Source organism: Globicephala melas, chromosome 10, assembly GCF_963455315.2.
Source record: "Globicephala melas chromosome 10, mGloMel1.2, whole genome shotgun sequence".
Taxonomy (NCBI): Eukaryota; Metazoa; Chordata; class Mammalia; order Artiodactyla; family Delphinidae; genus Globicephala; species Globicephala melas.
Genome location: NC_083323.1, coordinates 31,565,511 through 31,853,868, shown reverse-complemented (window position 1 = coordinate 31,853,868; position 288,358 = coordinate 31,565,511). Strand labels below are relative to the sequence as shown.

The 288,358-nt window shown below is 36.0% G+C and overlaps 4 protein-coding genes and 1 non-coding gene across 16 annotated transcripts; 3 read left to right on the top strand and 2 right to left on the bottom strand.

Annotated features, from left to right (window-relative positions):
• Positions 1 to 69,529: 69,529 nt before the first annotated feature.
• Positions 69,530 to 103,018, bottom strand: C10H12orf50 (chromosome 10 C12orf50 homolog). The gene is made up of 15 exons (XM_060306520.1): positions 102,997 to 103,018; positions 102,465 to 102,586; positions 100,128 to 100,265; positions 97,148 to 97,267; positions 96,677 to 96,797; positions 87,844 to 88,002; positions 86,553 to 86,630; positions 86,358 to 86,471; positions 79,276 to 79,386; positions 77,754 to 77,861; positions 76,286 to 76,402; positions 74,743 to 74,847; positions 74,288 to 74,491; positions 72,809 to 72,901; positions 69,530 to 69,583 (listed from the first exon to the last, which is right to left on the bottom strand). Exons 4-15 carry the CDS (start codon positions 97,157 to 97,159, stop codon positions 69,558 to 69,560), a joined length of 1,248 nt encoding a protein of 415 aa, XP_060162503.1. The 5' UTR covers positions 97,160 to 97,267; positions 100,128 to 100,265; positions 102,465 to 102,586; positions 102,997 to 103,018; the 3' UTR covers positions 69,530 to 69,557.
• Positions 103,019 to 103,137: 119 nt separating this feature from the next.
• RLIG1 (RNA 5'-phosphate and 3'-OH ligase 1) lies at positions 103,138 to 121,783 on the top strand. 2 transcript variants are annotated; one of them, XM_030856441.2, is made up of 7 exons: positions 103,138 to 103,389; positions 106,431 to 106,548; positions 109,159 to 109,254; positions 110,031 to 110,147; positions 111,747 to 111,944; positions 113,089 to 113,258; positions 114,553 to 121,783. In XM_030856441.2, the coding sequence occupies exons 1-7, from the start codon at positions 103,300 to 103,302 to the stop codon at positions 114,739 to 114,741; spliced, it is 978 nt and encodes a 325-aa protein (XP_030712301.1). In that variant the 5' UTR covers positions 103,138 to 103,299; the 3' UTR covers positions 114,742 to 121,783. The 2 variants fall into 2 exon arrangements, with proteins under 2 accessions (XP_030712301.1, XP_030712304.1); XM_030856444.2 differs by lacking the exon at positions 110,031 to 110,147.
• On the bottom strand, positions 115,166 to 212,359 carry CEP290 (centrosomal protein 290). 8 transcript variants are annotated; one of them, XM_060307089.2, is made up of 55 exons: positions 212,330 to 212,359; positions 211,895 to 211,953; positions 211,494 to 211,623; positions 211,265 to 211,342; positions 210,213 to 210,282; positions 209,801 to 209,847; positions 207,970 to 208,113; positions 203,752 to 203,805; positions 203,136 to 203,156; positions 202,859 to 203,008; positions 202,282 to 202,464; positions 201,555 to 201,644; positions 198,114 to 198,236; positions 197,044 to 197,167; positions 192,772 to 192,944; positions 191,880 to 192,042; positions 190,277 to 190,377; positions 190,117 to 190,204; positions 188,276 to 188,400; positions 186,649 to 186,733; positions 185,959 to 186,101; positions 173,276 to 173,440; positions 172,731 to 172,880; positions 171,020 to 171,135; positions 169,442 to 169,544; positions 169,121 to 169,351; positions 165,297 to 165,470; positions 161,057 to 161,168; positions 157,153 to 157,358; positions 156,065 to 156,216; positions 154,360 to 154,471; positions 153,292 to 153,747; positions 152,325 to 152,489; positions 151,253 to 151,360; positions 150,900 to 151,034; positions 149,420 to 149,686; positions 148,694 to 148,801; positions 147,839 to 148,038; positions 145,260 to 145,473; positions 144,172 to 144,309; positions 142,027 to 142,248; positions 141,559 to 141,681; positions 137,471 to 137,616; positions 136,983 to 137,138; positions 134,290 to 134,413; positions 129,992 to 130,126; positions 128,546 to 128,632; positions 127,695 to 127,859; positions 127,059 to 127,181; positions 124,874 to 125,046; positions 121,535 to 121,676; positions 120,319 to 120,392; positions 119,653 to 119,747; positions 116,695 to 116,774; positions 115,166 to 115,731 (listed from the first exon to the last, which is right to left on the bottom strand). In XM_060307089.2, exons 3-55 carry the CDS (start codon positions 211,593 to 211,595, stop codon positions 115,486 to 115,488), a joined length of 7,467 nt encoding a protein of 2,488 aa, XP_060163072.1. In that variant the 5' UTR covers positions 211,596 to 211,623; positions 211,895 to 211,953; positions 212,330 to 212,359; the 3' UTR covers positions 115,166 to 115,485. The 8 variants fall into 8 exon arrangements, 7 of the variants coding, with proteins under 7 accessions (XP_060163072.1, XP_060163071.1, XP_060163074.1 ...); XM_060307088.2 differs by lacking the exon at positions 212,330 to 212,359 and adding an exon at positions 212,158 to 212,313; XM_060307091.2 differs by lacking the exons at positions 203,136 to 203,156; positions 212,330 to 212,359 and adding an exon at positions 212,158 to 212,313.
• On the top strand, positions 198,647 to 198,770 carry LOC115853123 (U6atac minor spliceosomal RNA). The gene has a single exon (XR_004039435.1). It is a non-coding gene; the product is annotated as a U6atac minor spliceosomal RNA (small nuclear RNA).
• A 215-nt stretch (positions 212,360 to 212,574) lies between the features above and the next one.
• On the top strand, positions 212,575 to 277,426 carry TMTC3 (transmembrane O-mannosyltransferase targeting cadherins 3). Of its 4 annotated transcripts, XM_060306368.1 has the most exons (15): positions 212,575 to 212,744; positions 224,878 to 224,951; positions 226,410 to 226,626; positions 229,267 to 229,485; positions 230,874 to 230,973; positions 235,949 to 236,064; positions 236,516 to 236,688; positions 242,762 to 243,014; positions 248,123 to 248,271; positions 257,043 to 257,163; positions 258,625 to 258,736; positions 266,322 to 266,425; positions 267,699 to 267,868; positions 269,796 to 270,022; positions 273,187 to 277,426. In XM_060306368.1, exons 3-15 carry the CDS (start codon positions 226,438 to 226,440, stop codon positions 273,999 to 274,001), a joined length of 2,748 nt encoding a protein of 915 aa, XP_060162351.1. In that variant the 5' UTR covers positions 212,575 to 212,744; positions 224,878 to 224,951; positions 226,410 to 226,437; the 3' UTR covers positions 274,002 to 277,426. The 4 variants fall into 4 exon arrangements, with proteins under 4 accessions (XP_060162351.1, XP_030712300.1, XP_060162353.1 ...); XM_030856440.2 differs by lacking the exon at positions 224,878 to 224,951; XM_060306370.1 differs by lacking the exons at positions 212,575 to 212,744; positions 224,878 to 224,951 and having other exon boundaries at positions 226,574 to 226,626; positions 229,463 to 229,485.
• Positions 277,427 to 288,358: the final 10,932 nt, after the last annotated feature.

Genomic DNA, 288,358 nt, shown 5'->3' with positions numbered 1-288,358 from the left:
CCAGACCTGCACCAGTGGGACGGAGCTGTAAAGGAGGAAAGGTTTCCACACACTAGGAAGTCCCTTCACTGGCAGAGACGGGGGGTCGTGGGGTGAGGGGGAAGCTTCAGAGCCACAAAGGAGAACGCAGCAACAGGGGTGAAGAAAGCAAAGCGGAGAGATTCCCACATAGAGGATCACTGCAGACCAACACTCAGCAGCCTGAGAGGCTTGTCTGCTCACCCGCCAGGGCGGGTGGGGGCTGGGAGCTGAGGTTCTGGCTTCGGAGGTCAGATCCCAGAGAGAGGACTGGGGTTGGCTGCGTAAACACAGCCTGAAGGGGGCTAGTGCACCACGGCTAGAAGGGAGGAAGTCTGGGAAAATGTCTGGAACTGCCCAAAAGGCAAGAGACCATGGTTTTGGGGTGCGCAAGGAGACGGGATTCAGAGCAAACCTAAACGAGCTCCATAGATGGGTGCGAGCTGCGGCTATCAGCGCAGACACCAGAGAGAGGCAAGAGACCCTAAGGCTGCCACTGCAGCCACCAAGAAGCCTGTGTGCTAGCACAGGTCACCACCCACACCTCCCCTCCCACAGGCCTGTGCAGCCTGCCACTGCCAGGGTCCCTTGATACAGGGACAAGTTCCCCAAGAGATCTCATGGTGCGCCTCACGCTGTTGCACCTCTGCCACCAAAGGCTTGCCCCGCGTTCCATACCCCTCCCTCCGCCCAGCCTGAGTGAGCCAGAGTACCCTCATCAGCTGCTCCTTTAACCTCATCCAATCTGGGAGGGAACAGATGCCCTCATGCGATCTACATGCAGAGGCAGGGCCAAATCCAAAGCTGAACTTCAGGAGCTGTGCAGACAAAGAAGAGAAAGGGAAATTTCTCCCAGCAGCCTCAGAAGCAGAGGATTAAATCTCCACAAACAACTTGATGTACGCTGCATCTGTGGAACACCTGAATAGACAACAAATCATCCCAAAATTGAGGCGGTTGACTTTGGGAGCAACTGTAGACTTGGGGTTTGCTTTCTGCATCTAACTTGTTTCTGGTTTCATGTTTATCTTAGTTTAGTACTTAGAGTTTATTATCACTGGTAGATTTGCTTACTGATTTGGCTGCTCTCTTTTTTTTATATATATACAGAAAATATATCTTTTTCCTTTTTCTCCTTTTGTGCATGTATATGTGTATGCGTCTTTGTGTGATTTTGTCTGTATAGATTTACTTTTACCATTTGTCCTTGGGTTCTGTCTGTCCGGTTTTTTTTTCTTTTTTTTAGTATAGTTTTCTCGAAGAAAAGATCTATAAAACAAAAAGCTGGATCTTTGAGAAGATAAACAAAATTGATAAACCATTGGCCAGACTCATCAAGAAAAACAGAGGGAAGACTCAAATCAATAGAATTAGAAATGAAAAGGGAGAAGTAACAACTGACACTGCAGAAATATAAAGGATCATGAGAGATTATGACAAGCAACTCTATGCCAATAAAATGGACAACCTGGAAGAAATGGACAAATTCTTAGAAAAGCACAACCTTCTGAGATGGAACCAGGAAGAAACAGAAAATATAACTAGACCAATCACAAGCACTGAAATGGAAACTGTGATTAAATATCTTCCAACAAACAAAAGCCCAGGACCAGATGCCTTCACAGGCGAATTCTATTAAACACTTAGAGAATAGCTAACATCTATCCTTCTCAAACTCTTCCAAAATGTAGCAGAGGGAGGAACACCCCCAAACTCATTCTATGAGGCCATCATCCCCCCTACCAAAACCAGACAAAGATGTCACAAAGAAACAAAACTGCAGGCCAATATCACTGATGAACATAGATGCAAAAATCCTCAACAAAATACTAGCAAACAGAATCCAACAGCACATTAAAAGGATCATACACCATGATCAAGTGGGGTTTATCCCAGGAATGGAAGGATTCTTCAATATATGCAAATCAATCAATGTGATGAACCATATTAACAAACTGAAGGAGAAAAAACAGATGACAATCTCAATAGGTGCAGAAAAAGCTTTCGACAAAATTGAACACCCATTTATGATAAAAATCCTCCAGAAAGTAGGCATAGAGGGAGCTTATGTCAACATAATAAAGGCCATATGTGACAAACCCACAGCCAACATCGTTTTCAATGGTGAAAAACTGAAACCATTTCCTCTAAGATCAGGAGCAAGACAAGGTAGTCCATGTTCACGACTATTATTCAACACAGCGTTGGAAATTTTAGCAACAGCAATTAGAGAAGAAAAAGAAATAAAAGGAATCCAAATCATTAAAGAAGTAAAGCTGTCACTGTTTGCAGTTTACATGATACTATACATAGAGAATCCTAAAGATGCTACCAGAAAACTACTAGAGCTAAGCAATGAATTTGGTAAAGTAACAGGATACAAAATAATGCACAGAAATCTCTTGTATTCCTATACACTAATGATGAAAAATCTGAAACAGAAATTAAGGAAACACTCCCATTTATCACTGCAACAAAAAGAATAAAATACCTAGTAATAAACCTACCTAAGGAGACAAAAGACCTGTATGCAGAAAACTATAAAACACTGATGAAAGAAATTAAAGATGCTACAAACAGATGGAGAGATATACCATGTTTTGGATTAGAAGAATCAACACTGTTGAAAATGACTATACTACCCAAAGTAATCTACAGATTCAATACAATCCCTATCAAACTACCAATGGCATTTTTCACAGAACTAGAGCAAAAAATTTCACAATTTGTATGGAAACACAAAAGACCCCAAATAGCCAAAGCAAGCCTGAGAAAGAAAAATGGAGATGGAGGAATCAGGCTCCCAGACTACAGACTATACTACAAAGCTACAGTAATCAAGACAGTATGGTACAGGTACAATAACAGAAATATAGATCAATGAACAGGATAGAAAGCCCAGAGATAAACCCACACACATATGGTCACCTAATGTTTGATAAAGGAGACAAGAATATACAGTGGAGAAAAGACAGCATCTTCAATAAGTGGTGCTGGGAAAACTGGACAGCTACATGGAAAAGATGAAATTATAACATTCCCTAACACCGTACACACAAAAATACTCAAAATGGATTACAGACCTAAATGTAAGACTGGACACTATAAAATTCTTTGAGGAAAACATAGGCAGAACACTCTATCACATACATCACAGCCAGATCCTTTTTGACCCACCTCCTAGAGTAATGGAAATAAAAACAAAAATAAACAAATGGTACCTAATGAAACTTAAAAGCGTTTGCACAGCAAAGGAAACCATAAACGACAACGAAAAGACAACCCTCAGAATGGGAGAAAATATTTGCAAATGAAGCAACTGACAAAGGTTTAATCTCCAAAATTTACAAGCAGTTCATACAGCTCAATATCACAAAAACAAACAACCCAAACCAAAGATGGGCAGAAGACCTAAACAGACGTTTCTCCAAAGAAGACATACAAATTGCCAACAAACACATGAAAGGATGCTCAACATCACTAACCATTAGAGAAATGCAAATCAAAACCACAGTGAGGTTTCACCTCATACCAGTTAGAATGACCATCATCAAAAAATCTACAAACAATAAATGCTGGAGAGAGTGTGGAGAAAAGGGAACTCTCTTGCACTGTTGGTGGGAATGTAAACTGATACAGCCACTATGGAGAACAGTATGGAGGTTCCTTAAAAAACTAAAAATAGAACTACCATAGGACCCAGCAATCCCACTACTGGGCATATACCCTGAGAAAACCATAATTCAAATAGAGACATATACCACAATGTTCATTGCAGCTCTATTTACAATAGCCAGGACATGGAAACAACCTAGGTGTCCATCGACAGATGAATGGATAAGGAAGATGTGGCACATATATACAATTGAGTATTACTCTGCCACAAAAAGAAACGAAATGGAGTTATTTGTAGTGAGGTGATGGACCTAGAGACTGTCATACAGAGTGAAGTAAGTCAGAAAGAGAAAAACAAATACCGTATGCTAACACATATATATGGAATCTAAAAAAGAAATAAAGAAAAAGGTTCTGAAGAACCTAGGGGCAGGACAGGAATAAAGACGCAGACGTAGAGAATGGGCTTGAGGACACAGGGAGGGGGAACGGTAAGATGGGACGAAGTGAGAGAGTGGCATGGACATATATACACTACCAAATGTAAAATAGATAGCTAGTGGGAAGCAGCCGCATAGCAAAGGGAGATCAGCTCAGTGCTTTGTGACCACCTAGAGGGGTGTGACAGGGAGGGTGGGAGGGAGATGCAGGAGGGAGGAGATATGGGGTTATATGTATATGTATATATAGCTGATTCACTTTGTTATAAAGCAGAAAGTAACACACCATTTTAAAGCAATTATACTCCAATAAATATGTTTAAAAAAAGAGTGAATCAGTAGACATTACAAAATCAAACTATAAAAGCAATAGCTTTTCAGTATATAAACCAAAGTGAGTTAGAACAGTTAAAGTTCAATCGACCTTTTTTTCTATAGGAATAACAAAAGAAGTTAAAACATTTAGGAAGAAATTTAACAAGAATTGTGTAGGGCTTACACAAAGAAAACCTTAAAACCCTAGTGAGGCAGGTTAAAAAGCCTTGAATAAATGGAAACACATAACTTGCTTGTGGAAATCAAAATGTCACACTGTAAAGATGTTAATTCTCTCTAAATTAATCTACTGAATCAATATAACCTGAAATGAAATAATCTGAAAATAAAACTTTAACTTTGATCTGTTAAAATATACATGCAGAACTAGCCAAGAAAAATAAGAAGACTGAGGGCGAAGCCCTACAGAATACTAAAATATAATAGAGTGACATAAATTAGGGTAGCTTGATAAGTGAAGTTATGTACCCATGGCTCTCAAATAATGCAGAAGAATTACCTAGGATGCATGTTAACTCTGAAATTTCCCTGTGGGTCAAACATTAAAAATTCTGACTTTCTATGTCAGGGCTAGAGTGTGAAAATATGCATTTCTTAAAATGAGATTCCCAGATGATAATAACACAAGTGAAGTATAACTATCCTTCCCTTAACTAATCTACCAATTTAACTAATGAACTCTATTTTCACTATGAAACATATCATCTGATGCTCTCTGCATACTGAAAACCCAGCCAGTGGACCACACTGTTGCATTCACACTCTGTTCCCACAGGTGAGTCCATTGTTTTCTTTCTTAGAAGCAAAATAAAAACTCAGAACTGTTTATGCCTATTTACACCAAATAATTACCTAATTTAATTAAATACTGTGGAGCCCTACATCAAGGGCACAGGACAAAACTTCCGGAATTAACCAAGCCCCCATAGCAACTGTTGCCATGGGCTCTCCTAATCTAAACCGGACAGCCCCCCACCCCTGGACTCCATATTAGGCAAAATAATCACCATGTAGTAACCTTGTAGCATCCTGACCAGTCACCTAATGCCATCCTGCCAGCAGGAATTTTCTTTGTCTTGAGGCTGTAAAAGTTGGCTAGTAGCCCACAAAGGGGGTTGGCTCTCCCTGGTCTGTCAGGAAGTAGGCCCGCTGTATTGGCAGCGCCCCTCACTAACTCTGCTCTGCTCTTTGCTCTCAATAAATTCACTCTTTTCTAAAATACTTCGTGTCTGGAAACTCTTCTTCCAACCCGCACTCGGAGCACGACATTTTGGTGGCCTGTACGGGGACATCTCTTGGAGGGATCTCCTCCCCGGCCTCCTCTCATTTCTTGGGACCCTCTGTGAACAGGCAAGCTGCCATGGAAGCAACAGAGGAACTATGGCCAGGGCCACACCCTGGTGTGTTCCAAAGGCTGCATGGCTCACTTCGCCCCTGTAACTGCCACCCAGAACGGGTGAGGGTCCCTCTGTCTTCCTTCTGACTGAGGACTAGGCCAACTGATATTGTGCGGGCACGGGTCAGGCATTTAAAAGCCATTAGGGCGCCTGGCGCTTGAAGCTCCCGTCAAAGTATAAGGGGGTCACAGAACAGACCAGGATGTTAGAGCATCTGCCCTCAGCAAGACAATTTCCATGCACCGTGAGGCACATATTGGTTCAAGCAAAACACTGAGCCCTCTCCCCTTGGCCGCCACCTTCCCAGCAGGACTGTGAGGGTGATTCCTCAGCCCGTCTTCTCTGTTACTTTCACCTTTTTCTCAGTTGGTACTGACTTACAGGAGCCTAGGGTTGCCTCTGAGCCATCCCAGTAGTGCTTTTTCACGTTTCAGGGAATCGCCAAACGGTGAGTCACCCGGGGGGTCCCAGGAATCTCTCTCTCTTTTCTTTCATTCCCTTCCCGAGTCTTATGGTGCTTAGTTGCACAGTTTGTGCCTCAGTCGCATGCTCAGGGATCACTTCTCACAGTCGGACATGACTGTTGGGACGGTTGGCCCATTTTGTGCCTTTGTCTCATGGAGAGATCACTGGGACAAAGGGGACACCTTTCTGTCAGCCGGTGACTCTCAGGACCCCCATTTTATGGCACACAGGCTAAGAATGGGTTCTGGAACGTCTCGGGAGCCTCCCTCAGACTCACCCCTTGGCTGTATCCTCAGGAACTGGAAAAATTTGACCCTGAAAATCTCAAAAAGAAGAGGCTCATTTTCTTTTGTAACACGGCTTGGCCGCAGTATAAACTGGGGAACCAAGAACAATGGCCTCTTAATGGCACACTAAATTATAACACGATCCTCCAACTTGATCTCTTTTGCCGGAAACAAGGAAATGATTCAGAGGTTCCTTAGGTCCAGACCTTCATGGCCCTTAGTCAGAATCCAGATCTGAGGGACTCATGTTACATGCGTCTTTCTGTTGCCGCCTTATCCCCCAGTCCCCCTCTGTCTCCCTCTCCGTCAGATCTCCTAGATGACCCTCTACTCGACCTTTCCTGTCCCCCACCTCATCAACCCCCTTCACTTCAGCCCCCGCCCCCTCCTCAATCCACCGGTCCCCAACAGCCAACCCCTTATCAGGGCGAAAGCCCTCTCTCTCCTCCCCACACAAGATCGAGGACTGCCCAACGCCAGGAAACAGATTCTAACATGCTTCCCTTAAGAGAAGTAGCTAATGGAGACATGGGCACTATTAGAGTTCATTATCCCTTTCCCATGTCTGACATTTCCCAAATTCAAAAGTTAGGTTCCTTCAGTCAGGATGCCCACAATATTCTTTAGACTCTGGAGAAAACTGGTTAAAATAAAACTTTTTTTGAAATTGCAAAAGGGGTTCTTTTTGCATGTGCAATTAGAAGAGCTAGCCTGTTGAAATATTTTTTTCAGAATCCTGACCCAGAGAGAACAAAAAGATGCCTAGAAAAAACTTTGAAGTTTATTCTTATCCTGTCTTTGAGCTACAAACACAGTCCACTTTGCCTGAGACTTCAGCCTTGGGTTAATTAGTAGAACTTCAAGCCAAGAAAAAAAAAAAAGAGGCAAAGAGACATTTTAAATCTCAAGTGGAAACTATGAGATCTCTGACTGTCTGGATATACGTGTATGTCTCAGTATGTGTCTTTGTCTTTGGATAATATTGCTGAGATTAATTTGTAAATGAGCTCTATTTAATTGGCTTAAAAGAAAAGAAAGTGATCACAAATCAAACAATTCTAAATACAAGAAAAAATAAGCTAAATAAATTTCAGATTCATGTAAACTGAGAAATATTAAATTAATACCTGGTGTTAATGGTTACATTTGTTGATCTAATTAATATAGACATGTCTTTTGAGCCATCAACATTAAGTATAATACTTTTATTGTGCCTGGATATAATATAAACTAAATATGCTCTTATTATATCTGTTGCAAATTTGTCAGCAATGAAAATAACTCAATGTGAAGAAACTTTTAAGAAAAGAAAATACAAATGAGATAAGAGCTTTGGGTGAACTTTTTAGGAATAATTATGTTTTAGGAATGTCTACTTAAGAATAATCTCTCCAGATATTCAACAACTTAAAACATTTAGAGTTATGCTAAATTAAGTTAAAGGATGGAAGCTTATTAAATAACTAGTCCATTTCCAAATAAAATAAGATACTGAAACATTAATTACTGAACACTGGCTTCCTTTTAGATAGAAACAAAAGGTTTGGAATTATTTTAAAAATGTGTTTGGTGCCACACTGAGATATTTTCTATAAGAAAGCACATTCTTCAAAAATTATTATTTGGATGTATGTTTACTAATCTACAGAGAGCTGATATAAAGGACAGTTCATGGTTGCTTAAGGAAAGTAGGATGTATGTTTTCAGTAAAAAAGGTATGAGGAATGGAATTACATTTTATTAAGGAAAAAGGAAGTAGGACTGACTTACAGGTGACTGTTTCTGAATGGGAAAATAAAGTGATGGATACAGAAAGTGATAAAAAATGTTTGTGGAAAATGGACCCTGAGAAAAGAGTTTTATACATGGTACAAGTTTTCTTAAGATGTTGAACTGCCTTTGCAAAAATACTACCTCTTCAAGATTTATAGAAAGGACTTTCTAAGATTGAATTAAAATTAATTAGGTAAATAAATTTTGTGATTAACATAAGCTGGTACCAGACTGGAATTTGGTTCTCTCCCTCTGTTAAGAGAACAAAGTTTTCTTGGAATGCTGCTTTTGGTAACAGACTGTGTGAATTACCTTGCATTTAAGTGATTTACATTTGCTTTTAAAATCCTTTTGTTACTCTGCTTGAGTAAATAAGTAGTATTTCACAATGATCTATGAAGATTATGTCGCATGTAAAGTTCATTCTGCTTCTACAAAAATTAACCCCTCATTGCCAGACTTTTGCCATCCTGATATCCTTAAAATATGGCAGCAGTCTACTCCTAAATCAGGGAATTTAAGATGGGTAAACAATAGCTGTCAATCAAACAGTCAGGGCTATGGGAAATCCAAGACGGCCGCCTGGCTTTTTCTGCCTCCCTGACAATCCTCATTTTTTTATTTGACGGGATAAGTCTTCCCTGGCTGCAGGGTTAATGCCCTCACAATGGAAAAAAAAAAAAAAAATTACGTTTCACTGAATATTAAATTCTAGTTTTTTTCATTAAGGTCTGTGTTACCAAGACTCACTTCCCAGACAGTACCTTGCTGTTATATTATATTGCTAAAAAGTTTAACTGAATTATTAAAGGACACTCTAAGTTTGTTTCTGAAGCTTATCTCAGTAATCTATTTTTGGATGAAAATCAGATGCCCCATGACCCACAATCAGGGGATTATACACACTGGAAAAGACATAATTTAAAGGACTATTTCCAACCTGGATGGATGGGGACCCATTTGGAGCTGGCTAAATGACTCTCTTTGTAACTACACCCTCAATTTTAATCAGACAAGCCTGGAGTGGGATCTCTGGTCAGAGGAGGATGAATATGATGTACATGAACATAATTTCACTTTGTGTTGGGGAAATTCAAGGAAAAATGCAACTAAGAAATATACTAATGAAGACCATAATCCCCCAAAAAAGTTCGGCCCTGGGAACTAAATATGTAGGGATTGGTGTGACCACCAGACACTTACTTAGTTAAACCTCCCGACAAGACTCTCGTCCAAAATATAACATAATTCAGCTAATATTCAGAAATTTGTTTGCCAATCTCCCCGTCACACTCATAATCAGTCAGAGCCCGGATTCTCTCCTTTATGTGTAGATGATTATTTCCTTGGAGTTTGGCCTTCCCAATATAAGCCTAGGCCATGGGACCTCAGGCTATTTCCAGAGGAAAACTCCCAAAAGGTCAGGGCCTGGCTCTGGGGACCCACAACGGGGGAATCCTTGAGGGACACCAGATTTTCATTTCTATCCGGTAATGGGGTCTATCTGGATCTTCCCACACTTTGGAGGGGCTTCTGTACTATTACTGCTGCAGTCCCAGAGGTGACCGTTATGACTATAAAGGATTTAGCTTCCTCAGGAGGCATTCCCAACCTTGGGTCCTTCCTCGAGGAGGCCTTAAGACCTGTCCGGGAGAGACAAAAATGAACCACTGATTGGCGGGGACATGCTTATGATAACCCAATTCTTGATCCGCCCGAAATAATACACAGTGTCTTTAGAGGGCTCTCTTGGTTTGCAGGCATACCCCTCTTAGAGAGGAGCGTCCTCAATCTCACCATCATAATCCAGGAATCTTGGAAGGCTACGGTAGCAGCCACTGAGGAACAGCAGTCAGCCCTAGGCTCTCTGACCAAGGTAGTTTTGCAAAATAGGAGGGCCCTTAATGTTATAACAGATGAGGCAGGGGGTGTCTGTGCCCTACTATGCAGCTTCTATACTAATACCTCTGGCCAGGTTGAAGAAGACCTTCAGATTCTAAAGAAAAACATCAAATTAATAGAATATTTAAAAGAGAGAACAGGACAGGGCCCCAGCTTGCTTTCCAACCTCCTCTCCTCTATGGGGATCTGGTTATGGACATGGCTATTGCCCCTGCTGGGACCATTAATCTTGATAGCCTTTGTTTTGTTGTTTAGTCCCTACATTATTAACACATTATCTAAGTTCATCTCCCGACAGGTTCAAAAGATTCAATTCCAGATGGTGCTACAACAAGGATACCAGCCAGTTGGCACACGGACTACATCGGAACAAGCCACCTTATCATTCCACAGGTTCTTATCTCCCTCTGTAAATACACCCTGAGAGAGAGCAGGCATTGGGACTCAGGGCCCCGCAACGCCCCTGTCCAGCAGGAAGAAGCTAGGAATGGTCATCACCCCTTTCACCAGTAACCTGGGTTCCTATGGCCTGAGACGGGGATAGGCAGATAGTTAGTCATGAGTGGTGTGTTAAGGGGCCAAAGATTTGGCCCATAAATAAAAAGAGGGGGAAACATGGAGCCCTACATCAAGGACACTCTGCATCAAGGACACAGGACAAAACTTCCGAAATTAACCAAGCCCCCATAGCAACTGTTGCCATGGGTCTCCTAATCTAAATCGGATAGCCCCCCAACTCCATATTAGGCAAAATAATCACCATGTAGTAACCTTGTAGCATCCTGACCAGTCACCTAATGCCATCCTGCCAGCAGAAATTTTCTTTGTCTTGAGGCTATAAAAGTTGACTACTAGGGGCTTCCCTGGTCGCGCAGTGGTTGAGAGTCCGCCTGCCGATGCAGGGGACACGGGTTCGTGCCCCGGTCCAGGAGGATCCCACGTGCCGCGGAGCGGCTGGGCCCGTGGGCCATGGCCGCTGAGCCTGTGCGTCGGGAGCCTGTGCTCCACAACGGGAGAGGCCACAGCAGTGAGAGGCCCGCGTACCGCAAAAAAAAAAAAAAAGTTGACTACTAGCCCACAAAGGGGGTCAGCTCTCCCTGGTCTATCAGGAGGTCGGCCCAGTGTATTTGCAGAGCCCCTCACTAACTCTGCTCTTTGTTCTCAATAAACTCACTCTTTTCTAAAATACTTAGTGTCTGGAAATTCTTCTTCCATCCCGCGCTTGGACCATGACAAATATTATGTAAACCCATAAAATGTAAGTTCCAAAAGAAGACTGTTTCTATGAAATCTAAGTTAAATGTTTTAGAAAAATACAATAAAAGTAAATTGCCGAAAAAATATTTTGAACTAGTGTGGATGAGAAAACTCCAACAGATTAGAATAAAATCATAAAAAGCTAGAAGGATTCTCACTTGGATTACTCCTAAAGGTCTTCCTCTAAGACTTGTCCACTTTAAAGAAAGGTATAAGAGCATCATTAACGCAAAATTGATGACACAAAAATTAACAGTAGAACCACAGTCAAAGAAAATGCCTAAGATCTAATTCAACAGACTGGCAAATGTGCATTCATATGTTTTAAATTAAAATATTTAGGGTGTTATGTATTTTTTAATGATTTTCTGCTTTAACCAGTTTTTTTAATTATTAAATGAGGAAATAGTAATTCCAATCATATTGGCTAAGGGGACATCTTCTCTAATGAAAAAATACACAATTTGAGAAACACTATAATAGACAAATAGATCACTGAAATAGTCTTCAGAGAGGGATTAAACAGGAAATTTGGAAAATATATATTCCAAATAGAAGATAGATAAATCAACTAACGATGCTGAGAATATCAACTAGTCATTTGGAAAAAAATACTATACAGCTGGATCTTTTTTGTATTCTTACCAAAAAAATTAGAAAAGAAAAATATATGATACATTAAGGTCAAAATATTCAAGAAAGCAGTAATTATTTAATTAAGTTACAATTATGAGGAAGACCTTTTAAGCATAACATTACATATAAGCCATAAAGTATTAAAAACAAGACAACCAGCCCAAAATGGAGTTGTTTATTTTAAGTCCCACATCACCAAACTGAGACAATCACAGTTTCGGCTCTCCTAGAAGGAAAACTAAACTAATCAATCAGAAACCACCTGATCAGCACTAGTGGGGTCACCTGCCTGACAGACCCCTGCTATCCCCTGAAGGAAGGTAACTATGCATTAACCCACCGCTTCTCTCCCTACTTTATTTTTCCTCGTTCCTGCTCCCTTCTGCCTACGAAAGTCTTTCATTTTGAACAACTGCCCGAAGCTCCTTTCTATCTGCTAGACGAGATGCTGCCCGATTCAAATTGATTTTTGCTCAAACTCTTAAAATGTTTTCTAGGGGGCTTCCCTGGTGGCGCAGTGGTTGAGAGTCCGCCTGCCGATGCAGGGGACACGGGTTCGTGACCCGGTCTGGGAAGATCCCACATGCCGCGGAGCGGCTGTGCCCGTGAGCCATGGCCGCTGAGCCTGCGCGTCCGGCGCCTGTTGCTCCGCAACGGGAGAGGCCACAACAGTGAGAGGCCCGCGTACCGCAAAAAAAAAATGTTTTCTAGGGCTTCCCTGGTGGCGCAGTGGTTGAGAATCCGCCTGCCCGTGCGGGGGACGCGGATTCGTGCCTCGGTCCGGGAGGATCCCACGTGCAGTGGAGCGGCTGGGCCCGTGAGCCATGGCCGCTGGGCCTGCGCGTCCGGAGCCTGTGCTCCGCAACGGGAGAGGCCACAACAGTGAGAGGCCCGCGTACCGCAAAAAAAAAAAATGTTTTCTAGGGCTTCCCTGGTGGCGCGGTGGTTGAGAGTCCGCCTGCCGGTGCGGGGGACGCGAGTTCGTGCCACGGTCCGGGAGGATCCCACGTGCAGTGGAGCGGGTGGGCCCGTGGCCCATGGCCGCTGGGCCTGCGCGTTCGGAGCCTGTGCTCCGCAGAGGGAGAGGCCACAGCGGTGAGAAGCCCGCGTACCGCAAAAAAAAAAAAAAAAAAAAAAAGTTTTCTATGCCTCAGTTTATCTTTTAACAGTTCTGTTAGTAACAGTAAGAAGCGGGAGCGAAGGAGACCCCCGACGGCCCCAGGAGCAACGAGCAACCAGACGTGGTACCTGCTGAGCCCTGAGCTCGCTGCCTCTTCCGCCGCAGGAGGTGCTGGGTCCGCCCCTCTTGGAGTCTCGAAGTCTTTTGTCTCAGAAGCTTTTAGACTTCATTTAAACATTTCTTTCTCTAGACTCGGTCTGGAAGCCAGTCGGAGGCGAACTGGGTCCGACTTAGAAACGCGACCGGGTAGGGAGGTGGGACCACGGAACTAGTTCCGGGTCAGACTTGGTCTGACTTAAGCAGGATTGGGCCCAGCGAGAGGAGTGACGTGAATAAAATTATAAGTCCAAACAAGCAGGTTATCCTTACCCAGGGTAATCTTGCATTATAGTGGCCACAGCTGAGGATAATCTTGCACTATAGTGGCCACAGCTGAGAACTTTTAACCTGATAAGCTTATCCATTTACAAGTTGCCTTAGAGAAAAAGGGATCTCAGGCTAGCACTCACTATAAGGCGTAGAGGGAAAACTATTCTTCCTCCTCTTCAGTTTTTCGTGACCAGGATGAGGCTTGCTGGGACACCCCACTTCCTCCAGAGCCTACAGAATCCTGGGGAAACTGGCAGAAGCAAAAAAAGGGTAAGAATTCTTAACAAAGTCAGCTCTCCTAGATCTCTATCTGTGGTGCCTCGTCGAGAGAGAAAGGGAAAACCTCTCGTTGTTCCTTTCTTTTCAGATTCAGATTGGCAGGCAAAAACATTTGTAAGATTTATTCTGAATCGAATCGTGACTTGTGAATTTGCTTTCGGGCACCCACTGGTTGTCGACATATTCCTAGGGCCAGCTATCGCCTTCTTGTTTGTCTCGTTTTGTGTCCTGAGAACTTAACTTGGCTTTCTGCCTGACTGGGGCATGTGGGTTCTTGTGTGTGCAGGAAGCTCCACTGTTAGTTTGGGGGCCCCAAAATATGGCTGGACATAAATGTGGATTGCAGTCCATTGGCGGCCACAGTCATACTGTTGCCATCTCAAAGATCCCAGCATGATGCATACAAGTAGACAGTTCTCTAGTGCCAATTCATGGGCCCAGAATCAAAGCAAAACCACGTCTTTCTTTTTTTGATCTCCCTGTATCCAGTTGTCTTTTGGAATTAAGGGTTCCTGATTGATGTTCTATCCATTAATCTTAGACAACAATATGGGTTCATATATCTATTAATGTTTACAAAACAACATCACCACGGACACGACTGACCTAAAAGCCTGAGTTTCAGAGTCACCTATAGATAAATTAAGGATTATAACAAGCAGCAAAAATCAGTTGCCTTTTGGAAAAGATGACTTGATGAGAAGTCAGAAGGATATCTAATGATTCTGGGGTGGCCACTGCATAATTGAACAGCTTAAGTGAATATTGTGCATCCTTATTAAGTATGAACTCAATAACCAAGACTTTATTGATTAAAAATTATTCTCAAGTGTTTTGAAAAAGTATTATTACATTTTCATTTTTATTTTATATTTTCTACTTTAATTTTTGCAGTAACATGAGAAAATTGAAACATTTTTTAGTGATATTTAACTCATAAATATTAATATTTAACAACTTAGAAGCAATTTAACAGGTTAATAATGAAAAACTATATATTATAAACATGAATTATATCTTTTACTTAATATTATCATGGCTAACAGTAAAATCTGCATCTATGCTTACATAGTGGCTTTTAGGAAATTTCAAAATATGGTAGATAATAAGTTGACCAGTGTCTGCTATTTAAAGAAAATTGCTTGCGTTTTCTAAAAATGATCGGCAGCTGAGTTTGGCACATTGGAAATCCCTGGTTGGTGAGGCTCTGGGGATGAAGACAGGCATATTTCATTTGTACACCCAAAAAGGATGGTAGTTCTAGAACTTTGCAACACATTGGGCAGGGACTAGAAACAGTTACTTGGTGGAAGTTGACAGGACTATTTAATGACTTGGGCCCCAGGGGTATATCCCAAAACCATGGAAAGAATTTCCAAGATCACTGTGAAATATGATTTACTGGACAGAAAATGGTGAAAGTCAACTGAAGAGAATCAGAAGTTTCCGTGAGAACTGGGAGTTTTCCTAAGAGTTGTTTTTCTATCTTCCATGAAATTAGCCATTTTCTATGTTTTCAACAGATTTTTTTCCTTTCCTAAAGTCTCGAAAAGAGGATGAATGGGGCAACATCACTGAAAGCCTCTTTGGGGATTTTTCTAATGATAATTCACTCTGAGAAGGAGCTCTGCATTCCTTTTATGTAAAATTTCCTATGACATAGCTTTGCACCTGAACTGTAGTATAGTTTTATGCTTTCAGAAAACCAGTGGGAAACTGGTTTCTCCTGTGATATGAGGGCTTCAGTGTCTTAATATATATGAGAAATACCTGGGGTAAAATTTAGTGCTATATTTAGCAAAAATGAATGCTTCTTCATACTAAAACAAAAGGTATACTTCTTTCTGCATTTTTTTGCAAATATAATCACCATTTATTCAGGAAACAATGGCTACATCTCATCACATACATATACATAAATGCTACACCTACCCTACACACACACACACACACACACACACACACACACACACACACACACACACACACACACACACACACACATACATTTTCAGGGCTTATCCTATGACAAACATGATATTCTGTACCTGAAGGCACAGAACGGACAAGGGGTAATATACTACTGCACCAGAGAGTCATAAGTGTGGCCAAATCATGAAGTTTTAGTGGTGTGAGAGGAGAGGACTTTCTCAATACACAGTGACAGTTGTCACTTAGATGCGTCTCCAGCCCTACCCCCTCATTTCATGGAGGGATGAAGTTGCAAACATAAGTAAACAATAAAAAGAAAGAAAACCTTTTTACAAAAAAAAAAAAAAATCTGCAATATATTGGAGCCCAAACCTCACAGCTTTAATATACTGAGGGAAACATAGTTTTCAGGGCTTATGGAAAGGCCTTCTCTTCCCTCCTGCCCAGAGAATAGAAGGATGTTCATGCTTTAGGAGTTCCACAGAAAACAGCTCTGCTGGGGCCCCATGGAGGAGGGCGGAGGGTTTGTTGTAGGCTTGCAGTGCAGTATGCAATAACGATATCTAGGAGAAGTGACAACATGAAAAGACTGCTAGAGCTCAGAAAAGGAAGCAAGCTGTGTATACCATGTGGTACACTACAGGACTTATGTCTGAGTAGGCAAGAGAATCTGGCTAGAGTGCAGCTGCGGAGAAAAAACAACATATGCCTTGGAATATATACAATGTGTGATGCTGTGTTGAAAGTAAACAGTGTGTGTCTATAACATAAATAGAGAAGTGCAGATAGAATCCATGTGTAGACAAATACAGTAAGTGGGTTTTTTTTTAATAAATGTGAACACTTATTTTTTTTAATGAATTTATTTATTTTTGGCTGTGTTGGGTCTTCATTGCTGCGAGCAGGCTTTCTCTAGTTGTGGTGAGCAGGGCCTACTCTTCGTTGCGGCAGCTTTTCTTGTTACGGAGCACAGGCTCTAGGAGCACGGGCTTCAGTAGTTGTGGCATGCAGGCCCAGTAGTTGTGGCTTGCAGGCTCTAGAGCGCAGGCTCAGTAGTTGTGGCGCATGGGCTTAGTTGCTCCACAGCATGTGGGATCTTCCCAGACCAGGGCTCGAACCCATGTCCCCTGCATTAGCAGGTGGATTCTTAACCACCGCGCCACCAGGGAAGTCCTCAGTGTTAAGAGTGGTTAAAAATGGGTGGTTGGATATCTGCAACTTTAACATTCTTTATATAATTTTCTATTTTTCCAGTTTTCCTGTGATTAAGTATGCTTTATAATATACAGTGCTTTATAATAAGAAAAGTTAACAATGTTAAGATGATTTTCATCTTTACTCTTATTTGGTCGACAAAAATCCTGAAAAGCAATTGGTACATTATCAAAATCCTCTGGATAGACATCCAGGAACAACAGCTTTAGAAATTCCAAAACTACTGAATTTTTCTATTTGAATTAGCACTTTAATGTATAAGGTTCATTGTATGTCCAGCATTATCTCAAAGTTATAGAATAACAGTCCATAAAATCTTTTATTACTTTTGTTTCAGCACATATCTACCTACCAAATGAGCTTATTATTTTTTAAAAAGAAACAGCTGCTTATTCTTTCAAGAATGAAATTGTAAAAGTTTGCTTTTAAATCATATTATTGTATAAAATTATATAAATAACTACTTCTCTAGTTGAATTTTATCTTTTATTTACCACCCAGATGCAATGGAGAAAAAAATTAAAAAATAAAATTCTAGGCTATATAAAAATATTGCTAACATAACATTTATTCTCCATTTAAACAGCAATGCAGGCACACTGCAGAGGAAATATTTCCATATGGCATGCATAAACACCCTGGTTAGTGATCCCTTAAGAGTTTCTGTGCTGTAATATGTTTGAAGACTGGGGGAATATTTCTATAGCATTTTCCACATTTTTGCATTTTTTCTTATTATAATTTTTTCATATTTACTTTAAATCATATGCCTCTATTACTACTTTTTTGTGTATAGACTACTCTTAACTACTATCAAAATTGTTGAATATCTTTGGTTAGTGTGTACTATTTACCTTTGAAGCTAGAAAACTGATTTCTAAGGAGAACCAAAGGTATATAAATATAATGTATGCATGTATACCTATGTATATAGGTGTGTATATACATACGTACATATATGCATATGTATACACACAGATATACATACATACAGGACATCATGGGATTTTTGCTTGAAAAATAAATTATGGCAGACCAAACACTGGTAGGAAGAGATGTGACTGAGACAGGAAGAGGTTTGCCCAAGGAGAATTGATATTATAATTCAGGAAAAACAAGTAAGGTTGCTTTATTCCCCATCTCCCTTCCATTTTTTAAATATATCTCTGTTCATATATTTCCCATGGTGTTTCTCAGAAGCTTAATCTCTGGAAATAGTACTAGTAGAAAAAAAAAATCATGGTCAAGAAATATGGGGAAAAGCTACACAGTAATATTGCTTTCTGTAAGAACTTTAGAATATTAAAGGCTCTGAGAAGTTCTGTAATAATAAATCTGTCCAATTTTTCCCGAACCTCTTAACTGCAATGAAGATATTTTTTAAATAATATTAAATAGCACTCATACAACACATTATCCAATCCTTGTCTGTCATTATCACACTTACCTTTTAGACATTAAATTCATAAATGTTCTAATTTTTAATATTTTTCTGAGTTTTCTTCCTATTCTTTTTTTATTCTCTGTATCTTTCCCCCATTTCTTATTCCTCCACTTGCTCACACACCTTTAACTGTTTCATTTGTTTACTTAGTCATTAATGTTTATTTAAAACACCTGCACTGTTTGTTACATTCCGTTCATTTAACGTTTTTCTCATTCCCCTTCATTCCTCTCTTTGTTACTAACTACCTTTTTCAAAACCGAAGCATTTGCATGGACCCTTCCTTCTGTTTCAACTATTTTCCCCCAACTTCACTTCCCAAATTCCTATTTATCCCCTTCCACCACACATACACACATATGCACCGGGTTAGGTATATTCACTATGTGCTACCTTAGTTCTGGGTGTTTTCATTATCACAGCACATTTACGGTAATTGGCCTTGTATTTATCTCTCACACTATGCACTCTGAGAGGTAGAAACCATGTCTGTCCTTTCCATTGTTAAATCCTCAGAATCTACCATGATGTACAGAGTATATACACATGTTTAATTGTTAAATTAATGAATGGATAATACTGCTAACACAGCTGTATTCTTCAAAGACTCCTGAATATGTTTACACAAAGAGTATATTATTATAAGTATTTCATTGTTTGAGTGCAGTTGCTGATGCAAAAGCTTATGTTGTTGAGTAGGTTGGTATTTTTCATGATTGAATAGCAATTTGTTTATGGACCATTGATTCCATGGAGACAGGTAACAGCACTTTGTCTTTTGAGCTTAACAATTCTTTACAAATACTAATCTGAACCAATCAATTTTTGAAAAGTGACTTTGTATTGATAGACATACCTAGTCAGAACAGTGAAAACATCCAAAGCTGTTTCGTGAAAAATATATATTTTTTGCTTGTTAATAAAGAATGTCAGACCCGCAAAAATCCCAAACAAAGATACATTTAAAGTCATCTACATTTGAATGAAAAATGTATGGTTATTAACTATATTATATGCTTGGTTTATTTAAAATAACATTAACATGTTGTAAGGACCAAAAAATTCTATTTACTAAAAGTGGGTTATAGCTCATTGCAATACAGCACACTAGAAATTTAAACACGGAAGAATAATATAATGAAAAAGACTTCATGAAATGCATCACTAAATATTTATTATGGCCTGATAGGTTGAATCATTTAGATTATCAATAATTAATCACTGAAAACTTCAGATACTTTATAAATATCAAAGACTTAATAATTACTTTACAAATCCTAAGTAGCATAAAATCTACAGACTTCATATATCAATGGAAATGAATACAAGTTAAAAAGATGGGTGCTTTAAAATGAATAAACTAAATCTAAAATATTCATATTTTGAAATGTTTGCTCTTATAAAGAAATGAGTGTGATGACAGGAAGATAAAAATAATACCATCTCTAGACATAAATAGAGCATATGTGTGAGCAAAAATGCCAGCAGAGCAAACTTGCTGCCAGTTCCTCTTCTGGAAATATTAAATATGCATCCAACTCACAATTAGTCTGGATAGAGGAGGAAGAAATAATTTACACGAATGAAATTCACAGATTATCACTTCAGCCATTTGTATTAACGCTCTTCTCCAAATATATAAGAAATGTTAGAATTAACCATGTTGAATTTCAACTCCTTTATGTGTTTCCCTTTCAATTGTAATAACCATAATTTTGAGGATTATAATAATAATGATTGATATTGGTTTCACACTTATTGGGTAGACAATGCCCCATACCAAGAACTTTACATATATAATCTCATTTAATTCTCTTAATAATTTATTGGTAGATTTTATTATAGAAAAACCCCACCATAATGTAATAGGTGAAGTATAAAACTTTCAACTGCATAATATAAACTAATGTTATTGCAAGTGTAATTAAATGACTAGGTTGAGACTGAACAAGATTTTTTTGCTGGGGGGAAGGGGTGAGATGCAGAATGCAGCCATCCTGGTCCCAGCTGTAGCTTGGTATCACATTATAACAGTTGTCAACTCTGGCTTACATATCTCTGTGTGTCTGACAATGATGGTTTGGACTCCTAGGTCATAGACAGCAGTTCCAGGAATCTTTCAATGCCCATTTGGTCAAATAGATATGAGGCGATTGGGCTGAGAAAATGCTAGGGACTTGGGGACTCACTCTCCTTCTTCCTCTCACAAAAATAGGCTAGCCTGTCATTCATTCACCTGTCCTTTTGCTCCCATTCGAATCCCATCATGGCTACTCTCCACATGTAGTATGATTAATAGAAGCTAGACAGAGAATAACTCAATGCTAATTGCATTATCTGAATTTGTATTATCCTCAAGTATTACAATTTTGTCAAACGTGTTTTAAGGAAATAGGAAACTAAAACTTAAAGAAGTTACATATCTTGCCTAAAATCATTCAGTAAGTAAATAAAAATTGAGAATTAATCCTAGGACTCTTTTCTTTGAAAGTAACAGAGGTCAATGCCAGTTAACGAAACACAAAAAGACGAAAACTAGTTTATAATAAGGATTGGGGTATTGTCTCTTGACCCTGTAATTCAGAATACAAACAGGAAGAAACTGGAACTAGCTGAGCTGTACCACAGGTGACAAAGAAACGTCTCGATCTTTGCTTCTCTCTACATGTCTGCTTCATTCTACTGTTGTTACAAACCAGCTTTCTTTGCTTCTATTCTTTGTGGCAGAAATAGACATCATCAGCTTCCAAATATTATTTCTTCCCTTTAAGGGATCAGACAGAATAAAGTTAAAATCTTAAGAGAGACCCTTGGACAAAAACAGAGACTCATGTATTGAATAAGAAAGAATTTATTGAGTATCTCTTGGGTTTCAGATATTTTTCTAGGTGCTGGACATTCAAAAATAGACAAGATATGATTCTTGTTCTTGAGGAAGCTATAGTTTAGAGGAAAATGAATTTATATAAGCAAATAAGGTCTACATAATATGGAAAATGCTAAAACTGAAGTGCTTTAAGTGTTTCCTTTCTTCCATACTTCCCCCTACAATCAATATACCTCACAGAGCCTCATAGTTTACAAATCTGACCATGGAATTTCCCACTTTAAACCTCCCATAAACTTCTCATGCACTTTGAATAAAATTCAAACTCATTATCACAGTCTAAACTTTCTACAAGAAATAGCCCTGTTTATCTTTCCAATTTCATCTCCTCCCATTCTATCCCTTGCTCCTTCCACAAGCCAAGCTCATTCCTACAACAGAAGACCTTTGCCCTTACTAATCCCTCTGCAAGGAAAATGCCAATCCTAGATCTGGGCTGATATCTTCCTGTAATTCATTTCATGTCAAATGTCATCTCCTCAGAGAGGTCTTCTATAACCAAGATATAAAAAAGTACCCCCTCTTTAGTTACTCTTTATTGTCATGCCCTGTTTTACGTTCTCACAACACTTATCACTAATGTGTGCACTTGTTTAATGTCTGTGACGCCCACAGAGTCAATTCTATGAGCAGGAATCTTGTCTGTTTTCTTCACTACTATGTGCCCCACAGTGTAGAACATCTCCTGGCACATAGCAGGCATCCCACACAATTCTTAGTGGAAAGAGGTAAGGAATGTATAGTATGTGGGACAGGCAAAGAAGAGGGGCCTTTGGACAAACACAGAGATTCATGTAAGACTTCCTAGAAGAGCAATTGCCTTCAGTCTTTCATTCTTTATACTCAAAATTTCAGATACTTCTAATACTTCTTCCAATAATATGGTTTCTAGACCTCACCAGTTTCACAATCCAAATGGCTGTCTCTTTGACAAATCCCAGTTTTAAGTCTCTTAAAATATGATTCAAAACCGGATACGGTAATGCCAAAAGAGTCTGTCTAGCACAGAGAATAGTCGGGTATGTACTTTGTATGATTTATTCCTTGCATTTCTATTAGTCCAAACTAAGAACGGGCTAAGTTTTAAATAGCATAAACCAACAAAATATCATTAGCTCAAATTCAGGTTATAGTGAATTAAAACTTGCAGTTATCCGGGCTTCCCTGGTGGCGCAGTGGTTGAGAGTCCGCCTGCCAATGCAGGGGACACGGGTTCGTGTCCCAGTCCGGGATGATCCCACATGCCGCGGAGCGGCTAGGCCTGTGAGCCATGGCTACTGAGCCTGTGCATCCGGAGCCTGTGCTCCGCAACAGGAGAAGCCACAACAGTGAGAGGCCCTCATACCGCAAAAAAAAAAAAAAAAAAACTTGCAGTTATCCTGTCACTAGTGGAACAGCAATTCCCTTGGCTCTTGCTCTCTCAAGGGAGAGAACTCAGTCAAGAGGCATAGAGCAGTTTTAAGTAGCAAGAGTTTTATTAAGCAAAGCAAAATTATGCTCCCAAGAAAGGATGAGAGTGAGCTCTCCAGAAACCAGAAGCAACCCCGCAATGGGGCAGGGTTGTAGTTTTTGTTTTTTGTTTTACAATTACAATTACAATTAAGGAATGCTTAAAGAAACAACTTTAAGAACCCACTAAGAAATTAGAAACAACTCTAGGTATTTCAAGCATAAAGGGAATTAATACAGAAAAAAAAGGAAGTTTACAAAATAATTGGAAGGGCTCAAAGAAAAAAAATCAGGAATAAACAGCTACTAGTTCTTTAGATCACAAAGCAGCAAACTGTAATCAAGAGGTCAGGAAACCACCATACAAGTTCAAAAAGCCACAGTTGCTCTCAACCCCCAACCCAATGACTGGCAGTGGAACATGGAGTCCAGCTGGATGCTGCAGAAGCACACATCTGCTCAAGCTTTATGCAACTGCCAGAGGAAGAATGGTTTCTGCTTCTCTTTTTCTTTCCAAGTCTCCATGAGTGCATCTTATTAGAACATAAATTGCATCAAAACTGTTGAACCAACGTATTCTAGAAATGTAGTTCCCATACTTTCAGCCCCTTGAGAAAGAGTAGAAAGCATAGAAAAAGAGTGGAAATGAATAACACAACTAACAAAGAGATTGAGAGAGTGTTCAACATCAAGAAATTGCAACATATTTATAGAAGACGTAAATCAGATGGAAGGGTTCTGATAAAGAAACAAAGTGGAAACTACTGAAGCCCACCCACCTAGAGCCCATGCTCCACAAGAGAAGCAACTGCAGTGAGAAGCCCGTGCACCACAGCCAAGAGTAGCCCCCGCTTGCTACAACTAGAGAAAGCCTGTGTGCAGCAACGAAGACCCAATGCAGCCAAAAGTAAATAAAATAAATTTATATTAGAAAAAAAAGAAAGTGGAAAAGGCAACAGTCTAGAATATGCAAATAATTGGGCTGCAGTGAATGAGGCAGCCTATTCTTGCAGTGTAATTATGACCAGGCATAGCCTCAGGGTGTACAGGTATAGAAGATAAAGAAAAGGTAAAGGTACAGAAAGAGATTAACTGAAGATCTTTTTATTAACCACTATGCCAGTTGCTCCCATCTCTACACTCTCATGCATAGAATCAATAAAAAGCAGTTTAAATTGCCCAAAAATTAATTTGTTTTCTCTTAATACTTGTGTGAAAGTAAAGTAGGGGAACTCGCATGAGAGTTAATACCCAGCGCATATCCCTCATCATATTATTTGTGAGGCAACTGACCTTTAGTACCTCGAAAGCAACATAGCTGTAATATTTTGCAGCTCCTCCTATTGAGAAGTAGAATCTCTTTTCCCATCCCTGGACTGCTCCTTGTGACTTATTTTGACCAACAGAATGTCACAAAAGTGACCCTGTGCAAGCTCTTGAAGCTCCTGTCTTCATCCACTTGGAATCCTCCTACTTCTGTCATCGTGAGAAGAAGCCCAGCATGGAAGACCACATGAAGAAGACTGCCCAGGCTTCCTGACTGTCCAGCCCTGACTTCTGAGCCTCAGAACTTGAGATCATCAATCCCAGCTGAACTTCCAACCTAATGAACCCACATGAGTGAGCCCAGGTGAGACGAGCAGAAGAGAATGAGAAGTACTTTATGGCCATGGAATTTAGGGGTGTTTTGTCTATAACAAAGGCTAAATTTAACATTACTCAGACAATCCTCCACTCCCTGCACACTCAATACAATTAAAGTTTATCCTATCCACAAACTCACTACTCCTTCCCTCACCTCCTTTATAACTTGTTCAAATACCTGATACTCAAGGAGGTCTTTTCTAACTACCTTATTTTAAATTATAACCACCCTCTTATACTCCATCTCTACTTCTAGGAGACAGGTTTCTACTTGTGTCACTCCCTACTGTTTACTCACTGCCTGCCTTGTACCTGCCACATAGTGGGCACTCAGTAAATATGTGTTAAGCAAATTAATGAATGAATTGATAGGGTATGAGTAGTAAAATATCAATTCTAGGAACACTCTCTTTTGAGTGAAAGAAGGATCATTACTTTGGCCCTCTAAAGATGAAAATGCAAATCTAGCATACCCTAAGGGAACAACAGGGAATAAGCTTTGCTTTATGACCATAATGTGAATGCTATTTACTGGTTTTCATATTTTAAAATTAATCTATAGATAAGTTATACAAGACAATTATAAAATAAAATGTAAGTGTTATTAACCTCAACAACAAAACAATAAAAGCCTCCATAATAGTTATTAGAAAAAGAAGTGGGGAAGGAATAAGGTTATAATAACCCTGTTGTGTATAATGGGAAAAGAAAAATAAAAGCATTGTCTAAAGCCAGTGGAACAAGAGTTGGGTGCTTAATCTAGTATTAAATTGCAAAGGTGACTTGTGGGAAAAGTGAAAATAATGACTATCAAAACATGGGAGGATAGCAAAGGCTAGGTTGGAATAGAAGAGGCAAATGCCTGAGTACAGATTAAGTTTCCTTATTTTCCCGAGAGAAGTTAAGTTGCTAGTAAGATAGTGTAAACATATTGTTTAGATTCTCAAATGTAGCCGCCAGAAGAACCAAAACAGGGACAGTTAAAAGAATTTACCTCTGGGGTATGGGCCTGGAATAGGGGAGGGTACCTGTTGTTTGTCTTATAAGCTCGATGGTAAAATTTAATTTTTCACCATATTCACAATTTTTCTATTTTTAGAAACAGTAATGATAAAATGAATGAATAAAAGTTACTTAAGTATAAAACAAAAATGAAATGTTCATCTTGAGGAAAGTGAAAATCATTGAACTTCTCTAGACATTCTTTATAGACCATAAATAAATCTCCATAGTTTAAAATAAAAGAGAACTCATCTATGAGATACTAAAATTATTTAACATACAGGGGAGTTTGGAAAAATAAGAGTGACAGTGTCACTCATCGTCTTGTTCATCTTTATGGTGCTCACAGATGTCAGAAGAGTAAAGCAGTGCAAGGAATCCTGTATAAGTTTCCAGTGTTCTTGCTGACCTGTTTTACCAAGACCTCTCTGTAACTTTGATCTTATAACTCTTTAAGTTATTTCAGTTTGATTTTCTACAAACAGGAATTCAATCTCTGTGAACACAATGAATTTGTAGGTCAGGCAGCAATCAGATCAATTTTTACTTCTAACTTAGAAGTACAAAATGTTTTTTCTGGAATTGTAGGGGAAAAGTAAATGTTTCTACTGGGTCTTATGATATTCAAATTGTCTTACGAACTTTAGAAGAGTTCATCATATTCTCCCCTCCTAAAGTTTTCTTTCTGACTTTGCATTTAAAACTACATCCTGAAACTTGGCAGAGCTGTAAATTTATTGAGTGGTTCCATAGACATAAAGAATCTTTTTAAAATCACAGTAATTTTTGAAGTAAATCAGAAGAGATAAAAGCAGCAAAATTGTATACTCTCTAGTCAAAACATGATTTAAAATTAAGAAAAATCACAAAATTGATGCACCACTAAATGCAATGTAGTATCCTGAATTGAATTATAGAACAGGGAAAGAACGTGAGTGGAAGAACTTGTGAAATTCTAATAAAGTCAGAAGTTTAGTTAGTAGTAAGGTACCAGCGTCAACCTCTTAGTTTTGACTAATGAACCATATTTATATGAAATGTTAACATCAGGAGAAACCGGGTAAAGCAGAAACTGTCTACTATCATTGTCAGTACCTGGGATGGGGAGAGTGAGGCAGGAACTAAGTATTAGTGTGACTTTGTAAAGAAAATATTTGACACAAGAGCAAAATGATTAACCTGTTCCATCCAATAGAAGCAAGGAACAAAGAATGTATTGACTTAGCTAGACATTTACACCTGCCCCACTTAGTGTCCATTCAGGTTGCTATAACAGATACATACCATAGACTGGGTAGATTATAAAAAACATAAACTTATTTTTCATAGCTCTGGAGGCTGGGAAGTCCAACATCAAGACCCCTTTAGATTCAGTGTCTGGTGAGAAGCCACCTCCTGGTTCACAGATGGCTGTCTTCTTACTGTGTCCTCACATGGTAAAAGGGATGAGGGAGCTCTCTAGGGTTTCTTTTTCAAGGCCACTAATCCCACTCATGAGGGCTCCATCTTCATGTCCTAATCACCAAGTAAATGCACTACTTCCAAATACTATTACATTGGGAATTAAGTTTCAACACATGAATTTGACAGGTACACAAACATTCAATCTATAGCACCCATTTATTATATACAGTAAAAACTTGAGAAAACAGAAGCTCTTATGTAGAAACATTCATTATTTTTCCATACATGATAAGCTTCATAAAGCTCTAGGTCATTGGGAACATAGTAGGAGTTCAGTTAAATTTTGATAAATAAAGGATAAATAATTTCTCATTAAATATTGCCTTTTGTGTTCATGGCATTTTAAAGTTCTAACATATCACAGAGTGAATTGACTAAATGGAATTAGACTGGTTCTGATTCATACAGTCATACTGTGGAGACTGACTTGTTATGCATTATAATTATCAGTAAATTCATATCTAGGTAGGGTGGTATTATTAGGGTTGTTAATGATAACAATGACTATATGCAGAAAAATATTTTGCTATAGTTGTGCAGTTGCTGCTTCCAACATAGAAAGTCAGTAGCAAAAAGAGTCCAGGTAGCTTAAAAACAAACTCTCCCTATGATAATAAAGAAATATTAATAGTTTTTAAATATAAAAGGATTTAGCTTTGTACCATACCAATAATTCATTACTTGTGACTGAATATTAACACATCTCTGAAAAGTAACTGTACATGTTATTACCAAAGATAATATATCTATGATTTGATAACTTGTTAAGAAAGCTGATTCTGGATTCTGGGAAAGTTATTTCCCTGTTCGAGTTAGACATTCATACACCTAAAGCTACCACATTTAATTTATTATATCTACTTAGACAAATAACAAAATATCTAACTTTGTAATCATTAGAACAGTTTAATTATTCATAAGATTTTTAACAGTGGAATTTACTTCAATGAGATGGAGATTATGAAATGTTTTAATGGGGTCATTCATTTGAAAGAAAGACTTTCATCTTACAATTAATTTTCTGGTTACCAAAATGTTAAATTAATAAAATGTTCATATTTTTTTCATGTAATTACAATGTAACTTTCACAAAGCTCAATGCCTAACGCATTTTCTTTTGCATGGCTTATTTTCTGATTGGACCAAAAATATACAGTTACATAAGAGAAATTCAAGAAATACATTGCTCTCCAGAGAGTGAGGATCATTCTATGGTTCTTATTTTCTTGACTTAGAGCAAGTCATCTGTCACAATATTTCTATTCACTCTTTATCTTATTGCTGTCTTTACATGTGATACTACAATCTAGTTTAAAGTGTTGCTACTACCTGGTATTTCCAAAGTTTGGAAACAAAATTTAATTAACACATAAAGGTTTTGATAAACATTTTAAAATATCTCTTTTCATTTGTTTCTTCTAAGTAGAACAGTATCCTTTTTCTAATATAAATTCTACATTTGGTAAATTACCCCTAGACAACACTACAATTGTTGATTTTTATGAAATAACTCATTTTGTTGGTCTACATCTTCATCCACTAAAAATAACACTTAAATAAGGTTCTTCCTAGTTTTTTCTAAATGTACTAACAGAATGAAGCTCTACTTTAATCACTGGATGGCATAATCGTCATTATACACTTAATGGTCCAAAAGTTAAAGAACACATCAGAGTAACTCATTTATTTAGGAATCTATAAATATCAATATATTATATAGATCCTAAAGACATGTATAGACTTTATTGGAGAAAATTGAGTATAGATTGCCTAGGGAGTTTAAATTACTTCAGCATTGATAAAAGGCAATAAGAATAATTCAAATGCAGGATCCTTATTTAATCCTGAAAATCAAAACTCTTTCAAATAAGAAGATAAAGGTAAAGTATGAATATGAATGTCAAGAGTTTTCAAAGGTTCTTAGGGAAAAAATAATGAAGAAAATTTTAGAAGTATGGGCCCTGTATTAGTTTCCTAGGGCTGTTGTAACAAATTACTGAAAATTGGGTAGCTTAAAAAACAGAAATTTATTTTCTCACAGTTCTGGAGAATAGAAGTCCAAAAGCAATGTGTCATTAGGCCATCCTCCCTCCTAAGGCTATAGAAAGAGTCCTTCCTCAGCTCTTCCTACTTTCTGGTGATTGCCATCAATCCTTGGCTGCATCTCTCTAATCTCTGCCTCAGACATGGTCTTCTTCTCCTTGAGTGTATTTGTGCCTGTTTCTCTGTGTCTCTGTCTCTTCTTATAAAAACATCAATGATTGGATTGAGATCCCCCCCACCCCGATCCAGTATGATTTTATCTTGATTTGTATGGTAATTATGTCTGCAAAGACCCTGTTTGCAAATGAGATCACATTCACAGGTACTGACAATTAGGACTTGAATATACCTTTTTGGATGATAGGATTGAACCCCTGAAGGAAGGAATGTACAGGCCCTGAAGGAAAATTACATTGAAGAGCTTTTTCTTAAGAAAAATGTGGCATAACAAATAGAATAAATTTAGGTATGAGAACCAGTCTGTTAGGAGTGTTCTTCAGTTGTTTACCTCAATGTGGACATCAAGAAAGGAAGTGCAAATATTTGTCAGGCCAAGGATTTCCAATGGACACAACTCCAGGGGTGCCATTCACAGAAGCTACAATGGTGCTTCCAGGAGTTGCACAGTGCAAAGCCTGTGTCTCAGTTTCAAATCCGTTACAGGAGCAAACTATTGGAATAAATCAAGCCAATTGTAAGATAATAATGGGGAGTGTTAGGGACTAGAGAACACTGGAGTGCCCTGTCCAAAGGCTCAGTGTTACTCAACTCCATCCTACTCTTGCCATGCACGAATGCAGGCCCAGTGCAACTAGGAAATCCATTTTTCTAAGGAGAGATATGAAATTTGGTTTAAATATAAAATCCCCTCATATTTAAATAATGAAAACTAAGTTTTAAAATGTTGTGACTGTGTAAAGGCTTAAAAAAAAAAATCCATCTACAGGACTACTCCAGGTGGTGAGTCACCAATTTGCAATTTCTCTGATTTGGGCCCACCTGATTCAAGTGCATCTCCCTCACATACATGGTTCTTATGTTAAGAATTCTGACCTTGAAAGGAAAAAATTGTGAAGACTTTAACCCAAATGATCTCATAAACTATACACCTTCAACCTAAGCATAAGTATACTCTAGTGACTTGCTTTTCATTTCCCTGCAAAAATGGAAACAATCAGTAGAGAATTCTCCTAGTGTTACCAAAAAAACTGCCAACATCTGTCCCTATTTCCCTATTTCCTCTGCCTTCCCTCCTGTTACAATGGATAAATGATTCATGCTCCTCTCTAAGGCCAACACATACATTCACTTGTGTCATCACTCTTTTCAATCACATTAGTTTTTAACTACTCAAAGCATTGCCTTTGCAATGCAATGATGTTTCTGTCTCTTTTTCTCTCTCTCCTGTGATTCTCACACAGCACAGTTCCTTAGTATTGTTCACATTCAACAGTCTCCACTTCCACTCCTCATGTTCTCACTTGGACACACTCCATGATGATTTTTTCCCCCAAATTCACTGAAAATATCAAAATCCAAGGTCAGCAATGACCTCTACTTTCCCAAGCTTTATCAATTCTCAGGCCTCATTTTACTCAGTCTATCAATACATATAACATAGCTCACATTCCCTTTTTAAACACATTTTCACTTGACTTCTGAAATAAATGTTCAGCCACATCCTTGACTTGCCTGGGGCCCAGGAGTCCTATGGGTAAGAAATTTGAACACAGCCCATAAATGAGGTATAGGTAGGCAAACAACTATCTAATGGACTGGGGGCCCCAATGGAAGCTGATTTGGAAAGAGATTAAAAAGGGGGGAGCTTCAAAAAGATAAAAAGTACCTGAGTGAAGAAGTCTGGCAAAATGGGTGAGACTGGGCAACAAGGATTGGAATGCAGAGGGAAGAGTGATTCCAGGTCCACTATGAGGTGCTACTTAGCTGGCCTGACCCCGCCCCTCCTGAAACACTCTCTCCACCCTGCAACCTCAAGAAGGAAGAAGAGAGAGCTCACATGTAAGGGGGGATTAAGGTGTACCTAGAGGCTCAACAGTTCTCCCACAGGGAAACCCTCTAAGTAAACTGAGCAGGTCTCAAGAAGCTGAAGGAGCTTTATTGTCAAAAGGTCATGGAAGTCAGGGGTTTAGAGGAGGTTGGCAACACAAGGGTACCAATACAGGCAGCCACCATAGGAGAGAAGGCAGCAGCTGTCATGGAGTAGAAGAAGAGTAGAGCAATAGACACTAGAGAGGAATGACAGCAAAAAGGACCAGCTGTGACTCTCATGCACAACTTTTCCAAGGACTCTCAGAGGGAAGAATTGGGGAGAACAATGTTAGTCAGCCTTTCTGTAAGTCTCAAATTATGTCAAAATATTTTTTAAAATTCAAAGATCCCCATAATGCACCTGGTTTTTAACCTCATAAATGTTTTTGATTCCTTTTAAAATTTTTTATAAAAAATAGACTTTCATTTAGAGCGATCGTAATAAAGAGCCTCCCTCCATTTTGGATGTTTGAACACAAAGCTTTCCGGCCTCACCCCTGCCCCTTCCCTCTTGCCCTCATCTGAGAAAGTCAATAAAAAGGCCCAGGTGCTCCTTCTCTTGATGTCAGTGGGAAAGTTCAAAGCTCACAAGCTTGGAGCCCTTCCAGGAACACTCACTGTGACCCTACCCCCTAACCCAAGCCATCATCCATCCCTTTGCTCAGGCCATCCCAGACTTGCTTGGGTGCCTGCCCTGTTCTCCCCACAAAGTCTCATTATATGAGTAATAAACCTTTCCATACTGTCTTTGTGCATGCATGGTGTCCTCAGTCTCCATATCAAAACCAGTTTTGGTTTTGCAGGGATTGATAGCATGCCCTCCACAGGCTACAACAAAATAGCAGTATTATGATACAGGATAATAAAAAGTCCTGTAAGACATAATATCTAGAAAGAACAGGGAAAATACAAAAAAAAAAAGTTGAAAGAAAATTTTTAAATGAATGGCAGAAAGTGAAATATGAGGGTTAATTTCATCACTTCTCAAGGATAACTTTTTAAGTTGTACCTCATTTATTAGTATTAGTTATAAATAAACCCTTAGAAGTGTTTCCGGGGAGCCATTACAAAGGCAGAAGTCACCCCTCAGAATTCACAGAATATTTTTCAGTCAGATGCCATCAAAGTTCATGATATACATATTTTAAAATATGTAATGAAATGAACACTTTGCAAAGATGTTTTGTTGCCTTAAGAAGCATTTCCGGGCTTTCCTGGTGGCGCAGTTGTTGAGAGTCCGCCTGCCGATGCAGGGGACACGGGTTCGTGCGCCGGTCCGGGAGGATCCCGCATGCCACGGAGCGGCTGGGCCCGTGAGCCATGGCCGTTGAGCCTGCGCGTCCGGAGCCTGTGCTCCGCAACGGGAGAGGCCACATCAGTGAGAGGCCCGCGTACCACAGAAAAAAAAAAAAAAAAGAAGCATTTCCCTCTCATCTCCAGCATCTAATTATGTTTAAGGTGCTGTTAAACACAAAACACTCCAATTTCTGCAAGTGTTCACAGGCTTTTTGTAGATGATCACAATCTATTCATACCAGCTGACAATTGTTGCAAAAATCTTGCTATCCCTCTGAAGGGTAGAGTAAGCCTGAAAAAACAGCAAGTCTGATTAAAGGCTCCTTGCCTAAGGAAAAAAAAAATTCATTGACAAATCCTTAGGGATCATTGATTTTTAGGTGAAAAACAAAAAAAGAAGAAAGAAAATAAGAAGGCAAAAGAAAATTAAAGCCTGTAAACAGATGTTGGACATTGTTTGCAAGTAGAAAATACTTGTTCCTATTCAGAAAATCAACCTCATGGGGCTAAAATGTCACTGGTTTTGGATGAATTCTTAGACCAAAAATCCAGCATTCTGCTTGCCATGAGCTACTTTCTGAATTTTATTGACTATTTTAAAATTCTGACATGGTTTTCAACTTTAATTATTTAAATGTTAAAATAGATGTCTGAATAAATAGGATAAAATTCACTTTTTAACCTTTGCAACTGAGTTCAGATTTGGTAAAATATCAATTCTAGGGCAAACCAGTTTTAAAAGTCCTTTAACAATAGTCCATTAGTTAAAAGCATCTTTAAGGCTGTGGCAAGATATTACACTGTCTTGCAGACAGAAAGTAAGAGACATAATTCACCTTCCACAGAATTTTCATTTTGCACAACTGGAGAATTCTAAGAACTAGTGGGCTTGTATAAGGTGACATTTCACTAATACTAAAGCACTAAAAGTATTTATGCTACCTTACTTTGGTCATGACTTGGGCACTTAAGTACCTTATATTTAATTAGGGTAATTTATACTAATATTGTATCCCTCTCACACACGATGCCTTTATTGATAAGAAATCTCTCTACTTCCCAGAAGTTCTCAGAGAATAGCAATGAGCAGATGCTTTACCCATGATGGGCAAGTGCCTAGTTTAGTGTTTTGAATGCAAACAGTAATAACACATAATAGATAATAGATAAGATGCTAACAAGTGAAAAATAAGACGATGAATTGGTTAAAGGCTGCACTCCATTAATACCCTTGAATAACCAGTTCACTTTATGGTATTTTGATAAATGCAGCTGTTGGAACATCCTCTATAAAGCTTCCCTCTGGATTTTTTCTCACTTGAAGAGGAATACATAAAGGCTTCTGGGGATTAGGCAAAAAGCTATTTCAGCTCTCTCTTTTCCCTGCCTCAGTAAATCACTCTCCGTAATTGTGTTGGCAAGACAAAATTGTAGTTGTGGGAATTAAGAAAAGGGAGTATAGGGATTTACAAAGGACTAAGACTAAGACTTTTCTGTCTCTGAACAACCTTTGATAGAAGCAGAAGTTTGCTTGCCATCTCCATCAGACAGACACGGCAAAGAAGAAAGGATTAAAGAGAAAATCGGGAAGCTACTACAGAAAAGATCTGTTGTTTCAGAGTTTAATTCTTCTTGACCACACAGAAGCATTTCTGGGTTTTTTTGTTTGTTTGTTTTTCACTTCAACCACAGAAGCAAGATTAATACGCTTTTCTAGGATTCTGAAAGAGAATAGCAGACTAAAGAGAATGATAGTACTATCTATGGGATGGGGTCATACCCAAAAGAGGTCAGGGTGTGGTCGTTACTGGCTATAAAGCTTGACTGGTGATATGGACATTTGTTGGTAGTCTTACCAGAAATCTTTCCTTCCTGCCACTTCCCAAATTATTAAAAGAAGTGAAGGAAACCCAGGAAAAGGGACTCCAAACCTAGTACCAGGTTGAAAAAGAAGCTCATTTCCTCCTATTAGGCAAAGGATTTAGTCCAGGGGTAAGCATATGACCAAACCAGTGTATCAAGGAGTTATTCTCTTCAACTCTGATCCAGGAATTCTGGATCCAAATCTGTCTCTTGTCTGATGGACATTAAAAAAAAAAAAGACATTTGTAGCTCTGGTAGCTGTTGGCAACCATTTCAAGATGGTGAGGGAACAATTACTGAGGAAATGTTGACCATGCCCAGGGCTAGGCTGAGAGAAAGAAATTGGTTTTTCGTGATACCCAAAACCTACTCTAACTCTGATCTTTTCACTTATATGACTCAATAAATTTGCATTATTGGTTAAGTATATTTGAGGTAGGTTTTCTGCTGTTGCCACAGAAGTATAGTGAGACTTGCAACACAACAACTTTAGTCAAATTTGTTAAAAATATTTTTTAATTTATTCAGCATTTATTTAAAATACATACCAAACCCTGTGTTAAGTCCAGAAGGTACATGCTGTGGTAAACAAGACAAGCATGGTCTTCGCCCTCCCAGAATTTAGAACCCAGTGAGGTATTTAGAGAATAGGCAAGATAACATGGTAAGTGTCATGAGGAGGGAAGCATAGAGTACTGTGGGAATGATCATAAGCCACAACATAGTGGACATTTGTATTTTTGAGGACCCTTGCTTTATTCTCCCTTCCTAGAGCTCCTGGATTTCCTTTTGGAGAATTACCTTTCCATTGAGTATTGATAGAATCGTAAATTCATATGCCTGACATCATACAGAAATGAAAATGTTCAAGTTCTTTTTTTTCACAGCCCAGTTAATTCAGGGCACAGGTATATTAGCTTAACTCAGTAATCGGTTGCTTTTTTCCAGAGCACACACCTTGAGTGAGTATTACAAATATAGAAGAAACTATTGGAATTCATTATTCATCCCCACTGAAGCAGCCAAAGCAAATGGTTGCTGTTATAAGATAGTTGCTGAGCTTCCTGCTTCTATATCCAGCACTTTCCCCCTAATTATCAGTTCTGAGAGCCTTCATCGTCATCCTATAAATTCTGTTTTGCTTCTATTAGCTGAAAGTTGTTGTTGCTTGTGATTGAGCAACCCTAACCTGTACTTTACGTGTCAAGGAAGACTCCTGGTGGAAGTGACAACTAGGTTGATATCTTTTTCTTGTATGTCCATAAATGCAGTTTATTAAAGGAGGGGTTGGCCCAAGATTAGTTTCAGAGGAAGATAGGTAGCAAAATGTGAAACTGTAACTTTGAGAACTTAAGGAAAAAGAAAGAAGCAAAGAGAAACAAGGCTATGCACAGAGCAAAGTAGTACAATATATACAGAAAGCAGAGACAACAGGAATAGTAAAATTTTTATGGCATGGTCTTGAGATAATAAACTGTGAGAAAATGCAAAGGAATGTAGAGAGCTCCTGAGTTCAACCAAGGGGAAACAGCATATTCCATAAGTAAGAGGCAGAGCAAATGGTGCAGAATAAAAGGGAAGTGTAAACTGTGTCATTGGCTATAGCCATCCATGGTAAGAAGAGTTTTCTAATCCATTTGTAAAGGATTCATGATTAATTAAGAGCACTCTTGTTAGTCAACTGGCACAAGTAGTATATGTACATGGGGATATCTTACCTATGGTTAATTTGTAATAAATGGATATTGATGAATATTTAAATAAATCTGCAAATAGCTAACCCATAGTTCCTTTGGCAATCTTCTCAAGAAGTGTATTCTCTTATGTTTCAGAAATAACACTGTGGTATTGGGGCTGAATATATCTGAAATTTGGATCCAAATGACCAGCTGGTTATGATTTAGTGCCAGTGTTAAAATAATTATGTTTTATTGATTTCTCCAGGTCACCTGTCACGGTTGACATGCAACTGGCATACGTAACCTAACAGTAGCTCCACCTCTTGTCTCTCACCACCTCCAGTAAATTCTATACAATGAAGTCAAAGCTACCTGACTTTTATACTATAATAAATAGAATCATAACTGTTCATCTAAGGAACTGAAATTTCCCTGGCACTGAATTGTAGGAGCAATTTGTATTAAGAACTCTTATGTAAGAGCCATGGACTATGTCCTCAAATAAAATTTTGTTATTAAAAAACCTTAGGAAAGGAACCTTTTTCTTTTTTTTTTTTAAACATCTTTATTGGAGTATAATTGCTTTACAATGGTGTGTTAGCTTCTGCATTATAACAAAGTGAATCAGTTATACATATACGTATGTCCCCATATCTCTTCCCTCTTGCGTCTCCCTCCCTCCCACCCTCCATATCCCACCCCTCTAGGTGGTCACAAAGCACCGAGCTGATCTCCCTGTGCTGTGTGGCTGCTTCCCACTAGCTATCTATTTTACGTTTGGTAGTGTATATATGTCCATGCCACTCTCTCCCTTTGAACCAGCTTACCCTTCCCCCTTCCCGTATCCTCAAGTCCATTCTCTACTAGGTCTGTGTCACTGTTCCCACCTTGCGCCTAGGTTCTTCATGACCTTTTTTTTTTTTTTAGATTCCATATATATGTGTTAGCATACGGTATTTGTTTTTCTCTTTCTGACTTACTTCACTCTGTATGACAGACTCTAGGTCCATCCACCTCACTACAAATAACTCCATTTCGTTTCTTTTTATGGCTGAGTAATATTCCATTGTATATATGTGCCACATCTTCTTTATCCATTCACCTGTTGTGGGACACTTAGGTTGCTTCCATGTCGTGGCTATTGTAAATAGAGCTGCAATGAACATTATGGTACATGACTCTTTTTGAATTATGTTTTTCTCAGGGTATATGCCCAGTAGTGGGATTGCTGGGTCGTATGGTAGTTCTATTTTTAGTTTTTTAAGGAACCTCCATACTGTTCTCCATAGTGGCTGTATCAATTTACATTCCCACCAACAGTGCAAGAGGGTTCCCTTTTCTCCACACCCTCTCCAGCAATTATTGTTTGTACGTTTTTTGATGATGGCCATTCTGACCAGTGTGAGATGATATCTCATTGTAGTTTTGATTTGCATTTCTCTAATGATTAATGATGTTGAGCATTCTTTCATGTGTTTGTTGGCAATCTGTATATCTTCTTTGGAGAAATGTCTGTTTAGGTCTTCTGCCCATTTTTTGATTGGGTTTTTGTTTATCTGATATTGAGCTGCATGAGCTGCTTATAATTTTGGAGATTAATCCTTTGTCAGTTGCTTCCTTTGCAAATATTTTCTCCCATTCTGAGGTTTGTCTTCTCGTCTTGTTTATGGTTTCCTTTGCTGTGCAAAAGCTTTGAAGTTTCATTAGGTCCCATTTGCTTATTTTTGTTTTTATTTCCATTTCTCTAGGAGTTGGGTCAAAAAGGATCTGGCTATGATTTATGTCATAGAGTGTTCTGCCTATGTTTTCCTCTAAGAGTTTGTTAGTGTCTGGCCTTACATTTAGGTCTGTAATCCATTTTGAGCTTATTTTTGTGTATGGTGTTAGGGAGTGTTCTAATTTCATTCTTTTACATGTAGCTGTCCAGTTTTCCCAGCACCACTTATTGAAGACGCTGTCTTTTCTCCACTGTATATTCTTGTCTCCTTTATCAAAGATTAGGTGACCATATGTGCGTGGGTTTATCTCTGGGCTTTCTAGCCTATTCCATTTATCAATATTTCTGTTTTTGTGCCAGTACCATACTGTCTTGATTACAGTCGCTTGGTAGTATAGTGTGAAGTCAGGGAGCCTGATTCCTCCAGCTTCGTTTTTCTTTCTCAAGATTGCTTTGGCTATTCGGGGTCTTTTGTGTTTGCATACAAATTGTGAAATTTTTTGTTCTAGTTCTGTGAAAAATTCCATGGGTAGTTTGATAAGGATTGCATTGAATCTGTAGATTGCTTTGGGTAGTAGAGTCATTTTCACAATGTTGATTCTTCCAATCCAATAATATGGTATATCTCTCCGTCTATTTGTATCATCATTAATTTCTTTCATCAGTGTCTTATAATTTTCTTCATACAGGCCTTTTGTCTCCTTAGGTAGGTTTATTCTTAGATATTTTATTCTTTTTGTTGCCGTGGTAAATTGGAGTGTTTTCTTAATTTCTGTTTCAGATTTTTCATCATTAGTGTACAGGAATGCCAGAGATTTCTATACATTAATTTTGTATCCTGCTACTTTACCAAATTAATTGATTAGCTCTAATAGTTTTCTGGTAGCATCTTTAGGATTCTCTATGTATAGCATCATGTCATCTGCAAACAGTGACAGTTTTACTTCTTCTTTTCCACATTGATTCCTTTTATCTTTTTCTTCTCTGATTGCTGTGGCTAAAACTTCCAAAACTATGTTGAATAAGAGTGGTGAGAGTGGGCAACCTTGTCTTGTTCCTGATCTTACTTGAAATGGTTTCAGTTTTTCACCATTGAGGACGATGTTGGCTGTGGGTTTGTCATATATGGCCTTTATTATATTGAGGAAAGTTCCCTCTATGCCTACTTTCTGGAGAATTTTTATCATAAATGGGTGTTGAATTTTGTTGAAAGCTTTCTCTGCATCTATTGAGATGATCATATGGTTTTTCTCCTTCAATTTCTTAATATGGTGTATCACATTGATTGACTTGTGTATATTGAAAAATCCTTCCATTCCTGGGATAAACCCCACTTGATCATGGTGTATGATCCTTTTAATGTGCTGTTGGATTCTGTTTGCTAGTATTTTGTTGAGGATTTTTGCGTCTATATTCATCAGTGATATTGGCCTGTAGTTTTCTTTCTTTGTGACATCTTTGTCTGGTTTTGGTATAAGGGTGATGGTGGCCTCAAGAATGAGTTTGGGAGTATTCCTCCCTCTGCTATATTTTGGAAGAGTTTGAGAAGGATAGGTGTTAGCTCTTCTCTAAATGTTTGATAGAATTCACCTGTGAAGCCATCTGGTCCTGGGCTTTTGTTCCTTGGAAGATATTTAATCACAGTTTCAATTTCAGTGCTTGTGATTGGTCTGTTCATATTTTCTATTTCTTCCTGGTTCAGTCTCGGAAGGTTGTGCATTTTTAAGAATTTGTCCATTTCTTCCAGGTTGTCCGTTTGATTGGCATAGAGTTGCTTGTAGTAACCTCTCATGATCCTTTGTATTTCTGCTGTGTCAGTTGTTACTTCTCCTTTTTCATTTCAATCAATTCTATTGATTTGAGTCTTCTCCCTTTTTCTCTTGATGAGTCTATCAATTTTGTTTATCTTCTCAAAGAACCAGCTTTTTGTTTTATTGATCTTTGCTATTGTTTCCTTCCTTTCTTTTTCATTTATTTCTGATCTGATCTTTATGATTTCTTTCCTTCTGCTAACTATGGGGTTTTTTTGTTCTTTCTCTAATTGCTTTAGATGTAAGTTTAGAGTGTTTATTTGAGATGTTTCTTGTTTCTTAAGGTAGGATTGTATTGCTCTAAACTTCACTCTTAGAACTGCTTTTGCTGCATCCCATTGGTTTTGGGTCGTCGTGTTTTCATTGTCATTTGTGTCTAGGTATTTTTTGATTTCCTCTTTGATTTCTTCAGTGATCTCTTGGTTATTAAGTAGTGTATTGTTTAGCCTCCATGTGTTTGTATTTTTTACAGATTTTTTTCTGTAATGGATATCTAGTCTCATAGTTTTGTGGTCATAAAAGATACTTGATATGATTTCAATTTTCTTAAATTTATAAAGGCTTGATTTGTGACCCAAGATATGATATATCCTGGAGAATGTTCCATGATCACTTGAGAAGGATGTGTATTCTGTTGTTTTTAGATGGAATGTCCTATAAATATCAATTAAGTCCATCTTGTTTAATGTATCTTTTAAACCTTGTGTTTCTTTATTTATTTTCATTTTGGATGATGTGTCCACTGGTGAAAGTGGGGTGTCAAAGTCCCCTACTATGATTGTGTTGTCGATTTCCCCTTTTATGGCTGTTAGTATTTGCCTTAGGTATTGAGGTGCTCCTATGTTGGGTGCATAAATATTTACAATTGTTATATCTTCTTCTTGGATTGATCCCTTGATCATTATGTGGTATTATTCTTTGTCTCTTGTAATAGTCTTTGTTTTAAAGTCTGTTTTGTCTGATATGAGAATTGCTACTCTAGCTTTCTTTTGATTTCCATTTGCATGGAATATCTTTTTCCATCCTCTTACTTTCAGTCTGTATGTGTCCCTAGGTCTGAAGTGGGTCTCTTGTAGACAACATGTATACGGGTCTTGTTTTTGTATCCATTCAGCCAGTCTATGTCTTTTGGTTGGAGCATTTAATCCATTTACATTTAAGGTAATTATTGATATGTATGTTCCTATTACCACTTTCCTTTGTTATTGTAGGTTTTTTCCTTCTCTTGTGTTTCCTACCTAGAGAAGTTCCTTTAGCATTTGTTGTAAAGCTGGTTTGGTGGTGCTGAATTCTCTTAACTTTTGCTTGTCTGTATAAGTTTTAATTTCTCTGTCAAAACTGAATGAGATCCTTGCTGGATAGAATAATCTTGGTTGTAGGTTTTTCCTTTTCATTGCTTTATTTATGTCCTGCCACTCTCTTCTGGCTTGCAGAGTTTATGCTCAAAGATCAGCTGTTAACCTTATGAAGATTCCCTTGTGTGTTATTTGTTGTTTTTCCCTTGCTGCTTTTAATATTTGTTCTTTGAATTTAATTTTTGATAGTTTGATCAATATGTGTCTTGGCGTGTTTCTCCTTGAATTTATCCTGTATGGGGCTCTCTGTGCTTCCTGGACTTGATTAACTATTTCCTTTCCCATATTAGGGAAGTTTTCAACTATAATCTCTTCAAATATTTTCTCAGTCCCTTTCTTTTTCTCTTCTTCTTCTGGGATCCCTATAGTTCCAGTGTTGGTACATTTAATGTTGTCCCAGAGGTCTCTGAGACCGTCCTCAATTCTTTTCATTCTTTTTTCTTTATTCTGTGCTGCAGTAGTTATTTCCACTATTTTATCTTCCAGGTCTTCCATTCTTCTACCTCAGTTATTCTGCTATTGGTCTCTTCTAGAGAATTTTTAATTTCATTTATTGTGTTGTTCATCACAGTTTGTTTGCTCTTTAGTTCTTCTAGGTGCTTGTTAAACGTTTCTTGTATTTTCTCCATTCTATTTCCAAGATTTTGGATCATCTTTAGTATCATTCTGAATTCTTTTTCAGGTAGACTGCCTATTTCCTCTTCATTTGTTAGGTCTGGTGGGTTTTTACCTTGCTCCTTCATCTGCTGTGTGTTTTTCTGTCTTCTCATTTTGCTTAACTTACTGTGTTTGGGGTCTCCTTTTCACAGGCTGCATGTTCATAGTTCACATTGTTTTTGGTGTCTGCCCCCAGTGGCTAAGGTTGGTTCAGTGGGTTGTGTAGGCTTCCTGGTTGAGGGGACTAGTGCCTGTGTTCTTGTGGATGAGGCTGGATCTTGTCTTTCTGGTGGGCAGGTCCACGTCTGGTGGTGTGTTTTGGGGTGTCTGTGGCCTCATTATGATTTTAGGCAGCCTCTATACTAATGGATGGGATTGTGTTCCTGTCTTGCTAGTTGTTTGGCATAGGGTGTCCAGCACTGTAGCTTGCTGGTCGTTGAGTGGAGCTGGGTCTTGGAGATCTCTGAGAGGTTTTTGCCATTTGATATTACGTGGAGCTGGGAGGTCTCTTGTGGACCAGTGTCCTGAACTTTTCTCTCCCACCTCAGTGGCGCAGCCCTGATACCTGGCTGGGTCACAAAGAGCCTGTCCTCCACACGGCTCAGAATAAAAGGGAGAAAAAAAAGAAAGAAAGGAAGAAGAAGATATAATAAAATAAAATAAAATACAATAAAGTTATTAAAATAAAAAATAATTATTAAAAAATGTTTTTAAGTAATAAAAAAATAGGAAGAAAGAAGAGAGCAACCAAACCAAAAAATAAGTCCACCAATGATAACAAGTGTTAAAAACTATAGTTTAAAAAAATACAAAAAAAAAAAGGGACAGACAGAACCCTAGGACAAATGGTAAAAGCAAAGCTATACAGATAAAATCACACACAGAAGCATACACATACACACTCACAAAAAGAGAAAAAGGGAAGAAAATATACATATCATTGCTCCCAAAGTCCACCTCCTCAATTTGGGATGATTCGTTGTCTATTCAGGTATTCTACAGACGCAGGGTACAAGTTGATTGTGGAGATTTAATCCGCTGTTCCTGAGGCTGCTGAGAGAGATTTACCTTTCTCTTCTTTGTCGCACAGCTCCTTGGGTTCAGCTTTGGATTTGGACCCGCCTCTGCGTGTAGGTCTCCTGGGGGCGTCTGTTCTTCGCTCAGAGAGGACGGGGTTAAAGGAGCAGCTGATTTGGGGGCTCTGGCTCACTCAGGCCTGGGGTAGGGAGGGTACGGATGCAGGGTGAGCCTACGGCAGCAGAGGCCAGTATGACGTTGCACCAGCCTGAGGCACACGTGTGTTCTCCCGGGGAAGTTGTCCCTGGATCCCGGGACCCTGTCAGTGGCGGGCTGCACAGGCTCCTGGGAGGGGAGGTGTGGATAGTGACCTGTCCTCGCACACAGGCTTCTCGGTGGTGGCAGCAGCAGCCTTAGCGTCTCATGCCCGTCTCTGGGGTCCGTGCTGATAGCCGCGGCTCGCGCCAGTCTCTGGAGCTCCTTTAAGCGGTGCTTTTAATCCCCTCTCCTCACGCACCAGGAAACAACGAGGCAAGAAAAAGTCTCTTGCCTCTTCAGCAGCTCCAGACTTTTTCCCGGCCTCCCTCCCGGCTAGCCATGGCGCACTAGCCTGCTTCAGGCTGTGTTCACGCAGCCAACCCCAGTCCCCTCCCTGGGATCTAAACTCCGAAGCCTGAGCCTCAGCTCCCAGGCCCCGCCCGCCCCAGCGGGGGAGCAGACAAACCTCTCGGGTTGGTGAGTGCCGGTCGGCACCAATCCTCTGTGCGGGAATCTCTCCGCTTTGCCCTCCGCACCCCTGTTGCTGCGCTCTCCTCCGTGGCTCCCAGGCTTTCCCCCTCCACCACCCGCAGTCTCTGCCCGCGAAGGGGCTTCTAGTGTGTGGAAACCTTTCCTCCTTCACAGCTCCTTCCCACTGGTGCAGGTCCCGTCCCTATTCTTTTGTCTCTGTTTATTCTTTTTTCTTTTGCCCTACCCAGGTACTTGGGGAGTTTCTTGCCTTTTGGGAGGTCTGAGGTCTTCTGCCAGCGTTCAGTAGTTGTTCTGTAGGAGTTGTTCTGCATGTAGATGTATTTCTGATGTATTTGTGGGGAGGAAGGTGATCTCCACGTCTTGCTCTTCCACCATCCTGAAGCCCCCCTGAACCTTTTTCTTGTGGACATTTATATGTCATTTTTGAGTGAGAGGGGTTTTTTGGTGATGTTTTGTAATGTAAACTCCTTTTATATGTTCTAGTTTCTCTCATTCAAATCCCTAATCATTTACTGAGGATGTAATTTGTGCAAAGGCATTATGCCAGGTGTTAAATCACAGTAGTTCTCTTATGTCAATCATCAACATGGTGAAAGCTAACTTTTTTTCCAAAGTAATCTTGGAAGGCTTTAGAAATGCAGATTCCCAGGTTCCTTGAAGACATTGTGATTCAGAGGGTCTACTGTAGGTGGGGAGCATCTGTAGTTTTTTTAAATCTCCCAAAGTGATTTTACTGAAGACTCAGTTTTAAGAATAGTGCTATAAGTAAATCAAAGATATAGATGATATAGCTCTTACCTTTAAGTAGCTCACAATATAGTTATGAAAATATACCACATACTCTCATAATCAGATTATGGGGAAATTGTGGTAAATGCTATAACAGAATTACAACTGAACCCCCAAGCTTGTGATCCTTCATATTATGGATTTTTATTGACTTCCTGAAACAGTGTTCTATGACAGGGGTTCTTGATCTGGGGTCCATTAAATTCAGAGGTCCATGGATAGAAGGAACTTGGTAGACTAAGGTGGGAAAAATAATTATATCTTTGTTTTCATTAACTTCTAACTGAATTTTGTAATTTTCTGCATTTATTAATGTATTAATAAATCCACAGTAGTATTAGCAGTGTCTGAAATCATGAGAGATCTTAAAATATTGTTTTATCACTACTTCAAAGTTACAGTAATTATTATTATATAATGTGCTACTAAAAAACAAAAATATTATACATAATAGTTTTGTGTTTTACTAACTATATGCCAATATAGACTTTTTATTTTGCAATTATTCTGAGGTGTCAAAAAATGGTCGAGGGCTTCCCTGGTGGCGCAGTGGTTGAGAGTCCGCCTGCCGATGCAGGGGACACGGGTTCGTGACCCGGTCCGGGAAGATCCCACATGACGCAGAGCCGCTAGGCCCGTGAGCCATGGCCGCTGAGCCTGAGCGTCCGGAGCCTGTGCTCCACAATGGGAGAGGCCACAACAGTGAGAGGCCCGCGTACCGCAAAAAAAAAAAAAAAAAAAAGGTTGAGAACCTCTAACCTCTGCTCTCTGACGGAAAGCTACAGAGATAAAAAGGATGTTACTAATCATTTAACCCATCTTCTTAATTTTATAATTGAAAAATAAAATGTAGTGAATACCGTAGTTGACTCACTAATATTCTCCTCCCAATAAGAAGTAAAAGTGCAGTTTTTACAATTGACCTTAAATCAAGGGTAAAGTCTGATTACTTAAAGGAAGACTATCCCTCCTATAAGTGATTCCTCTGTAATGGGCTAGTATCCACTTCAGTGGAGAGGAATGCTAGAGTTTTCTGGGAAAATTCTACTTTATTCCTTAAATAAGAAAGCTGGGATTCTATTCTCTCTCTTTTACTTAAGTGAGTGTGGAGAAAAGTCACCTTGTTTTGGCTGGCAACTGTCTTTCAGTTAAGATAGGAGCCATCCTTAAGACAAACATACATACAAAAAGGGGTAGAACCAATAGAAAAGAGAAAAAAGGAATCTGATCCCGGAACAAACTGAGACTGGTGCTGACCCTACTCCACTTTATAATTCCCAGCTATGAGTGAACAGATTCTATATTGTTTTTAATCTAGTATGAGCTGGTTTTAAATTTATGACAAAATTGATTTAGCATTTTTCCACCTGCATTTTTAAATTCAGTATTAGCGTAGCACTTACTGTATGCCAGATACTTCCCTAAGCAACTTACTTATACTGAATTCTATCTTCTTCACAAAAACCCTATTAATAGCCCCATTTCTACAGATGAAGAAATCAAGGTAGAGAGCAATCAAGTCACTTGCCCAAAGTGGTCCAGTCAGTAGGGAATGGAATTCATCTCTGAAACTTCCAAAGACTTGGTATTCCCAATGGATATGGCAGCTCCCTGCTGCCCATCCAAGACAACCCTATAGCTGGAATAAGACAGTATTATAGTATGTATGAAATAAGAATAATAAGATTAATATGAATTTTCTCTCAAGGACCTTATTATTATGTTCTATAGAACCATGGGGGATATTTAGTTATATCTGTTTTACTTATGCATTTAAATCCCCTGAGAGGAGATGTAATTCAAAGTAACAAAAAAAATTCAAAAACTTAAAACTACACTAACTTAAAATGTGATAAATGGTTTTACATAGTTACAACATCAACATTCCTACAGGAATTGCTATTTTGTGACTCAGGAACACATGGGTATGAAGTAAACTAGGAAACTCCATTTTGGGAAGTGAGGGGCTTCACTGAATTAGGTTTAATTTTGGTGTAAATTAGTAGCAAAGGAGAAAGAATGAGTCAACACCAAGCAGTGGCCACCTCCAAAATAATAACGTGGTGGGCCCCAGAGGTTGTCAGCACAGGCGAATGCATGAAACGATTCTGAGAAGTGAGCTGTGGGAAAACAGAAAATCAACTGCTGAGCCAGGGACAAGCCAGCAGAGCTCAGTTCTGCATAAATTCTAGCAACAGAAAGTAATTAATGAAGCCGGTAGGTACATATATACAATGGAATATTACTCAGCCATAAGAAGGAACAAAATTGGGTCATTTGTAGAGACATGGATGGACCGAGAGTCTGAGTGAAGTAAGTCAGAAAGAGAAAAACCGATATCGTGTATTAACGCATTATGTGAAATCTAGAAAAATGGTACAGATGAACCTATTTGCAGGGCAAGAATAGAGATTCAGACATAGAGAATGGAGGTGTGGACACAGGGGAGTAAAGGGGAGGGTGGGATGAATTGGGAGATTGGGATTGACATATATACACTACCATATGTAAAATAGCTGGCTAGTGGGAACCTGCTATCTAGTGCAGGAAGCTCAGCTCAGTGCTCTGTGGGGACCTAGATGGGTGGGATGGGGTGGGGGGTGGGAGGGAGGTCCAATAGGGAGGGGATATAGGCACACATATAGCTGATTCACTTCGTTGTATGGCAGAAACTAACACAACATTTTAAAGCAACTGTACCCCAATTAAAAAAAAAAAGCCAGTAGGTGTGCAATAGTGATTAGTATGTAACCATTTTAAGCCAGTGTTTCCAAACGTGTTAAATCACAAGCGTTCCAAACAGTATTGGTTAAAGTAATAGATTCATGGATCTTCCTCTGTAGAGGTTCACAGTGGGTATCAGATAGAAACAAATATTTGCATTTTAAACAAATATCCATAATCATGAGTTTTGAAATCTGGAAGATTTAGGAACCACTGACTTTATACTAATTAAACCAAAGTTTATGGTCATAACTATAAAACAGGGATGCAATACAAGTCAGTTTAGTAGAGATTTGTGCACATTCTTTTTAGTTTAGAAATGTGTACTGTGTACATTCATGAGCTATTTGTTGACTATGTACTACATGCTAGCCATGGTGCTGTAAGTGGAAATTTGTGATGAACAAGTTGCGGTGGCTTTTGTTGACTAAGCACTTCCAGAAGAAGAGATACACAGTCAGTAGGCAATTATAATACACTTTGATAAATTCAATGTTAGAGTTAAGTATACAGTTTTACAGTAGCAAATAGAAGCTTGTGACCTAAATTTAGGAAGCCATACCTAAATTGAAAGTTGAAAGGCAAATGGAGAATAAATGGAACATGTGCAAAGACTGAAGGTCTTCCATGGCTGACATGAGGTGGAGGCAAAGTACTCAGAAGTAGGCAGGAGAGGTACATAGGAAATAGATAATGAAGGGTCTTCAGAAGATATGTAGAGTCACTGGAGAGATTTAAGCAAGGCAGTGACATAATCAGATTTGTGTCTTGGAACAGTGACTGCAGAGTAAACAATGAATTAGAATAGGACCAACCTCACAGAGGTTAATTAGGAAGCTGGGGCACTAATTCAGCCTTTGATGATAGTCACCTATTGTATTAATTTTCTTTTGCTACATAATAACATCACAAACTTTGTGGCTTAAAATAATACGTGTCTGTTTCTGTGGATTAGGAGTTCCATGGCTTCCCTGGCTCAAGGTTTTATAGGTTTATGAAGTGTCAGTCAGGGCTGTGTTCTCATTTGGAGACTAGGGAAGGATCTGCTTCCCGACTTTCATGGTTTTTGGCAATCTTAAGTTCCTTGTGGTTGTAGAACTAAGATCTTCAGTTTTTACTGACTCTTGCCAGGGGCCATCCTCATTCTCAGAAGCTACCAGCAGTTCTTTGCCATGTGGAGTTCCCCAACATGGTTTGGGTGGTAGAGGCATCTTAAGATCTGTCCACCACATTTGAATTTTTTAAAAGTCATTAGGATTGGAAAGAAGTAGATAAATTTGAGCTATGTTAGATTATTTTAAATAAGAGATTACATTGTTTACATCAATTACAATTGAGCCACTTATGAACCTGTATTACATTCATTAAATGTAAAAACAAAAATATCTGAAACTTCTCTTTTGGAGGGATAATTTACTCTATTAGATGCAAGGTCTGGGTTTATAGAATAATTGTTTTCACTACCATGCAATGATTATAAATTGTTTGCTCTAAGTAGAGAAATAGACTGGGGAGGAAAATTCTCCCCTAAGGACAGTGAGTTTGAAGACATTCTTTAATAACCAAGAAAAGGTGCCCAAGAATGACGTGCTTTTCCAGCAACACTAACAGCAGGCATTAGTCATAGTCTTGGCACACGAGCAGATGCTAGAGTCCTGGAACTTCACTTGCAAGTAGTTAAAACCAAGCACATCATTTCGACATGTCACAGTTATTTGACATTTCAGGAAAGAGATTACCAATTAGTTTAAGTAATCTAGCCAAAACCTTAGGAAATTTTTCCAAATTATTTCCACCTTGTAGCCTTGCCATATGTGTGTCTAAATTCTACTTCTCCTATATATGTCCCAGGTGTGTTATTATTCAGAGAGATAGAAACCTGTTCAAATCATTCACAGAAATCCCATAAGCTCTAGCAGTATCCTGGGCAGTTAATAAGACTAAATTAGGAATCTTTCATTTATCTTCCATGCTAAAAGTTCAAATTCTTGTGTGTTGATCTAGCAATAAATTATGAAGTGTTGCTCAACAGTTATACAGATCAAGTATTATTTTTCACTGATTTTCCCATAGCATTGTTAGCATATAGGAATAAAAATGGTTATTTCATTGGTATTGACACCGCTAGATGATATCAATTTGAATTTTAAATGCCTTCTTGATCACCAAGGTGTTATATCAGACATGAAAACTGGATATGCCCACAGTGAGCACTCCAGCAGGTAAACTGAAGCTGGAAACTGAATGTTGCCCATGGATGTGTTGGAGTATACAGAGCAGCTGCAGAATAGCCTCGTGCTCACTTCCCTTAATAGAGTTTTATTTTCTCCAGTTTGCTGCTCCTTCAGGCAAGACACATGGGTAAGGAAAGCAAGCGCTGCTTTTAGTCTACAAATATGTTAGACTTTAGAGACATAGATACAGCTAACAAAATAATGATAACAATGCTTTATATTATTAATTGTAATGCTAATAGTGACAAATAATATAATTATATAATAATGCTAGCTAAGAATAATAGCAGCTAATATTTTGGTAGTATATGTAGCTAAGGTGTTGAGGTACGTAACCACCCTAAGCCTATTCTTAGTCCCCATTTTAGAAAAGAAACTGAACTTTGGACCTATTCATATGTTTTATCCAAGATGTCTCACTCATAAGTGCCAGAGGCAAGATTCACACTCAGGTGTATCTTCCATGAAGTTTTTGAAGTCCTTAAAGATATACAGTATGGCCAGTTTCACTCCAACGATGTGAAAAAAATAAAATAAAACAAAACACACAACAATCTGAATAAACTGCAGGTTGAAATAAAAGAAACTTTTACAGCACGTACGGTCTCTTCATTATCATGTGTAGCAAAGAACACTTGCCAGTAAACCATTACCTCCTAACTCACTAAAGTTCAAGCCTGTATCACTCTGCTTATGACTTTTTTTCCTTTTCTTCTTAACTTGAATTCTGGACACATAATTATGCCATTATAAATACTGCCTGTGGGAAATGAGGAAGTAGAGCCATTTGTGTACTACACCAACTGATATACCAGATGACAGCCAAATGCATAGCATTTAGCCAGTAAAACAAACAGAAACCACATCGAGCCTTCCACACATGGAGGAGAATTGCAAGCATATGCTCACCATGACTTTCTTAATGGAAGCCGCTCAGCTTATTCTAGATATAGATTTTTTTTTTTTCTTTTTTTTTGCGGTACGCAGGCCTCTCACTGGTGTGGCCTCTCCCGTTGCAGAGCACAGGCTCCGGATGCGCAGGTTCAGCGGCCATGGCTCACGGGCCCAGCCCCTCCGCGGCATGTGGGATCCTCCCGGACCGGGGCACGAACCCGTGTCCCCTGCATCGGCAGGCGGACTCTCAACCACTGCGCCACCAGGGAAGCCCTATTCTAGATATTTTATGTATCATGTTCCACCCAGAGCATTACAGAGGGTGTGAGGAATAGGATAAATAGTACAGAGAAACAGTATAATGTTTGGGAATGGAGACAACTTTCCAGTGAAACAATTGCCTCTCTTTCTACTTGCTTTTTCTCATTTTCTTCCATTCCCTACATATTAAGAACATGTCTAACTAACCAGTAATAAACTGAGAGTGAAGTCAATGCCTAGCACATTATCTACAGCTCCCTCCTCAAAGTCTTTGTCTTCTTTCCCTTTCTCTTCTTCACTCCTGGAGAGTCTAATGAATAGTCCACAGCACAGCTGAGAAATATTGTACTTCTTAGTACCCATCATCATTTCAATACAATCAGTGAACACAGAACACAGCTTTGTGGGGAAAGTAATTCTGCCACATATTAAGCCACTGTCTCTCAGCTCCAAACCCACCTTCTCCTACTCGTTGTGATGGGACTCTGCAAACCAGTTTTCTTGTTCACAAACTGCTTCCTGTTAAGCTCTGACAGTGAGAAGAGCTAGAAGGAGCCTTCTAGTTTGGAGGAGGAGAAGGGCCTTGCTTTTTCCTGTTCTCTATTGGTTTCTGGTTGGTTTCCCGACTGCCATGGTTCCTGTAAGCATCATATCAGCAAGGCTTCTTCACCCTGGCAGTGGCAGTTTCTTCTCTTAGAACGATAGAGGAAGAATGGGAAGCCAGACCCAAAAAAGGAAAGCTTATTTCCATGTGTTCCCTGTGTGCTTCTTCTGGGATTCCTCTTTGCCTTAGTTTGCTGAGGACATCACACCAGCAGCACACTGTCACCCTGACAGAGGCAGTTCCTTCCCATCGAAGCAAGTGAATCCAGTTTTCAGTCTCCCCAGCAATTGCAGAACCAGCTCCACCGATACCAGCTCCATCTCACTGGCATCACCTCCTCAGAAGTCTGGCTTACAGCCCTGTGGGACCCCTCTTCCGAGCTCAGAGATGGCCGTACCGGCTGAGCAGCACCCTCTCTTCAGAGAATTGTGGCTGCTAGAACCTGGCTTGCCCCAGGCCAGGATAAAGATGGCTGAATGACAAAGCATCAGACTCTGTCTGTGAACTCTAAAGAACTTCACACTTTTGCAGAGTGTGTTAACAGATTAAACGGGAGATAGAGATCATGATTTAAAGCTGAAGAATTAATTTTTCAGATGCTGTTAAACATTTTTTACTCTGTTTTTAGAGCTTGTTAATATCACTGCCTTCACTAATTTTAACTGCTCCATTTGCCCTAAGAGCTTATATATCTTCGAAGACCAATATTGTAAGCATGTAGAGGGTAGGAACCTTCTGTTTTGTACACTCAGTACATTGACAGTGCTCAATATATCTGAAATGACAACAACAAAAGAATTGCTTGGCTTCTGCTGTAGTTCCTGATTTGTGAACAGCAGTTTGCTGGAAAGGCTGTCTACCTGCAGTGTATGGAGATAGGGTTGTCCCAAAGGAATGGAATGGTAACAATAACAACCTTAATTCAAAGTGTCAGCAGGGGAGAAAATGTAAGCAGCAGCAAGAAATGGCAAATTGCAGCTTCTCCACGGCAAAGGGAAAAAAGAGCCAAAGCAAATACAAAACCCAAGAAACTCAGGAAAGTTATATTAAGATTGCTCCAGTAAAGCTTTCTTAAAAGAGCAGTCTCTGGCGCCTGCCTGTTGCCATCATTAATATCATCGGCTCAGAATAGATGCTGTGAAACGCTATGAAGCTTCCAAAGAGTGAAGAGAAACTGAAGGGATGAATAATACACTGAAAGCACAGTACTGCTAGGCTTATAAGGCTATTTATTCTGCAGCAATTTCATCCAGAGCAAGCTGATCGCTTTTCTAATGCCTTGAACAGCAGGTATCTACAGCCTCAAGGTAAGAGGCATTAAGGTAAGAGGTAAGAAGCATTAAGCATTGGCCAACTTTCAGACTTGAAACATTGCAGAGGTGGAGTTGGAAGACTTCTCAGGGTGGTTTTTCTCCCAATTTTTTTTTTCCTTTTTTTGCCTTCATATCCTAAAAACTGATAAGAATACAATTCCACTTCCCTATCCCTATGTTGTTGTGAATTTCGTCATCTTCCCTGTACAAAGATGAACACTTTTTATATGATTCATGGCCTAAATTTCAGTCAAAACCCGTGTAAGTGTTTTGGAAATGTTTATACTCAAAACACTTCTGTTCCTTTTTTTTTTTTTTTTTTTTAAATAGAAGCCTATAAGGTGGAAATTCAAGATGAAGATAAAATGGGCTGTGGTCCTCTTACTTTCTCTCTACAAATGATAAATCTTAAGAGATATTGGCATCAGTTCTGGAGAAGTTTCCATAGGAAAATGTCCTGGACTCAAGAATCATACAGCCAAAATCTCGGTATTAGAAGGGACCCGAAAGGTCATCTAGATCAAGAAGCAGCACAGTTTTCCTGTAAAAGGCCAGATACTGAATACTTTAGGCTTTGTGAGCCATAGAGTCTCTATTATAATGTTCAGTTCTTCTGTTGCAGCATGAAAGCAGTGTCTACAATACATAAACAAATAAGCATGGCTGTGTTCTAATGAATTGTTATCTACAAATACAGGAGGAAGTGGGCTGTATTTTGCCCATGGGTCAAAGTTTGTGACACTTGATCTAGACTATTCAGCCATGAGATGGAAAAAGAAAACAGAAAGAAGAAACTCCTTTAAGTAGGAAAACAAAAGAGGTCCTAAATATCTGACCTCTATTGATTATTCAACTTTTTATTTTTTTAAGGTATAATATTCCAGCAGTTAAGGACATAAATCTTATATGTACAGCTTGATATAGTTATTTAAATATATATATATATATATACACACACCCCTGTAGAATCACCCAGATCATCATGATATAGAACATTTTCAACATCCTCAGAAGTTTCTCTTATCTCCCTTCTGAATTCATCACCCACAGAAGTAACCCCCATTCTTACTTTATCAATATAAATTAATGTTACCTATTCTTGAATGTCATATAAAAGGAATCAGGTAATTTATAATTTGTTGTGTGAGGTTTCTGTTGCTCAACACTATGACTGAGGACTTACTATTTTATAAAATTCTTGCTCTAAAATGTGAAATTTCGAACATGTTTATTACAGTCAGTAAACTATATATTCAATGATAGAGCAATGGTTACATAAATGTGGTAGATCTTTTTGTGCCCACTGTATTTGTTTATAACTTAAATTATATTAGAATTGACTTGAGCCTCCACCTAACATACTGGCAAAAGTTTTATCACACTCTTGGGACTCCTTCTCTCCCCAACAGCTCATGCCCCTTACCCATCATCCAAGAGCCATAAGGGCTTATGCAGTACAAAAGAGGGGTGGGCCAGGCTTCCTTTCCCAGGCTAGGGAGAGATCCACTGTATACCAGTCTGCAGCTGCCATCACTGTAGTTGATCCTCCCAACCTCACAGGTGTGCTGTGCAGAAGGGTTTACCCCAGCCCTGCTGGCCCATGCCACAGTGAAGTCTCTCCCCAGGTCTTTCCAAGTCTTTGAAAGAGAACAATCTACCAGCAACTCCACTCTCTCCAATTTGGGCTAGGCCACAGACAACCCACAGTTAAGGTCCCAAAGTTTTGTAGTGCGAAGTTTTTAAGGAATTCACACAGCTAGTTACTTCCTCGGTATACTAACCTAGAGGAGAGTCAGGACCCTGAGAGGCAGTTTGAGTGTAGTAGTTAAGAACATGAACTCTGGATTCAAACAGCTCAGATTCAGTTTCTGGCCCCTTTACTTACTAGCTGTGTGAACCTCAGTAAAACACTTAACTAATCTGTGCCTGTGTTTTCCTGTGCCAAATGGGGCTGATAACAGTACCTACCTTACAGGGTTGATGTAGAATTCAATTAATTAATGCACATAAAGCACTTAGAATAATAGAATAATGCCTAACACATAGTAAGCTACACTACAGAGCAACAACAATTAACTTTGAAATGCAAAGTCTTCCTGCTTACCTCTTTTGTAAAATAATCTAGGTATTATTATTCTAGGCCCCATAGTAATAAAACTTAATTGCCAGATAGATTTAGTCAAAGGTTCCAAACTGGGCTGATACAGAAATGAAAAGAATAAATACAAAACTGAATATATTGGTAGTAATTAGGGGGATGCTAAAGATGGCAGACGAGTAAGACGTGGGGATCACCTTCCTCCCCACAAATACATCTAAAATACATCTACATGTGGAACAATTCCTACAGAATACCTACTGACGCTGGCAGAAGATCTCAGACTTTCCCAAAGGCAAGAAACTCCCCTTGTACATGGATAGAGCAAAAGAAAAAAGAAAAACCAGAGACAAAAGAATAGGGATGGGACCTGCACCTCTGGGAGGGAGCTGTGAAGGAGGAAAAGTTTCCACACACTAGGAAGCCCCTTCACTGGTGGAGACGGGATTGGGCGGTGGGGAAGCTTCAGAGCCATGGAGGAGAGCACAGCAACAGGGGTGCAGAGGGCAAAGCGGAAAGATTCCTGCACAGAGGATTGTTGCCAACCAGCACTCACCAGCCTGAGAGGCTTGTCTGCTCACCCCCTGGGGCAGGTGGGGGCTGGGAGCTAAGGCTCCAGCTACGGAGGTCAGATCCCAGGGAGAGGACTGGGTTGGCTGCGTGCAGACAGACTGAGGTGGCTAGTGCGCTACAGCTAGCTGGGAGGGAGTCCGGGCAAAAGTCTGGACCTGCCTAAGAGGCAAGAGACGATTGTTTCGGGGTGCATGAGGAGAGGGGATTCCTTCCACATGTGCCCACAGAAGGCAGAACACTGCCTAAGTGAGTTCCAAAGATGGGCGCGAGCCATGGCTATCAGCTCAGACCCCAGAGACGGGCATGAAACACTAACACTGCTGCTGCAGCCACCAAGAATCCTGTGTGCAAGCACAGGTCACTATCCACACCCCCCGGGAGCCTGTGCAGCCTGCCACTGCCAGGGTCGCGTGATCCAGGGACAACTTCCCCAGGAGAACACACGGTGCAACTCAGGCAGTTGCAACATCACGCTGGCCTTTGCTGCTGCAGGCTTGCCCCTGCATTCCAATTATGACTACCCTACCCCTCCCTCCCTGTACCCCGGCCAGAGTGAGCAAGAGGCCCCTAATCAGCTGCTGCTTTAACCCCGTCCTGTCTAGGAGGGGAACAGATGCCTGAGGGTGACCTACACGCAGAGGTGGGGCCAAAACCAAGGCTGAACCCCAGGAGCTGTGAGAACAAAGAAGACAAAGGGAAATTTCTCCCAGCAGCCTCAGGAGCAGCGGATTAAATCCCTGCAATCAACTTGATATACACCCTGCATCTGTGGAATACCTGAATAGACAACAAATTGTCCCAAAACTGAGGCAGTGGACTTTGCGAGCAACTGTAGACTTGGGGTTTGCTGTCGGCAACTGATTTATTTCAGATTTTTATGTTTATCTTAGTTTTTAGCGTTTGTTATCATTGATGGATTTGTTTATTGGTTTGGTTGCTCTCTTTTTTTAAATTATTTTTTTAATTTTAATTATTTTATTTTCTTTTATTATTTTCTTATATTTCTTTTTTTCCTCCCTTTTCTTCTGAGCCATGTGGCTGACAGAGTCTTGGCACTCTGGCCTAGTGTCAGGCCTGAGCCTCCAAGGTGGGAGAACTCGGTTCAGAGCATTGAACCACCAGAGACCTCCCAGCCCTAGGTAATATCAATTGGCGAGAGCTCTCCCAGAGATCTCTCTCTCAACACTAAGACCCAGCTCCACCCAATGGCCAGAAAACTCCAGTGCTGGCCACCCTATGCCAAACAACTAGCAAGACAGGAACACAACCCCACCCATTACCAGAGAGGCTGCCTAAAATCATACTAAGTTCATAGGCACCCCAAAACACAACACTGGATGTGGCCCTCCCCACCAGAAAGACAAGATCCAGCCCCACCAATCAGAACACAGGCACCAGTCCCCTCCACTAGGAAGCCTACACAAGCCATGGAACCAACCTCAACTACTGAGGGCAAACACCAAAAACAACAGGAACTATGAACCTACAGCCTGAGAAAAGGAGACCACAAACACAGTAAGTTAAACAAAATGAGAAGACAGAGAAATATGCAGCAGATGAAGGAGCAAAGTAAAAACCCACCAGACCAAACAAATAAAGAGGAAATAGGCAGTCTACCTGAGAAAACATTCAGAGTAACAATAGTAAAGATGATCCAGGGCTTCCCTGGTGGTGCAGTGGTTGAGAGCCCACCTGCCGATGCAGGGGACACGGGTTCGTGCCGCGGAGCGGCTGGGCCCGTGAGCCATGGCCGCTGAGCCTGTGCGTCCAGAGCCTGTGCTCTGCAACGGGAGAGGCCACGACAGTGAGAGGCCCGTGTACCTCAAAAAAACAATAAATAAATAAATAAAAAATAACTGCTAGAGATCAAAAACACTGTAACAGAAATAAAGCCCTTGATGGGCTCAATAGTAGACTTGAAATGACTGAAGAAAGACTCTGCATGACAGAAAACGATAAATGCTTCGTGATCTCATTTATATGTGGATTCTTTAAAAAAAAAACAACTGAGCTCATAGATACAGAAAACAGATTGGTTGATGCCTGAGGAGGGGTGAAGGGGGTCAAAAGGTACAAATTTCCACTTATAGAATGAATATATTGAGTTGGCCAAGAAGTTCATTCAGGTTTTCTGTAAGATGTTACAGAAAAACCCAGACAAACTTTTTGGCCAACCCAATATTATGAAGGTGTACAGCATGATGAGTATAGTTAGTAATAACTATATTGAGTATTTAGAAGTAGCTAGGAAAGTGGATCTTGAAAGTTCTCATCACCAGAAAAAACATTTTTGTAACTCTATGGTGATAGATGTTAACTGGATTTATCATGGTGATTGTTTTGCAATGAGAATCATTATGTTGTACACCTGAAGCTAATATAATGTTATCTTAATTATACCTCAATAAAAGAATAAAAGAATCTCTGCAGTTAAGGATATGACAATAGAAACTTCCAAAACTGAAAAGCAAAAGGAAAAATGAGTGAAACAAAAAAACAGAATATGCTAGAACTGTAGGACAACTAAAAATGTGTAAAAATGTGCATAATGAGAACACCAAAAAGGGAGGTGGGGGGAGGAAAGGAGGGAAGGAGGTGGGGAGGAAGGGAAGGAGGGAAGGAGGGTGGAAGGAAGGAAGGAAGGAAGGATTTGAAGCGATAATAACTGAGAATTTCCCCAAAATTAACGTCAGACACGAAACCACTGATCCAGGAAGCTCAGAGAAGAGAACATCAAGCAGGGTAAATGCAAAAAAAAAAAAGGACCTCACCTACTCATATCATATTCAAACTTCAGAAAATAAAAAATAAAAAATCTTGAAAGAAGCCAGAGGAGAAAAACATCTTACCTGCAGAGGAGCAAAGATGAAAATTACACCTGACTTCTCCTCTGAAACCATGCAAGGAAGAAGAGAATGGGTGGGATGTTTAAAGTGTTGAGAAATAAATCACCAACCTAGAATTCTGTATCCCAAAAAATATCCTTCAAAAAAGAAGGAGAAATAAAGACTTTCTCAGAGAAAGAAAAATTGAGGGAATTTGTTGCCAGTAGACTACCTTATAAGAAATGTTAAAAGAAGTTCTTCAGAGACAGGGAAAATAATATAGGTCAGAAACTTGGATCTACATAAAGAAAGGAAGAGCATAGAAGAATGAATAAATGAATATAAAGACTTTTTCTTAATTTAACAGCAGTTTTTTTCATAATAATAATAGCAACAAATGTACTCGGTTATGTATGCTTATGTATATATGCGTGTGTGTTTATGTAAGCTTATGCATAAGTAAAATGAGTGACAGCAGTGATACAAGGGACAATAAGAAGGAATTAGGATTCTTTTGTTTTTGTAAGGTACTTGCACTACCCATGTAGTAGTATAGTGTTATTTGAAAGTGAGCTTAGATTCATTGCAAATGTATATTGCAAACTCTAGAGCAACCACTGAAAATATAGTTTTAAAAGGAGCATAATTGATGTGCTAAGAAAGGAAAGAACTTGCTAAAACTTTGAAGCAACCAAGATGTTCAGTAAGTGAGCAGATAAACTGTGGTACATCCAGACAATGGGATACTATTCAGCATAAAAAAGAACTATCAGTCCATGAAAAGACATGGAGGAACTTTAAATGCATATTACTAAATAAAAGAAACCAAACTGAAAGGCTACGTACTGTATGACTCCAACTATGTGACACTCTGAAAAATCAAAAAACCATGGGGACAGTAAAGGTTTTGAAGGGAGGGAATAGGCAGAGCACAGAGCTTTTTTAGGGCAGTGAAACTATTCTGTATGATATTGCAATAGTGGATACATGTCATTATACATTTGTCAAAACTCAGGATGTACAATGCCAAGACAGTCCTAATGTAAACAGTAGACTTCGGGTGATAGCAGTGTTTCAGTATAGGTTCATCTTTTATAACAAATGAACCACTATAGAGTGGGATGTGTGGCAGGGTACAGGTAATATATGGGGACTCTGTACCTTCTGTTCAATTTTGCCCTGAACCTAAAACTGCCCTAAAAATAAAATTTAATTTAAAAAAATATTTTAAACCATACCTCATCCTTCAAGAGCTAGGGTCTCTCTAGATTTTAACAGGATGCAAACTAATAAACCGATTCGTAACACTGAAAGCATTCTCTATTGTATTGAACAGTTGGAAAATAGGCAGGGGAAGACAGTCACTCAATTCTTCATTGCAAAAAAATTATTCTATATTAGCTACAGAGGTAGTTGAGAAAGAGATCTAGCAATGAAGGAACTAGAAGTGAAATAAGAATCACAAAGAAAAGAAGTAATGTAAGTGTCCTATAGAAACATGAAAAAGGATATAATGAAGAGTGAAACTGGAGTGGCAGCACGGTAATTTTGAAAACAGCAACATAAATACTTCATGCAACCTACTCCCTATTTGATGATTATGAATTTTCATGTGTGTCATTTGACTTCTCTAAATCTTTCATCGTATGTATAAAGTGAAAATAATGATGAATATTCCACTGGGTTAGGAGCTTTAAAATAGAGAAAATGTGAACTCCTTTGATATAGCATTTATTGAGCAGCACTTTATTTGCGCTCATATCTGTCTATCTAACTGATCCTGAGTTTCTTGGGAGCAGGAATGATTTGTCCTCTTCAGCTCTCTAATCTTGCCATCTAGCATAGTGTCTGCCGTATAGTGAGCTTAATACATGCTCATTAAATACAAGAAGACAGGAGGAAGGGTGGGAGAGAGGGAGGGAGGGGATAGAGGAGGGAAGGAGCCAAGAAGAGAGAGAACAAGGAATGTTACAAGGAAGAAAGAAGGGAGACAAGGAGGAATTAAGGAAGGATGGAAGGAAAGGAGGAAGTCTGGCTTTAATGATCCAAGAAAGAAAGAGAAAGTGGAACAAAATGTATCAATACCTAAAGTCCTAGTCAAAGTTTTTCATATATAGGAGATAGGGGGACTGTGGTTGAAAGGAGCAGGTATATAATTGATCTCACAGGTGAATGAAGTAAAGACAAAACAAGAACTTCACGTGGATGCAAATAATGAGTTATATTTATAGAACTTTGTAATCATGTGTGCCTGATTGGCTTTAATAGTTTTTTAGTCCATTTACCTCTTCAGGTTTGGGGGCAATAAATTACAATGCATTTGTCTTGTATCCCTGTAAAAAATATAAACATTTATATATTTCTCCATTCCACAGAAAAAATGAGGCAGCAGTTTTGACACATAATAATATAATTCTGTGGCATCATATTTTTAAATACCATTGTGAAGAAACATATCCTGACTGAATGTATTTTTAGCATTATAAATAGCAGTTTAACAGAAGGTAAAGCAGTACCTGGAAAAACAGATATTCTGTGTCTCTGCCTCTGTATTTCTCACACAGACAGACACACACGCACACACACACACCTTTTCAATTTGTTTATCAAAACAACTAAATTTCTCCAATAGATAATCACCCTCCCTCAAATTTAAATCTAGTATGTTACCTCCTGGTCGTTTACTTATCTGTATCAGTACCTACTCTATTTTCTAACAAAAATAGATATACCACCTATTTTACACAAGTCTGTGTGTTCCTTTCACTCATTTTCAAATAAATAAATATTTCTTTTTTCTCATTCTTTCCAGCAGACTCTAAAGTTTTATTAGTTTTGCTGTGACTCTGCACTTTCTTCCTTTATGCACTATTTCTTTTCATTTTATTTCTTACATCTTCCTCTATTCCCTGTTGGAAGGAAGATTACAATCCCTGACTCAAGCACTCATGACCTACTGCACCCAACTGCTACAGCCGATTTAAGTAGGGCCTCAGGCCGTACTGTCACCTTTCTTAGGAGGCACGTATACCAAAGCTGCAGCCTGGCCCTTGAGAGGAATACCAGATCTGAACTGGGACAAGCTGGGCTGCTCTGTTCTCTATCCTAATGTGATTAATTGCTGCCAGCATGATTTCAGCAAGGGCATCCAGAGAAAAATATGCCCCAGAGTGTCCTTTGCTCCATCTGTCTTTATGCTTTTATTTTCAAATACTATAGAAGCCCCCAAGCTACGTTATAGCTTCTATGGATCCTTACAAACTGAAATAAATTATTTTTTCTTTATATAAAATGTCTTCGATGAAAAGGTTATGCTTTGTTTTTATTCCTGAAGACTCCTACTGCTAGCATCAGTGAGTTAGAAATAAATGTTCTCAAACTGTCTTATTGTGGTTTCTACCTAGATGCATTTTCTAGGTAGTTTGTGTGATACTGCTGACCTCTAGTGTTCAGAACACCAATATTTTCTTTAACTTCACTTGTGTTTAGTATTTTCGAACTTCATGGGTTTGGCTCTCGTTTTAGTGGAATCTGATAAAAATTCTAAGTTTAGTAATAAGTAAATGACTGTCTTTTTAATATAAGTACTGAATCTTAGAGTTAAGATGTGGGGTCTTTTTAAAATATGAATTGTTAGAAGAGATGTAAACATTTTCAGTTGTCATCACAGGCATTCCCTTTGAAGCATCTCAAACTGAACATAATCCAAAACCAAACTCCTTATTCCTCTTACAGTCGCCAGCCTGCCATTTGTAAATCTTGGAGTTAACCTTGAATTCTTTACTTCCCTCACCCTGCAAATCCATGAGAAATCCTATGGGTTCTACTGCTGAACACATCAGCATCCAGCCACTATTCACCCTCTTGCCACCACCCTGTCCCAAGCCACAGGCTCCCTCACTGGGATTATGGTGATAACCTTCTAACTGGTCTCTCCCAGGCTCTAGCTCTCCTCCTACACGGAGTCTGTTAGCTTTAGCAGCCACCGTGCTCCTTCAGAATAATGGAAGGCAGATCATGGCATTCCTCTGCTCAGAACCTTCAGATGGCTTCCTGGGCTCTCAGAGAAAAGGCTGAAGTCTAGAGATGACAGCAAATGCCCATCTGACCTGCCTCCACAGCCCACCTCTCTAACCCCATCGTTCACAACACTCCCTTTCTCTCTCTTTCCCTTCCATCCAGCCGCACGGGCTTTTTGGCTATTTCTTAAACAAAGACACTGACCAAGATGACCTGAAAGTTCTCCTCAGCTTGGCTAAAGTTTAGACAGTGTTCTTCCTGCCTCTAGGACTTTGACTTCCCTTTCCTAGTATTATTCACTTTGCAAAGCATCCAAATGAAAATGTGAACCCTCCATGACCGTTTTGTAACAATAAAGAAGAAAATTAGTGTTTACAAGACTGAACACAGAGGTTGAGAACATAGATTCTAGAATCAGGAAGACAGGTACAAAAAGGAGCATTACACTTATTGGCTATTGACTCGAGTTACTGAGAAATTTGGAATCACAGCATTCTCATTTATAAGGTGGAAAGGTAAAATTAATGCATATTTGAAAGAATATTATGAGAATTAATAATATAATTATTAAGAATTAATAATAATAATACATGTAATTCACTTAGCATATGCCTACCATGGAGTAAGCACTCTATAAAGTTTTGCTATTACTGTTGGTGTTATTGCTGTTTTTATTTGCAGAATCACAATCAACATATAACACTTCAATAAAATATAACTTTTGCTAGAGATAAAAGTTATTAATTATAGTATTATGGATTTTATTATAATTTAATATTCAACTTTAGAAAAATACTAAGGCTTGTTAATTATTACATGCTCTAATCTGTTTTTCTCCTTAAAAAACATTTTGTTTCATTTTCTGATAGACTGTAATCTTGTTAAAGACAGAGATTGAGTCTCCTTCATTTGATTTAGCATCCTTATCGCCTACTGTGTGTCAGCCATCATTCTAGGCTCAGAGAAATCAATAATAAACTAAAAAGAAAAAGTCCTTACCTTCATGATGCTTTATTCTTAAGGATAAAAACTGGCAATAAACAAATAAACATACAATATGTATATTATATAGTTAGTGGGATATCACCAATACCTTGAATAGGAACTGGTTCAGAATAGGCACTCAATTAATATGAATTAAATTTAATTTGATTATGTTAAATTATTTTATTATTACATAGAGAATATGCAGAGGTGTGCTGGAGTGAGTGCTTTCCAGCTCAGGAGAGCCAGTTGTGTGCATTCCTTCCTAATTCTGTGTTCAGTGACTTCAATTTGGTAGCTTTAAATCAACCATGGTGAGAGTTTTTACACTACAGAAATCACCAGTGCTACAGACTGAAGCTGTTTTTCCTGAGAATCAGTTGTCAAACATTTATCAGCACATCACTGGATAAAGAATGACAAAGTGTGGAATCTGAATTTTATGCACTTCTGAAAATAAGTAACCCTTAATACATCACATTAATACATTAACATATATTAATATAATAGCACGTTAATATGTTAATGTTTCAGAGAGTCAAATTTACAAATTATATAACACAATGCTAGTCTGAAGATGATTCAAAAATATATACTTAGTTAAATGGAGCTATTTTCTCCCAATAATGAGTAACCATCTCTTGATTATTCAGGCCCATGCAAGAAGCAATAATGTGGATAACCCATAAAATCAACCAACTAACAAATGTTCTCTCTATAATTTTAAATATAGCTTTTTGGTAAAACAATTTGCAATTTGAATAAGAATTTATTTAGTATGATGAAAGAAATTTTATATCCTTTAAACATAACCCACTAGCTATGGAGGGAAAAAAGAAGCTTCTGGATGTCAGGAGGGAGCAAATTTGAAATTATTTCCCTGTGGAATGCAGAGCTATAGTGCCCTGGGCTAGAAATGTCCCGGGGCCGCATGCCTGGGGAGTATAAATTATTAAATCATAATTTTAAAAAAACTAAAAAGGAATCTTTTAAAAATTCTCCTACAACTTATGACTTGGTATTTAATTGTTAATGGTATAATGTATCAAATTTATTTCATTCTTATTTGTTTTATATATATATATTCCTATTAAAATTGGATATAGATTTGGTTTTGAATCAAAAATATAAGAAAGGGAAACATTTCTGCATCCTTAGTTACCAGATCTCATAGGAAAGGAGCAAGTGAGTCTGAGAATTACCATTCTGTTCTCAAAAACAACTTCAAACTGTATTTCTAGCCTATGCTCCAGCAGAAATATACAGATTTTATTATACTAAGTTGCTGTTTAATATCAGGCAAAGTAAATATCACATTAAGTCCTAAGAGTATGGTCACATTATTTCTATTATATTGATCAACAAGTAGTGGTAACCTGTCAGATAATTTCCAGTAATAATAAATGAGTATCATTTATTGAAAACCACCTCTATCCCAGACACAACTCTTAGCACTTCATATATTATCTCTAATGCCCATAACAACTCTATCAGGAAGGTGTTATTACAAATTAGGACATTTATGCACAGAGAGACTAAGTATTTCCTCCTAGGCCAAATGACTAGCAAAAGGCAAAGCCAGGAGCCTAAAAATGTCCTCTGGCTCCAAAGCTCATGTAAGTTTATTGAACTCCTTGGCAATTACCTACTCTTCTTGATAATCACCCTTAATTTGTTCTGTGGCAGTTTTTCCCTGGGGGAAAGAACATAAATATCAACTTGGCAATAGGGACAATTATCTTCACAAACACTACCATCCAAAGCCAACCCAAAGCAGATTGAATTGGAACCAGAAGTTCTCCCAGCCTACTGTGGATGATCTGTTGTGATTAGCTTGCAAATGGTACAAATTGTCCTGAGTTTATGCCAGGAGCAAAGTAGAAGTTGTGGCTTTTATTTTTTCAGGCAGTTTAAACTCCAATTTGTGACAAAATAATTGTAAGTAGAAAGAAACTGATTTCCAGGTCAAATGGCAGCCTCTGGTAAAAGGAGCCAAAATTCATTTTCAAAGGAAATGCTGTCTATAGAAAACTTTTCTTAAAGATAGCATAGATATGTCCTAAGATTAGAAGTGAAAGCAAGCTATTTGGATCCCTCAAGTAAATCTAAGAGGATTTAGGTAAAAATGTATAATAGTCCTATTGTAAGATAAGAAGTTATTTACATCAAAGGAATAAAGGCTTTTAAATAAGAGAAATAAAACACAGCCCCTTAAGTGATAAATGCAAGAGGACTAGTGCCTAATTTTTATAAATGTGCCCTTGTTTATTTGGAAAGTATATTTAGGGGGTTCTTGTGACTTTAGGAGTGGAACATGCTTGCCTGTCCCTCTTCCAGCCTTCCTTCCTTTACCCAAATATTGGCAAGCATAGCAGTAAAGAGAGGTTTATCAAACTTTTCATTCAGTGGTACATTTCTAAATATTCTATGACTCATGTATACATTCAGCAAGCAGTTTTTGTAGAGTTTAAGTTTTGCCTGTGCCATTGTGTTTGACTCATTTGAAATTTACTTCTTGTGTAATATTAGGGATCCATTGTCTTTTTTTTCTTTAGGGATACTCAATTTCCCAAAACATTTATTTAATAACCTCTTCTTTCTCTACTGATCTACAATACCATTTCTGCCATATGTCAGATTTACATAGATAGGTAGGTTGGTTTTCTAGGCTCTCTGTTCTCTTCGATTTTGCCTCAGATATCAAAATAATGTCAATATTATGCTGTAGCAGATATAAAATATAGTTTTATAATATTAGATAGCTTTAGATCAAATCGTGATATATGACAGGCAAAGCCCCACACTTTATTCTTCTCTGTTGGTATCATCTTGGTCATTCTTAAGGCTTCGGAATTTCATATTAGTTTCAGAATAAGCTTGTCAAGTTTCATGAAAAAAGCCTGTTAGGATATTGATTGACATGATATCATGACCAGGTCAATTTGCAGACAATTGACATTTTTTTTTAACATATTGTGTTTGTCTATCCATGATTATGGTATAGCATTTCATTTACTTTTTTTAGGTGTTGTTAGAAACTTTCATTAAAGTTTTATAGATTTATGCACAAAATTCTTGCCCATTCACGAGTCAGTTACTTAAAATAAATTTCTTTACACACACACACACACACACACACACACACACCCTATTGGTCATGTTTCTCTGGAGAACCCTAATAAAAATTTTGGTACTGAGAGTGGCTGTATGGGAACATAACCTAAGGATAAGTTTTCTGAATTGGTTCTAGGGTTTCTGCCCTTGGATCTCTAATCTAATTAGTTTTAAAGGCACTAATTATTCTATTTCTAGCAGTAGAGCATTGATAATTAATGGTGTGATGTGGCAATAGAAATATGCAAAAATATCACCATTAGATACTCATAATCAAACACTTCTACGGGGCAAGGATCTAGGTAACCATGTATATGATACTTCTGAGCATTTTTGTCAAACTAACAAATATAATGAGATGGGCTGGTTGCTCCTAATGTCACTGAACAAAATGAAAAAAGAAAAAAAAAAATGAACTCAGGAAATTGAATATTTAAAAACGAACAAAAAGGAACAAAGAGTACCACTCACCGTCCAGTTATACTAAGGGTTAAGTCTCAACCCACCGCAGTCACCCACTGACAGAGCATGCCCTGAGAGGAATTCAGGATGGAAGAAACAGGATGAGACATTCTGAGCTTTGGAATAAACAGGCCCCTAGATAGTTAGATATATATCTCAGGAAGAACTTCAATAATCCCAGATTCTTGCATCTTCCCATACATAGAAAAGCAGTAAAATCATTTGTTCTTTGTGATTAGCAGTAATCTTTTACTAAGATATATGCATGATTGATTACATTTTTTCGAGCCAAAAAATTCATATATATATACTGGCTTCTCCCCTACTTCTTCAGAGCTGGTTACTCAGAGGTACTAAGAAGCTATCTCCCAGGTGGTAGTCCTCAGTAAGACCCTGAATAAAACTTAAACTCACAACAGTCATGTGCATTTTTCTTTACATTGACAAATTCCTAGCTCATACATCACATAGAAAGTGAAACCTGAAAGTTTCTATGTCTGCCCCGAAAGAAGGCTCTTTATTTGTCATAGGCACAGGGTTGAGAATGCTGGAAAACAAACCTAAAATCTCATCCTGGAGTGACTGAATTACAATGCAAATTGAATTCACAGGCTCACAGGGTATTTACTGTTACAATTATGGCATTGATTGCGAAGGAACATAATCCTGAAAGTTGAAATAGGAACATATAGGAAGACTTTGATGAAACTGGGAACCATGAGGAAGTATGCTACACTCCAAAGTAACTGCTTGAGTTTTCTAATTTATACAGACAAAAGTCCAAGGAATGTGTGTGGGAATGAATTTTAAAGATGTGGAATAATCACGGAAGGAACATAGAATTGGATCGAGCCAAATTTGTTGATATGGGCCCACTAAGCAGAGATTCTGCACTTAGGTGCAGCTTGGGAAATTAGAAAGTGTTCTAATTGGTTGGTTGGTTGGTTGGTTTAAATATGGACTAAAAGGTAGTCCAGAGTGAGCAAATCCAGAGTGAGTCCAGACCTGCCTTGATTTATTGTAGAGGAAGGGATTTAAATGTTTAGAGAGATTGGAGTGTTAGAGTACATTTGTCACTTAAAATCTACTCACCCACCCTGGAAGGGTCCCAGAGCCACCTTTGTGTCCTCCCAAAATTCATATGTTTTTGAAGGCCTAACCCCCAATGCCTCAGAATGTGACCTTATTTGGATATAAGGTCTATACAGAGGTAATCCAGTTAAAATGAGGTCATTTGAATGGGCCCTAATCCAACATGACTGTGTTCTTATAAAAGAATAAATATGAACACAGAAACACACATTAAGGGAAGATGATACGAAGAGACACAAGGAGAAAACAGTGATCTATAAGCCAAGAAGACAGTCCTGCAATAGATCCTTCAGAAAAAAACAACCCACTGACACCTTGATTTCAGACTTCTAGCCTCCAGATTTGTGAGACAATAAATTTCTGTTGAGTCACTCAGTTTGTGGTACTTTATTATAGCAGCCCTAGCTAACTAACATACTAAACACCCAATAAATGCTATTTTTATTATTACTTTTATTACTGTTGAATTTTGAAAAGAGTAGAATCATTGAACACCAGTGAAATTCATTGAAAGCTTTTGTATGTGCCAGATACGCAACTGCCCAACAGTGGCACTGTGGAATTGAAGCTTAAATGCACTACTTGTATGTTTAGGAGTCAGTAAGCATTGCATCTTGCTGGCTTCCAAATGTTTGGTTGTCCACTTACCTTTGTCATCCCCTATCTTTTCTTATTTTGGGGTATGTTATCTTCTTCCTTCCTGGTTACTGGTTTACCCCCATTTAAACCAAGTGCCCTTTCTCTAAATCACAAACATTAAAACAAGGTTGATTAATGCCACTGTCTGACTTGGTCCTTTAGACAAAGTTTATCATAATAAAAATGTACATTTATTCAGGAATTGTACATGTACACTTTCAGAAGAATCACATTCAAGCCTTCCTTTATATTTTCCTCTTTCCTCATTGATTCTTCAGCATTTGGCATGCAATGCAGATACACACTGAGAATCTGTACTTCAAGAAAGAAATCTTGAATTTCCTTCTTTGAACCCCTCCTTCTTCATCACTAGTTGAAGTTTTAGAAGGACACAGATCTGTCTGTTAAATGGAATTATAGGCTGTTTCCTATCACCTTCCATCTAGACATCTTTTCAGCTCAGCTCTTTTCTTACATCCCTCTCAAACTATCTTACCAAGATACTTTGCTGACACAGTTTTCATTTCTATCTGCTCTATCTGTAAAAAAAACAAAGTGACTATAACCTCAAGTTTTTGCAGGTGTGGAGACAGAGCACCATTAGAAGCCAGAAACTAGGGTTTATTATTCCACAAGCTGGAATCATACCATATAAAATGTTTTAAAATAAAATATTTCTAAGAACCCTGATTGCCTCCCTTCCCCAATAAATATTGAACAAGAAGCTACCAATAACCGCAAGATGCATGCAAATATAAATACAGGGTGTTCTAAACTCTTAGTGAAGTTCTGAGCCTTCATAAACTCAGAAGTATAAGTGTTACAAACTTAGAGAAACATCATTTGAAAGGTTAATTACTTATATTGCTCTCATACTTTTTTTTTTAATTGGGGTATAGTTGTTATATTTGTAAACATTTATACTTCTGGAGTTTACTGAAGCCTTAAAAGCTCACTCTAGACTTTGTGGATACCATGTTATTAATTCACTTTTTTTTTTCCTTTTACAAGTTCTTTTCTCCAGTATGATCATATAATTTTTATTTTCATGGTAGGAAAATGTTCATTTTTCAGTTTTGAATGTAGCACATTTCAGCAGATAGATTTTGTAGTTGTCAATTAAAAGACATTGTTCAGCAACTTCCCTGAATAATAAACCAATCTTTGTCTCTTTCTACAACACACTGAAGTGTATTTCTATTAGAATTCCTCTCATACTCACCACCAAACTGTAATCCTGGGACTTCATTGAATTTGTTTACATTTTATCTGTAACTATCACGGACGCCCAGCTTAAAATCTAGGTAAAGAAAAAAATGTGAGGTTTCTTCCTTAAAGAATATTGCAAAATAGAAATCAAAGGCACAGTTTTACTCCTCAATCTGTGCAATCTTAGTTTACAATTAAAGAATGATTTTAATTGTCAAACTTTTAAATTTTATTAAATGTTTGTGGCAATGCATTGAATGAATTCCAGACCTATATAAATACACAGGCAGCTGTTTGTAATTTGCATTTTTATCAGTTTTGAAAGAGCACAATGTACTTCCTGCATCTTATTTTCAGAATTTGCAATTATCATATTTGGCTATCCAGTATACAGTATGGACTACTTGAGTATCTCATTCTTGGAATTTTCATTTTGATTGTAAACCAGATGATCTCTGGCACTTTTCTCTTTTCTCATTTTTCAACCTCCAGGTTTACTTCCTCCCATTTCTTCTTGGCTCTAATAATAAAGTAGAAAAAATATTTCAGTTATTTTCTTCTTCAGCGTTTTTCAGGGTACCAAAAATTTGCATTTCTTTTGCTAATCAGTTACCATAAATCTAAAGACAAAACAAAAGCTTATTGTTCTAATTCATAATTCATAAATTTTCAGAATGCCATTCGAACTAATTCCACTTCTTTCTGAAGCTCGCTCGCTGTGATTTGAATTTAGACGGAGGGGTGGAGAGGAATGGAAATAATACTACAGTATGTAGAAGGCTGCACCATGGGGCACCCAGAATGAACAGAATGAATGTCCCCTCCTCTGGAGAAAGGCACCTCCAGTCACACCAGCTGTATGTCTATCAGAAAGGACAAGTGGACTCAAGGAAAGGCTGACAATGACATCTCTAACTGCCTTCAGCTCCTTTCCTTGATTCCTGCAGACACGTTTTCCTCTTCTACTGCATTAGCCTCATAGCAGCCAACATTGTCCCAAAGACTCCTCTCACCCAGTTACACTTCTGAGGCCTTGGCTCCAGATATTCCTTAGAGGAGTAGACTAGTGGCTCTCTCTAGCAGTCCACCTGTCCCCCGGGAAACACTGAAATCTCTCCTTTGTGCCCTAGCAGGAAGTGCAGGGGAGGAAACACAAGCTAGTCTTTCTCTCCCTATTCTGGTGATGACAACAACAACTGGAAAGGATAAGAGTTTAGGGGTGGGCTTCCCTGGTGGCGCAGTGGTTGAGAGTCCGCCTGCCGATGCAGGGGACAGGGGTTCGTGCCCCGATCCGGGAGGATCCCACATGCCGCGGAGCAGCTGGGCCCGTGAGCCATGGCCGCTGAGCCTGCGCGTCCGGAGCCTGTGCTCCGCAACGGGAGAGGCCACAACAGTGAGAGAGGCCCGCGTACCGCAAAAAAAAAAAAAAAAAAAGAAAATTTGCATATAAACTTATTCCCATTCAGTGCCTTCTTAGCTATTTCACATGTATGTCAATCACATTCAGATTTGAAATTCTGAGGGTTTTTCTCCCTCCCCTACCTTCCTGCTGCTTATCCTAATTTCTAGGGTTGGGACTGGGGAGGATGGTTGCTGCTGTGTGACAGGTAGGAAAAGAATGTCCTCTCAACAATCTTGGGTTTCAACAAGGTCTGGGTCCTGTGCTGGTGAACAGTGGCCCAGATAACATAGTCTAAGGTTTCTCAGGCTTTAATGTGTATCCTAATCACCTGGGGATCTTGTTAAAATGCAGATAATGATTCAGTAGGTCTGAGATGGAGATTCCACACTCCTAACAAGCTCCCAGGTGATATCACTGCTGGTGGCCCCCAGACCATACTTCACATAACAGGGGTTTGACCAGTGGATGATGGCTTGGTTTCTAATCGACTTCCTGGCACAGCAAACAGTTGAGTTTCCAGCTGAGTCCTCCCCGGAATAGCACCCAACCACAAAGGCATCTTTTTGATGCTATCCCTTTAGGCCTAGCCAGAAGACTTTGTGTAGACCTGCTGGTCCTCTCTCCCAGGAACTCACTCTCACTTGAAACTCACAGGGTTATGTGATGCCCTCCCAATCAACCCTGGAGCTCGGCAATCTTAAGAGGCTCTGTCTCCAGCCCTCTTGCGTTAGACGTGCCTCGTCCTCCCCACAACCCCACCACCAGATGGCGTTGAGAAACTCTCTCCAAAGCTTCCCCCCTAGATTGCATCTGGGAAGTACAATGCAGAGCCTCTTTATACTCAGATTCTTAAAAGTTCCAGAGGAATTCTATCATAGACCTTTCTAGCCCTGGGCCCTGGCATAGCTGGAGGTGGTGGGAGAAGGGGAGGAGGGAACTAGTACTGTGTAAGTGGCTTCACAGTTTCTGGTCTCCTGCTGTCTCAACATACCCTCCTCCTTACTCTTCAGATTGAAAGAAAAGAGCAGTTTCGTTGGCTCACATCCCCTGTCACATCCCTTTTCCTGTGGCATATGTGGATGGTACATGCTTCATACTCTCAAGTGACCCCTCCTTCCTCCAAATCCTTTAGTGATTCATGTTTCACTGTGTGGGATGGGAGGGGAGAAGGCTGCTGCAATACAAGAGTAGTCACTGGGACAGGGGCAGGGGGGTGAGAAGCACATCCTTTAATACTTCAAATAACATTCCACCCACAAGGAAACCGTGGGAGAAAAAGATGTGACTTGACAATTGGTAGTTTTATCTAGGATTTTCATTGCCTTTTCACCTCCTTCCCCCCAAAATTAAGTGCAACCCACATGAAGTGAAGAGGAAATATAATCAATTAAATAGTGCCACAGCAGAGTTTTCTCGCAGTACAATATGATTTGGGAAGAGATGGGAAAAAAGAAAACAACTGACTCCGGTATAAATATATATACAGGTCTGAATACTGCATCACAGTTATAGTCAAGAGTTTATAGGGAAATACTGCTTTAGAAGATCTTAGCTGTTTATTTTGGAAAGTGTACAGTTTCTAGTCTGGATGTGTTCTGATTCATTCTGGGAACCTCTCATCTAAGAGTTTATGGATTTCAGATGATTCTGAAAGTTCTAGGCTACTGATTTAGGTAGGAACTCCCTATCTAGGTCTTTTTCTGAGAGGTTCAGTTTTCCAAGAAATAACTGAAACCATTTTGTGGTTTTCCAAACCCACTGAGCCAGCCCCAGAATAAGCTGGGAGAAGACAACAAGCTTTTTAGTAGAAGAACCATATCCCAAACCTGAGGCCGGATCTGCTACAGACCTTTACACTGAGGAGGTTCCTGGAATCCCTACACCCTCCCAGAGCACAGAGCACAAGGGGGAGACCATAGTCACTTTGAACCTCCCAGCCTGGAAACTACGTCTTAGATGCCTTGTCAGCCAGCACCAGCCAATATGTGTCCATGGTGGATATAGTAGGGCTTTAATATTTTGCGTCAAAATATGCATTTATATATTGCTTTGTAGTTCAACAAAGAATGCATCTTATATTACATAACTGCTGAAACTGCTATGCTTCTAAGGAGAGAAATATATCAAAAGATTTCTGGTAAAATAAATATAGGCAAAGGAAAACACAATAAAAAAGTAAAATTAAATTGCTAGTAGAGAAGATATCTACTAAACTCCAAGTAATTATGTTCAGGTATATGGTGAAAACTTTCTAAATTTTCTAAAATATGTTCCTTGAGCTTAAAAACTTGTCATTTATTTTCAGAATTGTATGATACATTAAAATCACTAGTAAATATTTACCTGAATATATCTTTTCAGTTTTTGAATATGTTTTTGAAAAAGGAATTCTTTTTTGCCAGGCTGAACCATTATATGATGTTGACATATATTTATCTGAGAGAAAAAGGAAACAGGAATTAAATATTTTATAATGTTAAAATCATATTCCAGGAGCATTTCAAAGTTATAAATATCTCAGAGGTGAAGCTATTCTCTAATAATTCATTTTACCATTTCAAGGCTAAGGCATCAGGGATACAAGTGAGCTTATTAAAACCATTTAAGTTATCAATGAACACGGTTATACATCTCTTAATTGACTGTTCAGTTCCTCAAATAAGGCTTGCTCCCACGAGGCTAAGCTAGAGAAGAGTATGATATGTGTATGTAATCAAAATGTTTCATTGCCTGGCTTTACCATGATTTTACATAAAATTCTGTTAACATTTGCAGAGCTAAAGAAAGGAAGGAAGGAAGGTAGGTAGGTAGGTAGGTGAGGCCACCTTAACACAAATCTAGACTGTGGCATCAAACTGTTCTGGTAGTTACTGTATTCTTCACAGCTAATCACTCACAGTAAAATTATAATAAAATTAATAATAAAATGTAGTAAATAAAATTAAAAGTCTGTTTCACTTAAGAATATCCTTATTTTTATATATAAATCCATACATCATTCCATTCTAAAACAAATAGAAGAAAATAATTTAAAAGCTAACTTCTATTTAAATTGTAAAAGGAGGACCTAAGAGAGACATAGAGTTTTCACTTATGTTTCAGAAAGTACACAACATTCAGAACTCTACTAACTAGACTGTGCACACTGGAAAATACAAACATGAAATTACAGGGAATTGAGTGACCTTTTGTTAAGTTGAGAAGACAAACCCAACTTTAAAAGAGCCAAATTCATCTGAGGGGAAAAAAAAAAGAGAGATTTGGTTCCCTCCTCCCTTGTGTCCTTGTACTTCCTGAGAAATACTATGACTTTGCCTATTACATGATGAAATGATTTAGAAGCAATCTGGGCATGGGTGGGAGAGATGAGAGGTTGTCAAAAATATTGCAGTTAACCCCCAAACTAACCCTTTCAGAAAGTAATCATGAAGGCCTAAAGAAAAACCACAGCACTAGACAGAAAGTGATAATTGAACAATGCAGTCAGTGGAACAAGAAAATGTCAACCATTCAAAAACAATCCTCAAGAGTGAAATAAATTTATCCAGGGGGAACAAAGTGCAGTGCTCTGAGACAAAATTCTAGAGAGGGTCATGTCAAGCCATCTGCATCCAACATGTTTTCTCCAATATCCTTTAAATCACGTGCACTCCTGCACATGGACAAAAATCCTCTTACTAGTTTTCTAAGATGTTATGGTGGTGATGGCCTGGAAAAAGAAGGGGGTGGATAGCAATTAAGATTAGTTGGACCATCAGGAAATTCCATGGGAATGCAAACCACAGACATGAGTAAAGAGCCTATATAAGTATAGAACTCCACCTGAACAGAGGTTGAATTTGGGTTCCTTGTTAACATCAACTTTATTGTAGGACCCGTTTGTGGGCCTGCTGCGGGGAGGTGCATTCACTGAGACAGTTCTGACAGCATCTCTCTGACCATGGATATAGGAGGCATTCTCAGAGTTTCTGTTTTTATTATTGCGATGGTAACTCATTTTATTTTTGGGATTTGGAGACTGTACTGCTATAAAAGAAAGGGGGAAGAGAGTGAGGGATAAAACAAGCTGGTTTCACACCCGTAAATAACATATTGCACTTTAAATGTTTGATAGCACAATGGAAGATAATGTAAGCTAAAAGAACTAAGTTTATAAGAATTGGGCTGACATCTAAAATAACATGTTGCATGACAATGACTTGTTTTTCTGCCAGAAAATATTATTTAATCTCTTTTCAAATTACAATTTAGGAATATCAAATACATAGACACTTTACCTCTCTGCATTTCTGGTCCAGGAAAGTTCTTTGGTTCATCATAAATCCATTTTCTTTTTTTCAGGCCTTTAAAATGAGGCTTCCTCACTGGCTGGACATCATTTACTTAAAGAAGATACAAAGTTTTACAGTTTTTAAAGGGACACTTTCATCTGAAAATTACTGTAGGTGATAATTACATATCTGTGCATTCACATGTCAAGCAAGAGAAAAAAATAAATGTACCACCCCAATACATTACTTTCTAGAACAAAGGGTGATTTAATTTTAAGTACCAAAAAAATCTATCTTGGAAATTGATGAGAAAACTTTCAATAAGTAACATTCCTTTGGAGAAAAATGCTTTTCTCCAAAGGAATGTGTGGATCTTTTTAGGTTTAAAAGAACATAAAATTACAATCCAAATATAATTATATATCTCATTATAATGTTATTTTTAAGTAGTTTTAGAATAGTTATTTTGAACATAACTTTTTAAGCCTAAACTACTTCTTCTTAAGAAGTTGCATTAGTGTAAAATACTTTAATGACTATTACCTTACTGTTTTAAGATCTTAAGAAGTTGGGGGTATAGATAGTTTGGTGAAACAAGCCTCAATAATCAGAATTTGTAAGTGCTAATATCACTAAGTTATTCACTTCTTGCTTGCATGTTTTTACATGGAAAATTTTATGTGCATGCTCAATTTTCCAGGAATTTCTAAGGTACATTTCTCCAGAGTATCTTAAAACGATCTAGTAAAGAGGAGCATTCTTTATTATTTCTCCGTGTGGAGATCCTAAACATTCGCAACTAACTACTACACAGAGAAAATGAACATCAAATTCACTATGTAGATTACATTAGCTCTCTACAGTGGGCTGATAAATCTCTCTTTGCCCTAGCTCTCATCTTCAGCTTCAGCAGTAAACCTTCAGTGAAGCTCTGATTCACCACCTCCTCTCCAAACATCATGCTCCACCCTTACTCTCATGCTCCCACTCCTAGAACTTGGAAACCATATTTTTCACAAGTGTCACTAAACTAAGCTGCTCTGAGGTAAACCATCACAGTTCCCTTTGTTTCCCAGCTGGGGCTGAAGAATATTATAGGGGTTCAATAAATGAAATAAGGAAAAGGAAGGAAGGAGGGAGGGAAACAGGAAGTTTCATGAGTCTTAATTGTATCAAGAGAAGAAGCTCCAAGTACTACATAGCAAGGAGAAGCCCAATCAAGAAAAATAATCTGAAACATAATAAAAATTTGTCAACGTATCCCAGCACGGGTTAAATTTAAAATGTACTAATGAAGCTTCAGAGAACGGAGTATATTATTAACTTTAATATCTAAATTAAACTAGTGGGAAAGTGTATAATTTACTAGGACCTACATCACAATTCATTGTCAATTAGAAGAATATTGTGTCTTTAATTCTTAATCCTGAATAGTTTTCAAACCATCCTTTTTTCTTTCCTTTTTAAAATTCTACTGCAAATAAGCAAAATAAATCCACGATAAGGCAAATATATCTAAGGCCAAAAAGTGATAGAGCTGATGTCTCACTTGAAGAAGGGTCCTCTCTGCACTTCATACTGATATTCTCAGTAGCATTTAATACATGCATTGTAGGTACTAGTCGGGTAGTTAGGGAACGCTTTGGATGAGGACTGTCCTTGTTATCTTTTAAAGCAAATTAAGAAAATAGAATGTCACTATTAGTAAAAAGAAGTGTTTCCATTGGTATTTCACTTTGCAAGCATTATATGATGGGCATACCTATTTAAAATATATATACATATATTAATTTTTAGAACCCACCACTGAAATTCCCTAATTACCACATTGAGTCCCCCAAATTTGTCACTAACAAAACATTAAAAATTCAGAAATAACAGCCATTATCTTCAATATGTAAATTATATATTTGTGGCAATATTTTTAATACCTCTGTATAAAAAAATAAAATACAAAAAAAGAAAAGGTTATCAATTTTACATCAAGTGTGCCAATTTAAACCAAGGATGAAGTAATATCTGTAACAGTCGTCATTTGTTCTAAGCTTTGGAGCCGGGCCATCCAATAGAGTTTTCTACAGTGATGGAAACATTCTAAATCTGTGCTGTCTGAAATGATAGCCACTGGTCACATGTGGATATTGAGCACTTGTAATATGGCTGGTGCAACTGATGAGCTGAATTTTAAAATTTTATTTAATTTTAATTAACTTAAACAGCCACACGTGAATGGTGGCTATGGTTATTAGTGTAGTCAGAGGTATGTGTTTTTTGATGGATTGAGCAAAAGAGAGGAAACAAGATTTACATATAATTTTCCATAAGGAGAATTTGATCACAAGTGTCTTCCTGTTCTTGAGAACATTTATTTAATGGTGGGGAAAACAGTAGATGTAATTGGTTAATATTTAGACGGAGAACATGTGAAGTTCTCTAATTACAGGACAGCTGTACTGTCTGTGACTGAGAGAGCTGCCCAGCAGAGGTCCCAGCTGGGGGATTCTAAGCACAATAAAGGCAGCATAACACTATAGAGGGTGTATTTTATTATCATATCTCTGGATTATTCACAGACTATAATTAGTAATAATCATAAAGTGGGGAAGTCAGCATGAGAATTGATACTCTTCTCAGTATATATATCTTCACAAAGCTTTCTAAGAAAATTCAATCACACTGAATATTGGAAGATGAAAAAAAAAAAAAAAACAACTAAAGAGGACTGGGTATTACCATTTAAGAGGACCAATAACTTTAGAGCTAGCAAGACTCCTAGAAATTATGTAGTCCAACAGGCTAATTTTTCAGATAAGGAAACTGAAGCTAAAAAAAAGATGAAGCCCCAAAGGCAAATAATTAGGGATAGAGCCAGGACTGGAAACTTAGGGCTTCTGACTCCTCTCTAGTGTATTTTGTGTATATTTTTATTTATAACCTTGCCTCTACAACAATAATGCTTTATATTTAACTTGTCTATACAAATTACAAATGGATCAAAATATAGACTGGCTCATTACCTTTAGCATTTGAACATTTTGACATCGTGATTTCTTTCTCTTCAGTTAAAGTTTCATTTTCATCTACTCCAGGAAATATGATCCTCTGTGGAATGTAGCAGTCACCTCCTATGACAATAACTTACTGTCAGTGGCAATGATGGCAGAAAATTGTACAAAACTATCTTTTAATACAGGATAATCCTCCCCGAAAATACCCCTTTTGCACAGTTTTATGTAAATACTTCTCAGTGATACCATCACCATCTCTATACATACCATATATGTTTCGATTAATACATGTGTATATATATATCTATATATATACGTGTGTGTGAAAATACAGTATGTACACTTACAGATAATTGGAAGAAAATTCACACAGTCAACACAATTTTCCATATAACAATCTTTACCACACTTTAGAGATACTCAGAGTAAATATAATTTATCTTCCACACAATATCTTCAGATATATGAAAGCAGTTTTTATGTTCCTTAAAGATCTTCTATATTCCAGGATAAATATCCATAGTTGCTTTAAATATTACTTAAATACTTAATTTCAGATCCTTCACCATACAAGTTACCCTTTCTTAACATAAAATATTTGTTTCAAGTAACCTTGTTTAAAAATGATGCCCAACTTCCCTGGTGGCGCAGTGGTTGAGAGTCCGCCTGCCAATGCAGGGGACACGGGCTCGTGCCCCGGTCTGGGGAGATCCCACATGCCGCAGAACGGCTGGGCCCGTGAGCCATGGCCGCTGAGCCTGTGCATCCGGAGCCTGTGCTCCGCAACGGGAGAGGCCACAACAGTGAGAGGCCCTCATACCACAAAAAAAAAAAAAAAAAATGATGCCCAAATGTGAACTACCTGTGAAGAAATCAGTGGAACTAGTATAATAATAGATGACATTTATGGAGCATCATTCTATAAGTTATACACTCTACTGAGTATTTTAAATGACTTATCACATTTAATTATTTTCCTATACTACTCCTAATAATTCAATGTAAGTTTACCTTAGCTATTCGGTAGCTGACACATGTTACTGAATTATATTGAAACCTTGTGGCCAACAAAAAGATTTTCTTTTTCCCTCACAATATATATCATGTCAGGTCTTTCCCAACTTGAAGAGAACCTACCGGTAATGTCTTGGACTTAAATACAAGAGATTTTGTTTATCACAGTTTGAGTTTACCTTGTTAGATCTGGCTCATTGTTCCAGCATACTAACTTCCAGTCATCTGTAAATTTTATAAACGCGTCTCTATACATCTAGTCATTCAATTGTTTAAACGTAAAATCATTTATTCTACAAATATTTACGGAGTGCACATCATGTGCCAGACATTCTACTAGAGATTCGTCCAGAGCAATTTATTATACACAATTCCTGACCTCAAGGAGTTTATCCAAAGCCAATGAATAAAATGCTAAAAAGATGTTGATGAAACAAATCAGTTATGAGAGAGAAAATTCAGACTCATTTATTATATGGTGACATACTCAGAATCAATCAGTAATAAACTAATTCACCTCCATTTTCAAAAGCAGCAGTGTCAGTCCTTGCTTTCCTATCCAGTGATGCTTTTATCTCACCTTGCCTTTCAAATAGGCTGAATTTTGTTGGAACTGTCAGACTGTCCCCTAGGAAAAAAAAAAAATCACTCCAGGAACCATTAGGCGTTTACCTAAGTTTATTATAGAATTTATGATGACAGTAAAAAGCCTAAAAGTTAATGGAAATATTGTTTGCACAGTGATTTGATGAACAATAAATTTATAATTATACAAATTTTAAGCCAATTTATAATTAGGAGGAAAGCAGAAGGCAAGTTTATTTTCCTATGTGGATAATGTATCAAGTGGCGGTTAAAAAAGTTAAGCAATCTGACTCTATAGTGTATGTATATTTAGTTTATTTGATGTGCTTTTCATATAATGAATTTTGTAATATTTGTTTTGTTTTCATCTACTAACCATGAACAAAGTAAAAAGTATTAGGGTCAACTACTGATTAAAAAAATGCTAATTATACTGATAATTCTCACCATTTCCTTATACATCTCTAGCTAATTTTCTCTGAAAATAAAATATTAAAAGGAGAATAAAAGAGCTATGACAATCTGATACAACTTGTGATTCTGGACTGGATTCTAAACCAGGGAAAAAACTTCATTTTGTTATAAAGGACATTGATGGCACAATTGGTGAAATTTTTTTTAAAAAGTCTTTAAATAATATTGAATCAGTAGTAATTTCCTGATATTGATATTTATACTGCATTTGGGTGAGAGTTATGTAGGGGCATCATGCCTGCAACTAACTCTCAAACAATTTGAAAAAAATAACAACAATGTGTGTGTTGAGAGAGAGAGGGAGAGAGAGTGAAAAATCAAATGTGTAAAATGCTAACATTTGGGGAAATCTGGGTAAAGGATATTCATTAGTTAACTGAAATTATTTAAAAATAAAAAGCTTTTTAAAACCATAATATAAAGCAAAAATGCATATAATTGTCTTTAAAATCTGCCATTTTTAATAGTCATTGCTAATGTGTATGTTGTTGTTTTGTTATTGTTTTAATTTTTCTTGTCTCCATAATTCAAGAAATCTGTCCTTCACTAGATGGCTCCCATTTATCAGCTAGGTCTCTTCGATTGTTCTACCATCTGATGGCATGTTGCTGCCACCTACTGCCATATGTTTAAATAGTTTGCCACACATATGTACTTGCAAGACAGGCACTCTACTTTTTATCCTATACTCATATTGATCCTGGGAGACTTTGCCAACTATCTCTTTTTTTTTTTTTTTAAAGAGGAGAAAAGAATTCAGATCTCTCCTACTCCTGCAAAACTTGTTTTTCAGCTCATCCCAGGGGCAAGAAATCTACTTAAACTCAGGGAATCCATGGATTTTTTTCTCAGAGTTCCTTTCTTTTTTTTTTTTCTTGAATTTTATTTATTTTTTTATACAGCAGATACTTATTAGTCATCAATTTTATACACATTAGTGTATACATGTCAATCCCAATCGCCCGATTCAGCACACCACCACACACACCCATCCGCGGCTTCCCTCCCTTGGTGTCCATACGTTTGTTCTCTACATCTGTGTCTCAATTTCTGCCCTGCAAACTGGTTCATCTGTACCATTTTTCTAGGTTCCACATATATGCGTTAATATATGATTTTTGTTTTTCTCTTTCTGACTTACTTCACTCTGTATGACAGTCTCTAGATCCATCCACATCTCAACAAATGACCCAATATCATTCCTATTTATGGCTGAGTCATATTCCATTGTATATATGTACCACATCTTCTTTATCCATTTGTCTGTCAATGGACATATAGGTTGCTTCCATGACCTGGCTATTGTAAAGAGTGCTGCAATGAACATTGGGGTGCATGTGTCTTTTTGAATTATGGTTTTCTCTGGGTATATGCCCAATAGTGGGATTGCTGGATCATATGGTGATTCTATTTTTAGTGTTTTAAGGAACCTCCATACTGTTCTCCATAGTGGCTGTATCAATTTACATTCCCACCAACAGTGCAAGAGGGTTCCCTTTTCTCCACACCCTCTCCAGCATTTGTCGTTTGTAGATTTTCTGATGATGCCCATTCTAACGGGTGTGAGGTGATACCTCACTGTAGTTTTGATTTGCATTTCTCTAATAATTAGTGATGTTGAGCAGCTTTCATGTGCTTCTTGGCCATCTGTATGTCTTCTTTGGAGAAATGTCTACTTAGGTCTTCTGCCCATTTTTGGATTGGGTTGTTTGCTTTTTTAATATTGAGCTGCATGAGCTGTTTATATATTTTGGAGATTAATCCTTTGTTGATTCGTTTGCAAATATTTTCTCCCATTCTGAGGGTTGTCTTTGTGTCTTGTTTATGGTTTCCTTTTCTGTGCAAAAGCTTTGAAGTTTCACTACGTCTCATTTGTTTAGTTTTGTTTTTATTTCCATTACTCTAGGAGGTGGATCAAAAAAGATCTTGCTGTGATTTATGTCAGAGAGTGTTCTTCCTATGTTTTCCTCTAAGAGTTTTATAGTGTCCGGTCTAAGATTTAGGTCTCCAGTCCATTTTGAGTTTATTTTTGTGTATGGTGTTAGGGAGTGTTCTAATTTCACTTTTTTACATGTAGCTGTCCAGCTTTCCCAGCACCACTTATTAAAGGGGCTGTCTTTTCTACATTGTATATTCTTGCCTCCTTTGTCATAGATTAGTTGACCGTAGGTGCGTGAGTTTATCTCTGTGCTTTCTATTTTTTCCATTGATCTATGTTTCTGTTTTTGTGCCAGTACCATATTGTCTTGATTACTATAGCTTTGTAGTACAGTCTGAAGTCAGGGAGTCTGATTCCTCCAGCTCCGTTTTTTTCCCTCAAGACTGCTTTGGCTATTTGGGGTCTTTTGTGTCTCCATACAAATTTTAAGATTTTTTGGTTCTAGTTCTGTAAAAAATATCATTGGTAATTTGATAGGGATTCTACTGAATCTGTAGATTGCTTTGGGTAGTATAGTCATTTTCACAATATTGATTCTTCCAGTCCAAGAACATGGTACATCTCTATATCTGTTTGTATCATCTTTAATTTCTTTCATCAGTGTCTCATAGTTTTCTGCATACAGGTCTTTTGTCTCCCTAGGTAGGTTTATTCCTAGGTATTTTATTCTATTTGTTTCAGTGGTAAATGAGAGTGTTTCCTTAATTTGTCTGTCAGATTTTTCATCATTACTGTATAGGAATGCAAGAGATTTCTGTGCATTAATTTTGTATCCTGCTAATTTACTAAATTCATTGATTAGCTCTAGTAGTTTTCTGGTGGCGTTTTTAGGGCTCTATATGTATAGTATCATGTCAGTAACAGTTTTACTTCTTCTTTTCCAATTCATATTCCTTTTATTTCTTTTTCTTCTCTGAATGCTGTGGCTAGGACTTCCAAAACTATGTTGAATAATAGTGGTGAGAGTGGACATCCTTGTCTTGTTCCTGATCTTAGAGGAAAGACTTTCAGTTTTTCACCATTGAGAATGATGTTTGCTGTGGGTTTGTCATGTATGGCCTTTATTATGTTGAGGTAGGTTCCCTCTATGCCCACTTTCTGGAGAGTTTTTATCATAAAAGGGTGTGGAATTTTGTCCAAAGCTTTTTCTGCATCTATTGAGATGATCATATGGTTTTTATTCTTCAGTTTGTTAATATGGTGTATCACATTGATTGATTTGCATATATTGAAGAATCCTTGCATCCCTGGGATAAATCCCACTTGATCATGGTGTATGATCCTTTTAATGTGTTGTTGGATTCTGTTTGCTAGTATTTTGTTGAGAATTTTTGCAGCTATATTCATCAGTGATATTGGTCTGTAATTTTCTTTTTTATAGTATCTTTGTCTGGTTCCGGTGTAAGGGTGATGGTGGCCTCATAGAATGAGTTTGGGAGTGTTCCTTCCTCTGCAATTTTTGGGAAGAGTTTGAGAAGGATGGGTGTTAGCTCTTCTCTAAATGTTTGATAGAATTCCCCTGTGAAGCCATCTGGTCCTGGACTTCCGTTTGTTGGAAGATTTTTAATCACAGTTTCAATATCATTACTTGTGATTGGTCTGTTCATGTTTTCTATTTCTTCCTGGTTCAGTCTTGGAAGGTTATAACTTTCTAAGAATTTGTCCATTTCTTCCAGGTTGTCCATTTTATTGGCATAGAGTTGCTTATAGTCGTCTCTTGGGATGCTTTGTATTTCTGCGGTGTCTGTTGTAACTTCTCTTTTTTCATTTCTAATTTTATTGATTTGAGTCGTCTCCCTCTTTTTCTTGATGAGTCTGGCTAATGGTTTATCAATTTTGTTTATCTTCTCAAAGCACCAGCTTTTAGTTTTATTGATCTTTGCTATTGTTTTCTTTGTGTCTATTTCATTGATTTCTGCTCTGATCTTTATGATTTCCTTACTTCTGCTAACTTTGAGTTTTGTTTGCTCTACTTTCTCTACTTCCTTTAAGTGTAAGGTTAGATTGTTTACTTGAGATTTTTCTTGTTTCTTGAGGTAGGCTTGCATACCTATAACCGTCCCTCTTATAACTGCTTTTGCTGCATCCCATAGGTGTTGGATAGTCCTGTTTTCATTGTCATTTGTTTCTAGGTATTTTTTGATTTCCTCTTTGATTTCTTCAGTGATATCTTGGTTATTTAGTAATGTATTGTTTGGCCTCCGTGTGTTTGTGTTTTTTACATTTTTTTCCCTGTAATTCATTTCTAATCTCATAGCGTGTGGTCAGAAAAGACACTTGATATGATTTCAATTTTCTTAAATTTACTGAGGCTTGATTTGTGACCCAAGATGTGATCCATCCTGGAGAATGTTCTGTGCGCACATGAGAAGAAAGTGTAATCTGCTGTTTTTGGATGGAATGTCCTATAAATATCATTAAGTCTATCTGGTGTATTGTGTCATTTAAAGCTTGTGTTTCCTTATTAATTTTCTGTCTGGATGATCTGTCCATTGGTGAAATGAGGTGTTTAAGTCCCCCACTATTATCGTGTTACTCTCGATTTCCTCTTTTATAGCTGTTAGCAGTTGCCGTATGTATTGAGGTGCTCCTATGTTGGGTGCATATATATCTATAATTGTTATATATTCTTCTTGAATTGATCCCTTGATCATTATGTAGTGTCCTTCCTTGTCTCTTGTAACATTCTTTATTTTAAAGTCTATTTTATCTGATATGAGTATTGCTACTCCAGCTTTCTTTTGGTTTCCATTTGCATGGCATATCTTTTTCCATCCCCTCACTTTCAGTCTGTATGTGTCCCTAGGTCTGAAGTGGGTCTCTTTTAGACAGCATATATATGGGTCTTGTTTTTGTATCCATTCAGCAAGCCTGTGTCTTTTGGTTGGAACATTAAATGTGAATTGAATCCATTCACATTTAAGGTAATTATCGATATGTATGTTCCTGTGACCATTTTCTTAATTTGGGGGGGGGGTTGTTTTTGTAGGTCCTTTTCTTCTCTTGTGTTTCCCACTTAGAGAAGTTCCTTTAGCATTTGTTTTAGAGCTGGTTTGGTGGTGCTGAATTCTCTTAGCTTTTACTTGTGTGTAAATCTTTTGATTTCTCCATGGAATCTGAATGAGATCCTTGCTGGGTAGAGTAATCTTGGTTGGAGGTTCTTCCCTTTCATCACTTTCAGTATATCAAGCCACTCTCTTCTGGCTTGTAGAGTTTCTGCTGAGAAATCAGCTGTTAACCTTATGGGAGTTCCCTTATATGTTATTTGTTGTTTTTCCGTTGCTACTTTCAATAATTTTTCTTTGTCTTTAATTTTTGCCAGTTTGATTACTATGTGTCTCAGCGTGTTTCTCCTTGGGTTTATCCTGTATGGAACTCTCTGCTCTTCCTGGTCTTGGGTGGCTATTTCCTTTCCCATGTTAGGGAAGTTTTCGACTATAATCTCTTCAAATATTTTTTCTGGTTCTTTCTCTCTCTCTTCTCCTCCTGGGACCCCTATAATGTGAATGTTGTTGTGTTTAATGCTGTCCCAGAGGTCTCTTAGACTCTCTTCATTTCTTTTCATTCTTTTTTCTTTACTCTGTTGCGCAGCATTGAATTCCACCATTCTGTCTTCCAGGTCACTTATCCGTTCTTCTGCCTCAGTTATTCTGCTATTGATTCCTTCTAATGTAGTTTTCATTTCAGTTACTGCACTGTTCATCTCTGTTTGTTTGTTCTTTAATTCTTCTAAGTCTTTGTTAAACATTTCTTGCATCTTCTCGATCTTTGCCTTCATTCTTTTTCCGAGGTCCTGGATCATCTTCACCATCATTATTCTGAATTATTTTTCTGGAAGGTTACCTATCTCTACTTCATTTAGTTGTTTTTCTGGGGTTTTATCTTGTTCCTTCATCTGGTACATAGCCATCTGCCTTTTCACCTTGTCTACCTTTCTGTGAATGTGGTTTTGTTCCACAGGCTGCAGGATTGTAATTCTTCTGGCTTCTCATGAGTTCCTTGTTTTATATGCAGAAAATAACGTTCTTCTTATCTTGCCTTCAAGGGCAAGATGTTCACCCACAGAAAAGTCAGATTCACCAGAACATAAGATCCATAAAAGGCACAGCTTTGGAATTATTCCCCTGCTTTGCCCTTGAAATTGGCTGGTACACAGGAGGCACTCATTCAATGAACAAACACCCTTGTTCTGCTGCTAACGTTGTTCAAAAGGGTGTTCAAAACACTCTTTTGTCCTTCTAGGGCTAAGTTGTCCCTTCTACTTATAAAGAAAAATCTACACCTGTTTCACAGGGAGATTTATTTTCATAGCCAAATAAAATGGTAAAACCAAATTATTTACAGAATTATTGCATGGGGTGTGTAGTGCTACCATGTGTTTATTAAGTCTATTCATTCTGTGGTTCCTCTGGAAATACAATTACATTAATAGCAGCTTTTCATATTAAATTTAGGTCATCCAATAAAATCACTTCCTTCTCACTCTCAATTCTGATGTATTATAATTTGCCTTCAGTGCATACTTTACTAAATAATTCACAGCCTATCATACCAAGTACCTCTTATTCATCACCTTGAAATGCTTCCTTTTTGTTCCTTACCTTCCTGCAATTCACTTCCATTTTCCAAAGGCTTTTCTAACTCTTTTTCCACTGTACAGGCTATGCTTTTAGATGATAAAATATCTGGAGGAGTATGAAATCTGTAGTATTCACCTAATCTCCCACAAGAAAATTAACAGTTAGTGTACGTCTCACATCAAATATTAGAAAATCCACAAATGTTTGATTCCTTACCAGATTTATAACACATCTCCTTTATTGCTCTTTTTTCTTCAATTTCTTCAGGAGTCTTTGTCCATAAACTAGAAGCATCTATAGGATATATATTTTTTAAGTTAAATTGTCCCAAAACCAAATAATCTGAAAATGTATAAACCACAATGAAACATCCCATACATTGTTCTCATGAATGGATTACTGTTTTAAAAAACATTTAAAATCAATAATTTGCACATTGTCAAATGTTTCTCATTGCTATATTTTACATTTTAGAAATAATCAGTCAAGAGGAAGGAAATGACTATACATTATGTGTCTTGAGATGAGAAGCTGCAGGTACAGATTCACATTTGAGATCATCTTTGTTTGCTTGCTTGCTTGCTTGTTTGTTTGGAGAAGGAAGATGTAAGTATGGGAGACCCAGAGCTACAGAAGAAAAGGACACATCTCCTTCCTCCTCTTCTTCCTCAAAGTTAGTTTTTAAAATTAAAGGATGATGAATGGGTTGCAATATATCCTCCTGAGGTTTCAGGGGCTCCCAACTCTGGGACAGAGGTGCAATTCCCTCCTGAGTTTGTTTCTGTAGTAAAATACCTACAGAAAATATGTCACATTTCAATTTTTCAATGTGCCCACATCCTGTGTCTCCATGGAAAGACATATTCCAGGGTAGAGACAGACTAAGAGTTTATTTTTCCACATGCCTATCTTGTTTGTACATACTTATTGGCACTGCAGGGCTGTGATGATATGGGAGGAATAGCATGGGCTACACTGCAAAAGACCTGGGTTCTAACCTTGTTTATACTTTGGCAAGGATTACCTGGGATAATGCAGATGATAGTGCTTTATAAATTATAAACTACTCTATTGATCTCTATAACTTGAAGGATTAAATGTGAGACAGATGGATATAATCATGTAATAGATTGACACTCATGTATATCAATGTTAAGTTATATATAAATAATAAAGGTTATATAAATCAATGTTATCAATATTAAGTTATATAAAAGTAAAACAGGTTATTAGTATACCTACAAGCAACTGTGCATATTTAAACATGAGATCTGTCTTCTAGCCATCATACAACAAAAAACTTCCAATCCAAATGATAAGCATATGTGTACACATAGAACAAATTAGAACATAATGAATTTAATATACTTAATAAAATGAAAGCTATTTTCTCACCCAAATCTGCCTTATATATTATATTATACACTTCTAATAGTTAAACAAATATGTAGAAAATACCATGAGGTTTTTGAATGTGCACTGTAAATCTGAGAAAAGGCTTACTAACCATTTTGTTCATCTTCTTCCTCCTCTTCTTCCTCAAAGTTTGTTTTTAAAACTAAGGGATGGTGAATGGGTCGTGATATATTCTCCTGAGGTTTCAGAGGTTCCTGACTCTGGGTTGGGGGTGGAATGCCTTCCTGAGTTTCTTTCTGCGGTGTGATATCTATAGAGGAAATGCAACATTTCAGTCTTTTCAAGATACACGTTTTGGTGCATGTTCAATGATCAACTGTTGTCCTCCTGATTAACTGCATATTTGTTAAAAGGTGTCTCTTCTTATTTCTGGAAAGGTTATTGAACTAACTTGCAAAAAAATATCAACATTTTGCTGGTAAGGTGTGGAAAATATGCTAATTCATAGACTTTAGATAGTAATTATAACCATGACTTGGTATATATCATACTTTGATATAAATACAAAGTGATCATAAGCATTACTGTATTCTTACATTACATCCGTGGGATAAGAATAAATTAACTAATCACATTACAATAATTTAACAAAGGCAAACTCATATAAGACATAGCTTATAATGGCAGAGTATACGTGTTCAAAAGAGGAAAAAATCCAATGGCTGTGGCTTCCCTGGTGGCGCAGTGGTTGGGGTCCGCCTGCCGATGCGGGGGACACGGGTTCGTGCCCCGGTCCGGGAGGATCCCGCATGCCGCGGGGTGGCTGGGCCCGTGAGCCATGGCCGCTGGGCCTGCGCGTCCGGAGCCTGTGCTCCGCAACGGGAGAGGCCGCAGCGGTGGGAGGCCCGCGTACCGCAAAAAAAAAAAAATCCAATGGCTGGGGGTTGATAACTTCAAAATGAGAATAATACTTTCAGATTCCTTTATTGATTCACATGGGTCAGATTGACCAAAGCTCTAGGTCATATTTAAATGTTCTGTAACCTTCAAAACTAACCAGCAAATAATAGAAAAAGCCAGTGAACACATGTATCTTCTATCATTACTTATTCAATTCTCTTGGTTTTTCAAACCAATAGCTATCAAATTTGGCTAATTATCAGAATCAAATTAAAAAATTATTCAAATCATCTTTTGGGTCTCTGTTTTTCAAATTTCTGATTCAGCAGGTCTAAATTAAAGCCTAGAAATATGATACTATTTTTAAATGCCTCAGATAATTACAAAATCAGTCAAGTTTGGAAACCATGGCCCCGAATCAATGATCATCTAGGTGGGGTCCTGGGTCATGGGAAGGCTTTCAGTGGGTTTGCCATCCCAATAATTTGAAAGCAATCTATCGTATTCCAGATCCTTAATTTCCACATCCATTTTCACCCTAAAATTAGTTTGCCTGAGAGCAAGCCTCAGTTCACAGTAGCGTTTTCTCCACTTTACAAAATAAAGCTCTACTTTACCCATGCCAAAATTTTCTATAACACATTGCCCGAAAAAGAAATCCTCCTTTACTGATTAATCAAACCACCATGAACTCATAGGGCTTTTTCCATTACCTTGACTTATACACATTTCTACCAGCAGAAAATCATTTTGTGATAGGCAGAATAATGTTCTCCCAAAGATGTCCAAGTCTTAATCGCTGAAGCCTGTGTATACATTAGGTTATACAGGAAAGAGGAATTAAGACTGCTAATCAGCTGACCTCAGAATTGGCAGATTATCCTTTATAATTCAGGTGGGCCTTTGAAAGTAAAAGAGAGATGCAGAGGAAAAGAGCCAGGAAAAGAAGTGTGACAGTGGAAGCTAAGTCAGAGTGATACAGTGTCAGAATGGATACATTGCTGACTCCGAGGTGGAGGAAGGGGGACATGAACAAAGGAATACTGAAGACCTCTAGAAACTTGAAAAGGCAAGGCAACAGATTCTCTCCCAGAAATCTCCGAAGGAATGCAGCCCTGGAGACCACCTTAATTTTAATTCAGAGAGATCTCATCAAATTCCTAAACTAGAACTACAAGACAATAAACTTGAGTTGTTGAAGTCACTTAGTTAAGGGTAAATTGTTACAACAGTAACAGAAAATGAATACACGGGGTATTAGAAAAAAGTCCTATCTGGTTGGAATGTTCTGAATTCAAATGCTTAATACAGTATGTTGCTAGTTAAGAATTTTTGTTGAAAAATTTTGCTTGCTCCATTTCTAGACTATTGTGAAAGAATATGTCACTCTTGAAAAAAAGTCTTGTGGTGTCAATGAAAAGAGAGCACTAGTAAGAAACTGTGAAGGAAAAACATGACTTTAAACAGAACTTTTTAGCTATTCTCAATACATATTCCCAAGACTTGTCATTAGCTTCAAAGAAAAGCTTCACTGAACATTCAAAACAATACAAGTTAAAATCACATTTTATAAAAGCTTTATTGAGATATAATTCACATACTATATGATTCCTCATTTAAATGTATAATTCAATGTTTTTTAGTATATTCAGGGAGATGTGCAACCATCACCATGATCAGTTTTAGGATATTCGATCATCCCAAAAAAGGAAACCCATACCAGTTAGCAGTTACTCTTCATGTCCACCCAATGTCCCCAGTCTTACACAAGCACTAGTGTACTTTCTGTTTCTATGGATTTACCTATTCTGGATATTTCATATAAATGGAATTATACAATATGTGGTCCTTATACATAACTCCTTCCACTTACCGCAGTGTTTTTTATAGCCAAATTATATTTCACTGTATGCATATACCACAATTTATCCATTCATCACATGATGGACACTTCTGTTATTTCCACTTTTTTTGGTTATAAATAATGTTGATATGAATATTGTTGTGCAAGTTTTTGAGAGGACATATCTCTTAGGTATATACTTAGGAGTGAATAAGTAGGACATATCGTGACTCTATGTTTGATCTTTTGAGGAACTGCCAGACTGTTTTCCAAAGCAATTGCACCATTTACATTCCTACCTGAAATGTATGAAGATTCCAATTTCTCTACATCCTCATCAACTCTTATTATCTTTTTGATTAAACTATTCTAGTAGATGTGAGTGGCATCTCACTGTAGTTTTGATTTACATTTATCTAATGGTTAATGATGATGAGCATCTTTTCATGAGCTTATTAGCCATTTGTATATCTTTGAGAAATGTCTATTCAGAGTCTTTGTCCATTTTGTAATGGGATTGTCTTTATATTATTGAGTTGTAAGAGCTCTTTATATATTCTAGATGTGTCTCTTATCAGATGAAAGATTTGCAAATATTTTCTCCCATTCTGTAGGTTGTCTTTTCATTTTCTTGATGGTATTCTTGAAACATAAAAGTTTATAATTTTGATGAAATCCAATTCATTTTTTTCATTGATTGCTTGTTTTTCTGGTGTCATAACTGAGAGGGGTTTGAGTAACCTACAGTTTCTTATAAGAATTTTATAATTTTAGCTCATATTTAGGTCTTTGGTCTATTTTGAGTTAATTTTTGTAGAGTATAAAGAAGTCTAATTTTTTTTTTATGGCTATCCAGTTTTCTTAGCACCATTTGTTGAGAATACTGTTCTTTCCCCCATTGAATGGTCTATGCACCCTTTTCAAAAATCAATTGACCAGAAATTGATTTATGGAAAGGTTTAGTTCTGGTCTCTCAATTTTATTTCATTGATCTACATATTGATTTTTATGCCAGTACCAGATGGTCTTGATTACTAGTTTTGTAGTAATTTTTACATTTCAAAATCAGTAAGTATGAGTTCTACACTTTTCTACATGTTTCTACAACATTAAAAAGGTGAGATGATTTATTTTCCCGGTTTTGGTTAATATGAACCTTGGTAGGTAAATGTCCCTGGAAATATTTTAGGAAATATTAGGTCTACAAAAGATCAAATTATACCTTCTGAGGTACTGAAATATTTTTAGAATGAACAGATGATGCAGTAGGTTCAACACATAATTCAAATTAGCTTTGTAGTTTCCTCCAGTCTGGAAATTGAATCCTATTTCCTAGAGCACAGACATCTGTCTGGGCAGAGAAAAAATATTTACCTTCTTAACATGAATAAATACTTTTCTGGACTTCCTGGGATAGAATTAGCCACTATGTGAAAGGTAGTACTATGTACCTATGTTTCGTGGTTGGGATTCATCAGTAAACAAAATAAAGATTCCTACTCTTACGGAATGTTCATTCTATAGGGAGGAATCAGACAACAAACAATAGATGTAGTGAAGAAATAAATTATATTTTATCTGAGAAAATAAGGGAAATGGCAAAAGAAAGCAGAGCAAGGCCAGGAAGAATGTGTAGGGAGGAAGTGGGAAGGCTGCCACATTTCAAACAGAGTATTCAGGGTAGACCTCATTAACAGATGATATTTGAGTAAGGCCTTGAAGAGGTAAAGGAGTTTACCATAAAGCTTTTGAGAGAAGGGCGTTTCATGCAAAGCCCTTGAAGCAGGAGCCTACTAGCAAGGAGAAGCAGGGAAACTGGTATGGTTGGAGCAGAGTGAGCAAGGAGAACAGCTGCAGGAGATAAATTCAGAGAGGAAACAGGGCACCACATCAAGTACAGTCATTTAGGCCTTTGTCAGGACTCTGATTTTACTCTGAATGAAATGAAAACCAATTGGAGGGGTGATGTCTGATTTATGCATAAGATTATCACTGACTGTGCTTTGAACAGACATAGAGAGGGACAAGAGTTGAAATAGGAAAACCATTTAAGCTATTGCAGTAATCCAGTCCAGAAATGATGTCGGTGTTTTGGCCCAAGGTGGGAATAGTAGAAATAGTGAGAAAAGTCAGATTTTGGATATATTAAATACAGTAGAGTTAACAGGATTTCTGTATGGATTGGATGTGGGATATGAGAGAAACAGAGTTTGAGGATGATTCAGTTGACCTGAAGGATAGAAGGATAGAACTGCCATTAAACCAAGATAGAAAGCCCATGGATATAGCAGGTTTGGGGATATAGGAGTAAAATTGTGAGTTGAGTTTTGAATGTGTTAAGTGGGAAATATCTACTCAAGTTAAGAGCCCAAGTGAAAAGTTGAATATAAGGATCTTTGAAGTTCAAGAGAGAGGGCTGGAATAGATATGTAAATTTAGGAGTAATTTACATGTGGCTCATAATCAAAGGCATGAGACTGGTTGAGATTACCAAGGGAGTAGGCAGAGAAGAAAAGAGAACCAAGAACTAACTCCTAGAACATACCACATGTAAGAGGATGGGGAAAAGAGGAAAAACCAGTGAGGGAGAGCAAAAACAGAATACTAGGTAGATAGGAGTAAAACAAAGAGGTACAGCGTCTTGGAAGCTAGATAAGGAAATTATATCAATGAGGGAGGAGTGATCAAGTCTGTCAAATGCTGCTAATGGTTCCAGTTATGGAAGGACTGAAAATTGACCACTGGATTTAATAATTTGTATATCAATGGTGAAAGAGGCTGAAAAGGATGATTTACATGGGATTAAGAGAGAATGGGTGGGGAGGATTTGATAATACTAAGTGAAGGATAACTATTTTGAGAACTGCTACAAAGAGAAAGAAAAAAATGGGGTGGTAGCTTGTAAGAGGATGGATTAAGACAAAGGAGACATTTTTTCCTCAGTTCACGTTTAATAGAAACTACAAAAGATCAGAAGTGACACCCTACCACTGTACACATCAGTTAGCCTGTCCCATAATACAGCCCAGGCCATTTCCTCCAGAGGAAGAAAGGCTGGCAATTAGGATTTAGAGTATAACTGAGAGAATGACTGAGATGGGGAAGGGTAAGCTCAGTGGAGGAATTGAGTTCGAGGAACTGAGAGGCTGGGGTGGTAGATCATATACTTACATATTGGAATCACCAAGAATTGACACAGGAGTACAGTTAGACTGACTATGAGCCAGGAGTTCATACTTCTGAAAAATGGGGAGGAAGGATGTGGACAGATGTAGACAAAAGCAAAAAGAACAGCAATGCCGAGGGGGGATAATGGCATGAGATACAAACTGGATGGTTTTAAGGAGAAGTGAGAGAGAACAATCTGAAATTGGCAATAGGACCCAAGGAAAGCTTCTACCTCATCTCCAGATCAAGTGGTACTTGAGAACTGGGGATAAAAACAGCCACCATTTGGAGAGGGCTGCTGGAGAAGGAGTGGGGAGTGATGCTTACATTCGACTATGAAGACGAAGGGAAAGTTCAGGGAAGAAGTTGAAAAAGAATTCTGCTGATAATGAAGTTTGGGGAGGAGTGGATGAAAGGGGCCAGATAGGGAGAGGAGTGAGTCATTTGAAAGATGGGGGTTCTGTTATTGACTGATGTGAAATAATAGAAAATACATTGGTCTCTGCCCCCAGTTCCTGGCACAGAGTTCCTAAAACCTTCGTGATTTCCTAAGTAAAAAGAGCACTGGGAACATCTTTTGTTCTAATATTTGGCCTTTGACCCTGGTTCCTGACACAGAACTCCAAAATCCCTTAGAGTTTCCTCAGTGATGGGAGTGTCCTTTGTTCTAATGAGGTGACTCTGGGTGGGTTCCTGGTAGCTTCATGAGTAGGGTTTGTCACCAGAAAGACCAAGCCAGCATTAGAAGCTTGGAACTCTCAGCCCTGCCCCCATGTCCAGGAAGGGGAGAGGGGCTAGAGGTTGGTTTAATAATCAATCATGCTTACCTGATGAAGCCTCCATAAACATCCCAAAAGTATAGAATTCAGAGAGCTTCCAGCTTGATGAACACATCCACGTACTGGACGGTGGCACACCCCAACTCCACAGGGACAGAAGTTCCTGTGCTCAGGCCCTTCCAGACCTCACCTTATGTGCCTCTTCATCTGGTTGTTCATCTGTGTGATGAACATCTTCTATTACAGTAGAGGATGCCATCCTCTATGGCATCGTCTGTTACAATAAACTGGTAAAGATAAGGAAGCGTTTCCCTGAGTTCTTTGAGCTGTCTAGCAAATTATTTAATCCAGGGAGAGAGATCATGGAAACCTCCAATTTGTACCCAAGTTAGACAGAGGCTGTGGGTAACCTAGGGACCTTCTACTTGCAATTAATATGAAAAGTGTAAGATAATCTTTGGGGATACATCCATTAATCTGTGGGGTGTGTGCTAACTCTGGTTAGTGTCAGAATTGAATTAAATTATAGGACACCCAGCTAATGTCACAGAGAATTGATTGGTGTGGGGAAAAACCCACTTGTATGGTGTCAGAAGTGTTGTGAGTATGGTACTAGTGTGCAAATAAAGGAGAAACACACAGGAGTATTTTTTTTCCCCTAGGGAAACTGACATAAACAGGAATAAAGGGCAGAATAAAATTAGTCCTGGTGAATTCAAAACACATAAGTGGATTTGTTCCCTGTAGACAGACGAAAGGAGGTTTGAGGAAGTAGGGTATTAGCAGCCTATGAAGCCTGCTTATCCCCTCTCATGATGGAGGTAGAATGGCTAGGGGAAGGATTTGGTCCCAGTGCATGGATCTGGTTTTGACCCTATTGAGAGAGGGGAAACCTTATTCCAAAGTCAGGAGCAGTTTTGACACATGTTGAAGAAATTGAGACTTCCAGAAAAGCTAGAATTTATTTTTGACATCCAGATTCTATGCCTAATAAATGAGAATAATAAAATGTATCCCTACAGAACTTAGCCCAGGGCATGTCTTATAGTGGGGAGCCCAATAACTGTTACACAGACACTCTACTTTTCCTTTGCCCAGAGATGGAGTCTTTGTTTTCCTCTAGTCCTAAAAGAATTAGTTTGAAAGATAGCAAGTTTATCCATAGACCTTTAGGAAGCAAACTGTTACACTAGATATAGGGAATTTAGTACAATGTCCTCATGAAATAAAATCACACTAGATGTAAAACAATGGGATCAAGTTAACCACTTAGTAAGTGTAATAACTTTCATCCCAGTAGGTTACCTTCAGTAGTTATCTATCTATCCCCATCCATCTATCCATACATCCAATTTTATTGGGCATCTGTGCTCCAGACATTGTGCAAAGCATTGGTAAGGAAACTAGTTATGGTCCCCATCCTTGTGATGTTTACAGTCTAGTGAAGAAAAACATTGATCAAGGTACCACATGTATAATGAATGCTATGAGATCAGAGTTTTCCAGAAGACTATAACAAAGAAACATAATTTTTAGTCATTCATTTGCCAAGGATTATCTGAAGCCACGTTTTCAAATCCAAAGGACTGATATTCTGTAAACTCATTCCTAGAATAATTCCATCGTAAGAAATATGGTGGCCACAGCAGGAGAGTGGCATAGCTATAGCATCAGGGAAACCTGACAATCCCAACTTCTTAAGCAAGGTTCTTGCCATTCACTGTTATAGGGCGTGGTGTCTTCCCTATCCCCTTCCCAGAACCTAGTTTAAGGTTCATCACATAGTGGAACCTCAGTGTCATTTAGCTGGATTGAAGTATGCCACTTACTCTGCAACAATGGGATTGCATTTTATCCACAAATGAAGTCTTAGGAAGAACCACGCATCTAGCTGTTCTTCTAGAAGCAGAAGTGTGCAAACCAGAGCATGCCCTTGCTCTCCCCACCTATGAGGTAAGGGCACAATGGTGAGGCCAGTTGTGCGATGATTTGCTGAGACAGTTCCTCTCCACCTAGTGAGGTCAGTAGTCCTCTCACTTTTCAGATGAATAAATCCACTTTAGAAACACAGAGAAAGTTTGACTTGCTCTTTGTTCACTACATTTTTGTTGGCTACTTGATGGCTCATTCTAAGCTTCATCTCATGATTCTTGATAGAATCATCCCAAATCATTCAGTGGCTGTTAAACTGCATTACTCACCTTTCATACTTTATTTAACGTGTCATTCTATGCTGCTACTCCAAAACCAGATTATAATATGGTATATCCATGTTATTCAAAAAAAATACTCACTGCTACTTGGTGGCAAAAATAATCCATTGATATTTCGAGGTTTGCTGTGATAAAAGATACAACTGATCTTCACACAACCAAGAGGCTGAGTTTCCCAGAAGCATGAAATGCTGCAGTTTTGCTAGACAAAGGAGGTGGGGGAAATGTAATGATCAGATGCCATATTCACAATAAATACAATGTGCTACAACACAACACAATGTGACAAAAACTACTGCAATTGCCGATTTAAGATCTCGTGTGTTTCTAGGCTTTGAGTGTTTCTAAGCTTTGCTATTTAAAAGATGCAATGGATTTCCTAAAATATACTTGCCCATTTCTTTAAGAATTTAAATTGAGCAAAGTGCAAAATGCCTAAAATTAAGTAATGGAAGGAAAAATCATTTCTTCTCAATTGTGTTGTAAGAGTATAGTTCAGTATTATCGAAGGGAGATGCTTTTAACAAACATGATGATGCTGAGTAATTCTACCTGCATTTCCATGTGTCTAAATCTGCAAAGTGGATCTAAACATTTTCCTTCTCTCCATAATGAGCACACAGTGTCACTGCCAAGGGCCTCTTCACAGTGTCGGAATCGGCACTGGGAACCCTAAAAGGAAAAAGTAAACAGTGTAGAAAACTCAATATACGAATGTTAGTGTTTAACAACAGATTACTAATCAACTAAAGAAAATATGAGGAGATCAAATTAAAATTTAAAAAAAGACTACAAATACAATGCCATAAAGTCTAAATTCTAGCAAAGCAGTCTAATTTTAATGAAAGACACAAGATAATCTAATGATTAAATAGTACAACACGCCATGAGTCCCTGATAAAATTCTCCTTGTTATCAGTTAATCCATATGGCTCACTAAGGATAAACATACAAAAGATCAGTGACACTCTTAATCACAATCCAATGACAGAAGGATCTAATTTTTCTTTGTTAAGAAAGCCAGAATTTTTTTTAAGAATCATCATCCATATTCTAATTGTAGAGATGATCTCTATTAATCATATATTTCATTAGATAATTGTTTTCTTACTTTATGGAGATACTAAGTGTATTTATATAGGGAAAGTGAATGGAGCTTAAACTTTATATTATTGTGGAATTTTAAATAATTGGTACAATGTGCTATGTTACATGTATATGCTATATGCCCTTGGTCTACAATTGTGTCTATACATTCACACATTTACATCATTATATCCCAACAAAAGCAGGTATGGATTATTTTAAAGGGCTGTTATTTTTTTATTTTATATCTTTTACACATAGATCCACAATTGGGAAAACTTCAGGTCATTGGCTTTTGGGGCAGAGAGTGGGTAACATAGAATAAAAATATCCTATTAAACTCATCCCTTTTTTAGACATGTGTTTCAGGGTTTTTCCTTATTTTTTTTCCCACCCTCTTACTCTCTGTCTTCAGTCTCTCTCCCTTTTAAGGTGGATCTGTAGGTCTCGTAGTCCAGGATAGTAGGCAGGAACCAGATAAACTGGTATTTGAACTCTATTTTGCCCATAATCAGAAAGTCAATCTGTTACTCACCCTCTCTGTGCCTCAGTTTCCTCACCTGTAAAAAGGGAATAAAGCCCTCCTCACAGATTGTTGTAAAAATTATGGGAGATAAAGTATTGTGATTGCTATTATTATTTTTATTTTTTCATTTATTTATTGAGAACTTACTAAGTATTTGAGGATACAGCAGTGAAATAGACAAAACTCTCTGCCCACATGGAACATAAGTTCTATTATTTCTTATCATCCTAGGGTTTAATCTTAAAGTAACAGGTAAGAGAAGTAGATCTCGTTCTTACAGTCAAGTTGACTCCATTCAGTTGTCCTAGCAGAGATGAAATGCTTTAAACCAGACAACAGCATGTCTTTCACTGGGTTCATTCTGATATGAACATGAAGCTCCAAACTCTGAATTTCTACATTTTTTATTTGGTTTCATTGAGATCCATTAATCCTAATCACTTAGATTAAATATTTTTTCCCATTTTAACTTTATAAACTTCGATTCATGTTTGGCCAATTTGTTTGTATTACTTTCTTTTCCTTTTTCCATGATATTATTTGCTGTTACTTTGACAGGGGAAAATTCAGTAATTTCGTTAATAAATTTCAAAATAGGGGGTAAATTAGATTTATTTAACTGTTTGATAGTGACCTGAATTTAACTATTCGAATTTATATGACTGGAATCACATTAACCAAAACAGTACGATGTATCATATAATGTTTCAATATTAGGAATTTGATGTTTCAAGGAGCCATAATATAGGCAAAAGTGCCACACTGAGTACTAAAAAGCCAGGGGCATATAACTGGCATATAGAAGGGTAGTTTCAAACAATTTTAAGTTATCCCAGATTTTATCAGAGAAATTCAATATATCAAAAATACATGATAAGGGGCTTCCCTGGTGGCGCAGTGGTTGAGAGTCCACCTGCCGATGCAGGGGACACGGGTTTGTGCCCCGGTCCGGGAGGATCCCACATGCCACGGAGCGGCTGGGCCCGTGAGCCGTGGCCACTGAGCCTGCGCGTCCGGAGCCTGTGCTCCGCAACGGGAGAGGCCACAACGGTGAGAGGCCCGCGTACCGCAAAAAAAAAAAAAAAATACACGATAAGGATTTACTTCAGATTTTAAATACATAAAGTATTTTGTGGGAAAATAGTAAATTTTGATTCAGCAATGCAAATTATTGCCATATCTTCCTTCATTCTACTAAAAAGCTTAAGCATGTGAAGTACTGTAAATTGTACAATATTTACCTTTATGCATATGGAATTAAAAAAGAAATAGCAGTCATTCCCAACTTCTGCCATTTTCAACTCTCTTGCTACTAATCCTATGTTTTTTAATATAAAAATTGCAGGAATGCAAATATAAGAACTATGAGTGTGTACGGGGAAAAATAATTTCTCTTCCACACTCTTTCAGGCTATCAGTATTTTTAAAACTGATCTCCTGTTGACAGTATATTACACAATAGATAATTCTTAAATAAATTTAAATTAGAAGATACCTTCTCTAGCTTGGCAGAAATGTTGAAAGTGGTTGCTAGTAAGCACACAAACTCAAACTTCCAGAATTTTGCTCACTGTTACCTAATCCATTATTTACTCATCATAAATGACCTCACATCTAACTGTAGGCTAGGTTACCTTAGTGAATACTGAACAGTAATTTCTCTTACTCAGTTCTAGTATATTGACCAGAAAAAGCTAATAAAAATAAAATAGTATGTTTTATCCTTCAATGTTCTGATTGAAATTGGAACAAACTAGCTCATACTTTCATAATTAAGAAGTATTAAGTATTTCACAAGTAAATATTTTCTAAACTCTTATTTCTATACATGATTTGGAAACAAAACTAAAAATTTTAAATAGGTAAATATACTAATCTATATTTCAAGATAAAAGTAAAATTATTTAATTATGTACTCACCGCTATCCACTGATTTGAAAAAAATCATTCAGATTGTGATATTTAATAGATGCCTGAAAATAAATTGGACTACTTATTCATCTTGTAGCTATATTCCATTCACTCTTCATCCATCATTAAAAGGGGAATAGCTTCTTCCTATAGCAGAAAGATTCCAGAATGCTTGCAAATTTTGAGAATTTGTTGAAAGCAAAATGAAGTACTCTGATTCCCAGAATGAGACATTTCAATCAGTAGTTACTGAGGTCTTCATCTTAGTATCTTTACTAAAAGAACTAGAACCTAGCAGAAATTAATAAAAATATCCATAGAAGGTAACTTAGAAAATGCCTTAGAGAAGACAAATTACAGTAGGTCAAAATATATTTTTAAATTGCAGTGTACTTTTAATTGTAAATTTAAAAGATCAAGACATATAGATTTTCATTTTGGTTAAGTAAAAAAGACTAAGTTGGTATGAACTTTTTGAATACACTGCTTTAGGATAAAAATCTAGGAAATAAGCTAAAATTTAGAAAAGAGTTATTCACCTATAACTGTAAATAAAAGAAAATAATAAAAAGAACTGTGCATTAGAAGTAAATCAAGTAGAGAATAAAGACTTGACTAAAACCTTGGAAATAATAGCAATGATATATAGAAAAATCTAATATCTCAACTTTTGTTTTGCCCTACCTTCTAACTCTAGAATAACAATGTACCCATCTTAAGCACATAGGTTACTGGGAGAAACACCCCTAAGAAATAGCTTTAAGTGGTCTTTGCCTCCAGATAAACTTCCTCTCCACCTATGAACTTTTAGCTGCATTGGACTATTTTCAAATACTGTTACCAAACACCATTGTTGCATGATTACATTAACATCATGATTAAAGCCATTGTGAGAACCCATGTTTTACACAGGGGAAAGCCTGAAGAAATGCTTTTACCTCTTGAAGTTAGTTTTGAACAATTATGTTCCATTAGAAACAGCAAAAACACATCAAACCCAGAAGGGAATTTTTTTTTTTTTTTGCCATTGTAAATAGATCTGTGCATTTTGGTAGTGTCTAGAATGCCTGGAACCCTAATTTCTTCTTTTTTTCCAACTCTCTTTTCCTTTCCTTTCTTTCTACCCTTCCTCTTCCCCGCCACACACACCTTTTCCTTATTCTCTTCACTCCTTTCCTGTTGTGAAATTCATTCTAGTTTTTCAGGGAAAGCTATGACTATACCCAGGACGATTTTTTCTCCCTGTAATGAGTAAAGAAGAGTTATGAGAAATTTGCCTGGACAGTTCATGGTAGGCCTGAAAATTCTGTGTTTTTGTGTTGGCCAGAGTACACTCTGCACTGAATCTTTCATTTTGGGTTCATGTCAGAACACTAACACATGAGAGAAAAAAGGCTTTCTTCCAGTTTGTGTTAACACCACTTTAAGTACTGGGGCTGGTAGTCACTCCTTGCTGACTCTTCAGACTTATGAGAATTGGGCAGAGGGGTTGGCTGCTACCCATCAGAGAGAGTAGGAGTCCAGATTGTAACTGTGAATGGGTTCTTTGGCTGTCCCCTGTGTTGGACTCCCCTGTTTCTGCCAGAAGCTTTGCTCCAGGCACTGATGAAATCAAAGCACTAGAAATAGAGTGCTTCCTAAAAAATGGTTAGCTTTGCTGCTACTTTCAAACAGCAAGTGGAATGTTTTGCAAGATGATCTTTTCTCAGAAATGATAGAATGTTGGAACTAAAAGACTGTGGCAGTTTGGGAAATGACAGTTGAGAGTTGTGACGGTTATTTAATTGTTGTCTCCTTGAGACCAATGAAACAAGCTGCTTTTTAGGATTCTTCTGGAGGAACAAAGTCACTGGTTTTTGACTACAAAATGCTAAGACCTTTCTGGTCCCAGGATCTCACATCAGGTGTTTTCGCCCCCAACTCCCTTATTTATTTATTTAATTTATTTTTCCTATGAGAAAATCAAAGACAGCAGAAGAGAAAGTAAATACTTTTATACAGCAAATCTCTTCCATCCCTCCCCTCTGAATCCAGCAATCAAAAACCAGTGAATTTTTCGGAGGGTTATTTTATTCTTTGGGAATTTCCTTATACATGGAAAACTCCAAGTGAGATATAGTCGTTTAATTTCATGAGGGCTAAATCAGGAAACTGCTGGGCAGTCTGATACCTGCAGATAAGACAATTATAGGAATGAGACCTGGGCATTGTCCAGACACATAAAAGATGGCAGTAATCAAAACTCTCCTACTAGGGACTACTAGCTTCAATGAGATAGAAAGGCTACTATTACTAAATATTGAATATTTATTAATTTTTATTCAGTCATTGACTGTCATTACTTACCCTCCAAAGTTCTTTTGAGCAATAAGTCAAAGCTGTTTTTACCTCTGCAGGTGATTGACGACAAGTACTCAAGCCATTCGGACTCTGTTGGAGCTCATACTTAACTAAGGTAAATGAGGTTCCTATGAAAGATGGAGATTGAAAGCTGAATGTTGGTATTCGTGTGGTTTTGGATTGGTCTAAGGCTACACTTTGCATTCACTCTGGAAAAGACACCAGAACCGATTATGACCATATTATGCCGCACAATGAGGCGTAATACAAACGGTAATTTTTCTTTTTTGGGAGGGTCCTAGATGTTTTAATTGTAGCGTTTTCTAACATTTTTCCAGGGGAATTACTTTTCATTTCGCCTTGAGATGTCTCCGGATATTTCTAAGCTTCTACAGTGCTTCTCCCAGGAACATATTAAAGGGAACAGGCAAATCGGTTTCATCAAAATGGTGTTAAATCGCCACCTAAAATCACTCATTACTTATCACTTCATACATTTAATTTTCATAAATATCATCGGCTACTAATACACACACACCAGAAACGGATCTTTGTGTTTTCAATGTCATCACAACCCTGAGGGACGCTCGCGAGAGCACACACGGAGGTACCTTTTGTTTCCGCACTACAACTTCCAGAAGGCTCCGCGGCCAGGAGGCCGCTTCCGGGCGTGCGTCCCGGCCCACCTCGGTGCCGGGGGACGCGGGAGCGCGGCCGTTGGGCCAGCGCGCGGAACGTGCGTGGCTTGAGCAACTCGGCTGAGTGCTGTGGATGTTGTCCTGGTACGGACCCGGCGCTGTTCGTAAGCGCGCTTTCCACTCGCACTGCCTGTGGACCCACCATGAGGCGCCTGGGCTCGGTGCAGCGGAAAATGCCGTGTGTGTTTGTGACGGAGGTGAAAGAGGAGCCGTCCACCAAAAGGGAGCATCAGGTACCGAGGAGCGCGGGGCCCGCGGGGCGGCCACGGGTGGGCTGCTCCCCGCGGCGCGGGCTGCGTTTGAATTCGGAGAGGGCTCCCAGGCGCGGTGGAGCCGCCCTGTAGACTGGGGGCGGGGGCGGTTTGCAGGTTTCTCTGGGGCGGTCTAGGGTACGGGTCTTCTACGCCCCGAGCTCCAGGTTCTTGTACCTTCTTAATTGCAAGGGAGGGAATCTGCGGGAGAATTTTTCTGATCCGGCGATTCAAACTTGCCATCGCATGGAAATTGAAAACCCGCATCTTAAATAATGTTCCTTTCTTCTTGGGTTACCACCTTTTGAGGAAAGTCCCTTAGGTAGTCGTATAGTCACCGCAAAACAAGCTTTCCTACTTTTCACGAGTGTGGTGTCAAAGTGGAGATTTTAGAAGACTTGCTTCACCTGTTCAAACCTGGGAACCGATGACAGTGTTGACAACTAACCTAAATAGGTCACTAAAGATCAGACCTCGTGTATTGTTTCCAGTAATTAACTACTTGATTCTAATTTTGGTGTTTCTATCTCAAGGTTTTCTATTCTCGCAGCAACGTGTTTTACACATGGAGAGGGCCCTTAATAAATACTGGTGAATGGTCCTGTATCAGGATAACTCTTTAATACATAGTAAAGTCCTTGATAGCAAAATCACCACTTATCGGTTGGGTGCTTCAATTCATCATACAAAATCAGCATGTGCATTTGACTCCACCTCCACTTCCCGTTAACATCGTTCACACTGGCCTTCTTGTCTCCCAGGCTAAAAGACTTTTAAGGCCAAGACTGCTGTGTTATTTCTAGTCCCAGTTTTTAGGACCTGACACATGGTAGGCACTGGATAAACCCTGGTGTCATTTCATGCCAGCTTTCCATTTACCTTGATGCTTTTTACCTTATAACATCTCACTGCCACCGCTATTATAGTTCTTAATATTTTACGCCCTTCTTGCACTAAATTGTTCTTTCTTGCCACTGAGAATGATCATCATTATTCTTTCCTAGTCAAAACCCTGCAGTTACTACTAAATGTCTGTAGCAGTAGTTGTCAAGATTTTATTTTTTAAGCCCTAGCAAACTTAATTCATACGAAACAATGGCATCCTGAAGAGTGGTTCGCTCTAGCTGTGATCCTCAACTTTGTATGTTGTGGGTGGGAGGCGAGTAGTTTGTAAAAGCACTCTCCACCAGGAAAATAAGCCCCTTCTCTTGTCCCTCTGCAGTCAAGTATAGCTTATAGTGTTGTTTATAGCATAGCATTCAAATTCTTAACTGCAATTCAAGGATTCTCATTAATCAGGCCCAGTCGTAAAGTGCCTGTTAGGCCCACAGTGAGGTGCCTGAGCTCAGTGTAGTGAAAAATGCCATGTGTGTTTGTGACAGAGGTGCCTACTTAAAGTGACATATCTGTTCTAGCAAAGTCTGTTTCATCCTGTGAACATAGCAAGCACAATCCTGTCTCTATGCTCAGGCTACGCACCCTGCCTGGATCACTTCCAGGATTTTAAAAATTTAGAATCAGAAGTTCTCTATGAAATCTTTCATCAGCTTACTTATTCTAGTGATTTCCCCTACCAAGAAATTGTAGAGGATCACTCAGTTGATACTAGCTATTACTTTTTATACACACATGCCTTCTGTTTCCAGTCAGAGTTTAAAGATTTAAGTGACAGAGAAGGAGAACTTTGCGTACCCCTTGGTATCTTATGCTGTCCTTTGGACATGTCAGTAGCATGGAGTGGTAGGTAATTCATTCTTATGGAAGGGATATTTGTCCTTACCAAGAACTCCATAAAGTCATCTCCCTAGAATCTTTGATAAATTTAAACACACACACACACGCGGAGAGCTATTGGGCCAAACCTTGGTCCTACTGCCACAGGTTAAATTGATATCCTCTGAACCAGTGTTATAAGTTACTGATAAATCCCTAACCATTCAGCTTTATCTTAAAAATACTGAATCAGTACCAGAGTGGGGCTAATTTCCTAAGTTTGCCAGACTCTGAAACAGTACTTCATTTTTTAGTCTTAAGCCTATCACACCAGTATGTTTATATTGTACAGTGTTTTTTCACATTATGTAAGGTGAGTATTACTTCAGATAATTTAGACTGTAAAACAGTGGCATAGTCTTTTCTCATAAATGAAAATAAATTACAGATAAAAAGTTGGTAGGAATCCGAGAAAATGTCTTTTCCTCCATTCTTGATACTCTTGGCTTGTCTTCCTGACAGTAGAAAAACCGTAAGTTAAATATGCAAACAGTTCACTACTGATAAAGCTGAAAGGGTCCCCATTTGTTTTTCTCCTCAGCACTTATCATAGCTAACATTGTACTATATACATTTTGTTGCTGTTATCATCTCCCTCCTTAAAATGAACCTTCCACCAAAGGCAGGTCCTTTTTTGTTCACCTCTATCCCAGTGCTGAGGACAATACTTAACCCATAGGAGGCATTTAGCAAATAATTGTCAAGTAAATGACTGAACACACTTAACACCTGTGCTAGGGATGCAGCTCTGCATAGGACATGGTTACTGTTGTCAAGCTTATTATGGTGGATAAAGAAACATGTGAATACAGTTGACCCATGAGCAATGCCAGGGTTAGGGGCTTGGATCATACAGCAGTGGAAAATCCGAGTATAACTTGTGGTTGGCCCTCATATTCGAATTTCCTCCATAACCAGGGCTCTGCATCCAGGATTCAACCAACCTTGAATGTGTAGTACTGCAGTATTTACTATTGAAAAAAAAACTGCATATAAGTGGTCTCATGCAGTTCAAACCTGTGTTGTTCAAGTCGACTCTGATTACAAATCTGTGTGGAAAAACATGTATTGCTATGATAGCATAGAAGGGGAGTGGGTGATTTGTAAGAACTTCACAGGAGAAATATTTTGAAGGATAAACTGGTGATCATCCCTTAGAGCTAGTGAAATTAAGAACTTCCAGGTAAGAGTGTGTGTGAAGGTATAGAGGCTATTTATCTTAAACCAGTTTTCTCTTTCTCTTTTTTAAGCCATTTAAAGTTTTGGCAACTGAAACTATAAGTCACAAGGCATTAGATGCAGATATACACAGTGCAATTCCAACAGAAAAAGTGGATGGAACATGTTGTTACGTTACTACTTACAAAGGTAATATAAAACTGTACTACAAATATTACTTATTTTTCTTAGTCACTTAAACTATATATATCTGAAATGGGGCATTGCTCTTCATAAACCCTTGGAAACCTAAGTATAATAGGAAAATAATAAAATCACAATTGGTACATTATACTTATTATATCATTGTATCTTTCTCTTGGGGGAAGAAGGAACGATAACTAATATTTACTTAATACCCATTAAGGGCCAGACAGTATGATAAATGCTTTATATGTGTTATCTCTAATTTGCACAATAAGCCTCTCCATTTCACAGAAACGGAAACTGAAGCTCAGAGAACGTAAATAATTTGTTCGAGACCATATAATTAATGAAGGCTCAACTGGTAATAGGGTTTATCTGACCCTAAAGCTTGTTCTTATTCCACTGGTCCCAGTGCTGATTCCATTGTTTTTATTACTATTGGCAATGTCTCTAATTTATTTCATTTTAATGTACTTTAAACTCAAATAGAAATTGTCAACTATGTTAAGGAAAAAAATGCATTGAAAAGAGAGAAATAATCTTTGTGATTTTTTTCTGGATAGTGAAATTACCTCTCAATTCCAGCAAGAGAAATAGAACAGTTAAATGCATATTGAACACATTCTTTATATCAGGAAATCTCTTCTGAAGTGCATCTTTTGTCATGTTTAATTGTGATAAAATACATATGACATAAAATTTACCATGTTAACCATTTTTAAGTGTACAGTTCAGTGGTGTGTACAGTTCTCATCATTGTGCTGCTATCGACACATCCATCTCCAGAACTCTTTTCATCTTGCAAAACTGAAACTTCCTACCCATTAAACAACTCAGCATCCCCACCTTCTTCCAGACACCATTCTACTTTGTCTGTAGGGTTTTGACTACTCTAGGTAACTCATATAAGTGGAGTCTTAACAGTAGTTGTCTTTTTGTGGCTGGCTTATTTCACTTAGCATATTGTCCTCAAGAGTCATCCATGTTGTAGTACATGTCAGAATTTCCTTCCTTTATAAAAGGATGAATAATATTTCATTGTATGTATATACCACAAGTTTGTATATACTACATAATTGTGTGTATATACCATTCATCCATCAGTGTGTACTTGGGATGCTTCCATCTGTTGGCTGTTGGGAACAGTGGTGCTATGAACATGGTGTACAAATATCTGAGTCCCTGCTTTCAATTCTTTGGGGTATGTATCCAAAAATGGAATTCCTGGATCATATACTAATTCTTTTTAAAATTTTTTGAGGAACTGTTATACTGTTTTCTGTAGCAGCTGCAGTATTTACATTCCTAGCAGGACTTCAGAAGGGTTCCAGCTTCTCCATATCCTCACCAACACTTGTTTCTTTCTATTTTTTTGATAGTAGCCATCTTAATGGGTGTGAGTGCAATGCGTTCTTTTATGTTTATTGTGAAAAGAACAAAAGGTCCATTCAACAGAAATGACAATGTAGTTTTAATCTGGTTCTTCATATTATTTATTGGTATAGCTAATGAGTAATATATAGTGCCTAAACCAAACTTTAATCAGTAATTTTTAAGATAAGTCTCTGATTTATATGTTTGAAGAAACTAAAAGATTTTTTTAGACTTATATTAAGAAACTTCAGTGTGCATCATATGTGTAATCATGTATAATGGTAGCAGTTACACAAGATTGGATTGCTAAAGAGAACTTACAGAACCCAGAGTGACAGTGCTTGCAGATTCAGTTTATTACAGGTAAAGGATAGGCAGTGCAGCAAAGGCATTAAAAGGATGCGCGTCACAACCAAAGACTCTCTCACAGCAAAGCGTCTGGTGAGACCGGGTGAAAGCTTCTATGGTCCCCCGCCCCGACTCCTCCCCCACCTTCCTGACAAATCCAGGCAGGACACACTTTCTTAAAGCAGGGACCACCATTGATATAGACAGGGAACACCTCAGAAACCGGGAATCTGAAATGGAGTCTCAGCTGGGCATTTTTATATTTTGCTGGCCCTGAAGGTATCTTCCTGCTAAGTAACCAGCCTCAACATCAGCCCTCCAGGAGTCTCACTGAGACCAGGTGCAACTCATTAGCCTCACTGCTGTCAATAAAGAGTGCTGGCACCTGCCCTGAAACTTCTCAGATCCCTGACTGTAAAGCATTGCTATTAAACAATGTTCCTTGCCTTGACCCCAGGGGTCAGAGCCATGCAAAACAGTTTAGCCTCACTCCACATTTTTGGGAATTAACCCTCATAGCACATAGTTCGGTTTCAGGGGAAGTGTGAATACAATTTTCTGGTTATGTTTCCATTTGGTATAGAGGTAGCTTCGGTTTCTCACAATTGCTAGTTTCTAATAAAATATGGCTGTGGAATGTCCTTATGAAAGAGTCACATTTGCTTTTTATCTCATCCCCATCACTCTCTAACCAAAGACTTAAGTCTTATACATCAGGTACTGTTAGGTAGGATGTCTGTTATACTGCTTATCTCCCTTTGTCTTCTGGGTTGCTTCTCTTAGAGGAGATGACTCCTACTGTTTATTGAAAAATTTTATACGGAAATGTCTTTCAAGATAAATTTTATTGTTTGTCTCTTAAACTTTTTTTTTCCTTTCATTATTTTTTAGGTCAGCCATACCTTTGGGCTCGGCTAGATAGAAAACCTAACAAACTAGCTGAGAAAAGGTTTAAAAATTTCCTACATTCAAAACAAAACTCTAAAGGTTAGTGGGTCCTTTTTTTTCTTTTTTTTAAAGGTTTTCATGATTTAAGTTGAAATTTTTGGCTTATTTCTTGCTATGATGTTCTTTATATTATATGCTTCTTTACAATTTAAGCACTTTGGGAAAAGAAAAAATTATAATTGAATATCTTTATATGTAAAAGCATATTCTTGAAAAATATTTCAAAATATTTTCCTAACACTTCTGTGACTCTTCATTGTAGCATGTCCATTTTATTAAAACATAAAAATTATTGTGTGTGTGTATATATATATATACACACACACATATATATATAAAATGAGTGACACATTTTGGTTTTGTCTACCTAAGAGACAAATGGGTAATTTTATAAATCAGGCACAAATCTCAAAGGATTATTAATATTTTTAATTATTACAGTAGATACTTCTAAATATTATATAAGTAGATACATACATTTATTGTTATATATCCACTCATTCATACATATAATCTTTATATATTTATATTCATAGTGCATTAAAAATTTACCATAAATCACACATGGTGGAACATTGGTTGCTTTAGTTAGACTGTTACTACTGTTACAGATAGTGGTGGGTTCAAAATTGAAAATTTAAAGTGTTAGTACCTTAACCCTGAGAAGTAGTCACATTGTGGTGGTAGTGAATGGAGACTAATTATATGATACCTGACATTATGGGGTTCATTAGCTGTTCCCACTTTGAATTTGTTCAGTGTTATATGTATTTTTTTAAAGTATCGCCACACATAAGATTATTTAACTCTTTTAGAATTTTTTTGGAATGTTGAGGAGGACTTCAAACCTGTTCCAGAGTGCTGGATACCAGCGAAGGAAATAGAACAATTAAATGGGAATCCAATGCCTGATGAAAATGGACACATTCCTGGTATTATTATACATTCAATTGGAAATTACAGAACTTAATTTTAATATGGTTCTTCATGGTATTTATCTGTATAGCACAAATTTTCTAAGTCTAATTTAAGTTTAACGATACCAAAGATGTTTCATATCAAGAACGTCCTCTCAAGTTTAGAATCTTTTCTCAGGTGGACAGTTTACTACCTGTAGTCTGTGAAGATTAATAAAGCATTGAGTGTGGGAATAGCCTTGAAGTGTTGTCACGATGACGGTATGTTCTAATCTGAAATGGGATATTAAGCTTTTTACTTTTTAGACTGGGGATAACAATATGTATATATTTTTTGCAAAGATCCTAGAAGACTGTCTCGAAGGGAAGTGAAAATAGGTGTCTCACAGTAGTTTTTCTGGAGATGAGAAAATTTTGCAGAAGTGTGCTGAGTAGAAGGATAACTCCAGATTAAAAGAATCTATAATGTGCAAAGTACTTTTTGATTCTGGTAATGCAAAAGTGAGGAGTTATCCTTGATGATCTTTTAGACAATAGGAAAAATCTACCAATAATATATGATTTAAGAACTAAAAGGAAATAATACACAGGGTACAATTGGAGAAAAGAAGAAGAACTCCTAGTTCAACCTGTGGTGGTTAGAGGAGGCTTCTAAGGAGAGTGGACATTGAAACTGAAGCTTAAGAACCAGGAAGTTAGTTGGCGAAGGAAGGGAGAAGGTCAGCTTAGGCAAACTCCCACGAAGGGGAGAGATCATGGAGTCTTTGAGAAATTTTAAATACCACCTTATTGTGGCTGGAATGTTTAGAGTGTATGACACTTGAAGCTATAAAAGTAGAGGCTGGAGATGTGGAATGGGCTCAGATCTTAAAGGGGTTTATATTCCATCTGAAGAAGTTTGAAATTTATCCTGAAGATGATTATTAAGCAGAGCTACAGCAGAACTAAATTTAAATTCTTGAAATAGAATTACAAGGGAGATAGTAGATCAGCAAAGAGGTTATTATAGTAATCTGGGTGAATAATGAATGCCAAAGATGTGACGGTCATAATAGTGTTTATGCCCTAGTTTGTCTTTTTTTTTTTTTGGTAAGGAATTCTCCACAACAAAGAACCCTAATCTGCCATCAGTAGTTAGGAAGGGAATAGCAGTAACATTCAATAAATGTAGAATCAATAAATTGTTCAATAAATACTGGAACAATACAGTAAATTGCAGAATACTTGCATCTGTCTATCGTCCCTGAAACTGGAGAGAAGGTAGAGAGAAAACTTAATTTAAAAAAAGGTTTTGGTGCTGTGTCTTAGAATGGTGCTCAATTCTTATTGAAAATGTGAATTTTCTATTAAAATAATGCTGAGTGCTCTGAAGTGACTAATCAAACAGGTTAATTCCTCAGCAGAATCAAGAATGAGACCTTATGATTAAAGAAAAAGATTATGATTTACAAAGTAGTAAAACTGCTAACATTTCCACTGATGTTAAAAGTGATACCTATGTGTGATAGAACATCCAGAAAATACAGAGAATTTGCAACAAAAATTAAAATTACCTTAGGTCTTAATCCAAAGAAAAACAGTGCAATAAAAAACACTTCTTTCTTTAAATGATAGGTTGGGTACCAGTGGAGAAAAACAACAAACAGTATTGCTGGCATTCCTCTGTAGTAAATTATGAATTTGAAATCGCCCTGGTACTGAGGCATCATTCTGATGATCCTGGTCTTTTGGAAATTAGTGCAGTGCCACTCTCAGATCTGTTAGAACAAACACTGGAGCTTATAGGAACCAATATTAATGGAAACCCATATGGTGAGTAAAGCCTTTTTCTTGTTTAGTTACAGTAGTCATTTTTAAAGAAAACTTCCTAGGTTCAACTGAAAAAAAAATACACACTAAAGAAATGACTAGTAAACTTGAGTTACTTGTTTTGGTTTTTAGATTCCATATATAAGTGAAATCATACAGTATTTGTCTTTTTCTTCTTTCATTTAGCATAATATCCTTTAGGTCTATCCATGTTGTTGCAATTGGCAGGATTTCATTCTTTTTTTATGGCCGAGTTTTATTCCATTGTGTGTGTGTGTGTGTGTGTGTGTGTGTGTGTGTGTGTGTGTGTGTGTGTGTGTGTGTGTGTGTGTGTGTGTGTGTGTGTGTGTGTGTGTGTGTGTGTGTGTGTGTGTACACACACCCCATATCTTTATCCATTCATCTATTGATGGGCACTTAGGTTGCTTTTCAAGGCTAGGTAATTAGTTTAGCATTAATTAACAGCTAGGAGTAAAGTAAATAAAAGAATTAGCAATGAATAGCATATCAAGCATTAGAATATACACCATGATGATTTGAGTACAAGTCCTGAGGGCACTATGGAGTATTGTTAATCCAGGGATGAAGACAGACCCAAGGTCATTAAAGCTGGAATAGCAAAATCCTATATAGAGATCAGAAGCAGACTGATTGGCAGGTGAAAAGAATCTAAGACAGTAATTATACAAGTTATCAGATACAGCGTGGCTGTTTGGTAAATACTGAATGATAGTTGAATTGTGGCTAATGGTGTAGAGCAGCAGTTGGTGGACTTTTCTATAAAAGGCTAGACAGTAAATATTTAGGATTTGGGGGCCATATCTCTGAAACAGGCCATAGAGAGTACTTAAATGAATGGGTTGGCTGTGTTCCATTGAAACAATTTACAAAAACAGGCACCTGGCTGGGTTTAGTCGAAGGTCATAGTTTGCCAATTCCTGGTATAGAGCACACAAAGGTGGAATTTAGATTTAATGGGATAAGGTGCCGACTTTTGAGTGAGGGCACTTGTCTCTGTTCAAGGAATTAAACTTTTTGGTAAATTTATTCCTCAGTGTTTTAGAGGCTTTTTTTAATTTGGAGGGAGAAATTTCCTCATTCTTTTTGAAACTTCTGTATGGCTAATGGCAAAGTTTTACAATTTTAGGGTTAGGAAGCAAGAAGCATCCGTTACATCTTCTTATACCGCATGGAGCATTTCAAATAAGAAATCTACCTACTTTGAAGCACAATGATCTGTTGTCCTGGTTTGAAGGTTGCAGAGAGGGCAAAATTGAAGGAATAGTGTGGCACTGCAGTGATGGCTGTTTAATCAAGGTACTGGCAGAAAATAATTAGTGGGATTATGTCATTTTATGTTCTTAAAGTAGAAGTGGCACTAAAATGCTCTACAAATTGCAGTAATTCTGATATGCAGTAATTTAATTTCTTCATCTCACATGCCACCATCTTTATATGATAAAGTTGTGTTTCCCAATATGTATTTATTCTGTGGGGCGTTGGTTCTTCTAGATGTGCTTCAGAATTAAAGTGATGAAAATGTCCGGAAAACCCTGCATACTATGTATTGCCTTCTTGGAAATTCATGTTGAACATTAGTGTTCTCTAAGACATCTGTACTAATAACTTAGTTTAACGCAGCATTTCTCAAAGGTACCTGATCATAGAATTCGTTGAGTTAAAAGAGTGCCAAGGTGACAGTTAATATATACAGAATGAATTCTTTTACCCTTTGCACCCTTTCTGTCTCCTGGACTTGTCTGTTTGATTTCACATAGGTTCTAGTTTGTAATGTTCAAAACTGGACCCTAGTCCAGTTTGGACCAACCCCAACTCCAAACAATTCACTGAAGCCAAAAACTTAGATATCATTTTTAACCCCTCTCTCCATCACTTCCTACATCCAATTATCAGTTCTAAAAGAGTCTCATCTCTTGCATCTGTGTACTTCTTACCAACCAGTTGGCTGTTGATTTTAATTTAAAACAAGATTCATGCCTGAATTATTTTGTCACCCTCCTCAGCGTTATCTTTCAGTCTTATCCCTGTCCTGTCCATGCTTCACAGATGAATGAGAATACTACTTCCCTGCGTAAAAGTGTTCAGTGACATTAAGATTTTTCATGATCTGGCCCCAGCTCAAACTTCCAGAACTCTTTACCCCCATCTCCCAAACACACCCACGCTGTATATGTTCTTAACTAAATGCAACCAGAGCAAAAACACGATTCTATCACATGGTATTTCTTTTGGTTAGAATGCCTTCTGCCCACATTTTTCAATTGGCTAACTTCTGCACTCAGCAATAGACTCTATTATTCATTACATTTTTATGGAGCCCCTGATTATGTTCCTGGCATGTTTCCAGGTGCTGGAAATAGAGTCAACAAAACAATGTCTCTGCCTTCATGAAGCTTACATTCTAATGGGGAAGATAGACAATAAGCAAGTAAATATGTAATATGTCAGGAGAACAGCTATAAAAAGAAAAGGGTAAGATGACGTGGAGCCTTAAGTAGTGCCTGGGAGATAGTAGGCACTCAAAAGATTTGTAAGTGAATGAAGATAATACAGGCTAAAAGCTAATGCCCTTTTTTGTTTTTCTTTTCAGGTCCATCGCCATCATCTTGGTTTATGCTGGCCAATCCCAGATACCTATATGAATTCAAAACCAGTTATTATCAACATGAATCTGAACAATTATGTGTATGCCTTTGATGCTAAGTGTTTATTTAATCACTTTTCAAAAATAGATAATCAGAAATTTGGTAGGCTCAAAGATATAATACTCAATGTATAAACTGGAAATGCAATTAAAAACCAGCTTCTTTGTTATTATATTTCAATATTGAATACCCTGCCATGTTTAGAAGGTAAAAATATCTGAGTTTCTATTTATTGTTCACTGTCTAATATAGCATCATCATGTCTTCTAGCATTTGAAGAAATGAATTTCCCACCTGCAAATATCTATTCAAAATTTTATTGAGAAACAGCAAGTGAGTTTTTAACCTCTGGAATTTAAAATATAATAGTAAGCTGCCCAGCTTGTACAAAGGTTAGATTCAGTCCATTATACATGGGTAGTAGCATAAAAGACAAACCAACAATTCTGGACCGTTTACTTTAAAAATTAAATAGTTTAAGCTGAATTTAATACTGCTAGACATTTAAGAAAACTTATGGCTCAACTTCATAATGTATTTTTATCTATATATATACACACACACACACATATATAATTTGAGAATATGTAAGTATATATAAAACCCCAGTTTTAAATGTTTAAGAAACTTAAAACATGAATGTATAGGAATTCACCATAGATCATTGCCTATTTGACAGATATAACTTATCCTAAAAGTCTTCAAAAATACACTTTTCTAATACGTTGAAATTTTCGTGTAATTTTATTTACTAAAAATTCCAATTTAGGTAAAGGTACAAGGTATTGGGAAGGAAATCATGTAGGTCAGAGACTTGCCTGATTTCCAGATGGAACTTCCAGATGGAATTTTAACTTATAAAGTTAATAAAACTATAGCTAGAGGTGGCCCTTAGTATATGGGAAATTAACAGGATTTTCCTCCTCTTCATCTTCAAACTCTTCAGAAGCAGCAACAGGACTAGTTAATTCAACTCCAAATTGTTCAGAAAGCGTTTTTAACTTCTCTTCTAAGAGAATATTTTTTTTCACTTCTTCTTTGTAATTATACTTCAGATCTTCGATTTCTTCAAAAAATGAAGGATCAAAATTTTCCAGTTCTTTTTTCAGCTTTTTTATTTCCTCCTAATAAGAACATATTATCTTTAAAAGGTATATATAGGAAAAAATACATTCCTTAGGTGTGAACTAAAGAGATTAATTACAAACATGAAAGCCAAAGTAACCTGAATAGTCAAATACACGGCAGAAGTATTTTCTTAAGATTTTATTAATAAGGTTTCATTGTACAGTGTAAGTAACTAACTTGTTAACTGTCAAATTATTTGTTCTCTAAGTTATGTCCTGGTCTTGGACTAAAATTTATCAGTTCTTAAATCAGAGGGGATTTAATCTTTCTCCAAAAGAATATTAAGATACTCTCAATGAGGCAATCAAAAAACTTGGCTATTCACAACATTGAAGTTATTTTGGTTAAGATTCTTTGGTTAGGCTTTACTTGTATTTTCTTTACAAATATCTAATTTTCAATGAATAATGGTCACTTGTTATAAATATATTTATGATCAGGTAAACTGTTGGGCTTCTGCCTGGCTAAAAGTTAGGCATCTGGTAAAGGAACAATTTGAGCTTTAATGACCATGTAGAATAGCCAGTGATCACTAGTTAATTTTCATATTTATGCTCTTTTGTTCTGTTTACAGATTCTTAAAGAGATAAAGCATATCAAATATCTTTCTTTAAGGGAACTATTCCTGAAAAGAATTTCTAAAGGAAATAAAAGACACTTCCCAATGTGACCCAAAACTTAGAAAAATATTAAAATAATGAGCTATATTTGTGACAATTAAACATAATTTACTCTTTAATCCTATTTGTCTCAATTTTTTGATGGTTCTGTTAATAAATATTTTTAATACAGTCAGATGAATATAATAACTTTGTAATATCAAGGTTAAATGTAAGTATAAAATGTGATCCCAGGAATATTTAGGATACATACTTAAAACTCAGAGATGGTGAGCATAAAAACAGTTTTCAACAGCTGTTTTCACAAAACATTTATAATACTATAATTAAAATAGTTACCTTCAAATGCTGCTTTTCTAGATCTGAGGTTGTGAGCTGTGTCTCTAGATCTTTGACCTTTTCCTTTAGTTGATCAGGATCTGCCTCCAAAAAAGTGAAAATTAGACTAAGCTTTTCCCACTCTGAATGAGTTCAAGATAAAGGACTTATTTTAGAGGATAAGGAGGAAATTTATGAAACTAGAGCCTGGAAAATGTTGTCTTTTATGGTTGAAACACTTTTCAGGCTGTGAATTCTGTATGCTACCTCTATATCAGGTATTATAATTCCATAAGCAGACAAAGAGAAGAGGCATACGTTAGATGTTTGTTAGAAGTATAGATCCAGGTTGATTTTTTACATGGAAGAAACCATTATTTTCAGAGAAAAGTTCTAGAACCGAGAAAATCTGTTAGGTGCTAATAGTACAACATTAGAATAAGTAGACTGTTAGGGAAGGGGCTACAACCATAAGGTGGCCAAATGCTCCTGTTACCCAACAGCTTTGACTATTCCGTGTACTGCAGTGCGTATTTACTGTAATTATTGGGTTGGCCAAAAAGTTCATTTGGGTTTTTCCGTAAGATGTTATAGAAAAACCTGAACGAACTTTTTGGCCAACCCAATACTATGTGAAAAATGTGCTGGGCAGGATGGATAACACAAAGATGAATAAGTCCTGATATTTTGGTAGGAAAACATAAAAAGCACAAGGGCTTTAATTTATTGATTTCCCCCAGAGTTAACATATCTCTAATTTTATAATGAGAATCAATGGGCAATAGTATTTTTGCTTTAATTGCCATCTTTGCTAGAAACATACTTTCTTTAAACTGCATATAATGTGTCATGTGGTCATATTTTACATCCATTGAGGGGTAAAATTTTTAAAATAATGCTGAATTTTGAGAAAATAATGGTCAGCAAATACATTTTCATGAATGGGACAGGAAGCATATTCTATTAAGGTGACCTTGGAATGGTCCTCCAATTACTGTAAGTTGGAGACAAATATTTTCCTCATACTTTTCAAAGCTTCCCTCACCTCTGCAGAAAGTACTAATGATTTTTTTACAGAGTTGATTTTTGATCACTGGAGTGCTATATTGAGTTGTCTTAATCAGTGGGATGCTATATATTACATAGCTTGGTAATGAAATTATGCAGTATAAGTGATTATTATGTATAGCACTTTCCAAAAGTTAGCTTAATGATCACGTATACTTAAATAGTGCTTTAAAATTTCCAAAAAAGTTTTGGTTTGATTTTGAGCCTTAACAGTCTTTGGTAGATATCCTTATTTTTAAATAGAAGAGGAGGAAATGAGGGTTCAGAAATTCCTTCTCGGGAAACTGAGGTTTAGAAAGAGAACTTGCCTAACATCAACAGCATTAACTGCTCTTTGGTGCTGTGTCTGGTTTAGTACACCAAGCTGGCTGCTGGAAGAGATGTTATCAAGAGAGGTTTACGTATGTACTTCTAGTCACCAAGAGAGGAGGCAGTCTAATGGTCAATAGCAGGAAATGGCAAGGAGCTTTGGAGTTTCACAGATTTAGGCTTCATCCTGCCTCTGCCACTTCCTAGCTGCTTTGAATCTGTTTAACACAGGTAGAATGGAGACAGAGGTACTCAAAATTCAGGGCTATAAGAATTAAATTATAAAACGCTTGTAAAGCATTTAGCACAGTGTCTGGAATGACTCATACATGACAGCCTTAATACAAAGTAGCAACAAGACTACTTGGTAGGATATTGAAAAGCTATGTGAAATAGTCAAAAACTGTTTAGATATAAATTAGTATAACCCTTTGGAACAGAATTTGGCATTTTCATAAAAGCTATCAAATACAATATGCATACAAACAATCGATTCTTATTATTTGCAGTAGTTATGTTCTATAAAGTCAACATGAACAATGAATTAGTGAATACTGAACCACTGCTCTTAGGGAAAATAAACCTACATACACATGCATCTCACATAGATTTCATAATCTTAAATCCTGGAAACAATTCATCCTGTTAGGTCCTATTTTCTTTGTTATACAGGAGAGAACAAGGTTGGGAAGTATCAAGTGACTCCTGAGGCTGCCCTAATGACAGGCATCAGAGCTGAAATTTAAACCCAGTCCAGCTGGTCCCAGAACCAGAGGTTCCTGCCCTGTGCAGCAGTGCCCCCTGTTGTCTCTTCCTCTGGTCATCCTTGTATGAGAGCTAAAACAATGCAGAGCATCACCTTGCTGAATCTCATCTAGGAAAGTGTGGATCATAGAACTTAAATTTTTCACTGCTCTGTGTGTATGTCTGCAAAAGTACCACACAGTACTGATTTGGGGTTACAAGTAAATTTACTGAGTAGGTGAATATGCAAATACAGAATCTGCAAATAATGAGGATCAGCTATTCACTGTATGTGTGTTCACGCATATACATATACATTACATACCTATGTGTATATGTGCATACCTATGCACACAGGAACAGGGGAATGATTAGTAATCACTTCTGAATGCAAATGGAAGAGGGTAGGATAGACTTTTTTACTTTGTAAAAGGAAAAAAGAAAGGATATAGGCAATGTTTACTTATATACATTTAGTTTTTAAATTAATAACAAGATGAAAGTAACATTTAGAAGAAAATGTTCAAAGGGCTTAAAAGGGCCTATACTGAGAAACTGGAAGCAACAAACCCAATATTTATTACTTAGCATTGTATCATGGTTAAATCCGTAACATCCAGATGGAATACAAGGAGAAAGACACTTGAATACTTGCTACTCAATATTACAGACAACTCAAAGGGCTCAATGGGAATATTGTTTTGTGGAAGACAGAGACAGCTTTAAAAACTTAAATCAAGGATTTGATTTTATAAAAGGAAGACAGATCAGAAATGTGTGAACAAACAAGAAAGGCAAACCCTAATTCAAAAACTTGGGTTATCTAACATGCTATGAGTGTGTTAAAAAATATACTACCGGGTATGGTGCTTTGAGGTCCATTCTGGTCTTTGTTAACTTCTATCTGATGGATTAATTCTTCTTTTTCTTTTTCCAGCTGTCTGTTAGCTAATCTAGAACACAATGATAATGTGTTAAAAAAAGACAAACAGACATTGCTCCACAAAATACATGAGCATTTCTTTAATTGTGTGATGTACAGTGCTTAGAACTTGCTGATATTTATAAAGGTAAACATTTGTCCATTTACTCTCCCTGCTGCAATGCTACCATTCTCAGAGATCAGAGAATCAAAATCCTTCATGTTCTTAAAATCTGATCTGATGTCATTTTCAAGAGTAGTTTTTCTCTTGCAGGGAGGAGCCTCACAAAAGTACGCTACACAGAGCCTTGGAAGAATTTTTTTCCTCATTTCAATTAACATTTGCCTTTGGAAGCTAAGGTTTAATATATTCTATGCGATTAAGAAAGTTTAAATTACAAACTTGACACCTATATTAAGATCTGGTTTACCCTTTTTTTAGCATCCATTATATAAAAGAGTGATTGGCATTAGAAGGATGAAATAAGGCTGAAAAACCTATTAGGCAGCAAGGTTGAAAAATCTTAACTGTCTAGATATAGCAAATGTGGTTATATTAAAAAATAATTTTTAAAAAGTAGTCATATGAACAAATAATATACCTAAGAACTTGAAGCTCCCATTGAAGGCCTTGCTCTGTTTCATCACCTTCAGGAACATGTTTGAGAATCTCAATCTTTGGGCACAATGAAAAGTTAGAAGACAAAGTTTGACACGGAAATATGAGGTTTTATAAAGATACTTTCAATGAAGCATAATTTTAAAAGTTGAGTTTTCAAAAGTTCATATGATTGTACATCTATGGTGATCTATCCACTATTTATTCAACAATTATTTATTGAGGAACTACTGCATGCCAGGCATTGTCCTAGGCACACTGGATACAGCAGTGAATAAGCAAAATCCCTTCCTTCATGATCCTGTGGTCCTTACATTTTTAGTGGGGGAAGACAAACTGAGCATGTGATGTGACTTGATAACACTTCAAGATGGTGGGAAGGGCTATTAAGAAAAATAACCTAGGGTAAGAGGACAGAGTGATGGAAAGTAGTATAGGTTTGGGAGGGTCTGAGGAGCTTGCATTTAAGCAGAGACATGAAGTGCAGGGGTGAGCTATGAGAATATTTGGGTAAACAGTATTCTAAACAAGGGAAACAAAAGCAAGGCCCAGTAGTTTGGATGAGTTTGGTTTTCCCGAGGATTGAAAGAATGTCAGCGTGGCTAGAGCACTATGAGTGCTGGAGAAAGTAAAGGTGAGGCTAGAGAGGAAACCAGATGCCATACCATGTAGGTCTTTGCAGGCTATGAAAAGAACTTTAGGATTTTGTTCTGGGGTAATGGGAACCACTGGAAGATTCTAAGGATGGGACTGCTATGATTTGCTTTATACCTTTAAAAGGATTACTTGGCAACTATGTGGAAAATAGGTCAGGGATAAGGAGAAGGTGAAACAAGGCAAGAGCGGAAGCAGGGAGACCAGTTAGGAAATTACTGCTATTCAGGTGTGAGAGAATAGCTTAGACTAGACTGGCAGTGTTGGAGGTGCTGAGATATCATCAGATTTGGGATACATTTGAAATAGAGCTGACAGGATTTAATGAACAAGACACGGGGTATGAGTGAAAAGAAAGGAGTCTATGATCCAAGGTTTTTGACTTAAACAAATAGGTGAATGGTGGGGCCATTCACTTAGATGGAACTTGTAGGAGAGGAATTAGTCCAGAGTTCATTTTTACCTACATAAGACAATGAATGCCGAGGGGTGGTTTGAAATACGATGCATTATTTTATCACATAAAGAAAAATGACATTACTTGCCTGTTGCTCAAGATCTTCCGTGTATTTCTTAACTTTTTGTTCCCTCTCTGTTGCTTGTCTTACAAGCTGTTTAAGATCAGTAAGGCTTTTAGTTTTTTTGGCAATATCAGTTTCCAATTCTTTCAACTTGGTTTCATACATTCTAAAAGTATAAAGAAAAAAAAATGGTGTAGACGTGGAAAATAATTTCTCTAATTCATTTAAAAGCTAGTTCAAGTTACTGCACTAAAAATAAAGAATATCTTATTATACTGTGTCTTCTAGTCAAATCTTTTCCTACATATTTACTTAGCATTAGGTGACAGCAAGGGATAAGTACCCCTAATTAACAGGCCAATTAAATAGAGGATTTAGATGTTTCCCAAAGTTATAACAAGGATGGAACCTGAATTTTACCACTGTCAAAGATTAAAATCAATACCTTTTTCAATCACAAATAGAAATTAAATTCATAAGAATATAAAATTCTGTATTATTGAATATTCTTAGGAATATACTTAGAGATAACAAACTAAAGCATTTAATACACACACACACACACACACACACACACACACACACACGTAGGAGGTATCCAGGTAGAGCAAAACCAAAAGAACACTGCTGGGAGAGGGAAAAGAATGTGTAAAAGCAGGGGTAAGAAAAATGGCATAAGATGCGGGAGGGATGAAGCTTGTAAAAATCTAAATAGATTTGTAAATTTTCAAGAAGTGATCAATAGTTCAAAAAAAAAAAAATCCAGACCCCAAAAGAAACTTCTAAAACACTGAGCCAAAATGGCTTTACAAACCCATCATACCACCTTAAAGGAGACAATGCTTATAACATTCAAATTTTTCCAGAGAAAAGGAAAGAAGGAACACTTTGGCAACAAAATCAGGTAAGGACAGGATAAAGAAGGAAAATTATTATCTCAGTATTACAACAAAATAATACAATTATTATCAAAGAGCTTGTGATAAACCTTAGGAACCTAGATTAGAAGGCAACGTTCTTAACCTGACAAAAGCCATCGAAGTGGTGAAATATCTGAAGCTCACTCTGTCATTCAATTCCCAGCTCTAAATGCCACCCAGTCAGAGAGGCCTTCTCTGACCACCCTATCTAAAACAGCTCCTGCATCACCCCTGCCTGTCTCAGCAGTCAGTACTATAAAGCTGGATGTGGAATAGATGTTATCAGTTTGTTGAATAAATAACAGAGCAACTATAAAGATTTCAGTGTGAACATAATGGTTAATGGGTACCAAAAGATTATCTCCAAACCACTTTACCGAACTGGGTGTCTAATCCCACCTGCAGACTTTAGCAATTTTTTTGGTGGATTTAGAGAGGCTTGAGGCCAAAGATCAGAATTAGCCTTCTGTCAAGTGGATTCTACTAGGACTTAGTTTTTTAAAAAAATGCTTACTGAAGGCCTACTCTATACTCAGTTATCTGTACAGTTCTCAGATGAAAAACACATAAATGATCTAAAGGGCAAAGTCATTTTCAGTTATGGTTAAATCTCATCACCCCTTCAAATATTTATAAACTTTATAAACCCTTTTCACATTAATAATCTTTTTTGCAGCCCCAACGAGCCCTTTTTTAGAAAAGAAGGGGACAGGGATTATCATTTCCACAGCTTTAAAAAACCTTAAATTCACAGAAGAACTGTAATTTACTTAAGGGCATAGTGAGAAATAGGTATTTCTAAGCCCTGGAAGCTACCTGGCTCTCTGAAGGAACCTAGTCAAAGCAGGCCTTTTAGAAATACATCTAGGGCTTCCCTGGTGGCGCAGTGGTTGAGAGTCCGCCTGCCGATGCAGGGGACACGGGTTTGTGCCCCGGTCTGGGAAGATCCCATATGCCGCGGAGCGGCTGGGCCCGTGAGCCATGGCCGCTGAGCCTGCGCGTCCAGAGCCTGTGCTCTGCAACAGGAAAGACCACAACAGTGAGAGGCCTGCATACCGCAAAAAAAAAAAAAAAAAAAAAGAAATACATGTAACATAAAGCAGAGTCTGGCATGCAGCAGGTACTGAGTAAATACCTGCTGGATAAATACATATCGAAGCAACTCAAAATTCTTTGCGTCCACGTGTGATTGCAGAAGGAAATAAAGGGCCAACCAAGAAATCAACTGATAGGGTTGCTGGTTGAGAGCCTCTGCTGGAGTCCAAGCAGGCAAAAGAAGACCCCTTCTCCCCTTTATACTATCACACATATTATTTCATTTAGCCCTCACACCAGCCCTCTGACAGAATTAAGAAACAGTTATGGGGGAAGAGTAGATTCTGAGTACTCTCAGTATGATGTTGGGACAGGAACCAAGGACCCTTCTCCAAGACTGCCTGGCCACCTGGGCCTTCTAATCTACCTGCAAAACCTTTCTCTTTTCTCCTTAGACTTGTCTGACAGGGTCAAGTGAGTGCAACAGGCCCACTATGGGACCTGCTGTAGCCTCACAGTGCTAAGATTGCCATCCCAGCTGTAGTGATGGTGACTGCCAATCCACATCAAGTCCATTCTAAGCAGCAGGTGGATATCCAAGGGGATAATGAGATGCACAGACAGAAGGAACTCTAGGAATATGGTAAAATAAAGATATGTTTGCCTTCTGAAATGGGGCCAGTAGATGTCAAGAACACCCCTTCATACAGGATGACTTTATTGGGACAGGACATGGGCAGGATGTCACTGGTCTCTGGCTTCTACATATACTCCTTGAAGCAGCTGCTTAACGTTGGAAGTGAGAATGACACCAAAGCCTTTTACTGACTCATCGGAGTTATGATGAACCACCTCTGGGGACAGTGACAATGAACATATGAATGTTTACTAGTGAATTCCTATCACCTCTTCCATAGCCACAAAGTTGATTTGACAGGCAGGAATTGCCCATACTTTCAGAAAAGGCTCAAGGGATGGGAGAAAATCAAGTGCCAGAAAGCAGAGGCCAGTAAGACATTAAAACTGTTTGCTGAATTCATCTGTTGAGGCTATTTGAAGAGCAAGATGCCCAGAACATAACTCCAAAATTGCAGTTGTAGCTGGAGAAAAGCAGCACCCAGGAGAAGCTGGGCACCATCAGTCCAGGCTCATGGCTGACAGCAGCTTCACGATGCCCACCCAGCTCCAACACCCTTAGCCCAGCCCCAGCTCTCCTCTGTCCCATGCCGACACCCCAATTAGTTAAATATTTTAAGGAAGAAAAAGTGAGGATCATGTTAAAACAAACAACCAAACAGTTCTTTATGAAAGAACTAAGTGAATCACAACACTGTCATATTCTTTAAAAACAATAATGGCAGAATTAGAGCTCATTAAATTGTGCAAATTTTACACTGTTTGTTCCTACCTTGTAACAACAATTGATTTCCATCTCTTGCTGTCAGCACCTTCAAGCTGTGGACCTCTACTTTCTGCCAACTGTAATCTCTTACCAGTCTCTTCTAGTTGAATTGTCATCTTCTCATTTAATATCTCCAAATTATTCTTAGCTATCCGTAATTTTTCTGCGGCTTCAGTTTCCTATCATTAAAAGCTAATTAGTATATTATGCCAAAATGTAATATTGTTCTCATGGATATAGTATATTCAAAATTATCAATCACTACAAACTAGAAAGGAAATAACCTGGAGTTCTAAATGCTGATTAAAATTCCAACAAAAATCCAATGTTTCTTTTACTCTAAAACAGCAATATGGCCATAATAATTAGAACAGATCATGTAAATGAGGTTAGAAAAATACATTTACAATATTTTACTCTAGTGGTTACTTTAAATTTGTCATATTTGTAATAGTTAGAGAAAATGGGATAGTTTATGTCTTTAGATTTTTTTTCATCATTCACTGAGTATTTTAATTTCAATACCATTACCCAAACACAATTTTTCTAAGTATTTAAATAAATTCATAAGGTACATATATCCAGTTAATTAGTTAATGGGATTAGATTTCAAGTTGTTTTAAAATGCCGTGGGGGAAATGTCTTTAGATTTTTAAAAGATGTTTTGACTTTTTAGTACCTGAGAGACATAACTGTAAGTATAAACTATGTGTAATTACCACAGATTATTTCCACTATTAAACATCCACATTCACAGCACAGTATCACTCTGGCCTCACAATACATTCATATACCACTGTAACTAGTTTAAAAATATAATTGCAATTTATTCACTGGATAGTCCATATAAATAACAACACCTATTTTTCTGGGGCAAGGAATATATTTTGCCACTTAAATAGAAAGGAATCTTACTGTTTAACAAAATAGTTTCATATACTCTTTTTTTTTTTTGCGGTATGCTGGCCTCTCACTGCTGTGGCCTCTCCCATTGCAGAGCACAGGCTCCGGACGCGCAGGCTCAGCGCCATGGCTCACGGGCCCAGGCACTGCGCGGCATGTGGGATCTTCCCGGACCGGGGCAAGTACCCGCATCCCCTGCATCGGCAGGCGGACTCTCAACCACTGCGCCACCAGGGAAGCACCATATACTCTTTACTGTACATCAAGCATTATTCTAAGACATGTGCATAAATATTAACTCATTTAAACCCTGTAGCAGCTCTGCGAAATATACTCAATATTCCCAGTTTTACAGATGAGGAAATTGAGAGGAGAGGGAATAGTAGATTCCCCTAGCTCCCACAGTTAAGAAGTAATAAAGCAGGCTTCCCTGGTGGCGCAGTGGTTAAGAATCCACCTGCCTATGCAGGGGACACGGGTTCAAGCCCTGGTCCAGGAAGATCCCACATGCCACGGAGCAACTAAGCCCATGAGCCACAACTACTGAGCCTGCGCTCTAGAGCCCACGAGCCACAACTACTGAGCCCACGTGCCACATCTACTGAAGCCCACGCGCTCTAGAGCCTGTGTTCTGCAACAAGAGAAGCCACCGCAATGAAAAGCCCGCGCACCACAACAAAGAGTAGCCCCCGCTCACTGCAACTAGAGAAAGCCCGCGCACAGCAACAAAGACCGAACACAGCCAAAAATAAGTAAATTTATTTTTTTAAAAAAAAGAAGTAATAAAGCTAGGATTTGAATACTGGCTAAGTGGCTTCTACATTATATTGCCTCTGAATTTATTAATTTTTTATTTTCAATGTTCCTCATAGTGAAAGGATGGTGGGCATAAAAACACAATTCCTGGATGAATTGGGAGATTGGGATTGACATATATACACTAATATGTATAAAATAGATAACTAATGAGAACCTGCTGTATAGCACAGGGAACTCTACTCAGTGCTCTGTGGTGACCTAAATGGGAAGGAAATCCAAAAAAGAGGGGATATATGTACACATATGCTTCACTTCGCTGTACAGCAGAAATTAACATAACATTGTAAAGCAACTATACCCCAATTAAAAAATAAATAAATAAAAACCAAACAAAACAAAACAGCACAATTCCTAAATCTCTTAATACCTACTCTGAGTAGGTACTCTCATCAACTTTTTCATTCTGTTTTCCCAAAATGTAGCAGTTAATTAACATAAAAATAAGTATAGTCAATAATGAAAGCCATACTTTTTTAAGTTCTTTACGAAGCCTTTCATTTTCAGCAACAATTTTCTCTGTGCCTTTGGTCTTGGATTCATAGTGCATGCTCAACTGACGTCCAAAATGAACTCTGAGTTTTTCTGATTCAGCCTAGTAATTAAAAAAACCCTACATTATCAAAACAAGGAAATAAACGATGATCTTGTAAACTCATAAAACTTAGTTTAATGTGGTTTTAGAGACCATATTTGATATAATTAGAATTAAATTCTTCCCTTTAATACTGGTCATCTAGAGTAGAGGTTCCCAATCTTGGCTTAGAATGAGCTGATGACTTTAAAAAAGAATCACAATACCAATGGTAGGACCAATCCCAAAATAATCTGATCAATCTCAAAATTGGGGGCTTAGGCAGATGTATTTTTGAAAATAGATAGTTAATTATTTTATGCTGCCAGATTGAGAAGCAATGGTCTGGAAATAATAAAATGACCAAGTGGTGCTACTCTAACTACTCTTAGCCTTGTCTCCAACATTTTTTTTTCTGTATGTGTAAAATATCTACTGCATCCATTAAAGCCACTTTATACACTATATTTTAAATTGTCTTTAAAAATTTATCAGTAAAACATTCTGTACAAATGACCACATTAAGAATATTACCTTCAGTTTTTCGTTTTCCATTTCAATATTAGCCATTTTTTCACTGGTTAACATTCCTGATGCTTTTTTCAGCTGTTCATTTTCCCTTTGGACTTTTTCAACTACTTTTTTCATTAAACCAATGGTTTTTTCTAGTTCTGGGATTGTCTTTCCACTTCTACCAGACTAGGAAAAAATGTTAACTTTTTATTTAATCAAATATTTTAGAGAGTATAACATAAAGTACCAAGAATATAAGAGGTTTATTATTAAACTCATTGTTGATTCCTAACATTTGAAGCCAAGGCTTGTACGACTTCAACTCGTTATAATAACCCTGTGAAAGAGGAATTACCCTTACTTTGCATATAAGAAAATCAAGACTCAGAGAATTTGATATTCCTAAAGTCATGCAGCTAATAAGTAACACCTTAAACCCTAGTATACTGGAAAGAACATTAGTATAGTAGCATTATAACTAGGAAGCTGCCATGGATATCATAAAAAAATAATTATAAAATGTTAGAATCAGACCAAGGAGCAGTTAGCGGTTACCTCAATGAACAGATGGAAGATTCCTGGAAGTTAAATGTTTTCAAGGTGTAGAGGGATATGCAATGAAAAAAGAGATGGTATAGAGTCCAAGTGGGATAAAAAGCATGTAAGATGAGACAGATGATAAAATACATTAACTTGAAACAGAGAAAGCTTAATGATGTTTTACATTATAGATGCAGCAGAATAAAATTGAAACTAGAGGCACTAGTAAAGGCATATCAATACTGTTATGACATATCCAAACTTTTTTTTTCGTTTCCAGCTTATCACTTCTGAAGCCAAAACAAACATATGGCATATTCTCACATACTCACCCCTCTAACGTGGCCAAGTTTCCTCTCTACTTCTGCTTTTTCTTTCTTAAGAAATTCACACATTTCCTTCAAATCCCTTACCTGATTCTAAAAGATTAAAGAAAACATGTAACAATTTAACATAGCTATAGCCATTGAAAAGGAAAGGCAAACAATTCATCTGAACTACCAGTCTCTTCAACTGTATAGCTGAATTAAACAAGTGGGTCTTTACACCAATGAGGAGGATTTTGAACCATGACATATGCTGAGTTAATACAACAGCATTTTGTATATGAATTTCAAGAAATATTTCCTGCATTATTGCCTTAGTATACAACAGAAATTTGAGTTCAGAACTCCTGATTTCAACTCTCCCAGAGACTACATATGTAGAACCTTACCCACATAGTACAGAGAAAGAGACAACTGATCTTCTGACACTGGTTCTAAGTGTAAAAATCAGAATGAGAGAAGCAGGATATAGCTTAATTATACTGTTACCAGTGGAATTAACAGATTGTTGATATTCTAAGTTAAAAAACACAAATGAAACAGTCAGTCAAGAGAAAAGGACTCCCTTAAATAGGATAAGATTTGGAAAACCAAAAATAAACTTATTATAAACATCAAAATAAATTTCTAAAAGAGACAATTATCCTAAAGTATTTTAATTTAAAGACTATATTTTTAGAGCTATCCTAATATTTTAAAGTGTGACAACTGTTAATTAAATACAACAACCATCATCTTGCCACACACATGACATTTGAACTTGCTATTTCTGTTGCCTGGAACTCTTTTTCTAGTATCTGTATGACCTACTTCCTTACCTGTCCCCTAGCTCTCTGCTAAAATATCACTTTATTAACGAAGCCTCCCCTTACTACCCTATTTTAAAGAGCAATCCCATATTCAGTTGACCCTTGAACAATGTGGAGGTATAACTTATAGTTGGTCCTCTATATCTGCAGTTCCTTTGCATCCGTGGGTTCAACCAACCACGGAAAAGGCAGTACAGCAGTATCTACTACTGAAAAATATCCCCATATAAGTGGACCCTCGCAGTTCAAGGGTCAGCTATACCCCTATGCAACACACACACACACACACACACACACACACCCTTCACACTGTGCTTTTTCTTCTTAGCACTTCAACATCAGCTGACATACTACATATTGACTTGCTTACCTATTATGAGCCTTCCCTTACTGGAATGTAAGCTCTACAAGTGCAAGAAGTTTTTTGATTGCTGTTTACCAGCACCTAGAAGAGTACCTCACACAAAAAAGGCCCTCAACAAATAACTGTTAAATGAGCAAATGTAGAAAGTATAACACTACCATGATATTTTATGAATATGAGTTTCTGACTGCTTCATAAGCTAACATGGTAAACATAACAATTAAGTAGGGAGAAAAAGGCATTAGATTTCCTAACTATAATAAAGAATATTAAATTTACCTTTAATCTTGGCAAATCTTTATTTGCTTGTTCAAGCTGAAATTTTAATTCAATATTTTCAGATGACAACTTCAAGTTTTCCCTCTGGAGCTCCTGTTCTCTTTGATAATGATCATCTGATTCTATTCCTGAAGTCTTCAGGAAAATGAAGTTAGGAATATTTTTAAGGTGTAACAAATAAAAGCTACGCTGAAACACTACGCTGAAAGGGAACATTTTTCCTCAAAGGAATGAGAAAATTGGAGAGCTCTAGAGAAAACAACCATAAACGAACAAACAAACTCACATGAGAAAAGGTAATCAGTCTGTTGTAATTAATACAGAAAGCAAAGTCAGTGTGATTTAATAATGTCTACACATATAATGCCTCCATATATACTCTCATAATGACTAAACGAATTTGTAGTGGTCCTTCCATCCAAAAATAAAGTACTGTTACCTGTTACAGATTGTCTCATGCCCCAACCCCTACCCAGCCCCAAATTCATATGTGAAGTCCTAACACTCAGTACCTCAGAATGACCTTATTTGGGGATAGGGCCTTTTCAGAGATAACTAAGTTAAAACAGGGTCATTAGGGTGGGCCTTAATCCAACAAGGTCTGATGTTCTTATACCAAAGGGAAATGTGAACATACAGACATACATAGAAGGGAGACACTGTAGAGACAGGGAGAAGCTAGCCATCTATGAGCCAAGGAGAGAGGTCTGGAACAGATCCTTCCCCCAAGGCCTAAAGAAGCAATCAACTCTGCCGATACCTTGATTTTGGACTTCCGCCTTTCAGAAGTGAGAGAATACATTTCTGTTGTTTAAGCCATCAACTCCGTGGTGTTTTGTTATGGTGGCCCTAGCAAACAAATCTACAAGCCTACAAAAAGTGCCTCAATTCCTTCTCCTTTAGAAAGCTATTCATCATTCCTTGAGCTAAAGTAATCACTCCCTCCTCTGAAATCCAGTAACACTTTATTTGCATTTCTTTTGGCATGAATCCACCTTGGGTTATTATTTATGTTCAATTTCAGTTATCATTCTAAGCTATAGATTATTTGAAAGAGAAATCTGTGCTTGGTTACTTTTTCCTATAAAGTGGGTAGAATACCCCTTACCCTCATAAACTTATTAAGAGCATTATATGAGATAATTTTGTGAAAGCACTCAGAACAGCTTTAGTTTTTTTCTCCTCCATTCCATTCTCTATTGGCTTGATTGACGATCAACTCAATAACTCCACAGACATTATGATGATTATCATATTATTATATAATATATTTATATATTACACATTACATTATTATTAAAGTATAATATTCTATAAATACATTTATTATACATGGCTCTGTAACATCTTTTTAATTAGCAGTAGGTTAAATACATTCTGACATTTTCACCATTAGGTTAAAAAAAAAGTAAAAAAAAGAAAAAGTTTTCTTAGGTAAAACGCAGTAAAAGTAAAGAAATTAGAAAATAGGAGACAGAAATGTAAAGAAATTCTGGGCTGACCTTTGATTCTGACCTGAGGGCATACACTGCATGTATCTACCTGATTTCTAACTGTTTGAGGGAATGTGTGTGCGTATGAACATATACAGTGGCAAGAAAAAGGACATATTTCATGGTGTCAGTAAACTATAGCAATATGTTCCTACTTATTCTCTGTCAGATAACCCAAGTATACATTCTGATTCTACTACTATTAAGGTTAACCCTAGGCAAATCATGCCACCTGCAACATCCTCTGTTTTTTGTTGTGTTTTTTTTTTGCGGTACATGGGCCTCTCACTGTTGTGGCCTTTCCCGTTTCGGACATGGAAATCTATAGTTCCCTATCCCTGAGCTGTTCTGTCTCCCTTACTTCACCTCTTCAGTCTATGATAGCTATTTAATAAGGGTTAATAAGTACCCCTAACTGATAGACATAAAATGTACTAAATTTCATTCACAGAAGAGAATAATTCTATCTGATGATATTACATGAACTGCTGAATTTTTTCAACAGTTCTCCTCACTAAAATATGGATGCAATTCTTTGTGTAAGTGAATGTGGATCATTTTTTTCCTCCTATTCTCAGAAAACAAAACTAAAAGTATTAGTTGAGATTGTCCAAATTTTTGGAAAATAAATTCTAGTGAAACTTCTATAAAAGTAAAATAAATAAAATTCTTGTGTAATCAATTTTGGGGGGACTTCCAAATTGCTCTATAGAAGGAGAATCCTGTTAAAAGGTATACACTGCCAAAAGTCAAATTCTTAGTGGATGAGAGTTAGTGATAACAGACAGTGGAAGTCTCAAATTCTCAATTACTTATTATCAAGTGAAAAAAAGAAGCATTATGTACCTGGATAAGGAAACGAAATAAGAATTAAGACATTTTCATCCATTTTCTCTTAATTTAAATGTCTGATTTAATGAGAATGAGGACTTAGGTGACTGGAATATCTGAAGTGGAAAGGAATGAATGAATGAATGAATGCTATTTGATTTCAACTGGGAACAAACTTCTTATTCTGTTGAATAAATTGACCAAACTTAGTGTGTGTATGTAGAAAGTTCATAAACTGTAGAATCAGACCTCCATTTAAATCCTGGTTCTGCATCTTCTTGATCACTAGAGATGTTACTTATTCTCCAAGCTTCCCACATAAAGTAGAAATAATTCTCTGCAGAGTATTGTGAAAACTATACCTAGGCAATACATGTAAGCTTCCTTTTCTCATTATAAAAAAGTATCTGTTACAAGGCAAAAAGACCATTAAAGGAACTTGCTATATATGTTAGAATGTTACACAGCATCATAACAGATTTTTACTGATATTATTCATTGTAGTGAAATTTTACTCGCAGTGAGATTTTACAGCATGCTGAAGCAGGAATTTCTAAGGCAAAACGAACTCATCTAAAGTGCCTTATTTTCGTTATTCTGTTACCTAATCTAATACTTGGTAAAACAGTGAGTACTAATGGTAATACCAATACCAATGGTAAAACAGTGAGTACTAAAATGAATCGGGAAATGTACAACCACTAAGTTTTTGTAGGAACTAGTCAAATATTAGGGTTTAAGGAGAAGTTTATTAACAATTAATATTCTTTACAAATCCTACACAATTTGTTTCCATTTGCACCATATATGTACACCACTTGCTATGAGAAAACTCAGCCAAGAGAGGAATAAAGGACTGCCATGTACTCAAACCTGGGACGCTTCATTTCTTGGCTGGACTGACACATCAGTTTCAGAGTTTGCCTGTGCATCCTCCTCAGCACACTGCCTCACTGCAGCAGTGCTTTTGGCGTAACCACAGTCCTCCCCAGCAGATTCTTCTGGATCCATGTGGTTGTTGTGACTCACATCTTCAGCTATGTGTCCCTTTTCTTTCTCATTCTTGCCTAGCTCATTCTCTTCCTTGTTTTTATATTCCTGTTTATTATTTTCACAACAGTCTTGATTAATTTTTTCAACTTTACAATCTGGTTCCTTTTCAAAATTGGAGTTAAAATCCGTCAAGGTACCATTAGTTGACCTAAATGGACTTGATTTATTATTTGGTCTTGACTCAGATTTAGTTAACTCCGTAGGATCTACAATATCTTCTGCTTTGTGTTTTTCTTCATTACTGTAACACTGTAGAATATTCCTAGGTACCTGATGATATAAGTTGTCCCTAACATCTATTCCTTTCCTATTTTTAATTCTGAGTACTGTTATGGGTTTTTTTTGGTTCCTGTGTAAATTGTTCTTTTTGTGAAAAATATTATGCCTGTATTTATTAACACTGGTAGCAAGAGGAGAAAGCGTAGCTGCATCACATAACAGATTCTGCTTGAAGCAGACGAAAGAGAAGAAACAGGAAAAGAAAAGGAAAAAAAATAATAAAAATATACACATGAATGTTTTAAAATAAGATACAACAAATAATTCTACATTAATGAGACTTTATAAAGAAAAACGAGAAATGTATCACATATTTGAATGGAAATAATGTCATAACATACCTTCCTATTTTATCTAACTATATGTTCTTGTCACAGCAAAACTCATAACTACATTTAAAAATCTCCAGAAATCATTTGTAATGACATTTTATGCAAAGCATAAGAATCATAAGTTTACCATTATTATGTAAAAAGAATTATAGAAGTTAACATACATCATTACCTAGTAAAAATAAAAGTTGGATTTATTGCATTAATATGAATGAGAAGGATCTACTGTTTTTAGCTAGCTAAAGGTAGAAGTTGATTTCACTTTTAAACTTTAGAATACAAAAAATGAAAAGAAAAGATGTGCACTTACTGAAGGCCTAGAATATGCATCCTTTGAAAACTGTTTTTCTAAAGCATGAAGCTTTTCTTGGAGGTATTTATTTTGTAAGCGTAAATCTTCTATAACAGAATCTCGAGGAAGAGCCTGATGGGTCCTATGAACAACAATCACAGACTCTTTACTGTTCAAACTTCCAACTTTTTACTGTTTTATCATATTAAAAAATAGAAAAAAATATTTTAACACTGTATTTCTTTTAAATTCTACAAAACTTGAAAACTTTACAAAATTAAATTAAAACATGACTATATTATAAACTGATCCTCTACAGAGGATTCACGGCTGGCCTCTTTTAAACTATGAATTAAAAAGGGTATTTTGATTTTAAAAAAATATATTAATATATGTAAAGAACATGCATCTATTTTGGGGATTGTGTAAAATAGCTGAATAAAAATACCTACTATTTTTAAAACATTATATAATAATTTCATAACATCCATGCGCTTCTCAAGATGGTAAAGCATTTTATAAGGTTCTTAGTGGAGCCAGATAATAATCTATTTCTTCAATCTATACTACTCACCTGCATGGCCTACAAGGCCCTCCGCTATCTGGCACAAGCACACCTGTTCAGCACATTTGTCCAGGACTCTTCCCTTACTTCGGCAAATAGATCCACTCTTACCCACACATGAAAGATTCACTCCTGCCACTATGTCTCTGCTAGGGTTCTGCTTTCTCGGAATGTCCCTTCCACCTTTAAAATCTAGATCTGATTCATAAAATTCGGAAATTCACATTTGAACTGAGAAGACAAGTTCAATCTCTTTTATAAAGTCTTCTCCAATTACTTCAGCCTCCACAGATTCATATTAGAAAAAAAGCTATTAACGAAATTGAGTTATTTGTAGTGAGGTGGATGGACCTAGAGTCTGTCATACAGAGTGAAGTAAGTCAGAAAGAGAAAAACAAATACCGTATGCTAACACATATATATGGAATCTGAAAAAAAAAAAAAAAAGGTTCTGAAGAACCTAGGGGCAAGACGGGAATAAAGACACAGACCTACTAGAGAATGGACTTGAGGATATGGGGAGGGGGAAGGGTAAGCTGTGACAAAGTGAGAGAATGGCATGGACATATATACACTACCAAACGTAAAATAGATAGCTAGTGGGAAGCAGCTGCATAGCACAGGGAGATCAGCTCCATGCTTTGTGACCACCTAGAGGGGTGGGATAGGGAGGGTGGGAGGGAGGGAGATGCAAGAGGGAAGAGATATGGGAACATATGTATATGTATAACTGATTCACTTTGTTATAAAGCAGAAACTAACACATCATTGTAAAGTAATTATACTCCAATGAAGATATTAAAAAAAGCTATTAAATATCTAAAAGTATTAGAAGGTTTCAAAACTAAAATATTTTGATCCTTGAGAAAACTGCAAAGGAGAATAAAAGGATTCGGTTTTATTCTGAACATATGTTTAGACTAAGAAAAACAGGGAGGCTAGGACCAGACAGTAGCTACAAATAGATGTCAAAACAAAGAAAAATGTTTCATTTTGTTCTTCTCCATCAAGGAAAATTCTGAAGAATTTAAGAAACAATGACTTAGAAGGAAATGAGATGGAACGTAGGTTGAAAGCTCACAAGGACCTTGAAAAGTAAATATTTTACAGATTGGGACAAAACACGAGAATCTGAAATATCAGCAAACAGGTGGTAAATTTACCTTTTCCTTTCCTCTAGTATTTCCTGACCTGAACACAACACAGCTTGAAACCTGAAGATGAGCCTCAGCACAGAGGGAGAGAGCTCCACAGGCAAGGCTTAAAGTTCTAGCTCCAGTAAGGAGAAAGGGTGCTTAACAACTCTCACAGACAGTGCAAAAATCCCTCTTATTTTTCTCTTCTATGCATTCTCTCATGTCCCAACCCTCAGGCAATTCCAAGGCAGTGGTGGCAGAGGCTGCAAGGGGAACTCACAGGAGCCAAAATTTTTAGGGAGAGGAATCTTCTTCTCCAATTGGTAGAGCTGTAATTAATAAGGTGGGAAGGCAAAGTAGTGCCCCTCCCCCTCCGCCATGTCCCCTTTCTGCCCTCCAGCTGCTGGCTTAGCTGCAGACAAGATCACAATAGCTGAAGTGCACGGCGCAACAGGGCAACAGATTTGGTTCGAAGTACCAGAAAGGGGAGCCCGAGAGAAACCAAGTGTATCAGGGAGATCACAGAAGGAAAGGAGCTCAAGAAAGGAACCTTATAAAGTTGCTTATGAACTTCTGGGCTCACCCCTGAGCATGAATGTATGGATCTGATCCTAATCAGAATATTAAAGAGTCTGAGAACTGAATAGAAGACAGCCCACATAGCAGACTGTCAATAGGGAGTTGCATAGGCAGAACAGAGCCAAAGAGCATTGTAAAAGCTTTGAAAATAATACCGGAACCATAGCCCACATAAAGCAGGTTAGCACATGGGGCCTGAACCTATCCAGACTTGCTAAAACAAAAATATATCTGCATCTTCCATACAATTTAACCAAGATCCAGAGTCACAGAATATAATATTCAAAAGTTCAAGAATATAATCCATATTTATGTGGCATAAAAAGAAGCAGGAATATCTCAACTCACATAGGAAAAGAATCACCAGAACGCAAGCTTAAGGTGACACACATTTACTATATCAGTTTCTATATTTCCACGTATTAGCTTACCTCATATATGATATGTCATTTTCTAGGTCAAGATTTCTCTTTTTTAATTCTTCTAACTCTTTTTCTGACTCCAATGCTCGCACTTCCATAACATGATCAACAGTCATGCCAGTTGTTTTTAGTTTCCTCTGCAAAGTAAGTTTCTCTTTATCAGCTCTGTGGGATTTAATACAGAATCATGAAAATATACCATTCACTGTTTGGCTTGTTCAATTTATTAAATTGCAGCTTCCTTATTGTAAGGCCAATATACAAAAATTGGATCATTCTGTATTTGCTATGAGCTAACTTATTTCAAAATTATAGGAAACTACACTTATAAATTGTTAAAATATATTTAATACACATTTTAAAGAAAATAAAAATTGAACTATAGATAATAAATGATAATTAAAACTAAAAAATTTTTCATATTATCAAAAAACTAACTTCCAGGTCAATTAAAGACTATACATAATTAATTAGGTTTACATTAAATTTAAACTCACTTGGCAAAAAGATCCTTCAAAGTATTCAATTGCTTTGTTAGAATACAGACTTCCCCCTCTTTCTCTTTTAACCTGTTTCGAATTCCCTCTATTTTGGTTTGCCATTTTTTACCTTCTTCCCACCTAATTACTTCTTCTTTGGCACTCTGTAAATAATAATAAAGGAGGAAGAAAATTACCAATATTGTTTTTTAGAATGATCAATTACAATTTACTAGAACAATGGTAAACCAATACTTCCTAAAGAATATGTAAACAGGTTCATTTTGCTATGTCACTTCTAGAATCTTTAGGCCTGCCAAGCTGTAAGCAAAAATGCCCTTCAGTCTAAGATTCTGTATTCTATAACTTGACAGATAAAATTCTGGGGAACAGTCTGGACTAATGCCAACACTCCAAAGGAGTCTAATACAAATGGATGATGACTAACGTAAACTTCCAACAAAAAATGTATATGTATAAATGACCAACCCGATCTTGTCAGCCCATAGCAATCTCCTAGTATCACAACTCCTTCAAATCTTCAATGCACATTATTTCTCTTATTCAACAGATATTTACTTAGCATGAATCATGCACCAGGTACTACTCTAAGTACTAGGAATAGAAACAATGAATAAACCAGACAAAAAAGGCTTATCTTCATGGGTATTACAGTCTAGTTTATGTTGGTTGGTTGGTTGGTTGGCTGGATTAGGGGAAGGGAGCAAAATACTGACAAAGAACAAGAAAAAAAATTTTTTGAAGTATGTTAGCTGGTGATAAGTGCTTTAAAAAAAAAAAAAAGGGGGAAGGAACTAGGATACTTCAGGGCTAGGTGTTATGGTTTGTTATAATTGAGATAAGGTGTCCAAGGAAAGTCTATGTAATGCAGAACAGTCCCATGTACTGAAGAAATATCAAGTGTCCTACTGAACATTCATATAGTTAAAAATTCTGTTCACAATTGTCTGAGCTAAGAATTTATGTCCTTTCCACCAAGCAATTTTTTAATGGTTTTATTATGTACTGAATTTTCTAGGAATACAGCAGTCTTACAAAAGTAAAGACTACAGAAGTCATTTTGCTGAGAACTACAGAAACAACTGTTTACCATTTTGGAAATCAAATTAACAAATGGCAATGCCTTTGTGACATGTGGGGAGCCAACAGACCACATTTGTATTAGTCTGCATTTGTAGCTCTGAATTCACATCGATGTTTCGTAAAGGTGGAAGCACATGTCTATTTCATTATGTTTTCTATGAAGCATTTACATGGTGAATTATGAAAAATATATTAATATGTTTATTATTTTTATAAATTATTTTCCTTCTATGTTTCTCCTTCATATTTCATTTAGGGCATTTACGGTGAAATTTTGAAATTATGCACGTAGGTAGTTTATATTAACTAAAAACTTCATTTGGAATAGTAAAGGGGACATTATAAAACACTGTATTTACTATAAAAGAGAATGTTGGGGCTGAAAGGATTAAAAGCCACAGTTTAAAGTCAAATACCCAACTAAGATAAGTAGCCCTATCAAAACGATCTTCTCCCATACTGGCCAATTTTTTACCTTATTTATCTAGTTCAGCTAACATGTATCCTTTAAAAAAATGTAAAAAACTTCAGTAAGTGTTTGATAGTTATTAACTTCTATTTTTTCTAAAATACATACAAGGAATTTTGTGTATTTCCAGAAATGTAAGTATTAGTTGAGGGCAAAAGGTATATGTAAACAATTCTGCAGCATGGTGTATTCTGTAGAGATTGGGCAGTTCTATCCCATCTGATATTATTCTCTGAAGTAGGAGTGAAGTAGGGAAACAAGACTGAAGTAATTTAAAAATAAACAGAAAAACAACAAAGGCAAATGTCACCAACGGTCTGATCTTGACTGGGGGAGAAAAGAGGAGAAGAGAGGACGAGAAGTTCTCTTTTTGTATTTTCTGTACCAATAGCTTCTTATCATAAATTTCAGGATAATGTTATTGCATTTTAAAATTTTCATTCATCCAACGAATACTGAACATCTACTACATGACAGGGACTGCTCCCGTGGCTGAGGATACAAAAATAAACAAAACCAGCAAAGTTCCTGCCATCAAAGTTAACAGTCCAAAAGATGAACACATGGATAAGTAAATTTCTAGTATGTCAGATAGTAATAAATGCTACAGAGACAAGCAGAGAAGTGTAAGAAACACAGGAATGCAAGGACTGGGGGTGGGTTTTGTTACCTTATATAGATAGGCCTCAAACATTGTTTCTTTTTTAAATTAATTAATTAATTTTTAAATTAATTAATTTTTAAATTAATTAGTTTATTTTTGGCTGCGTTGGGTCTTTGTTGCTGCGTGCGAGCTTTCTCTAGCTGTGGTGAGCAGGGGCTACTCTTCGTTGCACTGTGTGGGTTTCTCATTGCAGTGGCTTTTCTTGTTGCGGAGCACGGGCTCTAGGTGCGCAGGTTTCAGTAGTTGTGGCACGCAGGCTCTAGAGCACAGCCTCAGTAGTTGTGGCGCACAGGCTTAGTTGCTCCATGGCATGTGGGATCTTTGCGGACCAGAGCTCGAACCCGTGTCTCCTGCATTGGCAGGTGGATTCTTTAACCACTGCGTAACCAGGGAAGCCCCTCAAACATTGTTTACAGAGAAAAAGGTGTTGAAATTTCAATATGAAACCATTTTTTGAGTAAAAAAAAAAATTAGAAATGACCAGTGCTGTGGAATCCAAAAGAATAGTCTCATCAAATTCCTGAATATAGATTGTAATGTTATTGTAGCTCTCTGTGTTCTCATTCTTTTTCTAATATCATACCCTGGTATAGACTTGATGGCTTACAAAGACTTTCATATATTATTTCATTTCATGTCAAAATAATCTTGAGAAGCTGGAATTACAAATAGTATTATTTCTATTTTAAGGAGAAATAAACTGAAGCACAGAAGTTAGAGGTCTAGGCAAAGCCACAAGGCTACTGAGGTATTTTGATAGGAATCAGGTTAGGAACTAGTACCCAAGGATTAGACTTATGGCCAAGTAGGGAGGCAGCAAAGAAAGCAATCCTGAAGAGTAAGGACATTTTGACCTTGCAGTTTTCACCAGCAAAGCTTCTGACAAGTATGTTGTGGTTCCATGTATATAAATGCAAACATTTAGATCAAAATTATACTGACAATGATAAATTTTCATAAGGAAAATGTTTTTCTAGAATATACCCTACTAAAACATTTTAATCCCATTACCTATTTTCTATTCAGTGCCATTAAAGATACTTAATTTTCTTTCATGTTATTGAAATTATCTTATAGATACGAATATTTTCTGGGTAAACGTTACAATAAAAATTCTTCCTAACTATGGCTCCTCCACTGAGATTTTCTTCAGGGGCAAACATTACTACTAACACCAATATTTCCAAGGTCACTTTTGATCTTTTCAATGCTACTTATATCTTGTCTCCAGTTTATTATTTACAACATATTTAATTATGTGGATTTTAGCCAGTTTTAGTTTTTCCTTGGATTATGTCTATCAGTAATTTTTATTACAAAATAGCTTACTAGTTAACTTGTAAGAAAATTTTCAGCTATTTTTCTCACATTACAGAATCAATTTATGAGTGGGTTGGTTATTGATTATTACTGCAAATATTGAATATACTCCAAGTCACTTTGTTTACCCTGAAATAATAGTCCAGTTCATTGAAGGATTAAAAAGGACACATGTGGGTCAAGACAGTAGAATAAAAATGCCCAGCTTTCTTTCCCAAAGGTCTATATAAACCAATCTATATAAACAATTATATTGAGAAAAGTGATAAATACAGCTGGGTATGTATGGTATGAAGGGATTTGGGATGTACTGTAACGTCAGGAAGATGATATAGTAATTTCTGAATAAGAGTTACATTATTGGTGTCTCTTCAAGCAGACCTGTAAATTCCTAAAGGACTGAAACTTGTCTTAAACTTCTCTATGTTATCCAGTACCATTTATGGTATATGTATCAGGTCCTCAGATCAATGAATTATCTGTTCTTCAATTACATATTTAACTAAGTCTATCACTACCTTAAACATATCAGTACATTTCTTCACATACCTTTTCTTTCATAGGTTTTATTTCTACCTCATCCACCTTTTTTTCCAGTTGGCTTTCTAGCTTTTTAATTTTCTTTTGGAGTTCTTCAATTAAACTTTGTTTGTTATCTATCAGAGCTTTGCCCTGAAAAATAAGATGTATTTTTACATTTTACAAATAAAAAAGTATCAAACAAAATACACAATACTCCAGTTGTAGAAACTTTCTGAGACTACAGCTAACCATGCTTTCTAAACGACACTATTGATATTTAAGAATAACATAGTAGCTACTTCTGTATTTTAATAAGATATGCTACCCTGAAACTACAAATACAGTAAAGGTCACTGAGAGAATTAGCAACTACATTAATCAAAGTGATTTGAAAGCTAGTTTCAGCAAATATTATAGACAGAATTAAAAAGTGGGAATAAACTACTACCTGTATATTATAAATCAAAACATTATCACAATTAAATATAAAATTACCTGTAATCCACTGGTTAATCTTTTAATTTGCCTTTTCAGTTCATCATTCTCTTGATCAATTCCATCTTTCTCTCTAAGCATTTTATTATAGGCTTTTTGGTTTTTTTGTAGTTCACTGGTTAGGTCATTCAAATTATCAGTTAGTAAGTTCTCTCTGTTTTTACTTGTTTTAAGAGCTTCTTTAAGTTTTAAAATTTTTTCACCTAAATCTTCAACTTGTGACTAATACAAGATAAAGAAAGGTTTAATTCATGAATCTTCAGCAAGTATCAATGATAAAAGCAACAATAATAGAGAAAGTACACCATTAATACTTACTAAAAAGAAAGTTTCAGTCTAAATTTTTAAGCACATACATGCAAAAAAAACCACCACAAACTACATAAATTTTTCTAGCTTCATTTCAAATGAACCAAGTTTACTTTGAGGGGAAAAAAAAAACAAAACATGAAGAAGCTGTCTAAAGCAATTCATCTTTAACAAACACCTAGAACCAAAATTTTATCATATAAGCAAATGTTTCATTATGGCTGAATTAATTTACTAGAAAAACAAGTACATATCAACGTACACAGCAATTTCTTTTTTGAACACTGAAGCATAAGAGTAGTATAAAACAAAATCTTTTACTCTAAGTAGTTTCTAATCCACTTTGTAAAGACAAGACATAAAAGAGTAGCTCACAATATTAGACAGTATATATAAGCCACTGGAAAGGAGTTCTTAGCTGTCCCATATAGTAACATTGATGGGAATACTGGTACTTATTATATGTCTTGTTGAATAAATTATTACAGGCCAAAAGGGATTACCAATAGCACTAATAGGAAACTAGTAGTATTATAGTGCAGTTACGAGACAAACAAACTCTCCTGGAGAGTCAAAAAAGGCTTCAAGAAAAATGACTGGAAGAATGTAAAGAGTTCAGAGAAGAAATTTCAGGCAAAGAGAAAGGTACTGAAGAAGACATCATCAAAGGGCTATACCTATTTATAAATTTATTACTGAATGGATTTTTACTGTCAACTATGCTAATAATCTTGATAGGCACAAGAGATTTTAAAAATCTGACTAAAATCCAGTCCTTACATGGTTTAATGGCAATGAAGGGTATATGGTTTAATGGCAATGAAGGGTATATACAAATAAACCAAGAGCAAATAAAAATTACAAACAAAACATATACAAAGTAGATTTTTCATTTTACTCAAAATATACTATATGAAACTTTATGTGAAGAAATTTGAAAATCATCATTAAATGTATATGTTTTGGAGAAAAAATTTTATACAGTTCCAAACGTAACAATTGGGTAAGAAAATAATAAAATACATTGTCAAAAAATAATAAATAACTTCAAAAAAAGGCTTTAAAGTTAGGCAGCTCTGTAGATTAAATGTCAAGGACCACATGATTTCCATAAACTATTTCAGGGGCTAAAAAGGGAAAGCTAACTAACTCATATTATGAACTTAGCAAAAACTAAATGGAAAATTCTGAAAAGGCAAAAGAAATAAAACAAAGGAATCTGTACACCTATCTTGCTTATCAATATAGAATTTAAAATCCTAAGAAAAATATTTCTTAAATTTAATTCTGTTAGGAGAAATAGCTTATAATGGCCTATCCTTTGCTAATCCCCAAGATGCTATTCAGTGAGTACAATAAACATGCTTAGTGTTCAAAACTGTGTGTAGGATTTCCCTGGTGGCGCAGTGGTTAAGAATCTGCCTGCCAATGCAGGGGACACAGGTTCGATCCCTGGTCTGGGAAGATCGCACATGCCACAGAGCAACAAAGCCCGTGAGCCACAACTACTGAAGCCCTTGCGCCTAGAGCCCATGCTCCACAAGAGAAGTCACTGCAATGAGAAGTCTGCGCACTGCAATGAAGAGTGGCCCCTGCTCACTGCAACTAGAGAAAGCCTGCCCACAGCAATGAAAACCCAAGCAGTCAAAAATAAATAAATAAAATAAATGAATTTATTTAAAAAAACCCCAACTGTGTGGACATGTGTATATCCACCAATAATTCATTAGAATAAATTCCCTATTCATTATTAAAATTACTATATATCCAAGTGGATTCTCTTCCAATGGGAATTAGCAGGAATTCTGTTATATTAACACACATGTTGATACGCACCTTTAGCTCTTTAGTATGTTGATCAACAATCTGTTGAACATTGAGATTTGCCTCTTTCTGAGAAGTCGTGGAAATAATACGTTCTTCAGCTGCTGCTGTCATTTCTGCCCGAAGTTCCAAAAGTGCCCGACTAAGGGCCTAAAAGTTACAACATACGTAATATTTTTTAAAAATTGGTATTTCATATAAGCAATACAAAATATACATAAGCTTTATTACTTTAAATTGTTTTCCTAAAATACCATGTGTTTAATCAAACAGAATTCACAAACTAACAACCCAACTTTTTCAAATGAATTTCCTTTAGTAAGTGAATTCAATTCTTTCCAAATTGAGTGTGAATTCAAAATCTTGATAATAATAATTGTGAGAACCCAGCATCGAATCAAGCAATCTGTACTACAAAACCCAGGCATGTTTTGTTTTCAAACTTCCAAGTTGAAATATTTATTTAAATTACTCACTTAGTACATACTTCCATGTGAAATTAATTGAATGTAAGTAGACAAGGAAAGTTACAAGATTAGAAGACTTAAAATTTGCCAATAAATTTCATGAGCTAGCACAGAAAAACAGCAGCACCTTCTAAAACAGTTAAGTATATAAAATGAGATAAATAAAAAAACTAATAAATCTGTTAATCCACTGACCAACTCCTTTTCATAACACTATCTCTGCGATCTCCTTCTTTAATCTTTCCTCCTCTTATCCTAACTCCCTCTTAATCCCCAAAGTTACTTAAAATTTTTCAATTATTCAAATTATTCAAAATAGCCTCAGTAACATACAATCCTTATAGGAAAGGAGAGAAAATAAACAATGTAATGAAGATTTCCCTTTATTTCCTACAGCTAACCCACAAATCAGGTTGAAAACATAAAAAGATAAATTAGACTATATCTGAACTTAAAAACAACACCTATCTATAAAGTTATTTAAAAGAATTATAAAAACCCAACCCTGCTCAAGATAAGGCTTATACTTTTTATTACGAGAGAGATACATGCTATCATCTTCTACAAATCTTTCGTAAAAGCAATCTACCACATGTTTTTCTTAAATATTGATAATTTTCTATTGTTACTTACTTTTTGTTGTTTCTCTTTCAGGGCTAATTGGCTCTTCAGCCTTTCTACTAGATTCCTCATTGTAGTTGTTGGAGCTCTTGAATTTGCTTCTTTTTGAGCCTGAAGTTCAGATTTTAAACTCTGCGACTCTTTTTGTGACTGGGCCAGAAGACACCTCAAATCCTCTACTTGTGCTTTTATTTGTTTCACTTCATCTGCATGATTTTCTTGGAGCCTAATATAAAGCAAACATATGTACTTAATAGAGTAGTTGCTGCAATTAACAATTTGATTGACACAAATTTTACAAAGAACAAATGTTTGGTCCTCAGCATCCTTAAAATCTAAGATTTGATCCAAATCCAAAAGATGAACAATTCTTTATTCTACTTAACTACTCTTAAACTTAACATAAAATAGAGTTTTTTCTTCCAGTTTCTACTATTTTTTGCAGCAATTGCATCAAGTAATTTGTGGCTCTAGATGAAATAATATAGAGAATGAACAAAATAACACTTTAAATATTATGGTTCCTGCGAGATGTGACTGCTTCCTTTGTATCAGGGATTTCTCAACCATGGCACTATTGACATTTCTGACTGGATAATTCTTTATTGGGGCGGGGGTTATACTGTCCTATGCATTTTATTTTATTTTATTTTATTTTTTTTTTTGCGGTACACGGGCCTCTCACTGTTGTGGCCTCTCCCGTTGCGGAGCACAGGCTCTGGACGCGCAGACTCAGTGGCCATGGCTCACAGGCCCAGCCGTTCCGCGGCATGTGGGATCTTCACGGACTGGGGCACGAACCTGTGTCCCCTGCATCGGCAGGCGGACTCGCAACCACTGCGCCACCAGGGAAGCCCTGTCCTATGCATTTTAAAACATATTTAGCAGCATTCCTTGCTTCTACCAACCAGATGCCAGTAGTACCTCCTAGTTGTTCATCAAAAATGTCTACAGACAATAACAAATGTCCCTGGAGCGGGGAGAGGAGAGCAAAATTACTTCCGCTTGAGAACCACTGCCCTATAACAACATGTTACAAAGACAAAATATAAACCTTCACAGAAATCACATGTATTATGGTTCTAAAGTCACTAGTATTGTATCTATAACTCTATCTATGGCTGTATACTATATAGAAGTAGATACTATCAAAAGACTTAGTTAATTCAATTAATCCTACTGCTCAGTCAGTATTAATTACCCTTATAAACTGAATTATATCCAGTTCACTGTGCTTATATAGACACTGCATTAATAAGGTCACCAATATGGAGATTCAAATGATTAAACTTTGATCAGTGAGAGGAAGGTCTGTTAAACCACGAACAGGTATTAAACACTCTGAGACTTGTTGCTTACAGCAAAAACTTAAGTCACTTTAAATAATCATCAAAGTGTAAAAATACAAGGTTTCACTAAAAAAATGACAAAGAACTATAATTTCTTAAGACACATTAAAATATGTATGCCAATGTGCACACAGAGAATAGAAGTATAATTTTAGGCTAAAATGACATGGTAAGGTACAAAACAACAACTTCAAGTATTTCATGTGGCAAAAAATTATATATACAAGGTAATGTCGAAAAAATGATTATTTTCTACATCCAGGAATTAGATTCAAAATGCAAGAAATTTTATGCTCTAAAATATGACAGAAACTTACTATATCAAAAATAGCATCTCATGTATAAAATTTAACAGAATGGGGAAAATTAGATTGAAAATATACCATATGCTGTTGCTAATTCTCTTTTCTCTTAGAGAATAACTTATTTAAAGTAGCAGCTTCTTAAGCACAAATAGTGTTAGTTTTGTCAGAAGCATCTTGGATAAATGAAAAAAGAAGCAAAGGTTCTAATAAGGGCTTCAGAGATGGAATGGAATTATAAGTTAAGTAGTTAGCTTTCTTATTTTTTTCAGATACGAAACTGACCCTCAGAGAGATAGTTCTACAATGATTACAAAATACCTAAATATAAACCTATTTTAGTTTTAAAATACACATTCTGATAAATGGTTGAACAATGTTTAGAATCTCTAATATAGAGAATGCTGTGAGCCCTCTACCGTCACTGTGGTTAATAAAAAAGATTGGTTAATTTTTCATTCAACAAATATTTGAGCCTTTAATGTATGCCAGAAACTGTTATAGGTATGTAAATAAAAGTTTTATATTTATATGTTACTTTACAATTTTCAAATTACTTCCACATACATCATCATTTGGCCTTTATATAACCACCTTGAAAGAGCCAGGGTAAGTACTGTCATTTCACTTTTTAGATAATAAAATGGAAATTTAAAAAGGTTAAAGATGAGATTCTATGTAAGAATCTGAGTTGGCTCTTGAGTCAGACTGACTAGATTCAAATCGTGGCTTTCCCATCTTCTCCTAGGCATGTAACTGAGGCTTCCTACAGCCTAGTTTCCTAACTGCAAAATGGAGTGAATATGCTATGTCACAAGTAGTATAAAATGAGATAATATATTCAACATTTTTAGAACAGTGCATGACATAACAAATGCTTACATTTATCTTTATTATATCATTATTCCCATTTGCCAATATCTACATTTCTAAGACTTACCGTAATTTGATATTTTCAAACTCTTTGACTTTTAATTCAGTGACTTCTCTTTGTCTCTCTAAATCCTGAGATACATTTTTTAGTTTGATCACAAGTGAGGAGAGAGAGTCATCTTGTTCTGCTACTCTCTGTTCCATCTCAGCCAAATGAATAAAATGCTTGTTGGTAGGAACTGGAGTAGGAGACTGTTTTATTAAATCCTATGAAATATGGTTGGTTATATTAGCCATGAGCAGGTACAATGCAATGCCATACTTACTCCATAATTTTAACTTGGTTCCTTAAATGATCAAAATATAATATCAAATCTAAAATGTAATGATTTAATAGGTAATGAAGGCTTAAAGAAGATAGGAAATATAGATCTTATTCTTTGTATTCCCAGTATATGGCAAAGTGCCTACATGTAGTGGGGGATCAATAAATAAATGTTGATTGAATTAATGAGTTAAGGCTTGAGGAAGCTAAGGTTTGCTTAAGGTCATTTCGCACATATAGAATACAATGATCAAAAGAGGCAAGAATGAACTGAATTCAGAACATGGAAAGCAGTTAGACACAGGTAAACTTAATGTGCAGATTTGAAAAGAAAGATTGAGGTCAGATCATGGAAGGCTTTGAGTACGTGGCTAAGAAACATAAACATGATTTTGTAGGCAGCAGTAAGCTACTAACAAATGTCGGTTTAGGGAAAAAAATGATTACAGTTCTGTCTTCAGAAGATTATTCTGGCAAAAAAAAAAAAAAGGTAGGATGGCTTCTAGTCCAAAAAAAAAAAAAAAAGGGAGAGCTAAATTTTCAATTGCATGGTCTCAAAAATCAATAAAGAATAGAACAAAGTTCTTAGAATCTTACCCAAGTTGCTTCTTTGAATTTACTGAGTGAACTATCAGCCTGTAGTTCTAATTTATGATGAAGAATATGAAGTTCCTCTTCATGTTTCTTAACAATTTCTCTTTGTTCCTGTTTTACAAGAAATCAAAACTATATCTTATATTATGATTCAAATAAATTCACATTCTAAAGGTCTTAAATATTTTCTTATCTTTACCTTCTAAAATCCTTATGAGATAGGGAAGGAACAACATCTGCATGTATTTATTTATACCTGTATACATTTCCCCTAGCACATGTTCAAACTGACAAGCCCAGCCTTAGAGAATAATTTATTATTAATATTAGAATAATATGTATCCATCAGCTTTTAACTTGTTTCTAGCAAATTTTTAAATGTCAGATTTTTTTCCCCTCCAAGTTCTAGCAAATTTGATTTCCACTGATACCTGTGTGACAGATTTCATTCTAACTTACTGCCTCAGTCTTTACCTATTAACTCAAATGATATTTTTCAAAATCACATAGTTTCACCATGAAAGCCTAATTTAGCAATTTAGTCGGTCCATAACACAACTGCCAGTTTTACTGACAGATCTGTAATCCAATCGCGTGAAAGTAACAATACCTGAATAGAATCATTTGAAAACAAGAAATGAAATACCACTTCAGGGCAGAACAGTATTTGGCATTTGTCTAAAAAACATCATAATAAATAAAAGAGCATAACATAATATAATAAAATACCTCTCTGGCTTTTTCTAGAAGATGTTGATACTTCTTTAACACTTCTTCCTTTTGATTTAACCTTGCTTGCATGTTTGCAATGGTCTGATGAGCAAGTTTCAATGTGTGATGAGATTTTGGTTCCACCTCTTTTCTTCCTAGCTCAGCTATAAGCTTTTCTCGTTCTGCAGTGGCAGGCAATCGAAGCCTCAGTTCATTAATTACTTTGTCTCTTGACAGAATATTTTCCTCTGCTAACCGTAAAGCAGATTCTTTTTTATTTAGCTTCTGCAATGATCAAATCATAAAAAAATACATTTTTCTTTTAAAAATGCTTCATCTGAATTTTAGTGAGATTAGCTATAAGCAAGGAAAGGAGTTTCATTTTATTTTTCACATCATACTTATAATAGCCAAATGATACTTAATAAGGTTAATCGACTGTATTTCTATGTGACAGCAGTTATCTACATGTATATTTTACTTATTTGTAAGATTATCACATGTGTTAGAAATTTCACTGTTATGATGAAAATGAAATTTACTTACAGTACTTTATTTAGGTCTTATAGATTTAGAACTAGAAATGTGTGGTGGTGATAGATTTAGAAAGAAAATGTAATAAACCATTCCTTTTATTTTGGTCCACTGACTATTAAAGCACTAGAAGAGTAACCTATAAAGTCAACAAAGTATAAAAATTGGAATTTTAGTGGCCTGAGTCAATGGGTCACTATTATAAAATCTGCAGCTTATCAAAACAAAACAGAAGAAAGTGTGTTCTCCTCAACAGAATTAAGGCAGGTATTTAAATTCTAGTAACTCAGCGGCAATACACATAAACAACAAATTTACAATTATAGAAGACAATCTAAGTTTCCTCAGTTGGTTTAAAAGTGCACAATTTAAAAAATTATTTAAAATGTATTTACAGTTAATATGATTTTCATTTTAGTTGACATCTAAACATACTTGGTTTATACTATTTTCTGTAGAATTTAATAAAGAAGACAGATCTAATCATCTATTAACCAAATTTAAGACCTAGATTAAACTAAGAAATAATTTCTAATTTACCTTCAAGCCCTTTAACTATCTACAAAAAGGAATAAACTGAAAATTGATTCAGAGTATAAAACATGCACTTCAAAATAAAACATAAAAATAAACAAGGATGAAAACAATTCTTGATCATAGAGAGGAAAGAAATATATTGCTCATAAAGCTACAGTCAAATGCTCTTTTTGTTTCCTTTCATGCTAGCAACTGAAGAACATGCCCAAAAGTGGCAAATAATGATTAAAAGGAGAGTAATTTCAAATTAGCCATATCTGCTGTTTTTTATCAGCTACTAGAAACATTATAGGAGAATAAAAAAGGAGAACAGAATAAGCAACAGATTCATCATTTTATGCTTCATCCTCATTTAAAAATATTACTTAGAAAATGCCACAAGCATACCTAATAATGCACTAATCAAAATGCAAATTCTTCTAATTACCTCTTCTAGTGATTTGCACGTTGCCTGTGTTTCTAGGATTATTCGAATATTCTCCTTAATTTTTCTTAGAGCAATCTCAAGTTGATTTGGAAGGGGCAAACTAGGGTCTGGCATTGATCCTGTAGCCTCTTCAAACTATTGAGAAATAGAATTTTTTAAAAAAGCAGTTGCAGCATTGAGAAGAACAATATTCATTTTTACAACTATATGACATGACATGGTTAAACTCCACTTACAGTTGAAACATAAAAAGATACCATCAATTAAAATTCCATCCGACCTTAGAAAATATTTCTATTTGTTAACATTATAGGCCGTGCTACAGAGTAGCAAACAAGACTAATCATTCATACCTTTTGTGCTGCATTTAGTATTTCATTTTGCTGACGGTCAAAAACATCTAGTTGACGTTCTAGCTCAACTTCTCTCTGATCCCAGGCCATTTGTCTTTCTTCGTGAAACTGAAAAAGACAGTTTGGGTCAGACACACACAGAGATACTCACCAGGAATTTTTACACACATTTTTCTTATTTAATCCTCACAACAACCCTTTGAGGTCACTATTATTTTCATTTTATGGAAAAAGGAAGTAAATTCAGAGATGAAGTGATTTGCCTAAGATCACAGAGACAGGCAGATATGGAGTCAGGATTTCAATCCATCCATATACCCATCCATCCATTCATCCAAAACATGTTTAATGACACATTCTGTGTGGCAAGCACTATTCAAGACAATGAGAACGCAGCAGTGAACAAAACCAAGTACCTTTCACTACAGAACTTATACACTAGTGAGGTGGAGATAGTCAATAAACAAGTAAGTATGTAATATGTCAGAGGGTGATGAGTGCTATGGAGTAAAATGAAACTAGGTAATCCCTATTCAGGGAATCTTGATGATAAGATTTACTGTTGTAGACTGAGTGGCTAGTGAAGGCCTCACTGATAAGGTAAGACATTTGAGCTAAGACCAGAAGGCAATGAAAGCATTATCAATACTGTTATCTGGGGTAAGAACAATCTAAGCAGAAGGAACAACAGAATTTCTGAAGCAAGCAAGCATGTGCTTAGTGAATATCATCTGCCTCCAAAGCCTTTGTGCTTTATTCTACACCAAGCTGCCTTCTCCTATTCCATCAGTGAGAGCCAGTAGAAACTTGTAACCATGAAAAGTCAAATAACTAATATTGAAATAAAAATTAACTTACCAAATAAGTTTGCTTATGAATTATTCCTTTTAAGACTATTAATGCAACTAAATAAATATGTATTTTTAGAATAGTTTAAAAAATAAGAAACAGAATATTTTATAACAATAATAATGGGAGCTACACTCAATTAGGAAAATAATGTAATCACCCATGCAATGTTGTTATGTTAAAAATCTTAGCAACAAATACGAAAGTAAATATAAAATGAAACCTTATTCTGCTGCACAATATCTTCCTCCAGACTACTGATTGTATGCTCATATTCAGAAATTATATTATTCAAATATTTTATTTCTTCTTTATCTTTGACTAATTCTCGACTGAGTTTAAGCTCTTGAAGACGGAGTTCTTCTATCTTCGTATGCCAAATGATTACCTGAAGATTTACAAATTATACATACAAATGTAAATACTATATAAACAAATATTTCTCCACTGATCTTAATGATTTTAATTCAAATTAATGGACATTCTATAACAAAATAAGATATAAGATTATCCTTGGTTGTTCCACAAGGAAAAGTTTATTTAGAATTTCCAGACTTTTCTAATATGTGGGATCTTAACATAAAACATTTTTCAAATGATGTTGGAATGGATATCACTAACATTCACTTTCATTTATTCATTTACTTTCATATATTTACTGGGTCCTTAGTGTATGTATGTAATTGCAACATTCATTTTACTTTCATAAATAAAAATCCTAAATGTTTCTAGCCTAGAGAATAAAATTTAATTTCAAAATAATTATTTTTCGTTTAATTCCTTCCAAATGAGGGCAAAAACAAATTTATATTAAAAAATAAATGTGGGCCTACTACTTGTAAATAATTTTAAACATAATAATTATGAAGAGTAGAATTCAACTAACCACTACAATGTTTAAGAAAAATTATAATTAGTATTTAATTAATATATAAACTTTCCTAGAGTGTTTAAAATTCTTTGATATTATACAATCTAAGCATTTCTATTGAAACCATGGCTTAGAGGAGTCTCATTTTATTTATAAAAAGATATCCAAATAGCCCAAACTCCTAATTTATAAAACCTGAGTTAATAAATTATACACGGAATTTTGTTCATATATTAAGCATTATTCACATAGGCACATATTAACTCAAAGTTATTACATAACTCTTTTGAAAATACTGAACTTAAAATCAATGTTTTACCTTTTGGGCTCCCCTGGCATCCTTTAAAGTGCTTATTAACTCTTCCAGCCCCTTTAACTTTAATTCCATCTCCAGTGTTTTGTTCTTCATATTTCTATGTTCTTGTTGAGAATTTTTCATTTCTTGCATTATCTTCAGTTTGTCGTTTTGTAACTGAATCATTGTTTTAGAGAACGTTTCCTGCTGTGCCAAGGGTAAAGCTCCACTAAATTGCCGTCGTAGAGACTGAATTGTTTGGCGCAGATGTGTTGCTCTGTTTCTCCCCTCCAAACGGGCAGAATAGAGAGCTTGTTCTTTTTCATCAAGTTTCTGCTCTAAGCGCAAATTATGGGCCTCCATCTTCTGCAGCTTAGACGTAACCGACTCCAACTTAGCAAGAGCGGTAGCCTCACTAACTTGAAGAGAGACAACGTGTTGGTGCAGCTTGGCAATTAGTGCCTTTTCATCAGACTGTGCCTAATATAAAAAATATATGTTTGTAGGAAGTTTCAAGTTTTCCCAATGAAACTTATCATGGTTTTAAAATCACAATTTACTAAATAAAATTTAAAACAGGGTGCTACATGAGATCCTACAAAAATCTAACCTTGTTTTAATTGCAAAAGTGTAGAAAACTAGAATGAAACTTATTTAAAATCTAAATCTGGCATCTAACAGTTGGAATATTACTGTTTTTTTGAAAACTTCCATATATTAATAACAGTATTGATAATAATACTAATGCAGACAATGTGGGGTTTTTTAATCCTAAAAGAACTTATAATGTGAGAATATGTGAAAAACTATATATAAATACAAGAGAAAATATTGTTATGAAAGACATGTTTCTCCTCACTGTCTGGGCTTTGGTCAGCAGCCAGCACAATGCATCTGTAAGCATTTAAATGCTTTTCTGTGTTATGAATGGCATTTCAAATTAACGAGTTTTTCTAATCAACTTACAACTAACAAAAATAGGAGCCTCTATCTGATATATCCTCTGATTAAAACTACAAAATCATCCCAATATCTAATGTAAATTTAGGAAAAAGAAAAGAATCTATATATAAGAGTTAATACTGCACATACCTGATAGTCTAACAGCTGCATTCTGATGGACTCTACTTCCTTTTCCCTGGACTGTTGTTGTGCATTCAAAATTTCAACTTGCCTTTTGGCAATGTCAGAAATCTCTTTTAGTCTAGGAAGTGATAAGATACTTCAGATACAACTGGGTACATTTTCTAAGTAAATAAATATTAAAATTTCAAATTTCTAGACCCCTGGAAAAGCCATTAGTTTGCAGCATCTCTTCTTTGTATGAAATACTAAAGTTTCCTGAACTGTTTCATGAAACATAATTCCATGAGGAGTTAACAAATGTTCTGTAAAAAATACTCCATTCCCAACATTCCTCTCCCTTGAAGACTCATATACATATCATATCAAATGCTCTGAGAAGTTCTAGAGTAAAAAATTATTTCAACCTGTACATTTTTTGCATTTTCCAAATGTATATGGTCAAAGAACTCCTCTCTCACACTTTTTTTCATGAGATGCTTATTATCATGGTTTGGTATAGACGGAATAAGGTATTAAGTAGGCTTACTTGATAAACTGTACAGTTAAGAATACAGAAATTTAAAATTGCCAGGTTCCCTAGATCAATTAATGTATGTTTTGATTTGCTTTATTTTAATTTGCTAGTTACCAGAAATGTGAAAAAGAGATTACACAATTACTACAATTGCAAAAAAAGGGTGGAGCTTGATGGTAAGTTATTAAATTTCCTATATGACTATTTTGATAAGATTAAACAGGTAAAATAAAATGCATTTTACTTTGGGCTGGAATAACTTTAGTTCAGCGTAACAGGTAAGTCAGGTTTCCTCATATTGATTAGAAGCTCTTACTGCCAGTTATGTAAGTTTTCACCAATTAAAATATAACAAAATGAGTAATTATAAATTAGTTTACTTCAAAAGATGAAGTACATGAGGTGAAAGGAAGAATAAAAAATGGGGTCATTCATAGTGAAAAGGGCTGGGAATAACTGATATTCCCAAAAGGACTATCAAGACTCTAAAACAATGGCTATAACTTTATGGGTAAGCCATAAACCCTTTCTACTAATTATCTGTGCTAGACAGATAAACTCAGGGATCCTCATACTTTTCTAATGAAGTAACACATAATTACAAAAGAGTGATTAGACAGCATCTACCTGGTATACACAGTATTTCCTCCTTACATATATTGATACTTTGAATTCTAAGAGAATAAACTGTTTCCTTATGTAAAATGAAAACAACACTGTTATCAGGGTTATTAAGTGTAATTAGATGAGTCAGTATATGTTTAATAGATGTAAACTGAATCAAAATCCGTATTTTATTTCTATTTTTACAGCAACCTTATGAAATAAGTATTATTACTCCCTTAATAAATTAAGTTTAAACAAATTAAATGGCCACAACCCTTCCCTCCAAAAAATATTAGTATGTGGAAAAACTAGATCTCAGAGCGTCTTGATTTCAAGTTCAGTGTTTCCTGTAATACTATTCCTGGGCTCTGAAAAATGTAAATCTTGAGAAGTTATTTCCTCTTCAATATTATTACTTATGCTAGTTAAAAATCAATCTTGTTAATATTGTTTAACCCTGTTCTAATAAAAAGAAACCAGTAACAATTGCCACTAAGGATACTACCCCTTTACCACTGTAATTAGAGTTCATAAACACAAATTAGAGTAGACACAGCTAATCAAATGACTAAAAACTCCACATGAACTTACTTTGATACTTCAACTTTTAGTTCCATTTCACTCTTCTCTAATTCTAGAATATGTTGCCTATCAGCGTCACTTACTGTCTTGCTCACACTATCAGCTAATTCATCTCTTAACATCTGTTCCACTTTCTGCGCTTCCAAATTGATTTTGGTAAGCTGAGAAAAAGTAACAAAAACCGTTCAGAAACGTTAGTTTTTGGTGACATTTTCCTTTTATTATACCTTTCAGCACACTGCAGTCCTCTTTACTTTGCATTAGTCCAGATACTGCATTGGGTGTGAAGTATTAAGAATAGATTGACGAAGATAAGGGGAGAAAGAGCCAGGAACAAATTATGAAAACTCTAGTTGTATGTCAACCCACCCAAAGTCATTTACATTAATCAACTCACAATCTAATAAGATATGAATCTCTGATATTCTTAATTTACTTGAAATGCCATATGCTCATTATATTTTACTTCAACTATATCGTCTATAAATAAATCTAAATAGTTAATAAAATCTTATTAATATATAATGACATTTAAAATAAACAAAATAACATGAATGATTTGAGAAATACACATTCTCAAGGTAAAGGAATATTATGAGTGCTACTTCACCATAAATTATTGAATATTTGCAAACTATATTATTGCCAGCCAATTTAGTAATTTTGACCATATCAAAAGTCTAAAACTTCCTATTAGAATGAAGTCCCTGAAAGGAGAGATTACTGTCTATTTTATTTCATGCTATAACTCCAGTTCCCATACAGCATCTGGCATGTACTAGGCACTCAGAAATAATAACTGTTAAATGAAGGGATGGTAGTGGAAGGCAATTCCATTATTAAGCAAATAACATCTTTTTGCACATTAAATCTAATAATGTAATGCTGGTGAGAAATAAAAACTCAATCACAAAAATACCTGCTTTCTTTTTAAACATTTCAGATTTAAAAATATATCATTTACCCATTACATGAAACACAAGCACTATATTAATATGCTACTTCAGAGTTACAAACAAACCTCTTCCAATAATACAATGGCTACCATGACTGATTTTTTACTCTCTAACTGCATGAAAAAAATTATAATATCAAACCTCAGCAAATTTGGTTTCCAATTCAAAATTACGTTCTTCCACTTGCTTCAATGAAGTCTTCACATGTTCATACATTTTTTGAGAATGTTCAGCCCGCTGCCTTTCATTTAATTCCTTCATCTCCAGCATAGTGATTTTTTTTGAAATAGAAACAATCTCACTATTGGTTATTGATTTCTTTGCCTTATCCATGTTAGATTCATTTCCTAAATGCAACAATACTTCGGTAAATCTCACGCTGTTCTTATCTAAAGTTTATCCCAGATATTTTAGACATTGTATGTAAGGAGGCACTATTGTTATGCGGAAAACACACGAGCCTTTTGAATTATGACAGACCTGGACTCTAGTCTCAGCTCTGTTACTTCTTATCCGTATGCTGCCTACCCTAATCTCTCTGGGATTTACATGTTTTGTCAATCAAATGATAACACAAATTATTCTTCATAGGATTACAGGCATACCTTGTTTCATTGTGCTTTGCTTTATGGAGCTTCGCAAATACTGCATTTTTTTGTTTTTGTTTGTTTTTAAATTGAAGGTCTGTGGCAAACAACGCTGAGTTGAGCAAGTCTGTCGGTGCCATGTTTCCAACAGCATTTGCTCACTTCGTGTCTCGTGTCACACTGGTAATCCTCACAATATTTCAAACTTCTTTATTATATTTGTTATGGTATCTATGATCAGTGATCTTTGATGTTAATATTAAGACAAAATGAAGGTTCAGATGATGGCTAGCATTTTTTAGCAATAAAGTATTTTAAAATTAAGGTATGTACATTTTTTTTAGACATAATACTGTTGCACACTAATAGACTATAGTATAGTGTAAACATAACTTTTATAGGTACTGGGAGACCAAAAAATTCCTGTGACTCATTTATTGCAATATTTGTTTTGTTGTGCCAATCTGGAGCCAAACGTGCAATATGTCCAAGGTATGCCTGAACTGAAATAACAATGTAAAAGATGTAGTGTAGGAGGTGTCACATGTAGATAGTCAAAAAAGGGCAAATAAATATATTTTGTTAACTGAAAGGAGATAAACTGTATTAAGAGGCAATACAGTGAAGCAACACTACTTTGTGAATACAAGTGCAATGACTCAGAGTAAAAAAGTAAAATCTGAAGCCATGTGATTTAGGGATTTCGCCAAGTATCTTCTTTAACCCTGACCTTTATCTGGCCTTTGTATACATCTAATATCAAATATTTTACTTTAAATTATTTTATCAGTTATTATACCCTTATCTCATATATGCAGTTGTATAGCTTATCTTTGGACACAGAAGTTTGTGGCTAAATGAAAAGAGAACGAAAGCCCCCTCATTGACCATGAAAAGGCATCACGTAGGATTATCATTAGTTAGTCACCTTTTAAGAAGAGAAAACTAATACTTTTGCTTTGCATAACAGATATGCTCCAGGAAAAAAAATTTGGTAGTTTTAGTTTTTTTAGAGAGTCAATTAACCATATGTTCAGGGAAGTCAATTATTTTAAGGAACTAATAAGCAGTGATTTACTCTGTAAACAGTCGTAACACCAATAATGCCACCTCCTATCTTTCTAGCTTCACAAGCTTGAGTTTTATAACTGAGTTTGCTCAAAGAAATATATATATTTTTGAAACTAAACTGTTTTGGTGTCTGTCTCAGCTTTAAGAAGTGCTTCATTTTGTTCTGTGTCTTTAAATAGTATATGATTTTAGAATAGCTGCTGCAAGCAGTGATCAAATAGCTAACAGTAATGTTACTGAAAGAAGCTAAAAGTGTTAGGAAACCATTATGGTACAGAGATTCATTCAGGCAACCCTAAGCACCATGAAGGAAAGAAAAAAAAATTGCAGTAAATACAGATATACTAGGAACATAAAAACTCTTCTCCATTCTCTTTAGTGCTAAACTTTGATAATGAAAAGAGGCACATCACAGGGGCTGCAATAGACACTAGTCTACTCTATATTCTTGTGTTTGGAGTGTCCTAGAGAGAGGGTAACAGCCCAACACCAATCAATTCCCGCATGGAAAAAGCTAAAAAAGTGACACTTTTAAACAAAGATATAAGGGCACCAGGAAATAAAAGCTTTTAAACTTCAGTGATTTATTGTGGAGTTCCAGAATTTGGAGCGAATCTTCTCATGTCTCTGTTCAGAATTGAGGGGTTGACATTTGAACCTTGGCTTTGGAAGACAGGCAATGGTGAGGTCATTCCAAGATAAGGAAACACCTTAAACAAAGGTATTTAAACCACCTCAGAGCTGCCTCTCCACAGGACCTTGCTGGAGGCTGTACTCCTTCTCTGGCTTGTCACAGAGCACTACAGGATGCATTCAGTGTGCTTTTCTGGCAGCCCAGTTAACCTTTATTTTTCCTCTACAAGATTTGGACCCTGGAGCCAAACCAGGGAGCTAGCAAGAATAAGGCATGCTTGTAAAATTATAGCCATGTGCAGCTGTACAACAACAGTACTACCACTAGCAGCTGTGTTAAAGTATTTATAGAGAGAAAACTTCAGAACTAAGCTGAGTAATGTAGTGGATAAATATCTGTGAAAAAATTTATTTTTTACTTATTTTTTCTGAGAGGGATCGAAACTGTAAGCCTCATCTGATGGAAGATGTGAATAATTCACCTATGCATGTTTGAGGTTGACAGACTTGTAAAATCTTTTAAAAAATAAAGCTAGACTTTATATTAAAAAAAAAACTTCAGTGCTATAAAGCCATGTATCGGAGAGATTAAGGTATTTGAAAATTAAGGAATTTCTATAGGGAATTCAGCACTTATTAAAGAAACACAGGATAGAATGAACAAAGAACTTACTAAAACTGTATATAATATCCTTTTCTATATCTTAGTTAAAATGGTATCTTCTTTTATGTAAGAGCTACATGGAAGTCAATTCACTTTTAATCTCTTAATGAATTAAAAAGTACATTTCTAAGAGTAGCTTATTTTAGACTTCCCAATGTTAAGCCTCTCTAAGCTACATGTCTCAGTTACCAATTTAATAGTAACAGAAACTTTGAATAGCATTAGCACTCTAAGGTCTAGAAAACAAATTAAAACATTTTATCCAAAGGGGCAAATTTATTTGAAAATTATAAAGCATAATGCTAGTGAGATAAAATTATTTAAATGTTGTGAACTAGGATAACCATTTGAAAAACTAATATGGAAAATCCTAGCAGAAGCCACAAAGATTTTAATACCCTTTAAGACAATATCTCTGTTAGATGTAAATGAAGATGTTCACTGCAGCACTATAAGCAATAGCAAAAATTAGAAAAGCTAGTGATTTAATCACCCAAACATAGTAACTTACTGCATGAATATTTATAAGTATGATGAATAAAAAATGAAATATTTTGATATCTACTAAATATAGCATATAATGTTTATTATAATTTAAAGTATATAAAATATATAAGCATGTATAAGGTCATACAAAAAAATGATACAGTAGTGGAACTATGAGCAATATAAATTCTTTTCAAATTTTTCTGATGTTCTAGGTGATCTTTTAATTTAAAAATATAAAATGATATACTCCTAATATAACTCTATACAGTGAAAAAACTCATAATACTATCATTAAAATACAGGTATTTCAAAATTATCATCAGTTTTAATTGTTAAATGGTTCAGTATAGCTAATGCTCAGTCATACATTTTTAACATATGATTTCATTAGAAACAAATCCAATTTAATAACTAAAAACCTAACTTTGGTAAAGGTTAGTATGAGATATTATTCATCAACTGCCTGTTAAATTAAACTGTTAGGCAGAGAGTGAATTTTTATCAAAATATTTCCTTTTTATCGGGTATAGAAAGGCACTTTAAATGAAAAATATTCACTATTGGATCTTAATCATTTTATATTATGAGTCATAATACTTACCTAATTTAGTTTCTTGTTCCCAGGCTTGTTCAATAGTGTGAAGTTTTTCCTTGGTAATCTCCAGTTCTTTACTTACAGACTCCATTTGTTCTTTTAGGGATGCATTTTCACACTGAATAAAATAGAAACATCACTGAGCAACTACATTGTAATTCAGATTAATACCACAGATGTGACACTGTCTGAACTTTATATAATAATCTCCTAAAGCTCACAATCTAGTTTTTTTTAACGAATGTAGAAGTTCCTCTGCATGTAATACAGATAGACATACACATAACATATATGTTGTATACACACACATATATTATTTTAAAATAATCATCAAAACCTTGTATATCCGATATGTGGCCCTAAACTCCTGAGTATTAGCTTCTGCCATGTTCACTTTGGCCAACGTGGAACACTCCAGAGTCTCACAATCTTCATAAAGCAGTGCTTACTTCCCTCATTCATACCAAGGGTTACTGAGCATCCACAGCATGCCATCGGTGACAGGTACTGTATGTTCATGATGAAAAGAAACAGACAAACTTCTGGCCTTCATAGGCCTCACCATTTGGTGTCTGTGGATATATGTGTGGTAGGAGTTGGGGAGGAGTGTGGAATGCAGCAGAATGTGAACAGATAATCAAAGAAAAAAATTCACTAAACAGGTCAAGATCTAGAAAGAAACAGAGTACAAAACCAAAGAATAATAAAAAGTAGCATATCCAGATAGAGTGCTTAAAGAAAGTATTAACCACTGAAGAGGTGGTATTTAAGCTGAAACTGATGGTAAGAGAAGGAGCCAATCTTGACAAGAAACCAGCCATGGAAAGAACTGATATACTACTGGTAAACCCAGATGCTCCAAAGCAGGAAAGAGTCTGGAGTATTAGAGGACTTGAACACAGTGAGCAACAATCAGAGTGAAGAGGAATAAAAAAAAAAGTTGGAGAGATTATAGGGGGCCATACCAGGCAAGGCATGGTATGTCAAGACAAGTAACTGGAATGTAACTTAAGGTATAATAGGAAATCATTTAAAGATTTAAAGGAAGAAGTTTTAACAAATCATTCTGAATAAAATGTGGAGAATCAATAAAGGGGTAAATAGAGAAATGAGAAATTAGTCAGGAAGATACTGTAAAGTCCAGATGAGAGATGACACTGGTTTAGATTACAGTTATAGCAGGGAAGATAGAGAAAAGAGGACACATAAGAATTAATTACATTTGGGTGGAAAATGATAAAGGAAAGGAATGACTAGAGAATAATTCTAAGATATCTGCCTTAACTAAATGAGTAGATAATAGTGGCATACACTGAAACAGAAACAACTATGAGAGAAATAGACATCAGGAATTAAATTTGGACACGTTAAATTAGAGATCCCCTTGAAACATGAGTTGTTAAGTAGGTAATTCCATACAGAAGAACAGAGTTCTGAGAAGTCAGGCTGGAAACATAAAATGTAGGAGTTGGCACATAAGTATAATATTTTACGCTCATTTATTCTTCATTTTAACAAATAGAATGTCTACTACATGCCAGGTATTCTAAGCACTGGACTGCAATGGTAAACAAATTCCATCCTAAAACTTGTATTTTAATGGAGCAATTTGAAAATAAGCCAATATATAACATACTGTCAGGTAATAACCATTATGAAGAAAAATAAAACAGGGTAATGACATTTTTTTTTAAATAAATTTATTTATTTATTTTTGGCTAGGCTGGACCCTCGTTGCTGCATACAGGCTTTCTCTAGTTGCGATGAGCAGAGGCTACTCTTCGTTGCGGTCCACGGGCTTACTCATTGTGGTGACTTCTCTTGTTGCAGAGCACCGGCTCTAGGCGCACGGGCTTCAATAGTTGTGGCGCACGGGCTTCAATAGTTGTGGCGCACGGGCTTAGCTGCTCCACAGCACGTGAGATCTTCCCGGACCAGAGCTCGAACCCGTGTCCCCTGCATTAGCAGGTGGATTCTTAACCACTGCGCCACCAGGGAAGTCCCGAGATTTTTTTTTTTTTTAAAGGGCGATGTTATAATGAAAAGGAAGATAAGGGAATAAAACATGACTCTCTGGTAACATGCACAATTACAGCCCAGTTCCTAGGTACTGTAAATTCGTAGGAGAAAAACAAAAAAGGGCTTAAGGTGTTTTAAATATCTTGCTACCCTTTTTGCTTCTCTTACTTCCAGACTCTTTCAAAGGATAACTGTGGCCTTGCTTCATATCCCATTTTCATACCCCTGCCCTGGTACTGCACCCTCATTTATTACCACTCTTACCTCTAATATTCAATCATTCTCTCCCCTTTAGCTCTAAATTTTCTTTTCCTCTCCTCTCAAACTTCATTGGTCTCCTTATTAAAAAAATTTTTTTGAAAAAACACAGCAAATCCTCTTCTTAATTTTACCTTAGTCCATATCTATTTCTCTTGTCTGCTATTATCAAAATTTCCATTTTTTTAATTGCCTTATCACCCATTCGGTTTTTGTATTTCTTTACCACCCACTCTGTTTTTCATCTTCTAAAATCTGATTTTCATCACCTTTATTCAATCCCTGAAGTTAACATCTATTAGCTCTAACTCTGTGCCAAACAGCAGGTACCAAACCCACAAAAATGAACTAAGTAGAGTTTCTGATATCAAGAGGCTTATATTCCTGTAGGAGAGGCACACATATAAACACATATAATATGATGTGATATAAATAGCAGAACTAGGTACAAAATATAGAAATAACAGAGAGGGTGAGTTTTTTCTATAAAGAAGGATGCTACAGAAAAAAAGGTAGTGTCTGAAAAAAGTTTTGAAACATGAATAGAAATTCACTGAGCAGAAAAACTGGGAGAGGAGGAAGGGCTTTCTAAACAAAGAAAACTGCATGTACAGAAGAACAAACGAAACACTGTGGTGGAGAAAACTGGTAGTTCACTTTCTAAAACATTAATTGTGAATCTCCTTAGAATGTCACAGTAGATGACATGAGTTATGTGCGGGCTAATCACAAAAGTCACTTATTCTTTAAGTGACTGGCAACTTTTGAGAGGTTTTAAGCAAGGGAAGGACATGGTCAGATGCAGGTTTAGAATGATCACTTTGGTGGCAGCAAGGAGGACACAACACTGGAGGTAATGGTATGGGTAATGGTTACCACAGTGAAGATAATAAAGAATAAAACTAAGACATTGCCAACAGATAGAGACATATGTTCAGAATTATAACTGAGATACAGGAAGTAAAGGAGAGAAAAGGATATAATACAGAGACAAAATTTTTTAAGGTTTGAGTAGAGATGAAAAATATTATCTGGGAAAATAAGTTTTAAAAGTTAAAAATTACTCATTGATACGCTACCTGCAGGAGATTTCTTATCTATGATTGTCTAATGCTAGAGAAGAGAAGACAACAGATATGAAAGATGGGAAAAAATAAATTTTTATCACACTTAAATATTTAGAATTTTCCATAAAAATTAACATAATCATCTCTCTTCAAAAATAATAAAAAGTAAACTGATCATGATTATTTCTAGTTAATATTAATAAATAATGACGCAGATAATTTTGTAGGAGTCATTGAAAGCTATTCAGAATGTTTTCTTGAACGTGTCCCCCTAAGCAAATGAGAGCTTTTGAGCCAAAAGAATTATATCTCCTTCCATTCCAATGAGAGGATCATAAAAGAGAATGAACCAAAAGACATAAGCCTTTATTTTTCATAAAGATAAACAAAATCAGGAGCTTGTTTTGCCTGCTGTAAAAGGTACGAAGGACGAGTGGCTAGAAGACAATTACAAAGGGTCTGGGCCACATTCATAGACTCCTTTAATTAAACTAATGATACTCCATCCTATTCTTCTCTCTCTCTACAGTAAGAAAGGATAGGGATTTGCAGAACTCATCCAAGGTCCAGGAAGAACCATGGATATCTCATCTACTCTCTGCTACATCCACCCCAAAGAGCCATGGACCATGAGGGAATAATTTACACTGGGATCAGGGCAAGAGAAAGGAATGGGTACTTAATAATGCTTCCTCTTCTGACTACATTATCCTATCTGTTCCATGTTCTTTTTTCTTTTTTAAGTACCTGATGGAAAGAGATTTCATTCAGCTAAATCACACAAGTGGGCTAAGGAAGATAACCTGGAAGAAGTCATCCAGAAGTCATTTTGCACCTATAGATAAGATATCACCAAAGAAGAATGGCTAAAATCACAAGGTTTAAGGATCACACATACTTACCTCTAGGTGTTCCAAGTTATTTGTTCTTTGAACAAGCATATTATCTTTTTGCAAGATGTCTCTGTACTTAGCAGTCAGTTCATTGTATTGTTTATTGGCCAATGCTAGTTCAGACAGAGAGACACTATTATCTATAACTTTTTGGAGTGCTGCAATCTTGAAAACAGCCATTTCCTATGTAAATAAAGATACACTGGATTAAGGTGGTGTATTTTTTTCTGGTAAAGGCACTAGCCACTTATGAGGATAAGATAATATAGCTGAAAGCAAAACAGATTTTAGAATAATTTAAAAAATTAGATTTCTCAAGAATTGCATATATTGCATATATTACAATATATTACAATAACTATTAAATACTTTCATACAAGAAATAATATTTGGAAATTTTAAATCATAATAAAAATACAGTGAATCCTTTTATAACTCCTGTCATAGTTAAATGAAATTCAGTTAATTTGAGAAACACGTAATATACAGCAGCAAAAAAAATATCACTTAGAATATATCTTTGGATGGCTTTTCTAAATTTCATAAGATTAAAAAAAAACTTCTTTTAAATGGCAAAATTTGCATCATCACAGGTAACATTTCCAACTTTGCTATTTCTGCTTATTTATAATTAATAACAAACTAGCTTTATAATAAAAGAAAATTTTTTGTTCACAGGAAAGAAACATTATTTAGGGAAAAAAAACTTCTCTGCATCATAGCTATCTGTAACAAATAATATCAAAGGCTTTAAATTACTTGGTTCATCTTCAACTCTTTAGCTACAGAGCTATAAGAGTCACTATTCAAAGACACTGTATTAACACCAAAAAGAAAATACTGAACATGAAACCAAATCTATGAAATGAGGAAGATAAGGAATTTATGAGTTCCCTGGAGGACTCATAAATTGGTTAGGACTCAGTGCTTTCACTGTGGTGGCCTGGGTTCAATCCCCGGTCAGGGAACTACGATCCCGCAAACTGTGCGGCTTGGCCAAAAAATTTTAAAAATAAAAAAATTTAAAAAAAATAAAAAGAATTTATGGTTATAATTCATTCTGAAGTAGAGTAATGAGGGGAAAATATTTGTAATAGTGCTTCAGATCTCAATTTGAAAACTTCTCTATATAAATAAATACACCCTAGTCTACCTTACCCTTGGGATTCAGTTTCACTTTTGCTTTGTGGTGAGGGAAATCATGTTTCCCATCCTTAAAAATATCCCTTTTTTTGGCTTTCCAATTGTTGCAAAAACAAACAAAAAATCCAGGTTGACCAATCAGGTTGAAGAGGAAGAAGATTCTAGTTCTTTCTTCCCTTCTATCTCAAACATTAGCTATATTTGTAATACTCTAAGAAAAGTACATTCTACAAAATCTAACACAAAATAAAAACAAGAACATTTCATATTGAAAATAGGTTTATTAGCATGACAATTTCACCCATTACTATATTTAAAAGGGGGTGGCAAGGAACTCAAGTTCATTCTAATTTTACTTTGAATTCTTCTATTTACATGCTCCTATGTAAATTTAGACATGTCAAATGAACATATACATGCTTAAATAAGGTCTGATCAGATGTAAAGCAAGGTGCAGAAGAGTTGTATGGCATGCAACTTTTTGTATCTTTGTTAATAACTTGCAAAAGGAAACATTAGAAGGATTATCAGTTACCTAAAGGGGGTGAAAGGATGAAGTAGAATGAAGTGAAAGGTACAAGGACAGACATAAGATTTCTCTGCTGACATCTTTTGTACATGTGAATGTTTTATATATTCAAATTTAATTTTTTAAAAAGTTATCCTTAAAACTGAAAACAAATGTAAAATAAATGAACCTAACTATATAGCAATTGTATAGCATAACCACACAAAGAGGAGAATTACTTCAAGTCACTATAGAATATGTTACCATGACGATACATCCCTAGTGAGAGATATTCTAAAGAAAATAAGAACTGTAAAGAAACTTTATATCTAGTAGCACTGGTATTGTTATTGTTAATACCAATACAAGATTACTGTTTTCAAATTAATGTATGAATATTGTAGTATAAAAAATAATTATTTCAATGTTATTTTAATAGATTTCCGTGTTAAAAAAATAAAGTACAAAATCAAAGGTTAGTAAAAACTCCATACTCTTACTTATCCTAAAATGTTAAATTTGAATTAAAAATAACAATATGAACTCATGATTTAAATCTATACATATTTTCCTAACTGGACTAGTAGCAATGACACTCCAAGAGCAATGACACCTAGGACTGGTTTTTGGTATCTAAATGCTGTCCCCACTAAAATGAACCAGGGCTCTTTAGAGAAATGGCTTATTCCAAGCCTGCCTAAGAAGTATACAAGGTACCTCTTGGACATATGTTGTTCCAGAAAACAAACTAAGTTTTGCAGCTTGGTTCAAAGACTAACGTATTTCTGTCAAATAGGATACAAGAACCTTCTTTAAAGGGCTCTCACTGGCCAAAGTTGAGACAAAAGAATAATGACTACACCTGAGTAAAACACACTGAATACTTAAAAGTGTGTGAGTCTGTTATGATACTTAAAGAAGAGAAAGCTGGAGGGTGCAGTGGGTGGGAGGGGATAGGCAGAAGCAGACTATACAAACTCTGTATTCTGAAAACTGGTCATGAAAAGGAAAGAATGACCAGTTTTTATCTTGCCTTTCTAGTTAGGAACCATACTTCAAGATAACCAAAGAGCTTGGGCTAATGAGGAGAAGCTCTTTATTTTATAAAGAATACCTGCTAGTAAATGAAGAGAACATAATATAATTAGAAAATCATGATTTTTGCAACTCTTAATGAAATAATTGGATCAGGCAACAACAATCACCAGTGGACACTAAAACCATTAGAAGAAATGATGAAGAACTGGTTATTTGCATGGTATCAAAATATCACCAAAGAATTAACTAAATCACTTAATAATAGAGATATATGGCTGTCTCCCCCTTAAGAAAGTAATCAATCATGAAACATGGGACTACCAGACATTCCATCTCTTGAAGTGATACACTATAAAGTATTACTTATAAAGTACAAAACATTACTTATGAAGTGTTCTTGCCAAAAATGTTTAACCTTAATATAACCAAGGCTTCAAAGCTAACTTTTAGTAAATACAATGGATACAGGAACAAGTAAAATTATGAAAGAAAATAAACAGATAAATATTCATTATTTTTCAGAGAGAGGAGGAAAAAAAGGGGGAGATTCTATATTTAAAAGACTTAGGACATGTAACATCCAAATACAATGCAGGGTCCTTGACTGGATCCTGGGACAACTGAGGAAATGTGAATATGATCTGGACGTTAGATAATATAAGGTATTGTTGTCAATTTTGTTAAGTGTGATAAAGTTATTGCGGTTATGTAAACAGAAAAAGACTTTTTTAGAGATGCACACTAAAATATTTAGGGGAGAAATGTCTGCAATTAAAATATTCTTACAAAAAAACAGATGAAGCAATTAGAGTGGAATGTTAATAAATGTTAACTATTAATCCAGGTGATGGGTATTCATCATACTATCCTTTCTTCTTCTTCTTTTTTTTTTTTTTTGCGGTATGCGGGCCTCTCACTGTTGTGGCCTCTCCTGTTGCAGAGCACAGGCTCCAGACGCGCAGGCTCAGTGGCCATGGCTCACGGGCCCAGCTGCTCCGCGGCATGTGGGATCCTCCCGGACCGGGGCACGAACCCGTGTCCCCTGCATCGGCAGGCGGACTCTCAACCACTGCGCCACCAGGGAAGCCCTATCCTTTCTTCTTCACGTTTGAAAATTTTCAGAGTTGAAAAAAATCAGACGTACCTTAAAACGTTGCAAACGTCCAATTTTTTCACCAACTTCAGCCTCCATTGATACCAATTCATTCTTCTGTTTCCAATTTTCTTTTCTAAGCTGTCTCTCCATTTCTACTAAAGTAGTATACTGCCTTATGAGTGACTTTTCATTCACTTGTAAGACTGTGAGCTTTCTGCTATTTTCTGAAAGTGTTTTTTTCATTTCATCTGAATCCATCTGAAGAGCACTGAGCAAATTCTGCACAAAGTCACATTTATATAACTTGTTAAATCTAGCTATCTTAGTTTGTACAGTATTATATATTGATCTTAAAAGTGCTTTACTTACATTATATTCTTTTATTTTTATAGCATCTTGTTGGATTTGATCCTCAAGTTTTCTCTTTTCCTCTTTCATTGTTTCAGATTCTGTTTTCCAGGTCTTCTTTTCACTTAAAAAAATAAAAATGACAATACAGTAAACCTAATAAAATATTTAACTATAGGAAGAGATAGCTATAGATTATGGAAATTTAGTTTCTATAAAATAAGAGAAATCATAACTAGTCAATACCTGATAACATAAGTAGAAATGCCACTTGAAAGGATTTATCCTGAAAGTTATATTTTTATTTAATAAATGAAAGGTAAAGAAATTATTTTATCATTTTCATTTATCTACAAATTATTACTTTACAATTGTTACAATATAACAATTGCAGCTGAATCTTATAAATATTTTATTAAAAACAGAAAACAATTAAGAAAATAATCAATACCCCAAACTAATTCTGGAAATCAAGTCTCAGTATTCTGACCCTACTCTTATAGTAAAATTCTTTTTTTTTTTCGGTACACGGGCCCCTCACTGTTGTGGCCTCTCCTGTTGCGGACCACAGGCTCTGGACATGCAGGCTCAGTGGCCATGGCCCACGGGCCCAGCCGCTCCGCGGCATGTGGGATCCTCCCAGACCATGGGCACGAACCCGTGTCCCCTGCATCGGCAGGCGGACTCTCAACCACTGTGCCACCAGGAAAGCCCCTGACTCTACTCTTAAATTTGAGTGTTAAATACTTATAAAATATCTAGAATACAAACAAAATGAGAAATAATTAGACTTAAAAGAAGGTGTATAAGACATTGTTGCCTACCCAGACCTGCAATCTGCTTGGCATAAACCAATTATGGTGTCAGCATTCTCTCTGAACTGAATGATTCAAACCTGGACATATGACTTGGACAGCTCATTAACCCAATTCTGACTCATGAGATCTAAGTCTGCCAGCAGCCTCTGGAAAAAATTTCATGTAAAAATAAAAAGTTATGTGAAAAAAAAATGCCCCTCTTCTTCAATGGTCATGGTTCCATCTTCCTTGAACTCCTTCCTTCAGCTATTTTATAACCAACATAGGAGATAATATGACCTATACTATAAGACTCCCAAACATGACCTATCCTATAATTAGCTTTGGTTTTCTTGTTAGATCAAATTGTAGTCACTCTTAGTGTTTAAATCACCTTTAATCAGGTATTCTAACTATTACTAAGGATATTAGTCCATTGGTACAGATGAGATGGCAGAGATAAGCACAAACAGGTTAGTTCCCCATGAAAATATATGAATAATGATGATGGTGATGATGAAGAATGATGCTAACAGCTGACATTTATAAACAGTTCATATGTGCTATAATATTCACAAAATGCTCATATCTGGGCATTTTCACATAATTCATTTAAGTTTCATAATAACCCTATGAAAAAGTATTACTATCACAGAATTTTATAGATAAGGAACTAAGACACAAAGCGGAGGTGAAGAGGCAGGAAGAAAAAGTAAAAGAAAATATCTAAATATTTTTTGTTACTTAGCTTTAACACGAATATTCTTCAATTATATTTATAAAGTTTTGCTAACACCTATACCTTAGGTATTCTTTATATAATAAGCTCTGTTGATGACGAATTACTGCGAATTTTCTGTTATAGTCTTCAAGAGAATCTTCTAAATTCTTTAACTTATTTTCTTTATATTCTAGTTCCTAAAAATTGGTTTAAAAATGAGAATGAAAAAAGCATCAGGATATATTTTAAATTTGAGGGTATAAATTCATATTCTGACAAGATTATAGAAAAATATACAAAAGATAATAGCAAATCCATAAGCAGCACAGGTCATTTCTATGATTATTCTGAATACCTTATGGCATATGGAATGAGGTAATATGTGTAAATGAGAAGTGCTATGAAACAGATAAAATTATTTTCATCATACAGAATAGTTACAGTAACCATACAAATGATCAGATACAGTGGTTACAAACTTACCTTTAGCCACTCAGTCCCACATACCCTTTAATGAACATATGCATTCATAGCTCCAGTCAAATTGTCCTTTCCAATTATTTCATTTTGAAGATGAAGAAATTTGAGACTTAGAAAGATCAAGTAACTTACTCAACATTAAAAAACTCATTAATACTACCCTTGGTAACCATTTTCTAAGCACACATGCCAAGCTCAGTGCCAGGTGCTTTACATATTGCAGATCTAACACTTGCAGTCAGGTCTGGCTGACTCCAAAGACCTTGCTACTTCTATCACTCTATGCTGCCTTAGGATTGGGAGTCCAAGCACTTGTTTTGCCACTTTGAACAGGTTTTCAGATTCCAAATTGGTTCTCTAATCTACCACAATGCTTCTCATGTGTTTTTTATATAAAGATGAAAAAAATGAATCTTATCACAAGTAACATGACAATGCAATACTTCTATCACTTATTGACAATGTTCCTGTATTGAAGAAGAATAAATTCATGAAGAATGCTAAAATTATAAATTTAAAAGTAATGATATAACATGAATTATAATGTTCTAATAAGTAAATTCTAATACTCAAAAAATGATTAATTAATATAATATACAAATACAAGCATCTGATAATCATAACTCAAGTATATTCACAAATGGATTATTTAGGAAAGGGAAACAGCAGTGCTTATAATCAAAAACTTACTTTCATTGATTCTGAACACATTTTTGTGATTATATTTGCAATGTATGTGATATTACGGGTATTCACACTCAAATGAAATAATGAAAAGCATCCCTCATTATGCCATTCATAATGACTGTAATATAGACAGCAAAACTGAGAAACAAACACAAGGCAAGCAGTATCCTTTCTAATTTGCTAACAGATTAACTAATACCTTATAGGGTAAAGGGAAGAAAGAGATAAAAGACAATTTTGTTTAAAAGTTTCTTCTTGTAGTTAACACACAAAAAAAGGAACAATTCTAATCACTACACAAAAAGCTGTGTCAGACTTTATTCATGTGAATTGCTTTTCCAACCAGCAATAAATAAAAGAGCTCACCTTATTTATACATTACTACCTTATAGTAGCTGCATGTTATTCTATCTGTCAATCATATATTTCATATGAATGGCACACATGCTTCTCATTCAGATAAATGGAATAAACTGCTTTTATTCATAACATTCCATCTAATATCAAAATCATTAAAAAAACATTTCACTGTTAATATTCTAAGAACGCAAAGGAATATATGATGATTAAATTATAAAACATACTATCAACTATTTTTGTTACTCACATATAAAATTTTCAGTACCTGTAAGATATGTATTAAATATTCATTCTGAGAATTAATGATATTGGCACTAGATGGTGCTACCCCATCAGGTAAGTCTACTCCTTTAAACACAACATTTGATCCTTCTGATTGTCGTAAAAGACTGGTCTCTTTTTCAAGATGATCTATCTGCAAACGAACAGTTCAGAAATGAGAATCTCATCTCTTACACCCAAAGAAAGACAAATTTAAAAGCAGTAACTAACACTTCCTACTGAATATCTTGAACAAGTAGATATATGAATGCTCTGCCAAGTATTAATTAAATTATAATTTAATTTATAATTACTACTACTTAGAAATGTCTAGGAATAGATTTAGAATTTTTGTATCCTTTTATGTTACACAGTACTTATTTTTCCACTAATTTAATTAAAATAATTCAAACAGAAGGTTTCCGAACGTTGAAAGAATTAATTCAAGGGGCATTTTCTCATTAAATAGTCATTAAAAAAAATTAAATGTTTCATATTAAATCTTTATTCATATGCTTAGCATTTTCTTTTATATAATAAAATTCTCACCTTTAAATTTGCTTTTGTCAACTGCTGAGAATAATTTATAGCCTCCTTCCGAGATTCCCTGAGCTCCTGTCTTAATTCTTCATTCCTTCCAGTAAGTTGATCAACTTGGGCTTTTAAATGCAGATTGGCATCAAATATTCCTTCTGCATTCTTTGATTCTATAGCCTAATATATTTAAATTATATAGAAGAAATGTGAAGAAAAACACTAAAGTCATAGTAAAAAATCTATGTTTAAGTCAAATTCACACTTAAGCATTTTACTATTCCCATGTATAATAAAATATACCAAATATATCTCTTATTTATAAATTTAAATTGATAAAATACCAGTTTAATCTACAACAGTATTACCAAGCATACTAATCACTTCCTTCTAACAATTAACAATATCTAGCTAATCCAAATAGACTGGTAGATCAGAAAAACAACTAGACAGGAACAACATGACTAGGGTTCAAATATTAACCAATCTCTTATTTGCTGGGCAAGTGACTTGAAATTCCTTATACCTTAGCTTCCTTAACTCTAAAGAAGAGGAAATAATGTTAGCTCTGTCAACTTCACAAGGTTTTTATACAGTCAAAATGAGATAATTTATATGTAAATGCTTTGAAACCATGAAGCATCTGAATTTAAAGCATGAGCAAAGGAATGAAATAGCTACTACATTTAATTAATTAAATTTTTCATTGCTTCCTCTCCAGTTGAAGCATACATAATAACAAAGGCAAAGTATGATAAAATAGTTATCCAATTGTTATCCAAGAGTGCTGGATAAGCAAAAATAATCTGTCAAATATTAAAATACTATCCAAGAGGCTTCACTGCTCCTAATTCCCCAATAATGGCCTATATAAATATACCTACCCCCACGTACACATATACACAATACATACGTACCAATAGATCTGGACTTTATGGAACAAAACTGTTAAATGCATGGTAAAGCTTCAGAAATTAAGGCAGAAGACAAAGAAAGTAAGATGAGTAAAATCATATGTAATATCCTATTCAGGAGGGTGATCTGGGATTTAACTCAAGGCAGTAGGTCTGTAAGAGTAAGCCTTTACCCTAAGGAGATGAGAGCAGGCCATGTGGAGTAATAATTTATACTAATTAAAAGGGGATAGCAGAAAGAAGTAGGCAGAAGGAGGTATTCTGACAGATGACAAAGTAGTCTAGTTAGTTGTCTTGCTGAAAAATAGCAACATGCTATCTATAAATCCTTGTGGTAAAATGAGATTGAATTAGTTGGTGATTAGGGGCCCTGAAAAACACCCTACAGCAATAGAAAGTGAACTAAAGTGCAGAAGCCGGAATTATCTGATCTAAACTGTCATTGATTCTGATGATTTCTTAGAGGACGTAGTGTTAGGTCATTCAGATGGGGCATATCAATCAGAAAAAAAAATGATAACCCAGAAGAGAAGCAGACAAAATCGATGGAAACAAGAATCCTAGGAAGGCCACAGGCTGTCAATTAAAATAAAAAAATTAAAAAAATAAATAAATAAAAATAAAAAAACGTAGAATCTTTCTGGGCTATTATTCTGTTTCTATTTGGTCACTAAATAGAGTTTCCCTTGTAGAACAGAGTTTGATCTGAGTATTAGTAGTGGGCAGCATCACAGATAAAAGATATTCACATAAGAAAGTATGAAGAATCATTTTAGATACTTAAAACAGTGGAGAAAAAACAAAGTCACCAACCAGAGAAGAAAAGTCAGAATTATAAAGGGATATATAGGGAACAAAGGGAATCAAAAGGGTTTCATAAATTTTGTTAAATGATTCTCTACCTCAGAAAGATTTTAACATACTAGTATCACTCTCTGCTAATAAAATGGTATTATTATAAAAAAAAAACATTCCATGCAAATGGGAATCAAAAGAAAGCTGGAGTAGCAATACTCATATCAGATAAAATAGACTTTAAAATAAAGAATGTTACAAGAGACAAGGAAGGACACCACATAATGATCAAGGGATCAATCTAAGAAGTAGATATAACAATTAGAAATATATATGCACCCAACATAGGATCGCCTTATGTATTGAGGCGCTCAATACCTCAATACATAAGGCAACAGCTAACAGCTATAAAAGAGGAAATCGAGAGTAACACAATAATAGTGGGGGACTTAAACACCTCACTTCACCAATGGACAGATCATCCAGACAGAAAATTAATAAGGAAAGACAAGCTTTAAATGACACAATAGACCAGTTAGATTTAATTGATATTTGTAGGACATTCCATCCAAAAACAGCAGATTACACTTTCTTCTCAAGTGCACACAGAACATTCCCCAGGATGGATCACATCTTGGGTCACAAATCAAGCCTCAGTAAATTTAAGAAAACTGTAATCATATCAAACATCTTTTTCGACCACAATACTATGAGATTAGAAGTCAATTAAAAGGAAAAAAACATAAAAAACACAAACACATGGAGGCTAAACAATATGTTACTAAATAACCAAGAGATCACTGAAGAAATCAAAGACAAAATCAGAAAATACCTAGAGACAAATGACAAAGAAAACACGATGATCCAAAACCTATGGGATGCAGCAAAAACAGTTCTAAGAGGGAAGTTTAGAGCAATACAAGCCTACCTCAAGAAACAAGAAAAATCTCAAATAAACAATCTAACCTTACACCTAAAGGAACTAGAGAAAGAAGAACAAACAAAACCGAAAGTTAGTAGAAGGAAAGAAATAATAAAGATTAGAGCAGACATCAATGAAACAGAAACAAAGAAAACAATAGCAAAGATCAATAAAACTAAAAGCTGGTTCTTTAAGAAGATAAACAAAATTGATAAACCTTTAGCCAGACTTATCAAGAAAAAGAGGGAGAGGACTCCAATCAATAAAATTAGAAATGAAAATGGAGAAGTTACAACTGACACTGTAGAAATACAAAGCATCCGAAGAGACTACTACAAGCAACTCTATGCCAATAAAATGGACAACCTTGAAGAAACAGACAAATTCGTAGAAAGGTATAACCTTCCAAGACTGAACCAGGAAAAAATAGAAAATATGAAGAGACCAATCACAAGCACTGAAATTGAAACTGTGATTAAAAATCTTCCAACAAACAAAAGTTCCAGGATCAGATGGCTTCACAGGTGAATTCTATCAAATATTTAGAGAAGAGGTAACACCAATTTTCTCAAACTCTTCCAAAAAATTGAAGAAGGAACACCCCCAAACTTATTCTATGAGGCCATCATCACCCTGATACCAAAACCAGACAAAGATACTACAAAAAAAGAAAATTACAGACCAATATCACTGATGAATATAGATGCAAAAATCCTCAACAAAACACTAGCAAACAGAATCCAACAACACATTAAAAGGACCATACACCATGATCAAGTGGGATTTATCCAGGGTATGCAAGGATTCTTCAATATACGCAAATCAATCAATGTGATACACCATATTAACAAATTGAAGAAGAAAAACCATATGATCATCTCAATAGATGCAGAAAAAGCTTTTGACAAAATTCAACACCCCATTTATGATAAAAACTCTCCAGAAAGTGGGCACAGAGGGAACCTACCTCAACATCATAAAGGCCATATACGACAAACCCACAGCAAACATCATTCTCAATGGTAAAAAACTGAAAGCCTTTCCTCTAAGATCAGGAAAAAGACAAGGATTTCCACTCTCGCCACTATTATTCAACATACTTTGTAAGTCCTAGCCACGGCAATCAGAGAAGGAAAAGAAATAAAAGGAATACAAATTGGAAAAGAAGAAGTAAAACTGTCACTGTTTGCAGATGACATGATACTATACATAGAGAATCCTAAAGATGCCACCAGAAAACTACTAGAGCTAATCAATGAATTTGCTAAAGTTGCAGGAAACAAAATTAATGCACAGAAATCACTTGCATTCCTATACACTAACAACGAAAGATAAGAAAGAGAAATTAAGCAAACAATCCCATTCACCATTGCAACAAAAAGAATAAAATACCTAGGAATAAACCTACCTAAGGAGGTAAAAGACCTGACTCAGAAAACTCTAAGACACTGGTGAAAGACATCAAAAATGATGCAAACAGATGGAGAGATATACCATGTTCTTGGATTGGAAAAATCAATATTGTGAAAATGACTATCCTACTCACAGCAATCTACAGATTCAATGCAATCCCTATCAAATTACCAGTGGCATGTTTTACAGAACTAGAACAAAAAATCTTAAAATGTGTATGGGAGGGAGGAGCTTCAAGATGGCGGAAGAGTAAGACATGGAGATCACCCTCCTCCCCACAAATACATCAGAAATACATCTACATGTGGAACAACTCCTACAGAACACCTACTGAATGCTGGCAGAAGACCTTAGACCTCCCAAAAGGCAAGAAACTCCCCACGTATCAGGGTAGGGCAAAAGAAAAAAAATAAATAAAACAGAGACGAAAGAATAGGGACGGGATCTGCACCAGCGGGAGGGAGCTGTGAAGGAGGGAAAGCTTCCACACACTAGGAAGCCCCTTCGCGGGCGGAGACTGCAGGTGGCAGAGGGGGGAAGCTTTGGCGCCACGGAGGAGAGCACAGCAACAGGGGTGCGGAGGGCAAAGCGGAGAGATTCCTACACAGAGGATCGGTGCCGACCAGCCGGAGAGGCTTGTCTGCTCCCCCGCCGGGGCGGGCGGGGATTGGGAGCCGAGGCTTGGGCTTCAGTCGGATTCCAGGGAGAGGACAGGGGTTGGCTGCGTGAACACAGCCTAAACGGGGCTAGTGCGCCATAGCTATCCAGGAGGGAGTCCGGGAAAATGTCTGGAATGGCCGAAGAGGCAAGAGACTTTTTCTTCCCTCTTTGTTTCCTGGTGCGCGAGGAGAGGGGATTAAGTGCGCTGCTTAAAGGAGCTCCAGAGACTGGCGCGAGCCGCAGCTATCAGTGCGGACCCCAGAGACGGGCATGAGACGCTAAGGCGGCTGCCACCGGCACCAAGAAGCCTGTGTGCGAGCACAGGTCAGTATCCACACCGCCCCTCCCAGGAGCCTGTGCAGCCCGCCACTGCTAGGGTCCCATGATCCAGGGACAACTTCCCTGGGAGAACACAGATCCTCAGGCTGGTGCAACGTCACGTGGTCCTCTGCCGTCGCAGGCTCGCCCCACACTCCGTACCCCTCCCTCCCCGCAGCATTAGTGAGCCAGAGCCCAGAATCAGCAGCTCCTTTAACCCCATCCTGTCTGAGCGAGGAACAGATGCCCTTAGGTGAGCTACACGCAGAGACGGGTACAAATCCAAAGCTAAACCCCAGGAGCTGGACGAACAAAGAGGAGAAAGGGAAATCTCTCCCAGCAGCCTCAGGAGCAGCGGATTAAATCTCCACAATCAATTTGATGTACCCTGCATCTATGGAATACCTGAATAGACAACAAATCATCCCAAATTGAGGACGTGGACTTGGGAAGCAACGATACATATTTTTTCCCTTTTTCTCTGTTTATGAGTGTGTATGTGTATGCTTCTGTGTGTGATTTTGTCTATATAGCTTTGCTTTTACCATTTGTCCTAGGGTTCTGTCTGTCTGTTTTTTCTTTCTTTTTCTCTTAGTATGGTTTTCAGCTCTTTTTATCATTGGTGGATTTATTTTTTGATTTGGTTGCTCACTTCTTTCTTTTTTTTGATTACATTAAAAATTTTTAAAATATTTTTATTTTAATAACCATTTCATTTTATTTTATTTCATCTTTTTCATTCTTTCTTTCATCTGTTCTCCCTTTTATTCTGAGCTGTGTGGATAACAGGCTCTTGGTGCCCCACACAGGCATCAGGGCTGTGTCTCTGAGGTGGGAGAGCCAAGTTCAGGACATTGGTCCACCAGAGACCTCTCAGCTCCATGTAATACCAAACGGCGAAAATCTCCCAGAAATCTCCATCTCAGCCAAGACCCAGCTCCACTCAATGACCAGCAAGCTACAGTGCTGGACACCCTATGCCAAACAACTAGCAAGACAGGAACACAACCACACCCATTAGCAGAGAGGCTGCCTATAATCATAATAAGGTCAGAGACACTCCAAAACACACCACCAGACGTGGACCTGCCGACCAGAAAGACAAGATCCAGCCTCATCCACAAGAACATAGGCACTAGTCCCCTCCACCAGGAAGCCTACACAACCCACTGAACCAACCTTAGCCACTGAGGGCAGACACCAAAAACAACAGGAACTACGAACCTGCAGCCTGCGAAAAGGAGACCCCAAACACAGTAAGTTAAGCAAAATGAGAAGATAGAGAACCACATAGCAGATGAAGGAGCAAGGCAAAAACCCACCAGATGTAACAAATGAAGAGGAAATAGGCAGTGTACCTGAAAAAGAATTGAGAATATTATTAGTAAAAATGATCCAAAATCTTGGAAATAGATTGGAGAAAATACAAGAAACGTTTAACAAGCACCTAGAAGAACTAAAGAGCAAAAAAAATGTGATGAACAACACAATAAATGAAATTAAAAATGCTCTAGAAGGGATCAATAGCAGAATAACTGAGGCAGAAGAACGGATAAGTGACCTGGAAGATTAAATAGTGGAAATAACTATTGCAGAGCAGAATAAATAAAAAAGACTGAAAAGAATTGAGGACAGTCTCAGAGACCTCTGGGACAACATTAAATGCAACAACATTCTAATTACAGGGGTCCCAGAAGAAGAGAAAAAGAATGGGACTGAGAAAATATTTGAAGCGATTATAGTTGAAAACTTCCCTGATATGGGAAAGGAAATAGTTAATCAAGTCCAGGAAGCACAGAGAGTCCCATACAGGATAAATTGAAGGAGAAACATGTCAAGACACATATTCATCAAACTATGAAAAATTAAATACAAACAAAAATTATTAAAAGCAGCAAGGGAAAAACAACAAATAACATGCAAGGGAATCCCCATAAGGTTAATAGCTGATCGTTCAGCAGAAACTCTGCAAGCCAGAAGGAAGTGGCAGGACATATTTAAAGTGATGAAAGGGAAAAACCTACAACCAAGATTACTCTACCCAGCAAGGACCTCATTCAGATCTGACGGAGAAATTAAAAACCTTTACAGACAAGCAAAAGCTAAGAGAATTCAGCACCACCAAACAAGCTTTACAACAAATACTAAAGGAACTTCTCTAGGCAGGAAACTCAAGAGAAGGAAAAGACCTACAATAACAAACCCAAAACAATTAAGAAAATGGTAATAGGAACATACATATTGATAATTACCTTAAATGTAAATGGAGTAAATGCTCCAACCAAAAGACATAGACTGCCTGAATGGATACAAAAACAAGACCCGTATATATGCTGTCTACCCACTTCAGAGAGACCCAGAGACCCACTTCAGACCTAGGGACACATACAGACTGAAAGAGAGGGGATGGAAAAAGATATTCCATGCAAATGGAAATCAAAAGAAAGCTGGAGTAGCAAATCTCATATCAGATAAAATACACTTTAAAACAAAGACTATTACTAGAGACAAAGAAGGACACTACATAATGATCAAGGGATCAATCCAAGAAGTAGATATAACAACTGTAAATATTTATGCACCCAACAGAGGAGCACCTCAATACATAAGGCAAATACTAATAGCCATAAAAAGGGAAATCGACAGTAACACAATCGACAGTAACACAATCATAGTAGGGGACTTTAACACCCCACTTTCACCAATGGACAGATCATCCAAAATGAAAATAAATAAGAAAACACAAGCTTTAAATGATGCATTAAACAGGATGGACTTAATTGATATTTATAGGACATTCCATCCAAAAACAACAGAATACACTTTCTTCTCAAATGCTCATAGAACATTCTCCAGGATAGATCATATATTAGGCCACAAATCAAACCCTGATAAATTTAAGAAAATTGAAATCATATCAGGTATCTTTTCTGACCACAACGTTATGACTAGAAATCAATTACAAGAAAAAATCTGTAAAAAATATAAACACATGGAGGCTAAACAATACACTACTTAATAACCAAGAAATCAGTGAAGAAATCAAAGAGGAAATCAAAAAATACCTAGAAACAAATGACAATGAAAACACGACGACCAAAACCTATGGGATGAAGCAAAAGCAGTTTTAAGAGTGAAGTATAGGGGCTTCCCTGGTGGCACAGTGCTTGAGAGTCCGCCTGCCGATGCAGGGGGCACAGGTTCGTGCCCTGGTCCGGGAAGATCCCACATGCAGCGGAGTGGCTAGGCCCGTGAGCCATGGCCGTTGAGCCTGCGCATCTGGATCCTGTGCTCCGCAACTGCAGAGGCCACAACAGTGAGAGGCCCACGTACAGCAAAAAAAAAAAAAAAAAAAGAGTGAAGTTTATAGCAATACAATCCTACCTTAAAAAACAAGAAACATCTCAAATAAACAAACTAACCTTACACCTAAAGCAGTTAGAGAAAGAAGAACAAAAACACCCCGAAGTTAGCAGAAGGAAAGAAATCATAAAGATCAGATCAGAAATAAATGAAAAAGAAATGAAGGAAATGATAGCAAAGATCAATAAAATTAAAAGCTGGTTCTTTGAGAAGATAAACAAAATTGATAAACCATTAGCCAGACTCATCAAGAAAAAAAGGGAGAAGACTCAAATCACTAGAAGTAGAAATGAAAAAGGAGAAGTAACAACTGACATTGCAGAAATACAAAGGATCATGAGAGACTACTACAAGCAACTCTATGCCAATAAAATGGACAACCTGGAAGAAATGGACAAATTCTTAGAAACGTACAACCTTCCAAGACTGAACCGGGAAGAAATAGAAAATATGAACCGACCAATCACAAGCACTGAAATGCAAACTGTGATTAAAAATCTTCCAACAAACAAAAGTTCAGGACCAGATGGCTTCACAGGAGAATTCTATCAAACATTTAGAGAAGACTTAACACCTATCCCTCTCAAACACTTCCAAAATACAGCAGAGGGAGGAACACTCCCAAACTCATTCTACGAAGCCACCATCACCCTGATACCAAAACCAGAAAAAGATGTCACAAAGAAAGAAAACTACAGGCCAATATCACTGATGAATATAGATGCAAAAATTCTCAACAAAATACTAGCAAACAGAATCCAACACTACATTAAAAAGATCATACACCATGATCAAGTGGGATTTATCCCAGGAATGCAAGGATTCTTCAATATATGCAAATCAATCAATGTGAAACACCAAATTAACAAATTGAAGGAGAAAAACCAGATGATCATCTCAATAGATGCAGAGAAAGATTCCGACAAAATTCAACACCAATTTATGAAAAACATCCTCCAGAAAGTAGGCAGAGAGCGAACTTACCTCAACATAATAAAGGCCATATATGACAAACCCACAGCCAACATCGTCCTCAATGGTGAAAAACTGAAACCATTTCCACTAAGATCAGGAACAAGACAAGCTTGCCTACTCTCACCAGTATTATTCAACATAGTTTTGGAAGTTTTAGCCACAGCAACCAGAGAAGAAAAAGAAATAAAAGGAATGCAAATTGGAAAAGAAGAAGTAAAGCTGTCACTGTTTGCAGATGACATGATACTACACGTAGAGAATCCTAAAGAGGCTACCAGAAAACTACTAGAGCTAATCAATGAATTTGGCAAAGTAGCAGGATACAAAATTAATGCAGAGAAATCTCTTGAATTATTATACACTAATGATCAAAAATCTCAAAGTGAAATTAAGAAAACACTCCCACTTACCACTGCAACAAAAAGAATAAAATACCTAGGAATAAACCTGCCTAAGGAGACAAAAGACCTGTATGCAGAAAATTATAAGACACTGATGAAAGAAATTAAAGGTGATACAAATAGATGGAGAGATACACCATGTTCTTGGATTGGAAGAATCAACATTGTGAAAATGACTCTACTACCCAAAGCAATCTACAGGTTCAATGCAATCCCTTTCAAACTACCACTGGCATTTTTCACAGAACAAAAAATTTCACAATTTGTATGGAAACACAAAAGACCCCAAATAGCCAAAGCAATCTTGAGAAAGAAAAACGGAGCTTGAGGAATCAGGCTCCCTGACTTCAGACTATACTACAATGCGACAGTAATCAAGACAGTATGGTACTGGCACAAAAACAGAAACATAGATCAATGGAAAATGATAGAAAGCCCAGAGATAAACCACGCACCTATGGTCAACTAATCTATGACAAAGGAGGCAAGGATATACAATGGAGAAAAGACAGTCTCTTCAATAAGTGGTGCTGGGAAAACTGGACAGCTACATGTAAAAGAATGAAATTAGAACACTCCCTAACACCATACACAAAAATAAACTCAAAATGGAATAGACCTAAATGTAAGGCCAGATACTATAAAACTCTTAGAGGAAGACATAGGCAGAACACTGTTTGACATAAATCACAGCAAGATCTTTTTTGATCCACCTCCTAGAGTAATGTAAATAAAAACAAAAATAAACAAATGGGACCTAATGCAACTTTAAAGCTTCTGCAAATCAAAGGAAACTACAAAGAAGACAAAAAGAGAACCCTCAGAACGGGAGAAAATATTTGCCAACGAATCAATGCACAAAGGATTAATCTCCGAAATATATAAACAGCTCATGCAGCTCAATATTAAAATAACAAACAACCGAATCCAAAAATGGGCAGAAGACCTAAATAAACATTTCTCCGAAGAAGACATACAGATGGCCAAGAAGCACATGAAAAGCTGCTCAACATCACTAATTATTAGAGAAATGCAAATCAAAACTACAATGAGGTATCTCCTCACATTGGTTAGAATGGGCAGCATCAGAAAATCTACAACAACAAATGCTGGAGAGGGTGTGAAGAAAAGGGAACCCTCTTACACTGTTGGTGGGAATGTAAACTGATTCAGCCACTATGGAGAACAGTATGGAGATTCCTTAAAAAACTAAAAATAGAATTACCATATGACCCAGCAATCCCACTACTGGGCATATACCCAGAGAAAACCATAATTCAAAAAGACATAGGCGCCCCAATGTTCATTGCAGCACTATTTACAATAGCCAGGTCATGGAAGCAACCTAAATGCCCGTCGACAGACGAATGGATAAAGAAGATGTGGTACATATATACAATGGAATATACTCAGCCATAAAAAGGAACGAAATTGGGTCATTTGTTGAGATGTGGATGGATCTAGAGACTGTCATACAGAGTGAAGTAAGTTAGAAAGAGAAAAACAAATATCGTATATTAACACATATATGTGGAACCTAGAAAAATGGTACAGATGAACCGGTTTGCAGGGCAGAAATTGAGACACAGATGTAGAGAACAAACGTATGTACACCAAGGGGGGAAAGTGGCGGGAGTCGGTGGTGGTGGGATGAATTGGGAGATTGGGACTGACATATATACACTAATATATATAAAATAGGTAACTAATAAGAACCTGCTGCATAAAAAAATAAAATAAAATTCAAAAACAAAAGTATTCAACTATTGACTAATCATAAAAAAAGCAATTCAATGAATAAGACTTTTTTCTATATAAATCAAGCATAGTATAATAATGCATGTTAAGTATGTTCAGATCATGTAAATGACATAGATTTAAATATTAAGAATCTAAAAATTTATGTTTTATTCAAGTTTATATAACAGACACTCATCAATACCGTAGAACTCTTAAGTCCCTATATGGTAAATATAAATAGAACATCATTTAATGGCTAAAATCTTTCTCATAGTAATTCTTAAGTCTTTAAATATTCAAAATATTCTTACTACATCCTATTACACTTCTAGGTTTGTGGTGTAAGGTCCTAACAGACCTACCCTCCCACATTTAACAAGTGAATACAAAAAACTACTACATAAAAGTTCTAGAAAATGAACAAAAGCAACAGATTTTGGAGGGGACTTGAAACTTGGAAGACAGGACTAGCAAGCAGTAAATTTGTTGTTTTTAAGGCTTAACTGAGAGGGCAAGCTGCAGTTCCAGTGACCTGTCTTCTTTCTGGCCTAAAAACCAGAGGATAGGACCCAAAGCCACAGAATAGTGAGAGGGGAATTCCAGAAGGAAAAGAACCAACAAAAGGGATCTTCAAATTCTGTGTAAAAGCTCTGCCAGGTCTCAAGCTGACCATTAAAACAGAAAAATGGAGATGACAGAAGAAAGTATCAGTGAACTTGAAGATAAATCAATGGGAATTATGCAACTGGGAACAGAAAAGATAAAAAATTAGGAACGAAAAAATGAACAGAGCCTCAAGGAGTTGTGGGACAATATCAAAAGGCCTAACATGTTTCAGTGGAGTCCCAGAGAGAATGAGGCAAAAAAATGATTGAAGAAATTAATGGCAGAAAACTTCCCAATTGTGGTGAATAGCATAAGTGAACAGATTCAAGCTCAGCAAACCCCAAACAAGCTACACACACACATACACACACATACACACCCTTGGCACATTGCCGTCAAACTGGCAAAAACCAAATAAAAAGAGAAAGTTTTGAAAGTAGCCCAAGAAGAACTACACATTTCATACGGGAGAACAATGACTCAAATGACAACAAATGTTTCATCAGAAACTGTGGAGATCAATGAGAGTGGAACAATATCTTTGAAGTGATGAAACAACAAAATAAAACCATTAATATAAAAATAACTTACATTAACTAGTCTTTCAAGACTGGGAATAATTAGAGATGTTTCCCCTCCTTTAACATCAGGATCTTTCTGCATTTCCTTAATAGCTTGCAATATTTCTTTCATACCTTCTTCAAGTTGCTTATTTTCTTCAACTAATTCTTTTACTAAAATGAAATATTTTTTTCATTGAATGAATAGATTTTTTTACAATTTACACTATGCTATATAGATTACAAATATTTCACATACAGTAAAAATAACCCATTTATAAAATGCAAATGCAAATAAATGTACAAAAAATTCAACTATAAATCCAATGTGTGAATGATGAAGTTAAATCACACACCTATTTAAATCCTGTGCATATATATATATATATCTCATGGCTGAAAGAAATAAATCATAAGCATACTTTGCCTTTACTTTATATTAAAAATTTCTTAAATTTGTTTTTCTAATTGTACTTTCATTAGAGAACAAAAGAGAAAAATAGACTTATTTATCATCACAATAAATTCAGATTAATAACATGCTCTGAAAATGAATATAGCAAGGCAAACCAAATAGATGAATGAGAGACTGAAGTCTATACATTATAGTTAGTTAAGGCTAAAACAGACTAGAAAACAGAATGTAGTAAAGTCCTTTCAATCCCATAATTTTCAGTACAGACTAAATAAATAAGAAAAATAAGAGATAATAGTGACTTACATTTATTCTGAAACTTGGCTATTATTGTTCTACTTCTTTCTAAATCTCTTTCTTTTTCAATTAGTTCTCTTGAAAGAAATTCATTCTAAACAAAACATAAAGAGAAAAAAATTGATTTAAAAAAAAATGACAATAGTTTTGAAGTTTAAAGAAGTTTGACCAATTGAGGTTTAACATACCCACAGCAAGCTACAGAAACGTAGCAGCACTCACAAAAATAAAATAAAATCTAAAAGGTAAAACAGATAATGATCCTCCTCCCACCTCCCCCCCCGACCCCACACCCATGGCAAAAGGCAAACAGATAAGGAAGGTTTTTGTCTTTGGCACCACAATCATCTCTTTTAATGATCTGCCTTTACACTACCCGTTCTGCCTGGCTTCTATGACGTTCAAGCTCTATTTCTGCATTTCTACTTTGTGCTTCTTTGATCAATAAATCCTGTGCTATGGCTTCATTCTAAAGAAACATTTAATAAATTAGGCAAGTCAATGAGTTTATTTCAGATGTATTGCATTTTTAGATCTTTTAAAAGACAGAATGTGTATAAATTAGTGTTAATGTGCAAACATAAAAGAATTCTTATTATAATTGCTACTTATCGAATTTTGTTAGTCATAAAAAAGAATTAAAAAAAAAATCCCAGGAATGTAATTTGGAGGAGAGCTCACCTGAGATCTAAGAAATACTAGTTCTGTCCATAGCTGTTCTATAAGATTTGCAAGTGGATCTATCTGAGATAATTTTGATTGTGCAGTAATTGGCACAGGGTCCAGAACATTAACTTCAAGATTACTTTTCAAAATCTCTGTCTGTACGGGTACTTCACTTTTTCCTACATCTTCTTTGAAATTGGTATAAGCGTAGTTTATTGGGGTATGAACCTGTTCATCTTCTGATGCTGCTACTTGTGATTTAGCCACGTCAGCTCTATTTTCATGAATTTGTTGACAAAGTATTGCAGATTTTTGCCTAAGTGATAACTTCTGCATTAAGTCTGAAGCTGTTGATAAGGCTCGTAAAGAAGAATCACTTTTTTATGTGAAATTAGTCTTCTCAAGTGCCTGATGGCTTCCTGATACTTTCTTCATAGATTCATCAGAAACAGAGTATAAATGGTCATTTATTTCTTCATGATTCTCCCTACTAAAGGTATTGACTAATGATTCTAGATTTGTTAAAGACTATAGACAGGGTGCTTTAAAAATCTCTCTTATTGTAATAGTTTCTAGAGGTGAAATATTATCTTTCACTTGTATAGATGAAGAATGTCTAGTTAAAGAGACAAAAGGATCCACTTCACTTTCTACACTATGATGAATTTCAGATAACATTCTTGATAATGATCCTATGGTCATATTCTCTTCAGGCTCATTCTGACATGACTGTGGAATATTGAATGATGGTTTCCTATGCGGCAGCTCTACTTTATCTGAACTCCTAATCTGTATTCAGAGTAAATAATGTCTCATTAATGAATCTTGGGATTGACAGGTTATTGAAATAAAACATTTTCCTTTTATTTAACAAGTATAAAAAGAAGCAATGTCCAAAATGAGACAATGGGGGCAGAAATGAAAGCCCTGATAATAATATTTTTCTTTATTCTCTTCACCATAGCAGTACCTTACTATTTATCTTTGATTGTGCTTCACTCATATTTTTGAGGCTAATGAAATCAAATTTTCTTCCTTCCATTTTATTCTCTTGAGAAAAGTCTTCAGTTAGGTTCAGGTTCTCAACAGTTAATCCTACATATAAAAGAATTAACAAATGAGAAGCATAAAAATAACTCTGCTATTATTCCAATACTTTAACTCTTAAAAGCTAGAATCAAATTTTAACTCAAACAAAATGTAGAATAATTATTTCCAAAATCCTTGATCTATATGTAGCCTCCTATACAACTTCCTGATTTAGCTCACTTTTAATAAGATATTAATAAGTTGTTTATTTTTTGATATTGAGCTCCATGAGCTGTTTGTATATTTTAGAGATTAATCTTTTGTCTGTTGTTTCATCTGCAAATATTTTCTCCCATTCTGAGGGTTGGCTTTTCATCTTGTTTATGGTTTCCTTTGCTGTGCAAAAGCTTTTAAGATACAATGGAATATTACTCAGCCATAAAAAGAAACGAAATTGAGTTATTTGTAGTGAGCTGGATGGACCTAGAGTCTGTCATACAGAGTGAAGTAAGTCAGAAAGAGAAAAACAAATATTGTATGCTAATGCATATATATGGAATCTAAAAAAAAAAAATGGTATTGATGAAACTAGTGGCAGGGCAGGAATAAAGATATAGACATAGAGAATGGACTTGAGGACACGGAGGGGGCATGGGGGGAAGCTGGGACAAAGTGAGAGTAGCATTGACATATACACTACCAAATGTAAAATAGATAGCTAGTGGGAAGCGGCTGCATAGCACAGGGAGATCAGCTCAGTGGTTTGCAACGACCTAGAGAGGTGGGATAGGGAGGGTGGGAGGGAGGCTCAAGAGGGAAGGGATATGGGGATATATGTATGCATATGGCTGATTCACTCTGTTGTACAACAGAAACTAACATAGTATTGTGAAGCAATTATACTCCAATAAAGATGTATTCAAAAAAATAAATAAAATAAAATAAAAATAATCTTAAAAAAAGATATTAATGAAAAACAATTACAAATTTTATCTTCGCTATCATTCTTTTCCCATATTAATAAGTACTTAAATAGTTAAAAGACACATATTAAGAAAGTAGATAAGAATCATGAATAATGACTAAATTGCTTAATACACTAATAAATTATGAAGTTTTGCCCTTCTAGAAATTTTTGATGTACTATAGACAGCATAATGCTAAAAAAAAAATAAAACAAAAACAAACAAAAAAACCTCTATTATTCATAGATAATTGTGGGCTTGGGCCAAGTTAGAAAAAAAAAGCCTTCTCTATGGTCTTACAAAAAAGCACTGTAATAGCTATTAAAAAATAAACCAGCTGTTCTCTTTATACCATGTAAGATAAAACAAAACAAAAAATTGTTAATTTTTATTCAATAAAACATTACTTTCACTTAGTAAAGAATAATGTACAATTAAAGCTTCCAATGCATAGCTTTTAAAGAAAAAGAAAATATTAACAGTAACATATATTGACAAAAATTACTGTTTTATCATTACTAATCACAACATACTGGGATTGTCTAGAAATTAATACAGACTATATTGTAAATTTTTCAAAAGTCCATGATTCTGATGTTTGTTTTTTGTTCACTTATTATTCTTTTAACTGTTTAGATTTAGGACTAAACTCAGTGACACTCACTCATACACTCTTCATCAGGCCATTATTTTCATTTATCAAACTTGTAGCAAAACCACAGTAATACAGCAATACTATTTCTCACATACAGAAAATTACAGATCCAGACAATTCATTTTCCAATGATTCTTTTAAAGGTTTGGAATAACAGTATACCTGAAGTTGCAGTTCTTTTTCCTTTTTCTTGAGCCATTTGACGAAGTTTTTTCTTCAGATCAAGTCTTTCTTCCTCTAGGCTTTCAATCTACAAAATTAAAATTGTTAGTATTTTTCTTTACTTCAACCAGGAAAATAACCAATTGACTACTGCACTTGCCTCTTTCAAAAGAATCTGGTTTTCAGCTCTGTACTGCTGCTGTTTTAAACTTTTGCTATTTCTGAATTCAGTTAAATCAATCATTGTCTTTGGTTCAAGGCCTAAAATAAAAAGCAGAATGATTAAAACCTTATTAATATTCAAATGAACTACAAAAACTTCATACGGCAACTGGTTATCATCAAGCAACTGGTTATAATCTATTTAGCCACCATCACTGAAGAATGGGGATTTTTGTGCAAGAATTTTTGAGGTATTTGAACTGTAACCATACAAGCTAAAATTTTATCACAATTATTAATGGAAATCCTGACAAAGACATATTATGATCTGTCTTCCATGTTGGACTGTCAGAGAGGTACTATAATGTACTAAGAACAGAAGCTTTGTAATAAAACAAAGTTGGGTTCAATTCCCACTATCAACTATTAACTGGTTGTAGGGATAATACTATATGTAAGTACATGTGTATGAATGTATACACGTATTTCTTTTTGGCTTGTTGTCAGGTGTATAATAAAATTAGCCCAAATAAAGTACTTATAGCAGTGCTTGGCACATAGTAGTCAATATTAATATCAATATCAATTATATTTTGTCATGACTAGACTGACACTCTCAGTGTGCCTCTTTCCTAACTTCCCATTACTAAGCAGCTATGCTCTGAAAACCAGATATCAAGATTGTCTCAAGTAATTATAAAGCAAGATTTGGGGCCTTTAAAAAACAGAAAATCTGGTGTTTGTGACGGCTCAGTCACCTTTAGGAACGTCCATATTGAAGTTGGTCGTGATCTGGTAGATCAAGTTGATTAGACTAAGTCTAACTTGAGGTCCTGGCATTACTCTGGGTCCCAGATAGACACTTTTTTACGAATAAATAATATGTATAAAATATTTATTTTTCCTTCCTTTAGAGAATAGTTTTTACAGGTGATCATTTTAACTCTAAGAAAGCATTAACTGGTATTTACCAAGTATAATGAAATCATGATTTAGATATTTATTTCCATTTTAAAGTAGCAATTTAGATTGGACTGTTGTAACATTCAAACTAGTAATATTCACTAATGAACTATTTATTGATATCAATATATAAACTCTCAAGCTATATTTATTACTTCTTAGAATCAATAGTAACCTTAAAATACTCAACCCAAGTAAAACTTAGTGCCAATTATAAAAGTCAAGTATTTAAAAGTCTTAAAAAGGATTAAACAGTATTTCTAAATGTCCCCATGTATTCATCTGAAACTAGAGCATTTTGCAAACTAACACACTACTTTTGTTGGAAAAAAAAAAGCGTAATTTCTAATAGTGGTATTAACTAAGTAGCTTTCCTTTTTTTAAGCATGCAATTATTATTGAGGCGATCTCCGACTGAATATAGCAGTGCTCCAGGTCTGTCCAACCACCATCGCAGCTCCATCAAATCCATGATCCCACTTCAACTGGAACAGCTCCACTTTTACTTATTTTAAGTATTTTTATAGGAGGAATTATTAAATAAAAAAAGCATCCAAATATCTAAAAATAATCATAAGCCAAAAAAAATGACTTGACAATTAGGTTGAGCAAACTACATATCTTAAAAGATGACTTACCCATACGCTCTTTAAGTGCCTCATTCTCATCAAGGAAATCATTGATCTTCAATTCAAGTTTATTGATTTCCTTTGTCAATACTTCAATCTCTTGATCTCTTATTTTAATTTGGTTTTTACAATTCTTTATTTCAATAACAGCATCTTCTAAGCCATAAACTCCCTGAAAAATACCCAATATAATTTAAATATAACATTGTTTATTTGAATAAACTGTCAAATTCATGAATTTGTTTTCTTATTAAGTCTGAGGGGAAGTACACATATAACTAAGATTTACAACTATAAACTGTGTTTTTTACTGTACTTTTAAAAAACAAATCCAGTAATAATAATAACGGGAAATGGAACAGTTGAAATTTCCCAGTATAGCATCCTAATGGCAAAGTGACTCAGAATATTACACATAAAACACTTAACAAAATACAGAAAAGGAATAGTAAGGGAGAATCAGCAATACCATTAGAATATGTAGGTTATTAGTTGCCTGACTTAGCAGTAATCAGATTTAAACATATAAAAAGTACAAAGTAAGGCTGTGTTGGCACAGTAGGTGGTAAAACTGCTTCTGTTACAACTTTTAGACAACTCATCAGTGGTGTCACATCTACATGGTGGTACAATGACACAGATTACAAAGAATCTAATCCTGCTGCCTCACCAAAGCTGATTATCTGGGCAAAATGCTTTAATCAAATGGTTTGAAAACAATTCTGCTAAAAAGTAAATGCTGCACAAAAGTGTGAACCCTTCAGTATAAATCAATTAGGATAATCTTTATCACGAGATACTTCTGGAATGTTTTTAAATGGTATAAAGAAAATGGCACAGAACAGTCTATAAGTGGCAACATAATTCTAAGCTCCTTGATTGACAAGATAAAAATACATACCGATTCATAATCTTTTAATCGCTTCAGAGTCTCAACTAGTTCTTTATCCTTTTCCCTAGCATCAGCCTCAGCCAGTTCAGCTGTTCTCTCAGCCTCTTTAGTTCTCTCTTCTAAAATTTGAACCTTAGACTGAATTTTCATATAATGAGTCCGTTGAGAAAGTGCTGAAGCTCCTACAGGGTAAAAATTAAAATCATGAATAAACTGAATTGACTACTTACTCCTATAAAACACTGGTTCCAGTATGGGAAGCAGGAAATGTGGTATGTCACTAAAAAAAGTCCATTTAATATTATAATTTTATATTTGTAAAATAAAGTTTTGATTTGGTTTTATTTATAAAGCTAAAAAGGAAATTTTAATAAAATCTTAGCTGAAAGGGTATGGATTATAAAAGACTGGAAAACACTGCTTTACAAAGAACGATAATTGTGGCAAAGGCTGCTGTTTCTAATAGTTAGCTCCCTTTCGTCCACTGTAATAGAACTATGGATTTTTAGATGGACACGTGGCCACTTGAAATAACGACTAAATTTCCACTTACATTCCAGTAGCTAGGTGTGGTCATGAGACTAATAGGATATAAACAGAAAGACCATGTGCACATTTCAGGAAATGTTTTTAAAGGAGAGGAGTGAAATTTTCTTTTCTCCTTCCTCCTTGCTGCCAGCTGGAATATGGACATTAGGGCTGGAACTCAGTCTTCTTAGAACATGAGATGGAAACCTCATGCTGATAGTCAAAGCAACAAGATACAGGGTCCCTGGTATCTGGTATTTGTACAAGTAGCACACCTACACTAAACTAGTTGCCTCAACTTTGATTATATCACGGAAAAGTACATTTCCATCCTGTTTAAACCATTGTTACATTCGATTTTTTTCTGTCAGTTGCAGCTAAACTTAACTGTAACTAATAGTTAAAAAATTCCCGGGCTTCCCTGGTGGCGCAGTGGTTGAGAGTCTGCCTGCTGATGCAGGGGACACGGGTTCGTGCCCCGGTCTGGGAAGATCCCACATTCCGCAGAGCGGCTGGGCCCGTGAGCCATGGCCACTGAGCCTGCGCGTCCGGAGCCTGTGCTCCGCAACAGGAGAGGCCACAACAGTGAGAGGCCCGCGAACCGGGAAAAAAAAAAAAAAAAAAAAATTCCTACTTGTACATCTTAACAAACTGTTGCTAAGACCAAAATATAGTATTCGTATCATTCTAAAATTTACTGACAATCATTCTTACACTCATCCATAATAAACATCTACTGATTTATAGGTCATATACTTACATACAGGCACTGGACTAGTGTGGGAGATCACACACGTTTATAAGAAGTGAGTCCTGTTCTCTGGAGTTAACAGCCTAGCTGGAGAATGTGACAGAGGCTCCTGTCCCCAAAATCTATTCTCCCTTTCTTCTGCAAGGCCCTCCACAATATATTACCTGCCTATCCTTCAGTACATGCTCTTTGCTTCTTGCCTCCTCTTCCTCTACCTCGCTGTTTGGGACTGGATGTGAGGGTAAAGTTCCATTTTGCATGAGGCAGATGAAGGCAATACCCTAGACTGCCTAACTAGACCAATACACAAGTGAGAAATAAACTTCTATCTTGATTTTGCCACCATTTTTCAGATGCTTCTACGAGCTAAAACTAATCTTAACCAATGAAAGGAGACCACCATTAACTGTCATGCACAAGTTAAATTCAATATACAGAGTATAGCCTAGTACACACACCTTCTGTGGACTTTAGGAATTACATGACTACGGACTGACAGAAGCGTCACTATATAAGACCTCTTCCTTATTTGACAGCAGAAATCAACCGCCACTTTTTCTCCTGGTGACTGGAATATGCAAACCCCACAACATCAGTGATCCTTTTAAGCAATTTAAGCTACTGTCAAAGAATAATTCTAGTACATACATAATACAGACACATGTAAAAATAAGTATAGCAAGTGGGGCTTGATGCTGCTCAACAGTCACACTATATTTCCCTAGTCTGGTTCATTCTTCCAGATGACCATTTCCCACCTTCTCTTTACTTCTCTCTCCTCAAACTTCTAATATATCTGCCGCTATCCTCACTTTCAGCTGAGAACCTTGCTTCCTCATTCACTGAGAAAACCAAAACTTTTACTGTCAGGACATCTACCCAGCCACATCGGACAGTAACTACACACCCCACCCTTCTTCCTGTTCCTATGGATGAACTCTCTGTGCTCCTAAGCCAACTACTCCACTGAACACTAGATCCCATCCCATTGCCTTCTCAGGAATATTACTCCAGAAGTCCTTCTCTCCCTCCCTTGCTTCATCAATTCATGACTTGCTTCCTCTTTAATGGATCTTTCCTATTAACTTAGAAGCATGATTATTTCTTCCATTTAAAAGAGAAAAACATTTTCTTTATCCCCCTTTCCCCTCAGGCTACCACTCTATTTTTCTCCTTTCCTTTTCCTCAAAAGTCTCTGTATTGGCTCTATTTCATCTCTACCCATTTTCTCTTGAACCAAAAATGACCACTGCTAAATCCAGTGGTCAATTTTTAGTGCTCCTCTTGTCTTATCAGCAGCAATGAATATAGTATGGAACACAGTTGCTTATGCTCTTCCTTGATGACATTCCACATGTGAGTTTTAGGGCTCTACGTGCTCCTGGTTTTCCTCCCATCTCTCTGGTCATTCCTTCTCAGCCTTTTTGGTTGTTCCTTTTCATCTCCCCAAGTTCTAAAATAAAAGCATCCCAAGGCTCAGTCTTAAGATTTTTCTTTTTAACCAACATTTTCTGTTTTGATGATCTCAGCCAGCTTCATGATTTCAAGTACCATTTTTATGCATAAAGTTCCCAAATTAATATGTTTAACCCAGACTGTCCTCATGAACCTCAGACTTCTATATACAAGTACCTACTTAACATTTTCACTCAGATGTCTAATAGCCATCTCACACTTAACATGTCTGTTTAACTAAGTACCTGACCATCTCTAAACCTGCTCTTTCCACAGCCCTCCCCAGCATTCAGACCAAAAGCTCTGATAACTTTCACATCCTACATCTGATCTGTCAGCAAATTTCATTTCTATCACCTTCAAAATACATCCAGAACTGACTACATATAACTCCACTGTTACCTCCGTGCTTTAAACTACCATCACCTCTCTCCAGGTTATTGCAGTAGTCTTATAACAGGTTCCCTGCTTCTCTCCTTACCACTCCTAGAGTCTATGGCAGACACAGTCCAAGTCAAAATATATCACTCCTTTCTTCAGAAATTTTTTGATGTCCATTCTCACTTAAAGGAAAAGCCGAAGTCCTTACAATGAACTGTAATGCCCCATATGATATGGCCCCTCGTTACCTCTCTGATCTCATCACCTACTACTGCCCACTTGCTCACCCTGCTCCAGCCACAAAGGCTTCTTTGTTGTTCCTCAAACATGCTCAGTACACTCCTGCTTCAGGGCCCTGCACTTATTCTCACTGCTTAGGGACATCCACATGGCTCACTCCCTCATCTTCTTTAAGTCTTTGTTCAAATATCTCCTCAGTGAGGCTTTTGCCTCACTACCTAAATTACAACCACACTACCATTATTTCACTTATACACAAACACACACATAGACTCACTCATTATTTCCCCTTTGTGTCTAATTTTTTTTTATCTTCAGCAATTACAATAAATATGTCATGAACTTATTATGAATAGTTTGCATTAATGTGTTCTGGTATATCTACAGTATATAGTCTTTTGGAAATATAAGATCACTAATGTTGTAAGGGCTTACATTCAAAGGATTTGATGAGTTAGGTAAGCTAGCATGACCCAAGGTAGGGAGAATATGATGACATATCAAGTTGGGTAAGGTTAATTCAAATGTTGACAAGTCAATTACTTCTGAAAAATCTCTGCGATGTTGCTACACTGATCAAAATTTTATTTTCTTCCATTCTTTGTTAATTACAAAAAGGAGGATAAATACAATTATATCACCATTTTTCATTTCTTTTATACAGCCAATCTGGTAATAGGGGTTAATGTAGTTTTCATCAGAGAAAAACTACAGAAAATACTGCCATCATTTACATGTGTAAATACTAATATATATACAGTAGTCAATAATACCTTGTACAGTTTTTTTAAGAATATAAAATTCAAATACAGAAAAATCACTAATATATCTGTTGGCATAATATAATTTCATTTTAATAAAAATAAAATATTTTAAAAACTTAATGGTATATAAAATGACTATATACTTATAAAACATTGAATTACCTTTGTTTCTTTGGAGCTCATTTTTCAAATCTTCAATAATAAAAGTATTTTTTTCCATTTCTTTTGTATATTGCTCTACTTGGTCAGTGAGCATCTTAATTTGACTATCTCGTTCTTGTATACCCTATAAAATATTTTGAATATTACATATTATCACTTCATGAATATTAATCTACATTTTTAAAGTAAGAGAAAAGGTAGGTCTTGTTTTTTTCAACAAGACTATAGAATATATTTCTTGTGAGTCAAAACTGTGCCTTTTACTATTTTGTATACCTCAACTGCACTAATCACTGTAGGAATACTGCTGTCACTCTAGTACTTAAAGATGATATAAGGGCTAGCACTCTCACAAATACGAATTCCAGAACTCTCTAATATTTGTGGCTTCTAATAACTCCTTTTGTGTTACTTTTCCTCATCATCCAATTCTATCTTTTTACCATTTTATGTTTGTGTTTTACCTTGTGCTTTTTCCTTTACTCAACTTAGCTTTCACCCCTGCAGTACTTCATTCAAAAATCTTGTCCCTTGCGATCGTCCTTATTCTCCAAATACTTTCCAAATTTCCTTCTTTCTTTTGGACTATGACTAGAGAGCACAGCTGATGCAAGTGTAACTTCTTTCTAAATGAATATATTTGTACTATCAATAAAAACAAAAATTTTATACAGTACAAATTATAACCATACTTTAGCTCATTTCACATTGTACAGGATATTTCAGCACTAAAACACAACACAATAGACTTTAGTAACAGAGAATTAAGATATTTTTAAAATTTCTAAAAGTTTTTAAAGTTTCTTATTAAATAATTCCCAAGCAAAACAATAAATGTATTATCTGCATCAATAGAGAAAAATACATAAAATAATTTTATCCCTAACTCTAAACTTAATTCTAATTTTTTCTTGGGACTGGACGGTGTAAGAAACTTCAAAAGACTTTATTATATACCCAAAAGTGCAAGTGACTAGATTAGGCACAGGAAATAAATAAGACATAATTTAGAGTTTCATCACCAACTTTAATAAACCTTGTTGATAAACCAAATTTTGAGAAAGTTTTACCTGTTGTAGAGCCATAATATTACTTTTATCGGCATCAAGCTGGGCATTTTTCAGTTTCTCCCTCAGGTTATGTAACATTTGCTGGTACTCAATAATTTCATCATCTTTAGAAGACAAAATTAACTAGAAATAAACAAAATAGAATCTGTTACATAAGAGCAAAATTAATAAACCATTCCTCATTTATGGTAAATATTTTAAAATATACCATTAGCAGATTTAGAGAAAATACAGGAAATAAAATTCTTTGAAGTGAGAAAATAGCAACTATTGGAATGACCACTGTTCTTTTGTGCATACAACCTGAAATTCAAATAAGAAATGATTCAAAAATATACACTGTATTTTTTGCTTTTTAAGAAATTCAATCTTTTAAACAATCTCTAGTTTCCAAAACCCATTCCTAGAACACTAAGCTATAAATAACTCCCTGCAATTACAAAAGGTTTTGTACAACTAATCTTTTATGAAGAAAACATTAAAATGACACTAAGAAGCATAAAATATCTTGAATGAATAAAAGGTATCTTGTTACGTTGCATGAAAGGAAAAGGCTAGCATTCCTCTGGACAAGAATGGAAGAGGGCCTCAGGCTTGACAACATGCATATGGTTAAGGCATTGCCATCCACTTCATGGCCTCTAATCATCATTTTTTTTTTTTTTTTTTTTGCGGTACGCGGGACTCTCACTGCTGTGGCCTCTCCCGTTGTGGAGCACAGGCTCCGGACGCACAGGCTCAGCGGCCGAGGCTCACAGGCCCAGCCGCTCCGTGGCATGTGGGATCTTCCCGGACCGGGGCACAAACCTGTGTCCCCTGCATCGCCAGGCGGACTCTCAACCACTGTGCCAGCAGGGAAGCCCCTAATCATCATTTTTTAATACTGTACTGCATATTTGAAAATAGCTAAGAGAGTGGATCTTCAAAGTTCTCATTACCAGAAAAAAAAAATTGTAACTATGTGTGGTTACAGATGTTAACTGAACTTACTGGGGTAATCATTTTGCAATACATACAAACATCGAATCATTACACTGTATACCTGAAACTAGTATCATGTTATGTCAATTTTACCTCAATTTTAAAAAAATGAAAGGTACCTTGTTTGCTAGGACCAAATATCAAAATCAATCTATAAATTAATTTATAAATTTAATATATACCCAATAAAATAACTAAAATATTTTAAAGAACTATTTCTAAAATTTGTATTTAAAAAGCACATTTATAAGAATCTAAAAAACATAAATAATGGGAACAGCTTTTTCAAATATTTAAGCATAATAATTAAAACAATTATTTTTAATAATTGGTGGGGCTTCCCTGGTGGCGCAGTGGTTGAGAGTCCGCCTGCCGATGCAGGGGACACAGGTTCATGCCCCGGTCTGGGAGGATCCCACATGCCGCGGAGCGGCTGGGCCCGTGAGCCATGGCCGCCGAGCCTGCGCGTCCGGAGCCTGTGCTCCGCAACGGGAGAGGCCACAGCAGTGAGAGGCCCACGTACCGCCAAAAAAAAAAAAAAGAAAGTGTACATGATTAGAAAACAGATCAATCAATATAAAGAAGAGAGTCCCAAAATAAATTCAAATTCAACAGTTTTGTATGTAATAAAAATGGAAGTGTATTTTAGTAGGAGAAAAATGAAATGTTCAATAAATGATGTTTAGACAACAGAGTAGCTCGGTTGCACCCATATCTCACTCTTCATACCAAAATAAATAATATATGCTTCAAAGATTTACATGTAAAAGATGAAACTAGAAGATACTAGAGAAAATATGAGAAAATAATTTTATACTCAGAATCCTTTCTAACTATGATACAAAGGCCAAAAGCCATGAAAAACATTAAATTTATGCAATATAAAAAAAATACTTCAGGGGCTTCCCTGGTGGTGCAGTGGTTGAGAGTCCGCCTGCCGATGCAGGGGACACGAGTTCGTGGCCCGGTCCGGGAAGATCCCACATGCCACGGAGTGGCTGAGCCCTTGAGCCATGGCCGCTGAGCCTGCACGTCCGGAGCCTGTGCTCCGCAACGGGAGAGGCCACAACAGTGAGAGGCCCGCGTACCACAAAAAAAAAAAAAAAAAAAAAAAAATCATAGTAAAAAACACCATAAAGCCAAAAGACAAGTGACCAACTAGAGGAATATATTTGCAATATATATCACAATTACACTTGTAGCATTTATTCTACAGATACACATTTTCAAAATAAATATATAAGGATATTCATTAAAACATTGTTTCTAATAGCAAATATTGGAAACCTCCTAAACGCCACATAATAGGGAATCAATAACATACATAACTACAAAGAAAAATTACATTAAAAAGAACAAAGTAATACCATACATACTGCTATAAACTAAGTAAAAGATACTAAGTAAAAATGAAGTGCAGAAGAATACATTTGCTAACATCTCTCTCCCAAAATTAAACGATTAAAAACAACTCTTTTTTTCCTGGGGTTGGTAAACTATGGCTCATAGGTCAAATTTGGCCTGCTGCTTGCTTCTGTAAAGTTTCATTGGGAAAACAGCCTTGCTCATTTATTTATGTATTGTCTATGGCTGCCTTCATATTATAATAGCAGAGTTGAATAGATACACCAGAAACCAAATATTCTAAAATATTTACTCCCTGGCCTTTTACAGAAAGTTTATTGACCTCTGATTGATTTTATAAACTTCATTTCCACTGCTACTGCTCTTGTTTAAAATATAGGTTAGCTGAGATTCCCACATGATAATTTCAAATAGCCAACAAGATTTATGTGAACCTTGTTAGAAACAATGACTATAAAAGTGATAGCTTTTAAAATTAGATTTATTCAGAATCATTTCAGACTTTTTTCAAAATATATAATCATCACAATCCTAACTTCTGATATGGTAAGGCTTGGGGTTGTGGTTGGAGTTAGAGAGTGGTGAGGAGGAACAGACTTTTGAAAAGACTTCTCAGGTGATTCTGAAAGATCCCTTCCCTTACTTCCATTCCTGATCCACTTCCTTACTCCCATTTCCACTGAATGCCAATAGCTTGATTAATCTAACATGGAAGGAGAGTCAGAAAAACTAAAATTAAACCTGGAACTATATAACTAATATATACAAGGTACCTATGGTTTACATGAAAACATTTAAATTTTATTTATAATTATCTATTTTAGATGACATATTATATTTTAGACTTAGATTTCTATCAGAAAACTAAAAATTTTAAATTTAACTCATTGATGTAGAAGAGCTCATTCAACAACAGATAAGCTAGAGGTCTACACACGGTTCTTAGAGTTTTCCAGCTAAAACATCTAATACACTTTTTAAAATGCCTAATAAAAATGTCATTAACTAGTACAAGAACTTTAAAGAAAATTAAGACTAAAAAATTGAAATCTAAAATGAAAATGAACAAGCTATTATAGCAATTGAAAAAAGCACCTTCCATTCTTCTACTTTTGCGTTGACAGCTGCCATGATTGGATCATCTTCTTCATTTTTTGCTTTCAGAAGATTTGTAAGCTCCTGCACCTAAAAGGCAACAACTATTTCAAGAACTGTTGCAAATTAGTGTACTATACATGTATTTGTTGTATATGAATATTTACACACATGATAAGCATACACATGCACATATATACATATACATTACAAATGCATATTCATTATGGGAGCAGTTCTGTAGTTAAGGTGACCTTTAATTGTTTGTGCATCTTTACAGTTGTATAATTATTTTTTGTCATTAGAGAATTGTATTTTTAAGTATTACTCTATTTTTTAAACAAGTTTAATCCCATGTAAGTAGTAAACAATATATTGGTTTCTATGATATTTAGAGTGTATTTATTTTAAGGTATAAAATTAAGCTTGATGGTCCACAGGACTTCTAAGAGGCTTTAGCAGAAAATTTGCAGGATTGTTATCTACATATTCATTCAGGTATCACCCATATACTCTATATGGCAGTAATTACAAGGTATATGTAAGGGGACTAGAGAAACACATAGAGACAAATAATTACCATGGCAACATATTACAGTATAAGATGACATACTAAGCATAAGACAAAAATTCATACCCTAGAAAGTTAAAAGTACTTTCTAGTTTCAAATAAATAGTAATGAGGCAATATGAAGTTTGCCCAAATAAGTCAAACAAGAATTCTTACTTGAAGCTGGTAATGATCATTTTCTTTTTTTAACTGGTCCATTATATTATCTGTCTGATGCACAATAGCTTTCATCCTATTATATTCATCAGTCATCTTCTCCATTTCCTGTACAGACTCTTCTAGATTTTTTCTCATTTCTTGATTCTGAAGTTCAAGTTTCTCGTTAGCTTCTGTTAAAGTCTAAGAAAGGTAAAGATGCTACAGTTAAAAACAATTTAAGAAACTAAAATTTAAATTAATACTAAATGGAGTCATACGTGTCTGCTGGAGAAAACAGAATTCTTCATAGATATTTAGTATCAATTGCTATTGGTCAATTAAACCAAATTAAATATCAAGAAAAGTGTAAGTAAGTATCTTAGTTCTTAAACAATGCCCAAGATAGGCATATAACAAGAATGAATTTGCAAGATTTGCAACTTCAAAGATGCAATTTATTTCATGTTTTACAAATACATAGTTGCAGATTTATACTAAATATATTGAAATGTAGGGCTAAATACTAATTTTATATTATAATGAAATTAAAGCTTTATAAAGATCATTGCTTTGAAATGACTTCTATCCATTTTACCTGAATTTCATCTAGATATTGGACAAGTTCATAGTTTTTTTTAGACAATTGTGACCGGTAGTCACTGTCTTCTCTTCTTGATGAAAGGGTTTCTTTTTGCGAATCTATTTGTTTTTGATAGTCAATAATATCCTGACGAAGCTGTTCATTCTGAAGGCAGATCAAACACAGTATTCTATTAAAAAAACTATCCAAAGAAACAAAATTTCACCCTCTGAATAGTGATCTCAAAACACATCTTTAAAATTCCAAGGTTTCACCACCCTTAAAGCCTCACCTTTTTCTTTAGACGTTTGTTCTCCAGAAGAGGACAGGAAAAAGGTAATTAGAAATAAGAAAGGCAATATATAATTAAATATAATAATTAGAAATTAAAGAAAAAAAATTTTTAGGAGAATGAGATATTATTTTGGATAATCAAAGAAAGCAAGAATATTAATTACCAACCAAAACAAAAAAATATTTTGATTATGTTAAAAAGACAAGCACTATCAGGATAAACAATGTACAAACATTATTTGGCTCAGAAGAACCAAATAATAATCAGAATTTGTAATATTTAATAAGAAACAAAAGTTTTAAAAGAATGCCAGATAAAGTAAGAGGAAAAAGGGAGAAATCCAGTCATATATTCAGTTAGCAAACTAGCAAAGAACAGCTTAAAAAACAAAGCAAGATTTACCCACATAGACCTAAGAGATGAATGTAGTACTTAACGGCTTCACCTTTCAACTTATTTTCTATTTACCTAAGACAAAGTCATATCATAAAACATGGTTTGAAAACATCAATTACTTAGACGATTCCAGTTCTGGTTACAGAATTAATTTATGAACACTTTTTTAATAAGTATCTTTGTTGAACCACCACAACTACTAAAATTTTTTACCAACCTCTCTCCTTAATTTGCTGTTTTCATTTTCTGCCTCCTCATTTCGAAGAGCCAACTAAAACAGCAAAAAACAAATAAGATAAAATTCAGCAGTAGTTCTATGTAATGCCAGGTTTTCAGTTCCTTTCCAATAACACAGAGAATGTTTAACTACTGAGGATTTCATGTCGACCCAAGACATGAATAATACGCCAAAATTTTGAAAACTAACTAACTAAGGATTAGGAAGGATGAAGCAGGTTGAGTTTAAAAGATTATAAAACAAAAAACAAAAACCTCTAACCAAAGGATACAGAAAACAAAACATTACCCTCTTCCCCCAGCGTAAAACCTAATAATGAGTAGTCTTCCAACCAAGATCTTCATTATTTTGCAGTTCTATTACCAGAGCTAGAATACTCTTTGCTCTCAGTGAGCATTAAATTACTTAGGAATACAAAGCAGTAGAACATAATGGTTAAAAAGAAGCATGGATGCTTGGATATTGGGTGGGGAGACTAAAAGGACATTATTGGGCCAATAGAGGAAATCTGATTATGGACTACATATTAGACAACAGTACTGAATTGATATTACATTCCTGAGTATGCTAATTATATAAGTAGTTATATTGGAAAATATAACTACTTATATAGTTATAAAGGAAATATAACTACTTCCTTTCAGTGGAAACACACTGAAATATTTAAGAATGAAATATCATGATATTTGCAATATTTAAGTATGAAGTATCATGATATCTGCAATTAACTCTGATGTCTCAGCAAAAAAGAAAGGAGGGGAGGGGAGGGGAGGAGAATAAGTCTGTGTGTACAAAGATAAAGCATATGTGGCACAGTGTTAACAGGTGAATCTATATGAAGACTATGTGTTTACTGTTTTTCTTACCATCTTTATGAAGATAAAGTTTTCAAAAAAAAAGTTTAAAGAAACTTCATAATAAAATGCAATGTGCTATACGAATCTTAGAATTTTACCATTATTATTATTATCATCTGGGAGTTAAGAAACAGTCCCATCCTGTTTTGAATTGGAAAATTTTAACAAGAAGAGACATGTCAGGAACTTAAGGCTAAAGCATTTAATACTACTGATGCTCCTTTTCCTTGGTTTTGAAACATCATACTCTTGATATTTGTCCTTTCTTGGTCTATTCCTTGAAGCACCACTTCCTCTTGCATTAGACATTTCTATACCTAGACATCTGCCTTACAATCACTTCTATTGCTTCAGTATCTATGCTGATGACCCACAAATTCTTATCATCTATCCGGTATCTCTGAGTTTCTTATCCAGATATCCTTTCTGAATATGCCCACAGGGACCTCAAACTCAACATGTACAAAACAAATAATAATCACAAGCCTTCTAAACTCCCCTTGTGTCACTTCTAAGTGAATGGCGCTATCTACCTATCCAGTGGCCCAACCCAGAAAATTAGGTGGACTACCCATTCCTCCCTCTTCACCAACAACCAATCATTCATCATATCCAATTACATCTACATCCCTCAAACATGTCTATGTCCCTAATCCCCCTCAGTCACTAATTAGTCCATCGTCACACTGACTTAGCACAAATGTCTCCTTACTAGTCTTGGCCCCCTTCAATCCACTCTCCACAAAGGAGAGTAAACTTGCAAAGTACCGATCTGATCATGATATCCCTGAGTTCAAAATCCTTCATTGGCTCCTTTTTGGAAAAAGGACCAAATTCCTCAGGTACTGGCCTTTGCTTATCTCTCTAGAGGATCATAAATGTTAAAGCTGGAAAGGTAGGGTAGCACAGCAGATAAGAGCACAGAATTTGAGTAAATCTGGATCAAATCCTGGCTTTATCATTTATTAGTTGTGTAACCATGGGCAATTACCTACCCTTTCTGTGTCTGTTTCTTCATCTGTAGCCTGGGGGAAATGTCACCTCTCTCATATAAGTATCAAATGAGGAATAATGAATTAATGCATATAAAGTATCTGGCACATAGTAAGGACTCTACACTAGCTATTTTTACCTATATTCCAGCCAGAATGAATAACTGTAGTTCCCTGAATACACCATGCTATCTCTTACCTCTAGGTCTTAGTAAACACTGTATTTTCTACCCAGAATGCCTTTTCCTTAACCACCACCTACATCTCATTCCCTCTTCCAGGCTAACTCTTATTTCAGGTCTCAGTTTACAGATCATTTCTTGAACCTCAAGACTGACTCAGGTATACCCCTCCAGAGTACTCCAGAGTATTCTTATATCCTTATGTATCCCCAGACTATCATATTATCTTATGTTACCTTTGTTATTGACAGTGAATAACGTTGAGAAGCAGAATAGCGTTGCCCACTGTATCCTCAGTATTTAGCACAGTCTCTGGCATGCTATAAGTACTCAGTAAAACTGAATGACTGGTTAAGGGCAAAGAAGAAATTGCTAAAGCAACTCATATCCATATTCTACTTCAAGAAATCTAGCAGCTGGAAAGGTACATAAGCCATATATTCAAGTTGTCTGTGTGTGTGCCTATGAATGAAGATAGTAGTCTAAGATATGAATAGACATGGTGGTTCTGATTAGCTAACAGTGTGTGGTATCAATGGTGAGAAGTTGACTAATATATGGGCTAGACAAAAGAACAATAGCCCAGAAAAACACATACACGGCCACCTCCCTAAGCAATTCTATTACTGTATAGCATAGGTTGGACCCTTCATGATTAAGAAATCTATAGATCTGTTATGTTTCACTGAGTCAACTAAACACATAATCCTCTAAGAGCTTATTCCTAACCTTCAGGTGGCATCAATCCATACTTTTTCCACTGCAAAAACTGTACAGATGGCTCACTTTTACGTGACTTCCAAACTATATAATAAAATAGATATATCAAGAATGGGGATGCTTTTCCTTACAAATCAGTCTATGATGAATTCTTTTTAAATAGCAATGTTACCTCATAATCAATGTCATTTACTTAAAATTTATAACCATCTATTTCCAAGAGAACAATGGACAAAATGAGATTATCAGGATGTGATACAATATTGACCTTATAAAGGACACAAAGGTAGAAAAAGCTTCTGGGCACCAGGGATGGGACAGTTAATACATATAGGCACCAGATTTTGTACTAAGTTCACTGACAGCTGAGGCAAAAAAAGAAAGCATACTATTTTCTGACAGGAAATACAATCTTATCAGCAAAAAAATAATTTTTTCCTCAAACTAAATTTAAGTGAACATTGCATGAGTTATTTTGTAAATAACAAGTATAACGTAAGAGGTAATAATAAACTATGCTTGTATAAAAGATGACATGTCATGGTTTAAAATATGAATTGATTTACAAAACGGTGAGATCAACACTTTTTAAGAATCTACGTATTACATAAAGCGAGGTACACCTGAAAATAAAAAACTTATTATTGAATACATCACTAAAAGATTAATTTCTAAGTCTACTACTAATATAGATACAAATAAATATCTTTTTTCCCAAAATATATTATGAAAAATAAGAAAATCAAAAAATTTTAAAAATTTTATTTATTTATGTTTGGCTGCATTGGGTCTTCATTGCTGTGCACAGGCTTTCTCTAGTTGCAGCGAGCGGGAGCTACTCTTCATTGCGGTGCACAGTCTTCTCATTGTGGTGGCTTCTCTTGTTGTGGAGCATGGGCTCTAGGGCACGGGCTTCAACAGTTGTAGCAAGCGGACTCAGTAGTGTGGCTCACACGCTCTAGAGCGCAGGCTCAATAGTCATGGTGCATGGGCTTAGTTGCTCTGCGACATGTGGGATCTTCCCGGACCAGGGCTCGAACCTGTGTCCTCTGCATTGGCAGGCGGATTCTTAACCATTGTGCCATCAGCGAAGCCCAAATCAATTGTTTCTGAATGCCTATTAATTTCTTCATACCAATATTCCAGATCAAATCATCAACTTTATGTGAAGAATTCTAACACCCGGAGAAAAAGTTACCTCCATGTATAAAGAATTAATCTCTAGGTCATATTCATTCACTAGATGTACCTGATCCATTACATTTTAAAGACATGATGACAACATGAACTGTTATATAAAACCTTATCAATAAGCATACATCAATTCCCACAAATAACATAAAACATAAAAATTGAAACTGTCAGTAATAATTATAAAAAGCATAAACAGGTGGTGTTTTTTTGGTAACTTGAACAGTTAAGAGTCATTAAAAAACTGTGCCTTACTTGCTCATTAACTTTCTTTTCTTTCTCTAACTCTTTTTCCATGTCCTCCAATTCTCTATCTTTTTGTTCCAATTGCTTTTCAAGTTGGCGAATTTCATCACGTAAAAAGCGAGTGTCACGTCCACCTGCAGAGTGCTGTGCCATCTTAAAGTAATAAACCCAAAGTATAAATTAATTCCATTATATCTGGAGATTCAAATGAATCAACAACAAAAATAATTATCTTGACTTTAAATTTTATCATAATCAGCACGAGATGTTTAAAATCATGTTGCTTAAAAACAATTTTTTAAATTAAGCATATTTAAGCTTTAGTTCACAGGCTGACAACCCCTTAAGCTCTTCCTGAGCCATCCAGAGTATGAAGAATTAACAGTCAATCACTCAGGCTTTGTTATAGCCGCTGAGCCACAGACACCAGGGTAAAGTGCAAAGGCATACAATGATCCTTGAGATGAACTATCTAGGCTTCCCCTGAGTATCAGAGCTCTGAAACCAGGCTACAAATCACCAGCCTCCACCCTAGCCACTGAGCCATGGTGCTCTTAACCTGTCCTTTCCCTCATACCACTGACTATTTAGACCAGTGTTAGGATAAAGGAAATGTTCTCTACACTGCCCAATACAGTAGCCACTATCTACATGTGTCTACTGAGCACTTGAAATGTGGCTAGTGAAACTAAAGAACTGAATTCTTTAATTAATTTAAATGCTAATGGCCACATGTAGCTAGTGCTACCATATTGAACACCCAAAATTAGATTATCTTTAAAATTTTGCAGCAGACTAAATACATTTTGCTTCATTTTCCTGTTACTTTAGGTCATAGTCAAAAACATCAAAAATCCTTTAGTCATCTAATCTGTCTCACATTCATCTCCCTAGCATACAGTTCTGTTACTCTTCTACCTTAACTAAACTTTTCTTACTCTTAACCTCCTTCAAAAAGCACTTTCTTACCAACATCTCCAACTGTCCTATCCTTCTATTCTGTAGTAGTTGCCTTGCTAAACACTAACACAGAATCGACCTTACTTCATAACTCACTTAACAAGTATTTATTGAGAATGACTGGTATTTCCCTAGAAGCTGGATATACGACAGGGAATAGAAAATAAACCATCTAAATTCGCAGAGTTAACATGCTAAAAAACCAGGGTTTGAATGTAAACTATCTGACTCCAGATCCTGAAATCTCCAGTTCATTCCCCACTATATTTCTGGTTTTATCTGACTTCTTTAAAATTTGACCACACATCTTTCACTCTTATTTTTAGCAGATGACCTCTCCATCCTCTCAAATTTCAGGCACTAAACCTACAAACATCAAAAGCTTCTGTTCATATCCATTCTTCCTTCCTCCCTTTTACCAAGGAAAAAGGTCCTTCCTCCTTACAAGGGCTAATCCATTTGTATCACATTCTTTCCCACAGTCTCAGTAATCTCAATGTATTCAGTTCCTTAACAATACATTCACATTTTGGCTCTTGGCTTTCTCAAAAGCTACCTCTTCTCCTATACCCTTCTGTCACTGTTCCTCAAATTCCAACATGCCTCATTCCACCTCAGTTATAGTAATCTCTCTGTATATTTCTCTGTACTACAAGCTCCATGAGGTTATTCAATGTTTTTATTTTGTTCACAATTGGATGTGCAATCCTTAGCAGAATTTAAGATACATAAATAGGCACGTAAAATATATACTGAACAATTATAAACACAATATCATTCCAGTGACTTTTTCCACCTAATTACAATGAAAAAATTTAAAAATAATAATCGAAAATAATATTTACAATGATTACACCCTAAGGAATACAAAAGAACATACCTCCAGTTCATTTTCCAGTTTCATTACTTTAGTTTTTAATTGATTTTCTATTAAAAAAAGATAAATATTTCAATTGGTCAGATTTATCTCAAAACAAACTTTTCAATAATTTTCAATAAAATAATAAAATTAATTTTTAAAGATTCCATCATGGTTGTAATGATAAGGTAACATAAGAAAATAACTATTTTGTACCTGATCCATGAAATAGGAGTTCTAGAAAAATATTTCAAAATAAACTGAGTATACACATTTTATAAAATATTGGGTTGGCCAGAAAGTTTGTTTGGATTTGTCCATAAGATCTTACTTTTTGGTCAACCCAATATATTAAAGCTAATTCTTCACTGCTTAGTGAATAAATGAAATCCACTATTTAACACCATAATAATCTTTTCCCCAAGGCATTTACCAAATTTTGCTTGTTCTTCTCCAGCTTTTTCAACTTCTTCCAAAGCTAGCTCTACTTCTTGAGCTTTCATCTAAACGTTAAGAATAAAAAAAGCTATTTCAGTATGCCTTTACACTAGAATGTAAGCACTGAAAATAAGAATTTTGTTTTGTATTTGCTATCCCAGTACTTACTGCCTGCGATGCCTGGCACAAGGAGAGATTCAGCAAACATTTGTTGAATGAATAGATGATTTTCTTAAGGCTGTAATTTCTAGATTCCTAAGAGTTTGAAATATCTTTTATTCCTCTTTTCCCTCAAGTCTTACATCTAGTGTTGCAACTTTTCTCTTCGTAATGTTTTCAACTATCTCTTTTATTCTATTCTAATTTTCATTATTCTAGTCCATAATTTTGTCTAACTTCCTTCATAAGTTTAACCCTCTTAAGGCATATTTTTGTATCTACCAATTAGAGATCAAAAACCTTTAATGGCTGCTAATTGCTGATATCATAAAATACGTCTTTAAAGGCCCTAGACAGCCTATTCTAAACTATACCCAACATTGTTTCCTCTACAACCTGCTATTATAAACTTTCTGCACTTGTCTCCTTAAATGTAAAGAACATGCATACTTTCTATTCCCAGTTTTTATGTATAGTAACCTCCAGCTCTAGAATCTCCTTAACACTTTACCACTGCCCTCCACTTACCTAAAACTATTCATCAGTCTTTCACCTTTAGTCTTCTCACACCTAAATCTCTTCCCCTCCTAACAAATCCCAACAGTAGTCAGCTACTGTAACAAGCTGTAACATAATTAACATAGGACCTCCCTATGCTTTTTAAAACATAACCATTCTGTTTCCCCTACACACTCTTTTAGGAACTTTAGAGCAGAAACTAGTAATGTTTTTCACCTAAAATTCTCAGTTGATATTTGAAGATATCTCATTTTTTAGTGGTCATTTAGATTTTACAAAGTACTTTCACAGAGATTAAATTATCTAAGAAAAGATTCTTACACTTTCTCTAATAGTCAAAGCTATTATTAAAACCTACTGTATACAAACCTTCATTAGAGACTGAGTAATTCTGAAAAGGTGTATCATATTTTCTTGACTTTCACTTTTTAGCTCATTTACTTCCACCTAAGTAAAGAGAAAAGCAACTATTTCATATTTTATAACCCTTAAGCAAAATACAAGAAATCTTCCAGTTGTACCATTCAGTGATTTCAGGGACAACTTAGACTATCATAGTTGTATGTATATATCTATGCATTATTTATCAATTAAGTACCTTAGATAAGGAAATCAATAAATTATCTGCCAATTCTTCTTGACGAGGCAACTCATCTGGGTCAACTTTTCTTATTTCTTTCCAGTTTATATTAGGTGGCATCTTGAATTCTTTCACTGTGCTTTACTTTCTGTAACAATACAAGTGGGTATTAGCATTTTCAAGGTAAACAGCATTACTGTTTTTACAGATTACGCTATTACAACTCTCCACGATGTTAGCAAAGAGGTATGGCTCCTTAACTGTATAACAGATATGTGGGTAAAAGAGCCTTGATCAAAATTACAGCAGTTGCGACAAATCATCAGATATTTTATCGGCTAAATTATGACGGCTTCCATGGTTAAACTAATGTAAGCTAGAACTAGGATTCTGTGCCCCCTTCCTCCACGCCCCCTTACCACCAAAGCGTGCGATGCTTGGAAGGCTGAAATTGACCACTGATTCTGAGAGACAGGAGCTAGGATTAAGAGGGGAAAAAAAAAAGCGAGAAAGTAAACGATTGAAATGAGTGCAGCTGGGCCGAAGAAACCAGGGCTGAAGCGAGGGTAAGGCAGATGGACTGCAAATCAAAGACTAAGGGGCTGTTGTTTATTTGGGCCGTTAGGCTTAAAGAACCTTTGCGGGAAGAACTCTCTGTCCGCGCTCTCCAGGATCCACCCACCTAAACCAAACCTGGCATCCAGCGGCGGCCCCTCAGCTACCGCACCCACCCAGCCGAGCCCCGCCGCCACGCCTGACGGCTCGCCAGCGCGGTTCCAATCGGACACTGGATACCGCCCACTGATCTCTAGCGAGTAATAGCGGCAGCGGCTGCTAAGCGACGCATTTCCCACCTAGCCAAGGCCGGAACAAGAGCCCGGATGCAAGTGTCGCCTACATTTCACGACCGTGGGCGATGCTTTACGTTTAGATTCCGCAGCGAGGTCCCTGGATTCTGTGTTAAGGGCGGAGAGAAGGCCAGGGATGAGGACTGCAAATCCCAGAGTGCAGTTCTGCTTGGAGGCCGGGGCGTCCTGGACGCTGAAGTCTGAGAAGTGGAGATAGGCCGTTCCCGGCGTGCAGTGCGGGAGGCTGCGACTATACCGGGGTGCGGGGGAACCGCCTCGAGGCGGGAGGCGCGGCGGCCGAGGCGTGTCTGCACTGGTCGGCTGAACGAGGCGGACCATGACTGTGCCTTCGGTGGCGTCTCTCGCCGGACCGCTCTTCCCGAGGTTTCTCTAAGCCATTCCCTGGTGGAACCGCTTCCAGGTGAGGTCGGGCTGTCGGTCAGCGGTGGGGGAGGAGTTGAGGTTAGCGATCCGGGCTGAAAGAAGCTCTTAATGTTGGGGCCGGAGTCTGAAGAGGTGGGAACATCCCGCCCTCTCCTAGGGCGTTTGCCGGCGACGCTCCGGGTGGTGCCCTCTGTAAGAAGAAAAAGTTTTAGCCTTCTTCTGTATCAGAATCTGTCTGTATAGTGGACTGGGGGCCGCGATCATGGTTTGGCGGCGAGTGAGGAATTGGGGACACCGCATCTTCTGACCCTGGTCGCCTTACCTGTAGCGCTATTACCTTCGCGGATTGAAGGACTTGAAGGTTGAGGAGCTAGTAGGTGTAGAGGGAAGGTTCTAGAGAGGAGAGGTTATAACTTGCCCAGGCCATTGCGGGGGGTGGAGAGAGAAGGGGCCTCAGTACTCACCAGCCCTGTTGCTGTCACTTGTTTGCTGACGGAGAGTGCCTTCCTATGAAAACGCCTTCTCAGGTGTTTACAGCTCTTATTTGTGCAAGTTTTGCTCATCTGGCTGCTCAGCCGTGCTGGAGTATGATACACCACTAGGAAAACTTTCTTAAGAAGATGTAGACTTGAAAACGAAATGACATTTTCAACTCTTTGGAGCAGTGCCTCTCATCTTTATTTATTTATTTATTTTAAGCACTTTCTTGCATTTATTCCCTATAATTGATATTGAAGTTTACTTTTGAAAACAATAGATTTCTTTCCAAACCGTTCAGTAGAAATAGCTCAGTAGAAAATAAAAACAGATATACTGATTTTGTGAGATACATTTAAAGACATTCATCAGATTTGTAGGAATTATAATTTTGTCTAGTCCTTTACTGAAAGATGATATGTCACACACTGTTCATTAACGTTTTTTTAAACTATATATCCCCAGAAATTATATATCTTTTAAATGAAAGTTTGTACCTGTTGATGGATCTGTTTGTTTCTATGAATTCGGTTTTTTTAGATCCCACATATAAATGAGATCACTCAGTATTTGTCCTTCTTTGTCTGGCATTTCACTTAGCGTAATGCCCTCATGGTCCATCCGTGTTGTCATGGTGTTACAAATGGTAAGATTTATTTTTTGTGGCTGAATAATATTCCATTGTGTGTATGTACTACATTTTCTTTATCCTTTCATCCATCGATTTATACTTAGGTTGTTTCTATGGGTTGGCTGTTGTAAATAATGCTGAATGAATAACACTTTAAAATAGTGATTTTGTTTTTTTTGGATATATACCCAGAAGTGGAATTGCTGGAAAGTATGGTAGTTCTGTTTTTAATTTTTTGAGGAACCCCATACTGTTTTCTGTGATGGCTGCATCAATTTACGTTCCCACCAACAGTGCACAGGTGTTCCCTTTTCTCCACATCCTTGCTGCCAGTGCTTGTTATCTCTTTTTGATGATGGCCATTCTTAGCAGGTGTAAAGTAATTGATAATCTCATTGTAATTTTGCTTTGCATTTCACTGATGATTAGTGATGATGAGCACCTTTTCATGTACCTGTCGGCCATTACGTGTCTTCTTGGGAAGAAGTTCCTGTGCCCATTTTTTAATCAGTTTTTTTTTTTTTTTTTTGCTATTCAGTTGTAAGAGTTCTTTATATATTTTGGATATTAACCTGCTTTCATATATATATTTTTGCAAATATTTCCCCTCATTCCATAAGTTGCCTCTTCATTTTGTTGGTGTCCTTTTTTGTGCAGAAGCTTTTTAGTTTGACATAGGCCCACTTATTTATTTTTGCTTTTGTTGCCTTTGCTTTTGGTTTCAAATCCAAAAAATCATTGCCAAGACCAGTGTCAGGGAGCTTACCCCCTTGTTTACTACCAGGAGGTTTATGGTTTTAGGTCTTACGTTCAGTTCTTTAATCCATTTTGAGTTGATTTTTGTGAGTGGTATAAAATAGGGGTTCAGTTTATTCTTTTGCATGTGGTTCTCCAGTTTTCCCAACACTATATATTAAAGAGACTATTCTTTCCCCATTGTATATTCTTGGTTCCTTTGTTTATTTCTGGCCTCCCTATTCTGTTCTGTTGATCTGCGTGTTTGTTTTTATGCTAGCTGCAAGCTATTTTGATTACTATAGCTTTTTCATTATTTAATCTTCATAACAATCCAATGAAATAGCTGCTTAATTTGTCCTCATTTTCCAGCTAAGTTAAGAAAGCAAAGTTTGGAAAGGTTAAATACTCTGCTCAAACTTAAATAGTATGATGGAACACGAATCTTTCTGGCTAAAGGATATGTTCATAACTGCTATATTGCCTTCTCAGGCATGTTGGGAACCAGTACTTGTAACGTGCTTATTCTTCAGTCTTACAATCTACATTAAATATCATTATATTCTAATTATGTAACTTTGATTACTCAAGAATTTGAATTAGATACTCTTCATGTTCAGTGTTTTTTGTTTGTTTGTTTGTTTGTTTTTTGACTACACTGCATGGCTTGTGGGATCTTAGTTCCCCAACCAGGGATCGAACCCACGCCCTTGGCTCTGAGTGTGCAAAGTCCTAATCACTGGACCACCAGGGAATTCCCACATTCATTGTTTTTATTTGTTTTTATTTTTTTCATTCATTGTTTTTAATTCATAATTTAGCAAGGGAAGGCAGAGATGAAAGCTAATGTTTCTGGAGCACATATTATGTCATTTACTATGCTTAAAATTGCATATTTATTTTTGTAGTAGTAATCTGTTATTTTTATTGCAACACCTTATTTTTCTTCTTGTTTTTTCATTCATTACAACTGTTATTTTCTATTTATTTATTTATTCGTTTCGTTTTGTCTGTGTTGGTCTTTTCTACCCTTACTTCCTTCACCTTCTTATTCACATTTATATTCTCAGGAACTGAAGGCACCTGGCGTAATGGCAAGTTTTATTCATTTTTCTGAAGTGAAAACAGGTTCTGAGAACCTAAGCAATTTCATAATAATTAATGAAGCTAAGGTTGTAAGCCAGGTCTCAATTACAGTCCCGACTAAGTGCAAAATCTTGCTTAAATTTTTTTTTTTTTTTTTGCGGTACGCGGGCCTCTCACTGTTGTGGCCTCTCCCGTTGCAGAGCACAGGCTCCGGACGCGCAGGCTCAGCAGCCATGGCTCACGGGCCTAGCCGCTCCGCGGCATGTGGGATCTTCCCGGACCGGGGCACGAACCCGTGTCCCCTGCATCGGCAGGCAGACTCTCAACCACTGCGCCACCAGGGAAGCCCCAAAATCTTGCTTAAATTTTATTACTTTACTCATTCTAACAATATTTTGGGGCTTATACACTGTGCTAGACACCAGGGATGCAGTAGGAAACAAGTTAGCTAGGGTCTAGGCTCTAATGCACTAAAATATGTTTGTATCTAACTGTTAACTAAGAAATTTAACTCAAGTTCTAGTTCAGTTGCTCACTATATATAATTTTGAGAAAATCACTAAAACCCACTATTATTTTTCATGAAGTTTTCTGAATCATTCAGTTTTCACCAAGGGAAGTTATCTGACAATTTTATAAATGGCTTTACTACAGGAACGCTTGCCTGAATCTGCCTTCTTTCATCTCTGTTGTTTTATGAGCAGTATTATCTGACCAAAATCACTTCACAAGAAAGACTTGCTTTTTAAAAGTCTACAAACAATAAATGCTGGAGAGGGTGTGGAGAAAAGGGAACCCTCTTACACTGTTGGTAGGAATGTAAATTGATACAGCCGCCAGGAGAACAGTATGGAGGTTCCTTAAAAAGCTAAAAATAGAACTACCATCCCACCCAGCAATCCCACGACAGGGCATATACCCAGAGAAAAGCATAATTCAAACAGAGTAATGTACCACAATGTTCATTGCAGCACTATTTACAATAGCCAGGACTGGAAGCAACCTAAGTGTCCATCGACAGATGAATGGATAAAGAAGGTGTGGCCCATATATACAATGGAATATTGCTCAGCCATAAAAAGAAACAAAATTGAGTTATTTGTAGTGAGGTGGATGGACCTAGAGTCTGTCATACAAAGTAAGTCAGAAAGAGAAAACACACTGTATGCTAACATATATATGGAATCTTAAAAAAAAAAATGGTTCTGAAGAACCTAAGGGCAGGACAGGAATAAAGATGCAGATGTAGAGGATGGACTTGAGGACACGGGGAGGGGGAAGGGTAAGCTGGGACGAAGTGAGAGAGTGTCATGGACATATATACACTACCAAATGTAAAATAGATAGCTAGTGGGAAGCAGCTGCATGGCACAGGGAGATCAGCTTGGTGCTTTGTGACCACCTGGAGGGGTGGGATATGGAGGGTGGGAGGGAGATGCAACAGGAGGGGATATGGGGATATATGTATACGAGTAGCTGATTCACTTTGTGATACAGCAGAAACTAACACACCATTGTAAAGCAATAATACTCCAGTAAAGAGGTTAAAAAAAAAAAAGACTTGCCTTTTATAATTGCTACCTCTGTTCTATGTACCAATCAACCTATATTCCAAATGTTAATCTCCATTCCTTTTATGCTGTCTTATCAAGAAAATGAATGGTAGCTTACTTTTCCAGCTTCTAACATAAAGCATGGCCATGAGAAATTTAGTCTCCACTGTGTACAGAAAGTGTTTTGTTTTGCCTTGTTCTTGTGGAGAGGAATCAGTGTGCAGCAAGCAAACACTTGTCTTCTCCCAACATGAGGAGACTGGAAAGATTAGTAGGAGTCATTGTGAATACAGACTTTGCAAACTATGCAAGCCAAAGTTTTACTTATTGAAAAAGATATAATCATGAAATTATTGAGCTGAGAAGACTATCCTTTCCAGACTAAATATTCCCAGATTTCATATAAACTTTTCCTCTAGGCTTGTTTTTTCCATAATTGTACTGTGGGAGTATTAGGAAAAGTGAGCATTCAGTACAATTTTGTTGAAGGAATTATATTGTTTTGTATGCCTGTAATGTGCTCATGAGTGGTCTTCAATTGCGTTTGGATTCTTTGTACATATATAGTGACATCCTTTGACATTGCGGAGCACAGGCTCCGGATGCGCAGGCTCAGCGGCCATGGCTCACAGGCCCAGCCGCTCCACGGCATGTGGGATCTTCCCAGACCGGGGCACGAGTCTGTGTCCCCTGCGTCGGCAGGCGGACTCTCAACCCCTGCGCCACCAGGGAAGCCCTGTCTTGACTCTTTATAACCTCTCCCACATCGCTTCTGGGTTTACCTTGCTTGATTGATAGTAAAAATTATGCAGTAAGCAGAGACTTGAAAAGTGCTTGTTCGTTGGGATTCGCCCTCCAGCTCTCCTGAGGACACCATTTAAAGAAGTTTAGGCTACCTGTTGAAGGATATGACCACAAGTAGCAGAGGCTAGCTTTCCAAGCTGAGACTCCCCCCCCCACCCTTTAGATATCCAGCTTTAATCAAACCAGATAACTAAGCATATATCAAATATATATCAAATCAAGACATTTATATGAAAGGATGGACTTAGAGGATTTTGGAACTGGTGAATCCAAAATCCGTAGAGTAGGCTGGCAGGCTAGAAACTCTTCAGCAGGACCTGATAATGCAGTCATGAGGTAGAGTTTCTTCTCAGGGAAACTTCAATTTTGCTTTTAAGGTGATTCAACTGATTGGATGAGTTCCATCCACATTATGGAGTATAATCTCCTTTACGTAAAATCATCAGGCTATAGGTGTTAACCACATCTACAAAATACCTTCAGGGGGCTTCCCTGGTGGCGCAGTGGTTGAGAGTCCGCCTGCCGATGCAGGGTCCACAGGTTCATGCCCTGGTCCGGGAGGATCCCACATGCTGTGGAGCGGCTAGGCCCGTGAGCCATGGCCGCTGAGCCTGCGCATCCGGAGCCTGTGCTCCGCAACGGGAGAGGCCACAACAGTGAGAGGCCCGCGTACGGCAAAAAAAAAAAAAAAAAACCTTCACAACACCTAGATTAGTGTTTGAATACTACTATAGCCTAGGCAAGTTGCTACATAAAACAAACCATAATGGTGGTAGTCATGAACAGTAAACATTTTGCGACGCCATTGGCTCAGTGAAGATTAGCACCCCATTGATAAATCGGCTTGGTTCTGCTTAAACACCTCACCCATACCAAGTTTATAAAAGGCCAAGAAAATAGAATTTTAAAACATTACCCCAGGGAGCTTAATAATGAGAGAAAAGGAGAGAGCTAGTTTTAGAGCTTGCTCATGAGCTCAGTTGTGGACTCATCTGAAGTTCTGCCCCAAAAAGCCACTTGTGGGAGTAGAGCTTGGAGATAGGGGTGGTGGTTGCAAAGGGACCCAGCAAAGAAAAGCTGGATACCACCAGTTTCCAAGGAGGAAGTAGACATAAAGGGAATTTCAGGTGACAGTCCCTAATGATGTGGGGTTTGTCCCCAAAGAACCCTCAAACACCTATAAGAGATTCATCTTGAATATAGTGGTCAAGTAAGCTCTTTTGCTTTCCTTCCTTTCTTCTCTCTCCATTCTGCTCTAACACTATAGTGCTCAGAAATTATGTTTAACAAGAATGTAGGTAAAGAAAGAGAAGAATAAACTGTATCCTCATTCCATAACAACACGCTTCTCCTACGCAGTGATCCCAAGCCTAGAGCAGAGGACAGTGCCCAAAAGTTAAATCAAGTTCAGGGTCTTGATTATTATCTTGGAGTTGAGTATTTCAATTACTGAATGAATTTGCTTTGCAGCTTAAAGTGACTGCATAACTTTTTATTACTTAATTGTATTTAGAAATCATGAGATCAGTCCAAGTTTCTTTAAGTAACATTTTATAACCTTGTGTTCTTTAAGCCTTTAAATTCAACCTACAAATCTTATTCTGTTTATAAAGTAACATACCCCTTTTCAACGTATAACAAATAAATAATGATTGAAAGGACTGAATACCCTTAATCAGCTACATTTAAAACCTAATTAAGTTGCTTGAATTTAAAACTGCATTTATAGTTTTAGTATATTCATTTTTATTTGAGGACTTCAGATGCCTAACTTAACAAGCAAGACTTTCTCAAACAACTTTTATAAAGCTAGTAAACTAAACTTAAAGCCATAGCAACTCCCAAGGTCTTATAAAAATTTCAGTATTTATTTGTAAACTTGTCTAAATTCTTAATATTTTTCAACTAAAAGTCTTAAATCCAAAAATAGCATGGTCAATAATTTAATATTATGTATGTTATATATATTATTATATAACGTTGTATTTAAAATTACAGTTTTGAAGCTAATATATCAGAATCTCGAGTGTATGTTTATTACTCTTTTTTTTTTCCTTTTATTTCTTTTTCTTCTCTGATTGCCGTGGCTAGGACTTCCAAAACTATGTTGAATAACAGTGGCAAGAATGGACATCCTTGTCTTGTTTCTGATCTTAGAGGAAATGCTTTCAGTTTTTCACCATCGAGAATAATGTTTGCTGTGGGTTTGTCATATATGGCCTTTATTATGTTGAAGTAGGTTCCCTCTATGCCCACTTTCTGGAGAGTATTGATCATAAATGGGTGTTGAATTTTGTCAAAAACTTTTTCTGCATCTATTGAGATGATCATACGGTTTTTCTTCTTCAATTTGTTAATATGGTGTATCACATTGATTGATTTACATATATTGAAGAATCCTTGCATCTCTGGGATAAATCCCACTTGATCATGGTGTATGATCCTTTTAATGTGTTGTTAGATTCTGTTTGCTAGTATTTTGTTGAGGATTTTTGCATCTATATTCATCAGTGATACTGGTCTGTAATTTTCTTTTTTTGTAGTATCTTTTTTCTGGTTTTGGTATCAGGGTGATGGTGGCCTCATAGAATGAGTTTGGGAGTTTTCCTTCCTCTGCAATTTTTGGAAGAGTTTGAGAAGGATGGATGTTAGCTCTTCTCTAAATGTTTGATAGAATTCACCTGTGAAGCCATCTGGTCCTGGACTTTTGTTTGTTGGAAGATTTTTAATCACAGTTTCCATTTCATTACTTGTGATTGGTCTGTTCATATTTTCTATTTCTTCCTGGTTCAGTCTTGGAAGGTTATTACCTTTCTAAGAATTTGTCTGTTTCTTCCAGGTTGTCCATTTTATTGGCATGGAGTTGCTTGTAGTAATCTCTTAGGATGCTTTGTATTTCTGCAATGTCTGTTGTAACTTCTCCTTTTTCATTTCTAATTTTATTGATTTGAGTCCTTTCCCTCTTTTTCTTGATGAGTCTGGCTAATGGTTTATCAGTTTTGTTTATCTTCTCAAAAAACCAGCTTTTAGTTTTATTGATCTTTGCCATTGTTTTCTTTGTTTCTATTTCATTGATTTCTGCTCTGGTCTTTATGATTTCTTTCCTTCTACTAACTTTGGGTTTTGTTTGTTCTTCTTTCTCTAGTTCCTTTAGGTGTAAGGTTAGATTGTTTATTTGAGATTTTTCTTGTTCCTTGAGGTAGGCTTGTATAACTATAAACTTCCCTCTTATAACTGCTTTTGTTGCATCCCATAGATTTTGGATCGTCGTGTTTTCATTGTCATTTGTCTCTAGGTATTTTTTGATTTCCTCTTTGATTTCTTCAGTGATCACTTCATTATCAAGTAGTGTATTGTTTAGCCTCCATGTGTTTGTGTTTTTTACGTTTTCTCCCCTGTAATTCATTTCTAATCTCATAGAGTTGTGGTCAGAAAAGATGCTTGGTATGATTTCAATTTTCTTAAATTTACTGAGGCTTGATTTGTGACCCAAGATGTGATCTATCCTGGAGAATGTTCCATGCGCACTTGAGAAGAAAGTGTAATCTGCTGTTTTGGGATGGAATGTCCTATAAATATTAAATCTGTCTGGTCTATTGTGTCATTTAAAGCTTGTGTTTCCTTATTTATTTTCATTTTGGATGATCTGTCCATTGGTGTAAGTGAGGTGTTAAAGTCCCCCACTATTACTGTGTTACTGTCGATTTCCTCTTTTATAGCTGTTAGCACTTGCCTTATGTATTGAGGTGCTCCTATGTTGGGTGCATATATATTTCTAGTTGTTAAATGTTCTTCTTGGATTGATCCCTTGATCATTACGTAGTGTCCTTCCTTGTCTCTTGTAACATTCTTTATTTTAAAGTCTATTTTATCTGATATGAGTATTGCTACTCCAGCTTTCTTTGGATTTCCATTAGCATGGAATATCTTTTTCCATCCCCTCACTTTCATTCTGTATGAGTCCCTATGTCTGAAATGGGTCTCTTGTAGACAGCATGTATATGGGTCTTGTTTTTGTATCTATTCAGCAAACCTGTGTCTTTTGGTTGGAGCATTTACTCCATTCACATTTAAGGTAATTATCGATATGTATGTTCCTATTACCATTTTCTTAATTTTGGGGGGTTTGTTTTTGTAGGTCCTTTTCTTCTCTTGTGTTTTCCACTTAGAGAAGTTCCTTTAGCATTTGTTGTAGAGCTGGTTTGGTGGTGCTGAATTCTCTTAGCTTTTGCTTGTCTGTAAAGCTTTTGATTTCCCCATCGAATCTGAATGGGATCCTTGCTGGGTAGAGTAATCTTGGTTGTAGGTACTCCCCTTTCATCACTTTAAGTATATCATGCCACTCTCTTCTGGCTTGTCAAGTTTCTGCTGAGAAATCATCTGTTAACCTTAATGGGAGTTCCCTTGTATGTTATTTATCATTTTTCCCTTGGTGCTTTCAATAATTTTTCTTTGTCTTTAATTTTTGCCAATTTGATTACTATGTGTCTTGGTGTGTTTCTCCTTGTGTTTATCCTGTTTGGGACTCTCTGCGCTTCCTGGACTTGGGTGGCTATTTCCTTTCCCATGTTAGGGAAGTCTTCTGCTATAATCTCTTCAAATATTTTCTCAGGTCCCTTCTCTCTCTCTTCTCCTTCTGGGACCCCTATAATGAGAATGTTGTTGCGTTTAATGTCCCAGAGGTCTCTTAGGCTGTCTTCATTTCTTTTCATTCCTTTTTCTTTATTCTGTTCTGCAGCAGTGAATTCCACCATTCTGTCTTCCAGGTCACTTATCCGTTCTTCTGCCTCAGTTATTCTGCTTTTGATTCCTTCAAGTGCATTTTTCACTTCAGTTATTGTATTGTTCATCTCTGTTTGTTTGTTCTTTATTTCTTCTAGACCTTTGTGAAACATTTCTTGCATCTTCTCAATCTTTGCTTCCATTCTTTTTCCGAGGTCCTGGATCCTCTTCACTATCATTATTCTGAATTCTTTTTCCGGAAGGTTGCCTATCTCCTTTTCATTTAGTTGTTTTTCTGGGGTTTTATCTTGTTCATTCATCTGGTACATAGCCCTCTGCCTTTTCATCTTGTCTGTCTCTCTGTGAATGTGGTTTTTGTTCCACAGGCTGCAGGATTGTAGTTCTTCTTGCTTCTGCTGTCTGCCCTATGTAAATACTCTTAAACATTATAAGTACTCTAAAAATCAAATATATCTTATTCCCAAATATAATTTCAAAGTATTAAAACCATAGTTTTAATTTACTTATTTTTCCTCTATTAATTTTAAAGTTTCTTTTTGTGAGAACATTTAACCAAACAGTAGTTTGTCACCCCAACCTGAGAGGTTTCTGACCCCATACACAAGACTTGATTTTCACTACCCGATGGTGGATATCCTGACTTGTTTTGTTTTTCTGAATTACAATTACACTCACACAGTTTAAAGGGAAAATAGTTCTTTATGCTGTGTTTAAACACATCACGTGTTCTGTCAGTTATATCCTCTTGGCACTGTCATTCAGGAATGTGCTGACCTATCTCATTTTTGCCTGGGTAGTAGACCTGCTTGCATGGCTATAGTTCTGTGTAGCATCCCTTATCTCCTGATTTCCCTATCTTTATGTTTCTTAGTATACTTCCTCATGTTATTGGGGTATCTCTTCTATTAGTTTCCTGAGAAGAAAAACATTAGAGGTACATTTTTGAGACCTTGAATGTTTTAAAGTATTTTTATTCTACTTTCTACTTGGCAAATTTGGGTTTATTAATATAGAATTTTAAGGTGGAAATTATTATCCATCAGAAATTTGAAGCATTATTCCCTTTTTGTTTTCTGAATTTCACCCCCCCACCCCCCCACCCCCGCCAGCTTCTAACGTTGTTGGTAAAAAAAAAAAAGTGATTTATTTGGATTCGTAACCTTTGGCATGGAACCTGCATTATTTCTTTCTGGAAGCTTTTAGTACCCTCTCTTTTTTTCCAGTGTTGTAAAATTTTATAAGATTCTGTTTTCAATTGGTAGAAGATAGCTGGAGGGTCTAAAACTATACTAAGAAGGGTATCGAGGGTTACTCTTCATTGCAGTGCACGGGCTTCTCATTGTGGTGGCTTCTCTTGTGGATCATGGACTCTAGGCATGCCGGCTTCAGTATTTGCAGCACAAGGGCTCAGTAGTTGTGGCACATAGGCTTAGTTGCTCCGTGGCATGTGGGATCTTCCCAGAACAGGGATCAAACCCATGTCCCCTGCATTGGCAGGCAGATTCTTAGCCACTGCCCCACCTGGGAGGTCCATCTGTTCCTAGCCCTACTTCCTGAGATCCTTGGCATCAGTTTTTGAGATGATGCCGGCAGGAGTGCAGAAAACTTTTTAGCTTTTCCCCCTTCAGGTAAGGATTCACTTTCTTGATCTCTATTGAGTCACTTATTAAACATTTTACCTTTCCAGCTTCCAAAATGTGCTGTGGTTTCCTCTCCAATTGTCTTTATCCTTGTGAATTTATAGCCTTCCTTTTTTAAAAAAATATTGACTGTCATTTTACTGTGGTTGAGAAGTTGAGCCAGATCTCTCCAATCTTTAAACACACACCATCAACTTTTTTTTTGATAATGTGTACAAGACCATACCATTTAGAGATGCTAAATTTCTTCTGGATTCAAGATAAACTCTTAGGTAATTTTTCTGTTAATTGAAAACCAGACTTCTTCAAAAGGAACAGCTAATTTCCTTTCTGATTTGTTGGTTTCAGTTTAACATTTCTTTTAAAAGTCTAATGTATTCTGAAATTTTTCTGTCTCATTCTAAAGAAACTTCAATACCTTCCCATAGGTGTTTATGTGTATATATATATATATATATATATACATACATACATACTTATACAGCTCGTATCTTGTTTAAGGTCTCTACCTTATTCTTCTCTGATCTGACAAGAATTCCTGCAGATATATCTCTGGTTCCAGATCTTCTGGCTCTGTGAGTGATATATTAATTTCCTATTGCTCCTATAACAAATTAACACAAATGTAGTAGCTTAAAATAGCAAATTTATTATTTTACAGTTCTGGAAGTCAGAAGTCCAAAATGGATCTCACTAGACTAAAATTGAGATGTCAGTAGGGCTGTGGTCCTTTTAGAAGCTCTAATGAAGAATGTATTTCTTTGTCTTTTCCAGCTTCTAGAGGCTGCTGTCAATCCTTAGCTTGTGGCCCACAGGCAGCCATCATATCACTCTGACCTCTGCTTTTTCAAGTCTCCTGCTTCCCTCATTCATTTGTGAGGTCTCTTATCATTGAATTGGCCCACCCAAGAAAATCTAGGATAATTTCCTTATCTCAAAATCCTCAATTTAATCACACCTATAAAGTTTCTTTTGCTCTGTAAGGTAACATATTCACAGGTTCAGATGATTTACATATTTGGGGGACCATTATTCTTCCCTCCACAAGTGATAACACTAAAGTGATACTAATGACACTACTCAAGCTAGAAAAGTATCTCATCAGCTTGTTTTTTTAGAGTATACCTTCAAACCTTATTTTTATAGTAGGGTTGATTCACCAGTATCCTCCAGTTCATATAGTTCTTTTTACTCTATAAACATTCCCTCACTGAATCTTTTCTAAAGCAATGACTTAGTTATGAATTGTCATGTATGAAGACCTGTCTCTAGATTAAAAGCTTTTGTTGCAATGGGAAGAAGAAAAACCATAGTTTGTATCTGTTTCATAAACTACTCCTATGCCCCAGGGGCCAAGCAGATAAGATAAGTCCATCAAATAACTCAATCCAGTAAAAGATAAAGGAACAGTAGTTAAACTGGCTAGTATACAGTTAGCATAAAGGCATGCAAGACAAATATTTTTAAAAGGCTTTTGATCAAGCTGAACAGGGCTTCAGGCTACAAGTTTGGACTCCTGATTTAGGTAATAGTTGATCTTTATAGTCATAAGGTACTTAAACAGCTTTATTTACATTTCAGAAAACCCATGATCAGTGTCTTTTTAAGTATGTATTTGTTTTCCCACAAGGATTCATTTAGATACTGCTGGAGCACATCATGCCAGGTTTTTTTTTAGATATCTTATATATATTTGTTTCCCAGGTGACCTGACCTGTGACAGTTGATAAGGAGTTCACTATCTAGTTAGCTAAAGAGATAGGTTTAAAGATTGAGTGATGTGATAAAAGGCTGTATTAGAGGTATGAAAACACATATGAAGGAGCAATTAATTCTGTCTTAGGTTAGGAATATGGAGAGGTGGTCAGCTAATACTCCTTAAGTGGGTGGAATTTGAACTGAGCTTTAAAGAATTAATTCTCTGTGAGAATTAGCATTCTATCTTTATTTTGCTTATTCTTCTATTAAAACTATACTTATTAGAGAAAAAAATGTTGCTTATTTCATTTTATCTTCATGATTTTCCCTTCCAGATTTTGTCCACAAGTGCTTGTGGAAAAGATGGCTGATATTAACCTAAAAGAAGTAACCTTAATAATAGGCGTAGTTGCTGCTTGCTATTGGAACAGCCTCTTTTGTGGTTTTGTTTTTGATGATGTGTCAGCAATACTGGATAATAAAGACCTGCATCCATCTACACCTTTAAAAACTTTATTTCAGAATGATTTCTGGGGAACCCCTATGTCTGAAGTAAGTATATATTACTTATATGTATCTCAGATTTTAAATTATTCCGGTAGTTTAGTACTCCTAATTTTTTATCAACATTGCATTGCCATCATCATAGTAATTATGGATTTTTTTCCTCAAAAATTTTGTACGAGACATGTTTGTAATAAATTAGATAGGAAGTTGAAAATGTGATCATATTTTTTATAGTACTTGATTCTTTCCTTGGTTGTGTACCTTGGCTTAATCTCTTTAAAAATAATATATGTGTGTAAAAACCAAATGTGTTAGAACAGTAGGCGTAACACAAATCTAACTGAATTTATTTCTCTTTTTTCTCTCTTACGAGTCAGGCAGAAGAGATGACTGCTTGTGGTATTTAACCATTTAAAAATATATGTAACTTCAATATAAATAGATTAGACTTTAAGGGTAAAAATGCTAAGTATACATATTGCCTACTTTTCTGCAGAAAAAATGATTTATTAAAAATTTTAATTTGTGCCATATCTCCTACCTAATATTTAATTTGATTTTATATTGAGAACCCAAAAGTTTAGTTCATGTTTATGGAGATATTTTTACTTTGCCAGTAACTTTATTTTGAAGGTCACTGGATTAAATCTTTGTTAGCTTGGGATCATATAGATAGATTCTAATTTTAGTTCTGTCATGTAAAAGCTGTGTGAAATAGGTGGGAACACAGCTTTTAGATGACTGAGGCATTTTCCTGATCTATAAAAGAATAATACCTTGAGGATTAATTAATCTGTCTGTAGTACATAGCACATAGTTGTTATGTGCTAACAACTTAACATAACATATAAACATAACATAACATATAACACTTTTTGTCATTTGTCATTCTTGGCCCCTTTCTGCATTCTCCAAATCTGGAAGCTTCTCAAGGAGGGGTATGGAATCTTTCATTCCTCTCGTCACAAACAAATATTTTTTCTTATTAAATAAGCAGATTATTTATTTTCCTGCAACCTTTCCTATTCTCACCGAATTCTAGCCTTTAGAAGAAATAAGTCTTTTGATAACAAGGGGAAAATATGGTACTATTATAACATATATTCTAGATAATTTATTCCCCTCTACCCATACCCTTTATCCCCAGAGACTCTTAGAAATATGTCCATTCCCCCAATTTATGCTAATATCTATTTTGATTTTAATCATGTCATTAGATTTTGACCTGAAAGGTTTGAAACCAAAAGGTTTCTACAACATTTTTCTGCTTTCTGTTACAAGTCATTTCAGTTCAATACATTGCCTTTAAAAACAATTTTGTATGCTTGGGGTGAAATTCGAAGGATGTACAGGAATTAGCCAAGCAGGAAAATGCATTCTAGGTAGATAGCACTCATGTTGTGTATAGTGAATACAGACAGAGTTATTACAATGCTTTTAATTTCAAAATGGGAACTGTTTGTTTCTTGTGCTTCCTAATGTTCCCTATTGGGGATGAGCAGGCTTAAGTCTATAGCTATATACCAGAGTTACAGCAAAATATGGTAAGAGGTAGGAGAGCAAAGAAGGTGAGTGTGGATTCCTTTATAAAAAATTACAAGAATAGGGCTTCCCTGGTGGCGCAGTGGTTGAGAATCTGCCTGCTAATGCAGGGGACACAGCTTCGAGCCCTGGTCTGGGAGGATCCCACATGCTGCAGAGCAACTAGGCCTGTGAGCCACAACTACTGAGCCTGCGCGTCTGGAGCCTGTGCTCTGCAACAAGAGAGGCTGCAATAGTGATAGGCCCGCACACCGTGATGAAGAGTGGCCCCTGCTTGCCACAACTAGAGAAAGCCCTCGCACAGAAACGAAGACCCAACACAGCAAAAATTAATTAATTAATTAATAAACTCGTACCCCCAACATCTTAAAGAAAAATTACAAAAAATAAATAGGATAATATTTTATATCTTTTTAACTTGTGTGTTTTATTCTTAAATCTGGTTTGATTTTGTCTTAGAGTAAAAATATTTCTTGTTAAATATAACTTTTAGTTTATAAAGAAATTCAGTACCTCACATAGAATTTGATTTATTGCCAATAGAGACTGCAATAACAAAGGTATCTATTCTCTAAGAAAGTTTTTGCTCTTGTATTACTCTCTGTGTAGTATGTTTGGTTTAATATATTCAGGTTTATACATTATGGAGGTGTCGTTTCAAAAGACAACTAGACAGTACCTTTTTGAGTCATCATTGTTTAAACTGCACTGGGTAAGCATTCTGTTCTTATGTTTTCTTTTGAAGATCTAGCCAGCAGTTACATGAATGCTTGTATTGGTAATAGTTTGGGTAGCTGGTTTTGGAGAGAAATCCTATGCTACAACTTGATTAATATCACTGTTGTCCTACTTTTTTAAATTTGTGTATTGAAGAGGAATTAGTAGTTAGGTCTTCTTTTACTGTTAATTCTTTGACTACTATATATCAGAGATGAAATTGCCTTGTTTTTGTACAAAGGAAATAGGAAAACACAAAAAAAACCCACATAGAGCTATCTTTTATGTTTGTATTATTCTTGGGGCATTTCATTATTTTACTGTTATTTCTCAGCCAAATGTAGTAAAAGCAGTGATTAGTTCATGTACCCAGAAGGACCGAGATAGTTTAATAATCAATGATTGATGATTCTTTTTTCCTTTTAGGAGAGAAGCCACAAGTCTTACCGTCCCTTAACAGTATTGACGTTTCGCTTAAATTATTTGTTTAGTGAACTGAAACCTATGTCATATCATCTCCTAAATATGATTTTTCATGCTGTGGTTAGTGTGATATTTCTTAAAGTCTGCAAACTCTTTCTGGATAACCGGAGTAGTGTGATTGCTTCTTTACTTTTTGCAGTGCACCCAATACACACAGAAGCAGTAAGTAAAACTATAAATTGATGTTTTTTGCATTATTCCTATACGTGTCTATAATGGTATATATTTTTAAGGAAAAAAAAAATTAACCATGACTTTAATCCAAGTATTTGAAGACTCCTATTGGTACAGTGTCTTATTAGTGTAGAGTCTAACTAACTTTCCTACTATGTAAAATTTTTTAAAACAAATTTTGAAACAAACATTTATTCAAGAACATAAGATGTAATCACTCAACTTTAGTGATGTAAAATATAAATGAATACAGTAATTTTCTTTGCTAATTTTTATATGAATAAAGATTTTAAATATTTGTCAACTTGGCATTTTTTTTGTTTCAAAGGACAGAAAATAATAAGAGAAACTTATGTAAGGGATGAAAATTTATCAAAATACATGCAGACATGGACAGATATCGTAACAGATGATGCTCAGTAATTTCTTATTGTCTATTGCCATGTGTTTAAAAATTGTGAGCTGTCTCTACTATTGCCAATATGCTCATCACCAGCACATTCACAAACTATAACTGTATTTTTCTTGGTAATCTTGAGACTCCAGAATCGCCTCTCAGCAGAGCAAAGAGGACTCTATTCAGTTGCTTTGTTACAAGCTTTCAATTTTAAACAAGAGTCTGTATGCTTAAACTCTGCCGGGGTATGTGTGTCTGTGTCTGTCTGTATGTATGTATGTATGTATGTATGTATGTATGTATGTATGTATGTATGTGTGTGTGTGTGTGTGTGTGTGTGTGTGTATGTGTTGGAGGGGAGTTGTGCATCTCTCCCAGTATCTTGAAACTTTTGGTGTCTAGCTGAACATTTTTCTATACAGCTACAAAAATAATAGGTTGCTTTAAGTTTTATAGTGAGTTCAGAATACTTTAAAGGGATTTGGGGGCTTTATATTTAAATTTTTTGAATTTAAAAGGATGTTTTAAAGTTTATTGTCTTTTTAAATTTTAGTTTGCAGGTTTATTTGTGAGCTATAATGTATTGAGTTTATTATATTTTTGTATTTTAAGAACACTTGTATTTTAAGAAAACATGTAAGAACTACATCTAGATAGTGTACTATAATTGTGTAAGATATTACCATCAGAGGAAGCTGGGTAAAGGGTAAACAGGACTTCTCTATACTATTTTTGCGACTTCCTCTGAGTCTATAATTACTCCAGAATAATAAAAGAACTGTTACAGTCACTGATAAATTTACTTTTATAGAAGACATACAAATTCACCACATGAGGGCACTCAAAGAATGCTTAAAAAACAGAAATGTGCACTTGAAAAGTTATGGCAGTTTAATTTCTAATTCAACTGCTGTTGCAATTATAGTTAAATTTTCAAGATGCTTTTTATTAATATGAACCCCTCTCCTTCCCTTTCTAGGTAACAGGTGTTGTAGGAAGAGCAGAACTTTTGTCATCTATCTTTTTTCTAGCTGCATTTTTGTCATATACCAAATCGAAAGGACCAGATAATTCCATAGGTAAATGTCTAACATTTAACTTTTTACTTTAGCTATAAAACTCGATCAAGTAATTTCTGTTTACTTCAAGTGGTTCTTATAAAACATATGCCATTTTTGGTATTTATCTTTATATAGCATGCTATTGTACTTTAGCATCTATGGACATAAGAAAAGTATGTGACATTGTCAATATTAAAAATTACTGTTTGTAGTTTATATTTTATCATGACTAACAGTTTCTATTTGATCTAATTTTTAAAAATTTCCCTAGACTATAAGAGTTTTAGGATCATTCTTAGTTCCATTTGCTGTTACCTGTAAATGATGAAGTACCAATACTCCAGTTGTCTTTATATAGGTAACACATGTGAAGGCTATGAATTGTATTGTTTAGGCAAAGTTAAAAGCCTGTTAGAGTATAACTTTTATTATGTGTTGATCATAGTTCAGCTATTTAATGAGTCCCCTCCATGTAGCCCACCCTGGAAAATGCTTTGTATACATTAACCCATTAGCGCTAATGATGTCAGAAAACAAATTCCAGGCAATAAAATGATTTTTTAAGAGTGTAGGCCCAATGTGCATGAAAGGGCACATACTGTGAAGCGCATTATGACCTTAACCTGTACTTGGTTAATCTTAAAATTTAATGCTGAGTTTTTTTTCTGTGTTGTTGGAGAATTTTCTCACTATAAACCCAAGGCACTGATGATAAGGAGCTTAATTTTGTATGTATGAAAACAAAGTTTCAAGAGAGAAGCAATTTAGTTAAACAGCTTCTTAGATTTGTAATACGAGTAGGTTTCCCTCTTGATGCTATATGCACAATGCCTTCTTAAAACAGTTTTGAGTTCAGTATAACATAGTGGTTCAGAGCATGGACTCTGGAGTCTGGTTTCACATTTCAGGTCCACCATTTAGTAGCTCCATTTACTATGTTGGTCAGATTACATAACCTCTCTGTGCTTTAGTTTCTTTATAAAATGTAGATAATAATAGTCCCTACCTGTTGAGAAGGATTAGTTGAGTTAAGCATGTTAAGGGATTTAAAGCAGTACTTGGCTCATAGGAAGTGGTGTCCCTATTTTTCCTGTTGCCTGTAATGCAGTGAGAGGTAGTTCAGTAGCTAATATAGAATTGCAAACTAGTATCATCTTTAAATACCATCCTAAGCAAAACATGAATGATAAACTTAGAAAATACTGTGAACTTCAAGACCATGATCAGGCTCCTGCCTATCTCTCTAAACATGTCTCCTGCAGTTTTGCCCTAGTCACTTCACTATAGCCAAGCAGACCTTCTTGCTACTCTTAAACAAGTGAAGCACTGGCCTTTATACTTGTTGTACCCTCTTTCTTGAATTTTCTTCTTTTAGATCTTCACATAGTTGTTTCATTTATATTCTTTACATCATCAGGCCTCAGCTCAACGGTCTCCCTCTTAGAGAAGTTCTTCATTCTAACTAAAATATCCTTTCATTTTATTATATTTTTGATCCTTAATAATTTTACTTGGTCCTTTTTAATGATTTCATATTCTTTATAACTCCAGTATCTTTCCTTTAGAATTACTTATTTTAAATTCTTAGTCTTTTCAGTTAATTCTTAATTAGTCATGTATGTTGTTATATTTGTGCTCGCTCTTTTATAACTGTGGTACCCTTCAGGTATCTACTTATTTTGGCTTGTGAGCTCAGGCCACATGTTCTCTGAAAGTTATCAACCACTGTGAGAAAGTGATAAAGAGAAAGACCAGCGCCACTCTGTCCATCTGGTGACTCATTAAAATCCAGGGTGGAGATCTCCAGGTTCCCCAGGGCCACTGTTGATCACTATTGTTACCATTCTACCAACTACCTGCTCTAGTCTCTTAAAGAGAATCAGCGTTAAGAACAGGCCAGTCTACCACCCCCCTGCATTTAGATGGAAGGTCTGTGGGTGGAAGAGACTGGTGAAGAGTGGTTGGTCATTTTGTACCTTTAAAAAAAATCTTACTCCTTATCCCAGCAGGGCTTCGGAAGTATTCTCATTTAATCCCTGGAACACCCACAACCTACGGTAGCTGCAGATTTCTACAGTAAAGGCGCAAATAATGATTTACCCAGGGCAGTCAGGATTGGCTAGGAAAAACGTTTAAAAAAAATCTTCTCACTCTCTGCTTTAGATGTAGTCCCTCGAAACACCCATGCAAACATACATGATGTTTAAGATAACCTTCAATGCCCAGGAATTTCTCTCTTTTTTTGTTTTTAATATCTTAGAAGCCATATTTTCCTCTCACTTAATCTTTCTAGGCTTGATGTTGGGGAAAGGGGCTAACAGATCAACAGGTCATGCTAGTTTACCACTTGACCAAAACAAAAACCAAATCATGTTGCTTTCTATCCCTTTAACCTACATTTCTCATAAAACTCATTTTTAATCTAAAAATACATAATTTTTTTAACCCATTTATTGTTCTCTTATAATAGGATATAACCTTCATTAGAGTAGGTAACTTTCTCTCACTTTCTTATCTCCATTTCCTAGATGGTTCCTGGTATACAGTGAGTGTTCAGTATATATTTGTTGAGGAAATGATTAGGTGAATGAATATAATATATTTTAAATTCTAATTGAAAACATACTGAAACTTGCTCAGGACCTCTCTCTGTCCTCTTTTCCGCTATGGTATTTTGTACGCCACATTTCATTATTTCACTCCTGAGACCACAGTTTTGTCATCATCTTTGTATTCTCCATTCTATCTAAGGTATTTGTCCTATGCAAAGATTTTCAATTTGTAATTATTTAATCACTTCAAATTCTGGGTTATTCATGTCCCATACCCTTTTCACAAGCATCATTCATCTTAGGCCCTTTGAACTTGATTTTTCATTACTTTAGGTTTCTGCTCAAATGTCATCAGTAGCACCACTCATCTTCCCCCCTCCGTTTTATTTCCCTTCACTTTCTGTTTTTCTCTATAATACTTAGGTCACCATTTGACAAAAAATATTTATTTATTGTTATCTCTCTCCCCTACAAATGCAGTAAATACTTAAAATAACTATTTAAATACATGATTACTGAAGGTGTGTACCTTTACACATGTAAAGTCAGCTTGGAAACATATTTTGAAATTGGAATAGATTTTGATGATTGAAATTGATTCTACACTTATACATGTATTTTTTTTTTCAGTGTCAACTTATTTAGCAGGGGTACTTGTTTTGGACAAAATCACACATGGTAACTTTAGCCACAGAGACCTGATTATAAAAATCAAAGTGTATATGTTCATAAAGTAATTTAGTCACCAAAGAACTGAAGTGACTGGTTTCAGCAAAACGTTTGCCTTTATTAGAACTATTAGTTGCTTACATTGAATCCAGCATCTTGGAAGGCAGCTGTTTGATTTCTCTTCCTTGGAGTGAAAATACAAATTAGTGAGAAGCTCTGAATTTAGTATCAGAAGAACCAAGTTAAAGTCATGGTCTCCTTATTGTGCATGACTCTTTTTAAACCTTCAAAATTCTTTCCTCATCTTAAAAATGAGTACGATTGCACCTGCCCTCATATCCCATAAGGTGATTGAAATGCAATGAAATATGCTAAACCGGTTATATAAACTGTTTAATATACCTATTTTCAAGGCCATTGTTTCCCACTAGTTTTTAATCTGTGCATACCCATTCAGGCATACCATTCTGTATCATCTGTATCATTCATTTGCCAAGCTTATTCCCTCCTCTATTCCTTTATTCATACATACCCCTTTCCCAATTCTTTCATGTCCTGTATATCCTTCAAGGTCCAACTTAGGTTCAACTTGTTTTGTAACTAATCATCTACTAATTTCTTTGCTCTGTGAATTTCTTGGTGACTTTAGCAGGATAGTTCAACCCTTGATGTAATCTGTTACATTAATATTGATGGTTTAGACCTAACTAGAATATGAGATACTTTTTTGAGGAAGGAATACTATTATATCAATACTTAGTATTTCCAATAGTGTTCTCATTTTTTTTTTTCAGTTGTTTTTCCTTTCGGTAATGTTACTCTATAGAGTATTTTAAAATTGAAAATGATTTCAAAAACAGATGTTTCTATATGAAGCCCAGTGACAAAAGAAAAATGTATTAGATTCATGAATTCTGTTCTTATTTATACCTGGATTTAAGTCAGTTATTTGAGTTTACTTTGATTAATGTCCTTAATAAAAACTGAGGTCACACAATCAAAGTACCATATATTTCTTAAACTGGAAAAGAATTAGAAATCATATTTGCCAATAAGAAAACTAAAGCTCAGAAAAGTTGCCCAGAATCACAAAGCAAGTTAGTAGTAGATCCAGATTTACTCTCACAATTCATGGTTCTTTAATCAAATTACTACTGAGTAGTAGACATTTACTTAAAATTGATGAAGTAGGTTTTCCACTTAAATAGAACTTGTGAATATTCTGTTACAAATTTTTTAAAGAATAGTATTGATTTAAATGCTTATTGCTAACATGTTTTCGTTTTTATAGTCTTTTTTTAGTAAGAATGGTACTGTAGTTTGCCCAGTATTTTTCACTTTCAAGTTTGTTTTTAATTACTCACAGATATAATAAAGTATATAGGTACCTCTATGATAATTTCAGGTATTTATCTTCATTTCAAATTGATAGTTCATTAATTACCACACTCAACCCTGTAAGTTTCTCTTCTCCAGATTGGCCACTCTACCTTTGTTTTTAAATGTTAGCATTTGGTTAGATAATTTTCCTGTCCACAAAAATTTTTTAGTTCAAATTATATATCTTGATTTTTTTAATATATAAAGCAAAAATTACAGCATTTCAATGTTTTAAAATATAAAGTATGTCAGTGGAAAATAACAAATGTGAATATAGAATCACAAGTAAAGTTCTTCAGTAATGTCTAATAGTTGTCTAACTTAAAATATCCTTTTATGATATTATAAAATTGTTTTGTGTTTTTTTATATTTTTCTGTTCTTAAATTGCAGTGTGGACTCCTATCGCGTTGACAGTGTTTTTAGTGGCTGTTGCAACACTGTGTAAAGAGCAGGGAATAACAGTTGTGGGAATTTGCTGTGTGTATGAAGTATTTATTGCCCAGGGGGTAAGGAGAAATCTAAATTTCCTTGTTGCTATCTTTTATCCTATTTGAATCAGATTATAATAAACTTATTTTCTAAATGTATTATTATATAAATTGGTCTGTTTACCAATTATGATTACTAAAAATTTGCAAGAAACAAGCATGTTTTGCCTTCATACCCACTGAAAATTTCTTAACATTTTATATTATACCTTCAGTTTTTTAAGGAAGTTTCGATAATGAAACCATTAAGCAACTTGGGAAAGCACACAGTAATACTGTACAGTATAATTAATTATTGGATAAGATTATTGGGCTCAGTTTTATTCATTATCAGCTCCACCATTTGCTCCATGTTGGTTTTATAATTTTGGTCAATTTTTATTTAATCTTGCATTTAGAAAGTATGATAATTGTTGAAAAATTACAGTAAAGTGCTATTTGTTACTTAAACATTTTTTTTCTTTTCTAGTATACTTTGCCATTATTATGTACTACTGCTGGACAGTTTCTTCGCGGAAAGGGTAGTATTCCATTTTCTATGCTGCAGACACTAATAAAACTCATTGTTTTGATGTTCAGTACACTATTACTTGTTGTGATTAGAGTCCAGGTTATTCAATCCCAACTTCCAGTATTCACCAGGTATGATATTCTGGTTCTTTTGTTTTCTTCCATCTTTTTTTTTTTTAACTTTGCATTTTAAGTGATTGTAAATGTTCCAGAAAGTCTTTGATTTACATTGAGGTTTTTTAACAGCTTTATTGAGGTATAATTAATACTTTTTTAAAACCTGCATATTTATAAAATGTACAAATTAATAGGTTTTGACATACGTGTACACTCATGAAAACATCACAGTCAAGATAATGACCCCCCAAAATTGGTTAAGTCTTCTATATCCTTAGTGAGTTTTGTCTACTTGTTTTATTAATTATTGAGAGAAGGATGTTGAAATCGCTGACTATAGCTGTAGATTTGTCTATTTTGCCTTGCAGTTTTATCAGTTTTTGCTTCATGTTCTTTAAAGCTCTATTATAAAGTGTATCAGTGTTTAGGATTGTGATGTCCTCTTAATGAATTGATCCCTTTATCATTATTAAATGAGCTTCATCTCCAGTAGTAGTCTTTACTAAGACATTCATTTTGCCCTATATTAATGTAACCACTCCAACTATCTTTTGTTCGTGTTACATGGTTTATCTTTTACTTTTTAAATCTATCTATATCTTTATTATTTAAAGTAGATTTCTTGTAGGCTGCATATAGTTGGGTCTTCCTTTTTTGTTTGGTCAGATAATCTGTCTTTTAAATGGGGGGGTTCAACTGTTGATAGTTTGTTGTAAATCTACCATCTTGCTAATCGTTTTCTCTCTGTCTTGTCTGTTCTGTGTTCCCTTTTTTTCTCTCTCTCTTCTTTTGAATTGAGTATATTGTAATACTCTGTTCTTAGCTCCTTGTTGGCTTATTAGCTGTATATCTTTGCTTTGTATTTTTAGTGATTGCTTTAGGGTTTTTTGTTTATGTCCTTTGCTTATCACAGTTTATCTGAAAGGCATATTATAATTGCAAGTATATATAGTATAAATGTCAGCATATATAGTACAAATATATACAATAAATTTTTATGTAAATATATAAACTTATTATAAATAAGAACTTAGCCTTGGTGCTATTTGCATACATTTTTATTGAGTATACATTGTAAATCTGACAATACATTGTTAACTTTTGCTTTCAACAATTATCTTTGGAAGAAATTTAAATTTTAAATTCTTTTATGTTACCCCATAGAGTTACCATTTCTAGTGTTCTTCATTTCTTTGTTAGATCAAGATTTTCATCTGGCACCATTTTTCCTTGTGACTGAAGGACTTCCTTTGACATTTCTTGACATGTAGGACTGCTGGTGATGAATTCTTTAAGCTTTTGTATATTAAAAAAATCTTTATTTTACCTTCATTTTTGAAAAATATTTCCCGTGAGTGTAGAATTCTACATTGACTGTTTTTCATTCACTAATATAAAAATGTTGCTCTGTATTCTCTGGCTTGTGTTATTTTAAATGGGAAATCTTATCCTTATCTTTATGCTTCTGCATGTAGTATCTTTTTTTTTCTATGCCTGCTTTTAATAGTTTCTCTTTATCATTGTTTCTCTTCTTATATATTTTTTTAAATTGAGACATAATTGACATATAGCATTGTATTAATTTTAGGTGTACAATATAATGGTTTTATACACACACACACAAATGATTATCATAATAAGTTTAGTTAACATCCGTCATCACACATAATTACAAAAATTTTTTTTCCTTTTGATGAGAACTTCTGAGATCTACTTTCTTAGCAGCTTTCAAATATACAATACAGTCTTGTTAAGTACAGTCATCATGCTGTACATTACATCCCCAGGACTTATTTATCTTATAACTGGAAGTTTGGGTGAAGATGGGCAAAAGGTACAAACTTTCAGTTAATGTTTCTTTTATCTTCTTGTTTCTTATGCTTAGGTTAATTGAGCTTTTTAGAATCTGTAGGTCTTACTTTATATAAATTTTGGAAATTACTTCTTGAAATATTTTTTACTTTGCTCTCCACTCTTCTTGTAGGACTCCAGTTACATGTATTTTAGGCTTCTTGAAGTCATACTGATGCTCTGTTTATTCCCCTTCCCTCCAAAGCTATTTTCCCCATTTTCATTTTGGATAGTTTCTTTTGTTGTATCTTCAAGTTTACTAATCTTTTTTCTGCATAGTCTAATCTGCCCTTAATTTTTTCTAGTTATTTTTCATCTCAGACATTGTTTTCATCTTTGTTTGAGTTCTTTTGGGGCCTTTTTTGTGTATTCCATGTTTCTGCATGTTCCAGTACTTTAATGTCTGTATCTACTAATTGTATCATTTGTTGGTCAATTTAGATTGTATAGTTTTTCTCCTCATGGATTGTATTTTTCTACTTCTTCACATGCCTGGTAGTTTTTTAATAGGTGCCATATGTGAACTTTACCTTAATGTATTCCTGTATTGTAGACCATTGTTCTGGGATGCATGTAAGTTATTTGAAAAATGTTTCATCTTCAAGTCTTGCTTTTAAGCTTTGTTTTGGGAGACCACAGCAGCATTTAGGATAGGGCTAATTTTGCTTCCTTGCTGACACAAGACCCTTCTGACCACTCTACCAATAGACTATGAATTATGAGGATTTCCACTCTGGCTGCTGAGGAACTATTCCCAGTTGTATTTGATATTTGTGAATGTTTATCTAATCCTTTCAGAAGGTATTTTCCTAACTGTATTAGTTTTCTTAGATATGATTTAACAAATTACCAGAAACAGAGTGGCTTAAAGCAGCAGGAATTTATTCTCTCACAGTGCTGGAGGCCAGAGTCCAAAATCAAGGTGTCAGGCATAGTTGGTTCCTTCTGAAGGCCCTGGGAAAGAATCTGTTCTGTGCCTCTTTCCTAGCTTCTGGTATTGACATTCCTTGGCATGTTGCTGCATCACTGTAATCTGCTCCATCTTTACCTGGCCTTCTTCCATGTTTGTTTCTCTGTATTTTCTCTTCTTTGTATAAGGACCTCAGTCATTGAATAGTGGGCCCATCCTCATCCAGTATGACCTCACCTTAACTGTAATTACATTGGCAAAGACCCTACTTCCAAATAAAGTCACATTCTGAGGTTTTTGATAGACATGAACTTTGGGGAGACATGAATCAACCCACTACACTGTCCCCTAGGTATTTCCCCACATATGTGTGCTGATCAGTTCTCATTAGTACTGGAAACTGGAGAGAGATCCTCTACAGATCTGAGTTCTTTCTCAGCAGCTTTCTTCTCTCTGATATTCTGCCCACTAATTCTAACCCCCTGGACTTCTAGGGCTCCCAGCTCTATCTTCTTAACTCAGAAATCCAAGTGGATTCCACTCAGGTTCTCTCTTGCTGCACAGACTAAAAACTCTATTGAGGTACTAATCTCTCCAGGTAGGGCTCCCCTCATTTGTTTTTTTTTTCCTATCAGGTATTGTCCTTCTTTGCCTGATACTCAGTATATTAAAAGAAGTTTTAGGGCTTCCCTGGTGGCACAGTGGTTGAGAGTCCGCCTGCCGATGCAGGGGACGCGGGTTCGTGCCCCAGTCCGGGAAGATCCCACATGCCGCGGAGCAGCTGGGCCCATGAGCCATGGCCGCTGAGCCTGCGCATCCGGAGCCTGTGCTCCGCAACAGGAGAAGCCGCAACAGTGAGAGGCCTGCGTACCACAAAAAAAAAAAAAAGAAGTTTTATATATATTGTCTATTTTTTAGTTGTTTAAGGCTAGAAGCAAAAGTTTTACTGAATTTTAACAGTCTTCATATCGTTTTTTTCCCTGCTCTAAGATTAGCATTATTCCATTTCACCTTACTTATCTAAAGTTTAAGAGGAAACTTAGACTAGTTCCCTATTCAGTTTTAAGTGACAGACATTACATGCAAGAACTTTTTTTTTAAACAAAAGCCCAAAATATTGTTCATGTTGCTATCCATGATAGTTCATTTCTGGCCCTGGTTAGAATAAATTTTATTCAGATAATTTCTTTTATGCCCAACACATTCTTTGTGATTTTCACATAATTATCCTTTTTTTCTCTTTCTCTCTTTCCTTTTTCTTTTTTAAATTGAGATATAGTTGATTTACAATGTGTTAGTTTTTGGTGTATAGCAAAGTAATTCAGTTTTACATAAATATATATATATATTCTTTTTTAGATTTTTTTCCATTATAGGTTATTACAAGGTATTGAATATAGTTCCCTATGCTATACAGTGGGACCTTGTTTATCTGTTTTATCAGTATATGTAGTAGTGTGTATCTGTTAAACCCAGGCTCCTAATTTATCCCTTTCCCACCTTTTCCCCTTTGGTAACCATAAATTTGTTTCCTATGCCTGTGAGTCTGTTTCTGTTTTATAAATAAGTTCATTTGTGTCATTATTTTAGATTCCACATAAGTGATACCATGTGATACTTGTCTTTCTCTGCCTTACTTCACTAAGTATGATAATCTCGAGGTCTATCCATGTTGCTGCAAATGGCATTATTTCATTGTTTTTTATGGCTGTGTAGTATTCCATTGTGTAATAATTATCCTTCTTAACAGCATTTTTTTTCTTTAAAAAATAATTACTTTTTAACTTCCAGAATTTCTGAGTCTAGCCATGCTAAACTAAACAGCTCATTTAAGCATGATAGTATGGGAAATAAATTGAATTGTAGATAGATATTTTATATTTCCTTTTTCACTAGTTTCAGTGTTTTTGTTCTGTTTATCATTCCTTTCAGAGAATTTGAATCAACTGTTTTCTATCTCTAGTTTTACAATATGAAAATGTGGTTTATAGGTGTGAATGTATTTGTTTTGTATATGTGTGTGTGGATGACTGTATGGGGTATGTTATAAATATATATTTTCCAAATGTAAGCATTTAAAAATGTGTGTGTGTGTATGTATTTGTGTGTGTTATATAAATTTTATTCTGTTACCCTTTGAGGTTGATTGTAATATGATTTGACTTGCTTTGACATGTACTCTTTGACTGCAGTTCAATTATTAAATCACCTATCCTAGATAAACTGTTAATTTTTTAAAATGAACTCTGAAAGTGGATTACAGGGGAAAAGCTTTGTATTCAGTTCTGTTGATTATTTTGAGAATTCAAGTCCTGAGTTTCAAGACTTAGTATTTTTCATATATGTATATATTCAAATATGAAAGTTTAGAAAATATTATTCGTTCAAAAACTGTGTACTTTTTCTCAACCATTTGATATTTTTAAGAAGACCAAGTCAAATAAGTAGTAGAGGTTGATTTTTCATTGGCTTATTCATTTTAAAATGAGAAATAGGGTTTTTAAAGGACTATATGTTAATATAGCCAATACAATTTAGAACATAGCCTAAAGAAATAAAAATCTGAAATGATTCATTTAAATGTACTTTTAAAAAAATGATTTGACTTAATATGCAGAAAATAGACTAAATTAGTGAAATGTACATTTAATGTATCATGGCCTATATAAACTAGGATATAAGCTTATATTAAGTAGAACACAAATAAAATGTTACATAGGTACAGTTACTCCTCTGTACTGGGAATTCGGTTTTTAGCTTTCTAGAAGTCTAAGCAAAGAGGAAAAGCCCATAGGTAATATAGTTTTTTCTGTTCGTGACAAAAGAAAAACATAGTAATTCTTTCTAGGAAGCATAAGTTTTATTAGCACTTAGTGGTGAAAGAAACGTCTCATGTAGGAAAACATTGGTTAGTGTTCTCAGAAGCATTCATAAACACATGCAACAATGAATCTTATAAAACTTTTCTTATGACTTTTAATCAGAAGGTCATAATTTAATGAAAGTGCTTCTGCAGAATGTCATAATATTATAGAATGCATGTCTGAATCATAATAATAAACTAAAAATAGATCACCTGCTTGCCCTTCAAACAGTTCTTCATAAATATCATTGCTCTCAACTAGGCATTTCATAAAGGTTAGACAGTTTGAACTTTGGCAAGAGTCTGAAATATCCATAAAAATATTTGTCTTCGGTTTAACAAGATTACATGTAGAATATTGCTTTTATTATTATTGTTCAGTACTTTATTTATATGTTATATATTAACTTTGTGTTTAAAAAATGTTTTAGTTTAAATAACTTTCTTTTTCATTCTTTACACAGGTTTGATAACCCAGCTGCTGTAAGCCCAACTCCTACAAGGCAGCTAACTTTTAACTACCTCCTTCCTGTGAATGCTTGGCTTTTGTTAAATCCTTCAGAGCTCTGCTGCGATTGGACCATGGGAACAATACCACTTATAGAGTCATTTCTAGATATTCGAAATCTTGCCACATTTATTTTTTTTTGCTTTTTGGGGGCTTTGGGAGTATTCAGTCTCAGATACCCTGGTAATTCCTCCAAGACTGTTTTAATGGTAAGAAAGTTTCTTAAATTTTTAGGTGATATTATATTCAGTTTATTAATTAAGAGTGCCTTTAATTCATCAAAAGCATCTTTAAAGAACTACTGTCTTTCTTTGTTCATGTCATCCTAATTTATGAACTTATTTTAGGTTATCCTAGAATTATATATCAGAATTTGACTAATGCTGCACATTCAGCATATGAAACAAAGAGTGATTATGAATTTCCATAATTTGATGGGAACTCTGAAATCATGAAGCATTCTTTTTAGCATCATTTTTTTTAATATATTTCTTACCTTTACCCAACTAGATTATACACTCTTTAAAGAAATGAGTCATATTATATACTTCTTTGTTTTCTTGGCACAGAGAAGAGTGTCAGGTAAGATAAGCAACTAGAAATACATAGCTCTTTATTTTTCATTAGCAAGACTTTCATTACTCCCTGAGGTTTTTCTTACTGTGTTCAGAGAACTCTGATTAAAGTCTTTTCTTGTTTTTCTGAGATCTGTTTCTTTGTAATTTTCTTAACTCTGCCCTCACATCTTACTCATAATAATTCTGTTGCCTCTTACTTTAAATTATGGAAGAAGATAATAATCTTTAACTTTTCTTGAGCATTTACTATATGCCAAAAAGTGGTTTTAATACTTTGCAAATATATTATTTCTGGCTGCAGCCACTAGATTCACTTATTCATTCAATAAAAATTTTTGATTTTCAGCCTATGTACCAGGTAGCATTTTAGGCACTGAGTATATGATAATAAAAGGAAATACAGGGTCCCCATTTCTAGAGAACTTGCATTCTAGAGAGATTTGAAAGAATATAGGGTTTGAAAAAAGAATATTTACTATTCTTTTTGGACCTGTTGAGTTTGAGGTACCTATAAAACAATATGATAGAGATTTCGAATAGCACTTTGTGTCTGGAGTTCAGTGGCGAAGACTGAGCTACACGTAAAAATTTGATTGATTACCATAGAGAAACTTGATAATTGCCGTAGAGATAGTAATTGAAACCAGGATGTGGAGAAGAAGGCCTATGGAGAGGTTATAGAGCAGCCTTTCTCAACTGGGATTTTGTCATATTTCTTAGAGATGGTAACTAGCTGGCACCATTCTAGGTGTACAGAAGTTAATTCATACACATAATGCATGCCTTAGAGTATTTGGTCTTAATTTTCCCTCAATAAATAGTTGAAGGGGCTTTATAGAATGAAAGAGAAGAAGCCTATATCTAAGTCTTGAAAAGCTTCCACATTACATACCATATAAAGGAAAATGAACCTAAATGGGAGGTACACGAAATGTACAGAAAGGAAAGTGTTTCAAGAAAGAATGGTTAACACTAACAGCTGCTGTCAAGTAGAGAAGTGAGATCAGTTGAATTTGACCTCTTTTACGTATATTATTTACTTAAATGAAATTTATTTCTGTGGAGTGATTTGATTAGGAAGTGAGGAAGTGAAGATTGCTAGTGTAGGTAACCTGTAGGGGTGATTTAACTTTGAATATTTCAAAGGATGAGACAAGCTTGAATTTCCTAACTTAGGAAAGACAGCCAGTCAGGCAAGGGCTTCAAGTATAATGAACTGCTGATCTTCTGTAGGGCTTGGGGGAAGCACAGAGATCTGGAATTGATGGACCTTCAGAGTCTGGAGTGGGTTGATGGTGGGGGAAGACTATTGTTTGGTTGGCATGTAGAATCACTTTCATTGGAGCACTCAGTTGGCTGTCTCTTTTTGACACAAAGAGATATCACTAATGGGTTGGCTTACAAAAACATTCATTGAGTTGAAATGTTTATATCACTAATGGGTTGGCTTACAAAAACATATTCATTGAGTTGAAATGTTGATTAAATGAGGTTACAACCAATTACTTGTTGCCATGGCTCCAAAAATCTTTTCCTAAGAGTGTGGGAACTTGTTTTATACTTAAGGGGCATAATGAATTGGGTAAGATAACTTAAAGATTTGTTGTCAGAAGAGAAGATTTTTAAGGTTGGAGAGGTAAGAGCATTTTTAACATAGGTAGAAAGTTCATAAGAAAGTGATTAAGTAAATGAAAGAAGAGATGATTGATAGTGAGATTAGAGGTATAGAGCTCAGGTTTGGCCTGAGATAGATGGAGACACCACTTATGGTTACAGGAAGGATGGAAATGAACATGAATGTGGATGTTGGTAGGTTTAGTAGCGGAGAATGGAAGGAAATCTTGTTTTATTGTTTTAGTTTTCTCTGAAAATTTGCAAGTGTGGTCACCTGCTGAAAGTGACATGGGTCAAAATTTTGAGAAAGGTAGTCAAGATTCAAAATAGTCAAAGAGAGTGGGAGTGAGCCTACCAAAGAAACCTAGGAATCCTCAGCAGTCTTAAGGATCAGTTTGAAGTTGATCACGAGTTTATGATGATATTAATCTATTTTGCTTTGGGACTTTCTAGTAGTGCTTTTGCTGCTCACATAAATAAAGACGAAGCATATATGTGGTAGAATACATCCAAAGCCAGGGTTCTAACTAAAAGAAAGGCAAAAAAGGAGGGGTGGGTAAATACACAGAGTTTTGGCAAATAAAATAATGATTTGTGTAGTTCAAGCTCAATGAAAAATAGGATATTGCCAATGAAATAAACATACTTATATTAATTACATTAATTATGTTTTATATGTATAAAAAAGGAACACTTGTGACCTTAGGTATAACTGCTTTAAGTATAGTCCTAAGCATACTTTTTTTAAACTTTTTTTAATTTGAAATATAGTTGATTTACAGTATTGTGTTAATTTCATAGAAAACAAACTTATGGCTTCCAAAGGGAAAGGGGAGGGAAGGGTGGGATAAATTAGGAGTATAGGATTAACAGATACAAACTACTATACATAAAATAGATAAACAACAGGAAACTATATTCAATATATTGTAATAACCTATAATAGAAAATAATCTGAAAATATGTATAAAACTAAACATGCTGTTTTTTAATGGTGATAATTTTCTGAAGATCTCTGAACAAGATACATAGATCAAAGGAGTATCTGAAGTACCAGATACCACGTTAAGCACTTATTAAATAAGATGTCATATGTATCTCAACAATATTAGTAAGTAGTTATTAATCCCTGATTTATTTATAATGAAATGAAGTCACGAGGTGATATGAATAGTTTTCCTTATGTTATATAACAAGAAGTGAAACAGATTTGCCTCCAAACTCTTGGCTTATTCCACTACCATCCTTCCTTTTTTTTTTTTTTAATTTATTTACTTATTTGTTTTTATTTTTGGCTGTGTTGGGTCTTCTTTGCTTTGCGCGGGCTTTCTCTTGTTGGCGGCGAGCAGGGGCTACTCTTTGTTGTGGTGCCCGGGCTTCTCATTGTCATGGCATCTCGTTGCAGAGCATGGGCTCTAGGTGCGCAGGCTTCAGTAGTTGTGGCACGTGGGCTCAGTAGTTTGCGGGCTTTGCGGGCTCTAGAGCACAGGCTCAGTAGTTGTGGTGCACGGGCTTAGTTGCTCCGCGGCATGAGGGATCTTCCCGGACCAGGGCTCGAACCCATGTCCCCTGCATTGGCAGGCAGATTCATAACCACTGCGCCCCTAGGGAAGCCCCCTCGTTCCTTTTAAGGAGAGTTTACATCACTGGAAGAAGGATATTATGTTCGTTACAGTAAACTTGGTTGGCATACGTCAATAGAGAGCATACTAGAACTTCTGAGTAAGTTAATCATTGAGACATTTCTTATTCAAAAAACAGATTTTTTTGAGAGATGGTTTTTCTTTTTTGTGTAGCTTACGCATCAGTCTGTGATGCATCTTTGGTTGAATTTAAAACTTTTAATTTTTTCCGGTGAAATTGCCTTAGGGCATCCATGAATTAATAGGGAATATATTTTTTTTTAAAGGATCTTGTATTTAGAAACAAATCTCTGTTTCACAGCTAGCTGGTTGTTTTTAAATCAAGCATTTCTGGGAAGTGGAAACTGAATTATGCACTCTTAATGTTTTACCTTTTTGATTAAAAAGAAAACACTAAAATTTCAGACATATAAGTTGATATGATACTGAGCAATTTGATGGTAGTGCTTTTCTTCAGATTCCGTCTTTTGTATTATTATAAGTTATTAATTTGTGATTCATGGAGAAAGTATTCTTTTCACTGTATTTACATTTCTACATCGATTTTTACTAATAAAGTATAAAATAGGCATTCCTTCCTCTCAAACTGTTAGAGGACTCTCAAACTTCTGAAGTTTATTCCATTAGGTACTATAAAACAAATCAGGGTAATGAAATATGGAAGCAGATGTCCATAGAAACAGATGTCCTAATGACAACCAACTTTTTTCTTTCCATAAGTTATTTGTGTGCTAGTTATTTGTGTCTTATCTTTTGTAATGGCTTTGTAATTGGAAACCATATGCCATCCCATTTTCAAAATGGCAAAAAGTCTAAGCATTTTGTGATGTTTATTTCTAACACAGTGCACAGCGTTAGAATTTTAGAAATTCTTATAGAATAAAAGACTGTTGATTTAAAGGGACCAGGTTTATTTTTATACATATACTAAGTCTCCGTTAATTGTATGTGACCCATCAGAATACTATGCAAAGTAACGCTGAAGTAATGTATAGAAGTAGTCTACTGTCTTGTCTGAAATGTACCTTATCAATTTCCAGTATTACAGATAGTAGTAAAATAATAAAAACTGATATGTTTGGCTATTTTATCAACCTACAATTTGTAGTTTTATTAAAACCTAATATATTTTACTCTCAATTTATTTTTACCACAAGCACATAAGTTAGATATATAAAAATTACTGTTTTTTATTTTAGATATATTTTCAAAAAATATTTTTTATTTATTGATAATTGAATGAGCCTTAGGTATAAGTTCTAGCATTCAAGAAGTCTTCATTCCACCTTGCTGACATACCTCCTCATGTTTGTTGTTACCATCCTTAAGCATCCTTCTTTATGTTTAAATCAATATCCATTATAGTATTATTAAAAATGGTCCACCAGTACATTATCCAAATTCAGTGATATAATATTTGGATTTGACTGTTTATGTGCATATATTTTTTAATTTAATAAAATGTCTTTTTTTTCTTTGTAGGCACTTTGTTTAATGGCATTACCGTTTATTCCTGCATCAAACCTTTTTTTCCCAGTTGGATTTGTTGTTGCTGAGAGAGTATTATATGTTCCTAGCATGGGGTTCTGTATTTTGGTAGCCCATGGATGGCAGAAAATATCAAACAAAAGGTGAATTAAAATGTTAGTGCATTTAATGCTTATTAACTATAGAATTCAGTATGATACATTTAAGTATTTAAAATGTTTATTTAGTTTTTATGTCATATTTTATACCTTCTTGTTTTTCACATTGACAGTCTCCTCATTGTCTGTAATTCAGGTTAGGAAAGCTACATGACCCCTACCTCATCCTGTGGTCTTCCTCATATTTATATAATTTTATTTTACAGCCTGAGACATAACAAACTTTCAGTCAGACCCAAATGCAAAATAGAATATTATTGAGACTAAAGTTTCAGGTGATCATTGCTACTTCCATATGCAGTGAACTCAGATAACAGTCTTCTTCCTTAAGTGAGTTATATCAGGTTAATATATGTAAAATGCATATAGAAGGCAATCTGTAATTTCTTGCTTCATCGTAACCACCATGTCCTAATTACCTTAAACCAATAGTTAAGGAACAGAATAGTCACTATCTCCTTTTTCTTACTTTCCAGTCACCCTTCAACCCACAGAATTCTGACTTCTCTCTACGTCACTTTACTAACATGTAACAAATTTCCTCTCATAGCTAAATCCAGTCAATGCTTTTATTTAAATTTTATTTCCCTGGCATGTATAAAAAGTCTCAGTCCTGATTCTCTTCCACATTTGTTCATTTCTGCTCAGTTTTCAGATTCTCCCTGCTGCACCTGCTCTTTAAATATTTTTTATTTCTCAGAGTTTTACTAATAGCCATTTTCCTCACATTGCATGTTCTCCCTGGATGATCTCATCCATGATTACAATTTTCAATGCCATCTACCAAACCTTTTCTCTTAGCTTCTATCCATATATCCAGTTATACTCACTACCAATTTTGGAGTGCCTATCACGTACCAACTCCAGGATACATTCTTTAGATTTTTCTCATTTAATCTTGACACTCCTTAATTCCATTTTGCACATTTGAAAATTGAAGCTCATACAAGTTACCTGAATTACACAAGACCATGCAGCTAGTCAACAGCAGAGTCTTGATTCAGATTTACACCTGACTACTTCCAATGTCCATGTTCCTTCTGATCCACACACTATTATCCTGGTTAAGTGGATCTATCAAAATGAAAGAAATTGAACTCTGTTACTGAGACAAAAAGCACAGACTCAGAGAACATTAATACTATTAATACTAAATAAGATCATAGGGATTATTGAATTATAACCATCATTTTAATTTTTTTAAATTTTTTTGAATTTTATTTTATTTTTTTATACAGCAGGTTCTTATTAGTTATCCACTTTATAGATATTAGTGTATATATGTCATCGCCAATCTCCCAATTCATCACACCACATCCCCCATCCCCACTCCCCACTGTTTACCCCCTGTTGGTTTCCATACGTTTGTTCTCTATATCTGTGTCTCAGTTTCTGCCCTGCAAACCGGTTCATCTGTGCCATTTTTCTAGGTTCCACATATATGCGTTAATATACGATATTTGTTTTTCTCTTTCTGACTTACCTCACTCTGTATGACAGTCTCTAGATTCATGCACGTCTCTACATATGACCCAATTTCGTTCCTTTTTATGGCTGAGTAATATTCCATTGTATATATGTACCACATCTTTATCCATTCATCTGTCGATCGGCATTTAGGTTGCTTCCATGACGTAGCTGTTGTAAATAGTGCTGCAGTGAACATTGGGGTGCATGCGTCTTTTTTTTTGTTTTGTTTTAATGCAAATTTAATATACAGTAGTTAAATTAATCATTTTTCTCAGTTTTTTTTAACATCTTTATTGGAGTATAATTGCTTCACATTGCTGTGTTAGTTTCTGCTTTATAACAAAGTGAATCAATTATACATATACATAAGTTCCCATTTCTCTTCCCTCTTGCGTCTCCCTCCCTCCCACCCTCCTATCCCATCCCTCTAGGTGGTCACAGAGCACCAAGCTGATCTCCCTGTGCTATGCAGCTGCTTGCCACTACCTATCTATTTTACGTTTGGTAGTGTATATGTCCATGCCAGTCTCTCACTTTGTCACAGCTTACCCTTCCCCCTGCCCGTATCCTCAAGTCCATTCTCTAGTAGGTCTGTGTCTTTCTTCCTGTCTTGCCACTAGGTTCTTCATGACCATTTTTTTTCTTAGATTCCATATATATGTGTTAGCGTATGGTATTTGTTTTTCTCTTTCTGACTTATTTCACTCTGTATAACAGACTCTAGGTCCATCCACCTCACTACAAATAACCCAATTTCGTTTCTTTTTATGGCTCAGTAGTATTCCATTGTATATATGTGCCACATCTTCTTTATCCATTCATCTGTTGATGGACACTTAGGTTGCTTCCATGTCCTGGCCAGTGTAAATAGAGCTGCAATGAACATTTTGGTACATGTCTCTTGTTGAATTATGGTTTCCTCAGGGTATATGCCCAGTAGTGGGATTGCTGGGTCATATGTTAGTTCTATTTTTAGTTTTTTAAGGAATCTCCATACTGTTCTCCATAGTGGCTGTATCAATTTACATTCCCACCAACAGTGCAAGAGGGTTCCCTTTTCTCCACACCCTCTCCAGCATTTCTTGTTTTTAGCTTTTCTGATGATGCCCATTCTAACTGGTGTGCGGTGACACCTCATTGTAGTTTTGATTTGCATTTCTCTAATAATTTGTGATGTTGAACAGCTTTTCATGTGCTTCTTGGCCATCTGTATGTCTTTTTTGGAGAAATGTCTATTTAGGTGTTCTGCCCATTTTTGGATTGGGTTGTTTGGTTTTTTAATATTGAGCTGCATGAACTGTTTATATATTCTGGAGATTAATCCTTTGTCCGTTGATTCATTTGCAAATATTTTCTCCCATTTTGAGGGTTGTATGTGCATCTTGTTTATGGTTTCCTTTGCTGTGCAAAAGCTTTGAAGTTTCATTAGGTCCCATTTGTTTATTGTTGTTTTTATTGCCATTACTCTAGGAGGTGGATCAAAAAAGATCTTGCTGTGATTTATGACAAAGAGTGTTCTTCCTATGTTTTCCTCTAAGAGTTTTATAGTGTCCGGTCTCACATTTAGGTCTCGAATCCATTTTTTTTTTTTTTTTGCGGGCCTCTCACTGTTGTGGCCTCTCCTGTCATGGAGCACAGGCTCCGGACACGCAGGCTCAGCGGCCATGGCTCACAGGCCCAGCCACTCTGCGGCATGTGGGATCCTTCTGGACCGGGCCATGAACCTGTGTCCCCTGCATCGGCAGGCGGACTCTCAACCACTGCGCCACCAGGGAAGCCCTCTAATCCATTTTGAGTTTATTTTTGTGTATGGTGTTAGGGAGTGTTCTAATTTCACTCTTTTACATGTAGCTGTCCAGTTTTCCCAGCACCACTTATTGAAGAGGCTGTCTTTTCTCCATTGTATATTCTTGCATCCTTTGTCATAGATTAGTTGACCCTAGGTGCGTGGATTTATCTTTGGGCTTTCTGTCCTGTTGCATTGATCTATATTTCTGTTTTTGTGCCATAACCATATTGTCTTGATTACTGTAGCTTTGTAGTATAGTCTGAAGTCAGGGAGTCTGATTCCTCCAGCTCTGTTTTTTTCCCTCAGGACTGCTGTGGCTATTCAGCATCTTTTGTGTCTCCATATAAATTTTAAGATTTTTTTGTTCTAGTTCTAGTAAAAAATGCCAATGGTAATTTGATAGGGATTGCATTGAATCTGTAGATTGCTTTGGATAGTATAGTCATTTTCACAATATTGATTCTTCCAATCCAAGAACATGGTATATCTCTCCATCTGTTGGTATCATCTTTAATTTCTTTCATCAGTGTCTTATAGTCTTCTGAATATGAGTCTTTTGTCTCCCTAGGTAGGTTTATTCCTAGGTGTTGTATTCTTTTTGTTGCAGGGGTAAATGGGATTGTTTCCTTAATTTCTCTTTCAGATTTTTCATCATTAGTGTATCAGAATACAAGAGATTTCTGTGCATTAATTTTGTGTCCTGCAACTTTACCAAATTCATTGATTAGCTCTTGTAGTTTTCTGGTGGCATCTTTAGGATTCTCTATGTATAGTATCATGTCATCTGCAAACAGTGACAGTTTTACTTCGTCTTTTCCAATTTGTATTCCTTTTATTCTTTTTCTTCTCTGATTGCCGTGGCTAGGACTTCCAAAACTATGTTGAATATAGTGGTGAGAGGGGACATCCTTGTCTTGTTCCTGGTCTTGCAGGAAATGCTTTCAGGTTTTCACCATTGAGAATGATGTTTGCTGTGGGTTTGTCGTATATGACCTTTATGATGTTGAGGTAGGTTCCCTCTGTGCCCACTTTCTGGAGAGTTTTTATCATAAATGGGGTGTTGAATTTTGTCAAATGCTTTTTCTACATCTATTGAGATGATCATATGGTTTTCTTCAATTTGTTAATATGGTGTATCACATTGATTGATTTGCGTATATTGAAGAATCCTTGCATCTCTGGGATATATCCCACTTGATCATGGTGTGTGATCCTTTTAATGTGTTGTTGGATTTTGTTTGCTAGTATTTTGTTGAAGGTTTTTGCATTTATATTCATCAGTGATATTGGCCCGTAATTTTCTTTTTTAGTAGTATCTTTGGTTTTGGTATCAGGGTGATGGTGGCCTCATAGAATGAGTTTGGCAGTGTTCCTTCCTCTGCAATTTTTTGGAAGAGTTTGAGAAGGTTGGGTGTTAGCTCTTCTCTAAATGTTTGATAGAATTCACCTGTGAAGCCATCTGGTCCTGGACTTCTGTTTGTTGGAAGATTTTTAATCACAGTTTCAATTTTATTACTTGTGATTGGTCTGTTCATATTTTCTATTTCTTCCTGGTTCAGTCTTGGAAGGTTATACCTTTCTATGAATTTGTCCATTTCTTCCAGGTTGTCCATTTTATTGGCATAGAGTTGCTTGTAGTTGTCTCGTAGGATGCTTTGTATTTCTGTGCTGTCTGTTGTAACTTCTCCTATTTCATGTCTAATTTTATTGATTTGAGTCCTCTCCCTCTTTTTCTTTTTTTTTTTTTTTTTTGTGGTACGCGGGCCTCTCACTGTTGTGGCCTCTCCTGTTGCGGAGCACAGGCTGCGGACGCCCAGGCTCAGCGGCCGTGGCTCACGGGCCCAGCCGCTCCGCGGCATGTGGGATCTTCCCGGACTGGGGCACGAACCCGTGTCCCTTGCATCGGCAGGTGGACTCTCAACCACTGCGCCACCTGGGAAGCCCTCCCTCCTTTTCTTGATGAGTCTGGCTAATGGTTTATCAATTTTGTTTATCTTCTCAAAGAACCAGATTTAGCTTTATTGATCTTTGCTATTGTTTTCTTTGTTTCTATTTCATTTATTTCTGCTCTGCTCTTAATGATTTCTTTCCTTCTGCTAAGTTTGGATTTTGTTTGTTCTTCTTTCTCTAGTTCCTTTAAGTGTAAGGTTAGATTATTTATTTGAGATTTTTCTTGTTTCTTGAGGTAGGCTTGCATTGCTATAAACTTCCCTCTTAGACAGCTTTTGCTGCATCCTGTAGTTTTTGGGTCATCCTGTTTTCATTGTCATTTGACTCTAGTTATTTTTTGATTTCCTCTTTGATTTCTTCAGTGATCTCTTGGTTATATAGTAACGTATTGTTTGGCCTCCATGTGTTTGTGTTTTTTACGGTTTTTTCCCCTGTAATTCATTTCTAATCTCATAACGCTGTCGTGAGAAAACATGCTTGATATGATTTCAATTTTCTTAAATTTACTGAGGCTTGATTTGTGACCCAAGATGTGATCTATCCTGGAGAATGTTCCATGCACACTTGAGAAGAATGTGTAATCTGCTGCTTTTGGATGGAATGTCCTATAAATATCAATTAAATCTGTTTGATCTATTGTGTCATTTAAAGCTTGTGTTTCCTTATTAATTTTGTTTGGATGATCTGTCCATTGGTGAAGTGAGGTGTTAAAGTCCCCCTCTATTACTGTGTTACTGTTGATTTCCTCTTTTATAGCTGTTAGCAGTTTCCTTATGTATTGAGGTGCTCCTATGTTGGGTGCATGTATATTTCTAATTGTTATATCTTCTTCTTGGATTCGTCCCTTGATCATTATGTGGTGTCCTTCCTTGCCTCTTGTAACATTCTTCATTTTAAAGTATTTTGTCTGATATGAGTATTGCTACTCCAGCTTTCTTTTGATTTCCATTTACATGGAATATCTTTTTCCATCCCCTCACTTTCAGTCTGAATGTGTCCCTAGGTCTGAAGTGGGTCTCTTGTATACGGCATATATATGGGTCTTGTTTTTGTATCCATTCAGCAGGCCTATGTCTTTTGGTTGGAGCATTAAATCCATTCACGTTTAAGATAATTATCGATATGTATTTTCCTATTACCATTTTCTTAATTTTGGGGGGTTTGTTTTTGTTGGTCCTTTTCTTCTCTTGTGTTTCCCACTTAGAGAAGTTCCTTTAGCATTTGTTGTAGAGCTGGTTTGGTGGTGCTGAGTTCTCTTAGCCATTGCTTGTCTGTAAAGCTTTTGATTTCTCCATGGAATCTGAATGAGATCCTTGCTGGGTAGAGTGATCTTGGTTGTAGGTTTTTCCCTTTCATCACTTTAAGTATATCATGCCACTCCCCTCTGGCTTGTAGAGTTTCTGCTCAGAAATCAGCTCTTAAACTTATGGGAGTTCCCTTATATGTTATTTGTTGTTTTTCCCTTCCTGCTTTCAGTAATTTTTCTTTGTCTTTAATTTTTGCCAATTTGATTAATATGTCTCTCGTCTTGTGTCTCCTTGGGTTTATCCTGTATGGGACTCTGCGCTTCCTGGACTTGGGTGGCTATTTTCTTTCCCATGTTAGGGAATTTTTCGACTATAATCTCTTCAAATATTTTCTCAGGTCCCTTCTCTCTCTCTTCTCCTTCTGGCACCCCTGTAATGCGAATGTTGTTGTGTTTAGTGTTGTCCCAGAGGTCTCTTAGGCTGTCTTCATTTCTTTTCATTCCTTTTTCTTTATTCTGCTCCACAGCAGTGAATTCCACCATTCTGTCTTCCAGGTCACTTATCCGTACTTCTGCCTCAGTTATTCTGCTATTGATTCCTTCTAGTGTAGTTTTCATTTCAGTTATTGTATTGTTCATCTCTGTTTGCTTGTTCTTTAATTCTTCTAGGTCTTTGTTAAACATTTCTTGCATCTTCTCGATCTTTGCCTCCATTCTTTTTCCGAGGTCCTGGATCATCTTCACTATCATTATTCTGAATTCTTTTTCTGGAAGGTTGCCTATCTCCACTTCATTTAGTTGTTTTTCTGGGGTTTTATCTTGTTCCTTCATCTGGTACATAGCCCTCTGCCTTTTCATTTTGTCTATCTTTCTGTGAATGTGGTTTTTGTTCCACAGGCTGTAGGATTGTAGTTTTTCTTGCTTCTGGTGGATGAGGCTGTCTCAGAGGCTTTGCAAGTTTCCTGATGGGAGAGGCTGGTGATGGGTAGAGTTCAGTAAAACTTTAATCTGCTTCTCTACTGATGGGTGGTGCTGGGTTTCCTCCCTGTTGGTTGTTTGGCCTGAGGCCACCCAACACTGGAGCCTACTCAGCTCTTTGGTGGGGTAATGGCGGTAATGGAGGTCTCTCGCCAAGGGGTACTTCCCAGAACTTCTGCTGCCAGTGTCCTTGTCCTCACGGTGAGCCACAGCCTCACCCTGCCTCTGCAGGAGACCCTCCAGCACTAGCAGATAGGTCTGGTTCAGTCTCCTATGGGGTCACTCCTCCTTCCCCTGTGTCCCAGTGCACACACTACTTCGTGTGTGCCCTCCAAGAGTAGAGTGTCTGTTTCCCTCAGTCGTGTCGGAGTCCTTCAGTCAAATCCCACTAACCTTCAAAGTCTGATGCTCTAGGAATTCCTTTCCCGTTGCTGGATCCCCAGGTTGGGAAGCCTGACGTGGGGCTTAGAACCTTCTCTCCAGTGGGTGGACTTCTGTGGTATAAGTATTCTCCAGTTTGTGAGTCACCTACCCAGCAGTTATGGGATTTGATTTTATTGTGATCGCGCCCCCCCCCACTGTCTCATTGGCTTCTCATTTGTCTTTGGATATGGGGTATCTTTTTTGGTGACTTCCAGTGTCTTCCTGTTGGTGATTGTTCAGCAGTTAGTTGTGATTCCAGTGTTCTCACAAGAGGGGGTGAGAGCACATCCTTCTACTCTGCCATCTTGAACTGATCTCTGCATAACCATCATTTTTAACTGAGAAATTCAGTCCCAAGTGATTAACCTAAAGCTATATAAGTAATTTACATCTATTTCATAGAGTTAATTTTACTATGACTTTTAATAAATAATTCTACTTTAAAGTGTAAAATTCTTCAAGAATACCGTGATAATCTGTGGTGTTTATTGTAAAACAATAATGTTTTTAAATATAGCCGGGGATAAGATTGACCCTTTATAAACACTACTAATATGGAAGTTATAGGTAAATGGTACAAAAGAACTCTAAATATAAAAATTCACAATTAAAAATTGGTTTTATCAATTTTTTGTCATTAAATCAAAACAAAATTTTTGAAATAAAGGCAAATATTGAAATATTTAATGTAATTGAAGAGTGAAGTATAAGTGTATAAGTGTTCATAATATTTAATTTTTTCGGTGTTGTTCCCTCTCAAGTTGGATGATTATTAGAACAATCCCTAATCTTTAGAATAAATTCAAACATTATATTTAGAGATATTTAGCATATTTCTTACCTCTGTTTTGGTGATGTAGACAATGTTTCTTTTGTTCTGCTTTTTTTTTTCTTAAATAGTGTATTAAAAAAGTTATCCTGGGTTTGTCTGTCTATGGTGATACTCACTCATGCCTTAAAAACACTCCATAGAAATTGGGATTGGGAGTCTGAATATACGCTGTTTATGTCAGCCTTGAAGGTAAAGTATTATTCAGAATATGTCATCAATTATTTCTTATAGCCATCCCTGATACAGTGTTTTAACTTTACTTTTAACTAGGCAGTTAACTGTCAATGTTAAGTACTTCACCACAAAATTAATAAAAAGAATTTTTTCTTTGTATAATATATACCATAACTAGTGCCCTGACTAGTGCTTAGGTGTATGTCTAGAGCATATGTGAATAATTGCACAAATGCTATACCGTTGTTAGACACTCAAATGATAAAATGTTTAAATATGAATGCTTTTGTTTCATTGGTTCTTAAGGTGTACCTTTTTATTTATTTAAACCTTTTAACATCTTTGAAATCAGAATAAATCTTAGAGTAAAAGGCATTTTACAATTAATTAGTGACCTTTTTTCTTTCTTAATGGTACCTAAAATAATGGTGAGCCTTATAATTGATGGCATCTTAGATTGAATGAAATAAAATACATGGCAAAAAATGGTGCCCTTCCATATGGAGAATAACCAATGGTTATAATACTGTAGGAAAGATAGGAACTGACAGAAAGGAGTGATACTGCATTTTTATAGAATGAGCAGCATAAATGAGAATAAGTCACAAAATTTGTTTTCTGCAAAAGTTATAAGCAGTGATTTTTTTTCAGATGCTCCCTGTCTTCAAATCTCTGAATTCTTAACTTCCTTTTGGCTGTTTCTGTGCTCGCCAGGGTTCCCATTACCATAAGAGACTACATAAATAGCTTTATGTCGAGCCTCAAAATAAGTCATCAGTGCAGTGTTTAAACATATTCACTTGTTCAAATTCTGTCTTTCCCAAAAGAACATAAATAATAGAGCAGGAGTTTTCAAACAGTTCTATGTTTTGATGAAATAAAAGTTTTAGTAAAATTTTAACATGTAAAGTAGATAAACTGTGGTTTTAGTATTTTAATGTTGAAAGGGAGGAGAGGGTAAACTTCATGAAGCAGTGTTCTTTTGACTTCTTCCTTATCTCCATGGAACACTCCATTCCTAATAATATACCAAACAGATATCCATGTTAATTGGAGTTGTATGTATACATACATAGACACATATATATACACATTTTTTTTCTGGAAGAAATCGGAATGATTATTTTCCAGTTTTATTGAGATATAATTGACATATAACTTTGTCTTTAAGGTGTACAATATAATGATTATATGCATGTGTGTGTGTGTGTGTGTATAAAATGACTACCAGAATAAGTTAACATCCATTACCTCATATAGTTACAGTATTGTTAACTATAGTCACCATGCTGTACGTTACATCCTCAGACCTTACTTATCTTAAAGCTAGAAGTTTGTACCTTTTTACCCACTTCATCTGTTCATGGACATTTCTATGGAGTACTCCATTCCTAATAGTATACCAAACAAAATCTGTGTTAATTAGACTCATTTTTTTTAATTTAACTAATTTCTATCTGTACTTCCATATTTAAGGTAAATAAAAATAATGCCAAATTATGGAATAATGTGGGTCATGCTCTGGAAAATGAAAAGAACTTTGAGAGAGCTTTGAAATACTTCTTACAGGCTACCCATGTTCAGCCAGGTAAGCATTATTAACTAATAAAGCTATTGTGGTAGTTTATTTTCTTTTTAAAAACATGATTATATTTGTGGAAAATAGGTAGAGTTTATTTTCAAGCTTTATTCCAACTGACTGGAATGGTACAGTGTTTGGTGCTGGCTTATTTCTGAAATGGATTTTATGTTAGGGCTATTTATATCAGTCATTTAAGGAGTCTTTTTTAAACAGAGTTGTTGGGTGGCATTGATGAGCAGTTTTAGTGAAGGGATAGATGCAAAAGCTTGATAGTGAGTTTAAGAGAGTGGGAGAAGAATAATTGGAGACAGTTGATACTAAAAACTCTTTTAAAGGGTGTTGATAAGAAATGTTGGTGCCGAGTATGGGGTCAAGAGAGGATAGTAGGATGATGGGTTTTTTTTTGTTTTTTGGGAATTTTAGGGGTTTTGTTTTAAGGTGAGAGAAACAAAGCATGTGTGTGACTAATCCATTGAAGGTGGGAAAAATAATAATTCAAGGTGGGGAACCGAAGTACTGGGTCAATGTCCTTGAACAGATGGGAATAGATAAATAGGATCTAGTGCTCAGGGTGAGGATTTCATTCAGTCAACTGAACCAATAGTTAACCTATGTTAACAGGGAAAGCAGAGTGTAGAGACATGATATAGGCAGGTGAATAATAGATGAATAGCTTCTGGAAGTTATCCTTTGTTTGCTTCTGTTTTCTCAGTGAAACAGAAAGTAAAATCAATAGTAGAGTGTGGGGAATGGAGAGGAAGTGCTGGAAATCTAAGACCAGGAGAGGGTCTGAAGTAATCATCTAGGACATAGCTTCACAAACTTTAATGTACCTGTAAATCACCTGGAGATCATATGGTTCATGTTCTGATATATAGAGATTTAGAGTAGGGCTTGAATTTCTGCATTTCTAGTAAGTTCCTAGGTGATACTTAGTCCATGAATCACGTGTTGAGAAACAAAGATCTAGGAAAATGTGTAGAGTAGGAAAATATGGTATGACTGTCAAGCAGCTCTAACACCCTACTTGAGCTTAGCAATACTTAATTACAATTAAACCAGTTGATGTGGTTAAAAGTTTTCTCCCACTACTTTATAAGTGCAGTGGTACAGGCATGGAGAATTTGGTTAAACAGGATTAGAATTTTGTCAGATGTGTATTACTAAACAAAGGGATAAGGGAATATTGAGACACAACCTAAGCTGGTTATGAAAGGATGTGAGAGAGGATGAAAGATGAGGAAAAGGTGATCAGATCAGTTGTTTATAGATCTGAAAAATTGTTGGTGTCTGAGTAAGGTCTAGCTAGAGCATTTTTAGTTTTCAGTGTTCCAGGATATGTACCAAACGTGGCCACCACCTACCAAGTACAATCATTACTTTCCATTCAGTATGATGACCAAAAAGTACTTCCCCACACACACATTTCTAAATATACTTGGAGGGGTGGGGAGTGGTGGGCAGTGCCCCCTGTATTTCGACTAGATATGACTGTGGCCATTGAACTGACTAGTTAAAGGAGAATGGAGGTGAAAATTATTGGAAGAAAGGATATCAAGGCAACTATTGGAAGATACATCTATATAGATTTTGAAATTACTAAGAATTTTGACAACTGTGTGATGTTGGAAATAACAAGGAACCAGGAGCTATATATGAGATTGGTGACTGCAATAAGGAAGGGTAGTGGATAATAGAGTTTAATGATCTGAAATTCAGAGTTGAGTGATTTTAAGGAATTACAGAGGTCTGGAAGTGGTAAGGATCAAGGAGGACACCTAACTCCAGGCCCAGTGTTGCAAGAGATAAGAAAAAGACCACAGTCACCACTTGGAAAAGCTGCCAGTGTCCCCAAGGCAAAGCCAAATTCCTGTTAGAGAATGTTGTAGAAATATATAACTGATGGTCTAGCTATCTTTCCAATTTTATCTCTCCTGGCTCTTCATGTAGTTTAGTTTTTCTTGAAATCTAGGATACATGTCATGAGCTTCCTCACCTCTTTGCATTTTTTCGTGTTCTTTCTTGAGCCTAGAACTCCTCCCTTCTCCTTTCCTTCCCACCCACCTACCACACCCTACCGATCTTTTGCAACCCATCTCACATGGCTTCTTTTCTAAACAAAACAAAAAAACCCTCCTATCTTTCCAGTTAGAAGCAAATATTTCTCCTCTTTAAGACTCCTTACAACTTTTGTATCTTTTCTGTGATATTTGTTATTTAAATGTTCGTTTAAAATATTTATTTAAAATATCTATGTATTTAAACTGAGGAGCTTCCTAGGGGCAGCATGAACATCTGATTCATCTTCATAGTCCCTGCGTCATCTAGCATAGTCTTAACACACAGTCAGTGGTCACTAACTGTGGCAGTTTCAATTCATTGCTTTCTGAAGCCTTTTAGGTTCATTCTGGGAGTTTTTAAAAAGAGAAGCAACGTCATCTTTATGTCAGACACACAGGGACCTGGAGACTTAGAAGATGATATTTAGGCCCCTTCAGCCCTATCTTTCCCATTTCTAAGTTGGGACAGTAATTTCTATCTCGTATTGTCAGGACAGAATGAAATCGTGTTAGTGGGTGGGTGTGATTGTGGATGTTTGGTTTAAAATCATTTTTCCTCTCGTTGTCAGTTGTCACTTTTGGCTGTTTTTAAGATACTTACTTGGGGCTTCCCTGGTGGCGCAGTGGTTGAGAGTCCGCCTGCCGATGCAGGGGACACGGGTTCGTGCCCCAGTCCGGGAAGATCCCACATGCCGCGGAGCGTCTGGGCCCGTGAGCCATGGCCGCTGAGCCAGCATATCCGGAGCCTGTGCTCCGCAACGGGAGAGGCCACGACAGTGAGAGGCCCGCATACCGCAAAAAAAAAAAAAAAAGATACTTACTTGAACCTATCTCCTTTAGTTAGTATGACTTACCTACCATACTTTCAAAATTGCAGTCTCTAATAAACAGTGGGCTAGGAAAACAGGCAAATCATTTTATTACAATTTATTATGAAAAAGTACATAATCTTGGAAAAATTGAATTTGTCATTCAGAGACTTCTTGGCTCATTCTGTGTTTTTCAGCTGTGTTCTTCATAGATAGATTTGACAGCTAAAACGACATGCAGGGAAGGAAATCAAGAGTCTTTTTTGTCCCTGTTAGATATACAGATGGAGATAGAACTATAAGTCTGAAGATAAGGGGAATGGTCAGGACTAGAGATAAAAATTTGAAGTAGCAAGCATATAGATGGTATTTAAAATCCTAGAACAGTAGAGGATCACAGAGAGCAGAGATTCTTAACATTTAAAGTAGCTTAAAAAAAAAAAAGACATTCAGTCTGAAGGCTTTTTTTGCTTAGCCAGAATAAGAATATAAACTATACAATGGTCGCTGACCAGGCAACATGAATGACATGTTAGACAAACAGTTGATTACAGTCTTTTGTTTGTTTTGGGTTACAAGTTTTTTTTGTTTGTTTTATTTTTATTATTTTTTTTACAACTTTATTGGTGTTAGTTTCTGCTTTATAACAAAGTGAATCAGTTATACATATACATATGTTCCCATATCTCTTCCCTCTTGCGTCTCCCTCCCTCCCACCCTCCCTATCCCACCCCTCCAGGTGGTCACAAAGCACCGAGCTGATCTCCCTGTGCTATGCGGCTGCTCCCCACTAGCTATCTACCTTATGTTTGGTAGTGTATATATGTCCATGCCTCTCTCTCGCTTTGTCACAGCTTACCCTTCCCCCTCCCCATATCCTCAAGTCCATTCTCTCGTAGGTCTGTGTCTTTATTCCTGTCTTACCCCTAGGTTCTTCATGACATTTTTTTTTTCTTAAATTCCATATATATGTGTTAGCATACGGTATTTGTCTTTCTCTTTCTGACTTGCTTCACTCTGTATGACAGACTCTAGGTCTATCCACCTCATTACAAATAGCTCAATTTCATTTCTTTTTATGGCTGAGTAATATTCCATTGTATATACGTGCCACATCTTCTTCATCCATTCATCCGACGATGGGCACTTAGGTTGTTTCCATCTCTGGGCTATTGTAAATAGAGCTGCAGTGAACATTGTGGTACATGACTCTTTTTGAATTATGGTTTTCTCAGGGTATATGCCCAGTAGTGGGATTGCTGGGTCATACTGTAGTTCTATTTGTAGTTTTTTAAGGAACCTCCATACTGTTCTCCACAGTGGCTGTATCAATTTACATTCCCACCAACAGTGCAAGAGGGTTCCCTTTTCTCCACACCCTCTCCAGCATTTATTGTTTCTAGATTTTTTGATGATGGCCATTCTGACTGGTGTGAGATGATATCTCATTGTAGTTTTGATTTGCATTTCTCTAATGATTAATGAAGTTGGGCATTCTTTCATGTGTTTGTTGGCAGTCTGTATATCTTCTTTGGAGAAATGTCTATTTAGGTCTTCTGCCCATTTTTGGATTGGGTTGGTTGTTTTTTTGTTACTGAGTTGGATGAGCTGCTTATAAATTTTGGAGATTAATCCTTTGTCAGTTGCTTCATTTGCAAATATTTTCTCCCATTCTGAGGGTTGTCTTTTGGTCTTGTTTATGGTTTCCTTTGCTGTGCAAAAGCTTTGAAGTTTTATTAGGTCCCATTTGTTTATTTTTGTTTTTATTTCCATTTCTCTGGGAGGTGGGTCAAAAAGGATCTTGCTGTGATTTATGTCATAGAGTGTTCTACCTATGTTTTCCTCTAAGAGTTTGATAGTTTCTGGCCTTACATTTAGGTCTTTAATCCATTTTGAGCTTATTTTTGTGTATGGTGTTAGGGAGTGATCTAGTCTCATACTTTTACATGTACCTGTCCAGTTTTCCCAGCATCACTTATTGAAGAGGCTGTCCTTTCTCCACTGTACATTCCTGCCTCCTTTATCAAGGTTACAAGTTTTTTTAAAAAATCAATTCACAAGATAAAATTTTTGTAAATTGAATTACAGTTTCCGTAAACACCTTTATAAGACGAGGGTAGGTTTTTCTCGAGAAACACCAGATTTCTCCAAGGTTAATTTTTGCCTTAAAATCAATGATTTCATTTTTATCTAACTTCAAATCTTTGAAACGAAAATAATCATGGATTTCTAGTTCAACTTTGATGCCATCAAGGTAGAAATGATTTTTAGAGTTTTCAGGAGTTTCCAGATATTTATAAATATATCTTTTTAAATAAATTGACAAATTTGTGAGTAGGAAATAACTGGAAAGCAACACATATGCCTGGGCCATCAGTGTGACAATACTTAACTTCACTGTTGGTGGCTGAAGAATTATTAGGCACAGAGTTGCCTGATATTTGCCAGTCCTCGTTTACATTGAATTAAAGACAGACTGCTAGATTCAGGCTGCTGTTGGTTTGGATAGCGCACTCATAATAGCAAGATTGTTTTTTGAAATTCTGTAGCTTTTTAGTCATTCAAATGTAATTGATTTTTATATCTTGCCTGCTTTCTTACCTTTTTTTTTTTTCGAATATAGATTTACCTTACCAGTAATGCTGTTTCCTCCTAGAATCTTAAACTTTGTAACTTATTTTAAAAATTGTTTCATTTTATTAGCTGTGTTGTGTAGGTTTTTTTGACGCTAAATGCTGTCTGATTGCTATCTTTGTTCTTTGAGAAAGTAAGGGTGCCTTACTCTAGTGTCTGTAGTCTTTACTGATGAGAGTATCTCCTTGCCATAGTTCTAAGAACCTGATTAGTAGATAGTAATTTGCCTTGTCTTTCATCCTAATGGATAACCTCTTTTCTAAGGTTGGTTGGGGCTCTTTTCAGTAACATTTTAAATACTTACCTGACATAATTTCACTTTTATTTACTTAAACTTTCAGTTTGTTCTTTTCTTAGATTAAATTTTTACTGTGTAAATAATTTTTTCAGGTTCTATATACCCTTAGTTTTTTCTGGGTAACTTTCTGATCTCTATAGTAAATGGTATAGATTTATCTGATGTTTAAAAAAAAAAAGAGCTTAGATAAACAAGGTCGTATTGTATATAGCACAGGGAACTATATTCGATATCCTGTGATAAACCATAATGGAAAAGAATAGGAAAAAGAATGTATATATGTATAACTGAGTCACTTTGCTGTACAGCAGTAATTAACACAATGCTGTAATTCAACTATGCTTCAATAAAAAAGTTTTTTTTTAAAGAGCTGTATAAGAGCAAAAACTCTATATACTCTTGGTAATGCAATGTATTTCAACCTTGGATCTACATCAGAATTGCCTCTGAAACTTTTTTAAAACATTTTTGCAATCCTATTCCTGAAGATTCTGTTTTGATTGAGCTGGGTAGGGTAAGGTATCTGAATTTTTCAAAGCTACACAAGTATTCTGAATTGCTGCCAGTTTTGGGCCTTTTTTCCTCTTCTTTTCTTTTTTTTTTTTGGCTTGACCGCCTCCTGAGACCCCATGAGATTCAGCAATATGTCTAAAAACAAGAAATCAACCTCTTTCCCCCAATCCTGTCCCCTAGTTCTCTAACTAAACCCATATGGCATCTAACAGTTTTTGTACAGTGCACACAATTGCCAACCTGAAACATAATTTAGCAAGATCTTAGGACTGTTACTCTCCTCCTAGAGGAATGCCTAAAATATATATGCTTGGCCCCTATGCGTCCTGGGAGTTGCAGGCAGAGAACTATTCCACAACTGCAAAATCATCATTGGTGTCACAGGCAAGTAGTAATCATAATTTGAAACCTTGTCATGTCTGTTAGAGATTCATGTTGAGTAAAATTTGTCTAATTTAAGATCTCCCTTCTTTCTATCTTTATTCCAAAGCTTTGAAATATTTACTGGGAAGTATATCTTAAAACTAGTGTACAATGAACCCTCATATCTTTTTTATTTTAATTTTATATTTTTCTATCCCTGAATAAATTTGCTGAGGATTTGATATTAAGACAACCTTTTTAAAAGTTTTAATTAAATTATATGGGAATGTATCATCATTTAAGAGATCTGGGCTGCTGCATCTTAAGTAATATTATAGAATCCAGATAACTTGCACTCCAACCACATTCACAAAAATTTTTAAAAACAAAGTCACAAAGTTTTTTTCACAGGCTCTTTGCCCCTATGCCACCATGGATTCATTTTTGTTATTTATAATACTTGAAATAATTCTAGTAATCATGGTGATCCTTTTCACTTGTAAATCCTTTTTGCTTTTGAGTGAATTCCAAAGCTATGAGATTAAGGAAATAAGAGTAAGCCTTAGTATAGGATAGTAAAATATAGTGGAAAAAAAAAGATGTAAATTTAATCATTACCTTTATTTCTCCCCTCTCATATCTTAACCCTTCCAGGAGCCATTCAAATAGTTTTTTCATGTCATATGTGTATTTTCTGTTCTTATGGTACTTTATTTAATAATTTTCTAGTGTAGCCTTGCTCATAAGTTATAATAAGTTGTGTTAGAAGAGCTTTAAGGAGGAAGCAGGACCTATTGCCTCCTTTTACATTCTTTTGCTTTAGTGTGTTTGTTTCTAGAAACATGTCTTCTTAGTAGTTTACATTGAATGCTATTTAGTGTATTTGCCAACAAATGATTTTTTTTTAATTTTAGATGATATTGGTGCCCACATGAATGTAGGAAGAACTTATAAAAATTTAAATAGAACCAAAGCAGCTGAAGAATCTTATATGACAGCTAAGTCGCTGATGCCTCAAGTAAGTAGTCATAAATTATTTCTATTGTGTCATGTCTGCTAGATGTCCATATCGAATAGAATTATCCAAATGGAAAATCTTTATTCTTCAATTTGTTGATATTAAAAGTAAGTTGTCCAGTGAACCATCTATTACTGTAAGTGTTATAAAAGATTACATTCACTTTCATAGCTCACTTAAAATTTATAGTCTGTGAAAACCAAATTATGATATTATGAATTTTAGATATTTTTGATTACAAGTTATTTATGAGTTAAGTGACTTTAAATGAAAAGAATTTTATTTATGTGCAGTAAGCACTAAATTCAACATTACTCCTATCAAGAAATAAATGAAGAAAACAAAGTGATAAAATGAGTGGATACATCTCTGTTGCTGTCCTGTGCCCATCATTTGCTATAATGTCACAAGTACAAGATTTCTTGGATATCCGCAATACAAAGTCAAAGTTAGAAAATCTGATACTGCCCTTGGCCAGCTAGCTGTGTGTAATCTGCAAAGATAGTTTACCCTGGGCTACAGTTTTCTCAATTGTAGTTTATATTATTAATACTGTATTAATAACAGTAGTAATATTGAAATGATTTGACAGTTTGCTAAATGTTTTAAAAATAGAGTTGGACCACATGATACATTAAGAATTATTTCAGTCCTAAGATCCTAAAGTTAAATTCTGTTCAATAAAGATTTTTATCAGATATAATTTATTATGTTCATTGAGAATTTGGGTTCATATATATAATAACCTTTACTTAACCTGAATAATCAGTTAATTAGAGAATTTTATTTCCTAACTCCACCAAACAAGTGAGGGTTTACTATAGCTCTGAAGTAAAATTAACTACCCTGTTATCACAACCAGTAAATATTTTGCTGACAACATGAAAGCTGACATAGTGTAACAAATACAGTGGACTGAGAGAAAAGATCCAAGTTCTATTCCTGGTCTGACTCAAACATACTAAGGGACCTTAGCCTCTAGAAGTTCTGATTTCTATGACTTCATAAAATAATACATATATAAAAATCTAACAGTAATCTGTTGAGCTGGCATGAGTGAAAAAATACAACCTTCATTGCTACTAAACATTAATTATTTTACTTACATTTTGTGGATACTGCAGATTATTTCACATTTTTTATGTATTATTTTAGTATTGCAGTGTGTCTTTTTATGTTCTATGTAAATTTTAAATAAAACACTAGGACTACTTACTTCAGATTTTATTTGGTACTGAAATGTCAAATTATAAAAACCTCTTTTTTTTAACAGATTATTCCTGGTAAAAAATATGCAGCCAGAATTGCACCTAACCACTTAAATGTTTACATTAATCTGGCCAACCTGATACGAGCAAATGAGTCCCGACTGGAAGAAGCGGATCAGCTGTACCGACAAGCAATAAGCATGAGACCCGACTTCAAGCAGGCTTACATTAGCAGGTGTTGTAGTTCGCTTTAGGCTTTCACTATAGAAGATTAAAGCTGCACCTGCATATACTTTTAAGCTATTTTGACTAATTTGGCTTTTTTTTCTTCTTCTAGTAAATCTTAGTTAGCAACCAAGAGCATAGAAATACAGCCTGTTTTAGACTAACAAATTTAATTGATTTCATTTTAAATTGACAAGGAAGTCCATAACTTATAATAGCAAACTTAGGTTTATTTATACAAAAGGAAGGGTAGGAAAAGCTCCTCTTTAATTTCATTTGCTTCTCATTACAAATTCACTTTTATTTAAAACAGCTGAAATTTACCTTTTATAATTCTTAATTATTACAAAATAATTATTTTTACAAGAAGTTATTCTTTATTATAGAATAATTAAGAAATCATTGTATAATTAAGAAATCATTATATATAAAATTAATTAAGAAATAATTATATAATAGCAAACTCTCAAGAGCTTTCTTAAATTAATACTGAGAATTGACTGGTTATTGTTACTACAAAGAAACTTTTTAGTTGCCAGTAAAAAAATTTTTGTAATATTAGAATTTGATATTAGAAGTTGATATATTTTCTCATGTAAGTCTTATCATTTGTATTGTACCTGAGGAAAATTTTATGTTAAACTTTGTTTTGCAGCGTGCTCCAGAAACCTAATTATAATTTGTCACATTGTTTATATGGGGAAAATGCATTCAGAATTTAAGTTTTTGAAATGAAATCCGTTCATAGCTGGAAGCTGTCTTTGTTCAGCCTTATCTAGTACTTGCTGAAATTCACTAAGTTTACTGGGGTTGTTTCTATAAATAAAACGTGTCATATGTTAATTTATAAAGAATTAATAATCTCTGCATTTAAAGAAATCACATTTTGGGGCTTCCCTGGTGGCGCAGTGGTTGAGAGTCCGCCTGCCGATGCAGGGGACACGGGTTCGTGCCCCGGTCCGGGAAGATCCCACATGCCGCGGAGCTGCTGCGCCCATGAGCCATGGCCGCTGAGCCTGCGCGTCCGGAGCCTGTGCTCCGCGACGGGAGAGGCCACAACAGTGAGAGGCCCGTGTAACGCAAAAAAAAATCACATTTTGGACACTTATTCTAGAAATTGGGAATATTAGTTTATTTGATTTCATGCCTATGCTAATACTTCAAGAAAGAGTAGTATTATAATAAAAGTAACTCATTTCAGTACTTAAACTGATTTGCACATATGTAAAAATGACTTTTTTAAGCTCTGTAACAGAAAATGTAACCATATTAGAATGATTTCTAAAATGATTTTCAAACTGTGATCATTAGTTTCAGATGTGTTCCTCAAAAGTATCTACAGGTGGCACTATTGCCCTTCCATCCTACCAGATCGGCTTTTTAAATTCCTTTTCTTTTTAATGAATGGTCATTTTATAAGAATACATCGAAGAAAACTAAGTAATTTTAAGGGGTAAACAATTTCTAATGTTCTTCTTTTTGTATAGTGAGACATTGCTAACAGATTTGAATACTGGAATTTCCCCATCACTACTGTATTTATATTCCTTCTTCAAATGCTGTTACTTCATCTGACAAATTAATCTCCCACTCTAGTTGCTATCATTTTTCTGATGTAGACTAGTCTGCTGTTTTTCAAGATATATTCAAAGAATATATTTTCTCTGTTCCCCTTTCTTTGATACCTCCCGACATCTTACTCTCTAGCGTCAGGCATGCTCTTTCCTTCTTTAAAAATATTTGAAAACGTATCAAGCCAAATTTGCTAAACTAATGTGTTCAGGTTTAAGGACAGTTTGTTATTTTTAAAAGAAAATTTTAAAAACCTAAGTTAAAAGGAAAGTGTGAATATGTGGAAAAGCTTAAAACTTGTGAAAAATAGTATCTATAGACTGACACAGTAATGTAAGTAAAGCTTGTGTTTGATTTTTCCACAGAGGAGAATTGCTTTTAAAAATGAATAAACCTGTCAAAGCAAAAGAAGCATATCTTAAAGCACTAGAGCTGGACAAAAACAATGCAGATCTTTGGTACAACTTGGCGATTGTTCATATTGAACTTAAAGAACCAAATGAAGCCCTAAAAAACTTTAATCATGCTTTAGAACTAAATCCAAAGCATAAGCTAGCGTTATTCAATTCTGCTATATTAATGCAAGAATCAGGTATGTTTTTTCAAAATATTTCTATATTTAAACATATTCTAGTTTGAAATATAATAAAACCTAATCTTACCCCCAGCAAACATTTTATGAATGGATGGTTTACATCAAAACTGCATAAATAATTTATAAGAAGAATATTTAAAATACTTGAAGTAAACTTTTCAAGTAATAGCCTTAACATATATGACAATACTAATTGTTAGTTCTTCTGGTATATGTTAAAACTGATTTTTCAGACAGTCTATTAAGCAATACCATATTTATCTATTTTGTCATTTTATTCATGGAAATATATCTTATGTATAAATATCATACTATTCAAATAATCTGAATTTGTAAAAATTTTTAGGTAATTATTTCTAGGGAGCCAAGAGCATTATATGTTTTAGACAAAATAGTATTCTATTTTCTCTTGATTTGTAAGTCCAAATGCTTTTGATATCATTTTGTATCGTTTTACTGTTTTCTGAGACGTTATTATAATTTCCTATATTTTCTATAAATTTAGCAAAACTAAATTATTCATCACAATAAATCAGGATCTTTGATATATTTTAGTACGGCTTCAGAAGGCAATATATATAATTTATAATCTTAATTTTTATGTTTGGAAAAATCTCTATATTAATTGTTAGATACTTTTATAAAACTTTTGCAAAAAATGTAAGAATCATATTTTATAGCTAAAGAGGGCCTTTGAGTTTGTTTTTGCCAGTCATCTGTTTTGTAGATTAGAGAGTCAGGACCAAACAGATGTAATAACTACCCTAACTTTATATGGCTAGGTTAGTAACTAGTCCAAGACAAGAACTTAAGCCTACTGATTTATTTCACATTTTCTTTATTTATCATATTGTCACATAAAAGAATAGAGGAAGATCTTTATGTCTGTTATTCAAAAAAGCTAAGTTTAGGAAACTAATGTTTTTGTAAAGTTAGCTAACCTTAGTAATCATGAAAGGTGCCCATTATCTGACACAAGATTGCACCCTGGGGTGTGTAGTTTTAGAAATTGAATTTTTTTGTATTTATTTGCAATAGAAATTATCTCAATAAAATATTTGTTTCCTAAAACCTGATTTATGTGTAGTGAGACATTGGACATAGGCTTTATATATAATGGTGTATTTTTACCTTTGAAAAGTACTAAAAAATTTTAAATAACATACAGAAAATATCTGATTTAATAAGACTAGAACATTTTGTTTATCCAGTCATAGTTACTATTTACTGAGCATTTTTTATATATCTCATGTAATTATTAGAAAATTCAGTAGGTTAACCCAGACAAGTTAATAATTTGTTTAGTGCATAAAATTAACAGAATCAAGATTGAACATTTGTTTTTGTTGGCAAATCCCATGCCTCTTCCTCTTAATTCTCTATTCTTCGTCTACTCCCAGTTAGAATCTAAACTATCAGGAGATATTTCATCCCATTTAGTTTGTTTTTTTGTTTGTTTATATGTTTTCGTGTTTTTTTTAAATTTATATTTTATACAGCAGGTTCTTATTAGTTATCTATTTTATACATGTCAATCCCAATCTCCCAATTCATCCCACAACCACCAACCCCCAACTTGCCCCCCTTGGTGTCCATACATTTTTCTCTACATCTCTGTCTCTATTTCTGCCTTGCAAACCGGTTCATCTGTACCATTTTTCTAGATTCCACATATATGTGTTAATATACGATATTTGTTTTTCTCTTTCTAGCTTACTTCACTCTGTATCAGTCTCTAGGTCCATCCACATCTCTACAAATGACCCAATTTCATTCCTTTTTATGGCTGAGTAATATTCCATTTTATATATGTAGCACATCTTCTTTATCCATTTGCCGGTTGATGGGCATTTAGGTTGCTTCCATGACCTGGCTATTGTAAATAGTGGTGCAGTGAACATTGGGGCACATGTGTCTTTCTGAATTATGGTTTTCTCTGGGTAAATGCCCAGTAGTGGGATTGCTGGGTCACATGGTAATTCTATTTTTAGTTTTTTAAGGAACCTCCATACTGTTCTCCATAGTGGCTGTATCAATTTACATTCCCACCAACAGTGCAAGAGGCTTCCCTTTTCTGCACAGCCTCTCCAGCATTTGTTGTTTGTAGATTTTCTGATAATGCCCATTCTAACCGGTGTGAGATGATACCTCATTGCAGTTTTGATTTGCATTTCTCTAATAATTTGTGATGTTGAGCAGCTTTTCATGTGCCTCTTGGCCATCTGTATGTCTTCTTTGGAGAGATATCTATTTAGGTCTTCTGCCCATTTTTTGATTGGGTTTTTTTTTTTTAATATTGAGCTGCATGAGCTATTTATATATTTTGGAGATTAATCCTTTATCTGTTGATTCATTGGCAAATATTTTCTCCCATTCTGAGGGTTGTCTTTTCATTTTGTATATAGTTTCCTTTGCTGTGTAAAAGCTTTTAAGTTTCAGTAGGTCCCATCTGTTTATTTTTGGTTGTATTTCCATTACTCTAGGAGGTGGGTCAAAAAAAGATCTTGCTGTGATTTATGTCAAAGAGTGTTCTTCCTATGTTTTCCTCTAAGAGTTTTATCATGTCCGGTCTTACATTTAGGTCTCTAATCCATTTTGAGTTTATTCTTGTGTATGGTGTTAGGGAGTGTTCTAATTTCATTCTTTTATGTGTAGCTGTCCAGTTTTCCCAGCACCACTTATTGAAGAGACTGTCTTTTCACCATTTTTTATCCTTGCCTCCTTTGTTGTAGATTAGTTGACCGTATATGTGTGGGTTTATCTCTCAGCTTTCTATCCTGTTCCACTGATCTATATCTCTGTGTTTGTGACAGTACCATATTGTCTTGATTACTGTGGCTTTGTAATATAGTCTGAAGTCAGGGAGTCTGATTCCTCCAGCTCCGTTTTTTTCCCCTCAAGATTGCTTTGGCTCCCCTTTTAGTTTTTGAGGCACTTTTACTGTTTTAAAGGAAAGGAAATGAGCTACCATTTCAGTGCTTCATATACATCTTTCCTATGAAAACTTTGAGATTTTTTCTTTCTGCTTTTTAATTTAGGCACAGCAATTAATTGTTTTGATGCTGTCTTTTTGTAATCTAGATAAATACTTGCAAGTGGCTTTGTTCCTCAGACTTATTCATTTGCTCATAGTATAATTTTTTTTCTTTTTAAATTCTTAGGTGAGGTTAAACTCAGACCTGAAGCTAGAAAACGACTTCTAAGCTATGTAAATGAGGAGCCACTAGATGCTAATGGTTATTTCAATCTGGGAATGCTTGCCATGGATGACAAAAAGGACACTGAAGCAGAGATGTGGATGAAGAAAGCCATAAAATTACAAGCCGATTTCAGAAGTGCTCTGTTTAATCTGGCTCTCCTGTATTCTCAGACTGCAAAGGAATTAATGGCTTTGCCAATCTTGGAAGAGTTACTCAGATACTATCCTGATCATATCAAAGGTCTCATTTTAAAAGGAGACATTCTGATGAATCAAAAGAAAGATATACTTGGAGCAAAAAAATGTTTTGAAAAGATTTTGGAGATGGATCCAAGCAATGTGCAAGGAAGACACAATCTTTGTGTTGTTTATTTTGAAGAGAAGGACTTATTAAAAGCTGAAAGATGCCTGGTTGAAACATTGGCATTAGCACCACATGAAGAATATATTCAACGCCATTTGAATATAGTCAGGGATAAAATTTCTTCATCTAGTTTTGTAGAACAGCCAGTATTCCCAGCTGGTAAGACTTCAGGTATAGAAGGAGACAAAATTCCAACTGAAAATGAAAAAGAAATCAAAAGTAAACCCAGACCCATACAGATAATAAAAACAAGTGATAATAAAAGTCAGTCGAAATCCAACAAACAGTTAGGAAAAAATACAGACAAAGAAACCCCCCACAAAACAACAAAAGAAATCAAAGAAATTGAGAAGAAAAGAGTTGCTGCTTTAAAAAGACTAGAAGAGATTGAACGTATTTTAAATGGTGAATAGCATTACCCTTTATCACGTGACAGTGGTTTCAAAGAACTTCAGTCTATATCATGTGATTACTTATACTGAGAGCTTTGAAAAATAGCAAGGATACTAACAGTCTATCATAAGCTGCCTCTACGTAGGATCAAAATAAGATTTTCATTAAAGACCCTTTCATTACCCCAGGGTATGTATTATATATAACAGTAGTTTTTAGAGTTTTGGTGACTATAGCAGAAATTACAGGTGGGAAATTTGTATATTTTCTTATAGAAGGAAGATTCTTTCAGCAGAATAACATTGATTACCCTCAGTTAAAAATAATCTGAGGCCTGAATGGTAATCCCATGGGGGCAAATCCAACATGTGCTGGTTTATTCTATGAATTCATATATATTAGTTAACTTCATTTTTCCTTTAAATATTGGAATTTGACTATGGATTTGAAAACACTTATTGAACACATTCTTTTTCTTCAGTAACCTTCTATTTCCAAGGGACTTTGCACTACAAAAGAATGCTGGCTGGCTTTCTTTATGTTGTATTCTTTTTTTGATTTTTAGAAGGAACGCCAGATTAAACATTTTAAAATAAGTCGTATGACATGTTAGCTTAAGAATGTATTTTCGTAACTGTGTGCTTGTCCTTCACTCTAAATGGCAATTTTTAATCAGGTAAAGTTTGAAATACATATACGCACACACATTTCTGATGGTGCTCTATATACTGTATTTTCATTTTTTTACGTACTGAGGGTTTCACAGCATGAACCACATAATCATGACTCTTTGACTTTTGTTTCCCAAACTATTCCTGTTTATGAGGGTCATAGTCATATTGAGAAGTCCCAGTAGCTATAACTTGATTAAACTTTTGAGCTAAAACATAGTAAGTTTCTCTTTCATCTTAGTGTTATCTTTCTAGTGTTACTTGAATTTTAATTTTGTTTCCAAAAACATACCTTAATTATTCTTAGATACCTTAGGTACCTAAATTGAGTTCTGTTTAACTGAAGGCAAAACAATGTGACAAAGTTTATTTTTAAACACTAAGTTCTTGATATCTTATGGTGTATATTTTTATTAAGTATTTATTTTGACTACTGAGCTTCCACAAAAAACTTAACGCTGTTGGGGCTTCCCTGGTGGCGCAGTCGTTGAGAGTCTGCCTGCTGATGCAGGGGACACGGGTTCGTGCCCCGGTCTGGGAAGATCCCACATGCCGCGGAGCAGCTAGCCCCCTGAGCCATGGCCGCTGAGCCTGCGTGTCCGGAGCCTGTGCTCTGCAACGGGAGAGGCCGCAACAGTGAGAGGCCCGCGTACAGCAAAAAAAAAAAAAATTTAATGCTGTTTTAAGTCCATCAAGTATGGAAAATAAATTGCTATTGCATTTTTCTATACATGCATATATTATGGTTGAACCAAAATTTCGTCAGTTTTGGCCTGTTGTCCAGCTAGAAAAAAGATAATTAGCCTAGTATATGATTAATAAATTAATCAGTTGGTTTTAGCAAATTTAAACCTGAAAAATGTTAGTTTGAAGAGTAGATACAAATCAAATTTATTAAATCTGACTTTTTTCATGAGTTAAAATGCATTTTTATAATACCTAATAAAGTTGGCTTTAATTTAAAATGTTAAAGCTCAAGCTATCGTCTTGGGATAGTAACTAATTTCTAATTATGTAGCATTTCAAAAACTATATTTCTGTTCCTTTGAAATAATGAATTTCTAATTATGTTTCAAAACCCATATTCCTGTAACTTTTTTCTTAAAGGGATGTTTTATAAATAGGTCATAAGAAACATGGTCTGTATTAAAGACCTACTCTTACTAGGTTCTCTGAGGCGCTGTCATAGATTATTTTTTAGGCAATATAAAGCAAGCACTGACATCAATGGTAGTACATTTTTGATTCATTAAAGCAATACCTGATTTCAGTTTTTAAATTATAGCTTTGTGACTCCAGATATAAGGTGGAGAATACCTCATATACCATGACTTGAAAAATGAAACTGTTATTGTTACATTCTCTACATATATCTTGAGAAGAAGTTTGAGTTTGATCTATTCTGTTATAATATCAACTGAGGATAGTTCAAAAAAGTAGAAGGAAATCTTTTATGACAGCAGACCGTAATAAAAGCTTTGAGTAATAATTTAATAAAATTATGTAACTATTCAAAAGATAAAAGATATATTAATATCCAATGATTTTTATAGAAAAAAGAATTTTCTCCACATTAGCACTTAGAACAGTGCCTATCATGTAGGAAGTGCTCATATTTTGAATATTTAAATCAAATTCACCCTGAGTAATCAATAACTTTTCCAAATCAGTTGTTTCTCAACCCTCATTTCATATTAGAATCATCTAGACCCCACCCTACAACAATTAAATCTGAATTTCTTATGGGTAGAGCCATGCTTCAGTTTTTCCAAAGGCTCTCTAATTTGTAGTCAGGGTTAGGGACCACTGTTCTAAATTCGTTGAAGAAAATCCTCTTATCTCTCCTGTGTTAACTTTTAAATTAGTGACATAATCCAATTAATTTTGATGTTTTAACTTCCATTAAGGAATATGCTCTTCTGATACCTAGTATTTATTCCATCTTAAGTTCCATCAAGTTTGCTTATGTGTGAGGTGATTATTTTTTCTCTTTAAATTCATAATATAAATTTTATTCAAGCTGTTGAGGTGAAAAAGTCAATGGATAGTTTTTCCTTTGAAGCTGCCATTTGGGGGAAATGGAGGGTAGGGACATTTTAGCCCAGTTCACTAACCTGTGTTTCACAGTTGTGAGCATCTGTAAGTTTGAAAAAGAAAGCTTATCATAGGTTTATGTACTAATAAGGGGATGTAGTTTTAGTTCTTGCTGTTTTACAAAAGAAACTTTTTCTCATATTGCTCCTATATGTGTGTCCTTACTAACATTCAGAACTGGGAATTTTATCTTATAATAATTATTCCAGTAAGTAATTTTATGAAGTTGATGACTTGGAGGATAAAGCAAATATGTTTGCAATTTTGTCTTTACTTTTATGTAGATGTTTGGTATGTGAATTACTCAGTTCTATTAAAACCTCATGCCTTTCATCTAATTTGAGCTCTCAACTTCATGTTACAGAATGCTTCTTTAAGGATGCTTTAATGAAAAATATGAAAATATATAGATTTGTATGTCAGTTTATACTTCAGAAATCCATATATTTGTCATATTTATTTTTTTAAAAACCTAATTGCATGACTAAATCATATTTAAAATGAAAACTCAAATATATCTGGTACCTTTGTCTAGAGTTTTATCTGTTGGAAGATGTCAGCCATCCATGTTAAGTTTTCATAAAATAGTTGATAATTGTATGCATTTTATATTACTGTGGTGTCTGTGTGTACCATATTTCTAAATATTCAGTATTAAATTGATACTTTTTAAAACCTTATCCTGAATTGCCTTTTAGTGTTAAAATGAAAAATATAATAGCATATCAAGAAATTTCTTCCCCCACAAAGAAAGAAGAGCTGGCCAGTAGTTTTATAAGCAATGACCTGAGAAAGGTACATGTTAACTTACTTCCTAACAGTGATACATTTCCAACCCAGAGTGACAGAAACTCAGTTAAGAAAATGAGACAAACTCAAATGTGAAATTTTATAGACATACACAGTTGAAAGTCAGTGTAGTGAAATAATTAGGAGTTTAAGTTATGAATCTACTTGGATTCACATACTGGTACCACACTTGCTAGTATAACTTAGGGGAAGTTGTTTAACCTATATGTCCTCAGTTTCCCCATCTGCAGGTTGGGGAAAATACTTTCCTCATAAAGTTATTAAAAGGGGATATATACATATATATGTAAAATGTATGTTACGTATTTATGTGTTATAATAGATATATATATCTCATAACAAATCGGCAAGTATCTTTTTTCTTTTAAAAATTTATTTTTATACAGCAGGTTCTTGTTAGTTACCCATTTTACACATATTAGTGTATATATGTCAATCCCAATTGCCCAATTCATCCCACCACCACTACCCCCCAACCCCCGCTTTCCCCCCTTGGTGTCCATATGTTTGTTCTCTGCATCTGTGTCTCAATTTATGCCCTACAAACCGGTTCATCTGTACCATTTTTCTAGATTCCACATATATGTGTTAATATACGATATTTGTTTTTCTCTTTCTGACTTACTTCACCCTTAATCACAGTCTCTAGATCCATCCACGTCTCTACAAATGACCCAATTTCGTTCCTTTTTATGGCTGAATATTCCATTGTATATATGTACCACATCTTTTTTTGGCAAGTATCTTTATAAATAGTGCGTGCTCAGCCATGCACACTGTAAATAGCCTTTACCAAAAGTTTTGACCACAACCATAATTAACATCACTCAGTGAATTGTGATTTTTTTTTTAAGCCATGAAAATTATTTGATGTGTTTGGCTTAATTGTTTTTATGTGTCTCCAAGAACTAAACAGTTTTAACAGCTGTAACCAGTGGTACTGATGGATCCATCCAATGTTGTCTTTATTATATTTGATTATAGTTTGATAGTATTGCATTGTCATACTAGAAAAGCTAAAGAAACAAAATATTTTTAGTTTTGCTGAAGACTAGCCTTATTTATGGACAGCTTTCCAACAAGCAATTATTAACTTTTATCAGGTATCGTCTGTTTCAGGAACATGACAGTATGTTTACATGTCAAGTTGTGTTTAATTCTATGACATTTCTAAATTGGTTTGTTTAAATAAATTCAGCAAATGGAAATATGTTATATATTTATATTAAATATATTAATAGATTTAAATTGCTTAGGACAGTTCTTGGCACATAGTAAATAATAGATGTTAGTTATTAATGTAATTGCAAGATTTGGGCTTGCATTTGATGTATATTATTTGATTTATATATGTGTTAGCAGAAGTAATGTCAATGATGGTCATGATAGCAAACAAATTATTAGAAATATAATATGAATGCTTGTTCCATAGGCATCAGGTACATAACCTAAAATAATATATATTTATTAAATATTAAGTGTATAAATTTATTTAATAAATTATTAAAATGCACAAATAACTCAAACTAAGACCTTAAAATTGTACTACCTCACTGTTTCTCTTCACTGCCATTAAGAGGTAGCATAAGATGAAATATTAACACCTAAAAGTCCCTGAAGACTTGATACTTTTCTTGATGAATTCTGTGACTATAGTAATGGGTAGCATATTTCCCATTAAGTAGCATATATATTCTGTAAGAACCTGTTACCTTCATGTTTCTGCCTTGAGCGGAATACCCCTTACCAAACCATTCTACTTTGCCCTTTCTTAAAGACTTACATGGTTAAAACTCAGTCTTCTTTACTCCTTCTTTCTCCTGTGGCTTTAGTTTCTGATATTAGGAGCACAGTCTGATTAAATTAATCCTTACTAAAGTGTGGGTGATGGGTGGCCATCTCAACAGAAGTGAACCTCTTGCTTTGTAAAGTTGCAGGCAGTGTAGTAGGATCTATTTGAGGAATATGGAGTTTCTCCCCCATTCTTCCTAAGAATTGAGGGAGAATTCTGCATAGAATTGAAAGAGGCCACAAAAAAGATCTGTAACCACAGCAAGGCCACTCCTGACCAGAGTCCTGTTTTTGATGGGCTCTGGCAGGTGACTGCCCCTTGGAAGTGGAATCAGCATAACTGGGCTGTCAGCAGAATTGCACCTACACCTAATAGCGATATCTGTAAAATTAATTCCTGGGCAGTAGATATAGTGTGTACATTTAAAATGGCCCCTTTAAATGACACCATTTCCTTAGGTGGATCTACAGTGTCATTTGCAGGCTTTTTCTCTGCTTATACCTTAAAATCTAGTGTTCTCTCTTCCATCCTTTCTTCCCCCTCTTCTTGGAGCAATGGTTTTAGCTATATGTGATTCCAAATGTCCAGCCCAGATTTTCTCTATGCCCCCGACCTGTGAGTCCAGTGGTCTACTGAACATTACATCCACAGGCATTCATTCCTCCCATCCTCTCTTCCAAATCTCATGCCTACTGGATAATAAGTTTACTCTAAGAAAGAAAATATATCCAGCTTAAAGCAGGGAAGGGAGGTAGAGTCCAAAGGGACATGAGATCTTGATAATGGTATAGTATCTACTCAAATACTCAAAACAAAGTTTAAGACAGCAATAGGGTAAATAAACATGATTATGGGACTTAGGTTAAAAATAGATACTCTAATTATACACTAAAAATTTATGATTTGTAATCCATCAGAAGTAAATTCACTATCCAATGAAATGTAGTAATGAGGACAGGGCAAATAAATAGAAAGTGCAGTACAAAAGAAGGTGTTAAACTAAAGGGCTAATGTAGCAGTAATTAAAGTGAATGTAAATGGGTTAAACCTAACAAAATAGTTTTTTTAAATATTTTAATTATATTCAATTAAATTATATATATATTACATTGAATTATAAATACAAGGTCCAACAATAAAACTATGACAAGAAGTCTACCAGTAAATATGAACTAAAACAAGCTGGGGTAGCAATTTTAATACACAACAAAATAGAATTTAAGGCCAAACAAGAAAAAAAAATAAGGGAAAATGAGTGGTGTATACTGGTAAAAGGAACAATAGAACAACAAGATATGTCCATCACGAATGTACATGTCTCCTAACATTACAATCTAAAAATAAACCAAGCAACAACAAACAACAGTACAGGGAAATAGATAAATTGTAACCGGATATGTTAAAACCCTCTGAGAAACTAATGAATGCAGCAGAGAAAAAAAATAGGCAGATAAATGCCTAAATAATAAGTTTGAACTACTAAATTTATGTAGAATTACTTGACACATGGAGAATACACATTTCCTAGCACTTATGGAATATTTACAGGAGTAGGTTATGTATCAGGCTCCAAAGGAAACCTTAATAAATTCCAAAAGATGATGTTCTTTGACCATAATGCAAATGTTCTTAGCAGTTTTATTCATAGTAACACAAAACTGGAAACAAGCCAAATGCTCGTCAGCAAGTAAATGGAAAAAAGGTTGTAATATATTCCAACAATGAATATGTTTCAGCAATTACAAAAAAAAAAAACTGACACAACTACATAGATGAATCTCTGAGCAGATGAAGCCATACACAAGAGTACATTATATACAATTTCATTTATATGAAATCCCATAACAGTTACAACTAATCTATAGCGGCTGTCTAGAACTGCAGGGTTGGGGCCAGGAGCAAAGGAGCCCAAGGGAACTTTTTAAGAGTATGTAAATATCCATGACCTAGTATTCCCACTCTGAGTTGCATAGATGAAAGAAATACATATAATGTGCACTAAAAGACAGCTATAAGAATATTCTTAGCAGGATTCTTAGGGCCACAACAAATAACCAAAATATGCATGAAAAGTGGAATATTTACGTTGTATAAGCTTTGACACAAATAACACACCTGTGAAAAAATCACCACAGTTATGATAGTGAACTTATTTATCACTGCTCAAAATTTCCTCATGCCCTTTGAAACCTTTCCAGTTCCATCCCTGCCTTCTAGCCCTGTCCCTAAACTACTGATCTGCTTTCTGTCTCTATAGATTAGTTTACCTTTTCTACAGTTTTATATAATGGAATCATACATTTTGTCTGACTTCTTTCACTCTGCAGTGAACTGAATGTGTTTATGCCAAAATCATATGTTGTAGCTCTAACTCCCAATGTGATGGTATTTAGAGGTGGAGCCTTTGGGAGGTAATTAGGTTTAGATGAGGTCATGAGGGTGGGGCCCACATGATAGGATTAGTGTCCTTAGAAGAAGAGGAAGAGAGACCAGAGTTCTCTCTCTCCCCCCACCATATGAAGACACAGCAAAAAGGTGGCCGTCTGCATGCCAGGGAGAGGGTTCTCACCAGGAACCAAACCTGCTGACACTTTGATCTTGGACTTCTCAGTCTCCAAAACTGTCGGAAATAAATGTGTATTGTTTAAGCCACCCAGTCTGTGGCATTTTGTTACAGCAGCCCAAAGCTGACTAAGACACACTCAGAATAATTATTCTGAGATTCATCCCAGTTGCTACCTGTATCATTAATTCATTTCTTTTTATTACTAAGTAGTATTCCATATACTACAGTCTTTATTCATTTATCTTTTGATGGACCTGCAAATGTAGATTTTCATCTCTGGTGTAGTGATTTTTATTTTCTCTTTTACGCATTATTTTTCAAATACCAATCAATAGAAGTATTTTAATTCCATTATTTGTAGTGCATATTTTCTGACTGTTAGCTTCAATTACACCATTTCTACAAATGGCCATTTGGGAATTTAGGCCTCATTCACTATTAGTCCATGTGTTTCTGGAGGTGTGGAAGCCAGAGCATATGACTCAGACGTAAGTCATTCAGCACTTGGTATTGACCCATCTACTGTGATTCTTTTGGAAATGGGCATTTGACCAAACCAAAACGAATGGAATTACCCATGATTTTGCTAACATTTTATTGACTTAAACTGAGAGAGAATGTAAGTTTATATTTGTGGCAGCCATCTTCCCACCATAAAAAGAGGTCCTATTAAGAATGGAGTCAGGACAGAGTTAGGCAGATCATTGAGGTAGGAAATTGGGTCACAGAGATATTGTTGGAGACCTGGTCCAACTGCATCTGAAAAGACAATAAAGATAACCAAAGTGGAAGCAACTTGAGCTATATCTGAGTGGTTGTGTGAACTTTTGAACAGGGACTAGACCTTTTATGTAGTCTAGCCAAGCTCATGAAGTCATGTGAAGGGCAGTGTGGGCCACTCAGTCCAAGTCTTGGAAGTTAGCAGTTTTAAGTGTAAGACAACTGGTTAAACTGACTGTCTTGTGCTGAGTAAGGAAACAGGGTGAGAGACCTGGTTTTGAAAAATTCAACTTATTAGAGCCTTTAGGAAGGTCAAACAAGGATGAGAAAGTTTTAAGGTGGATCTGTTCTCTCTGCAAGCGGATCAGAATATTATTTTAGTATAACGATCCTTTCTACCTGCAGTCTGAAGTCTGAGACAGCTGCTACTACAGTAGCTGGATTGGCAAGCGTTAGCAAGCCAGAGTCTCTGCCCCAAACTAACATTGACTGAAGCAAAAGCAGAGGTGGGAGACCTAGCAAGAATGGTAGATGAGGAAATTGTAACCTAGTATCTCAGGTCCTTTTCACATTCTTCCATTTAAGCCGACATTGCCCGAGGCAGGGACAAATTACTCCTATTGAGAAGATGCAGTCCAGAGGCACAAATACTAAGGAAAAGGACATTCAGCTCAGGGCCAAAGAGATTGGCGGTGCATTGTGGCTGTATTAGGTTCCTGGGGCTGCTGTAACAACATACATAAACTTGGATGGTTAAAACAACAGAAATGTATTGTCTCACAGTTCCAGAGACTAGAAGTTTGAAATCAAGCTGTTGGCAAGGTTGATTCCTCTGGAAGCACTAAAAGAAAATCTGTTTCATAACTTCCTCCTAGCTTCTGACAGTTGTTGGCAATCCTTTAGAAGACAGAAAATCCAAGGATGATTTCCAGATTTAAAGATCGACTCTTCTTGATATCTCTATCCCTTGATATAGAGTGAATGGAAATAGATTGAAAGTATATCAAGAGTTTAAATAAATTTTATTATTAGAGAAATCCCAAGCCTTACAAACAAGAGGCTAGGGTTGCTCAAACCTTAAAATAGTCCTCAGGCTCCAGAACCTGAAGTTAAAGTACACTGATAAAGAATTACAAGAGGCATCTCAGATGTGGTCATGGAAAACAATCATGTTAACTCAATAGATTGGATTGTCAAAGCAATCTCGTACAAATCATAGATCTTACTTTACACCAACCTTTACATGAAAAGATATAAGCAAACACCAAGTATAGGTAAGAATCCATAAATTTCAGGTTTGCCTACAATAAGAAAAACAGATGGGTCAGAAATATCCTACTAAAACATTTTGTAGGTAGGGAATCCCTGTGTGCAAGGAGATGTGGTGGAAGTCATTCTTTCCTGTTGTCTCCACTAGGGAAGAAGTGGTTTATTGACCTGTGATTAACCATTTTCTCCTCAACAGTGGAAGAAAGATCCTTCCAGAGGCAGATCTAGAACAGCCAGACTCGTTGACAAAGGAACTGCATTTCACTTCTAGACTGAGGGGTCCTTGCCTTATACTTCACATAAGATACAATGTAAGTTATATACCAGAAACTGTGTTGTTTTCCTTCCCCAATGGCAGCCTAGGAAAAAAAGTGTGTTTTAGATGTTTGGGGATTCATTAAACTTACTATTTAGCATTAGTTTTCTAGGCCAAGAGGAGTTAGAGAGAAGTCTGACTGAGATGACTGTGCACTAAACAGATATTTTGGGCTTTGAGCTGTATCTGTAAATGAATGGGACTTTAAGTGTTATTGCTTTGGGAAGGTAGAGGAGAGTGTGTTTTCATTGGGACATAGCATAGGTTTATTACGGAGGCAGAGAGATTTTTGAAGGTGATTGAATGGGAAGATGGGGTAGACAAATGAATGGATATTTCCTTGGTTGTGTTTGCTTGCTATTCAACACAAATTCACCATTTCTAGTACTGCCATTTGGAGATTCGTTCAGGGATGCGCTATTAGAGGGAAGAAAGTGATCCACGCTGAAAGAAATAAGTGTATTTCATCCCCTGGACTATAGCCATTTGTAGCCATGAGTTCAGGAATTTGTATGTGACAGAATAAGTAAGATGCTGGAACTTCCCAAAATCTCTTCCTCTTTTCCATTGGATTTGACTGAGAGACAATCTAAGTCTGGAGTTAGAGCAGCCACCTCCAAAGAGAAGGCATGGAATCTGGCAGTAAAGGAGCATGATAAGTGAACAGAATCGAACAGAAAGAATCTGGGTCCAGGTGACATCATTTGGTCCTCAGTCAAGATGCAGTAGAACCCCAAAACTGGATTTTTTAGATACATGAAGCAATTATTTTCCTTTTGTTCTTAAACCCCCTGGATTGGATATCCTGTTATATGAAATTAAATAAAACCCACTGATATAGTTTTTTAAACATTTAAATACATTTTCAATGTTTTGTAATCCAAGAAAAACTTTTTTCAGAGCAACATGTTTTTCTGGAGTCAAGTCTGACATTAATCAAAGACAGATTGGAATGGATAAAATTGCTCAACAGGAGGGAATATAAGGATTATTTTGCACATTTTCTGGGTTTTGTACCCTCTTTTAAAAATCTGCAAAAAAAATGTCTGATTAATATGCCTTTAAAAGTCCTACATGATCCTCCTCCTGGCTTAATCTCCTGTCTCTCTCCACCTCACCCATTTCACTCCATCTCTACCAGCCTTCTTGCTGAGCTCCCACCCCAGAGCCTTTGCACTTCCCATTCTCTCTGCCTAGAAACACTTCTTCCACGTATCCACATGGGTTCCAAAAGTCATTTAGATTTCTTCTCAAACAAAACTGAACACCAAAAACAATGAAAAATTGAAGAATGCATAAGTGTAAAGACCTATAAAAGAGGTAACAATTGATTATAGGCCAGACCATAATAAATGGAAAACTAAGTTCTTGAAAGAAAATTATTAAAAATGAAAAATGGAAATTAATTACCATGGAGGCCATGTCTTCGAAGTCCACAGTTTAGGACACTGCCTGCCTAGAATGTATGTCCCTAGGGTCAGAATATACAAGGGTAACTGTGGGAGGTTGTGGAAATTTCAGGGACCAGAGTAAATATATTATGATTCTATAAAATATGTTCTTTTAATAATTCTCTCCTCTGCATAATGCTTTCTTCTTTTTGGTATCTTTTGTTTTGATCGGTATTCCTTTGTCCTTAGTTATCTTCCTTCCAAGTTAGCTTATATATGGGATCACATCTAGGAACACTCCTGAGAAGAAGGTCTTTGAAAATCTTGAATAGCCAGAGATGACTGAGGTGTAGCTCAGAGGATAGGGTCTGTGAGGTAGACAACATTTTACTTGCTACTTTTAGGCATAGCTGGAATGATGAGACATACAAATGTAGGCCCAAGTTTCCATGCAGTGGCAAGTAGGAAAGGAGCAAGTAGTCTCTACTCATGCCTTTAAGCAGAAAAAGGCAAAAAAGCCCTTGAGGCTTATACATAGTTTAGAGCTAGGGCATGGGTGGACAGCAGAGGTAGTTATTGAAGTTCTGAAAGCATGCAGACACATTTTGAAGATAGATTTTTTTTTTTCATTCTGTGGTCAGCATTGCTCCTGGCTGGTATGGATGGGATCAGGGATGAACAGGAGCCAGAGGTAATTTTCCTTTTCTTTTTTTAAATTTATTTTATTGAAGTATAGTTGATTTACAATGTTGTGTTAATTTCTACTGTACAGCGAAGTGTTCAGTTATACTTATATATATTCTTTTTCATATTCTTTTTCATTATGGTTTATCACAGGATAGTGAATAATTCCTTGTGCTATACAGTAGGACCTTATTGTTTATCTATTTTACATATAGTAGTTCGTATCTGTTAATCCCAAACTCCTAATTTATCCCCCACCCCCCGGCCCTGCTTTCCCCTTTGGTAACCATAAGTTTGTTTTCTATGTCTGTGAGTCTGTTTCTGTTTTGTAAATAAATTCCTTTGTATTATTTTTTTAGATTCCACATGTCAGTGATTTCATATGATATTTGTCTTTGTCTGACTTACTTCACTTAGTACGATAATCTCTAGGTCCATCCATGTTGCTGCAAATGGCATTATTTAATTCTTTTTTATGGCTGAGTGATATTTCATTGTTTATATGTGCCACTTCTTCTTTATCCATTCATCTGTCAATGGACATCTAGGTTGTTTCCATGTCTTGGCTGTTGTGAATCAGAGACAATTTTTAAATGACTCAGCAAGAGGAAACTCAAGCACCTTTGTGGTGGCTTGAGTACTTTCCAAATTAAATGTTTGGTGAAAACAGAGAAGTTGAGTCAATCAAGCCACAGTTATTGAATAGAGAGACACTGAGTCCCCTATCTTTAGATCCTACTGCATTTCCCAGTCTCAGAAGATCTAGAACAGGGGTTGACTGTGCTGTTGCTAACATTAAGAACAGTGCTACTAGTATTTCTTTGTATTCTCATAAACCCCTTTATTGAAGGTACATTAGTGATTGTGCATGTGACCTTAAATAGCCTGACCGATACAAGTACTCAAAATCCACTTAGTAATAAACAATTTGTAATGGGCCATAGGTCCTTTAAGTTCCTATGCTTCAGAAACCTAGGTGATTAGATGGAATTTAAATAATTCTATTTTTTCTATCTATAATACCTATATTTATTATTCAGTAAGTTGTTTGCTAAATATATTTAAATTAAGAAAATATTTATTTAGGTAATAATAATTATCATTTATTGACAGAAGCTATTCTAGGAGTCTAAGTACATTTCTCATGTGATCCTCACATCTAAATAGATCAGATTATAATTTCTATTTTTAAAATGATAGATTGAGGTTTAGAGAGGTTAAGGAAAATATCCAAGGAAACAGCTAATGGAAAACTAAGGACTTGAACTCAGATGTATCTGACTTTGAAATTTGTTCATTCCACTAGGCTGTTCTCCCTCAATTACATGTTCCCAGTTTATTGGTGAGCACTTGTTTTTTAAACAAATATTTATGTGCATAATAATAGGTGTCATATATTGAACATCAACTACATGCCAGGTATTGTCTTAAACTAATATTCTTGTCAGGTTTACTTCATAGTGTAAAAACAGACATTTAATGAAGAATTAATTGCAATAATATCTGAAAGAGTACATATATTTAAACAATTGATCTCAAAAGGTTCATGCTATGGGAGGCATGAGAAAATAGAGCCTAACTCAGAAGGAGTAGAAGCAAGTAGTCTATAGTCACTCTTTCATGTGCCCATTGGGTGGAATGATAGGTAGAATGGCATATATTAGTTACATTATTTATCTCTCTCTCTTCAAGAATGCAATTCAAGTAATTTCCATGTAACTAGAATGAAATTTCAGTGTACTGCAAACATGCAACAAAAGTATTAAGTGTATTCCTTTTGCCCTCAAGAGTCACTTTTTAGCACAATGCCCACAGTACTCTTATATGATGGAGTGGAAACAGCTTTTTATACACTATGTCATTTAGTCCTCAGAACATCTCTATTATGTAAGTAGGCATTAGTTCCATTTTACAGGTGAAGGACACACAGGGTTCAGAGAACTGGCACTTGCCCAAATGTGCAACCATACAATGAACTGTTTTTTAAAAAGTAGGTTAAATATGAGTAAATAAGTGTGTGGATCAGCTGAGTGTCTTCTCCAGTTAGTTATGAGTTCCCTGCTA

Coding starts and splice junctions, on each gene's coding strand:
- TMTC3 (XM_030856440.2), top strand. CDS start 226,438: ATGGCTGATATTAACCTAAAAGAAGTAACCTTAATAATAGGCGTAGTT. Junction 229,486..230,873: donor ACCCAATACACACAGAAGCA/GTAAGTAAAACT, acceptor TTCCCTTTCTAG/GTAACAGGTGTTGTAGGAAG. Junction 236,065..236,515: donor AAGTATTTATTGCCCAGGGG/GTAAGGAGAAAT, acceptor TTTCTTTTCTAG/TATACTTTGCCATTATTATG.
- CEP290 (XM_060307089.2), bottom strand. CDS start 211,595: ATGCCACCTAATATAAACTGGAAAGAAATAAGAAAAGTTGACCCAGAT. Junction 134,414..136,982: donor AATGACATATCATATATGAG/GTAAGCTAATAC, acceptor TGTTGTTCATAG/GACCCATCAGGCTCTTCCTC. Junction 127,860..128,545: donor AACTTGGCCACGTTAGAGGG/GTGAGTATGTGA, acceptor ATTTTTTCCTAG/TCTGGTAGAAGTGGAAAGAC.
- C10H12orf50 (XM_060306520.1), bottom strand. Junction 72,902..74,287: donor CAAATTCAACCTCTGTTCAG/GTGGAGTTCTAT, acceptor TTTTTCTCTCAG/ATAAATATATGTCAACATCA. Junction 69,584..72,808: donor AACTGAAAAGATATATTCAG/GTAAATATTTAC, acceptor CTTTATTATTAG/AGCCAAGAAGAAATGGGAGG.
- RLIG1 (XM_030856441.2), top strand. CDS start 103,300: ATGAGGCGCCTGGGCTCGGTGCAGCGGAAAATGCCGTGTGTGTTTGTG. Junction 111,945..113,088: donor TATTAATGGAAACCCATATG/GTGAGTAAAGCC, acceptor TTACAATTTTAG/GGTTAGGAAGCAAGAAGCAT. Junction 113,259..114,552: donor GTGATGGCTGTTTAATCAAG/GTACTGGCAGAA, acceptor TTTTCTTTTCAG/GTCCATCGCCATCATCTTGG.